The sequence below is a fragment of the Lathamus discolor genome, chromosome 19 (assembly GCF_037157495.1).
Source record: "Lathamus discolor isolate bLatDis1 chromosome 19, bLatDis1.hap1, whole genome shotgun sequence".
NCBI lineage: Eukaryota > Metazoa > Chordata > Aves > Psittaciformes > Psittacidae > Lathamus > Lathamus discolor.
In genome coordinates, this window is record NC_088902.1 from 3,735,060 (window position 1) to 4,002,487 (window position 267,428).

At 48.6% G+C, this 267,428-nt stretch overlaps 6 protein-coding genes and 2 long non-coding RNA genes across 18 annotated transcripts; 4 read left to right on the top strand and 4 right to left on the bottom strand.

The window, feature by feature from the left end:
• Positions 1-378: 378 nt before the first annotated feature.
• SLC16A1 (solute carrier family 16 member 1) lies at positions 379-15,073 on the bottom strand. 2 transcript variants are annotated; one of them, XM_065698088.1, is made up of 5 exons: positions 14,966-15,073; positions 7,113-7,370; positions 3,776-3,919; positions 2,398-3,246; positions 379-1,909 (listed from the first exon to the last, which is right to left on the bottom strand). In XM_065698088.1, exons 2-5 carry the CDS (start codon positions 7,327-7,329, stop codon positions 1,635-1,637), a joined length of 1,485 nt encoding a protein of 494 aa, XP_065554160.1. In that variant the 5' UTR covers positions 7,330-7,370; positions 14,966-15,073; the 3' UTR covers positions 379-1,634. The 2 variants fall into 2 exon arrangements, with proteins under 2 accessions (XP_065554160.1, XP_065554161.1); XM_065698089.1 differs by lacking the exon at positions 14,966-15,073 and adding an exon at positions 8,848-9,229.
• Positions 14,771-23,754, top strand: LOC136023556 (uncharacterized). Of its 2 annotated transcripts, XR_010616638.1 has the most exons (4): positions 14,771-14,823; positions 18,607-18,939; positions 19,025-19,248; positions 23,015-23,754. It is a non-coding gene; the product is annotated as an uncharacterized LOC136023556 (long non-coding RNA). The 2 variants fall into 2 exon arrangements; XR_010616637.1 differs by lacking the exon at positions 23,015-23,754 and having other exon boundaries at positions 19,025-22,014.
• Positions 23,755-35,556: 11,802 nt separating this feature from the next.
• On the top strand, positions 35,557-60,308 carry LRIG2 (leucine rich repeats and immunoglobulin like domains 2). The gene is made up of 18 exons (XM_065698418.1): positions 35,557-35,697; positions 42,057-42,128; positions 42,609-42,683; positions 43,177-43,311; positions 43,836-43,979; positions 44,113-44,256; positions 44,841-44,984; positions 45,234-45,377; positions 48,020-48,100; positions 48,933-49,004; positions 49,144-49,212; positions 50,570-50,733; positions 51,914-52,234; positions 53,122-53,403; positions 54,006-54,455; positions 54,950-55,099; positions 56,273-56,554; positions 57,202-60,308. Exons 3-18 carry the CDS (start codon positions 42,613-42,615, stop codon positions 57,423-57,425), a joined length of 2,877 nt encoding a protein of 958 aa, XP_065554490.1. The 5' UTR covers positions 35,557-35,697; positions 42,057-42,128; positions 42,609-42,612; the 3' UTR covers positions 57,426-60,308.
• A 30,979-nt stretch (positions 60,309-91,287) lies between these two features.
• On the top strand, positions 91,288-166,977 carry MAGI3 (membrane associated guanylate kinase, WW and PDZ domain containing 3). Of its 5 annotated transcripts, none has more exons than XM_065698339.1 (22): positions 91,288-91,650; positions 130,902-131,018; positions 132,850-132,969; positions 134,918-135,127; positions 136,439-136,613; positions 137,475-137,554; positions 139,670-139,727; positions 140,727-140,821; positions 141,972-142,160; positions 144,095-144,703; positions 145,533-145,564; positions 147,219-147,372; positions 147,952-148,043; positions 150,152-150,344; positions 151,354-151,539; positions 154,650-154,835; positions 158,398-158,500; positions 158,607-158,739; positions 159,377-159,520; positions 161,159-161,297; positions 163,013-163,102; positions 163,561-163,649. In XM_065698339.1, exons 1-21 carry the CDS (start codon positions 91,329-91,331, stop codon positions 163,060-163,062), a joined length of 3,387 nt encoding a protein of 1,128 aa, XP_065554411.1. In that variant the 5' UTR covers positions 91,288-91,328; the 3' UTR covers positions 163,063-163,102; positions 163,561-163,649. The 5 variants fall into 5 exon arrangements, with proteins under 5 accessions (XP_065554411.1, XP_065554412.1, XP_065554408.1 ...); XM_065698340.1 differs by having other exon boundaries at positions 158,607-158,733; XM_065698336.1 differs by lacking the exon at positions 163,013-163,102 and having other exon boundaries at positions 163,561-166,977.
• A 2-nt stretch (positions 166,978-166,979) lies between these two features.
• On the bottom strand, positions 166,980-179,488 carry PHTF1 (putative homeodomain transcription factor 1). 2 transcript variants are annotated; one of them, XM_065698341.1, is made up of 18 exons: positions 179,320-179,488; positions 179,199-179,255; positions 179,055-179,124; positions 178,377-178,535; positions 177,983-178,142; positions 176,553-176,678; positions 175,611-175,770; positions 174,394-174,567; positions 174,240-174,317; positions 173,367-173,576; positions 172,889-173,017; positions 171,946-172,218; positions 171,431-171,562; positions 171,163-171,249; positions 170,068-170,223; positions 169,551-169,646; positions 168,425-168,550; positions 166,980-168,026 (listed from the first exon to the last, which is right to left on the bottom strand). In XM_065698341.1, exons 1-18 carry the CDS (start codon positions 179,362-179,364, stop codon positions 168,006-168,008), a joined length of 2,259 nt encoding a protein of 752 aa, XP_065554413.1. In that variant the 5' UTR covers positions 179,365-179,488; the 3' UTR covers positions 166,980-168,005. The 2 variants fall into 2 exon arrangements, with proteins under 2 accessions (XP_065554413.1, XP_065554414.1); XM_065698342.1 differs by lacking the exon at positions 176,553-176,678.
• A 69-nt stretch (positions 179,489-179,557) lies between these two features.
• Positions 179,558-198,913, bottom strand: RSBN1 (round spermatid basic protein 1). The gene is made up of 7 exons (XM_065698343.1): positions 198,456-198,913; positions 194,376-195,046; positions 187,324-187,461; positions 186,738-186,880; positions 185,810-185,977; positions 184,783-184,891; positions 179,558-184,175 (listed from the first exon to the last, which is right to left on the bottom strand). The coding sequence occupies exons 1-7, from the start codon at positions 198,871-198,873 to the stop codon at positions 183,714-183,716; spliced, it is 2,109 nt and encodes a 702-aa protein (XP_065554415.1). The 5' UTR covers positions 198,874-198,913; the 3' UTR covers positions 179,558-183,713.
• Positions 198,914-200,364: 1,451 nt separating this feature from the next.
• PTPN22 (protein tyrosine phosphatase non-receptor type 22) lies at positions 200,365-217,699 on the bottom strand. 4 transcript variants are annotated; one of them, XM_065698352.1, is made up of 22 exons: positions 217,523-217,695; positions 215,135-215,243; positions 214,779-214,855; positions 213,730-213,825; positions 213,228-213,266; positions 212,833-212,904; positions 212,682-212,741; positions 212,137-212,279; positions 211,595-211,661; positions 210,684-210,761; positions 209,741-209,833; positions 208,276-208,352; positions 206,721-207,478; positions 205,626-205,736; positions 205,364-205,494; positions 204,812-204,839; positions 204,339-204,419; positions 203,853-203,956; positions 203,169-203,199; positions 202,416-202,493; positions 201,677-201,741; positions 200,365-201,468 (listed from the first exon to the last, which is right to left on the bottom strand). In XM_065698352.1, exons 1-21 carry the CDS (start codon positions 217,607-217,609, stop codon positions 201,677-201,679), a joined length of 2,385 nt encoding a protein of 794 aa, XP_065554424.1. In that variant the 5' UTR covers positions 217,610-217,695; the 3' UTR covers positions 200,365-201,468. The 4 variants fall into 4 exon arrangements, with proteins under 4 accessions (XP_065554424.1, XP_065554427.1, XP_065554425.1 ...); XM_065698355.1 differs by lacking the exon at positions 200,365-201,468 and having other exon boundaries at positions 201,585-201,741; positions 217,523-217,699; XM_065698353.1 differs by lacking the exon at positions 200,365-201,468 and having other exon boundaries at positions 201,585-201,741; positions 212,833-212,901.
• Positions 217,700-228,208: 10,509 nt separating this feature from the next.
• LOC136023630 (uncharacterized) lies at positions 228,209-231,232 on the top strand. Its single transcript, XR_010616649.1, has 3 exons — positions 228,209-229,416; positions 229,562-230,950; positions 231,096-231,232. It is a non-coding gene; the product is annotated as an uncharacterized LOC136023630 (long non-coding RNA).
• The last annotated feature ends 36,196 nt before the right edge of the window (positions 231,233-267,428 follow it).

A 267,428-nucleotide genomic window follows, 5' to 3' on the forward strand; every position in this document is an offset into this window, starting at 1 on the left:
CACAGCAGTGGATCCTAGGAGCAGGTCCACAGCTGGCAGTGGCACCCAGTTCCAAACAGCACAAACAGCTCCAAACAGCGCAGGGCATGGAGATCATCTTTAGAAAATAACTGAGGATTTACTACTGCCATGTTCCCAGCTAACCCAGTCCAAGCAGCAGGAAGTAATTTTACTGGGGGGTTTCCTCCCCTTCGAAGAGGGGTTGGCATCCTGCACCAGTATGGCAATGCCTGTGTCAGTTCCAGTGGTACCAGGAGGTTGGGTACCAGCAGAGCAGAGACTGGGTCTGAGCACAGCTCCTTTCAATGCCAACCCTAAACACATCTCCTTTTGCACACAGAAGTGTGATCTCAGGAAAGAAGTTTAACACTTGATGAGTAAATTGTAAAAAACAAGTTTATTTGAAAAAACTCAGCCTCTTATATGGTTTCTGATCAACATCTGCTAGACCTTGAGAGCCATTAACCTGCTCCACGTACAATGAGATATCTTCCAACACTAAAAAATAAAAAATAAATACATACAAATTCTTTCCTCCCCACTATGTGTCCTAGATGTGAGTGGTTGGGCATCCACTGCCTTAAGATCTCAGTTGAACAGAAGCAAGTAAAAGAGGTTTCTCTAAAGAGATAAAAGCAAAAGCAGAAGGCCTGTCTCAGGGATGTACCATCTCCACCCGCCTCACCCAGCCCCTCCACTCTGCCCATAATCAGGCACCAGAACACCCATCTGGGTGGGACTGATCACAGGGATGCTGTAGTGGAAACCCACCCCACAGAGGGACAGGACCAAGGCTGGCACCACCATGTTCACATCACCCAGCATCAGGCTGAGAAAAGGCACTGCCAGTGCAGAGCTGGGGGATAGGGGGGACCTCAACCCTCCGCACAGAGGGCTTAGGTGCAGGGTCCAGGTCACAGGGGCTGCCACAGCCCCAGAGTAGGCACAGCTGCCTAACATGAACCGCAATCAGCCTTCTCCAACCCAAATATCCCATGAGAGAACAGCCACAGTAAGAGGGATTTTAAAGAACTACAGTAGCTAATGTGTATTCAGAACATACCTAAAGACCACCTACAGAACCAAGAGGCACCAGGCACGGGGGATCAGACCACCCTGCCCCATGCCCAGTTTCCCCTCCGCAGGACCTGCAGTAAGAAGCGTGTGAAGCAGTATTCATCCGGGGCTGGCCCTGAAGCCCATCGTGCTTCAACAGATCCAGTATCCTGCTTTTTTATGGCTTTTTAACAAAACTCCAAACACACCCACCCCCCCCCACCCCGAACAGAATACAGAGCTAAAGCACGTTTTAGAGTTAAGGCTCCTCCAGATTCAGCTAGATATGAAGACTGTAAGGCACATATTAGTACATTCATGTTACTGTTAAAAAGCCAAACTATAAAAAGCCTCCCCCTACCCCTCCCTGCCCGCCCCCCCCCCCCCAAAAAAAACAAGGATACTGCATAAGTGTAGCCCTGTTGAACACAGATGGAAAGAGAACTCAGAGCCTGGTTAAAAAATGAACACCTGGTTTAAACACTTCTCACAGCTGCCCAGCGCCAGCGGAGCAGTGCCCCAGCCACTGCGCCAGGGCAGCAGCACTTCCCCGACACTCCGGGATTGAGACCTGTCCCTCACATGTGGCTCTCCTCCTCTTTGACACCATCCTCCCCACTCTTCTGAGGCAAGGGAGCCACATCGTTGTTTGCCTCTTTCTGCTTCCCAGCCTCGTCAACATTGGTCTCCTCCTCCTTTCCTTCGTGCTTTGCCTTGCCCGCCTTCTGTTCCTTTGCCACCAGCCGGTAGTTGATGCCCATCCCAATGAAGAGGTAGATCCCAGAGACGATGAGGATGACCCCACAGGCCCAGTATGTGTACTTGTAATCACCATACATGTCGTTGAGCTTCCCTGAGGGACAGAGAGGGGACAGCTTAGTGAGATACCCCTAGAACAGCTCCAGGTTGAGGAGATGCTCCCAAGAACAGCCTAAGCCCATCACCCTCCGCTTCAGAGCTCTATTCATGGTATAGAAGGAACCGTAAAAGTCATCCAGTTCCAACCCCTGCCACAAGCAGGGACCCCTTCCACTGGAGCAGCTTGCTCCAAGCCCCTGTGTCCAACCTGGCCTTGAGCACTGCCAGGGATGGGGCAGCCACAGCTTCTCTGGGCAACCTGAGCCAGCACCTCAGCACCCTCACAGGTAAGGCCCCTGCTCCTCTACCCTGTGCCAGGGGCTCAGCCCCCACTTCCTCAGCTATCCTTCAGATGCTGGGGTGGTCCCAGTGCCAGTGCTCACCCCCCTCTCATCCCTGCCCCAGTACTGAGGGCAGCCCATGGCTTAAGGAGACCCACCACCATGCAGCAAGGCCAGATAGGACAGACACACCACACCCTACCTAGCAGAGGGGGTCCCAGAAGCACAGGGCAGCACTCCACAATGGTCACCAAGCCAACGGCGCTGGAGAACCGCTGCGCTCCCACCAGGTCCATCAGGGTCTCAAACAGGACTGAGCTCAGCCAGCCAAAGGCAAAGCCAAAGAAGCCAGCATAAATACAGAAGCCAGCATAGGTGGTGGACATGGGGGCCAAGAGGTGGCACACCCCATTGTAAATCACAGCGATGGCGAAGAAATACTGGATTCTGGGTCTGACCCACTTGGTGTTTGCCATTAGTCCCATGGAAGGTCTGGCCACCATGTCTACAAAGGCGAGGATGGAGAGCAGGAAGGCTGCAGACTCATTACTGATCTTTTTGCTCTTTGCATAATTGCTGAGGAAGACCAAGGGAGCGAACAGCCCGAAGAACATCACCACATTGCCTGAGAGATAGAGCAGGAAGCCCCTGTGCTTGAACAGGGTCAGGTCCAAGAACTTGTTGATCGTCTGCAAAAGTGAGCTCTTCTGTTCCTTGGTCTTCCCACCGATGAGGTCCGTGCTGGTGTCACCAGCCTTCCCAGCTTCCTGCAGCGCCTCCTTAGTGACCTCTTTCTTCAGCTGGTCTGGCTTGGGGCCGATGGGCCGCATCAGGGATCCAGCAACACAACAGTTCAGCAAGAGACCTCCGAGGACGAGGAAACTGCCACGCCAGCCAAAGATGCCAAAGAAGAGCTGGTTCAAGGGTGCCATGGTGGAGAGGAACACGGGGCTGCCTGCCATCGCCAGCCCATTGGCTAGGGGCCGCTTCTTGTAGAAGTACTTGCCAATCATGGTTAAGGCTGGGTTCAAGTTAAATGCAAGTCCAAGGCCTGAAAGGAGAGGAGAAATGAGGGGCTTGGAGCCTGATCATCCCCACAAGCCAGCAGCATCAGCAGAAAGGAGGGCTGGTGCAAAACAAGCAGAGTTTTGGTTCTGGGGGGTTCCACAGCTCCGTTTTGGCTGTATCAGCATCCCAATTGCATAAGCAGCACTTGCCCCTGCTGCTGAACTGGGGGGAGACACCAGGACAGCAGCAAAGCCACACACTGGAATTGGGAAGCCACAACCACCCTGGCTCATGACAAACATTAAGTGGCATGGCACAACCCTAACCTGGGGCAGTAACAACACATGCTCTCTACTGTCTGTACCAAATACCAGTCCCATGTACAGTCACTAGCAGTCTCCCCAGGTTACGTCAGAGACATCTCTTATTAGAATACATAACAGGAATCAGGATTTATGCCAATTCATCACAGTTATTCCTTAATAAATTATTGGGTTTAAACTGCTCCTCTTGCTGCCTCAGAGGAGAACTTACCTCCACTGCAGCCCTATTAGGGCAGAGCCATCACTTACCTCCTACAACCCCAATGCAGAAGTATAGCTCTTCCACCGTGTTGCAGAAGGAGGCTGCAATCAACCCGGTCCCAGAAAGTAAGCCACCTACGATCACGACGGGCCGACTGCCATACTTGTTCACCAGAATGCTGCTGATGGGACCTGGGGAGTGAAAGAGAGATGCTAAGGGATGAGCTATCTTCGCATGAGACATGCGCACAAGCACACTAGAAGCCTGTGGCAGTAATCTCTGCACAGTGATGTTTCACGCTTCACCCAGTGAGGGAATTGGGGTAAGGGAACAGGAGGTTCAGAGGCAGCTGTTGATAAGAGTGACATTTGGTTAGAGCACAGAAAGCTGAGACTTTTCTGAGCAAGCTGCCATCTGTGAGCTAAACCAGGAGCTGCCTGGGCACCAGCTGCCCTCAGGGACAGGGGTTTGGGATAGGGTAAAGTCACCTGTCCCATGCAGTGCTCTGAGCTGGGGGGCTCTGCTCTGCACATGGCCACTTGCCCACCACAGGCTGGGGCCTCAGCAGAAAAGAAAGCAAACAGCAACTGCCCATCTTCAGAGAGAGGTTTCTGATCAGAACCAAAGCTGTTAGGAAACAGCTTCGATGGGCACAGGCAGAGCTCCCCCAGGGCTCACAGAGGAGTAGCCACCCCAGAGAGTCCCAGGGAGAAGGGGTGCTTCTGTTTTCACTGCTGCCCCTAAGGCAGGGAAACCCAATTGCTCTGCACACCCACCTTTTAAGTGCTTCATTATCAGGAGCTTTAATCCAAAGCAAACAGTGATTAGATACTGCAAAGCTTGCTCTACAGATACTAAAACATATTTAAATAAACTGAATGAACACCCATCGAATATTAACAGACCTAGTTTTGCCATTAACAGATAGCAAGGTTGTCAACATGTTATTCATGGGTCCTCAGATGCTACTTGACCTTTTTGCCCAGTTTAAACAAAGTCTGGAGAAGGTTACAGAAGCCCACGGCCAGCACAGTGCCTACACGCTAGCCAGAGCGGCCTGCGACAGTGACACCGACCTGATGGCACCAGCAGCTGGGAAGGGGCCACAGTCTCATGCGAGGCAACAGCAGCATGCGGGGGCTGCCGCATCACCCCAAGCCTCACAGAGCACTCGGCTCTTTGCAAAATCTGGACCTTGAACTCGGCAAACGTGATCCCCTGAACAGAGTCTAAAGGCAGTGGTGGCCTTTCCTCCTGGAAATCCAGGCCAGAGCAGCAGTTCCAAGGGCAGGGAACAGGAAGTCACTGAGGGTAGCAACGTGTGCTCTGGTGGCAGCAATGTGTGCTCCGGTGGCGATTCCCCCAGAGCCCTCTTTTTTAATTAAAAGAAAAAAATAATTCCCAGCCACATGAAGCATTTTGGAACAAATGTTACAGATCTGCCTTGATTATTCATGCTGTGAATTAAAAAAGCAAAATACAAAAAGCTATTAAATAACACAACAGAGTCCTCCCTAATCCTAACGCGGAGCTGGGAAAAGGGCATTGGAGCCAATCACATCCCCATACCCTGATGGTGACTGTGTGGGGCTGCAGGACATGCTGCTCCACCACCCCCAGCCCTGCCCAGGACAGGAGCTACCCCAGCCCTGCAAGATACCATCAGCTCACAAGGTTTTGCCAGAGCCGTGAGCTACATTTTTTGCCTCCAAGCAAGCACACAGCTCCCACAGGAAGGTGCCCGGGGTGGGGGGATGAGGAGAATGGGATGCACACAGGGACTGCTCCAATGCAATTAAGACGCTGCAAAGGGTCTGGGCTAATGGCTGCAGGAGCTCTGGAATGACTGAGCAGGGGAACAGAATGCTCCCATGCTCCAGGAGCTGGGAGATGCACATGGGTAGGTCTGGGGTACCTTCAGCATCCCTGCCACCAGCTGATGGGCAAGCAAGTTCAAGACAGGCAAGCTTCTGGGATTTAATGACAACATTAAGCATTCAACCCAGGCTGGATGGGGCTTAGAGCAGCCTGGTCTAGTGGAAGGTGTCCCTGCCTGTGGCAAGGGGTTGGAACTGGATGAGCTTTAAGGTCCATCCCAACCAAAATCATTCTGTGATTCTATGGTTTCAATGGGAGCAGGGCAGTGCTAGAATGGAAGAAGAGGGACAAGGGGCTGAAGGAGGGAGCTCTCACCCCATCCGCCAGGCAACTCCAGGCAGTGCCACCCCAGGGTGCCCCAGGGAACCAGCTCTGAGCTATTAGGAGAGGAGGAACGGCCCAGATTGAGTCTCATTAAGGCAGTTACATGGTTTACAAGCTTGTTATAACATCGGAGCAGGGAAATGTGCTGGTCGCTTCACCAGCTGAGCGAAGACAAAGCAGAGCCTGTTCCCCCAGAGGAAAAGCCTCGTGCTTGGCCGGGCGCTGACGTCAGCTACTTTGGATGCACAAATGCAGGGAGGGCACAGGCTGCTTGCCAGGCACGGATGGCAGTGGGACAAGCTCCAATGTGCCTCTGAAGTGGACACAAGTCAGCTCCCATTTCGGATTGCTTTCAGCTGAGCAACCTGGTGCAAAGCTGTGTTTGCTGGTGGGTTCGAGACCAGCGAGGCGAGGGCCAGGAGCGCATCACCCCTTGGGAGCACTCCACCTGCCCCTCACCGGTTAAAAAGACAAGGATAAAGCACAACCCGGGGAATAAAAAGCTCCAAGAAGCAGTTTCTGAAGGATGGGGGAAGGAAGCCGCCTCAGTTTAAGTAGTTGTTTTATTCTGCTCATGTCTCTATTTCCAGTGCACATTGCCACCCTCAAACAGCACAAGCTGCCTATGGCACTGCTGGGAGGCAAGAAAGAGAAGGCAGCACAAGGCTTTAGTGCACTCCAGAGTGCAGCTGAGCCATCAGAGCTGACCAGAAACTGGGAACAGATCCCCAGATACAGCTGTTTGCTGAATTCAAATAAATAAATAGAAAAATCAAGGTCTTATCTAAAAGATACCCTGTGAGCTGGGCTCCTGCACATGGCACAGCAGCTCCCCTGGCCCTTGAGCAGGCGCTGGAAGCAGACAGTGTCTGCAGCACACTGTAATAAGGACAAGGGCAGAATTACACAAGTTGTAATTCCCCGGAAAGATTTTACTTACAGCTTTGCAGAGGACAGATTAACCTGGTTTTTGAATTCTGGGCATTAAATAGAACATTTTGAGCAACCTTCTTAAGACAAACTTGCTAAGAGAAGTTTTGGTGTCACATAAGTAGAGAATTCCAGCTTCTAGCAAAGTTCTGCTGGTGTCACTACAGCAAGGTGCAAATCAGACCCAGCAGAAGAACCACATCCTGTACCACAACACACAAGAACATGTACTCCTGCCTCAAGTCCACTTACCTCCTCCATACATAACGGCCAGCATGATGGAAGAAATCCATGAGACTTTGCTGCTGGACGCATTGAAGATGACCTCAATCTCTTTGAAGAACACAGTGATGGATTTGGGGAAGGCATAAGAAAACCCAATAGAGATGAAGGCTCCGACGACCACAGCCCATCCCCATCCTCCTTCAGGAGGGGTGTATCCCACAGGGCCTCCGGTAGCCGGTGGCATCTTGAACCAAGCTGGCAATGACTCAGTCGGGGTTCAAAGATCTGCAAAGGACAAAGTATTACCTCAGCTGAAAGCAGATGGCTGCATCCCACACCCTGGCATCCAACAGCAAGGCCTGACCCCTGCTCACAAGGTTTGGCACAGCACCAGTGCCCAGGACCACCTCCTGGAGAGTTGATCTGATAGGTGAGCACTGGGGGCTCACCAGCACACCAGACTCATAAGACCAGCCCAACACACATGCTCAGATTGCAGCTGGCCTTTAAGAGCCCTGGCTAGCAGGTATTTATAAGCAACAAATGTAAGACATGATACTCTGTCCTAAGCCAAAAAGGGCACGTCCTTGCCAGCAGCAGCCAGAGCATGGCAGTGAAGCAGGAAGGGCTACCAGCGGCTGGACCTGCAGCGGGTCGAGCAGGGCAACAGCCAGGCTCATCAGGGCTCTGCTGCCCAGAACAGAGCCCTTGCAGCATCTCCAGGAGCGTGATCCCAGCACCACCCTGAACCCTTGCAAAATCTCAGGAAGCCCCAGGCCATCCAGAGCAGGAGCAGCACACACAGGTTATTAACTGCCCAGGGAAATAAATCCACATGCACCACACAGGACACCTCCACTTCTGCAAAAGCACACCCGCTAACACTGAAGGTCATGGGCAGTGGCTAAACTTAGCCTGAGCAGTAATCAGGGAAGGCTCCCATATGCTGCCAGCATTGCCTAGGGAGGGAAAATGGGTCCAACCAGAGCAGCCTCAGCAGAGCCCAGAACCCCTGATCCAGGTACAGCTAAACTCTCCTCCCCTACCAAAAAGCACCCCAGCATCAAAACAATTCACCTCAAAAGCTCAAAACCAGAAGGGATTGGAAAATAAATGGGGAAATGTCTTGCAGGCGTGCTCAAGGGTAGAATCTTCTCAAAGAGGCTGAGCAGGTAGAGGATGATTTGGAGCAGTTCAGAGACCTGCAGGGACAGGGTGCTGCTGCACTCGCTCCCTGTCCTGCAGCTGCTGCATGGCTGGATCGTGGCCTGGAACTGGGGCTGCTCAAAAGAAGTTGGGCTGCTTCAGGCAGCAGAGAGCAGCACAAGCCACCCCAGTGAGGAAACGCAACCAGAGCTGCTGCTCACATGCCTGGTTTACAGCATGCAAAGCACCCTGGCTTCACAGCCAGAAACCCCACTGCCTGCATTAACCACCATCAGCCAAGGGGAGGACATCAGCCCCCTTTGCCAGAGCCCCCCTGAAGCTCTGCAGCTCTCTGCCCAGCTGCCCTGGTTCCCACTTGAAGAAAAAGCCACCTTGGAGCAGGAAAGCTTTCTCCAGAGCTCCCCCAAGTCACACCAGACACAGCAACAACTTCAAAGCAGCGTGTTGGCTCAGGGAGGCACAACCTCCCTATTTATAGCACACATCATTCAGGTTCACAGCGATTACCATCTCGTCAACTACTGCTGCCATGCCAGCATCTACCTGGCACGTCCCCTCATGCCCTCGGTACATCACACAGTACTTGAGCACCCGCCTTGTTCTCACTTGCTCCGTGTCACTTCGGTGCACATCCGCGGCTGGAATCCAGGTATCCCAGGTGAAGCTGGTGGCCCAGAGCCACAGGGAGCCCCGGTTCCTACCTGCCACTGAACACACAGGCAGCAGTTACCTGATACAGCACCGGGTTTCCAGAGCCACCCGACACCCGGACACGCTCAAGCCACACCTCAGACCCACAGTGGGCAAGAGGAAGCAAAGCACACGAGGCTGGTCTCCGTAAGCTGCTAAGACTGGTTTAGCCCGACCCAGACACCGATTTTCCTGCATCCCGGCCAGTGCGACACATGACCATCACCCCAGCAGATCTGACTCCAACAAAGGAATCATTTACAAGACGCTGCCACGGGCACGTCCACGGCTGAACTATGCCCATGAGCCAGAGGAGCAGATTTCCTCTCAGGCTTCCGGGGATCATGGTGATCCGAACCCACACCATCCAGGTCCAGCTGCAGGCAGAGCCCGGAGCCGGCACTTATCTGCAGGCACCAGCATCCAGAGAGAAGAGTGCCAGGCTCCACCAAAGCTCACCAGAAACCTTTGGGCTCTCACTATGGGGAGCTGCCCACTCACCTCCCAGGCTCTTGCTGAAAAGCTGCTGTGAACACCAAGTTCTGCTCAACACCACTTCCCCCATGGGCTGTGCACTGGAGTTTGCGGCCACATCTTGCTTTGAGTAACACTGAGCTTTCAGTGAGCTTTCAAGCACTGAAATCATTAAGAGCTGAAACTATCGGGTGCTGGCAACGAGAACCTACCAGCAAGGAACACAATCTACTCGATAGCAGTAAAACTACTGGCAATAAAACCTCTCCAGATCAAAAGCTGCGGGGTGCCGATGAGGTGTTGGGGATTTTTCCCGTTTGCTCCCAAGTTACACCCCCAGGTTTAATTTGAATTCTTCCGCCATTCCCGAGGAGCTCAACTGCACCAAAACGACTGCGGCTCGGTTCATCTCTTTGTTCTTTCCCTGCATTCCTCCTCCTGCGGGTCCTCAGGTGGCATCTCTCTCCAAAAGACAAGACTCTTCCGTGGGTTAGACATGACCTCTCTTGCATTGCTGAGACACAAGGAAAAAACCATGAACTAAGCAAGGCTTGAGACCGTGAAGCAAGATTCCCAAAGCCTGACGCCAGAGGGTTTACATGAGGAGCTCTGCATGCCACAACATTTTTCCCTGACTCATTGAAAAGCTTTAATAAGAAAGGCCAGTTTTAGAAAGCTCTTCCTTCAACCGCATTAAGGCTTCTTACCGATTTCCTCCTTGCCCTCGCACACGAGTTTCAACCTAGAGAGGGGGGAAAAAAAGACCCAAGAAACGGCAGATGTAACGCAGCCAATTCCACTGGAAAACTTCCCTCCCCTTTACAAAAAGGAAAAAAACCCACCCAGAACAGAGTTATGACATTTACAGGCTCTGTTTTGGAAGACCTGCAACGTGTAAGACGTGTTTGGAAGTCAAATTCACAGCTGCCAGGCAGCCAGCTACAGTTTGCCCTATTAGGAAATAAAAACGATCATATTTGCAGTAATTAAGACTGACGAGACCCAGTAATGACTGCGAGTATCACATCTGCTCCCCGTGAGTGCCCTGACTAATCCACAGGAATGGGGAGCCTACAGCAACCCTCCTCTGCACAGCCCTGGCCAGAGCAGGAACGGAGGCTTTTAGGCAATGAGGACTGTGTCATCTCGAAACAGATCCCGCACAAGATCAAAACCCTTTCCATCTCCTCCTCGCCAGCGCCGCTTCCCTTTTCCAGAGGGGCCTGGAATAGGAAGATTCAGACTTTTAAGTTACAGACGGTGGCAAACGGCTGTGTTTTTAAGAGCCCCAGGCTGGCAGGGCTCCAAAGCAGACAGACAGAGGCTCACATTTATAAAAGCACTGCAAATGCCACCAAATATTTCCCAGGTAACCCCTTTATGCAAGCCTCCTCACAAGGCTCCTTCTCCAGGTCAGAGGGAGAGGGATGTCTGCTGCCCATGGCCAGGCACCACACACCTCAGCCGCCAATAAGCCTCTTTTGGCCGCCATTTGGGCCTCCCTCCTGCCTTAGCCAGCTGGACCAACCTTCAGCCGCTTCATACAAGACACCCAGACCAGGCAGGACAGGCACAAAGACCCCATTCCCCAAGGGGGCTTCCACCTCGAGCCTCTGGCAGAGGGGAGGGATGCTCCTTAGAGCCAGCTCCACCGGCCCTATCCCAAAACATCATCCACATGAGGGCCCGGAACACCGCTACCTCTCCCCACCTCAACTTCCCAAATTTAGGCTCTTCCAGCGCTCAACACTTGGTGGGATATCACAGGGATACGAAAACCCCTTTTTGGGGAGCCAGCGGGCCCTGAGCAGCCCTTCTGGCCCCTGTAACTGAACCGAGCTCTCCTACCCACTGCCGAGGGAATGGAGGTGCTGGCAATCCCGAGCTGTTTACAGCCACCAACGCTTTCCAGCTTCAAATGTGGTCAGAAGGGAGCTGAAATAGAGATTGCGAGGAGCTAACGAGACACCATTTTCACCGATTTTAAGCGGGTTTACAGCATTAAGCGCGGAGCTGTAATTCCAGCGGCACCCACAGCCGGGGTTTAACCTGGCAGCACATGGCCTACGTGACTCCTCTGGGCTCTGCACCAAGACAATGGTCGATTGAGGGCCAGGGTGAGGCGAGGGCAGCGGCGAGGGCAGGCTTTGCTCAAGGCCAGCAGCCCGCAGGGGCGAGCTCAAGGTGTGTGCCAGCAGCAGCCCAGCCTGGCACCCAGCACCCTTCCCAGCCAGGACACCCAGCGCAGCCTCCGACGTGCCCCGGTGAGCTAACCCGGGCACGCAGACAGGCTGACGCCACGGGGCACAGCGGCTGCGCTGGCACAGCACCATCCACAGCACGAGCCCCGGCCTGCAGAGGCACGGAGCAGCCCAAACAGGGCCGGAGGCCGTTCCTGGACACCCAGCATGGGGTCTCTCCAGCACACGGAGCCCCAGCGCGGCAGCCGTGACTCGTGTGCTGCAGAAGGCCACAAGCCGCCTTGTGAAGGAGGGCGTTGAGATGGGTTTGTCAGGAGCTTTGGGGGGAAAACCTTCCCACGCAGAAAGACAGGCAGCTATGCCTGCCTACCAGATACCAGACAAGCTCTCATCCGGGGCTGCCGTGCCCAGCTATTAGCAGCAGGGATGCTCAGCCTGTCTGAGCAAGGACCAAGCATCTAACTGGTTTGCGAAAGTGTGAAGTCAAGCCTAAGCAAGCTATCAACAAGTTCAAAGGCAAAAGCTTGGCTTATTTATTATGCATCATTATATTATTATTGGGCTTTTGCAAGACAGCCCCCCCCCACCCCATCCTGCATCCAGCTCTGGGGCCTCAAACATAAGAGGGACATGGAGCTGTTGGAGCAAGTCCAGAGGAGGCCAGAGATGATCAGAGCAGCTCTGCTCTGGAGACAGCCTTGCTGGCAAGTTTCACAGGCAGGTTTGAACACACTCACCCAAAGGGCACAAGGAACCATCTCTTCGGCTCAGAGGTACCAGGGACGGAGCAAAGGCACTGTTGGCGATACAGCCTCATATGCATGCTCCCATCCTTCAGTGAAGGGTTCCCCACAGCACCAGCTGCTGGACCTCAGTGTCGGGTGAGGACAGAGGCTCCCAGCCCCTGTTCAGGTCTCATTCCCACTCCAAGCACAGGCCATGCTCTGCCAGGGAGCAGAGCTGATCCTCCCAACAGCAGCAGGAACACTCCTGGGACATCCCGTGCCCGCCAGGAAATCCTCAGAATGAGAAAAATGTGGTACCTAATAACATCAGATTCCTCCACCAGACACCAGCCAGCCAGGGCTGCTGGGGGCTGCAGAAGGCTGCAAAACCCCGCAGAGTCACTCAAAACGCATGTGCCACCCTCCTCCCTGAAGACAGGAGCGTGAGCTGCCTTTGCATCCACCCGTCTCCACATTGCTGCTTCCTTAAAGCCCCCAAACCAGGTCTGAGGCATGGGAGCCTCACCCAGGACCCAGCAGCAGGCAGATCCTCACTGTTTCAGGAATTAACCAACAGCCCCACACGAATTTACTTCAGCTACAGCACAAATCCATCGCAGCAGCTTTTAGGGCACATTTAGAAGTGACTCATACAGACATTACTGGTGAGAAGCTCCTAGTTCCACCGAGTTCCTGCTATAGGCTGATTCCACAGAAGGAAATAGGAAAAGCCATAAAAGTGAAACAATGAGATTAGCACTAGGGTGCTTAATGAGATGCAACTCGCCTCCCTTAGCCTACGTGCAGCTTTTCAACTCCTCATAAAGGATACCTAAATTAGTAGCACACAAGTCACCGGGTACTTTCCACTTTGGCTGCCAGGTAAATCAGGCCAATTGTGCGAGATAAGAGCCAACAGCACATGTAGCCATTCGCACCTTTGTCAGGAATCACCTCCCATAAAGGGAGGAGGATGCTTCACACCTTCCCCAAAGGGCCAGGACCAGAACAGGCACCCCTATGACTTTGGGGCAGGGAGGTTTGCCAGGCACTTATCTGCCATTAAGAAATCCATTACCCCAGTGATTAATCCAACACTGAGAAAGCCCCTTCTCACCAAGCAACCCCAGTTGCTTCTCTCCCCAAATGCAGAGCCTCACTCTGCCCCCAGCACACCCCAGTTATGGCGTGCATCGGCCCAGTTCTCAGCCCCGCTCCTTTCCCTCCGGACACAGCCAAAAAACTCTCAAAGAGACACAGGAGAATCAGCCAGCACTAAATTACCTCACTTAGCATCAAAATAGGATGCTTGTGCACCACAAAAAAGCTTACGGCTCACAGAAAAGCACAAAAACAGTGTCTTAGATTCCAGGTTTCTTGTCATGCAACTAAGAAACCCCATCTTTCTTCCTCAGAAGAAACTGAAAGCCTGAGAACACGAGCAACCTTCTCGCAAAGGGGTTACTTTAGGGTTGGTTATTTTGGGGTGGTGCTGGGCAGAAGGGGATCAACAGCTTTTCGGCAACTTGTTGTCAGAGGGGAGGACAGAAACCCCACCTCTCCCACCCACTGCAGGTCCAGGTCCTCCATAGTTTTCCCCCGAGCCCCCTCTTAAGGCTCATCCTCTTTCTCAGGTCAACTTCCAAACTGGCCAGCGCTGCCTGCCCTTTCGGGAGGCATTTGCACACCGGTGGCCCACGGGATCCTGAGGCTACCGAACCCCCGGCGGCGACCACCGGGCTCCACCAAGAGCGGTCCTGGCTGCGACGCGCAGCACCCGCACGGGGAGGGATGCGATGCGGGCGGCCGTAACCTTCGGGAGCGCTGCAACAGGTACCGGCCCCGCTTCCCCGCTGCGACCACCGCGAGGCCTTGTCCCATCTCACCCGGCCTCATCGCGGCCCCCCCCCCCGCCACCACCACCGATCCCTGCGGCCGGTAACGCCGCAGGCAGCACCGCAGCGATTGACCCACCGGGAGACCTGGAGCACCGGCGTGGGGCGCGGGTCGCCCGGGGGGGAAAGGGGAAGCCCCCTGCGGCCTCCCCCACGCGGTTCCGGGGGAACCGGAGCTGCCCTCCCCGGTGCCCCCAGCCTCTTATCGGCTGCCTTTTTGCCCCCCGCACCCACCGCTATCGGGCACCGGGTAGGACACCACGGCGCCGGTCAGGACCGGCCGGAGAGGTGAGGACCCCCCGGGGAGGCAAAGCATCCCCAAGGCCACCCGGGACCCCCGAAGCTACCGGCCGCTCCCGTGACCACTGAGGGAGGTTACCGGGACGAGAGCGCGGGGTCACGGCCGGACAGGCCGGGGGTGTGCGGGCATGTGAGTGGCCCCGCGGGACCCTCACCCATGCGGCCGTGCCGAAGCAGGAACAAAGCACGAGCTCCCCGTACTCACCGGGGGGGGGGGGGGGGGGGGCCGGAAGGCCCGGAACCGCGGCTCCGGTACAGCCCTGACCCACCGAACCCGGCGGCACCGGTAAGTGAGGACCCGAGACCGCCGAGCCCAGCGCTGCGGAGCGCTCGGAGCTCCCGGTGCCCCCGGCACCGTCCCCACGCTGTCGCCATGTCCCGTCCCGCCGCCCGCCACGTGGAGCAGCCGCCGCCGCCGCGAGCCCTACCTGCGCGTGCCGCCGCCGGCCGAGTGCCACCACCCCCGCCCCCCCCCGCCGCTCTTAAGGGGCCGCGCCGCGGAGGGCGGGGAACCGGGAACGGCACCGACCGGCGAGCACCGCCCCCCCCCCCCCCCCCCCCGCCGCGCCACGTGCGCGTCGCCCCGCCAGCCCCTGTGTGTCCGGTCCCCCCCCCCCCCCCCCGGTTCCGTACCCCCCCCCCCCCCCCGCCGCCATCCCCGTCACAAGGACCCCTCCTGCCCCGCACGGCCCCGGGAGCGGAGGCAGGGCCCGGGCGAGCCGTGCGCCCCGGCACGTACCGCCCCGCGGCGGGGAGAGGCGGCGGAGGGCGGCAGCGCAGGCCGGTGCCCGGTGCGCGGGGCCCCAGCGTGGCGGCGGGGAGCGCGGTGTCGGAGAACCGTAGGGGTAACCCGGCTGGAAAAGCCCTTTCGGCTCATCCGGGCCAACCGCTCCCAGCGCTGCCAAGGCCACCCCTAACCCATGGCACTGAGGGTGGGTGAACACCTGCAGGGCCGGTGCCTGCAGCCCTGCCCTGGGCAGCCTGTTCCAATGCTGAGCACCCTCTGGGGCAGGAATTGCTCCTCAGCTCCATCTAAACCTGCCCTGGGGCAGCTTGAGGCCGGTTCCTCTTGTCCCATCCCTTGTTCCTTGGGAGCAGAGTCTGACCCCACCACACTACAACCTCCTGGCAGGTTTGTGGCAGCCTCGCCGAGAGGCCCACACGGATGCGGCCGGGACTCCGCACGGAGCGGCAGCATCTCGGAGACTTCCCTTTGCTGGTGACTCCTCCGGGTGTGCCAGGCGTGGGGAGGAGCGGGCTGTCCCCCTGTGCCCTGCCGAGGCGCCGCGTCCCTGCCGGTGAAGCATCCTCATGAAAGCCACCGGCTGCGGTGCTGTACGTGAGCACCACGGAACCTGTGCGTGTTGCCAGCCTGAGCTGGCAGCCTGGCTTTGCACCGAGGCAGTGACGTGCGCTGCCTGTGGGGGATGTTTCTGGTGTTGCTGTGATTATTTCAGTCGGAGCGAGGCCCGTGCAGCCTCTCCTGCAGTTGCCTCGAGCTGGATGTTGTTGGCATCCCATTCATTCCACTCACCATTCCGTTCTGCAGAAAAAAACGGGCCTGGGCTCGATGTGCTCGGTACCTGGGTGTGTGGGAGAGGCCCTTGCGTCCCAAGTAGATCCTTGTGTCCCCATCCTCACCCTCTAGATGCGCCTGTGGCACCAGTGCCCAGTGTTCTTCATTCCCATGAATGCTGCACAAAAGGGCTGTTACCTGTGAATGTTTTCCTTGAGTTGCCATTTCCCACGTCCTGGTGATGCTAATTGTCTTCTGGGCCATGAGGGCTGGGGCAGCTCTGCTCTGGAGCCAGGCTGAGAGAGCTGGGCTGGGGCAGCCTGGAGAAGAGAAGGCTCCTGAAGGGGAGACCTGAGAGCAGCTCCAGTGCCTAAAGGGGCTGCAGGGAACCTGGAGAGGGGCTTGGGACAAGGGCCTGTAGGGACAGGCCAAGGGGAATGGCTTGAACCTGCCCGAGGGGAGACTGAGCTGAACTCTTAGGCAGAAGCTCTTCCCTGTGAGGGTGCTGAGGCGCTGGCACAGGGTGCCCAGAGAAGCTGTGGCTGCCCCATCCCTGGCAGTGCTCAAGGCCAGGTTGGACACAGGGGCTTGGAGCAAGCTGCTCCAGTGGAAGGGGGCCCTGCCCGTGGCAGGGGTTGGAGCTGGATGAGCTTTGAGGTTCCTTCCAACCCAAACCACGCTGGGATTCATTCTGTGATTCTGCGTTTAAAGTTCTACTTTATTTTAGTGTCAAAAGCAGTGTGGTGCTGTTCAGCTCAGAGCCCCGAGAGGGGAAGAAAGGCAAAAGCAGTCACACTGCACAGATGGAACTGGAGCAGCCACAGAGGAGGCTCAAGCCCTTCCCCTCAAAGGCAAGCACCGCTCCTCACATCGCAGGAGCGTGTTCACGGCTGTGCTCTGTGCATGTCAGGGCACCTTATGGGCCAGGTGCGCCCAAGGAAAGACCAGGGACTACAACAAACTCCTTCACCCACTTCTGAGGCAAGATACCATAAACCAAAGCGAGTGGGTGGGAGGTTTGCTTGATACCTCTGTTTCTGTGCGACTTCACAGGGAGAGGTCTGCGCCCTGTTTTGCTTATACAACAAGATGAATAATTACTTAAAGGGGCCGATTTGGATCGCTGAGATTTCACAGAGTCCCAGGTTGGTTTGGGTTGGAAGGGACCTTAAAGCTCATGCAGTTCCAACCCCTGCCATGGGCAGGGACCCCTTCCACTAGAGCAGCTTGCTCCAAGCCCCATCCAACCAATTTTAGTGTAAAGTTCTTACTTTGACAGCTGCCCTAACCTCTTTGTGGTTAGTATCTTATCATGCAAGTTGATTCCCTCTGCCAAGAAGTTGCATACTTCTGAGGCATCACCATGAAAATGGAGAGAAATAGCCAAGTGCACACAAAAGAATTACACTGATAATAAGAACATGAAGAAAAGCTTTGCTGTTCTTTAACATCCTGTCTTGGATCAAGTGTTCTGCATGGCCCGTGCCAGCTGGAGGTGGGAAGTACGCAGGGTTCTCAGCCAGGGATGCGTGGAAAGAGCAGGCGAGAAGCCGTAGGACTGTGCTGCTGCTCTTTCTCCATCTTGTAGGAAGTGTCAAGGAATCCTTCCTGCTCTGTGCCACTGCATATCTGTCTCCTTTAAAAGACGGATTTAATAGTAATCCCATCAGGAATTTTTTTCTAGTGAGGAAAACAGGATATTGTTTCAGGATATCAGGCAACAAAGCTGTCCTTGAAAAGCAACCTTGAGCAGCCTTGCAGTCCTGCTACTGGCTGCATGTACTGTGGCCACTAAGCAAGTTCAAAGTAGGGTACAGCCAAACCGTTTTTCTTCCAGGGTGCAAGAGAGACCATGGCAGAGCAATTCAAGATCAGGTTTTCTGTGTCCTGTTGTAAACTCTAAGGGCTGTAGTAATCTTAAAATACAATCACTAGCTCTGGTTTCCTTTGGAGTTGATGTCTCTAGCAGGTGTAAAAGTCTAGCTCTCTCATCTGTCATGAATACACATGTCCTGCTTGATAAGAGAGGTAACATGAGTCCAAATCCAGGAATTACTGGGAATCTCTAGGGAAAGTCTGTTCTTTCGAGATATCCTTCCTAGTTTCCTGACTAAGCTTTGGGAAAAGGTTTTCTGACCTTTTGGATTCACATTTCAACTGAGCTTCCAGGCTTTGAGTTTACCCATCACAGCAACCCTGTGACAATGGACAGGGAAGAGAAGGTGTCAGAGCCCGGTCCTTGGGGAACGCACAGGTTCTGCCTCCGTTGCATGACAAAAGACATTGTTCAGGGGTGTGTTGGTGTAACTGCCTCTGTTGATGTTTAGAAAATAATCTGCCTTAGGAAGAATGTGTCTGCTTCTGTTTAAAATGGCCCTTAATGCGCTGTAGCAAACCTTTGCAGTTGTGGTTTGTCTTTACACTCATTTAGGTCAACGCTTATTCTCACCCATTGGGCTCCTTTTGCTGCTCTGTCCCCTGCCTGCCGTCGGGGTCACCCATGCATCCCCTTGGGGATGCAGGACATTCTTCAGCCAGGTTGTGTCTCCACAGAGTGGTCCCAAGTGCCCGGGTCCAGACAGCAGTGACTGCATCAGAGAGACCTGCATCTGCTGGCGTGACGGCAGAAAGAGGAGTCAAGGTGTTTCTTCCACTCACACCCTATAGCTGTTACCCAATGGTAGCAGAGCTAATTCCTTGTCAGAATCGGTTGAAGGGGAACTGTGATGAGACAAATGCAGTCATTTGGAGCATGAGATGATGTGAGCCCAGCAGAAGGAGGATAATCTCCCATCGTCTCTCCCAGGAGTACTGACCAAAGGGTGACTGCCACCTCCATATGAGCCCAAGGACTGCATAGTGGCAGTTAGAAGCACGTGGCAGCAGGTAAGCTGGTCCTGCTGTTGCTGTGTGGGAAGAGGGTAACTGTGTTCTGTGGAGAACTTTTCCTGCTGCATTTGCTTTGATCCAGCTTTTCTGCATCCCGCCTGGGAGATGCACCATGCCACATGCCTGGCTCCAGCCTGGCACGCCTGCTCTCCACTGCCAGGAGAAGAATGATCCCCTTGGCAAGCTTGCTCAGAAATAAGGGATCCTTGACCACATGGAGCCCACGTAGCAAATGTTAAGAGACGTCACATGTAGGCTGCAGTCCTCCCTTGACCCTGGCACTGTGCCTGTTCCTCATCTTCTGGGGTAAGTGCTCTCTGGCTCCTTTCCATGGGCCCCTCGTGCTGCAGTCTACACCAGCGTGTCACCTTTTGCCAAGGAGCTTATCTGGCACAAGAAACACTATCTCTGTTCCTCCTCCCTTGCTGTCCCTGGAGCCAGAGGAAAGCGATGCTATTCCAATGTACTTTCCAATGCTAATTCACTGCTCTGGGAGGACTTGGGAGGGTCTTCACTTGCTCTTCAGGCAGCGCGGGGGCTGCCATCCTTCCCTGCAGATTGCCATTCCATATGTTCCCAGTGCAGTGACTCGTTCCTTCCACGCTTTCCTTCCTCATGTCCCAAGCGCTGGCTGCCTGACAAGCACATCTTGGCAGCTCTGAGTAAGCAGCTCATCCTATAGGGTCTATAGCAGGTGCTGTCAGTGCCTCTGCGCAGGCAGGGGAAGGGGTTCAACCCTCTGCTTGGAGGAGAATCCCACGCTGGGAATTGCACCTCTGCAAGTGAGCGGCCTGGGATGGGGCATCACCACGTGCTGTGGGTGACACAGAGGCCCCATCCTCAGCGTGGATGAATGCCCAACTCCAGCCCAGCCACACCGCTGGCCTGTTCAAGTCCCAAACCAGTCTGACCAGCGGGAGAGCCTGTCCTGCAGCATACACCAGATGGTGGGATCATCTTCCTCAGCAAGTTTCTGGCAGACCTGGGGACCCCTGAGGAAAGAGGCAGGGATACCAGGAGTACTTCTCACTGTGTCCAGCTCTCCCATGGGATCACTGCTGTCCCAGAACATGCTGTTTTAATGACTCTATTCCTGTTCTTGGGGTGGGGAGGAAAAGGTGGGAGCTCTGCATATTATTTTAACCATATCCTGCACCAAATAGCTTCATATGTCAATAACGCTGCCTCACCTGCGTGTAACTCTCCCTCGTATTTCTGCCCAGAGAGCATGTTTCTTCCTTGTTTCATAGCCTGCCTTGTGTGATCCCTGGATGTTGGGAGGCTGGTGGCATTTATGGCCGTGTCTCTTGATCTTCAAGCAGGCTGCAGCATCTCTCCCTCTTCTCTGAAAGAGATCTCTGGATCCATTTCCACTGCTGGTGGGTCTGGTGACTTGGCTGCTCCTGGAAGGATGGCGCCTTCAGTGATCTTGGGGTAGCATCACCATGGGGACAAGCTGGAGCTGCAGGCTGCTCTCCAGCTCTGCTCCTGCTTTGCAGTGTGTGCAGCAGGTGTTTCCTTGGGATGTTGCACAAAACCTGGCTCCTCTTTCTAGTGCTTGAAATCTGCGGTCCTGCACCATCCTGGGCAAGCTTGGGGCACTCTCAGAGGTCTGAAAAGGAAGGGAGAGGACAGCCTGAGAGCCAAGTGGACAGCAGGCAGCCTGCCTTCCTCCAGGCACGGGGCTTGCCCCGCCGGCCCTGCCTCCTCTTGGCCCTGGCTGTGCTGCTCCCACCGCTCCATCGCACAGGGTTGCCCATTAGCCCTGGGGCAGCGATTCCTGCTGCCTCCAGTAACCACCAGCCCTCAGTGCTCCCCGGGTGGGGGATCACTGGGAAGACCCAGGGCACTTGGGGCTTTGGCACATGAATGTGTGGAGACTGGGAGCCGCAGGGCAGGAGCAACAGAATCTGATGCTTTACCAAGCACCGCTTATGGAGGAGGCAAGCACTGGCCAGGGCGAGCGCCACAGACCTGGGTGTGAAACATCATGCTCCCAAACCCCATGGATGGCCTCAGCCACCATCAGGTCACTCCTGGCTGCTAAGTGGGGCTGTGTGCTCCTGCCCCACGCTGTGCTGTCGATGTCTCCCCTGGTACCCTCCTCCCAAGCCACTGAGATGTCAACGGCTGCGTGAGTCCCTGCTGAGCACTGAGCCAAGCGCCTGCCGAGAACAGACAAAACACAGCCCCCAGTATTTGTTCTGAATCCTGCCCAGAGCTGCTTTGGCCTCAGTGAGGCTGGAGGATTATTTTCTTTAAGTATTTTTAAACCTAGAGCCTGGCAAGTACCAGAGGGCTGGGATTTCCTGGCCTAAGCACACAGGTTGTGGACATCCAGGAGCCTGCTTCTGCCACTCCACCTGGGAAGCCATGGCTGCCAGCATTGGGCTGAACCAGGATGATCTTAAGGTCCTTTCCAACCCTAACTATTCTGTGATTCTATGACCAAGCTGGCAGGTGCTTGGGAAGGCGCTTGGAAAGGAGGCAGCCTGCGGAGGGAGCAGTTCATGCTCTCCTGGGGCTCCATGCGTGCAGCACCCCATGGGCTGAGCATTCGTGTCCATCCTCAGAGGAGACACCGAGCCCTGTCCCTCTGCCAAGCCAGCACCAGTGCAGAGCTCCATGCCACAGGCAGCCTGGGCTGCTCCATTTCTAGGTGAGCATCAGGAAGGACGGACAGAAGCTGCAGGGAGGAGGTCAGGGACATGCTCACTGCCTCCTGCATCAGCCCTCGGGTGAGCTGCTGATGGGTCAGACTGGGTATCCAAGCAGGAACACCACTGGAGCCACATCACTGGGCTGTGTGGGGCGAGCACGGGTGAAAGGCAGCGAAAGCAGAGCTCTGCATCTTGTACTGTCCTCATGGCTGGGTTTACCTGCGCTGCTGCCTCCATGTTTCCCTTGCTGGCAGGAGCTGGAAGTAGTTTGCTCCCATTCAGCTCCGGTGAGCACACAACCTGTTGTGTACATGTGTCAATACACATTTGTGCTGCTTGTTCCAAAACCCGACTTGTTCTGGACCCAGAGAGCTGGGGCTGACAATGCCGGGAAAGCCACAGCCCGCTGGCCTCGTCCCACTGTGCTTGTTTGGGGAAAAGATCCCTGGAGAGGAGCTCACAGCCTGTGCCCGGTACAGGGTTACTGCTGACAAGGAGCAGCCCCCAGCTATGGGCAGGGGTGGGGGGGTCCCACAGGCTCTGCTCCCTTCCAGGGCCCAGCTCAGCATCATTCCCAGCCCTGGGGAGGAGGGAGCGGGGAGCAGTGCCCATGGCCAGTGGAGAGGAGAGGGGAGGGGAGGTGGTGGGGCCACAGGCAGTGGTCAGAGCCCATCCCAAAGGCTTGCTTGGAGCCGGCTCCTTCTGAAGTGGGTCAGGTCCCTTCCCTGCACAAACACAGGCCTAAGTCCAGCACCACCAAAGTACACTGAAAGCTGGAGGCACTCCTGGCCCCAGTGCAGGCCTTGGGGACTTTGCCTTGTGCTGCCAGGGAGGCCAGGATTTCGTGTCCTGCCAGCAGCAAGGGTTGGAGTGGGATGGACTCAGGTGGCTTTTCCTTGGGAAGCAGCTGCTGCTTCGTTAGGGACCTGCATCTGCTGCTCCATCACACATCCCACCTCTGCATCACCGGGATGCTCTGCCCACCCTGCAGGTCCTGCTCCTCTGTCTCCTCTTCATTCACAGCCCCTCACAAACCACTCTCAGCTTCGTGCTGCTGCTTGGTGGCTGCACAGACAGTCTAGGAGATAGCACTGTCCTTAGGGGTGAGCAGCAAGGAGTTCGTGTGAGAGAAAACACATTTACGGACCCCAAGTCCTGCCTTCCAAGTCCACATTTCTAGGGATAAGGTTCGGGTCAGTGTCTGTCAAAGCTGGTTCTCACTGGCAAATTCAGTTCTGCTTTCTTAGAATCCCAGGCTGGTTTGGGTTGGAAGGGAACTTAAAGCCTTAAAGCTCATCCAGTTCCAACCCCCTGCCACGGGCAGGGACACTTTCCACTGGAGCAGCTTGCTCCAAGGCCCATCCAACCTGGCCTTGAACACTTCATGTGCTTCTCGTGTTTGCTTTACACAGGCTCCAGTGGCTGAGCTGTACAAGCAGAAGATGCATAACGCAATTTAATGAGTCTTATGTACAAGCCAGAACTGCTTCCTCACCCAGGCAGATGCCCAGTGAGATGTCTTTTGACCTACCTACCCACCACAGAGGCAAAACAGCCCATGGCATGACCACCAGCACGGGCACAGGGTGTGTGCGTGCTCCATCTCCAAAGAGCCTCAGACGAAAATCCTTGCAACAACCCCAGTTACCATCTAAACAAATCCCGGATCTTCCATAAACGGAGAACGGGGTTAAATGTGCCGAATAAGCTGCTCCTTCTGAATTATCATCCCTGCTCTAATAATAGCTGATAAGCCGGTCTTTTGTGGGACAACAAACATTTGTGTTATTCTCCAAGCCCAGCTCCAGGAGAAATAAAGCCAGCCCTTGTTTGGAAGCAGGAGGTCATGCTCCATCTTAGGATAAAGGCGCTCCTACCCTTTCCCTGGTTTCCAGGGTTAAAAGAACAAAATGTATTGGGTGACGAAGAAACTTAGAGAAAATGAGAGCAGGAGCAGCTAAAGACAAGTGGAACACGCTGGCATTAGGCTCCCCTCACATGTGTGTTCAGCAGATAATTTGTTATCATCCCAGTCCAAAGTTAACCTGCTGGAAAGCTGCTGTGGGAGACTTGGCCGCATCTGCAGTGTTTCAGATTGCAGTGTTTCAGCTGCCACAGAAGCTTGTTTTTGATTAAACCCCTTGCTGCCGGGTACAAATACTTCTTTTTCTCTGGGTGGAAGTTCATTGGGGCACAAGCACCAAAGATCATTAATCCCTGCTAAAACACAGACTGTGTACCTAGCGCTGTGGCTTGGCCAGCCGCGGCTCTCATGGGGCTGGGTGACGCGGCTCCGCAGTCTCCACTTCCCCATCCCACGCTGGAGGGAGGAGGAAGAGGATGATGGCGGGTTTCCTCCCGCCCTGTGCCAGCCCTGGGTTTGGGGGATCCAGGCATGGTCCCGGTGGGTTGGGGTCTCGCATCACTGCACTGCTCAGGTGTCCATCTCCCCTCCTGCTGCCCCCCGATCCCCCCGTGCAGCTCCAGGAGCCCCAGCGCAGGGGTGTTCTTCATCATCTCCTTCTTGGCCACAGCAGGAAGCTGTGGTCAAGGCTGCCCCAGCTCATCTGCTATTCTTACACAGCTCGGGGGACGTGAGTGTGTTTTTGCTGTCTTGGAGACTGGATTCGCCTCCGCTATGACTTGGAAAAGCAGATGACGATGTTGCAGGGAGCCAAGGGAGCAGAGGGGGAGGTACGTAGCGTGGGGTCACAGGAGACATTGGTCCGGCCATCAACAGCCACAGACCTCTTCAGGGCCCACACAGCATCCCAGCCACTAGCCCCCTTTGCCTCCACAAGATGCCCTGATTGTGCTCTGCCAGGATACCTGGGGTTCAGCTCTTTACTTTCCCTCCCCAGGTCTGGGCTCTGCTGAATCCATCCCACACAGGAGGAGCCCAGCACCATGGAACACGGTAGGGATCCGGCTCTGGAGCACTGTGTGCGATGCTGCATGTCAGGATGCACAACTGCATCTCCCCTCTGCTCAGGGATGCTATTCCTGGGAACAGACCCCAGCCCTACGCTGCCAGGGCAGGAATGGCAACTCCATCCCATTGCCAAGTTCCCTCACACCCGCAGAAGCTCTGCGCCCTGCCACAAAGCTCTGGCATCACATCCCAGCCTCTTGTGCACCTTGGATAGCCTGAGGTGCCAAATAGCACCAGCCACCCTTGGGTAGCAAATCCTCCTCTGCTGAAGAGTCCCAGACCAAGCTCCAGCAAAGTCCTGGATGATGTCCTGTGCATGTCCTCATGCATCCTCAGCCATGGACACAAGACAAGGGATAATGGGTTAAAACTTAAACAGAGGAAATTCAGGCTGGATCTGAGGAAGAAGTTCCCTGTGAGGGTGCTGAGGCGCTGGCACAGGGTGCCCAGAGAAGCTGTGGCTGCCCCATCCCTGGCAGTGCTCAAGGCCAGGTTGGACACAGGGGCTTGGAGCAAGCTGCTCCAGTGGAAGGGGTCCCTGCCCGTGGCAGGGGTTGGAGCTGGAGGAGCTTTAAGGTCCCTTCCAGGCCAACCCAGTCTGGGATTCTCTGCTGGGGCAGCACATGCACGTGGCTGTGTAATGCCATAACAGGATTACCCTGGGACACGATGGCTGTGAAATAATCCATGGGTATCATTCAGTAAATCCCAGGATCCAATTACCCTTCCACATGACACCCTTCCCGGGCAGGGGGAGGCCGGGGGGCCACAGCCCAGCTCCCTGCCCCCCCAGCAGCCTCCAGCTCAGCCCCTCTGCTCCCTGCCCCTCTCTGCCTCCGTGTCACTTACGATTAGCACAGTTTGTGTTACCCCGCGGGAGCCCCGAGCCTCTGCCAGGCTCTGTTGTGTTTCCTCGCCCGGCTGCGCGCTCCCAGCTCTGTGCTGGCCTCCCTGCCCAGCCAGACCTGGAGCCGGGGAGCTGCTGCTCTGCTCAGGAAGCGAGGCTGGGATGGGATGGGATGGGATGGGATGGGATGGGATGGGATGGGATGGGATGGGATGGGATGGGATGGGATGGGATGGGATGCGATGGGATGCGACGGAGCCAGCCTGGCTGGCCAGGAGGTCCATGGGATGCAGGAGAGGAGGGCCCCGGCACGCATCCTGCCTCCCACAGCAACACAGTTGTTTGCAAACAGTTTTCCAGGGCATTTTCCTTGTTCCAGCAGCTGCTCACGGCAGCCAGCATATCCCTTTCTGTGAGAATAAAGCCTGGGGCATGGGTACACCAGCACTCCAGGCCCTGGCAGCAGTGCCAGGGCATGCAGGACGCCCCGCGGCCGGTTCAGCATGCTCTGCTATGGGCACCGCAGCCGCTGCTGGTGCTGGCAGGGGTTCAGACACCAGCACTGCTGCCAAACCAAGCAGGGACTGTGGCCAGATGCAGATTTCGGCTCCGGGTTTGGAGCCTTTGAATCACTGGCCGGCTGCCAGGCTTGTTATTTGTTAGTCAAAGTATTGTTTTCCCGAGTGAATTTCGAGCTGGAGAGAGGAGCCGGGCAGAGGGAACGTGGTGGGGAGCCCTTGTCATCCCCAGTGCCACGGGAGCAGGGGCGAGGGCAGGATGCTGCAGTGTGCTCCCCCCTGCCCAGCAGACCCCAAGCGTGCAGTGGCTGCGGTGGTACCAGCAGAGCTTCACACCAGGAAGCCTTGAATTCCCCTCAGCTGCAGGGGGAATACAGCCAGAACTCACACACATGGGGCAGAGCCCATGGACCAGCCTTGTCTGGAGCAGGGTCTGCATCCCTGCAGATCCCAAACACTGCATAAGCCTCAGTGAGGAGTCAGAGGCTGGTGACCCCAGGCATGGAGCCCCAGCGTGAGCAGGGGATTCCTGACATCCCTTTGTGTCTGGAAAACCCTGGGGTCTCACCTTAACCAGGCCTTGGTCCTGCCTGGGTCTGCTCAGCTGGATGCTGGAGCCCATAGAGGCACATACTGGCCCTTAGCTCGGACCACACGCTGCCCGCTTGCCCTCCGGCACAGGGAGCTGCTCTGCACCTAGAGCGTTGTGCTGCACCGGTTTGCACTGGCTGAGCCCAGGGGTGCAGGCAGCATTCCTGGAAAGGCACCGGGCTTCCTGCATCCATCCATGCAGCCACCGGGCACCAACAGCAGCCAGTGCGGTGCCTGCGAGCAGCCCCGGCCTCAGCAAGCAGAGTCAATGGGAAACACAACAGAACAGGGGCAATTTGCAGGGGAAGAAATTGCTTTTCCACCTTGGAAACCTGATCCCCAGATCCATTTTGCTCCAGAGAAGGGAAACAAAAGCTTTGGGAGGGAAGGGCCAGGGCAGGAAGCCCTGGGACCAGGGAGGCAAGTGCCAGCAGGAGGGAGCCTGCGGGGCTCTGGCCGGAGCAGGGCACAGGCGACTGGAGCGTGTCCTGTCACCCCCTGCACTTCCCAGCTCCCTGCTGCCTTCCCTGCCATTGTTGGGCAGCCCCAGGGGTGAGGCTGCTCTTCCTCCCCGCCTCCTGCCTGCCCTTCCGCTCCAGAACCTGCCCCACCACCATGCCTGTGTCCAGCATCCCAGGGACATGGGACAGGGCTCCCTCCCCTCCTGCCTGCCCCGACACCAGGGGAACAGCAACCGGATCAGCCCAGGAATGGGTGGCAGTGACCGGCGCTTCCCCAGGAGCCAGCCCAAAGCCAGGAATGGGGCCAGGATCCTGCCCCACACAGCCTGGGCTGCTCACAGCAGCCAGAGGCAAGGGCTCTGGTTATCCTCTGGTGCCCCATTGGCCTCTCTGTTTAGACAGATAAACCTCCATGATCCCATCCTCAGGCAAAGCCATTTCTGTCACATTGCTGCATTCCCGTGACATTAACGTGGTGGAATTCGGAAGGACACCTTTCCACGGAGCTCTCTGTTATTCCTGTGGTTCACCAGACCGCAGCCGTGTCCCTGCACCTCAGGGGGCAAAGGGAGCCCATCTGATGGCTGTGCCTTGCAAGGCTGCAAGGTTCCCTGTGCTGATGGGGTGGGAAAGATGCCGGTACCCCGGCACATGGCGTTTCTCAGCGCAGAGCTGGGCAGCCCCACACACAGCACGGGTGCAGGCAGAGGGGTCCGCGGGAGCTCCAGTGCCATGGGTCCATGTCCCAGACGTGGAAGATGACTGACCTGTTCTCAGTGTTTGTTTTAGGCAGGGCCTTACCGCAAACCAGAGGGCTCATGCTCCAGGGCTTCATTCAGATAAGGGCCTTGGTATGAGAACAAGCTCCCCTGGTGAGGTGCAATTTGGAGAAGTTGAATGGAGGCTCCAAAACTGGTTGAAAAGAAAGAGATTAGGATCGGTATTTGTCCTCTTTTTTTTTTTTTTTTTTGTCCTTTTTCCTTCCTACTGGAGCAAAAATATTCCTGTTTATTGCTATAAACCCTTGGGGGCTCTCTGGTAAATTCCCAGCGGGAATGACTGTCTCAAGAGATCAGAGATTCCCAAGAGCATCCCCTTGCCAAATGTGCAGTTACTGTTAGCTCTAATCAGGCTTCTTCATCTCCCCCTGCGGTGGTATTTGGGAAACCAGCGCAGGTCAAACGCAGGACAGTTCCCTTACTGTTACCAGATACCCAAAATCCCCCTTTAGGCCACACAGCAGCCTGGGCACCTTCCTCACACCTCCTCCTGCAGCGTGGCTCTGGGCTCCTGCATGTCCGGGCCTGTGAAGCACCCTGGCCATTCATCCCCTGCCTGCTCCTGAGCGCGGGGCCGGCTGCGCTGCCCCGGTGCTCACACCCTCCCTGCGGTATATTCTTCCTAAGGAAATAAAGCATCACTGTCCTATTCATTGTGAGAGTTCTGGAGCAGTATTTTTTCCCAGAGTCACCTCCTGGTTCACATATTCGTTTTCCAGGCAGCACACAGCCAGTAGCCTGGCAACACGGTGACCTTGTGCTCCGTGCAGCGCCGAGCGTTTTATCAGCCACACTGGACTCTCTCCGTTGCTCCGTATTGCGGAGCCCCTCATTAGTACAATTAATAAGCGGCTTCTGTCAATTCAATCAAATGCCAAGCTCGACAGCAGGAGAAAGCTTTGGCAGATCAAGTAGGGGAGATTCTGGGTAGCACTGGGAAATGGCAGGAAAGCTTTCTTCTCCCCCAAGGAGCCGAACAAGTACGGAATTGTGGGATTGGGATTCTCTCAGGTCATGTTTATTTATCGCCCGCTCGTTAGTATAATAAATCAGGTCCCCTGTCACTTTGAATGAAGTCATAGGTTGCTGGAAGGAACTTGGCAGAACACCTTGATATTATTAGTGATGGTGTGGACAAAGCCTCATGAAAGGCGATGCCCTGGCCGGGGTGTGCAAGCACCTCACACGCACCCACTCGTCCCTGCACCCCACCAACAGAAGGCCACCACCAGCCTGGGCCAGTGTGGTCATCCCAGGGCAGTGCCCAGGGACCGGGATGGTCTCAGGACACACCAAGCAGCATGTCCCACGTACCTGATAGCCTTGGAAGGGATGCTTCTCCCTGCTCCTGCTCCCTGCTCCAGCAGACGTGCGTGGTGGGACACATCCCAGTCCTGGCCCTTCTCTCTTCCTGCCTGTGCACATTGGCAGGATGTGGCCAGGCCAGTGCTGAGCACGAGGCAGGCAGCACAGGCACCAGTCCTGCACCCACAGACACGTGTATGGGGCGCACGTGATGATGCTTTGCCTTTCACACCTCTTTGCGTCCTGCCAGACTTTGCCCTGGCTCTGACGTTGGTGTGCTCTTTGGATCCATGCAGCAGTGGTGCCCAGCGGTGCTGGTGCTCACACACTGCATGACTGCGGTTCCTGAGTCTGATCCACGCCTGTGTCCTCTGAGCAGGACCTGCCAGCAGCGAGGGACCAAGAGGTGGCTTTGCAGAGCCTTCAGCATCCCAATTCCTCCTGAACTGGGGGAATGGGACTCAGGAGTGTGCCAGAGATGCTGGAGAGGTCACAGTCTCCTTGCCTGGATCCGGTGTTTTTCACAGAATCCCAGCGTGGTTTGGGTTGGAAGGAACCTCAAAGCTCATCCAGCTCCAACCCCTGCCACGGGCAGGGACCCCTTCCACTGGAGCAGCTTGCTCCAAGCCCCTGTGTCCAACCTGGCCTTGAGCACTGCCAGGGATGGGGCAGCCACAGCTTCTCTGGGCACCCTGTGCCAGCGCCTCAGCACCCTCACAGGGAACAGCTTCTGCCTAAGAGCTCATCTCAGTCTCCCCTCGGGCAGGTTCAAGCCATTCCCCTTGGCCTGTCCCTACAGGCCCTTGTCCCAAGCCCCTCTCCAGGTTTCCTGCAGCCCCTTTAGGCACTGGAGCTGCTCTCAGGTCTCCCCTTCAGGAGCCTTCTCTTCTCCAGGCTGCCCCAGCCCAGCTCTCTCAGCCTGGCTCCAGAGCAGAGCTGCTCCAGCCCTCGCAGCATCTCCATGGCCTCCTCTGCCCTCTCTCCAGCAGCTCCACGTCCCTCTTGTGCTGCTGCCCCAGAGCTGGATCAGGGCTGCAGGGGGGGTCTCCGCAGAGCACAGCAGAGGGGCAGGGTCCCCTCCCTGAGCTGCTGCTCACGCTCTGGGGGTGCAGCCCAGGACACAGCTCAAGCGCACGCTGAAGCTGGGTCATGGAGTGCTTCTCAAGCTCAATACTTTCCACACCAGAGAGCAGGTCTGCAGGGTGGCTCCTCTCCTACGGCTGGGTGTAATTCTGGGTGGCGATGAGGAGCGACTGTGGCTGGTCGGTAGCCGTCTGAGTGCCCCAAATAAAGCAGCATCACAGGTGTATGTCCCAAAAACGTTCCTAAAATAAACTTCCCAGGAAACCCTTTGATCTGGTCTGACAATGAAAAATGTAAATCTGAATCAAGTAATTGAAAAAAAAAAAAAATTAATTTCCATTTAGTTTAAATATAGGGAAAGGTTATAAACTAACAGCTCTATTTCATTGTTCCATTTATGCGACGGTGTTTGGTCTCCATGCTGGGATTAAGCTGTTCCTAATTCATTGCTCACAGACCCACTTTAAGGAGACAGATAACTCTCGGTTTCAAGTCTCTGAGCTGGACCTGCACCAGCAGAGAAATGCAGGCTCGTCCGACCGGCATCCTGTGGGCTGCAGCCTTCCCCAGGCCAACCCATCCCCATCCCTGTCCCCATCCCCTGTCCAGCATTCCATCGGTGGCTGGGAAGCGCCTGGGGCTCTGCTCGCACTCATCAGCTCTCTTGACTCCAGCTGACCCATAAATGTTGGAGGAAGCAAACAAACCACCCCGAGGGGAGGGAGAGGAAGGGCTGTAGGTGTTGGCCCCATGTCTGCAGAGCCAAGAGGGGATCCAGATGAAGATGCCATTATGTTGTAGTGATTTCCCAGGGAAAATAGGACTGGAGATCTCCTTGCTGCTCCTGGGAAGCACTTGGTGACTGGGAGGGTGTGGATTCGGGGCAGGGGTGTTCTGGGGTTTTGCCGTTACTTCATGACGATGTGAATGACACCAGGAGCAGACACGATTGCAGACCCACGGCTCTGCAGCTCCTGCTGAACTGTGGCAGCCAGGACGAGGTGCCGGGGCCCGGCTCCAGCAGCACACATCCCATGGGACCGCCAATGGCAGCAGGGCTGGAGCGTGGCTCCAGCTCCTGGCCGAACAACGGGGGTTTCAGAGGATGTGCAGGCACCGCGCTTGGGGAAGCGCATGCACATGAGCACAACCGCGGGCACCACAGCTGTGGGGCTGTGCTCCTGCAGCCACCAAACCCAACCCAACCCAACCCAACCAAACCAAACCAAACCAAACCAAACCCAACGGACCTGGGGCCGGGGAGGAGCCCGTGGCGGTGGGATGTCTCTGTCAGTGCTCCCAGCGAGACCTGTTCTTTGCCACCCTTTGTTCTAAGGGACTTTGCCACCCTTTTGAGGGGCTGTTTGAAGGCAGGGTGGCTGTGGGAAGGTCTGTGCCCAGCTCCTGGCAGGGCTCTATAGCAGATTGCTGCATTCCCATGGTGTTCAGAGGAGGCACAGTGCTGCCAGTCCCCTGGTGCTCACCCCTTCTAACCAAGCTCAGTGCCCTGGCCATGGGGGGCATGGGCACACTCAGCCTGGGAGTGGGCTGGAGGAGAGGGGACATTCCACCAAGTGCCAGCCAGGGCCCCAGCCCCTGGACCAGCCTCAGTCCTTGAGCATCCCAGTGCCATCAAGAGGGAGGGTCTGTGGGTAAGGGAATCTTCCCCACAGTGCCAGGCCTCTCCACGGCTTCCCAGGCATTTGCATCTTGTGCAAAGCCTGGCCTAAATAAACCACCAGCTGAGCATCCCATGGATCCTCAGGTGCTGCTGCTGTCTGTGTGGGGGCCTGGCAGGCTGAGGATGCAGCGCCCTCCCTCTCCTGAGCTGCAGGGGTCCGTGCTGCATCCACCATTCCTGGAAAGCCAGTAAACGCCGCCTCCCTGGTTTTCCCTTTAGCAGCGGGGGGCTTGGCATCTCCCTCAACCCATTTCCTCTCCCAGCTCTTGTTGACACAGCAGCTGCAGGAGAACAATGAGCCAAGGGCAGCAGAGCAACATTGCCCCTTCCTCGGGGCAACAGGGCAGATGGAGAAGGGGCTGGTCAGGGAGCTGGGGGAGAAAGGTTTTGATTGTGAGTTATGGGCCAGGCTGACACCCGCCACCCTCCCCCGGAGTCCCTGCAAGGAGGACGAGATTAAACGGAGCTCATTCAGCCCATACTTGTCAAGGCTCCCTGGGTTTCCAGGCTGTGAGGAGCAGGGCTGCGAGCTCGCTCTTACCTGGAGGGAGAGCTGGCTGGGGAGAGCCGTGTGTGCTCCGGAGGAGCGGCTTCCCGGCCGGGGGTGCAGCAGAGAGAGCCCAGCCGAGGTCAGTCCTGCTCCCACCGAGCCCCCGGTGCCCCCGAGGGTGCGAGGAGGGAGCGGAGCTGCGGGGCTGGGGGTCCAGCACCTCCCAGCGCCCCCATCCCGGAGCAGCCAGGGGCTCGCTCGGCACCCCAGGACCACCCGGGCTCCTCCATCGGGGCTCTTGTGCCATCCAGTGGCGAAGGCCCGGCCCGGCGCAGGCTGAGCCTTCCCCGGGAGCAGCTCAGCGCTGGGGAAGGAGGCAGCCAAGGGCTGGAGCCTGGAGAGCATCACTCCAGAGTGCAGCGGCTGAGGATGCCAAGGGGACGTGCTGGGCCCCTGGAGGCATGCCCAGACCAGGGGTGCGCCTGGCAGGGCTCCGGGGGCTCTGGCAGGTGCTGTGTCAAGAGCCCAGAGCTCCTCGCGGTGCTCCAGAAGGAGGAGAGCAGCCTGAGGGCGCTGAGCAGGGCTGGGCTGCAGCAGAGCCTCCTGCCCCTGCCATGGAGATCCAGGAGTGACCTGTGCTGAGGAGGAGGAAGGCTCCTCATGTCAGGGACAGGAGCCGTGCAACTCCTTCCCTGGGGAGCCCCACGCTCACCCGACTCATCCCAGCCATGGGCAAGACAGGGATCAAGTGCCTCCTTCCATGCTAAGCCACACCAGCGCTGCTGCTTGGGCTGGAAGTACTTCCAGTGGGACCATTCGGCTGGTACCGCCTGTGCCACTTCTCCCTACTCCACAAGGCCTTGTGTCCACTTCAGCACAGTCATGATGCAGGACTGGATACCGGAGGGCGGTTCGGGCAACCCAGGGAACGCAGGAGGTGCACCGTGTACAGCACCAGCTCTGTGTGCCTGTACGGCTCCCAGCGAGCAGGATGGGAGCCTGGGTTTTCGCTTCTAAACGGATGCTGTGGGCTCTGATGCTGGGACTGCCCAGGTCTCAGGAGAGCTGCACTGGCAGAGGGAGTGGCAGGGAGAGCTCGAAGGAATTTGGCTGGGAAGGCAGGGCCCCCAGCAGCTTGCTAAAACACAGCAGGCTCCTTTCTGCTCCTGAGACGTTAGGAGCAGCTTAACAATTAGGACTGGCTTCTATTAATATGTAAATTTCTGCTGCCATGGCAATACTCTTATAAATGCAAATTGCAGTGGGAAGCATTGTTGGAGAGACCTGTGCTGGGCCCTGAGCTTTGTCTGAGCAGATGCTCCTAATTGAGCGCCCCTGGAGCCTGTGGTCCTGGCCTCCAGGACAGCCCTGCCAGAGGCCACACTGACACCGGCAGCAGCTTCACTGCAGGGCCCCTCTCCCTGCTCGGAGTTCAGGCCCGTTTGCACAGATGCTGATGCTGATTCTGACGGTGTCCTCAACTTGAGGAGGGCATGGAGCTGATGGAGAGAGTCCAGAGGAGGCCACGGGGATGACCTGGGGCTGCAGCACCTCCCATACGGAGCCAGGCTGAGGACATTGGGGCTGCTCAGCCTGGAGAAGAGAAGCTGCGTTGAGACCTCAGAGCAGCTTCCAGGGTCTGAAGGGGGCTACAAGGATGCTGGAGAGGGGCTCTTCATCAGGGACTGCAGTGACAGGACAAGGGGTGATGGTTGAAAACTGTAACTGGGGAAGTTCAGGTTAGATAAAAGGAAGAAGCTCTTTACTGTGACGGTGCTGAGGCGCTGGCACAGGGTGCCCAGAGAAGTGGTAACTGCTCCATCCCTGGCAGTGTTGAAGGCCAGGTTGGAGAGAGCCTTGGGCGCAATGGTCCAGTGTGAGATGTCCCTGCCCGTGGCATGAGCTTTCCAACCCTAACCATTCTATGATTCCATGTGCCAGCAGCGACAGGCAGGGCAATCCAGCCTTGCTGCTCCGTGGGAACCTCCTTTCACCTGCCACCGGCATCTGATTCCAGTTTCCGCAGCAGCCGTGCCCTGAGCTGCTCTGGGAAGCAGGGATGCGTGCAGCTCCCTCGGCCGGCAATCACACACCTTCCCCGAGCAGCCAGACTCGCCTGCAGCAGGAGCTGGCTGCTGCCCAGCCTCGCAGCGGGCTGCCCGGGGAGGCTGGGGCTGGCTCAGGACCACAGGCGCTGCAAGCATCTGTGCCGGCTTGCCCTGCTCCCGGGCACCGCTGAGCCCCAGATCCCGCCCCGAGGGAAGGGGGGGATGGATTTTCCTGAGCCTGCTTGGGATGGAGCCTCCGGGCAGGCTGGGCTCGCCAAGGGCTCCCAGCCCTGCGGTGGGAAGCCCTGTGCCCGTGCCTGGCCCACACCGGCCCGGGCGAGGTGCGCAACCGTTGTGCACGCACGGCCCTGCCCGCTCGGGGCCGGGACCACGAGGTGGCAGTGCGGGAGCAGCAGGAAAGGGGCCCGGGCCGAATGGGATCCCAGCAAAGCGCAGAGCCCGAGCGGCCTGCGCTGGAAGGGACCTTCGAAGCTCACCTTAGCCCAAACCCCTGCCGTGAGCAGGGACACCCTCCGCTGGACCAGGCTGTCCAGAACCACCACATCCAGCCCGGCCTGGGATGTCTGCGGGGACGCCGCATCCATCACCCCTCTCGGCATCCCGTGCCCACCCTCCTTGTAAAGGATTTCCTTCTCCCATCTCCCGTCCTCCCGTTTAAACCCACCGCCCCTCGGCCTGTCACCGCGGGCCCCGCTGAGAGCACTCCCCATCTTTCTTACGGCCCCGTTTAACACCTGGCACTGGGCTCGCAGGAGGCGCTCACTGCGCGCAGCCCACAGGAGCCCTCCTCGGCGGCAGCCCCGCTCCAACGCCTGCGGCCCCCGAGGCCGGACCCCGCCGGCCTGAGGCGGGCAGGGGCAGGGGCACGGGCAGGGGCAGGGGCACGAGTACGGGCAGGGGCCCGGGTACGGGTACGGGCAAGGGTACGGGCAGCGGTACCAGCAGGGGCAGGGGTACGGGTACGGGTACGGGTACGGGCAGGGGCACGGCTCCCTCCGGGCCCCGCCCCTCGCCGCCTGCGCGCTGAGGTGGCGCTGCGGGGCGTGGCGGCTGCGCTGGGCCGGGCCGGGCCTGGCCGGGCCGCGCTGGGCCGGGGGATGCGGGGAGCGGGGCCGGGCGTGCGGGCCGCCCGCGGGGCGCTGCCACGGCCGCTGCTGGTGCTGCTCCCGGCGGCGCTGCTGCTGCTGCTGCTGCTGCGGGTGCGGGCGGCCGCCGCCGCCGAGCCGTGCGGAGCGCCCTGCTCCTGCCGCCGCGGCCTGCTGGACTGCAGCCGGCACCGCCTGCCCGGCGGGCCGGGCCCGCGGAGGATCCCGCCGCTGCCCGCCGGCACCACGGGCCTGTGAGTGAGCGCGGCGGGGCCTAGCGGGGGCGTGCGCAGGCCGCGGCCTAACGGGAGGCGGCGGGGGGGGGGGGGTGCTCGGTGTCCGTGCGTTGCGGAGCGCGGCGGGGGGGGGGGACACACACGGGAGAGCCGGGCTCGCAGGGCACTGGCGCTTCCCGGCTGGGACCGGCGCTGGGAGCCGCAGCAGCGGCCGCCCGGAGGAGCGCCCCGTGCTCGGGTCGGCAGCGAGCAGGCTGCGTGCGTGCCCGATCCCGCGGTGTGAGCCGAACGCGGCAGAACGGGACTTAGCGCTGCTTCAGGGCAGGCTCCGGGACACGGCCCCGTAGGGCTGCGCTTGGGAACACTCCTGCCAGACCCCGGCTTCAGCTGTGCTCTGTGGCAGTTCCGCTGCCGCCTTCTGCATCCCTCTGCGCCTTTGCAGCTCAGTGGCCCCCTCCTTTCCCCTCAGGAAAACCACTGTGGGCTCCCCTTGATACCTGCTGCCGTTGTTCTTCCTAAGAAAACCTCAGAGCTGTGCAGGGCTACCGTTAGGCTCTGCTCCCAAGAGTTTAATTAGCCGGTGTGCTCAGCAGTGTGCAGTACGCCTCCATCCTTCCTTGGCCTTTACTGTCATGGTCACCATTGCATTTGTCACCTTTGTCTGCAGCGTGGTTGGGATGGGGAGAAGAAGTCCTGAAGGACAGGGGATGTGTAAGCCTGCTTTTGTGCACAGAGGCCTCTTGGAGTGATCATGTTTCATGGTTGGTAGAAATAATGCTATTCCAGGCCAAGGGAATAAAGTCGGTCTGGAATATTATACAAACTGCCGTGCAGTTAACTCCAGGAATTCCTTTAACAGGACTTGAGAGTCCAATCGGTATTAGAAACATGTCTAAGGAAGCTTGTCACCTCCTTGCCCTTGGGTGCTTCTGTAGTTCTCTTCTTTCCCTGCATGGTAAGCAACTGGAAATGCTTTAAGAGAAAATGTGTGTTTCAGCATAGAAATACGACTGGTCTGTGAGACCTTTCGTGTTTAAGAAGGTACAAGGCTATTTTAACATTAGCACTTGTCAGGGAGGGTGTCAGTGCCTGGAAAAGTGAGTTGGCAGCGCATCAGGAGGCTAATAAGCAAAATGATCTCCCTGCTGTTTGGAGGGCAAGTCTTCAAGTTTCAACAAATACTTGTATCTTTCTCCAAGCTGATAGAGGGTGTGTTTAAACCGACCTGGCACAAAATGCAGTGGGAAGAGGTGGTGCTGGCACTGTTCTACGTTAGGAAATCTGATGTAACCTGCGTAAGTGTATCATAGAATCAGAACCATAGAATGGTTTGCGCTGGAAGGACCTTAAAGCTCCTCCAGCTCCAACCCCTGCCACGGGCAGGGACCCCTTCCACTGGAGCAGCTTGCTCCAAGCCCCTGTGTCCAACCTGGCCTTGAGCACTGCCAGGGATGGGGCAGCCACAGCTTCTCTGGGCACCCTGTGCCAGCGCCTCAGCACCCTCACAGGGAACAGCTTCTGCCTAAAAGCTCATCTCAGTCTCCCCTCTGGCAGGTTAAATCCATTCCCCTTGGCCAATCCCTACAGGCCCTTGTCCAAAGCCCCTCTCTGGAGCTTGACAGTATGTTCTTTTGTGGCTTTCAGGATTTTTGCCATACAAAGCATATGTGGAGTTGACATTGTTTCTTCACTAGGATGCTCTAGCAGTTCTCTGGCTAAAGCAGCTGTAATGCACACAAACTGTTTAAAATTAATCAAAGCTTAATTTTTCTTGCATAAAGAAGTCCATTATGTGCTTTTCCCTCTTAGTTCTGTGATACTGTCTCACCTAACTTTAAGGACTGTTGGGGCTGTTCAGCCTGGAGAAGAGAAGGCTGCATGGATACCTCAGAGCAGCCTTCCAGTACCTGAAGGGGGCCTATAGGGATGCTGGGGAGGGACTCTTCATTAGGGACTGTAGCGATAGGACAAGGGGTAATGCATTCAAACTTAAACAGGGGAAGTTTAGATTGGATCTGAGGAGGAAGTTCTTTACTGTGAGGGTGTTGAAGCACTGGAATGGGTTGCCCAGGGAGGTTGTGAGTGCTCCATCCCTAGCAGTGTTCAAGGCCAGGTTGGACGAAGCCTTGGGTGGGATGGTTTAGTGTGAGGTGTCCCTGCCTATGGCAGGGGGGTTGGAACTGGATGATCTTAAGGTCCTTTCCATCCCTAACTATTCTATGACTAGCAATTATTGATTTTTCTAACTCTTCCAAAGTACTTAAGGTGATGCTTCCAGTGGGGGTGGGAGGGGGGGGGGGGATGTTGGGGTTTTGTTTTCTTTTCTTTTAATGAGGCCAGGAGAGCACCTTTAGAACTTTTCCATGACAAAAGTGTTGAGGCAACTGTAACTTCATTTTTCCTGCTAAATTACATGTTCTGTGGATAACCTGGCAGGTGATGAAAAGGGTAGGGAAGTCAAGGAGCGACTGTTTTTCTGTATGTCTGCATCTTTACATTCTTTAGCAGGAGGAATACAAGCCCTGTTTGTAAAACAGTCATCTGTAGGGAGAAAATGAAGCACAATGCTGGTGGTCGCTGCCTTCCGGTCCTATACTAGTGCCTGAAAGTGTGTTTAGATAAGCTGGTACTGAGGGAGATGATGAATAAAAGCATTTTCAGCTCAAATGGCAACACCTTTACCAGCCCCAGGGCCGTGGGGAGGAGGCAGGTGTGCTCGGCTGGGCTGAATTAACATCATTCTCCAGGACTAAGGATGCAGTAATCAATTTGATGTGTGGGTTCTGTTTTATTTACTTAAGAGATGAATACCACTTCAGTTTGGAATGAATGTTTAGCTGATTTTATATACAATCCCAGATGAATTTCTAATATACAAGTTCTGCATGTTTGCTCTGTATCTTGTATAACGTGGGCCTCACAGTAAAAATTCAAGTGCTTCTCAAGTGACGGATTCTTTGTTTTGGGTTTTTTTCAGAGCAAGGGGATTAGATCTGGTTCTGCATGAGAGCAGAAGGCTTAGCTGTGTGATTGAATGATCTATAAACACAGAAAATCAGTGTATTTCAGTTTGCATTTAGTGATCATTCTGCTTCATAAAGAAAAGCATCAGCAACAGTAACTAGATGAAATAATGTCAGAATGCTTTTAAGTATGAACTATACCAAATTGTTTGAAAGAGGACTTGCCATTAATGATAACTTTGTGGTAATCCAAATCTAAGTAATAATAGAAATATATTTTCCTGGGCTTTCTAAATTAAAATCTTAATTTCTAATGTAGTAGTAAGGCAGTGGGCATCTGGGGCAAGGAGTCAGGGAGTTGGTCTAGGTGATTGTTGTAGTATCATAGAATCCAGCCTGGTTTGGGTTGGAAAGGACCTTAAAGCTCATCCAGCTCCAACCCCTGCCACGGGCAGGGACACCTCCCACTGGAGCAGCTTGCTCCAAGCCCCTGTGTCCAACCTGGCCTTGAGCACTGCCAGGGATGGGGTTCAGCTTCTCTGGGCACCCTGTGCCAGCGCCTCAGCACCCCCATGATAATGTAATTCCAATATAATTCAAGAAATAATTCAGGAGTCATAAACAAGCCAACAAGTACTTAAAAGATCACTCAAGATTGCTGCTACTTCTGCGTTTGGTTAAAAAGCCAAATGTCCACAGTGAGCATAAACTACCCTCTGAAAATACTTTAGCTATGGAGACATGCCTAAAGGAGCTCTGACTTTTCTTAAGGAAGAGGATTCAAACAGAAATGTTTCCTGCACCAGCCTGGCTGTATTTTAGGTACCTTCCAACTGAAATACTCTATGATATTCTTCCTGAAAGCCTTGAAAAATCAAGTTACTGTTTTCTTTGCATGTTAATCTGACTCCCAAGATCTATGTCAGTGCCTGCTAACCATGCCTGACGCACAGGTTGGTCTGGCTCAGCACCCATGGCGTGGTTTTGCTCATCAGTGTAATATCTGGACACCTTGAGGAGTGTGTTGTTATCTTCTGTGCCCATTGTCTCATCCTTCCACCATGGGTTATGCTGAGGTCCTTTGGAAATGGCGTGGTTTAGTACTCGGGGTCTGGTTAAACCCGCTGCTACCAAGATTAGTCTCCTCAGCACTGGCTGGGTGCCTGCATGTTTGAAAGATCCAAGCCAGAGGCTCCCTCTGGATTTTGGGAATCATCTCCTTATGTGCCTGATGGCTCCTTTGGCGTGCCCAGAGCCACAGAGGCGCAGCAGCACTGGGCAGGGGGATCCTTGCAGCCCAGGATGGTGCCTGCAGTGCTGTAGGAGCAGTTCATACTCAGTTGGTTTTGTGTTGCTGTTCATTACTACGCATATGGAAGGATCAGGCCTGATACCCCAGTGTTCAGGGATACACTGAAGGCAGAGCAGTGTTGGCCTCTTCTCCACCTTCTCAATTCTTTTTTAATTATAGAATTGAATAATTGCTTGCAAACCTGTTTGCTGCTGTATCTGTATAATTTACATCTTGATGTAATTAAATGAATACATTAACAGCATGGACTTGCCATGACACCCAGGATTTTAATAATTCATTGCTAAAGCGATATCTTTATCGCTGAGCCTGGTGTTAACAACTCATCTCTCAAGTCCTTGCTCTCTCCCAATAGATTCTGGTCTTACAGAACAAAGGTGCATCCGTAGTGCCAGGGTAAATAAACCCAGGTTCTGCTCAGGTTGTCTTCTGGTTAGCACCAAGTCTTCCCTGTGTGGAGAAGAGTTCTTGTGTCAGCATTAACACCCACCAGTAAGCATCTGTACTGGTACCCAGCGAGGGTTAAAGCTTCCTTCAACAGGGGCACACCAGTACAGTTTATTTTCTTCTTCTAGACAAGGGATTTGGGCATTTTTGTGTCTGCACAGGCTTGACCCTCCGTGTACTTGAAGCCAAGTACAGGCCCAAAGCTATTGCAGGAGTGGGACAAGCACATGGGTGCTGCAGCTGCTCAAACCTGATTGTCAATGGGAACATTTTTAACTGTGACCAATTGCGTTGTAATATTCTTTTTAACTGAAACATGGTAGTTTTGTTCTTAAAGGATGATTTTGTTTCCTGTGTCAGCATAGCTGCAGCCTGCCTGATAGCCTTAAAACTAGCTGTAATAAATAAGTACTGTGTTACTTGAAAGAGAATCATGTGATAGATGAGGGGGAATCAGTGATACAGGACCTTATCAGAGGAACTTATCAGGAGATGAACAGCTTTTGCTGAAAATAGCTTGTTAGAGCTCTGTGCTTGATGTTGGAGTTGGAAATGGGGTAAAAGGCATGATGCCTTGCTGACAGGCAGGCACAGCTAACTGACAGAGGCAGACTTCTTGAGTTAACAGGCAGTGTCCACTTACAAATGCACCCCTCAACAGGTTTCTGACTGTGGCGAGGATCTCAGTCATGTTTCACAAGCTTGGTGGCAGTGCCAGGGGTTCATCTCTGTGTGCACTTGTACTAGAAAGGTGTCAAAAAGCTGATGCAGTCACAGTTCAGATGTGATGTGTCACTGAGAGATAGGGGACACGTGATGTGCCTCTCCTCACTGGTACAACTAGAACCAGGTTGCCATCACAAACCTGGGGTTTTTGGTCATGCTTTGGGTCATGTCACAAAATAGATTGTGCCCAGAGAGTGAGTTAGCTTTCAGAGGTGAATCCATTTCCCCCCACACTGTACCATTTTATGCACTAAGTCCAAGGCAAAAGGACTGCTTTAAAGGAAAGAGAATAGCATGAACATCCAGTTTTGGCATTAAAACCAGATCTGATGACTCTCCTGCCCATTGGAACAATCCAACCCCTGCATTTGTTTCCTATAAGCAAAAGCAACTGGCACTAAAGCATGCTTCTATAAGCTTCCCAGCCTCATGTTTCTCTCCCCTCCAGCTTGTTTGGTAATTGTGTGTATGTTGTTCCTTTAAAACAAGCCTGCCTTGACTAGTCAGTGTCTTTGAAAAGCTGGGCAGGCTGAGAAAATGGGGATCATGCTACAGAAACCAGTTCAATAACAGGCATTTTGTAAGAAATTGTTTCCCTGTCCCTGGAAAGCTTTTCTTTTTTGTGATTAATGTATATAAAGTATTGTCTGTAAAGCTCTGATTTAAAGGAAGAATGCTCTGGTCAGGTATGGGCTTTCTTGCAAGTTCTTTTTAAACACAAAGTTATTTGGTTCAAATAGAGAAACAGAACTGTCTAAACTCCTACTGTGAGTGCCTACTGGGATAAGATAGGAGGAATCTCTCCTTCCTCTGGTGAAGGAGGAGCTGTGTGTATCATAAATATGGTTTAAAACTTAGAAGTTGCATAAAGCGTACGTTTGATGGGTTTTATTCCAGGAGCAGGAATAACTTTTCTTTCTGTTCTCTAGGGATTTAAGTCATAATCATTTGTTGTCATCCAACTGGAGCATTGATTTATCTGTTCATACACTACAAGAAGTGTAAGTTGGTTTTTATGAGGATAAACTCTGAGATAGCCTACCTAATTCTAATTAGCACATTTCATTGCATGTCTTGATATGTGGTCTGACTTGTAGAAATGTTCAGTGCCAGCTAATTAAAAATGGATGCTCTATGTTGGCAGTACATTTTATATATAAAACTGATGCTTTGTGAGCAGAAAACTTCTTTGTAAAAGATTAGAAGACCATTGTTCAGAAAAGAAATGAGACGTGTTTGTTTCCACTGTAGCTAAGTTAAAGAGAAGTAACAGGATCCATGAAAATGGTTTTAAAAGTATGCTTTTCTATTAAATTGTTCAGATTGATATTTAAGCTTTTAGGGAATCCTTTTTGGTCAGCTACTAAGTATTCTTAACAAAATGGTTAAATGCATTCTGTGATACGAACTCCTGCTGGGTACAGAAGGGATTTACTTTGAAGCACCAGTAATAATTTTTCCTCTTTTTTTCTTTGTTAAAGGAAAATGAATTACAACGAGCTGAGTGAAATTCCGTATTTTGGGGAAACAACTTCTAATATAACTCTTCTCTCATTGTAAGTGATTGCTTTTCTGCCTTGCTCTTAACAAATGGGAGAATTGCATTAGAGTTCTGCCATCAAGTTGTATGAAAACACAGCTTCTTTTGTCTTGCAGTACTACTCGTCTAAAGTGCTTTAGGGAATATGTAAGCACTCTTTAAATAAATACAAATCAGTTAGACAATCAAGTCACCCTAAATTACCAATAAAATGCAGTCAACCAAGACAGGCAGCTTTGAGGAGGAGGGATTCAGTCTAGGAATGACAGTTCCCACAAGGAACAGTCCAACTCCAGGCCCCAGAATTTGAATCTATTCATTTGTCAAGGTGGCAAATAGCTCTTGGATTTTCAGTGTCGCTTGAGGAATTGACACTTTGAAGTGTGTGGTACGTGTCCTGTTTAAGTGGCTTTCTAATAACGTTGATACACAAGTCCTAAGCTGTTTCAGCTGTTCAGCTTGAAGGATGAGACGTTCTGATAATCGTATTTGTTACTTGTGTCTTTCAGGGTACACAATACCATTCCAGAAATAAATGCTGAGCAACTCCAAGTTTACCTTTCACTGGAAAATCTAGATCTTAGTTCTAATCTGATCTCAGAAATTAAAGCTTCTTCTTTTCCACGGATGCAACTGAAGTACCTGTAAGTAAGAGTGAGCTGTTATATTTTGGATTCCTGGCTCTACAACAGTAATGTTGAAGACCTCATCTACTTCAGATTGCTGTCTTAAAGCAGTCAACCTTGTATGGTTTTGAACTGGTAGCAGTGCTTAATGGAGCTGCAGATGTGCTTGAAAACACTTTTCATGCCAATCGGTATTGCAGGTTCTCAGATAGTATGGAAAACAGTAACTGATGTTGTCAAAATCAAGGTATTTCAGCCAGCAGGGATATGGAATGGTTTCTGCCCAGTTTGAGTAGATCGCAGTTAACATTGTCTTAACTATGTCTAACCAAAGTATGGGCATGCAGTAAAAATTAGCTCCTGGCACTGCTTCCTTTGGGAAAAATGATTTAGTTTGATATACAGATTGCAGATTTGTGATGTGACTTCATCCTATTAGAACTTGAGTTCTAATAGCAAGTGGTTGCTCTGAAGTGCTTGTGCAGTTGTGTTCATAAAATTCTCTGTGTTCTGAAAGGCCTCTTTCCCTCTTCCTCTCCTAGGAATCTGAGTAACAACAGAATAACTACTCTAGAAGCAGGCTGTCTTGATAACTTATCTAGCTCACTAATGGTGGTAAAGCTGAACAGGAACAGGATTAGTGTGATTCCACCAAAGATCTTCAAACTGCCGCACGTGCAGTTTCTGTAAGTAACAGTTTTGAAAGCTTAAACTACAGTGTTTACAGCTGTGTTGTTCATCTCAGTATGTGTTCTTGACTTTCACAAAGCGGTGCTTATCAAAATATGTCTTAATATTTGAATGTGATCTTTATTAAAGGGAGCTGAAAAGGAACCGGATTAAAATAGTGGAAAGTTTGACATTCCAAGGACTGGAATCGTTAAAATCCTTGAAAATGCAGCGCAATGGGATTAGCAGACTAATGGATGGAGCATTCTTTGGCCTGGGTAATATAGAAGAATTGTGAGTATGCCTAGTCATGGAATTTCTTTTAGGGATTCTAGCTATGGAGGGTTGTGTCCTGTATAGCTTCCATTACATCAAGGTTGTACCAAGATAGTGATGAGTATCCCAGGAACTGAGTTTGAAGATCTGTATTTTCCCATTATTTTGATATCATGTCTGGTTACTTCAAGTTGGAAAGATGCTGGCTCTCTCCCCAGTTCTTCCCACTTGCTGATCAAGAATACTGTGTAGGTTTCTTTTGCACTCCCCATAACATGCATTCTTTGCTGTGTGACTGTTGGACAGAGATAGCACAAGGGTGTGCCATGCAATGTTAGCAGAAGACTTTGCAAACAGAAGTAATCTTTGAGAACAGAGATTACAGTTCTGCTTCTGCCACTGGATCACTGCAGCTGTTGTGGTTACTCAGTTCCTCATACGCTTCAGTTCACTCTTTTGGTTTCAGGTTAATGTAATCATGCATTTCAGGTGGCCTAAGGCTTAATGTTAGTAAATCACTTGCAATCCACAAGGTGAAATTTTGTAAATATATGTTTCATTGATTATCTGTTTGGCAAATGTTTTCCCTTCTAATTCCCTAGAGAACTGGAACATAATAACTTGACAGAAGTAAACAAGGGCTGGCTGTATGGCCTGCGGACATTGCAACAACTCTATGTTAGCCAGAATGCCATTAACAGGATCAGTCCAGATGCATGGGAGTTCTGCCAAAGGCTTTCCGAGCTGTAAGTCCTGGGATGCTTTTCACTGGGGGTTTTGCAATGTTGCAGTAACAGATTGGATGGCATGTATGTAGCAAGAATGAATTATGAAAGAAAGTCCTGGATTTCCCTGTTAGGCCCAGGGTAATGCTCTGTATTTTACTTACATTTGTAAGTGTTCTGTTAGAGAAATTAATCAAACGCTGTAGTTAATCAAGCTCGATAGTGTCTTCATAATTAATCCCCCCTCAACTTGCCTTTAAATGCTTTTAGAGACTTGTCATACAACCAACTAACTCGCCTCAGGGAGTCTGCCTTCATGGGACTTGGTCTATTGGAGAAACTAAACCTGGGTGATAATCGCATCAGTCACATTGCTGATGGTGTCTTTCGAGGTCTGGCGAATCTGCGAACCTTGTAAGTACAGAAAGCTTCTAGGTGAAGTCTCAGTTTAATCAGTGAAGCTTTTGGAAATAAACACAACGAATATCGCCCTGTGCAAGGCTGAGATCAGTGTTTTGGCACTGGTGTGTGCTGGCCTGCAGGTGTGGTGGGGCTGATGATCTTTTTGGTCTGCAAGATAACAGAATTCTGGCCCACCTAAAACAAACCAACCAGTGAATTTTAGTGGTGATAAGAAACAGAGGCTTGATAACCTCGAGTGCCCAGGTGCATGTCATACTGGTTCTGAGAAGGTGTGGATAGTCAGTTTGCATAAATGCCGGTTGTGGAGCAAATGGGCAACCCAGACCTCTCTTTATTCCAGCGGGTTTTGTAAGGGTTGGAACCTCAGAAGCAGTGTGGTGAACCCTTCTGCTTGCAGAAGGTAAGGTTTAGCCCACCCTGCTCGTGTACTGAAGTCATAGGCATAGCATTTAGGAGTGTGGGGTTACCTTTTGCTGGCAGAGGCACAGCTCTGCACTTGCCAGGACCTTTTGTAGCAGCTGCAGCTGTTTTAGTGTTTCTGACAAGAAAAGACTCAATCCTGACTCTTAATAAAAAAAAAAAAGTAGTGTCCCAAGTAGATCTGAGCGGTTGGAATCACCCTAAACAATGATAGCAGAGAAAGGAGTGAAAGTTTATAACCCCTCTGTCAGTTCATTAAATAAATGCTTAAATAAGCAAACTCACCAGAGAGATTTATGTAAGCAGTCAGATTCTGTTAACCTGAATGCAACCTTTTAATGAAATAATTAAAACTAATTTCTTAGATTTAGAGGAGCATGAAAAAGAACAAGAGCAGATTAATTAGTAGGTTTTCCTGGACTCCTCAGGCTCAGCAGCTGAGAGGTTGGCCATTTGCTTCAGGGTTGGAATGTGCAGGAGCAGGGCAGTGGTGATTAACAAGGCTCCAAGCATTCGTGCCCAGCCAGGCATGAGGAGCCAACTCCCCCGCTCACACAATGAGGGACTTTTCTTTTTGGGCTGCTCACTCATTTTGCTAAGTGGTCTGAGTAGTGGAGTGTAAAAGTACTTCAAACAACTGGAGATGCCTTGCTGCTGTCGGATTAGTTCCATTGTTGTTCGTACACTGGTTGCTTCAATGCTACGGCTGATGTAAATATCTCCCTCTGTGATCAGCTCCTGCCTCTTTTCTGCAATGTGGCTTTAATTAGCAAGAATAAACTGTAAAACTGTGTATTAACCACAAGGTAGTACGAGCAAAGGTAGGAGTAAAGGTTTATCTAAAAGTAATGTTGAAGTTTTACATCTTATTGTGGTACTTACTTCATACTGTTGTGAGTGACTTGGCATTGATAGCCCTCCAGCATTCACAATCCAAAATTTTGAAGCAGACCTAGAGAGAAATGTAGAAACAAGTTTCAAATCACAAGAATTAGCAACTTGGTAATAAATTGGGCATATTCTTCATCTTGTCATTCTTATTAGATCGCATCTATGTGAAATACCTGAGAAATTTTCAGAGGAAAATACTTAATGGGAGCAAGTATCAAGGCCGTATTTGTTAAGACCTTTTGATGCATGAATCATTCTGGTTTTTGTCCTAAACATTAAAATGTGTATCTGTTAATTGTGGGAATGACTACTGTGTGGTGTCAAGAGCAGGACTCCCATATTCCAAAGTCAGGAAAATAAGAAAACAGTGTGTTACCACTGACAGTGTCCTGGAGGTTGATCCCAGTCTCTTCCAAGATGCTGTTTTACACAATTTATAGTCCCACCCAAGAGAAAGTAAATACATTTTGTCCACCATTAGCACAAGGAATGAGGTGTTTGCGAGATACACAATTGCCTGTATGTGCAGCTCTCTGTCAGTTGGCTTGTTTGGAACCTTGGTTTGGTATCAGAACAGGAAAACTCTGGCTTTGAGAGAAACTCTTGATTCAGTCCATCCCATTCAGGCTAAAACTGCAACTGAATTTATTTCTTCTTCTCTGTAAAGCATTCAATCCACTCCAAACCATGTTGCTATATTGGTTTTGCTGTTTAGGTCACCCTTCTATGTGAGGGGCCAAAGTGCTGTGCAGAGGTCAGACAGAAACGCCATTAGCTGGTAACAAGATTTGTGAAGACAATATCAACTCCATTTGAAAATCAACTACTTTGTGCCTGGCAGCCTTTACACTGTAACCTGTGTGTAATCTCTTAATATGCTAATGCTGCTATAAGCCTGTTACTCGGGAAGATTAACGCTGCTGGTGTATTAGTAAATTCACTTACATGAACCAACTTGCATCAGGAGCCTCTCCCAGCTTCTGGTAAATAGTCCATCACATGAGCAGTGGTAGTCAGACTGGGTCTTTCCTTGAGCACCACATCAAGAAGTTGTGCTGCAGAATTTGTTTGTGGTTCTGTCTGCGGCACTGATCTTAAGCAGTTCTGTTTTCCCTTGCATCTCTGAAACGAGATATTCATCTCCTGACGAGCTTAGTTTTAGAAAGCTAATCTTTATAAAAGATCTGAGACCTTCCAGGTGACACCGTGCCAGAACACCAGAGCTGGCTTGTACAACAGGAAATTCTTTTCCCTCGCTGGCCACTAGCGGTGGTCATGATGATGTTACAAGGCTTCTTGATGAGAAAGCTTTTCTCCTGCAGGGACTTGCGGAACAATGAGATCTCCTGGGCCATAGAAGATGCAAATGAAGCATTTGTGGGACTCAGCAGGCTGGATAAACTGTATGTATTAAACACCTGGGATGGCAGCACTTCCCAGGCATGCAGAGTAGAGGGAGAGTTTGTATATCAGCGACAAGAGGCAAAAACCTTTTCTAGTTGGCAGCTGTATTCAGTATGTTTCCACTTCTGTGCTCCAACCTCCTGATATAGGCTTGAGTTCCATGCTCAGGAGCATCTGTACCACTGGGTCACCTTGCAGCACCAATCTGAACAAATTAAGCATAAGTACTTGCTTGCATTTCTTTCTGACTAGCCTGGTCCTGCTCTGTGGTGATTGTCGCTTTTTGTGCTGCTGTAGTTTGGGGAAAAGTTACTGCTTATTAAAAAACCCCAAACAAACCAAAACACGGCACAAAGTATTTTTTACCAAATATGAAACACTGTTGAATTAACAGCTTTGCAGTACTTAGACTGTGCATTTTTCATCCAGTGCCGTGAGCTTTGTAGGAAGCTCCATCCTGAAGAGCTACAGGCATTGTTTATAACAAATAGCTTGGTGTGAGGGTGCAGTCTCAGGGACTAATGTGATTGTGACAGATTGGCATTAGGAAGTTATTGCTCCACTCCCGAGTTCTGCTTAGCACTGTTTCATTCTCTTGACTTAAATTATCTTCTGACACATCTCTAACCCAAATCTCTTAAGAATGGAAAAGAAAGCCTGTTCTTGAGAAAACTGGTTGAGTTTTAAGCTCAAAACCTAGTATTTGATCTTTTAGCTCAGCTATAATTAGATAAAACATAGTTAAATATCATAGGGAGCTTTTTTTGGTCTTACTTGTGAACTCATTGACATTCAAACTCATTTCTGGGGCTTGGGGTCTTTGTCTTTCAGAATCTTGCAAGGAAACCAGATTAAGTCAATTACCAAAAAAGCATTCTCTGGTCTTGAAGGACTTGAACATCTGTAAGTACTTTACTTAGTAAAACTTCTAATTATTTGCCAACTTCAGTCTTGTGTTACCTGTCAAATATTCAAGAATCTAACTGAAGGTAGCGTATGAAACCACACTTACCCATTATTGTTCTCTTTGCTTAACTTCTAGAGATTTAAGCAACAATGCAGTAATGTCCATCCAAGAAAATGCATTTGCACAGGCTCACCTGAAAGAGCTGTAAGTTTATAACAATTACTTTACAGATGCTTTACGAGTCCTACCTTGTAGATAAAGCTAAAATCCTTCAGCCATTGTAGGATTGACTGAAGCGTGTCTGCTTTCATCATGAAATATTGCAAGCAATGCTGGTAAATGATAATTTACGACTCAGAGTTGGTAGCGGTATCCTTAGATTTAAGGTTTGATAAAATGTGCACCTCCATCACCTTGATTGCAGCTGGAAAACACTTTTTTCTTGCAGTGCTGAACCATGAAGTTTTTCATATCTCGTGGTTTTGCAGCGCACTCAGCACATGCTAGGATGGAGACGGTGAATAAAGGAAATAAGTCATCGTCTTTCATTTTGGGGAAATTTGGCTTTAAAAGTCACAACTAGACAAGAATTTTTGCTTACTTGGCAGATGCTTAAAGCTGCCAGAGCCTCTTGTGATCTTCACACATTTAAAGTATAATGTGAAGTGACCTTCACACCCAAGACTAATCCTACTGTAACTCAGTCATCTCTATGAGATAAAGTCTCTGAATATGGTGTAATCTGTTTTAGATCTGTTACTCGATTAGTTAATCTTGGCCAGATGGACTTAGTCTGCAAGATCTGCCAGATTGAGGAGACACCTAAAACAGAAGACTTTCATTGCTTTCTCTAATGTGTCTTAAAAGTGAGGAACTGTTGGCGTGCATGGGCAAAGAGCAGGATGGAGTCCTGGCTTGACTGTGTGCCTCTGGTTACTGCTGGGTTCATCTAGTGGCAGATCACTTCTTGTTGAAGTGTTGGACTTTCCCCGGTCAGTCATACTGATGCGTAACATTTAGAAAGCTTTGAAAGCAGGTGATGGGGGAAAAAGTGACCCAGCATTGTTTCCAGCTTAAAGGTTTTCTTTGGAGTAGAGAAAACAATCTGCAGTAGATAACAGTATGAAACAAATCACTTTCATTCTTAAGTATTTATTAGCTGGCATGAAAATGAGTATTGAGGCTTACACTCATTTCAAAATGGCAAGTGTGTTGAGTTTGAGACGCTGCTGCTCTGAAGTGTTATGTTCCTTTTAACTGCTTTTAAGAAGGATGGGGTAATTGCAAAGACAGGCTTAGTTTGTCTTTTGGAAGTTGAAAATCCAAGGTTGTTTTCTTCAGGATGAAAAACAAGCGTAGTGCTGACATAGAGGGAAGGGTTTTCTGGGCTGTTTATAGCATGTATAGCTAACGTTTTGTAGTAAGTACCCACAGGCATAAAAGAATACTATGAATCTTGACATTTCTGAACATATATGCTCTAAGTTGTTTTGCTGCATGAAATCACATGTAGGAAATACATAAACTTTAATCCCACTTTTGTTTTGCCTTGTCTCTGCAGAGTTTTGAACACTAGCAGCTTGCTTTGTGATTGCCAGTTGAAATGGCTGCCACAGTGGCTCACTGACAGCCATTTACAGCAGGCTGTAAATGTTAGCTGTGCTCATCCTGAGTGGTTAGCAGGACAAAGCCTTCTCAGCGTGGACCCTGATGACTTTGTCTGTGGTTTGTATTTTTAATGACTTCTTATATCAAAACATGGTTAACACAAATCTGTGCAGGTACCTATCCAAAATCAGGCTGCGGCATTGCTGGAGGTGTTTGGTCTTGGCCGTGGTGCGCACTTGGGCCTCTGTGCATCACTGGGTCTGCTTTGGAGTTTGGGATATAATTCTATTTCTTTTTGATGTGTTGTGTTTGAGCACTGAAGCTAACCTGAGGGAATTCTGTGAGAGTGTGGTGGTTTTCATGTAGGTTACTGTTAAAAACTGATAATGCTTCCATTCCCCCTGCTTGTGAATGACTTTAGCTTGAGAACAGCTGTTTGATACTTCCGTAGTGGTTCTTGTCCATACCAGCAAGACCAGAGTCATTAATACCCTGGCCCATCTTCTCATGCCCTATAGCTGTGACATTTATCTGGTCTCTGCCACCACAGCTTCAGACAAAAGCCTGTTCATTTTTGTAACTGAGCTGTGGGATGGAACACTGAGAGTCTCTTTGCCCAGAGTCATGTGTGAAGTCTGTGGCAAGTCTGGAAACAGTCTGGTGTTCTTTTCTGGGTGAGCAGTCTGCTGAGTGGAGCTTCTGTGTACACAGTTCTTTTGGTGGCAAAGGCTACAGTAATCATCCTGTAGGTGCAAGCACCCACTTCTCCATTCTGATCCCACCACTGTGGTGCCTTGACACTGGGTGCTGCATGTGCATATGAGAATGGCTTTGCTGCCATAATGGGCATTGAAATAACTCCCATTGAGTGGGATAAGAATGAGCTGCCAGTTTGCTCTGCTTTGTATTTGTAGAACTGAAAGGCTCTTCAAGATATTTAAATTACCTGAGAATAAGTCTCAGTCCTTCATAAAATAGCATGGCTTTTCAGCTGAGCACAGCTTTGGTGTGTGTTCTGAATACAGCAAGCTCCAGACAGTTGTACAAGATGCAGGGTGCTGCTCAAGACCATGCTTCTCTGCTGATTGTTTTCAGCTCTTACTCTGGTAACTACCTGTGGTTCTAATCCTCTCTCACAGCTTGATTTCCAGCTGGAAACAGCTAAGATGTGCACCTCAAGCAGGACATCTGTTTCCAAAGCTTGCTCTATGCTCACATTGTCTTTACAGTGAGTTTTGTTGCAATATTAATTGCAAGTTGACTAGGAAGTAGCTAATCTCAGTGCTTTTATTTCCAGATAACTTCCCTAAGCCGCAGATAAGAGTGCATCCTGAGACCAGAGTTGCTCTGCGAGGCATGAATGTGACTCTGACTTGCACTGCTGTGAGCAGCAGTGATTCACCCATGTCCACAGCTTGGCGTAAAGACAGTGAGGTGCTGTATGATGCAGAGGTGGAGAATTTTGCCAGATACCAGCAGCAGGGTGGTGAGGTGGTCGAATACACCACTGTCCTGCACCTTTTCAATGTGAATTTCACTGATGAAGGGAAGTATCAGTGCATTGTCACCAATCACTTCGGCTCCAATTATTCCAACAAAGCCAAGCTGACTGTCAATGGTAAGCAATAATGGTAACAAAGGAGAAACACTTGAAACCTGAAGCTTTATTTAAATAGCTTCAAGTCTGTTTTTCACTAGAGCTGGCCTAAAATAGGCTTGCAAGACTGTCTCAGTGGTATTTAGATGTGTTAAATATCATTTTATAAAGCAGGAAAGAAGTGATTTTTTTGTGTGGGTGAAGAAACTTGTGTTCACTTTCAAAAGGGGCCGATATATCCCATGCTTTCATTGCAACACACTTAGTTGTTCATCTGGTTAAATGGAGGTGGAAGTCTCTTAACTAAAAGCTCCCTCTGCTGTCTCTTCAGAACTAAGCACCTTTTCCCATGTGTTAAGCTAGGGAGGACTCAAGGAAAATTGAATGGTGGGACCAGAAGCAGACTCTGAAAGATCAATTCTGAAGTCCTTTGTTTGTAGCCATCGTGATTCTTTTTATTTTGGCTTGAGGGAAAGGAAGTAAGACAGCATTCGCATCAGTCAGGAGACCACTAATCCCCACTGTATCTGAGAGCAGAGCTGATTTTGCTCATCCAGAACAGATAATGCAGACTTGGGCTGATGAGATAGAAGTTCACCTTCGCTTTTACAAGGGAAGAAAAAATGTGGCAAAGGGCTTGTGAAGGCTAAACCTTTTCCCTGTCTTTCCCCCATGAGAAATGTCCTTCCGATCATCTTAAATGAGCCATATAGATATTGTATATAAGTTTGAGGAAAGGCTGTTAGAAATCATCATTGGAAATTCCTGCAGTTCTCAGGAGAGTCTGCCCCTCTCAGGGAAAACTAGAGGCTGTTGTAAGTTTGTTTGCAGGTGTTCTCTGTGCTGTGGAGCTTTTGCTGCTTTTTCCCTGGTACTGAAACCACTGAAACTAATCTCCTTTGTTCCAGAGCTACCTTCTTTCCTGAAAACCCCCATGGATCTCACTATCCGCACCGGGGCCATGGCTCGGCTGGAGTGTGCTGCAGAGGGTCACCCTACTCCACAGATCTCCTGGCAGAAAGATGGTGGCACAGACTTCCCTGCTGCAAGAGAGAGGAGGATGCACGTCATGCCCGAGGATGATGTGTTCTTTATTGCAAACGTGAAAATAGAAGACATGGGAATCTATAGCTGTATGGCACAAAACATTGCAGGTGGTTTGTCAGCAAATGCCACGCTGACTGTGTTAGGTAAGTGGTGTACTAATCTGTGCTTGCATGTGGAGCCCTTCTCTGCAGTGGTGTAGAGTCGTGTAGCTGCAAGCTTAAGTCCTAAAGAATGAAGCTGAAACATGAAGAGCAGCCCTAGGCATGGGTTTTGAACAGTGAAGCTTTAGCAGCTAAGCTACAGTGCTGACTGGTGAAGTTAGTATGGTCTTTGCAGAAGAGAGCTGAGGGACATACCACAGTCCAGCAGTGTAGACTGGATAATTTGTGTTGCCTCACAACAAATGCCATTGCAAGTAACATGAACTGTGTAGAGTGATAATGGAAGGACAGTTCCTCTAGAGCGCAGAATTTATGAAGACGCTGACTTTTACCATTATGGTCATACGCAGATTTAGAATTGAGTATGTAAAGCAGACTGTGGCTAACGTGTAATCTGGGGGATGTTTGCTGTACCCCATTGGCTGCAGTGATCCATACGAGAGCTGAACTCATAGGACTTCCTGAATCCTGTCTTTGCCTGCCAAGTTTAGGTTCAGGTTGTAAGATCAGGTTTCTAGATACCATGGAGTACACACTGTGAACTTCCCTTACAATTTATCGCCTTTTTTCCTCCACTATCACAGAAACTCCTTCCTTTGTGAGGCCCTTGGAAGACAGAACTGTAACCCGAGGTGAAACTGCTGTCTTGCAGTGCATAGCTGGTGGCAGCCCTGCCCCGCGCCTCAACTGGACAAAGGACGATGGCCCTTTGACAGTCACAGAAAGGCATTTTTTTGCTGCGGCAAATCAACTCCTTATCATCGTGGATGCTGGCTTAGAGGATGCTGGGAAGTACACATGCATTATGTCCAACACACTGGGCACTGAGCGTGGCCATATTTACCTAAATGTCCTGGCTTCCCCAAACTGTGATTCTTCCCAGAGTGGCATTGTCCATGAGGACGATGGCTGGACAACAGTGGGCATTGTGATTATCGTTGTGGTGTGCTGTGTCGTGGGCACCTCCCTGGTATGGGTTATCGTGATCTACCACATGAGAAGGAAGAGTGAAGATTACAGCATCACTAACACAGGTAAAGTGCAGAAACAGCAGCCTGTTAAAAACAGCCCTGTGTTTAATACAAAACACTTAAGAGGGGTGAAATGTCTGGGATCATTACAGAGGGATAAGATTGAAGGAATTAGGGTTTTCTTCTAAAATCTTCAGGGATTTGCTCAAATTCCTTCATTTTAGAGTTGTTTGGGGGTTTTTTTAGTGTCAAGTGTGAATTTTGTTCCTTATACACTAGACATGCTTCTACATGGAGGGAAAGCAGTAAAGTTTTGGAAATAAATATTTGAATAAACTTAAAATTGTTTTCAGGACCTGGGATAATGTGGTGTAAAGTTTCATTCTGACCCTATTAGTTTTGAAGTAATGATACAGATATTTAACGGAGGCAGAGAAAAGATAACTCCTGAGTTGAACTTCTGGGTGACAGTTTTCTTTACGTGCTTAACAATGTTGGTACTACTTTGAAATCGTCACTTAGCTGTTAATGTCATCAGTGTTAATTCTGCCTTGCAGAGGAGATGAACCTACCGGCAGACATTCCCAGCTATCTGTCTTCCCAAGGAACTCTGTCAGAGCCTCAGGAAGGCTACAGTAACTCAGAGGCAGGAAGCCATCAGCAGCTTATGCCTCCAGCTGGTAGCTACGTGCATAAAGGCACAGATGGTAAGCAGAGCCCTCATATGTATTACTTGTGTTCCAGCAGGATGCCAGTGCACGGTCTTGTCCTCACAGCTGGCTGCAGTATTGCACAACGCTCTGTAGTACTGCATTATTAACATGAAAGGTGACTTTTCCTAAAGGAGAACTCGGGTTCATCTGAAACTTTCCATCCTGAGTTTGAGGCATCTCATTTTCTTCTAGTGTTTGTTAATATTCTGCTATCAAGGCACTTCTGCATTCCACGGGTGCTGTTTAATCTTTGGTCCAGCAACACCTGGGCTCACATCTGCTATGAGTGCCTTTGCACGTAGGTGTCATGACTGCGGTCCTTCAGGTGCCACAGTAATACAGTTCTCTCCATAGATTCTTTGCCTCATGGTTTTTGATCTGTACAGCAAGGAGGGGATGCCATTAGAGAATTCCTAGGTTAAATGTCAGGGTACATTATTATGCTGTTTCTTTCTTTGGGCATCTCAAGAGTCCAGGCAATAGAGGTGGAAATTGTTTGGAAGATGACTTGCTGTACCATTTGTCCTTGGCATAAAATTACTGCCTCTGCCTGACATAGTCTGCATAACTAAAGGGTCTGCAGTTTAGCTGGACGACTTCAGGGTATTTATGTCATTGAGTAAACTGTGATGCTGTTTTCTACCACCCAAATGCTGAGGATCTGTTCAATCTTTATATAGGCCAGCTTTTAAAAGTGATCCTTCAGATCTAGACTCTGCGCTAGAGTCTTATCAGGAAGGAGCTGAGAAGCATCTCATCTCGGTAACCACTTTATCATATGGGCATGCAGGATACCAGCCTGGTACAAGAGCATAAGCTGATGTGGATAGGTATCCTGGTTTGATTCCAGGGCTGTTTCAGCCTGGTGCCCAAGCTGGTTGTACCTGCATTGGGCAGGAGAGCAAACATGAGATTGCTCACACTCATGTCCATGGTTTTCCACTGATCAGCCTCAGAAGGGCAGTGTTACGGAGACTTTGGGTGGTGGGGAACCTAGAGCATTTCTTCTGTGACTTCTTCAGTTAACAGTTGAGCTAAGTACTCTGTTACCACGTTAACTGTATAGAAACCCTTCAGACATGATCACACAAAGACATGAAAAGAGTCTGGGAATCAAGCATCCTTATCCTCTTTGAGAGTATTTTGTTTTCTCATTGTGTTTATCAGGTGGTGCAGCACCACTGGTGATCTGCTCAGACTGTTACGACAACGCAAACATCTACTCCAGGACGCGAGAGTACTGTCCCTATGCCTACATCGCAGAAGAAGACCCCCTGGATCAAACTCTCCCTAACCTCATGGTGCAGATGTCTAAGGAAGCGTATACAGCACGCACCCAGCATGAAACCAGTACTTTGGATAATCTCTTAGCAGACAGAGACATGTCTGTCTTCCTTACCAACCATGACAAAATGAGTGAAAAGAAAATTTCCTCCCAGCAGATCAGTGGTGAGTGTCCTCTTTTTCCTTTTGTTGCTTTGTATTCCCTGATATCTCTAGTCTTCTTTGTGCTACCCTTCCCTATTGACACACAGCTAATTCTTTTAGTGACTGTAGTTTGTGAGTAACTCACGTCTTTAATGTTCTCAGAACTAGCCCTCAGTTGGCATCCGGTACCCAACAGTTGGAGAGGGTGATGTTAAAAAGATGGTATTTCTTAATCTGCAGTTTGTCTCTTAAAGCTTGTGGAATGTGATCTTTTACATGTGCTTCAAGGGCATCTATTAGCCAAGAGCTTCACTAAGAAATTCCAACAGGCCTTCTGTCTGAGCTGGCCTGGTTTTCGGAGATCTCCAAAAGATGCTTTTTTTTTGGTACACTGATTGATGCTGACTTTCTTCCAGGTAGCCTTTTCAAAGTTCACACTGAAACAACACTCTGTGCGCTGTTTCTGCTTACTGTAACAGCTTGCTGAAAAGGGAGAGCATCCAATAAAACACAGACTCATAGAATCACAGAATGGATAGGGTTGGAAAAGAGAAAATAACCTCAGACTGTTACTGGAGCTGCATGACTCTGAGAATCTGTCTTAAAATTTGGCTGTGTTTAGCACGAACTTCTGTTCATCTTCTAATTTCTTAATTTCTCTTCCCCAGAACCCTTCCAGCTTCCTCTCTGGGGAAAAGACATGGCGCTCCCTCACTCCCACTTCCTGCATCAGCAGCCAGGCCGGGAGACCCCACGGCCTCCCCACAGCGAGGGTGCTGCTGCCAGCACCCGGGACCAGGCAGCTCCATCCGGAGCCTGCCCCCGCGGCCGGGACCGGAGCTTTGATTTTAACAGGACACGCAGCATTCATGACTATAGTGAAACCACGTAAGACACTCGAATGGAGTCTTGAAAGCAAATCTGTACCAACTGACGTGTTGTATTTACTACCTCAGGACTAACCCCAAGGCCAAAGATGCTTGTGTACGTGTGTCTGCAGTCACAGGCTGGCTAAAGAGACTTGTCTAGGAGGAGGTGGCACGTGCCCTTTTTCCCTGGATTTCTGTGGATTGGAAAATGGGAATGTGTAACAGAGAACACATGGATGGTCAGCACTATCTACAATAGCGTTAAAACGAGGATTTTCTGATGTTGGAAGCAGCCTTTGTGTTGGTGCATGCTTTGAAAATCCCTCAAGAATGCATAGCTATTTCCCACTGCGTTGTCTGCTTGAAAACAAATGTTGAGGGCCTCCTCATGGAATTCACCAGTGACTGTAAGCATAAAATTCTTGGCCAGCTTTTTGTTCCTTAGGCTGTTAGCAGGCCCCTGTCACCAGTCTGACTTTGAGTCTTGTTTTCTCCTATGAATAATGGACTCTAGTTGTAAATAAGTTTGCATTTATAAATATTTTGTATACACTAAGCATATAAATGCATTGGCTGTAATGTAAATAGATTTTTTTTATCATGCCAAAGTCTGTATCATACAGTTACTCTCGACGGTTGTATATCAAGCCATATGCGGGTTGTTGGTGGGACTGGAAGCTTGTTTCTGAGGGGATAGAGCTGTCTTTGGTTTGGAAAGCAGTGAGTTTACTATAGATACGTGGTGAAACTGTGATATTGATGAATTTCATTGTTCCGTACAGCTCTGCATGCATTGAGCCTGGCTGACCTGACTGCAAGCTGCTCCATCTCATGACATGAGCAGAATTCCAAGTTTGATCCGTTTAAGTGTTGAGAAAGTCCTTAAATCTCTGTATTAAGCACCTGTCTTGTCCAGTAGAGCGAAAAGCCCAACAGGCCCTGCATTAACAAGCAGTGTTCTTCCAGTATTCCTGGCTGTAGTATCCAGCTTCCAAGAAGTTCTTGTCAAAAGCAGACAAAAGGAGCAGTGCACTACGTGTCTCTTCCTGGTTCCCTGGTAAAATGGGAGGTCTGAGTGGTTTGTTTCAGAAGCTTATCTAAGCTTTTATCTAAAACCCAGCCTTTGTATTGTGTATGTTGCAGATGTCTCCATGTCTTTTTCCTAGCTGGCAGTTAAGGGAACTTTTTAAAGGAATGTTGTGATGGAAAGCATCAGATGAATGGGAAAAGCAGTTGCTAAGTACTTAGTGAACAATGCTATGGATTTTCTGTTTCCTCTGCATAAAGACTTCCTGGAAAAAAAATGCCCCTCTATGTAGGAGGTGTTACTCATCAGGGATGGGTTTTCAGCAGGTACCTTGTGCTCAGTGCTAATGCTTCTACATTAGGTCATGTACTCGCTCCTGAAGAGCAAGGAGCTTTCTCCCTGGTCATTGTTGCATTTTTCCAAGCTGTAGGATGGGTACTGAAATGAAAACAGCCATGTGGTGTATTTTATATACTTAGAAGGACAGAAACCCCTCTTCTAACCAGCCCAACAGAGGTATGTAAGGCTTCCCACCAATCCATTCCTCAGTGGAAGGAGCCATAACTGGAGTATCCGATGCGGTCATGCAGAATCACAGCTCAAACTTGTGAGACTGTGAATGATTTAAGTAAATGAGTGAGGAAAAACTGGGAATAATGATTATTTTCCCACAACTGTGGCCATGAGTAAGAGTCAGATCTATACAAATGAGAAAACATTATCAAGGGCTCTTAGCATGCTCTCAAAGCAACCATGGTTGCTTTGATAGCCAGCAGCTTTAGTAGGAAGAGGATCCAATTGTCCTTGATTTCTGGATAAAGAAGAGAGAAACACGGGTGTGTTAAACTCTTTTTGGGCTCTGATACCTGGGATGTTGTAATAACATACATGCCAAAAGAAGAATCTTCAGTTCATTCCTTTCTGGTTTCTGTTTCCTCTGGCTTTTTTCTTTCCAGACAGCATCTGAGACATGGTGCTTATTTCAATCCAAAGCTACCTCTTGCAGGAACCCAGTACTGTCAGTTTAAATCCAGATGAGAAAGGTCATGCCATGAAACTACAGCAGCAGGAAAGCCTCATCCGTTGGGCTGTTCACTGCCTTCTCCAGCTATCATCCCAGGCTGTAGTGGCTAAGTGCTGCCCAGCATGTGCAGAGCCAGGATTCCCACCAGCACCCTCCTGCTGCTCTGTCTCCTGTCACCCTTTGTAAATGGTAAAGTTTGTTACTTTTCCTTTCATTCCCCTCTTCTGTGGAGCTGAAGCTAACACAGATCTGTCACAGTGCAGCTGTTGATGTGGACCTCAGGTGTACGCTGGGCACACCTCCCTGCTGTGATTGAATTCCCTTTGGGTGGGTAAGATGTGCTTGGCCAGGACCAAGGCTTTAAAACTCATGCTGCCTGCACCAGGAGCCGAAGCTGCACTGATTTCTTTGAGGTACTGGCCTATAAAACTTGCTGTTATGTATTAGGACATTTGCATCCTCCCATGAGCAATGATATCTCTTTCAAGTCCATAAGCTGGTTGTAAATAGCTGAAGCTTGTAAGTAGGTGAACACTTTGCTGTGCTTGGCATTGTTGGAGAAACTTCCTGAGCAGACTTGCAGAAGAAATCAGGTCTCTTTTCTGCAGGAGGTACAGACAGGACCTGCACTGTTCCCACTAAACACAACCAGTTTCTTCAATCAAAACCAAAGCACCAGGAGCTAGGGGTTCATGAGAGAGCATGGGCAAAGCTGCCCTTCTGCCCTGTTGCTGTTGCCTAATGTCTATTTATATCTTTTATCCCACATAAGAATGTATATTTTGTATAGCATGTGTAATATACGTTTGTCTATTGTAATATACCTTCAGTCAATAAAAAGCTACGTACATTGAGCATCTGGTGTTAGCTGCAAGTTAAATCGTTCATTTTTGTTCTATGATATTTAATTTTCATAGGGGGATGGAGTATGGTAAAAGTTGTTTTCTGGATGTGTTCCTGGGCAGGTGGCTCCGGGTGCCCCTGTGTGGGCAGAGGGTTGGACAAGGTGACCTCGGAGGTCCCTTCCAGCCTGAAGCCTTCTCTGACTGTGATTCTTCCCTCGGTTTTCCCATAGAAACACCCTGTGCCCTTTCCTGAAGATGCTGTTACTTCTCCCACGGTGCTGCTGCCCCTGGGCCAGGAGACTCCTGATTCTGTGTTCCCATCGCTGTCCTGATGGTCGGATCCTTGGAAGTACCAAGATTTTCTTCCCAGGAACAAGCTATCAGCACAAGTGAGTTGGTGAGAGCGTGTCCCCACGTACCCGCTGCAAGCAGGGAGAGGTTTGTGCCTTCTACCCCACCAGCTCCCAGCCCTCCTGAAACCAGTGTAAGTTTTGTATTCCTTTGAATAATGATTTCTATCCCTGTATCCCTGGGTTCCTGTGCTGGTTCATACTCTGAGATTTTCCCACCTTTGCTCCTCTGCCTGGCGGCCTCTCCTTGGGTCAGTGCTGAGTTCCCTGCAGCAGCGTGTGGTGACTTTGGCAGTGCTGCCCAATTCCATGTGGCCTGTGGCTGCTCCCACACCCTGGAAGTGTGTCATACCCTGAGGACACACACTGGAACAGCCAAAAAGCAAAGCCAGGCAAATTATGGCTGAGAGAGTTGGGGTTATTCAGCCTGGGGAAGAGAAGGCTCCAGGGAGACCTTATTGTGGCCTTTCAGTACTTAAAAGGGCCTATAAGAAAGATGGGGAGAGATGTTTGAGCAGGGCCTGTTGCCATAGGATAAGCAGTGATGGGTTTAAACTTAAAGAGGGAGATTCAGGTTGAATGCGAGGAAGAAATTCTTTGCAATGAGTGTGGGAAAACCCTGGCACAGGTTGCCCAGAGAGGTGATGGATGCTCCATCCCCAGAGACATTCCAGGCCAGGCTGGATGTGGTTCTCGACAACCTGATCTAGTGGAAGGTGTCCCTGCTCATTGCAGGGGGGTTGGACCGGATGAACTTTGAAAGTCCCTTCTAACCCAAACCATTCTATGATTTTAAATGTCATTATGTCTGTTGGCTCCCTTCATAGGAGTTCAAGAGCTCTACATCTATTCTTCAGCTCACATCTCTGATCTGTGCTAATACCTAACCTGGGCTGTACCTGGCTGCCACCTCCAGCCAGCTCCGGAGGCTTCGCTTGGATTTGCAAACTGATTTAGGGCTTCCCAAGGGACCACAGCTGCAGCACCCTCGGTGTCCACAGCGTTCCCCAGCCCTCAGCTTTCTCTGTGTTCTTACATCTTTTCAAGGCACTGCAACTGCAAGGGATGGCCTTGGTGATACCAGCCTGCCCCACAAGCCCTGATTTACCCGGGAGTGTTGTGAAACCCCACCCAGCCTGTGATCACTTCAACAAGATGCTCAGGAAAAACCAGCTATTGCCTGCCCCGGTAAGTTCAGCTCCCTGGTTCCTTACGTACATCTCAACCCTGGCTCGGTGTCAGCGAGCAAGCACCTATTGAAGATAAGATCATGAATAGTTAATGTTCTCAGTTACCCAAGCATATTTAAAAATTAACACAAGCCTGGCACTTGATGAGATTAAAAAAACTGGGTCATCAAAGAGAGGAAAAAGCCAGAAAACAATTGCATCTACCCTGGGGCTTTGCTAATGACTGAGTTTTCATGGAAGATCCTATCCCTTCCTTGCTTTAATCCTTCAGGAGTTTAACATACTGGATACCTCATTAAACCATCTTCCCTCCTGCCCGCCAGCTTCTCCTCTGCTCCTCCTCTCCCTCAGGAGATTGCCTCCTTCACATGAGTCTCCAGGCTCAGCAGTGATGATGGCTTTGGTGACCCAGTGACAACCAGGGGAAGGCGGCAGAGAGCTGGGGCTGGGTCCAGCTCTCCAAGCTGCCACAGCCCTGGTGAGGGGCTCCTGCTGGGAGCAGCCCCCTCTGTCCCTGGGGTCCCTCCAGGCTCCCAGTTGGAAAGGTCACCTCTCCTTGTGGGGTGATGGCTTCACTATCTACCAAATCAAGATGTTTCAGGTCCTTCAGGGGATGTGCTTAACAAGGGAATAAGCAAATAGTGGAGATGGGGAGGGAAGGCAGCCTTTGGGTCTGTGAGAGCTCCAGCTTTGGCGGGGCAGGCCTGTGCCAGGAGCCCACCCCAAGCTCTGGGCTGCTGCTCACTACACATAGGAAGTTGGAAGAGACACAGGATCCTTTTTCAGAATGAATGGAGGCACTTGGAGGCAGACAAGAGGATAGGGAACAAATAAACTCTAAATCCTATTTTTTATAGCTTTTACCCTGAAGTAGCTAACTGGGAAAACCAGCAGCAGGAAGCTGGGTACCTCACCCTGGGAAGCCAGATGTTACAGGAGCGCTGGGTGGCGATGGCACAGACCACACATGGATATCTGCTGGTGTGGGCAGCGTTGAGCACATGGATGCACTGTGATGGCTTGTCTGGATCCCCAGGTGAGCAAATGGTTGTTGGTTCCCATTGTGTGTCTGCCTGTGTGCTGGAGTGGAGGTTCCCAGTGCTTTTAGGAGGGTGGGTGATTGTACGTGGGTACGGATCCTGAGGGAGGAGGAGAGCATCTCCCCAGAGACCCAGCACACTCTGGGCAGAGCCAGGCCCTGGACTCCTTGCTTTACTTGCCTGTATCTGACCCAGCTGCTTCTGGGTCTGCTCATTCTTGCCACATGGAGCCATCCTGACTGGCTCCAGAGAAGCCAGAGAAGGGACAACAGAGAAGGGACAGAACCAGAGAGGGGACAACTGCTTAATCAAGGGACTTCTCTCCCTGTGCCTGGGGGGCAGTCCTGGGCTGGGGTTTCCATTTGCAGGGAAATGGAGCGCTTTAAAGGCTCTTGTTTATCTCATTTTCTCCCAGTGAGATACTATTGATTTGCTCTGTGGAGGGACATAGGCTGATTAAACTGTGAGCGTTTATTGACAGGCCTTGAGGGCCACTGCTGCAGGGTCACTGCTGCTCTGCTTCCACTTCCCTCTGATAATGGCTCATATCAGGGGTTTTATTGCAAGCTGAGGGCTGGCTCCTCCTCCAGAAGGAAGCACATGGAGTGCACCGCAGTGTGTCCACAGCAGAGCAGGGATGGGAGAATCTTCCCACCCCTTTGGGGCTGAGCTGAGTCCTGGAGGGGGATCCTGGTGCTGCATTGAGACAGGTCACAACCAGCATCACTTTTGTGGGCAAGGGGGACCCTGCTCCATGCCCGCCCTGGGGGGGTCCATGTGCAGTGGGGCAGCAGTGGCACCAGGCAGAGCTGGGCTGAGGGAAGGGTTAAAGCTCTCTCTCCAGAGCGCTGATGCAGGGATCAGGGCTCTGGATTCCAACTCATCTCTCTTGGCAAAAGCAGATTTTCTCTACATGAGATCCTCTTGCACATAACTTGTGTGTAACGCAGGGGATAACTGCTCTGCTCATCACTTTGAAGGTTCGATTTCACATTAGGTTTAATGTCTCTTCTGAAGACTTATATATGTAATTCATCCCAGCATTTAGAGAAATCTCCCTCGACCTTGCTCAGATTTACTGTTGATACCCTTTTGCCTGATGCTGGATGTTGCCGGTGCCTCTATCGAGCGGTGGGCTGTGATTTGTGACATGCCAAAGGGGGGTTGCAGGATACAGGAATAAATGTGCCCTACTCGATTAATAGCAAATAGCCTGCTGAGAGCATCCCTGGCAGCGTGCTTGGCTTAGGAAAGGAGTGGCTGAGCAGAGTGAATTGCTGTTCTGCAGAGCAGGATACAAATGCCCAGGAAAGGGCCCACCTTTCGCTGCCCACACTTCCTGAGGCTCATCCCTGCTAGTTAAGCTGTGTGTCACTGCAGGTGACCTGCATGTAACACAGCACCCAATTTGCATTTAAATTAAAAACCATATTTTTGAACTAAAGGCTTCATTAAGCCCTGTTTGTCTTCCTGGGCGTACGCATTAGCAAGCCCTTCACTGATTTTTATTGACTGGCTTTTGGAGCAGCAGCAGCTCCAGGGGTCTGGTAGCCCGGTACAGGCCCTTCCTGCCCTTGCATGCTGCAACACAGCCAGATCCAGAGACGTTTTTGGTGGAGGCGGTGCTGCCCCATGATGTAGGTGAACTGCAGTGGTGTGAGCGGGGATGCACCTGCCCTGGATGCAGCCTGAGGGGAGAGTGGGCTCTGGAAACAGACCACCAGGAATCACTGCTGCATTCTGCTTGGCTCTTGCAGCCATGCTGAGTCAAGGGACCTCAGCACTGCCTGAGACATGTCCCTTCTTCCCGGCAGTGCCATCTCCATGGGGCTGGTGGTCCCTGCTCTCCTGTGGGTGCCCCAGGACTGCTGCACTGTGCCGGAATTCTTGCTCTGACCTCCTGGCACGCAGACCTCCGGTCATGGAGGTGGCCCAGAGCCCAGCTCCTCTTGATACCTTTCATCTCTCTCTTTCAACCATGCCAGATGTCCTCTGGCTCACGTTCACAGAGGTTGATGCAGAAGCATCTGGCCCATCTCCATCTCCCTCTGCAGCCATCAGGGTGACAGGTCCCATCCCTGCAGCAGCTCCTTCATGTATGGTGCAGGCTGATGCACCCCATGACTGATGTGGAGAGTTACTTACCTGCCTCTAGTGCACAGTGGTGCTTCTCCCTCCCCTGGGTTCCTTGGCCATGGAGCCAGTGTGGTGCTGAGCTGGCTGCAGTGACACTGGGGTCTACACCAGGTTGATGCCGTAGCTGATCCTCTTGTTCTCCCTGGCCCATAGCTGAGGTCCTGTGATGGCTGAGTCCCTCCATGGGCAGTGGTACCTGCTGCCCGCTTCAGTCCTGCCCTCCCTTTCAGCTGCCCTTCGCTCCTCTGCCGGGATCTGACAGCTTTGATTTCTCTCTCCTGGTTAGAGAACATGAGGTTTCTGACAGCTGCCTTTGCCATTATTCTTCCTTTAATGCTGTTGTTGTTTTGTGTTACTGTCAAATCGCATCTTATTAAAGTTCTTCCCATCCTGTCAGCAGCAGATGAGGGCTGCGTAAGCTCCTGGCTCTGTCTGGGGAAATTGCCTTTTATTATTGATAAGGCAGCGCTGCCTTTGGAGGATGCGACTCTGCCACGTGCTGGAGCAGGAGAGCAGCACCATCAGCCCTGCCGGTGCTTCTGGGGAGGTCACCCTGCCCCTGGGGAGAAGAGCCAAGGCCGAGGTGGGTGCTGGGGCTGGGATGCTCTTGGTGGATACCACGTAGCTCCCTGCTGCAGCAAAGGGGCTGATCCTGCCTGGAGCATCCCAGCTGTTCCTCCTGCACCTCAGAGGGAAATGGGGCATCCACTTCCCACCTTCCCATCACAGAGCAGTAGCGTGGCATCCACAGGCGTGTATCCACCGTGGCTCAAATAGAACCAAGGCAGAAACTGAGGTCCTGAGAGGACCAGGCACTAGGCAGTGAAAATGTCCTGGCCTGGCTTATTTGGGCTTGGGGCTGCTATGAGCACCAAGGGCGTTGTTCATGTCACTGGCCACGCTCCTGCCCCATGCAGTCCCCTTAGGTCCCAACACAGAGTCTGGGGGAAAGAAATCTGGGTCATGGCAAAACCTCTCTCTGCCCATGAAATATTCATGTGTGTTTAGAGCACGTTCCAGCTCCCGGCTGCAGAGGAGGGGCAGCGGTTCCAGGAGCAGCGTGTGTGTGTGTGCACGTGCTGGGGGTGCAGGTGTGATGGAGGTGACAAGAGCTCATTGGGGATGTTTGGAGCCAGATGCGGATGTCCCTGGCCCATGGCTGTGTTCAGAGGGTCTCGGCCATGGTGAGGTTTGGCCCTGCCCCAAAGGAGCGCTGGTTAATGCTGGTTAACGGCCCAATGGGATAAGTGGTCCTCGGAACGGAGGTGGAAGAGCAGGGTATGGGGTGCTGCTCGGGAAGGGGTGAGGACCCTGGTCCTCTGAGAGCTGATATCCCATTTCCAGGGCAGATCTTGATCTGCTGATGAGCTCCGGTTACTCTTTGCTCTATGAACAGTCGCCCCTTTGCAAAGCAACTGACGCTTCCCATGGCTTGCTAAAAATTCCTTGGCATCATCGTGGATCCTCTGGCTTTGTTCATCTGGAGGGAGCTGTTTCTAACCACAAAGTGCCACACAAAGGACCCGGCACTGCTTGGCCATCACTGGCCTGGCTGGACGGAGGAGCAGGACAGACCCAGCTCCTGGTGTGGGAAGCAGCAGTTTGGCCAACCAGAGGGATCCAGGCAGGGAGTACTGACGGGCTTTGCAGGAAGTGCCTGTGTCTTCCCGTGCATGTTTCATGCCCTTGCTTGTCAGGTAATGAAATGGCCAGTGCTTATCCCTTCCCTCAGCCTCTCTCCAAGGCAGCCACGCAGCGATCTGCAGCCAGTGAGGTGGAGCAGGATGGGCCAACATCCCTTGGGAACATCATCCAAAAAGGCTTTGGTTGTGTGATCCAGGCTCTTTGCATGCACCGAACTCGCTGCAATGCCATTCCCTTGGTGTGGGGCCTCCTCCTGCTTGGTTTGTGTCTTGAAATCCTAAGTCCAGTGTGGGCCGCATCCCAATAGCACTGGGAGCAGAGCTTCGTGAGCTGGGATAGGGCTGAGGCTGCGGGATCAGGGCCCTTTGGTGACAAATTGGGCAGGAATCTGCAGATTCAGCACGAGCCAAGCTGAGCCACGGTGGTGTCGGAAGCCACCAGAGCAAACAGTACTTTTTTGCTGATAAATCTTGTTCCTGAATCAGCTGCATGTCAGCCTGGGAAATAACGCATCCTCTACGTGGCAAGAGCATTCCAACCCCAGCTGGAGCAAACAGCCTGTGCTGCAGGTACAGCAAGTCCTGTGCAGCAGGGAGAGCAAGGGGCAGCGGTAGCTGGAAGCAGATTGCTCCGGGACTGCTGTTCAGGTTGCCTTTTAAAAGCTTTAGTTCCCACAGTGTATTCCATGAGCTTTTCCCAGAAGCATAAATCCAGGAGTAGCTTCAATGGGAATATGAAGATTTGTGTCTATGAACTCAGTGAGCAGCAGGGAAAGCGGAAGGCTCTGGAGGTCTCAGCCCTTGGGTCTCACTTTTCGGGAGCGTTTGCATCCATGTCAGAGCCATCCCGGTGGGTACCTGCCTCCAGACCCCAGCAGACAGCTTCCCAAGCCTCTTGCCATTAAGAGCTGGGTAAAACAGGCTGTAAATTACTATTAAGAGTCCCAGGAGCCATACGGGACTGAGAGGAACAGATGGGGTTGAGGCTGCTCGAGCTCTCACATGCAGGTGGGTTTGCACAGGACAAACCCCTCTGTGACCCCCAGCTTTTTCTGGGGGAAACCCAGTCCTGAATGGGATGTGCCGGGGAGGCCTGTCCTGGATGCAGCCACCAGCCTGGATCTGAAGGGAAGAGCATCACCTTGCCTTGGCTGCTCAGCCTTGGTCTGAAGGGAAGAGCATCACCTCACCTTGGCTGCTCAGCCTTGAAAGTCACATAAGCACTTGCAGAGCGGCTGTCACTGAAGGTGTCCGTGGCACGTCTCTGCCACACGTGTTGGTCACACACAGCCCTGAGGCTGTCCTCTTTGCTTTCTAGCACCCGGCAGATGCTCCAGCTTGCTTTGGGCAGAGCAGACCTCTGCAAGTGAAGGATTTGAAGGCAGAAAGTGGCTTGGACTCAAGCAGCTGCTGTGCTGCCCTGGGGACAGATTCCTTCACAGCTGCAGGAGAGTAAACCTGGAGCAGATCCCTGGTCACCATCACACGTGCTGGGGACCCTTCATGCAGCGGGAGCACCCCATGGGGCAGGTTTGGGGCATGGGCTGAGGGTGGTGGGTTGGTGGCAGGGCTCTGGAGGAGCCCTGTCTTTCCAGGGAGGCTGATAGCAGGGTTTCAGCCCATCCACAGAGCTGCTGCCCAGCTCCGAGCTTGTGCAATGGGGAGTTGGTCGGTGATGCATTACGTGCTGTTAGCAAAAGCAGTTACTGACCAGCAGAGTGCTGTGAGCCGGTATGGAGGAACGTGCAGGATAGATGGGAAAGGATCCGATTCCTGGGATACTGCTAAATGAGTAGGGAATAGGTCAAGGCTAATAAAAATCTGGATGTTTCTAGGAATTAAACCAAATGGGGCAGTCAAGGTGCTTGCGAACTGTTGTTAAAAGGCAGGTTGTTCACTTTGGGGTTGAGATGCTGCAGCTGCACAGCATCCTCCTGACCGCATTATCCGATAGCAGGTGGCCGTAGTCATGATGGCTAAAGGGTGATGGGTTGGGATGGAGATCCCTCCGTGGTGCCCAGGCTCCTGCCCAGCCAGCATGAGGGCTTGTGACCCATTTGGAGATGGGCAAGAGGAGAAGCAGCGCTGAACCTCGAGGTGCCCGTCCAGCCACCACCTCTGCTTTGCTTTAAACTCTTGAAGCTGATTTCCCACAAAGGTAATTTTCTGCTTCTCTGGCTTAACTCTATTCGTCTTTTAGAGAGTAATTAGCATCAATTCAGTGTTCTCTTATGCCCAACTAATTGCACCTTGTTTCAGGAGTGGAGGTTAATGCCTTTCCATTAAGGTTAGCACAGCAATTTATGATCAGGGATGAGGCCAGGCAGAAATGTGTACCAGGACTCCTGCTGCCTGCATGGCTTGAGCCTTGCTGCTTGCAGTGGTGGAAAGATTTCCTGGTTTATGTTTGAGCTGCTCCTGGATGCTCCAGCTGTGTAGCAGTGATCCCACAGTGGTAAGGCTGCATGCATCAGCTTCTGCATCTCGGGCAGCGGCTGGAGGAGTGGGGATCAGGCCCCGCAGCTGCACTGGTGTCTGCGAGTGGCAGCAGGAGAAAGGTGTCAAGGGCACTGCAGCTGCACGTGGTCTCATAGAACCATTGAGTGGTTTGTGTTGGAAGGGACCCTAAAGCTCCTCCAGCTCCAACCCCTGCCACGGGCAGGGACCCCTTCCACTGGAGCAGCTTGCTCCAAGCCCCTGTGTCCAACCTGGCCTTGAGCACTGCCAGGGATGGGGCAGCCACAGCTCCTCTGGGCACCCTGTGCCAGCGCCTCAGCACCCTCACAGGGAACAGCTTCTGCCTAAGAGCTCATCTCAGTCTCCCCTCGGGCAGGTTCAAGCCATTCCCCTTGGCCTGTCCCTACAGGCCCTTGTCCAAAGCCCCTCCCCAGGTTTCCTGCAGCCCCTTTAAGCACTGGGAGTGTTTCAGGGTCAACAGAACCAGCAGCTGTAGCGGGGGTGATAACGGGGCTGTCACCTGCTGCACAAGATGAGGGGCTCAGCCAGGGCCTGCTTTGGTGTCTCTGGAGAAGCAGAACGGGCTGGATGTTGCTGTGGGGTGGTGGGGTCAGCCCCAGGGGGTCCTCCTCTGGGGCAGTCACCGTGCAGTGATGTGTGCTGGTCAGCTCTGGCAGCATTTCCCCAGCATGTGGCTGGTTGTGCTTTACTTTCCCACTGTTTGGCTGGGCAGACTGTACCCAGGCACTCGGCTGTTGCCCCACTGCAGTCTTGTTGTTACTCCCAAAGGATCGATCTCCTTTCCCTGCAATGCAAAGGCATTTTCTGCAGTTCAAGTGCTGACATCGCAGCCCAGCCAAACCCAGCACCAAAGGCTCAGAGGACAGGAACTTCTGGAAGGTTGCCCATCATCAGCAGGGCTTTAGCCTGCAAATGGTGCCTGGCAAATGCCAACCCAACTGTTGTGTCTGGAGGCCTCTTTCAAGGTGCTGCTAATCAGGCATCAGTGACTTTGATAGCGTCAAGACCTAGAAAGTAAATACTTCCACTGTAAATCCTGTCTGCTATAAAGTAGGTTATGTTTTCAAAGCACTTTAGTTCTTAGGAATTTAATATTGCGATGTCAATTGTAAGACAAGGAATGGGACGGGAAGAAGGTTGTTAGTGGAACCTGAGATTAAAGGCAGGATTTGAAAGGCTGTGTTGCGTGTGGGTGGGTGCTTTTGTTCACTGCAGATGTGACTTTGGAGGTGCACAGGCAGCGTTTCTGGTTGAAGCTGGCTCTGCTGCTCCACAAGGTTTGCTGCGCCTGGGCTGTGTCCTGCTGCAGCGTGAACACAAGGTGACTCAGGGAGCTGGGAGAAAGAAGTGAATGTGTTTCCTCATGAAAGCAGCCATGCAGCAAAGCTCTTGCATGAAGCTTGTCCACTGCCATCTCCCAACCAGGACCACTGTGATGACAGGGAGAGGCAAGGAGTTGCCAGCGCCTGCTGACCCTGGGTCTGCAGCAGGTTCCCATGCACAGGAGGTCCGAGTGCTGTCGGGGTGCAGCTCCCTGTGGTCCCACAGCCACATCCCCTGGGTGCTGCGGTTGGTGCTGGGTCGGTGGTGGTTGGAGGGCAGATGGGAGATGTGAGCAGGATGCTTCGGGGGCTGCCAGCTCCCTGCTCCACGTGTGGCACAAGGTCTGAGACACAGCAAGAGGCCCAGATGGCTGCTGGCCCGAAGTCTGGGCACAGCTCTTGGGGCAAAGCGCTTCTATGGGAGGGGACAAGGGCAACAGGAGCAGGCAGAGCCCAAAGCTCCCTTCTGCTGACCCAGCCTGGTGGAAGTCCAGCAGCACCCCACATAAAGCTGGACCCCTGCAGAGACCTGGGGCTTATCTAGTTCACACTAGAGGCAATTCCCACGGATGGCCCTGGTGGAGGAGGTAGCTCTCCCTGCACACCACTGTGCCCAGGAGGTTCATCCATGGAATGCTGTGTCCATGCAATGGAGAAGCTCCAGCCCAGTGCTGAATTCCCTCTAGGAGCAGGTTGCTTTATCTCATCAAGCAGTTTACATTGTAGGTTATTGAAAGCACTTTGCACCCACACAGGGAGAGACCTGGGCTGCTCTCAGGGAAGCCTCTGCCCCCCCCTTCACTGGCCAAGGGATGGAAGTGATCCTGCCCCTCTGCTCTGCTCTCATGAGACCTCACCTGGAGCATTGTGTGCAGTTCTGGACATGGAGCTGTTGGAACAAGTCCAGAGGAGGCCACGAGGATGCTCAGGGGCTGGAGCACCTCCCGTATGAAGACAGGTTGAGAAAGCTGGGGCTGTTCAGCCTGGAGAAAAGAAGCTGCGTGGAGACATCAGAGCAGCTTCCAGTGTCTGAAGGGGGCCTATAGGGATGCTGGGGAGGGACTCTTCATTAGGGACTGTAGTGATAGGACAAGGGAAAATGGTGTGGTGGTCCCAGCCAAAGGTGTGCCAGGAACAGCCTGATCCTGCAGCCCTGTAATCCCACAGTGCCCCTTGGCCCAGCATTGCTGAGCTATGAAGAAAATGTGCTTGATTTAATGACAAGACTTCGATATCTCCGGTCCTGACCTTTCAGTATAAAGCAGCTCCCAGGCAGGTGAGCTGCTCACCTCGGCCTAACGTACACTGATGGAGGATCAGCTTTTCTGTCTTAATTTGCTTATGAACTAGAGAATTAGTGGAAAGGATCTGTTATCCTGCCAATGCACTAATGACTCCTGCAAGAGAAGGGCTCCCCAGGGAAGCAGTGGTATTTGCTAACCTTTCCTTGGCTCACTTTACATAATAGCACATTCCTCCGAATGTCCTCAGCGTGACTGGCTATCCCCTTTCCTCTTCAAGAAGACTGCACGGGAAGCAAAGGTGCTGAATTCCTCATGTCATTCATCTTCCCTCTCCCTTCGGAGGCTATTCTTAGAGATGCTGGCGGTTTAGGAATTCAAAGGGAGGCACTTTTTCTCTTCAAGGTCTTCAAAGATTTCCTGTAGCCATATGTCCAGAGAGGACAAAAAACCAAGCTGAAACCTGCCTGGCAGCCTGCTCTTACACTGCACTGCCTTGCTTCAAAATGCACTGCAAGGCTGTGCGCAGAGACCCTGTTCAGGAGGCATTTCTGCAGGCAAGTGGAACAAAGGAGCACTGCAACGTGCTGAGGACCAGGCAAGGACACTCGCCATCCCAATGAACAAGATGCCAGAGCAGAATGTCACGGATACACAGGAAGTCAGTGCTGGAGTCTCATTAATAAAAACTGATTTCTGGCTTTACTTGTGAAAGGAACATGTAGGTTTCCTGTGATAGTCCAGAAATCCTGGGTTTAGGATAATGAACAATGTTTTGCAAGCTTACAAGATTTCTTAGGTAAAGGTTTAGTCACAGCAAGCATGTCTCGGCCAAGTAAAAGAGTTGTGGCTGCCCCATCCCTGGCAGTGTTCAAGGCCAGGTTGGACACAGGGGCTTGGAGCAAGCTGCTTTAGTGGAAGGTGTCCCTGCCTGTGGCAGTGGGTTGGGACTGGATGAGCTTTAAGGTCTCTTCCAACCCAAACTATTCCATGATTCTGTCAATGTATAGCCAATACCATCCCGGCCCGCAGCACCAGGCCTGCTCCTGCTGCCAGCAGTGCAGCTAAAGAGCTCAATGAAAAGTGCTGGGGAAGCTGTTTCCTAGGATGTGATGTTACAAACTGATGCGTAGGAATCTCTAAGGTTTGTGATACTCATCTTGAGGACAAAACTCAGTGGCTCCCCTGGCTGTGAGTGTTGCTGCATTCGTTGCCACGCAGTGGTGTTTGGAGCTTGGTTTGGGGTTTTCTTTCTGAATAATAGACTTAACCTTTTGCATGTTTGATTTCATGCACTTCTCAAATATCTCACCAGGAAAAATACTGTCCCCATTCAGCTGAGTGTAAATAGATAGTGCTGAGATTTACTGAGTTTTAGATATTAAGCACCTTTGGTAATTCAAGAATAAACCTAAGCTTGGCCAGGACAGCAGGTTACCCAGCAAATGCTGGAAAACATTGGAGTCTTATAATGTGCAGCCATGAGACCAGGAATCCAGTCTGAAATTGTACCATCTCTATTGTTTGGGCACTTCATGTGCCCAGGCTATGCAGGTTACTGCACAGCTGGAGAGCAAAGCCTGTCACGCCTGCCTAAATGTGAGTGTAAATAAAACCTGGTTCTGTTCTATTTTTGGTTTCTGCTTTGCATAATCACAGGTTACGGCAGGGAGAGATGGGGTCTTTGTCCTCTGCTGCTCCTGCAGAGCCTCTGCCCCAGCACCTCCGCAGTTATTCATATGGCTACAGATGAGTGCCAGAGTGAATCCTGCATCCCTGCATGTGTGTGGCTCTCTTGCTGCCCCTGCATAGTTTCCTGTGCAGCATCCATCAGTAGTCTCCCACTCAGTGTGTCTTGGTGCTGCTGAGGATGGTGATGCAGTGAGGAAGGCCTGCAGACATCAGCCCTCAGCTTGGGCTTCTATTGCTGCGGCTTTTTTAGCCACTAATCAGCCAGGTATTATTCTCCAGTGAGTTCAGTCCGCTCTCTAAGAGGGCTCTGTGGCATCCAGCAATAGGACCAAGTGGGTAATTACTTCTTGTGTTCTCAGAGATGAGAAAGAGCCTATGAGAGCATAGAGTCCCACTTAGAAAGGATGAAGCCATCCACAGGCTGAAGTTAAATGAGCGTGAAGAAAGATAAGGAGCTAAAATGAGAATAAAATAAAGGTAGGAGAGGCAGAGCAGACAAGTAATCAACAGAAATTCATTAGTTTGTCAGGCCCAGGTAATGGAGTAGAGTCAGGAGCTCAAAAGGTTGAATGCAATTGCTAGGACTGAACCAGAGCAAATGGAAATTAATTCTCCTTCTCTGCATGTCTTTGCAGAAGAGGGAGCTGGTGCCCATCCACTGAAACAGAGACCTGCTTCAGTCCCCTGCTTGGAAATGGCCCTGCCCAATGTCCTGATGGACTCAACTCCAGAAATGCTCTGCCTCAGCACTGTTGGACTCACTGAAGGAGCAGGCACAGCAGAAGGGACTCTCTCCAAGCTGGTCCACAGCAAACCTTCCTCCAGGGTTGCTGCACTCACATCAGTGCTCCAGCCAGGTAGGACAAAATGATGAGAAATGAATGGGCTCAGTATGCTGCAGCACTGAGCTGGTGATCACCAGGGCTGGCAGGAGCTGGCTCTGCCACAGTCCAAGGGGTTTGCTTGGATGAGCATGGGGCTGGCAGTGGGGCACAGGCAGGCAAGGAGGGACAGCATGGGCTGATACAATATCAATGTACTGTAGTGCCTGTCGGATTGCGCTGGCACGTGCTCTCTTCCTCCAAAGGGACCTGATTGAGCAAATCCAGGGTAGGCCATGGAGCATCTCTGCTCTGGAGCCAGGCTGAGAGAGCTGGGCTGAGTCAACCTGGAGAAGAGAAGGCTCCTGAAGGGGAGACCTGAGAGCGGCTCCAGTGCCTAAACGGGCTGCAGGAAACCTGGAGAGGGGCTTGGGACAAGGGCCTGTAGGGACAGGCCAAGGGGAATGGCTTGAACCTGCCAGAGGGGGAGACTGAGATGAGCTCTTAGGCAGAAGCTGTTCCCTGTGAGGGTGCTGAGGCGCTGGCACAGGGTGCCCAGAGAAGCTGTGGCTGCCCCATCCCTGGCAGTGCTCAAGGCCAGGTTGGACACAGGGGCTTGGAGCAAGCTGCTCCAGTGGAAGGTGTCCCTGCCCGTGGCAGGGGTTGGAGCTGGCTGAGCTTTAGGGTCTCTTCCAACACAAACCAGTTTGGGATTCTGTGATTTTATAAAAGCAGCTGCTCACCACAGCAAAGTCCTGTTTTGTCCCCATGTGGTGGGTGCTGTACTGAGTGTGTCACCATCGCATCCTGCAACAGGCGTGTGTGTACACATTCCTTGGGCAGCCTCCCTGCAAACCCACTGCTCTCCTCGCCTTCAACAGGAACCAAAGCATTAATTACCCTGACAACACAGGAGAAGTGCTGGCAGGTGCAGTGATCACCATTATACGCTGCCGTTTACTTGTGTTTTTATTTCTACAGCTTCTTGCCATTAAACCCCCATAATTAAGATAATTAGAGCAAAGATATTTGCCTTGTAATCAGCATGTATTTCAGTAAGATATTTTAATTTACAGGCGAAAGCTGTTAACTTATTATTTAAATAATGTTACAGTGCACTGGTGGTGCCAGGGAAGCTTTTATAGATCCAACTCATTGAGGGTATTTATGACATTCTTTTATAATCCCTTTCAGTTTGATGAACACACATCAAACCTCTGGGAAATGAGAGTGTGTCTTGAGGAAAGCCAAGACTGAGCTGTGGGGGAGCTTTGCCATGCAGATCAGCCTTTCAGGGGCCACGGACATCATGGAATCACAAACCAGTTTGGGTTGGAAAAGACCTTAAATTTCATCTAGTTCCAACCCCTGCCATGGTAGGGACACCTTCCACTACAGCAGCTTGCTCCAAGCCCTGTCGAACTTGGAAGGCTCTTTGCGAAGGTACTGCTCAGTAAAGGCACCCTGGTGATGCCCTGCAGCATAAGCTTGGGTGGCTTTAGATCTCTCCAAAACTCTAGAAATTTTGGCTCTGGGAATTGATTTCTCACTTAATCATGTCAAAGGCTGTTCAAAATAGCTGCTGTCAGCATCCAAGAGTTAATGTGTGCTGGCACACCAGCAATGGGACGGGCGCTGAGAAGGGGCTGGCTGCCTGTCCTGCCCTCCTCTTCCCCTGAAGGATCTGTAGCACCTCACAGTGTTTCCCCCCCTGCTCTCCAGCTCCAGCTCCCAAGGCCAGCCTGGCAGGGAGCTGCCCTCACCTACCCTCCAGCCTCATGCTTCCAAAGCCGTCCTGCCCGAGCGTGCCTCCATCGCAGGCCATGCAAACAGGCAGCACTGTACAGCAGGCTTTGCTGTGCTCCTCCTATAGACCCAGAAACTGCCTTTTTATCCCCAGCAGTGACTTGAGGAAGGTTTTTTGCAGTGATATTGTCCCTATGAAGGTTGGTCTCACCCCAACAGCAGGTGCCTGGGCAGTGCCTGTGGCCAAGCTCCTGCTGGGGATGGAGAGGGATCGTGTCACCGATGTCCCTGTGCCAGCTGCTGGGTACTGGGTATCCGCCCCTGTTCACCTGACAGTGATATATAACACAATGCATCTACCCTCAAGAGCTCTCTGCAGCTATAGCAGCCCTTCATTTCCTAGGTTTAAAAATAGTTACAGGCATTATAAACAACCTTGCATGGAACATGACTTAAAACTTGTTTTTCATCCTATCTGTGCTCCTCGTGGGAATGAATGCTCCTATCTCCTGTCTGTGCTTGGTTCTGTGCTTGGTTTAGCGCCCTGTTCAGGAGATGAACACAAACAATGTGGCACATCCAGCACCCAGCCTCATGTAAAGAAAATGATCTATTTATTTAATGCTTCTCCAATGCTCTGAGTTCTTCAGGGGCCCCAGGATAAAGCAGCAGCTCAGCAGCCTCCAGAGAATCACTTGGAGCCTCTTACCTACCAGGCAGTCACTTTCAAGAAAAATCTGCATACAGAGGACAGACTTTGGCTCTTTTCTCAAGAGCTCCTTCCAAATCCGAGGTCTGTCTGGCAGCCTCCACGTTAATAAACACTCGCACGTTAACACTTGTGAAGTTTTTATCTCCTGCTAAAAAGGTATGAATTATGCAGCAGGGAAGTACATGAGTTAGAGGTGTACAAAGGGCTCAGCGGCACCGCACCGGCTCGCCCGCAGGTGCACCGTGCCGAGCTGCAATGAACCCTGCAGTGCTCCTGCCTCTGCCAGCCCAGCTCCGGCTGCTGCAAGTTGGAGCACGGGATCCTGCTCCTGTTTGGTGCCTCCTGGTTCCCAGGCGCTGGCCTGTGAAGTCTGTGGGCATGTCTGGCTCTGCTCTGCACTGGGAAGGGCACGCCTGCCCCGCGGCTCCATGCTGGAGCGGAACACAGGTGCTGTCCTTGCTGTGCTGCCCAACCAGAGTTTTCCCTAACCAAAGGTAAATGATGACGTCCAGATTTTGTTGTAATAAAGCATTTTTTGTAATGCTTCAGATGCCTTCGCTTCATTGCCACACATGAAAAGCTCCCCAGTGATGGCTTCAAGCCTGGAAATAGGTTTTGTGTTTGAGGACTTGCCTGTGCGTTCCTGCAGGGGCTCACCCACGTGCTGCAGCGAGCCGCAGCTCTGCCTTCCCAACCCCATTTCTTAAATCAGCTGCTACTTAGGCTTTAAGCAATAAGCTGAATGTTGCAGAGTAAAGGCTTCTTATTTATTGTTTGGCAGACCGTAGGAGTCTGCTAAAAGTCCAGTTGCAAATGAGATGTGGGAAGATCGGGCTCTTTGCAGAAGCCTTCTCCCTGAAAGGATGAGGCAGGAGCAGGGAGAGGACTCCTGCACCCGAAGGCACTGCCCTCAGAGCCTGAGGGACCACAATTAACCAAATTAACTTCAGTAACATACAGGACTCTGCCACATCTCCCAGGTCCTGTTACACCACTCACACCCACGTTACCCTCCTGCTTCATGCACCCAGTAAATCCTGAAAGATTTGCTTTCTTTTCCTTCCTTTTCACATACAGCTCCTAAACAGCCACCTGCCTGGCTACTGCTCTCTAGGGTGTTTTTACCTGTGTAATGTGTATTTTTCAGGGACTGTGAAGGCCTGAGGGTGACCAAGATACTCACACACTGAATTTTCCATCTTGTAATTAGAAGAAATCTTCCCATGAAATAATTGATGAGTGGAAGAGGTGGTGAGGAAACTGCTTCTACAGAACAGCCGCTGCCACTGGCTCCAGGCTCCTGTGAGCTGAAGGAAAGAGTTACAAATAAGCAACGGGCAAGCAGTGTCGCGTAGATTTCTTTTCTTCCTCCACCACTGTGATCTCTGAGCCCTAACAGACAGATCTTTCTAAAGCAGCTATAACTCATAAATATTAATGGTGGTTAATCATGAGGCAGCAGTGGTGCAGAAGCAATAGTACTCAATGTGATTTTGATGTGCTGGGCTCACATCCCTGATGCAGGCAGGACAAGTCTGCTCCTTGTTCTGCATAGGAGACTCTCCTGCTTTACTGCTCCTTGTCCTTCCCATAGCTTACAACCAGGTGTGGGAGTGCTTGGAGTAAGGCCATAATGTGTGGGAGCAAGAGCAAGAGGAAATGTGGGCTGTGCAGGAGGAATGTCCTAGGGACACTGATGGGTCATAGAATCCCGGACTGGTTTGGGTTGGAAGCGACCTTAAAGATCATCCAGTCCCAACCCCCTGCCACAGGCAGGGACACCTTCCACTACAGCAGGTTGCTCCAAGGCCCATCTAACACTGCTGCATTTTCCTATGCAAGCCAATTCTCTGAACCCGATTCAGGGCATCAGGCAGCATTTGATGTGAATCTGCAGTTAATTCCATGTTCTTACTAAAAATAATTGAGTAGCCTAAGTTCTGATCACTGTAATTGCATCCTAATGAATTTATGTGTCAACTTGTTACATGCAACTTTGGTGTGTTCTGTAAATACCAAATTGAGTTCATCGTTCAGCCTCCAGCACCCGAAGCACCCGATGCTCATGATATGAGAAGGATGTGGTGCTGTTACTGGCTGTCCTGCTCCTTGGCAATGCTCCAGCCCCAGGCTGGGCACAGCCACTTCAATGAACAAACCTAGAACAGCCATATATATGTGTCTTAAGTATAAACAGTACAAGGTCTTTGCTCCTGAGCACTGGGATGGCTTAGGCTCCTCACTGTGGACTCATCCTAGTCCCAAGTGCTCATACAAAAGGAGGACTCGGTAACAGACCTTGCCAGGGACAGATCTGGCCTCTGCTGAGCGAACAGCCAGACCTGGGCTCCTGTCCCAGCCCTATGCTGCCCAGCCTCTGCCACCTACCCTGGCTGCTAACAGCTACTGGCTGCTGGTGCCCTACCGACATGTGGAAAGGGTTCCCTGGACAGGCAGAGAACAAGCTACAAACCCAGAAGTTAACCCAGAGAACAGAAATGTGTAATCCTGTTAACTTCAGTGGATGTTACAAACAATGCTGTTCACTAGACAAGACCAGAGCCTGTGTTCCTTGAAGGGAAAAGAAGCTTTGGCAAAAGTTAGTGAAATGATGCTGTGCTCCCATAATGGCTCTTTCCAGAACACTATTTACTGTCACCGTTTTTCATGTTTGCTCCCAAAATACTGACTACAGCTCCCCTACAAAGCTGTGCATGTTAGTTAACCTCATTAAATCCTAAAGGATTAGTCAGCTGTTCCTCAACCACAGAACTGTTAGGAAACATCTAAAGCTCCAAGTTATGTAGCTTGGAAAGTGATTTTCTAATACGGAAACTTCAAAGAGATTTTGAAATCCTGCAGTGTAAGGGAGACAGACTAATGTTAATCCACTGGAGTGCTGCTTAATGGCCTGGTTAATTTTTTCTTGCTAGGTCTATAAGCAGCTGAGCATGAAGGCTGCATTGTGATAAGCTGGGGTTAAGCTTCACCTTTGTTCACTGCATCCCCCTCCTACCACCCTGCTCATCACACACGGATGCGCTCTTCCCCATTGGATGACAGCACGTGCAGGTACCAAAGACTGTGCTGCTGTGCCCTCTCCTCACCCTGTTGCTTGTAGACATGTATAGACACAAACCCACTGGCGGAGGGTCTGCCCCAGGCCCACAGCCCCATCCACAATGGAGATCCTCTGCCTGGCCAGGGCCCATCCCCATCACAGAGGTGCTGGCTCATGGATGGAGCAGGTGCGTGTCCCTTCACTGATGAGGTGTCGTGCCAGTGCCAATGAGTGCCCAAGGACCACTGGGAACTGTGATGGGACAGGCAGTGATGTCCCTGAGAGAGAGAGCACGGAGGGTCCCTGCTCCCTCTCCCTCAATGTGCTGGGGGAACCACCTACACATCCCAAGCCCACCCTGATCCCCTGTGCTGGGGCCACTCCTCCCTCTGCCCATGCACTGTACAGCATCGAGAACCTGGCATCAAACAGGGTTTGTGGGACCATCCTTACTCAAATAAATAATGCTTAGTGACTGTGAAGTAATGGAGGAATTAAACACACTACGTTTTGAGAGCACAAAGTGTCGAAACGCACAGATTAATTAAACTTCACAGCCCCCCTGTGAGATGCAAAGGTAATTGCTCTGTTCACGGTGCACCTGGGAAAAGAGAGGAAGGGACTTGTTGTGGCAGCAGAGGCTCTGCAATGCAACAGCAGAAGCACAAGTGTTACTCCAGCCTCAAGAGGCCCATCTTGCCTCACCTAGGTCTACTGGGGCTGACAGGTCTACTGGAGCTGGGCTGTGTGATCCCATGCTTTGCTGAGCCAGGACTGGGATCCCTGGCTCTGGCCCCATCCTGCTGCTGCAGCCTGCTCTGCCCCTACGGCACTGGCCATGGTCTGCTGGGGCACTCAGATGCAGCACAGTGTATCCTGGGTTCCCGGCTTGTAAGTGTTGAACAGTATCAGTGTAATGGAAGCAGCCAGCAGTGCAGTCAGTGAGCCAGGCTGAATAATGTATTTGCTAGTGTGTTATCAGCTGAGAAACCTGTTAGTAATACAAATACATGAGAAGAAGCAAGAGGACATGAATGTTTAATTGGACGAGGGCATCCTCCAGGATACCCACATCCTTGCTCTTAGGCTGGGCCAGCACGTGTGGAGAGCAGGAGCACTCCGGAGTGTCAGACACACTGATGCATGTGCAGCCCTCCCAGTGTCTCTGAGGCACAGCTCTGCAGCCTTGCAGTGCCTGCAGTGCCTCGACAGTGTGCTCCTTGTCTTCACACCTTTCGTGAGTCCTTGAGCTGCCTCTGCATGTCCTTGCTACATCTTATTTCATTCACCTCAAAATCAAAGGTACCATATGATGCTCTGGAGACCAGAAATAGACCCTAGCAGCTGGACTCGATGTTAAATGTGTTTTCCAACCTAAATGATTCTAAATGATTTTATGATCCGCACAGAGAGTGCCCAAGCCTGCAGGTGCCCTCTACCACCAGGTCTGTCTTTCCTTTCTTACCGAAACTGGCTTTGAGGGCTGACACTGAAAAAGGGAGAACTTTGTACTCTACCACACTGCCCTTCACAGTGAGTTCTTGCTGAGCTGTGTGAGGGCTGGCATCTGTAAAATAGATCCATCAGCAAAGAAAGAAAAGTTCCTGCTTTCTGAGAGGGAAATTAATTTTGACATCTTAATTATAATCAGAGGAAAAGTTGGTGCTGGAATGGTGAGCTTTGAAGATTATTATATTGTCATTATTAATGACTACAAAAGAAACTAGATCTAAATGGTAACGGTAAAGTGTAATGGCATACCTATGTAACTTCTGTCATATCCCATTTACTCTAAAAGAGTCCTTTGCTATGAATTTGATAATAAAATCCAGAAGAACTTATCAAGTCTTGGTCCACAGTGGCATGTATTGCTGTATAAACACTGCTAGGAAAGAAGAATCTAGAAAACAAGTCTCACTCTGTTTAACGCAATAATTTAAAACCTGAATTAAAGGGCAAGTGTAGAGTCTTGCATCTGGGGAAGAACAACCCCATGTACCAGTACAGGTTGGGGGGTGACCTGCTGGAAAGTAGCGAAGGGGAAAGGGACCTGGGGGTCCTGGTGGACAGGAGGATGACCATGAGCCAGCAATGTGCTCTTGCAGCCAAGAAGGCAAATGGCATCTTAGGCTGCATTAGAAAGGGTGTGGTTAGTAGGTCAAGGGAGGTTCTCTTCCCCCTCTACTCAGCCTTGGTGAGGCCGCATCTGGAATATTGCGTCCAGTTCTGGGCCCCTCTGTTCAAGAAGGACAGGGAATTGCTTGAAGGAGTCCAGCGCAGAGCCACAAGGATGATTAAGGGAGTGGAACATCTCCCTTATGAGGAGAGGCTGAGGGAGCTGGGTCTCTTTAGCTTGGAGAAGAGGAGACTGAGGGGTGACCTCATCAATGTCTACAAATATGTAAAGGGTGGGTGTCAGGATGATGGAGCTAGGCTTTTTTCAGTGATATCCAGTGATAGGACAAGGGGCAATGGGTGTAAACTGGAGCATAGGAAGTTCCATGTTAACATCAGGAAGAACTTCTTTACTGTAAGAGTGCCAGAGCACTGGAACAGGTTGCCCAGGGGGGTTGTGGAGTCTCCTACACTGGAGATATTCAAGGCCCGCCTGGACAAGTTCCTGTGTGATGTACTGTAGGTTACCCTGCTCTTGCGGGGGGGTTGGACTAGATGATCTTTTGAGGTCCCTTCCAACCCTTGGGATTCTGTGATTCTGTGATTCTGTGAGTTATGGATGCCATAATGTAGGGATGGTATTTTTGTCTGGCCAATATGACTGGGCATAGGGAGGAAGGGAATAAAAAACCCAACTTAGGGGAAGTGTCTCACCAGTGGTCTTCAGGGAACAGTGGCATTTGTAAATGGCCTCTGATCATGAGACAGCCTCTGAAACGTGCTGAAAACCTTGGGGGAAATGGAGAAACCTGATCCAGGAGCTGAACATGGCACAGTGGGAAGATGACTGTTTCTTAGCCGGTGGATGCTCAGCTGTTGTACCCACAGCAAGATCACCATGGTAGCCATGGAAGATTAGGAGACATTTATGTCTTGAGTGCAGGGAGGTCTGGGGAGCTGCAGCAGCAGTCTCTTACAGCCCCACTTGCAGGCAGCTAGGGATGGGGTGCTCCAGATCCCTGAAAATCCCAAAGGGGAGGGCTTTACTGGTGTAATCCCTGGGGTCCCTGTTTCACCAGCTTATGCTTCTGCCATTTGCTGAGGAGCAGAACAGAGGAGCCAGAAGTCCCCCTACAGCTCTCTGGACCCCAGGTATGTTTTTTGCCAAGCAGCAATAACCTGGATGAACCCTTCCCTTGGGGTGCAGTCTGTTCTGTCAGACAGCATTATTTGTTTTCTTGTACTAAAAGATAAATTAACTTAAGCCCACTGTAAGAAGCTTATTTTAATATGAGCTGTAATTACTGCTGGGGCTGTAAAAAAGCTTTCTTTAAAACTTCTATCAAAGTTATTTGTGTTATTATTGCTTTCTGTGATGTGTCTGGATTTTACAAACAGCAAATAATTCTGCACTTCTCTTGGTTCCTTTGATAACATTTTGTAAGACAGATCTATTGAGACTCTAACTACAGTATTAACATTATAAAAGGAAGAATGGGGATAGTCTTTTCTAGTAAGTCTGATAAAACCCTTCCATGTCATTGCTGCTGCTTAAAAACTAATCATAGGAAGACAAGAGACATATTAATCATATAGCTTTGTACAGAGTAATGTAACCAGATATGAATTATCCTGTTGCTAAGAATAACGAAATCAGCCATCCTTCTTCAGCTGGGCAAGGTTTATTTGCCCAAATAAAACTTTCTCAAATGCTAGTGCAGTTGGAAGAGCTCCTCGAAGTGACAAAGACAGCTATGTCTACAATAGCAGCAAAACAAAGGCTGGTTTTGTTGGACTGGAATGGCACCTCGAACATCAGGGAGCAACCCCACTGCAGCTCGCAGAGGCTGACAATTAGTTCTTCCAAAGGAGGGGAAGGAAATGTGTTTTTCTGGTCCCAACTCTCCACTGCTCCTCCTTCATCCTCTTTTCTAGAGGTAAAGAAAACTAACTGCATGTCGTTGCAGGTCAAGCCCCCTCCCCTCCCTGATGGCTCCTCTTTCAGTGGGATCAGTGTAACTGGAGAGGGCAGGACAGCACCTCACCCTGTATCACTGGTTCAAATCCACCTTTATTGCTGAGATAGACATAGTTTGTCTCTGAAAGACAAGAGCAGACTGCAAATAACTGTAGGACTCTCGGGGAACTGGGGGGCAATGACTTACAGGAGTGGGCATCTGCTCTCCAGAAACTGGATTTTTCTTCTGTGTTCTCCAGAGAAGTTTGACTGTGTATGGACACAGTGCTAATAGAGTGCTCCATGAGCTCAGCCTGCTTCTCCTTGTTTCCCCACAGCTCACACAGCTGATACCTGGTCAGGAAAGAGAAAAGGAGCAGGAATCAGAGAGGAGCTGGGGATGACATTTAACAGGCAAAGACTAGGGTAGACTTTTGGACCGTGTCATCTATCCCAAAACCTTATGAACTGGGCTGTAAAACAAGGCTGCTACAGATATTTCAGATCCCGTTAAAGATGTTAAACCAGTGACAGGGCTGAACCGCTTATAAATGCTAACTCAGCTGCTGGTGAAGTAGGCTGACACTGGGGAGAAAGTTCAAGCAGGGGATTTTAGAGGGTGATAATCAGAAACATATCCAAATGTAGAGAAATAGTTGAATGGATGAACATGGTGAAACATCATCAAACCAATAGTTTCTGCTGTTTCTGATAAACAGTCTAAGGAGTGTACCAGGAGTAGTAGTTCCAAGTGTGGTTGAATTTGATTTGGTTTAGGTAAGCTCTCAAGAGAAATCATTTGCAACAGGTAATGCTGTTTCTCTGAGTGACTATGGATTCACAGACAAAAAGCCCCCCTCCAGCAGACAAACAAACAAGCCTAGCTTGAAAAAGCAAAAAGACAATCCTTTTTCTCAATTCCTAAGCTGTCTGATTCAAGTCAAAAGGTGCTTCCTGAGCTGGCAGTAGCCTAAATAATAACAGAAGTGCTGTAAGGAGTAAAGATTTGCCTCAATAACCCCAGCAAGTAGTAGACTTTAGAGGTGTTCATGTCTGAGGGCACACAGTGCCTGGTCCTTTCACAGTAAGTCTCCAATGTGGAAGAGAGCTGGCCTGTGACACCCACTAACCAGGGTTGCATCCTACTGTCAGCAGGGGCAATTTCCAGTTAATTAATTCAGTAGCAGTGATCCATCCTCTGCACAAGAAGGTGAATAGAGCTTCTACTGCAGCAGAAAAGCATTGTAGCTACTTGTGAAGCGGAACCCAATGCCTCAGCATGGCCAAGTGGAGGAATCTCCCCTCAGTGATGTAGAAGGAAGAGCACCAAAGCACCAAATAATGGGACCAGCAGAAATCAGGCCAGTTCTCCCACTTGTGTCCTTGCTGTCTGAAGACCTCAGCACTCTTTGCCTCCCCGAGCCATGTCAGAGCATCCCAATAGTTTTCTCCATCCTTCATTTTTCTGCAAAGCACTAAGCTCTAGATCTAGACTTAAACGCTCCATTACTATTTTTAGGCTCTAAATCCAACATGTAGACTTCAAACCCATGCTTAGCTGTGATTCAATACGTCTGCATGACTCTCAGTTCACTGTTTGACTGAGCCTTTATCCCCACTTTGCATTCATCGGCATCTGCAATGCTTGATCACATCACATTGCAGACGTTTCGTGTGCATCCCAGAGCGGGCAGCTGGGGGGGGGTATTTGCATAGGCTGCTTCTTTATTCACTTTGACAAGTCCTCTTAGTTCATCTTGTTAACTCTTATACAGAAAACTACAGCAGCAGCTAACCATGCTTGTAGCAGACATATGTGGAGCAGTCTCTGTAGTTGTGGTTTTGTTTTATTCTGGAAGTTTTGACTCTTGAGGGTGCACTGCACAGGAAACAACGAAGTATATGAAAAGTGCTTGAGAGTGTACTACTGTGTGCTCCAGACCTATCTGCTTACAACTGCTGATGGGAATTATTTCCCCTCTTTCAGTGCCTTGGGTTTTTTTGCCAGCTTGAGGATAACTAAACACTGCTGTCATTGTGCAAAGCACAGCAACACAGATTAAGAGCAGACTCATCAGTTGTCCAAGCCTTTAACCTGCTTGCAGATGCTTATATCAAGCAAACAAACCATTTGGTGTAATTTCTTTTCCTTTTCTTTCATGTTCTCCATTGCAGGGATCTGCCTATACACAACCTCCTTCCATGGAGGGTTCTTTCATTTTAAGAGCACTAGTTTAAAGGAACTTGTGGTGGTTCAGATATGAAATATTGTTGAATGTGCAGCTGGGAAGTTGAGGCATACAGAGAATCCAACTTGAATTAATTTACTGTATAGTCTTGGCCAAAACACAGTAAATTCCCAGAGCAACTCTCCAGTTGTTTGGCAATTTCACATGATTATTTATGAGACATTCAACGCCTATTGTATGTACTGATCACTAGTATCTGCATTGCTCAAGGATGGCTGTTTGTGGAAGGAGAGCAGAGAGAGGGGAGCAGGACATAAAACTGCATGAGAGCTGCTCATGCTGGCATTGCCTCTCGTTTGCATGCTGTGGCGATGCGTGTATTAAATACGGGCAGATTTATAGAGTGGCTTTGTAAGGGTGAAGCATTCATTGATAGTGATCTACAGCCTGCTGGGGCATTTTCCGTTCTCAGGTGAGGAGTCCAGACAGACACCAGGGATTAGTCAGCCCAGGTTGACACAAATCTTTATTAAGACTTGGGTTTATTCTCTAAGCTTTTTCGGCGCTTGATGAAATTCCCTGGTAAGACCTGCTTGCATGGCAGCTTCTGCTCCTGTACAAGATAATTTATGATGTGTTTAAAAGTTTGCCTTCAGCTAACTGTATCTTGGGGTCACACAGATTTCACAAAGGCAGTTCTGGATATGTCTGTCCACAGAATAGCAAGTGTCTGGCTTTGAACCACTTTTATCCAACCATGATTTGTTTATGCTTCCTTAGAGGCACATAGCTTACTGAATAATTTGTGTTTGAGATGAGTGCTTCTGTTAGGGAGGAATGCTGTGCCTACTGCTCTGTCCTGGCAACTATTTTTGTTGTCAGTTAATGCAGTGCAGCCAACCATCACTGCTGGTTCTCCCAAAAGCTTTAATAGCATTGTGGTCAGGTAGTGTTGTGAGACTGTCAGACCTCTTGTGTGCCCAGTCACTGGAAGGATTGACAGTAACACACTTCTACACATAAAAATCTCTGCACATAGCTCTGTATTCATGCAATTTGCTTTCACTGCATCCTTGCTGAGGATGGAATTGTTCTTATTTTGTGGGTGTATGTGTTGCCTGTGTATTTTTCCTGTCTGAGTCTCTTCCCTTTGAGCACAGGAGTGACGAACTGCATGTAGCACAGACAGTTGCATTCCAAGTGCTGGGCACTGAGAGAAGGACTTCAGAGAAGTCCAAATATAATGCCACAACTGCCTTTCTGTGCTCTCTGAGAAAGTGTAATTCATGCTGTAATTCAACAGCAGTCTGATAAGTTTTTGCTGTTTTGATTGCCTTTGAACTTTGCAGTGTGATAAACAAACCCTGCTTTCCTGCCTACCAAGAAGCTGCAGTGCCTTGATGCAGTTTATTTCCTTAGTTCTGGTGTGGTGGAGCTCAGTACCCTGGTTTTGTGGCATCTGTATATGTGCTGATGCCAACAGCAGAGTGGGACGGCAGCTGCCATGGCATGATGGGTGATGAACCAGAGATGCAGCACTGATTTCTCTTTGATGGCCCTTTTCAGCTTGCTGATATTTTAAATGCTAGTGCTCAGTAAACACACACCACCTCAGTAGGCTGGGGCTGGTGGTGGTGCAGAGCACGCTTCTTCTGTGCACTGCGAGGCGGTGCAGACACTTCACGTGTTTCTGAGCTGCAATGAGTAATCAGAAGGGAGGAAGGAAAGCAGGATGAACGTACGTGTTGTCATGTGGCATAGATGAGAATTAAAATTGTCTGTTGGTTCCCAAGCAATTTGTTCACGTTCCGAAGTTTGCTTTGAAATACATTCAACAGCACTATTTACTCTCTCAGAATACAGTGAGGCTGAAAGGTAAATGTGCAGCTTGAGAAGAGGTTTATCATTCATACACTGTACAACGGACCTGCGCAACTTACTGGCATTGTGGAGGTGGGGAGCTTCGTAAAATTTACAAAGGATCAGGAAGGGGTTTTTGGCTTTCAAATTTATACTGAAGACAACAGGACTTTCACTGAAGGAACAGCAGCTTCATGACTTGCTTCTGGTGTAAAAATAACAGAATAGGGCTAGTGGAAGGTGTCCTTGCCCACGGGAGGAGATTGGAACTAGATGATCTTTAAGGTCCCTTCCAACCCAAACCAGTCTGTGATTCTATGATTAGTGTTACTAGCTAGCTACCATTATTTGTGTAGCTGTCACCCATGTCAAGTGTGTAAGCACAGCAGGGATCTCACTCCGAGGCTTGAAAATCTCAGCCACTGAAAAGACTGAGTTGCATTTCCATACAATGAGGGCAGACAAGCCTCCTGCTTAGGGAGATAGAATACCTGCTAACCTTGGAGCCAAAAGGACACTCACGTCCTCTTTGAGATGTCCATGCTGTCTACACATGATTGTGTGTATTCTCCGGAACGTCTGGCACAGGCCCCTGTCAGCAGCTCATAAATCTTGGATCATGCCTGGTGTCACAATTCCTGTGTAAAATATTGAAGGTTGGTTTTCAATAATGTGACAGCGTCCCTTTTAATGTCCAGATCACGAACACCGCACAGCTCTCAGCCTTGCTTCCATTCTGCCAGTGTGAAAGAGAATTTGTCTCCAGCAGCTTTTCCCGTGCCTGTTGGCTGACAGCCCAACATACCTCAAATAGCACCGAGCACAATGAGCTCAACCTGTGCTTGTTGCAACTCCATTAATGCCGGAGGCATTACACCTCAGCTGTATTGGGAGCACTCGGTTTGTGTCCCCAGACAAGTTTAAATTACATTGTTTTAGCCCAGCGAGCACAGTTTTGTTATATGATTGGTGTTCTTCTAACTTCTTTGGAAACATTCCTGCTGTTTTGGTGGTAGTTACTGTGTAAGTGGCAGACTAACAGGCCTTAAAGGCAGTGGAATCTGTAAGAACAGCGAAATACCTGGTAGTAGAAGTTACTGGTGTTTGTTATGAGCAGGTTTTAGTGGTTTCTGGACCAGCCAGAAATTAACCACTTGCTGCTGTTTACCACTGCAGAACATTCCGTGTTGAAATGTGATCTTTCTAACCTGCTCTGTTGTGCAAACAGACGTAAACACAGGGACACAATGGCAACAACAATCCATTGTTTCACAGCTCAGCAAACATTCTTTGGACTCTGCAGATACCAGCTCCTTCGCTTCCTCCTATGGAAAGTACGTGAGTTATGCAAAGTCACACCTCTTTATTTGCAAACAACATCCATTCTGTACCTTCTCAGGACTCCGGTTTTGCAGCCCCAGCGCTCAGTGAGGGCCTCAACTTGCATGGCACAGCTGGAGCCTTCAAGATACTCCTGAAACACTGTCCAAAGTAACTTCACAGTGGAAATTCAGCCTCTGAGTTAGAGAAAAACAATTTAAGTGCACTGGGCAGAGAAATCTGTCATCTGAGCTGTAAAGCTTTTGAAGGTTTGGAAGTGTTCAAGGCCAGGGTGGATAAGGCTGGGCGCAAGCTGCTCTAGTGGAAGGTGTCCCTGCCCATGGGAGGGGTTGGAACTGGATGGGCTTTAAGGTCCCTTCCAACCCAAGCCAGTCTGGAATTCTGTGATTAATCTTTAGCTTTTACAGCAGTGACTGACTTGGAGTGAACTTTCCTGTGGTCAGTAATTTTTAGGGTTTCATTTATAGAATTGTAGAACCATAGAATCACAGAATAGTTTGGGTTGGAAAGGACCTCAAGATCATCCAGTTCCAACCCCCCTGCCATGGGCAGGGACACCTCACACTAAACCATCCCACCCAAGGCTCTGTCCAACCTGGCCTTGAACACTGCCAGGGACTGAGCATTCACAACCTCCCTGGGCAGCCCATTCCAGTGCCTCAGCACCCTCACAGTGAAGAACTTCTTGCTTAGATCCAATCTAAACTTCCCCTGTTTAAGTTTGAACCCGTTACCCCTTGTCCTATCGCTACAGTCCCTGATGAAGAGTCCCTCCCGTTTGTTAAACAGCTGTGCAGTGCTCCCAAACGCCATGGTTTTCATAGCACATACCTGGCGTGTAATATCCGTCCCTGGCCTGAGCTAATGGCCACACTGGAATCTTTGATACACAGATACATAAAAAAGCTCACGTGGAGAGCAAATGTGTTGGAGTTGCGTTTTCCAGTCAAAACCAGAGAAGTCTTCACGGGCATATCTAAATTGTAGCCATCGTTTTGACCTCTGCTTTGGCCCAAGGTTTGAACAGCTTTGAACCATCCGGCTCCAATGATGGCAGCCATGTGGACAGCGGCCATTGCGCCTATTGTGCTGTGCAGGCAGTGAATGCCAACACGGGAGGCAGCTGCATGCACACCCCACGGCAGCACTGAGGGGAGGATGGTGAGGAGCACAGGGCTGGTGCGGGGAGCCACGGGCACAGCGGCAGGGGAAGGTGGCCATTCAACCCCACAGTGAAGGGTCTCCAGAGTGCCGCCATGCAGCACGGCTGGAGCTGGGCACTGAGGGGAGATCCTGGCTGAAGGGGGCTCCTGATTGATGAGAGAACCCTGCCTGAGGCGGGCACTGACTGAAGGGAGGTCCTGGCTGAGGGGGGAACTCGGCTGAGGGGGCTCCTTTCTGAGGAGAGACCCTGCCTCAGGCGGGCACTGACCCAGGCAGGTTCCGGGCTGAGCGCGGATCTTGACTGAGCAGAGGTCCTGGCCCAGGCGGGCACTGGCTGAGGAGAGACCTTGCCCGAGGGGGCCGGTGGCTGAGGGGGGAACTCGGCTGAAGGAGCCCGTGGCTGAGGGGGGAACTCGGCTGAAGGAGCCCGTGGCTGAGGGGGGAACTCGGCTGAAGGAGCCCGTGGCTGAGGGGGGAACTCGGCTGAAGGAGCCCGTGGCTGAGGGGGGAACTCGGCTGAAGGAGCCCGTGGCTGAGGGGGGAACTCGGCTGAAGGAGCCCGTGGCTGAGGGGGGAACTCGGCTGAAGGGGCCCGTGCCTGAGGCGGAACCTGGCTGAGGGCACCCGCGGCTGAGGGGGCCGCTCCCCGAGGAGCACCCCCGCCTGAGGCGGGCGCCGCCGAGGGGTCTCCCGCCCGCCCGCTGAGGGGCTGTTCCCGGCCGAGGGCGGCCACACCCACCCCCCGCCGCGCTGACGGAGCAACCCCCGCCCCTTCGTGGGGAGGGGCGTGGCCAGCACCGCCCGACCGGGGCGCGGCGGCGGCGGGGGGGGGGGGGGAGGGGGCGCGTGCGGCGGGGCGGGTCCCCGGGCGGGGCGGGGCGAGCGCGGCGGGGCGGGGCTGGCCCGGGGCGGGGCGGCGGCAGTCGGGCGGCAGGCGCGGCCGGGGCGGGCGGCGGCGGCCCGCGGTGCGGTATGTCCAAGACGCTGCGGAAGAAGCGGCACTGGCTGAGCAAGGTGCAGGAGTGCGTGGTGTCGTGGGGCGGCCCGGCGGGGCCCGACCCCGACCTCCTGCGCGGCGGCGCCGAGCGCGGCGAGTTCGCGTACCTGGCAGGCCGCCTGCTGCCGGGCGGTGAGGGCGCGCCGGGCCCCGCGCTGCTTTCGGGCAAGGCGCCGGCGCCGGGCGACGTGCTCCTGGAGGTGAACGGCACCCCCGTCAGCGGCCTCACGCACCGCGACACGCTGGCCGTCGTCCGGCACTTCAGGGAGCCCGTGCGCCTCAAGACCGTGCGCCCAGGTGAGCCGCCCGCCGCAGGCCTCGCCGCGCCCGCAGGACCCGCGGCCCGCCCCGCCACTGCCCGCGCCGCCGCCGAGCCGCCGTGGATAGGCCCAGCCGCGCCGGCGCCCTGAGGGGCGGCGGGAGGGCCGCGGCGAGCAGCGGGAGCGCCGGCTCGGCGGGGCGCCGCGGGGCGGCTGTCGGGTTGGGAAAGTTTCCTCGGCTCCCGGGAGGGCGCCTCAGCCGAGCGGGGCGACCGGGGAGCGGAGGGGGGGTCCCGCTGCCGCGTCGGGGCTCGACCTGGCTCCGGGCGGCGCTTCTCCCGCCGGCCCGTCGGGGACGGGCAGCGGGTTGGCCTCCGAGGGGCGCCGGCGCGCTCCCGGTGACCGAGCCCGGGGGTTCCGCTGCGCGCCGTTGTCCGGCGGGGAGAGCGCCCGCTCCTCGGGCTCTGCCGCCCGCCTCTGCCCCCCTCCCCGTGCGGGGCTGCCCGGCGGCTCCGGCTCCCGAGCGCTACCCGGGGCGCGGTGCCTCGGGACGGGGGTGACGCCGCGCGGGGCGGGCGGAGGTCGCCGGTTTCAGGGGTGCGCGGTACCGGCTGTCCCGGGTCCGCGGCTGTGCGCGGTGCCTGTGCTCTCTGCTTCCCGGGCCCCGCGGGGTGCAGCGCTCAGGGCTGCGGAGCGGGAGCGCGGCTTGGAGAACGCCATCGCGCTGGCCTCTTGGCTTCTGGTTTGCCAGGGAGAAACCCCGAGAGCAGACGCTGGGTGTTCTTCTTCCATAGATTTGGATTAATTTTGAGTACGCTTTAATTAATTAACACTATCAGATCATTGCGGTAAGATCTTTGTCGACATGCCTGTCAAATGTCAAGTTAATGCTGGATAGTGGTACCGGCAGTCATAGGAGCTAATGATTCACAGTGTAAAGAGCTTCAGATTTACCGCTTCCTTGCTCAGAGGATCCAGGTCTCAGCACGATGTGTTACAGAGAAACTGTCTCTGTTAAACTGCTTCTCTCTGAATCCCAACTGGAATAGGTAGCTCCACCACTGAAGTCTGTAATGCTTCTTATACAGCTTTTTTAACGCCTGTTTTGTACTTCTTTTGTAACTGCTGGGTTGTCATTTGACTTTAGGTAATATATATTTTAAATCAGATTTTCCTTGTTTGACCCCTACTGAAAAGTCATCCTCTATATAGAGCCTGTGCCCTTGGTCCTGATGCATGGTGCTTGTTAGACAAAGTAAAGGCAGAAGGAAAACAAACACACCCCTAAAAGCACCTACAGAAGCCTGGTAGGCTTTGGAAGATGTCTTTAGTTCCAAAATTGGAAATCCCATAGGAATGAAGAAAATAAAAAAGAACAAACAGTTGCAAATTATAAGAGGATTAAAAAAAAAATCCTGAGGAGCAAATCAAGATAGAAAATAATAATAAATCTCTTCTAAAAAGAGAAAGCTTATGGAAGATAAATCTATAGTTAGATAATCAAAGGAATTCCTTCTGTTTACTACAGAGGGTAATAGGGGTATTCCTGTACTGGGACTTTCCATAAGGGAGAGGTGTCTCAAGCTGTCAAGTTAAAACTGGCCAAGAAAGTTTAGATGTAATTGATACAATGAACAGTAGAAATTGGCCAGGGCCAGATGATGTTCATCAGGAGCTCCAGATATGAGCCACCAAAGGCCAGTGGGTTGCTCGTCCCTTAAATCACTGGTGGTGTGGAAGAGGGTAAGAGGTGGAGAAAGTGTCTGGAAGATCAACAGGACTGACTTCCGATTACAGCAAGCTGGCTAAAAATATAGCTTAGAATGAAACTGTTGGGGTTGCTTTTTAGAAGTCTGTAGTTTTTAAAGGTTCACTGGTTGGTTTAATCAAATCTGAGTATTTTGGTGTGGTGGATTTTCAAATAGGCTTTCAACAAGGCAATGCCAGACCCTGAGCAAAGCTCTCGGCGAGTAAGCGTTGTGTGGCAGTGTAGCTGCCAAAAGATAAGAGCAGAATTCCCCTGTGGATTAGTAACTGGTTAAAACACAGGAACAATGTTTTCGACAGAAGGAAGCTACTGCTGGAGTCTTGCAAAGACCTGTGCTGTTTAATGTACTCATCCAGAGCTTGTAAACTGAACAGTAGGTTGAGTTGTAAGAAGAGAACTAGCATTTTTATGGTGACTTTTATATAACTTTTGGAACGAATCAAACTAAAGCTTCAGATCCAGTAATTTTTCCCATACTGGAAAATATTGCCAGCTTATTTACCACATCAGATGAGTTTTGCAGTAATTTTCTGTGTTAGACTTAGTGTCCTTAAATACAGGATTTTAAAGCATACTGTTTCTCTTGGTTGTTTTCTCAGCAAGGTTGCCACAGCAGCGCTCAGTGGCAGTATTCCAGTTAGGATATATGTAATTAGGAAAGTTGTTGACAAGGCATTCTCTGCAAAGACCTGTGACTTTGAATTTGGCTTCCATTCCACCCCTTGTGATCCAGAGCAATCCAGACTTGCTGATCTTTGGAAAGTGGCTGGGAAGATGTGCAGGGTTGTGGTGGTGAAGGGAATGAGGGCTGGGGGGCTGGTGGTCCATGGTGAGCTTGCAGTATGTCTGAGTTCTCAGAGACCTGTCATTGCATTACTGGTTTTCTTAGGATCCTCTGTTTTATACTTCTCTCCAGTCAAAACTGCTCTCTGTCAAATGAAGTGTCATGTTGAAAGGCATTGAGTGTCTGCCAGCACGCCTTCATGTGCCCAATGGCTCTTCAGATTTGAATGCTATTGGGACGCAAGTCTGAGAAGGATCCAACTTCAGGGTTCTTCACTGTGACAGTGCGGAATTTGTCTTGTCACTGAATTTTAGAATTTATATAAGGCACTTATGGTCTGTGCCTGCATTTTAGAAAGGCAGCTTTGGTGTTTGAGAGCTGCCTCTGTCTTCCAGGTGAAGGTGAAAGAGACTTCTTTCTGTGCAGGTGCCCTGATAGCCTTGAACAGCATATCAGGGGACTGGACTGCTTTATTTCGAGTAGGGATCTATTCCTTCATTAAAGGCAGCAACAGCTTTAGTTGACAGCAGTAAAATCTGTCTGTGATACTTCTAGCAATCTCATAGAAAATTTAAAATGGAAATTGCAAGATGCTGTTTAGCCTTGTTTGATAAGACACTTGAAAGATACGAATGTTAATCTGAATGCCATCTGTTAACTGCACATCACAAATGATGGACCATTTTGTTGATGCAGAATTTTGTCCTTCTCTTTCCTTGCTGAGGATGGGGAACAAGACCAGTGTTGCCAGGGCCAAGCTGGATGGGGCTTTGAGCAACTTGCCCTAGTGAAAAGTGTTCCTGCCTGTGGCTGGGGATTGGGACTGGATGAGCTTTAAGGTCCTTTCAACACAAACCAGTCCGGGATTCAGTGTGCCACAGGCTGGAGATGAGTGTCATCGATGCCACAGCCATGCCACAGACAAGGTCTGCCCCAGATGTTTGCAGGTGAGCTGGAAAATCTTCAGTTCCAGTATTGGTAGGGGTTGACATAGCAAAGTCTGCAGAAGGCTGGTCTCAAGCTCTGCCAGTACAACTGGTCTCATACTGGGATCTGAGTTGTCTGAACAAAAGTTAAATATCCCTTCATTCTAGTTGATGTTTGAGATTATAACCTCGCTTCTTGCCTAATTCATCATCATCTTGATTGGATGCGCAAAGCAGCAGTACAGAGAAAGAAGGCTTTTTGAGCAGTGGGGTACTAGTATGTGCACTAATATGGGCTGGCTCATTATAAAGAGCAATTTGTATTATAGCCACACTCAGGAGGTGCTGGTTTGGAGCTAATCACCTGTTTACATGCATCCAAATGATGGCTGCCATGTGGCTTGACGACTTTCCCTGCCCAGTGTTACCAGGGTTAGTGTGTTAGACTTGTAACTAGCTGGCACTGCTGCAGGTTCTTTTATTTCAGTTAAGGAAAGACTAAAGCGTTTTGGTTTAGTTCATCCTCTGAGGGTATCTACTAGTTGCATGTATCATTCAGATTTAGCCAGAAAGATGGTTGTGTGCGCAGGTGAGCCTGCTTGCTAAAATACTCATCAGTGCAACTTTGAATACCTTCTTCATAGCAATATGGTAGCCAAAATACATCAAAACTAGGTTGCAGGCTTAAAGTAAGAAAATTTACTGATCTGCAAGTTCCTCTTGCAGCAGTCGGAGTTGCCAGATACTGCGTAGGAAGGAATGTGTTTTCCTTCCAAACTAAGGAGCTTTGCTGAATACATCTACTTTGTGGCAATTATTATGGTTTCATGGCCACTATAACTAGCATCTGGGAAGTAATGGGCAGAGTCTTGTAGCTCTTCCACTTGAGGAACTCTTCCAGAGCTCATAGTTTTGTCCCTTGGTTGAGAGAATGCATGTTGGCTCCACTGTGTCAAACTGATCTTTAATCAGAAAAATGCAGCAAGGTTTAAAATGATGAAGAGTTCCCTTTAGACTGTTATCTTTCTTTTTCAACAGTCTCAGTGCTTCTGGAACTACTAAACCTCGATGTCCTATGTACTTGTTTTGTAGCTGACTTCCACAGTTGTGGCTGGAGCTCTTCCTCCAAATGGGGCATTTATTCATTATCTCCAGGCTGGATTGCCTCGCTGCAGTCAGATGTCAGTTATGCCTTTGATGTTCTTTTCCCTCCATGGAGGACTTCTCAGCTCATGCTCACACAGCTCGGGGGATCTTTATTTTTTCAGTCTTTCATGCAGTTGGCAATACATAAAGTACTCCCCAGTCCAAAGCTGATGCACCTTGCTGCTTTGTGTGCACTCAACCTTTCGACCTGGGAGCTCGAACTGCTTCTAATCTATTGCTGTGCTTGAAGTACAGTGCAGAGAAAGAGGTGATTGACAGGTGGAGGTAGTTCTGAACTTCTGGGTACCAAATTAATTTTTCCGAGTCAGTATCTTTCATGTAATGCTCTTGGGACTTGCAGGTCCTGAAGCTAGCAAGGCCTTTTCTTACCAAAATGCTCTCCTGATCAAAATCTAGTGCAGACTTACAAGACAACAACTTAACTGCAGGATGCGTTTCCTCATGTGGTGGTAAAATTGTGTGGTGATTGATCCCAAATGCCTCCCTTTACCAATAGGAGTTAATGGCAGTGTTTAGAAGTCATGTGTATGGGGGTCCCTTCTCTGAAGCAGAATGAATGAAAGTGGTGGTGACAAATACAGTGACTCAGATTCAGCGCTCGAGACTTAATACTCCAAGCTGAGTATGTAAGACTCATTTACATTTTCTCTTGTGCTTGAAGTAGGTACAAAACCTCCATGTGGGGGTAAACATTTGCATGTTTGGCAATTAAGGCAGGGAGGAGAGCATGCTGCACTCTGAGGCTGTTCTCACAAACTCGGATGAAATCTAAATGTGCCGTGTTAAAACAGAGCTCTGAGTACACACTTGGATCATTCTGCCTGTCGGTGGAAAGGCATTACCCTAGTTCTGTGTTTCTCTGGAAGCTGGCATTAGGCCAGCTTGGCGATCAGACACACTGATGTGTTACTCTGGTCTGAGAACCTGAGGCAGCCAGCTTGGGTCCCTCGGTCCTTGATGCATGATAGGTGAGGGGCTGCTGGATGCTTGTGTGCAAAACTGCCCTCCCTGCTCTAGAGTGCATTGGGAACAGATCCATTTTTATAGAAGGCAAGGTTGATTTGATTTGCCACACTAAGAAAAGCCCAAAACATACAGGGTTGCTGTAACGAATGTGTAGGGTACCCCAGTTTCATGAAACTGGGCAGAAGACAGATGTGCACTCTTAGGAAACTGAGCAAGAAATGCTTCCTGCTGGAGGCTGTCATTTCTCTAAAGCATCAGCAGTAGCAGTGTGTGTCCTTATAGCAGTTTGAGAGAGCTGCCTTGCACAAAAAGCTATTAGCTTGCATCTCAGATGTGTGAACGCAGAGGACTATCAAGCACTTGCCAAGGGATGGGTGTGAGTATGTGCATGTAATTTATAATCTTGTTTCTCACATCCATCTTTATATAAACATATTATTCTTGGCATAGAACATACTGCCTTTCCCTTTCACATACTCATTGTTTAAATTTTACTGTGATGAGTACTGTGTTAATGATTACACCCTAAATGTGCTTTAATTATTCTGCTCTTTCTTGGCATGCTGGTTTCAAATGGTAACAGGGCCTCGTGGATTTCCTAGTGTGCTGCTTAACACCATGGTTTTATTTTGCACCTCTTTATTTCCTTCAGGAGAGCCCATCCTCCTCCTTGTACCATTCATCGGTGTCTCTCAGGAGAGACTCAGCAGAACAGTGTGGGGTAAAGTCAGCATTTACCTGGAGCTGGTGGCAGAGCAGATGGTGCAGTTGGTGTTCTCCAAACCCACCTCCTGTGTCCTTTGCTTTAGGGGAGTGAGATTTTCACTAGGACTGAAGAATCAAACACTTGTATTCCAGTTATTCCTGGAAGGAAGTTTTCTCATTCAGGTAGACAGTTCGGATTGAAATTCTTGCATCCACGTCTGTTGCTTTCCTATTAAAAGACAAAAGCTTAGGCTTCCATGCCAGCATGGAACTTGTTTAAAATCCTTGAAACTAATTTTGCCATTACTCTTCAATGGCAGGAGGTTTTCTGTTCTATGTGAGCGAGCCAAGAACAAAATAAATACGAGGCTTTATTAGCAGCCATGATTTCAAGAGCAGATTTGGTCTTCATTATTTTTGTCTAAGTATTGCTCTTGCGTTCTTGGCTGGCTTTAAAGAAATGCTGGTTAGATGTAGAAAATGGCTGGGTTTATCACTCAAAAGATACAATTTCCTTATTTATTTTATTATTTTTTTTTAAGAATGTTCATTTTCTTTTTATTAAGCAAAGACATTTCAAACCAAACCCGTCTTTTTAGAAAACCCCTGCAGCGAACAAGCTGTGCTTGTCTAACTTGCTATGCACTGTCCTCCTTTAGCACTGAAATGTCTGCTTTGAGGTATTCTTTAGGTGATCATTCCTAAAAAAAAAAACAAAAAAACAAAAAAAAACCCCAAAACCAAGAATACCAACCAAAAAGTTAAACTATCACAATTATTGTGCATTCAAATTAACAGCTGAAAAACTTGCTCCAGTTCTGATCGTTGCTCTGTTTTCAGGTCTTGGAATTCATTCTTCTGGTTCTTGTTTTTAATTCATGATTCTTCCTTTTAAGAAGTGTCTGGTCACATTCATGGAGTGTAAGTTAAATCACATCTTGTTCCCTGAATGGGAACAACTTCCTTCTTCAAAGCAACAGTATTCCTGAGAGTACTAGATTTGGATTAAGAAAAATACGAGCTCTTTGTATTTGAGTGTAAATGCCTTGTTTAGTTCTGCTGAACAGAAGGTGAATGGAAAATGCAGTAGGAAGATTACAGACTTGTATTGATCTGTTACACAATCATGGAAAACAGAATCTTAACTAATTCATCCTCTCAGTTGCTAATTACTAGTGGAATCTGTGTTAATCTTTTTTGGGCTCTCTGCGGGTCATAGGGGGAACAGGAGCTGCTCCCAGGTGACAGACCAGCAGTTGCTGAATCCGATGGGTGACCTTCCAAGCTAATCAGTTTTAAAAGCAAGAGGGTACCCTTTTGGTGAGAAAGGGAGTATCCTAGGGAAGGTGTGAGTGTGGTATCAGGGAGACTCTAAAGACACTATTGGAGAAAAGGACATTGGTCAATGGGTGCAGCAAGTCAAGCGATGCTGCAGTGTCTCTTACTTTTCCCACACTGGCATTTAAAACCTACGTACAAGCTGTCCCTTAGTGCTGCTGTTTAAGATGCAGAATAGGGGTGGTTGCACGTAGCCACGGTCTACAATTAGTTTAGGTGTAGCTTTCAATATAAAATACAATCATAGCAGTCTTCAAGCTCATGTCACCGTGCTTTATTTTTGTCATATGCAAATCATACAATCACAGCGTGGTTTGGGATGGAAGGGACCTTAAAGCCCATCCAGCTCCAACCCCTGCAGCGACACCTTCCACTGGAGCAGCTTGCTCCAAGTCCCTGTGTCCAACCTGGCCTTGAGCACTGCCAGGGATGGGGCAGCCACAGCTTCTCTGGGCACCCTGTGCCAGCGCCTCAGCACCCTCACAGGGAAGAGCTTGTGCCTAAGAACTCATCTCAGCCTCCCCTCAGGCAGGTTCAAGCCATTCCCCTTGGCCTGTCCTTACAGGCCCTTGTCCCAAGCCCCTCTCCAGGTTTCCTGCAGCCCCTTTAGGCACTGGAGCTGCTCTCAGGTCTCCCCTTCCGGAGCCTTCTCTTCTCCAGGCTGCCCCAGCCCAGCTCTCTCAGCCTAGCTCCACAGAAGAGCTGCTCCAACCCTCGCAGCATCTCCATGTTAAAGTAATGATCTTACATGGAAATGTAATTTCATTGCAAAGCACACTAAGGTTGTTAGACATAACTCTGGGCTTTCTCTGACTGAGCTTTTACAGTGTGTTTTCACAGCTACCTTTAAAAATGCTTCCTTAAAGCTGCTTTTCAATATGGATGTTTCTCAAGCCTGTAATTTTTCCTGAATTGTTGTTTGCTCTCAATTAAATGTTAACTTCTTCAAATTGAAAATCACTAGCGTGATTACTATCCATCCCGTGCCCCTCTTCACTTGCTGAACAGTAGTCTAGTTTGTATAGACTGATGCATTGTATGTTATTTTCCTCAGATACGGTTAAAAAGTCAATTCCTCTAAGCTCTGGATTGCCATATCTCTTCAGTTACCTGTATAAAACCAGTTTGAATTCCAGCTTATCAGATCATAGTGCACTTGAATGCTGATTCTTACCGTGTTCTACTTCAGTGCCATTTCGTTACTGACTTCTGGCAATAAATACAATCAGACTAACAGCTGGTGTCTTATGAATATGGATTGTGGATGTTAGATAAACATCAGAAGTGTTCTGGGTTTTGTGTCTAGAAATGTGTCATCTGTATGTATGATAATGAAGTGTTCTTTCCAAAAGATGGGAAAGGCAATCAACAAGGTTAATGTGGTTGTGTGAATTGTCTGTTACTGAAGTTGTCTTTTCTTTAATCCACTGCATTTGGAAATTGAGACCATGCCTTCTTACAAATCCAGTAGTGTTTTACTACTATATTCTAGTATTGCCCTAGAACTTAACCCAAAATCTTGACTGCAACAATAGCTGCATTGCGCTTGTTGGTTTGGTGAGGCTGGGACCATCCAGGACCATCTTTGGCACTGGGTGTTCAGAACAAGCCGGTAGCATCATCTTGTTGAGCCAACACATGCATGGCAGGTTGGATCCAGTGGCGAACACGGGAAGTGCAAGTCACAAGTTGGTGTTGCCAAATTCTGCATATAATACCAAGGAGTGCTTCGAGGATGACTGCTCACCTTATCTCGGAGACACAGAAGTAGGGGAGATGCAAAGGAGGGGATCACCAGCCTGGAAAAACTCTTGTGCAGCAAGACAGAGAAAGTTGGAATTACAGCACAAAGGGAATGAGTATGAGAAATGAGAATATGCAATAATGGTACAAAAGAGCAGGATTAAGAGTTTGTGGCTCCTTCTCTCACAGCAGAGTATGAGGCTTTAACCCTGATGGCAGGAAATGCATCTGCAGGCACGTGGTGTGCCAGGGCAGTCACTGGAGTCGGGCTGAACAAGGTTCAGTAATTGAACTTTGCCTTTTAACACTTACTACGCTAGTGACTTGTGTGTGCTAATCAATAACTGTGTGGGGAAGGCACAGATGTTCACATTTCCTCTAGTATGATCCCCATATACCATCAAACTTTGCACCATTTGGCAAGCTCTGGCCTGGTGGAGCCTGAAATGTTTGCTTTGCAGGGTGTGTTGGTCATATCTCTGCTGTAGTGTGCTTCCTGGCTGTTCAGGTGTGACATTGGACACATTGAACACATCCTACTGTGCACAGCCACCCCAGTGTGCCTCACACGTGCCAGCATTGAGTGTGGTGTGCCCAGAGCTGCCACCATGATGGAGGATGCCTGCCCAAGGACCACCACAAGAAGAAATAACTGCAGATGTGGGATACACCCTGGCCATGTCCAGGGTTGCTTTATGAAGCTTATTAACAACAGGAAATAAAGAACTGGAGTTTTCATTTTGAAAGAAGGTACTTTTCTTGCAGTTACTGGAGCACCTGGAAGGTGTGAACTGGGGTGATGTTCGCTCCATTCTTGGCTTGTGGCTTCACAACCTTCAGTAGCTGTCTGCAGATCATTACGGGTTTGCATACATACAAACACTTTCAGAAGCTTTCAACTCAAGATGTATCACAGGTTAAACATCGTAGTCATTTAAAAGAGAAAACCAAAGCTCCCTTTCTCACCCACCCCACTGAAAGCCCACAGGCATTTTTAGGCCTGGCCATCAGCCTTTCTACTTCTTTGTAGTGCAAATATGCATAAAGATCTTGCGTCTCTAGAAATAAAAATGAATGCTTGGTATGTTCCAGTGGTGTTTACCTGCTGGTAATCAAGTGTGCTTTGAGGTATGCAGCAGTGGCCAGCTTCTCTAAGCTGTGAAGAACACTAAAGGCCTTTTTGCATTTTCAAAGTACAAGTTGGGAGCTTTGTGCAATCATCTGCCAGAAAGCGCTCTGAAAACCAGCCATCGGTACTGGCTTAGCTTGTAGATCAGGCTTTGAATGTAGAGGATAGAAAGAAATGTGTTTAGTGCTGAGTTTCCAGTGAAATGTCCCTGCTGCCTTTGCCAGAGTTGTTTGGTTTTTGGGTTGGGTTTTTTCTGGGGTTTTGGGGTGGTTTTTTTATTTTTTTTGATAAAACATTTAGGGAGAAACTAATTTCCCTTGGAGCAGGCTTGTTTTGTGGTTATATTCTGATAGCAATTCAGTGTTCCCTATTATGTTCTGGGATTCAAACCATGTCCCTTCTGTTAAGGACTGGATTAACATGCAGGTGAGGACGTAGCATGCGATTCAGGAACCGTTCTGCCAGGACCCATCTGCTTGCTGTTTGCAAGGGATCATCAGCTCCTGCGTGCTCTGTGGGCAGGGTGGGATGTGCTGCTGTGGGGAGGGGAAATGGCTGTGATCAGCCTTGGGCTTTGCCCCTGGAAGCGGCTCATTTCTTCTGGAGTGCTCTCCAGCTGTGGCATCAGACATTCTTGGATCCTCCTTCTCCTGGAGGAGAGGCAGGGATCTCACTGTGCTCATGTGAAATGGCTGTGGGTGCCCAGGGGTCTAAGCTCGGTGCCGAAGTGGAACACCAGCAGGTCTGGAGTGCTGGTTGAGAGCTATCGGAGCAGGATCCCACCATCGAGGTGGGGAGTGCTGCACAGTGATGAATGCGCCAGTTCTGCACTAGGCTAGGAGAAACATGTACGAAAGAAACCTCCTTTCATATTGATGAAAGAACAGATGAGAGAAGTTCCGTCTGAAGAGGCTGCTTCATTACTGTTTAATACAGTAGTGTAGTTTATCAAAGTAAGTTGTTAGTGGAGATAATGTTAGGTCTTCAGTGGCAAGCTGAGACCCACTGCTCTGGGTGTCTGACCAGGGCAGTGCAGCCTCTGGGGACTGATGAAGGAGGTTCCCAGAGGAAAAACTGAAGTGTAGCCTAAGGTATTTGATTGAATAGGCTTTAGAGTATGTGCAAATACGTCTTAACTTGTGAAATCAGGCAGCTGGGTGAATCCAGGTAAGTAAGCCGGTTTTGATTCTTGATATCCTATGAAGAAAAATGTGGTTTGGTGTTGAACATAAAGGAGTCATTCTTGGAAGCCATGGAAAATGAAATTCCTGTGGTGATGAAGACTGGCAGTAAAATTACAAAGAAACCTAAGAAGCAACTGATAACACAGCTTTGTTAAAACCATCACATAAAACAAAAGCACAATGTGAACTTAAAGATACAAAGGTGTAAAGAATCTTTAGAGGACTGGGTGGTTCACTGCCTCATTTATGGAATCATGGAATCCCAGACTGGTTTGGGTTGGGAGGGACCTTAAAGCTCATCCAGTTCCAGCTGCCTGCTGTGGGCAGGGACACCTTCCACTGGACCAGGTTGCTCCAAGTTCCATCCAACCAGGCCTTGAAAACAACATGTTGCATTTCTTCACTAGTGGCTGTAGTTGTAATTGGTCTTTAGGAGGTGGTAATATCCATAATATCCATAATATCCATAGTGCCATAGATGGTAATATCCATACCATGATGATATTACCATAGATGGTAATATCCATAATATCCATAATATCCATAATATCCATAATATCCATAATATCCATAATATCCATAATATCCATAGTGCCTTAGGTGTGCAGTTTGGTTTCTGAGTTTGGTTTCTGAGAAAAGCAGCACGTTGCAATGTCCAGCTTAAAACTGAACCTGGGTAGGGAAAGCACTGTCTTCTATCAAAACAAAAAGCAGGAGGGCCTGTTGTGTCAGTTTTACTTCTCCCTGCAAGACTTTTTGGAAGATCACAGCAAAAAGTGTAACTGAAGGAGAAATGAGGCTGGTTTATTCTGTTTGCACAGCTGGTGTCCTGCTGGCTTTCTCCTCCAGCTGAATACAGAGGTGCATGTGTGTTACTTCTTTTCCAGGCATTATTAAAAACCGAACCAGAAACCCATTGACAAATAATTTGAACTCGTTGTAAGTCAATCTGCTCATTATTTCCCTCCTGAGCTAAGTGACCTGTATGGGAAAAAACAAAGGATGTGGACTTGATGATCTTAAAGGTCTTTTCTAACCCACTTGATTCTAGGATTCTATGACATAGGGGGATTTTTTAAGCATTTTGGCACAAAATGCTCAAATTCACAACAAGAAGAACACCCAAAGCCCGAAGTGCCTCAGCCTTTCCCCCTCTTTAAGATTTCATTGCCGGTGTGCGCACCTTTGTTTTGGTTCTATGCCAAGTTTACTGTGACCTTCTTGCGACAGAAGCGGAGTTTGCTGGTACTGCTCATTAAATGCAAGGGGATTAAGATCCAGTTTATTTCCTGTAAACCCACAGGGCTATCAGGAAATAACTAAGCCCTAAAGTTTTAGGTTTGTAGAAATGATTTCCTCCTAATGCATGTACTTGGAGGCGGGGGGGGGGGATGTCAGAATCCTGTTATGTAAGAGAGGCAGAGCCCTGTATTAATCCCAGGGAATGATGTTTAATGGCTTGTTTCGTCCTTTATTGGTCTACAGAATTCCTCGGAAATCAGCTGACCAAAAGTGCCAGGGAAGTGTTTTTACCTCTGTCGCTGAAATTATTATGGGTCAGTAATTTCACTAATCTTCTTTGCAGTGAGATTAGATTGTGAATGCTTTGGTGCAGGGCAAGCTTGTTTATGCAAACTGCTTAGTCCTGTGAGTGCCATCGAGGGGAAGTACCACGAAGTAATCAAATGCGGTATCCCTGTGCTGAGCCAGGGCTTGAAATATTTATTGCCTTGGCATTGCTTCGGGGTGACAGGGTTTCCTCGGAAGAGAGTGTTTGTAATGTGAACTTCAATGCATTCTGTTCGGTATAGCCAAAGAATGGTCATGACAGAAGCTTGAAGACAAAATTGCTGTGGTTTGATTTCATGGCGAGAGTTGGGCCCTATTGTATTAAACAGTTTTGCATGAATAAGTAAAAACTGTTGCCCATTGTTCTAGACCTCCGACAGCTTCAGATGCCATGCATGCATGTACTTTCTGTTTTAAGTAGTGGCTTAGAGAAGCATTAATATGCCATATTTATGACTAAAATACTCATAAAATGTGTTCACTGATAGACAGGAAATGTTGATGGGTATAGGCAGCTGGTGGTTAAATAAGACAACATATCCGAGGTAACAGCTAACTGCCTTATGCTGTGTCCTCTTAGGACTTTTAAAGACTCATACTTCCATCCTTGACAGACCTGTGTTCTATTATTAAACCCCATCTTGTGGCTTATTTACAGGCCAGCAGGAAAAGAGTTTTATGCAATGCAAGGCCTGAAGTATTCCTCGTGTCATGGAATGATGAACCACAGCAACTTGCCTCTGTGTTGCAGGCTTTCCTGTCTGCCCTACTTACTCAATAGAAAAACCCCCTAATCCTGGAGATTTTATTTCCCTCTCTGTAGGACAGCAGTGAGTAATTACTTTTCTCTTGTGAAGGTAGAGATGCGAAGTTTAATTAATGCCCATTAGGAGATGCTGCTGGTACTTAAACGAATTCATTAGGACAGGGTGCTTAATGTTCACCAAAATAGCAAATAACTGCAGTGGGCTGAATCTTGTTTATGCTGTACTGCGTGTTGTCGGTTTGTTCTGCTCTGTTCTGCAACGTATGTCAGAATATGGGGATCTTGCTTAGCCAGGAGCATCTTTTCTAACCCCAATGTGAAGTGTAGAGAATCAAAATGAGGTTTGGGTTTCAAGTATTAATCTCTCTATCTCCTGCTGCTTTGTCACTGCAGAATTGAGTAACCTGAGGGGAAAAAGGTACATTTTTCTGCTCAGCCAGAATGAAAATCGTAGAATCAGAGACTGGTTTGTTTCAGAAAGGACCTTAAAGCTCATCCTTCCACTGGAGCAGCTTGCTCCAAGCCCCTGTGTCCAACCTGGCCTTGAGCACTGCCAGGGATGGGGCAGCCACAGCTTCTCTGGGCACCCTGTGCCAGCACCTCAGCACCCTCACAGGGAAGAGCTTCTGCCTAAGAGCTCAGCTCAGTCTCCCCTCGGGCAGGTTCAAGCCATTCCCCTTGGCCTGTCCCTACAGGCCCTTGTCCCAAGCCCCTCTCCAGGTTCCCTGCAGCCCCTTCAGGCACTGGAGCTGCTCTCAGGTCTCCCCTTCAGGAGCCTTCTCTTCTCCAGGCTGCCCCAGCCCAGCTCTCTCAGCCTGGCTCCAGAGCAGAGCTGCTCCAGCCCTTGCAGCATCTCCATGGCCTCCTCTGCCCTCTCTCCAGCAGCTCCACGTCCCTCTTGTGCTGCTGCCCCAGAGCTGGATCAGGGCTGCAAGGGGGATCTCCCCAGAGCACAGCAGAGGGGCAGGGTCCCCTCCCTGAGCTGATGCTCACGCTCTGGGGGTGCAGCCCAGCACCTGCGGGCATTCTGGGCTCAAGCACACACTGAAGCCGGGTCATGGAGAGCTTCTGTCACCCAATACCCCCAAGCACTTCTCCTCAGGGCTGCTCTTAATCCAGTCTCTCAAGTGTGAAATGCTTCGCTATCGCTTAGTTTTGCTGGTTGAGTAGCCTTATTAATAGGAATCTTTGGTATTAATCTTTCTAACTTAGTAAATATCTTGCAGAAGGCGGAGAAAACGTTCTACTTGTCACCACTGCTCGTGGTTTGAACCTGGAGTTACAAACATTTATAAATCACAGCTATTAGTATTGTTGAAACAGTGTTCTTAGCACGTTCTTTAAACATCAGCACAGAGGAGTGATTTGCACAGATCTTCATTTAAAGCTGTTTTCCTGTAATTAGCTGTCTGCCATCCCAACTGTCAGTTACTGTTCAGAGAAGCAGCGTTTGTGCTGTTCAAGAAGTTCCTTATCCCCAGTACTGAGAACTGGAACTCTCTGGAGACTGCAGAACCTGTTACCGTGCCGTGATTTGTATGAATTTGATGAACTTGGGCCATGTGACAGTCTGATTTTTAGCACACATTCCATGGCAAGACAGGTGTGGCCGTTGGGAAGCAGGAGGGTATTGGCTTTCCCAGGCCTTTGCAGGGATATGGAATGAACATGGAAACCACCTTCCAGATCATCTACTGTTTGAACTGCGGTGCTGACCATTGCTTGGAAAGGAGTTAACCTGCATCAGGCTGCATCAATTGTGGCCCCAAGGATGGGATTCTTGGGTCTTTGTTGCCCTTTTTATCAGCCTGTATCCGTATGCAAGTGTGTGTCGTATACCCACAGGGAACTTCCGAGGTATCCCGAAACTTACCAACTGTTCTCTGCTTTTTATCCCAGTTAAAAGTCTACTAAAAATAGGATATGCTTCCATTCAGGCATCAAACCCGGATGCATAATGCAAAGTGTCGTGCTGTGGGAATAGTGAAAGGGTTTTTACCTGAGGAAGTTCTTTTTGTGGACTGCTTTTTCTTATACTGAATGAAAGAGAAAAAGGACTTCCATCAGTGTCTGCTTTGTTGAATCATCTTTGGGGGACATAACATTTGTTGGTCTGAAATCCTTATTTATTGCCTCTTGGCAAATACATCCAATATTCTTTATTCTAATTGAACTATGCTCTTAAGAGGTCTGTTGCTCTTGGTGTGTGTGCTTGCAGAGATGCTGGGTATTAAGGAAATGGTGAAGAAAAACAATACCTCTTACATTCCTTGATAGAACTTTCTATCCTACCTAAAGAAATTGAAACTGGGACATTGGAACCGGGCCCTTTCTTCAGGCTTGCAGCGATCTGGAAAGATCATTGGCATTCATTGTTACCTGGCAGTACAAGCTTGAAATGCAAAGTGTAAGGTTTAACAAATACGCAGAGATAAAAACAAAAACCTGCTTTTGAAGTAACAATGTGCATCTGATTCAAATGCAGGAAACTAAAGCAGTGCCTCCAGATAGAGCTGGAGCTCAGCACAACTGCAAACCTCCGCAGAGAAGCGGAGGGTATTCGAGATTTTCTTCTTCAAAATGTATTCCTAGCCTGCATGCTGGGCATCCATTGGTTTTTATAACAACAGATGAGGCAGTTGCCCTTTCCAGTAGTACTCCATGTGGCGCAGGAGCCCCTCGGCCGCACACAGGATGCAGGGTGCTGGGCTTCCTGAGCGCATATCGATGTGCTGCTTATCAGACATACACAGCGTTGGGTTCACCTGATGGCTCTGACAGTGCTTTAGGAAAGCCCCAATAGTCTCTTATTAAGAATAGAAACTAGCAGGTAAAGACAAGCTAATCTCTGTTTCATATTACTTATTCGAGCAGCAAGATACTTGGTTTCTTTGCTTTGCTGTGCCTATACAGCTTCCAATGAGGCCTCAACAGTGACTTTTGGAATTTAAGTGGGTTTGTTTAGTAAGAACTGCTGTGTAGTTGCTACCTGATTCTGACCGGATATGTTGAGTAAAATTAGGAAGGATCTTGCCCACATTCAAGTGGCAGTTTTGTGAGATGATGAATATTGTTAGGATGGGTACTTGCTGTCAAATTTGCTTGATATAATTCTTATGATCGCAGGTGTGGGGTAGTTTTTCATCATCTGGCTGTATGTTTTATTATCTTGGTAAGTTGATATATGCCATATACTTGTATTCAAAGAAAAATAAGTGACCTTTTAAAAGCGTTACCTTCAGGTTTCATGTGTGTGTCCTGCAAGCAAGGAGAAAGGAACCATTCTAATAAAAAGTATCTATTGTGGTTGACAGAAATATCTGCTGTGCTCTGGCGATAGTAAAGCATTTCAAAGAGGTTAGTGCAGAACCTGTATGGTCAGACAAGGATGACAGAAAAGTGAATGATGCAATGAATACAGGAAAAAACCCTACTGTGCTGTCAGCTTGGGTTTTCCTGTTGGGGTGTTCATCCATAGCTGCCTTCTGATTGATTGTGAATTGAGAACAGAAATTAGATTTGGCTTTGCCTTCAAAGCTGTCTCTTTATTTGAAGTGCTCTCTTATGAGAATTCCATTTCTGTGTCAGTCTTGAATTTAGTGAGCTCTTTAAGCAGATCTAAATGAGCTCAGCCTTTGGTGCCAGCTGCATCAAGATGATGACTGGCGAGCTTCCCGAGCTGAATGCACCTCAATCCAAGAGCTGAGCGCTCCGAATGCAGTGAAACTTGTCATTGTAGCTGGAGGACACTTTCTGTGTCATAGCCTCTACAAACATTATTATTTTGCTTACACCACCTACCATGTGCTGAACTTTCAGGGGCAGAAATGAAACAGAAAGCAACTGGTGAAAGTTAATCACTGAATCTAATAGATTATCATCTGCACAGTTGTTGCAAACATCTGCTGGGGAGCAGTTATTTTCTGCCCTGTTCTTTAGACTTGGATTCTTGTTCACTCCTAATATGTCTGTTTTGTGGCCCTTTATTGTACACAAGGGAGAGTAGGTGGCTCGGTGAAGTGATACGTGCGTTTGTATCTGACTGCAGCCATGGCCCATGCAAGCTTTCTAAAATCAGATGGTTTGGGCTTTTACATAGGGTTGTATGTGGCTTTGTTGTATGGGGTTTATGATGGAAAGCATGAGGTGAATATGAAAACAGCAGTCATCTCGCTGTGGAGTTGCTATCCTTGCTTTTCAGCTCTGCTTCAACTACTTCTAGTTTATAGAATGTTTTAAAGTAGTGGAAGAAGTTTGTTCTGAAGCTAAAAGAATTGGAAATGCAGCTATGGTGTTCCCCATGTGGAATAACCTCTCCATAGGTAACATGCTAACAAGTGCCAGCTGGAAGTTCATCTGCTGCAGATCTGATCTGTGTTTTGTGCTCAGAAGTTCACGTAGGTGACAATGAAAGAGCGAGTTTTCTTTAACGTTCAGTAAATTCTAGTAATGAAAACTAGAGTTATCCTTTGAATGAACGGGTTATTTGCCCTTTTGTGCTCTGCCAGTTTCTCAAGCGCGGGTGTGCTAAAAACTGCATTGCAGAAGCACTTCCAAAGACAAGATTTTGTAAAATCTCTTTCTTTGGGAATTTTATGGCTTTCCTGGTTTGCTTGGTTGGTTTTTTGGTTTGTTTTGGTGGTTTTTCGTTGGTTTGGGGGTTGGTGTTTTTTTGGTTTTTGTTTTTAGCTTGGTATTATTTAGCAGATAAAGTGCAGAGGAGAGGCAGCAAATGCATCTTTTCAAAGTAGCTGGGCACTGTGATTCTATTATTCTATGTTCTGGTGGCTGAGGGAACTAAGTGCCTTTGGTCCTAAGACATCTGACTCTGTGGTCACTCATCAGGAGGTGCTTGAGAAGAGGTTGGAAGGCCAGACCTTGCAGAAGGTGTGATTCCAGGAGTGTATAATTCCCCGTATGTGCTTCTCCTAAGCAGCAGCAATCTTTAATAAATGCCTTGCGATGAGGATATTGGAACATCTCTTACCCATTTCATGTCTGCTCTAGGTGGACTTTCCATTCTATAAGACATGAGTTTATTATTACTCTGAAAAGTTCTATTTTAATAACTGCTCTCTTTCCATACACTGGCTGACATCCTCTGTTGAGACTGTTTCCTTATGAGCTATTGATAAGAAGAAGAAATGCTGAGAAGCAGTTGTTGCATGACCAAGTACCCAGCTGTGTACTCCCAGAATGAATCCCATGGCAATTAGTGAACAATTCCTTGGCAGTCAGAGGCAAATGTGAAACAGTAAACGCAGCATGGGGAAATAATAATAATAATTAAAAAAATAGAAGCATTTTCTGAGCTTAAACCATTGGCAGCATCAGGTCCACCATCTGTGTTGCTGAAGAGCTGACAGTGTTGTGGGTAAGTCATACCAAGGTCAGTTGAACTGACTTAAATTCCTTAACCCTTTATTAGCAAAATGTGAACGTTTCTGGTTTCGAAGCATGGGATGCATCGTAATTTAAATGACCATGGATATCCAACTTCAGCTGTCAGTGGAGGAAGATAATCAGTAGTGCTGTGGGGTTTTTACCTGCTATTACATGACTATGTTTAGCCAGCAATAGCATAGCACAGGAAGTGAAAAACAAAAAATACATCAGCCATTTAAAGTTAACCTTTAAAGTTTAATGCTAATTCTGTTACTGGAGTGGAGTTGCCATTGTTGTATCTATGGGTGAGTGCATGCAAAGGAGGAAGATAAAGATCGCTCTGACCTTCTGGCTATATAATTTAGAGCTGTGGCTGCAGTTACAACACTCTGCCCTCTGGAATAATTCTCTTCTGCAGTGCCTCTTGTTTTATTTCCTCATTAGAAAAGTAAATGAGTATGGGCTTGGCGTCACCCTTCCCTTTTCACCCTCTTCAACCCCTGTCTTGCCCCTGCTGTCCAACAGAACAGCATGACTCTGGTTTTCGGACCCATTACTCATCGCAGGTAATAACAGGACAAGGAGTAAATTTGGAGAAAGCGCGTACATTGTGAACAGTGCTGTTTAGCACGTGGTTGTACTGGGATTTATTAGATCAGAGATGTACCGATGAAATACACAATTAACATTTCAGTTCCACAGGTGCCGCTCTGGTGAAATGGCTGGTTTGGCCATGTTCCATGCAGACAAGGGATGGGAAAGCATGCGGACGGATTCTCAGGGTAAATGCTGAACGTTCCCGGCATGGCTTTGGGAACTGGACATGGCTGCAGTGGTGCTCAGAGCCCCATGGGAAGTTCCCTGGGCGCAGATTTACGATGAACCGGACCTGGTGCATAGGGATGTGAGGAATTCCTGGAAGGGAACAGCTGCTGACTAGGTGCTGGTTAGTTGGGTTTGGGTTTGCTCACTGGCTGCTGTTCTTGAGAAAAAGCTTCTTCCATGGTTCTGGCCTTTACATGTGCAAGATGCTGTTAGGACAGTGCAGGAAGACATAAGGAATAAAAACTTTCTGTGTTGTGCAAGATGTTGGAAACACTTGTTTGATAATGTAACAAGGAGTCTAAGGGGTTTAATTCTTTTAATGTTATTTTAATTGGTATTGTCAAGTGCATATAAGCTGCACATGCCATGCAGGTTATGTCAATACAAAGGCTGGACCAAATCATCCTTGAGGTCCCTTCCAACCTGGGATTCTGTAATTCTATGTTACGAATCTGCATAAAGCATAAACCTCTCTACCAAGACGTGTTTTCCATGTTGGGTGTAGCCTTTCCTGCCTCCGAGAGTATTTATTGATTGTCCCAGTGCTGTTGTGTAGTCAGGTCAAGGAGTTACGTGTTCCTTGTGCTGTTTATCTGATTACTGGGCGGCTGGGTTCAGGCTTTAGCCCAGAAATGTGCTTATGCATTTGGAGGCGTTGATGACCATCTATCTTAGCATACTCTGGGATAACAGGGTTTTCCATTCAGCATTAAGACTGAAAGCATTCAGTGGTGCTACTCTGAATGTATTATGTATGTACCACAACATGGCACATTGGCTACGATAAATTATAGTATCCTTAAGGATACTATCAAAATCTGAGCTGCATGTCCTGGTAGGCTCAGTCCTTGTTCCCAGGAGATGCTAAGGCAAAAGACACAGCTGTAGGGGAAGGTGACTGTTCAGGTTTGGAACTCTACGATAGTGTTCAGACCTTGGGCTTTGCTGCTGACATGTTGGAGGTCACCTTGCTCCACATCTACCCTTTAAATGGCAAGCTCTGCTTTATTTCCTTACCTGCCCACTATACTGTGTTTCCTTTTGTGTTTCCTTGGGTGTTGGTGTTGCTCATGTAGCAGCAGCTCGGTGGCTGTGGGGCGGTGTAGCTGGTGGGTAGGAGAAGTCCTTCTACCAGGATGCAGTTTCTCCCCAGTGCCGATGTTGGCCCTTGTGAAGACCCACGTTATGGCATTGACTGGAGCCCTGTGCTCAGGGTTCCTGGTGATGGCAGAGCCTCAGCATGCTCATGACTAACCTATGTGTTTGCCTCTTTTTTCCTTTTCTTTCCCACTTGCTATTAAGCAGAGTACAGTAAATAATTAATTCCCAGTTCAGTAGATGCTCTTTATGGGGAGACAAAGCAAGTGTTGAAATGGGGACTCAAATGTGCACAGTGCAACTGAATCTTTTAATTTTTTGCTACTAGTGTTGCTCAGGAGAAAAAAAATGTCTAACTAGGTTATAATAATGGTACTTTTGGGGATAAATAGGCCAGTTTTGTAGGAATCTAATAGTTGAGGTTTATTCTTTGAATGGAGTTGTCTATTTTTGTCATTTTGTGCGTGCTTAATCTGTAGAATAGGAATTGTTCAACTCTTTGATTTCCCAAATCACTTTTAGTTCACCAGTGTGTTTTTCTGAGTCCTCCAGGGTCCAAACACTTCTATTTATGGGACATTTTAGAGTGGGAACAATAATGAAGCCAATTTTTTCAGTAAATTGGAACTCTTCAATACCTATATCCTCCTGTAAATTTAAAGCTACTGCATTGTTTTGCTTCAGCATAGTGGTTCCTTCTTTATGTTGCAGATTCTCTGCCTGCATGACCATAAAAATAAATTGTGAACGATCAGTTAGGACAGGGGATGTAATTAGTTAAAGCTTAATGAAGCTTGTATTTCAGAGCAGGCTCATCTGCAAAAACACTATGTCGGCTGAATCGCTGCTGCAAATGGGTGGTTTCATAATTGCATTTCAAGTTGGGTTGATAAAACACTTTTATCTTGATGATGCCTCGTTACAGTCTGTCTGCCCTCGGTCACTGAGCATTTGTCGTGCAGACCTGCTCTCAAGGAGTAGCAAGGTTAAGGAGCCTGTCTCTGTGTTGAAACCTCTTTGGATGAGGTGTGTGTGAACCTCTTCATGCTCCTGCTGGCTGTGCTACTCTGTGGAGTGTTTCAAGCACACTGTGGGTTGGCTTCCACGTCAACAGACACAGGCAATGATGAACTGAATGTTTAAAGACTTACTGGATGCTGGTCTGAAGCCAGGCAGGAGCTGGTGGGTCCCAGATGCTGAGGAGCAAGCATGGGCAGGTGGGTGCTCACTGCACTGCTCGCAGCAGTTTGTGACCCTGTGTACCTCTCTGCCTTGGTTCTCCTGGAGTGCAGGTAACAAGGAGCAGATGTCAGCATCAGCTGCCTGAGGGTATTAGAAATTATGCCAAACAGTGGAGGTGAGCGCACGGCTGTGCTGACAGCAGGTTGGACAGGGCTTGGAGCAACCTGGGCTGGGAAAGGTGTGTCTGCCCACAGCAGGGATTTGAACTGGGTGAGCTTTAAGGTCCCTTCCAACCCAAACCAGTCTGGGCTCCTGTGACAGCTCTTCTGAATGAGCTGTAGCTTTCAGTGGTGGTGACTTCAACCATTCCCATGACTCACTTTGGAGCTCATGAGTCCGCACCACTGATGCGATCACACAAAGTTAATTGCTCTGATTCTCTTTGCTGTGGAGCTGGGTTTCTGCAGTGAAGAGTTGTGATGGGATGCAGTAGGACTCCCTGGGTGATTTCAGTTCTTGCTTGCACTTCACTAAAAACCAATCCCAAAGGCTGAGCGGTTCCTGTCTGCTGACATCCAGCGCATGCTTGTTCTCTTCAAAGAAAGCACTATTCCTTATTTAACTGACAATCTTGGGTGCCGTAACTGAAAATAAATCTGAATGAATAGTGATGAAATAATAGGACATGGTGTGTAAGGGAAAAGAGAAATTCCTCACTTTTAATACTATGTGATGATTAACTTAATGCGTAAGAGAATGATCTTTCTTTTTGTGATGACTCCAACAGCAGCATGCTGTTAAGAGTACAAATGAAGCGCAGCTGAGACAAAATCCTGTTTTATGGATTGTCTTCTGAGAGAGAGTATTTTTTGTATTTTCTTTTTATAAAAATGGTGTGACTTTGGGCAAGGGCCTGTAGGGACAGGCCAAGGGGAATGGCTTGAACCTGCCCGAGGGGAGACTGAGCTGAGCTCTTAGGCAGAAGCTCTTCCCTGTGAGGGTGCTGAGGCGCTGGCACAGGGTGCCCAGAGAAGCTGTGGCTGCCCCATCCCTGGCAGTGCTCAAGGCCAGGTTGGACACAGGGGCTTGGAGCAAGCTGCTCCAGTGGAAGGTGTTCCAGTCCCCTGCCACGAGCAGGGACTTGTTAAGATCCCTTCCAACACAAACCAGTCTGATTCTATGAAAACCATCTCTTCAGCTTTGTGAGTGCCAGTAGAAGGTCCGGCATAGCTGGACCCATGCGCTTAGCTTATAGCACAGCAAACTGGGCTCTGAAAACTGGACCCATCCCAAACGTCCCTGCCTCACACTGCCTGCAAATACAACAGTTCTCATAACAGCGTGGTTCATTCACACACACTGGCCTGTGCAGGAGCATCATCGGTGGGCTTTTTGGGCACACAGCTCTGCTGGGTTCAACCCCTACTTAGGACACCTCCAAGCTCTAACCAGGGAAGGAGCCCCTCTTAGCACCGGACACATGGTGAAGGAGCAATTGGAGCAATTCCTGTTCCAAGGAACAGTTGTCATGCAGTTTTTATGAAGGATTTAGAGCTTCTTGAACTGGCTTTTCAAGGAGCTCGGGAAATCCCCACACTCCCAGAGATGGGCTGTGGCATTCCCAATGGATAGCTTGTGCTTTGCTAGAAGAGAGGCAGTTGAGCAGCAAGTTCATGCTGCAGATCACACAACTGTGCCTCACCGCGCTCCCAAGGACTCCCAGAAATCCAAACCACCACCATCGCAGTGCCAGGTCAGCACTCCTCTGATCCCATTCCCAGATGTGCCATGTCACAGAGGTATTGATGAGTGACATCTCAAAACTCAATGAACTAACACACACACACACGCAATCCCCACCCCCATTCTCTCTGAGCAATCGGGACAGTCAGCAAAATCCTAACTCCAGATGTGCACTGGCCATGACTAATCTTAATGCCTGACTCATACAGAGTTCACACGGCGATTCTGCATGGGGACGTGCTTTGTTCAGGCTGCTCCAACAGCCGGGATCAGGGCACGCTGGTGGAACCACGGTGAGAAATGAAGCAGTCCCAGCAGCCAGGGCAGGACAGAGCCTGTAGGAGCGCAGGCCATGCACGGTTCTCACAGATACCCTCTTTGCACAGGTGAGGCTGGAAGGAAACAGGTTTCATAGAATCATGGAATGGTTTGGGTTGAAGGGACCTCAAAGCTCCTCCAGCTCCAACCCCTGCCACGGGCAGGGACCCCTTCCACTGGAGCAGCTTGCTCCAAGCCCCTGTGTCCAACCTGGCCTTGAGCACTGCCAGGGATGGGGCAGCCACAGCTTCTCTGGGCACCCTGTGCCAGCGCCTCAGCACCCTCACAGGGAAGAGCTTCTGCCTAAGAGCTCAGCTCAGTCTCCCCTTGGGCAGGTTCAAGCCATTCCCCTTGGCCTGTCCCTACAGGCCCTTGTCCCAAGCCCCTCTCCAGGTTTCCTGCAGCCCCTTCAGGCACTGGAGCTGCTCTAAGGTCTCCCCTTCAGGAGCCTTCTCTTCTCCAGGCTGCCCCAGCCCAGCTCTCTCAGCCTGGCTCCAGAGCAGAGCTGCTCCAGCCCTCGCAGCAGCTCCATGGCCTCCTCTGGACTCACTCAAGTAGGTCCATGTCCCTCTTGTGCTAAGGGCCCCAGAGCTGGAATTTTGCAAGCAGTTTGCTGTGAATGTTTTCTGTTGTCCCTATTAGTTGATCACCCAAGAGGTTTGTTCTGCTTCTGGAGAGCAGGCACACATACAGCATCTTTGTGAGTAGGGTAATTTTGTCTGGCTCCTACTCTGTCGAACTCCAGACTGAAATAGGTTAGTGGGCCTAGGAATTACACAGAGTGTAATTGCATGTCTTGCATCCTATGGAAAGCAGGCTAAAAATAAATGTGTCTGTGATTTGCATAGGTTCTATTCTAATCAGAACACTGAAATTAAAAGGAAAGAAAAAAAAAGCAAAGGTCTTGGCATGTGAACACATACCCTTATGCTGGGAAAACAGTGCCAAGTCCCAAGCAGATTAAATGGCTTGTGTAACACCAAGCAGCTGCAAGGACATTTTACTTTGGGGATGTGACTGAAACGTGTCATTCTATCGGAGTACACACTGCTTAAGTAACAAGACATGGCATGTTATATGTACGTCAGTGCCTGGAATGTGATGCTGTGTTAGGGCAAACACAGGGATACCCCATTTCTGCCAACTACTGCAGTAGCTTAACCTGCTAAAGTACCCTGTTGTCATGTGGAATCCCTTGTTGGGGTGGAGTATTGAACCAACACTTAGGAAATGTCAGTGAGTTAGAATTTGCACATTAGCAGCAGGGTATCAAAGGGAGGCATTAATATTGAAGAGTTTGGGGACTCTGGTACCATTTTGTTCACTTGTGTATGATAATTGTGCTTTCTAGACCAAATTGGTTTGTTTGCTGTCTTAGTAAATCTTTCTCTCTAGTGTGAATACACTAAACCCTCACATTGTAAATTTAAGGGAATGAATGGAAGATTGTTTATAACTCGGGGAAAAAGAAACCATATTTAGCCTGAGGAAAATTACCTCTGTTATTTGAGTTCCTTATCTTTTGGTTTGGAGTGTTCCACTTCTGCGTCTGCTCAATTAAGAGCAGACTAAATGATTTATGTGTGATAATCTGTGACAGCTACAGCGTACTCTGGTTTCAAGGCTCCCATGTCTTTATTTGACTTTGCAGTACAAGTGATGCAGTGACAGATGCTGCTCATGCCAGACAGCCTCTGTAGTTACAGTGAGTTGCTCGGTGATTAAAACTCAGCAAGGGATTGAGTGCATAATGTGGAAGCCTTAATAAAGTGCTGCTATTAAAACAAGCCTGTATTTTAACTTTTTAACACGTTTGCATATTGCAAATTCTAATTGCTGTTTTGACCCTTTAGATTGGTGTGAAACACTCTTGTTATGTGTTTGAGCCCGTGTGTGTGTCTCCATACAGGCTCTATCACCTGCATGGTGATATTCTGACGACCTCAGTGTGTTTGGATTCATCTGCTGTTGTGATGTCCAAAGCCTGTTGCCTTTCGTGCTTTACATTTCTCTCTTACTTTGAGATGGATGGATCTTGCAAATCTGTGTTTTGTGAGGTGTTTCAAGCTCCCAGGCTGTGCTCAGTGAGCTTTCCAGATATCCCTGTAAATCATAGACTCCCAGCCTGGTTTGTGTTGGAAGGGACCTTGAAGCTCATCCAATTCTTGCTCCAAGCCCCTGTGTCCAACCTGGCCTTGAGCACTGCCAGGGATGGGGCAGCCACAGCTTCTCTGGGCACCCTGTGCCAGCTCCTCAGCACCCTCACAGGGAAGAGCTTCTGCCTCAGAGCTCATCTCAGTCTCTATTCCCTCTTGTCCTGTCCCTACAGGCCCTTGTGTCTCCTGTGTCAGTGTCCTAAACTTGGCAGCGGCAGAGGCTTCCAGGCTGTGGTTTATCTGAACGTATGCAAATACATCTTATTTGAGATGGAAATCGTGTCATTTTAGTGGATGGAATAACAAGGGTTCTGCTACAAAATGAGGAGGACAGGGACAAGCAGAGCAGCATTGAAGAGGAAGAGAAGCTACAGTGGAGTCAGAGGGAAGGATGCCTTTCCCTGCTAACCTGCAGGAAGGACATCTTCATCCAGTATATCACAGCAGTCACTCATCAAAGACTCTTCCCTCAGCCATTGTAATAGTTTCAAAATACAAAATGCTGAGCAGGGTGTATCTCTGCTTTTAGGTACTACCCCACAGTAGTTAAACCCAAATGCTCTGCAGTGGATCTTAGTTGTTTTAGGAAGGTGTAAACTGCTCTGATGAATTAAGCAGGATACATTCTGCCTCCCAGTGAACTGTGGGGAAGGATCTTGAGAGAAGCAGAGAATTAAACCATCGCTTGAAAATACAGCTAATTTTTATAAATCAGCAAATGATTGTTGATCTGTTCAGTGCGTTTTTCACTTCTTCAGAAACCACCAAATCAAAAAGAGGAGAGGAGAGTCTCCATGTATAATCTAAAAGGTCAAACAGTTCTCTTATGGAAAGTTCTTTGGCATTTTTCTTCTCCCAGGTTGAAGGAAATGGGTATGTTTGCATTTTATTTGAAACCCATTCATTATTTTAAACCATTTTGAGTTCAGCTCGCATCTCCTTCAGGGTCTGATCTTCTATCAGAAACAGCTGTACAGTTCTTTGTGCCTTGCTGTTCTCCTGTTTAATAATGGTGCATTAAAATACTTGGTGCTTTCTGAGAAAACCCTGCCCATTGGTAATTCTCCTGACTGTACTCCCATGGGCAATGGGTTTCTTTGTGTGTGCAGTGTACTACTATAATCATATCTGATACTTGTATGCTTGAAGCTGGTATCTGAAAGTTTGAATTTCACTCAAAAGATTTTCATTTTAAAAATCCTTAAGGTTAAAGGCAGAAAATGGATGAGGTGATGTGGGCTTTTTTGCTACCAGTACCTTGCACAAAACCAACTTAAAATGATGTCTGCTGTCACTCCACAGAAAGCATGCACAGGCTGAGAATGTCTCAAGGTGTAATGAAATACAGGGAAGAAAAAGCAGCATTCAGTGAAAAGTAACGAACTGTGTGGTCCACCTGTAATTGCCAGCACTTCTCATCTCTTGGTGTACTCATCATTTTGGGGTTTTTACATGCATGTTTTGTTTCAGAGACAGGAAACTTAAGATGAGCTCTTAGGCAGAAGCTGTTCCCTGTGAGGGTGCTGAGGCGCTGGCACAGGGTGCCCAGAGAAGCTGTGGCTGCCCCGTCCCTGGCAGTGCTCGAGGCCAGGTTGGACACAGGGGCTTGGAGCAAGCTGCTCCAGTGGAAGGGGTCCCTGCCTGTGGCAGGGGGCTGGAACTGGCTGAGCTTTAAGGTCCCTTCCAACCCAAGCCAGTCTGGGATTCTGTGAACCCCAGTACATGTATGTACGTTCGTGAAATGATACCTGCCTCTTCACAAAACTACCAGGCTCTGATTGAGAGCCTCGTAACTGAAATAACTGCTGCAGCATGCTATTTGGTTTTGAGTCCCGTAGAGCCTTTACCTGTTGTCGTCCTACATGCGGGTTAGGCATGCTGCCTGTTAGCCTGCTGTTAATTAACACCTTACTCTGCAGTTCCACAGCAGTGCATGTCTCCAGCCTGCCGTGTGTTTAGCAGCTGGGGGTGCCCCTTCAGAGATGCGGTGATGTCCGAGGAGCCGATCGGAGGGAAGGGGCAGCTGCTCTGCTGGGAATCCTGCTCTTGTGCTTCTTGAGCCTTCGCGGCCCAGGGCTTTGCTCTTGAGCTTTCATGCTGCTGTCCTCACCTTGTGTGTATTCTGGCATGTGAGCTGAATGCTTTTGCTTCTAGGTGGTTTAAAGAGTGTTTGTTGTTGCTTGCGGTTAGATGGGAGCTGCCCTCTGTGGGTGCTCAGGAGTGTTCCCCCACCAGCTACCCGTAGAGGTTTCCTGTTCCGGATCTAGGGAGGTAGAAGAAGCTTCTCTCCTCTCTTTAAAACCTTGATTTCACAGTGCTGGATCCTTATTCTTCAATTCCAAGATTCAGCCAACTATGATGCGTTTATTTGCAAACGAAGGCAATTGTTGGTTGGGTAACAAGTGTTATTTTCATATAGCAACCAAATGGCACTGAAAGACTGTCTAAATGCCATCTGTGTTCTGCCAATGTTTTCTTTCTTCTTCCTTCTGCACTAAACAATAGATTTTTTTACTTTCTCTTTTTTCCCCTGTGGTAGATGAGGAACCCAGCCATGTTTATTCACAATCTAGAGGCTTCTGTTACAGTCGAGTTCCCTGTTTCTACACTGCCAAAAATAAAGACCTGGAGGATTACATACAGGCTCCCACTGCTGATACTTCATCTCTTGTCCTTTTCAGCTCCAAGTGCTTTTCAGAATAAACAATGCATTATTTGCCAATGCCTTTTGTATTTCTTAAAGATTGCTTGGGGATATGCCTTCCAAAGAGTATTTTAGTGATCTTCAGAACTACAAATGCTTTCAGGATGAAGTTCATAAGCAAATGCAAAGTCAGATTATTTTTGCATAGGTTTACCAACAGTCGGCTGGTTTGTTGGTAGGTCATTTCCCACCCCGTAAGATTTCAAGGAAGCAGTACAACACAGTTTGGTGGGACATTCAGGAATTGGGGATTAAGAGACTTTATCTACCTGAATCAGTTACCACCTAGTCTGAGGAGCTGCGCGGGTTATCCTGTAAAGGCTTGTGTTGATCACCCCTTTGATCATTTCTAGTAATGAGCGATCTCCTAAATCTATAGGCTTAAAAAGTCAAAGCTCATAGTTACTGCTGCTGAGTGTATTTTGTATTACTAACACAAATAAGAAGATCCCTAAAGTGAAGTGGGATGTACCTACTGTAATGAGGTTTGGGGCAACCTTGTTTCTTAAATCTGGATAAAGAGTTCTTCATTTATTACAGCAGTACCATAAAACCTCACTTGAAGCACTGTGCACAGTTCTGGTGTCCTTAACATAAAAAGTACATGGAACTGTTGGAACAAGTCCAGAGGAGGCCACGAGGGTGCTCAGGGGCTGGAGCACCTCCCGTATGAAGATAGGCTGAGAAAGTTGGGGCTGTTCAGCCTGGAGAAGAGAAACTGCGTGGGGACCTCATAGCAGCCTTACAGTCTTCATTAGGGACTGTAGTGATAGGACAAGGGGTAACAGGTTCAAACTTAAATAGGGGAAGTTTAGATTGGATCTAAGGAGGAAGTTCTTTACTGTGAGGGTGGTGAGGCACTAGAATGGGTTGCCAGGGAGGTTGTGAATGCTCCATCCCTGGCGGTGTTCAAGGCCAGATTGGACAGAGCCTTGGGTGACCTGGTTTAGTGTGAGTTGTCCCTGCCCATGGCAGGGAAGTTGGAGCTGGATGATCTTAAGGTCCTTTCCAACCCAAACTATTCTGTTCTACAATTCTGTGATCCTAAAACACCCTTCCAGTGTTCTGAATGCAGTGATAAACATTTTATTAATACCGGAAGGCTTCTCTTTACCAGAATTTCTGTAAATCAAAATGTATATTACCAAGAATTGATTGGACAGCATATAACAAAGTACAATTAAAGAAACCTTTCAAAGTAGACCTTTCTAATATTTTTCAGCTTTCAGCTAGTAAATGAGTCTGGTTTGATGGATTATTGTGGCTACGAAGTGCCTTGAGCTTTTTTCTGTACAATAGGCCCTATGTAAATTCTTCTGTGAATTGTTCTGCATCTATCATGTTAATGTAATTAGATGAATCTGACATACTTACCCTTTACTTTTTCTGAATTTGCAGAATATCTTTAATGACAAAGCCACAATTCAGCTGCATGAAAGATCCTTAATTCAATTTTCTTTAAAGAAGATTGACGCTACTAACATTTAGCCACTTAACAACCTTTATTTCACATCATGGGAATTGGCAAAGGCTCTGCACCATGGTTTCTCTTCAGTACAAAGAATCAAGATTTGCTGTTGTCCTTAAAGGTTTAAGGATTAGTTGTGTTACTTGGAGAAATTAATTGCCTTCTGCTGCACAGGCAGGTCCTGCTGCTTGTCAGCGAGGTCTCTTCCAGTCCTGTTTCCTTCATTCAGTGTTTCCCACCCATACCGGTTGGTCTTGTGTTGTACTCTGTGCCTTGGAGTACTTGTAGGGATTTGTAAACCAGTCTTGATTTGTAAAATCAGTCTTGTAAATGTAGCTATTTGCATAGATCTTCATTATTTATTAGATGTCAGTTTCTATTGCACAGGAAAACAGTGGGCAGGACAGCTTGAGAGTGCACAGAGCAGGTCAGATTCACCTGCAAAAACCACCCCAAGTCTGGATCTCTCCTGAATCCATCTCTGTAGGACACTGGCATGCAGGAGGGTAATGATTTCCATATGGCTAGTGGCCCTTTATTGCATCTTTATGTGATACAATTAAAAAGCATGGTAAAATCAAGCAAAGCTGTAGCAATCTAAGCTGTCAGAAGGCTGGGATGTTCTCAGCAGGGCTGTGTACAAAAGTTCATCTCAAAGGAAGAACAGTGTAAAGGTCTCCTCCCAAATTGTTCTTTGCCTGAAAGTTTGGATAATTCCTCAACTACTCTTTTATGTTCCTTTATTATAACATGCTTTCTCCAGATGCTGGAATAACTTCCAGAGCTGTGGAACAAGATTGATTTGGATTTCCCGCACACAGATGCTGTGTGAAGCCATGTCTCTGCCCTTCTCTCCATGTTTTGCTCCACTTGTTGAGCCTCTTGTTCCTCCATGTAATGTTCATCACCTATACCTGGAATGTCGCTGGTGCTCCTACAGTAGAGTCACAGTTGATACTCTGTGCCAGCAGCTCCAGTCCACAGCTTCATGTTTAAGTTGTTGGGGGGATGCTCATGTAGCTTGCAGAGTGCAGTATGGCTTAACAGTAAGTATCTTTGCTCACCCTGTCTTCATACAGATACTCTTTGCAGACATGTAGTAAAGGGGAATTCACCCAGCCCAGCACCTTTAGTGGGATTCTGTTAATAGCTGAAAGTTTTTTTAAGACCTCTTGACAAGGAATTTAAAATCTATTTTCAAAATACTTTCTTTTCCCAGCATCATTCTGTATCAGTGTCTCCTTTGATACCTATCGCTGTTCCCAAATACTCCAGTTTTATCTCTGCTCATCAGCTTCTCATCCTCAGGGCTTTCCTTTCCCTTGCCAAACAACTTTCCCAAGCCATTCCCCAATTCTCCCCCTGCTTATACAGTGTTGGTAATTTCAGAAGAGTTTGGTTCTTGATGTCTGTTGATCTGCTCTCAACCCAAAGCTCTACAAATGATCCTGGGTTGAAGCAGAAGGTGAGAAGTCTGCCACTATGGCCAGAACAGATTACAATATATTTTTGCTCCCTTTTCGTGCCCTTTAATAACCTGAGGGGGTTTTTTTAATCTTATCTTTGTCAAATTCATGATTTGAATTTCACATCTGAAAACAAGCTTCCAATGTATCTGGCTCATCTCCTACGTTTGTTCTAGGAAATCAAGTTTCATTCTCCACCTTGTCTGTTCTTTTCATTGTCAGGGAAAAATCTGTGTCTTGTGACAGATCTCTGTTTTCAGACAGATGTCACTACCTGCCAGTGATAGGGCAAATCAAGATGCCCTTAGAGTATCTGAGCCAGAGACCAGCCTGCTGTGGCCCTTCAGAGTCTCAGCTGAATGAGTCAATGGTTGGCCTTTTTTGGTGTCAGGTCTGGCAATCACAAGTGGTGATTCATTTAGGCTTTGGGAGCAGAGCGGTGTGGACCTACTGCTGCTTGCGTCTCATTAAAAGGCAAACGAAGCTGTACCTGGCACATTCCTGTGATGATTATCTGCTTTTGCACTTTCGAACATTCGTGCAGTGACTTACGTCTGACGCAGTGGGTCAGCACTGGATGACAGTTAGGTGCTGATTGAGCCCTGTGCACCGAACAGGATGATTTTCTTGCTCGTTCTAGCTTTGTCTCTTAGTAATCCTTCACCTGACAGTGAGCTTGATTGCTCCTAGGGAATGAGCAGAAGTTATCTTGAGCTGAGATCAGCCCATAATAGGACCAGGATCTCAGTTCCCAGGTGGGTTGCTGGTACAGATGTGGTTGTCATCTCAACTTCCCTACTGGTATGAATTTTCCCATGGAGCTTCCCTCTGTAACGGGCAGAGGCCAAACCTAGGTTCTTGCATCCATTCCGTGGAAGGCAGACAGGGAGGTGTTGAGCAGGACCATGTCCATGGAGCCCTTGGTGGGCTGTAGCACTGAGGTGTGAGCTGCCAAGCAGCACTCTCTGCCTTGGCTGTTCTCCTTGGCGATTCCAGGGCTACTGGAACCTGTGAAGGAAAATCAGACTCCTGCGCAGTAACATGTCGGTGTTTCTGCCCCATAAGCTGAAGAGACCTGTGCTTGCTGACTGGGGTGGACGTTCTCAAAGTGATGCTGTGTTTGAATTCAAGTAATTTGGACTTTCCATCTGTTTCCTGAACAGGGAATGCAGGTGTGTGTTGGCTGGGTGAGCAGCATCAGTGAGGGCCATGGCACTCCTGGGCCTTCCCATCTTTTCCACCTACTGTGAATAAGGTGATGCTGTTGCATGCTTTTCGAAATGGTCTGTGTTCAGTGAACACGTGCGTTAGGATCTGTAACTTGCATTAAATTATTATATGCAAGTAGTGGATGAGGAATATCACAGAGTTAATGTGCTGCACACTAATTGTAACTTTGGTTTCCTGGTACAGAGTAACTGTTCAGGAGAGCATCTCTTGGAATGGCTTTTGCTTAGTCCCATCAACAATCGCTTCATCTTACTGTATGTATTGACAGGCTAGTTTTAATTAAAACTGTAACTGTTTTCCACTTGATTGACTCTGTAATTCCTATTTTAGTGAGCCAGTTCTAAGCAAGGTCATTTAGCTGGTTTATTAACCCTTAATGTGTGTTTCATGTGGAATTTTCATATTCCAGGTTGCCTGTTGCAACTGCTGCTTGCATTAACACATCACGCAGCTGAGCGTAACCTTGGGCAGCGAGGAATTCTGTTGTGTGTATGATGGTCTGAATTTCCGGTGTGAAGTTCTGGTTACGTTTCTGCCCCGCTTTGCTCCCATTGAGAAAACAAAATCATACGGCATGGAATCGGCCAGGCTGGAAAAGCCCTTTCAGCTCATCCGGTCCAACCGCTCCCAGCGCTGCCAAGGCCACCCCTAACCCATGGCACTGAGGGTGGGTGAACACCTCCAGGGCCGGTGCCTGCAGCCCTGCCCTGGGCAGCCTGTTCCAATGCCTGAGCACCCTCTGGGGCAGGAATTGCTCCTCAGCTCCATCTAAACCTGCCCTGGTGCAGCTTGAGGCCGGTTCCTCTTGTCCCATCCCTGGTTCCTTGGGAGCAGAGACCGATCCCACCTCTCTAAAACCTCCTGTCAGGTAGTTGTAGAGAGCAGCAAGGGCGCACTGAGCCTTCTCAGTGGGCAGTATCTAATCTGCATCGTTCTCGTTCTGTTCCTGCTTCAGAGCCCTTGGGGACAGGGTGCCGGGGTCAGCCGAGGGAGGGCTGAGCGGGGTTTGGGGAGCAGGGAGGGGTGGTAGGAAGGGGCCGTTCATCTCCAAGGCCACCGGCTGATCTACACCGCGGCGGGGGCACGGCCCGGCCCCAGGCCCCGCTCCGCGGCCGCAGGGCTCGCTTTGCCGGCGGCACAACGCGGGGGCCCGGGCCCGCAGCCCGGCGGCGCCGGGAGGTGGCGGCAGACTGCCGCGGGACCGGGCCCTCGCCGCGGGGCCTGTGGGGCCCGGTCCTCCCTGAGCCGGCCGGTCCGAGGCCTCCGCTGCCGGGCCCGGCCTGCTCTGAGCGTCTGGGGGGGGTTTATCCTTGGAGTCACCGGTGGGGCGCACCGGGCTGCAGGCAAGCGATTGAAATTGAGCGCAATTCCAATTTCACATCGGCTCCCTTAAAACGCGTTTTGGTGCTGAAGGCTACAGTGAAAGCATAAGCCCTAGTAATTAATTGTGTAGCTTAATGGGAAAGTAGCATGCTTTTAATAAACTGCTACTTGGAAAGATTGCTTTTATAACTTACAGTGTTTTTTGAGACGTTTGAAAGAAAAATGCCGTCATTCGGCCCTCAGCATTGCAGCTGCCTGTTGCCAGGAGGAGCTGGCATGGAAACCTCAGAGTCTGGCCCTCAGCATCACAGGGCAAGTGATGTGCCCTCTGACAGCGGTCACCTATGGCTGCCTGCATGGAATGCACATCGTAATGAAATGGAGGATTTCTGCGTGGTCTTCAGAGTGATTTGTGGGGATGTTGCATGTATTCCATGTATTAGCAGAGTTAGCCAGGCTGGATGATCATCAAGGTGCTTTATGGCACCTAAAGGGGCTGACAAGAAACCTGGAGAGAGGGGCTTGGGACAAGGGCCTGTAGGGACAGGCCAAGGGGAATGGCTTGAACCTGCCCGAGGGGAGACTGAGCTGAGCTCTTAGGCAGAAGCTCTTCCCTGTGAGGGTGCTGAGGCGCTGGCACAGGGTGCCCAGAGAAGCTGTGGCTGCCCCATCCCTGGCAGTGCTCAAGGCCAGGTTGGACACAGGGGCTTGGAGCAAGCTGCTCCAGTGGAAGGGGTCCCTGCCCGTGGCAGGGGTTGGAGCTGGAGGAGCTTTGAGTTCCCTTCAGCACAAACCAGGCTGGGATTATTTTGCTGTGATTTACGACTGGACAGTGACATAAAATATTCGCAGATTGAATTCTTGGAATCTATTTGCATATTTCAGCTTCGAGCTTCGTTGTTTTACCAGCATTGCTAATCTAGAAATGGACCTTTTTGTGTTGACTTCCAGTAGCACCGTGGCCATACCCATCTGTTTGTGATTGCAACATGTATACATCAGTGTTTCCGTGACAGGCTGCATATAGAAATAGTGTTTTTGTCCTGCTTAGGTGCAGCAGCGAGGGCAGCTTGGCCATTAGAGTTTGTGGTGTAATGAGAGATAAAAGCCGTGACCTCTGGTTTTTGCATTGTCTCTGTCCCTCATGCTTGCCTCCATCCTTCACAGCACTGTTTTGCTGCAGTGCTCCTTAAGCCTTTTTTCTTCTGCAGTGACTTAGTTTTCTTCACCAAACGATGGTCTGCGTATCCTTGGCGAACCAGTTCCTTTGTGCTTAATTTAAGTTAAACTGAAAGCAAAAGGCTTGTGTGTGTTCATCTTGCAGAACCTGAATGGTATAAAGTACATTATTCCTCTTGACTGGTCCCTGTGTTGCGTTTGGCATCCTTCAGAGGCAGCTCAGCTGTACAACAAACACCAACCCCACAGTTATTAGATCATTTTGGAGAGTCTGATACATGAGGGGCTCCTAAAAGCCTGTGCGAAACAATGTAAGGAGCACGTTCAGCGCCTGAAGGGGGGAAGTATCTGGGGTTTGAGTAAAACAAGCTATGGAGGTTGCCTAAAGCATGCTTTATTTTTTGTTTTCTAATGCACACCATTCTCTTTGTGACTGTCATTTTGGTTACGATTTTGTTTGACTTTCTCCTGTTTTCCTCAGGCAATCGTTTCAATCTTCAGTTTAGTCTCAGGCTATAGTCTGATCTTGAAGGTTTTTATGTTAAGGTCAGCCCCTCAATGTCAGCACATCCTTCGTACCAGCTTTGCTTTGACTTATTTAGACTGAGTTGATATTTACTGAAACAGGTTTACGAGCTTCTAAATTTCAAAACATGAAGAGGGGAAGATCAGGGAATAAATAAAACCTCTAGAATTTTACATCCAGCTCAGATTTTCACCTCTTGCCAAGTTTGTCCCACTTGCAACACTCTGAACAGAGGTAACAACCAGCTTCATCTGCCTGAGTGAAATATGCGTATTGATCTGCCTAAGTGAAATATGCGTGTATTGTTGAAGTGCAGTGCTATAGATCTGGCTTTGACAGGGAGATGGATGGACCGTTTTAGGGGTAAAACATTTTTTAATGCTGAGAAACCATCTTGTCTACAAACAATAAAGTGATTTGTAGCAACAAATGGAAAATATTTTTCTTGCTGGGGATTACACCATTTGTTTTCATTTTCCATGACATGTTTTGCTCATTACGCTGCAGGAAGCAAATCCAAAGTTTTATAGAACACAGCTCGTGATGGCAAAATAGGGAATTGAGCTGGGGGGCTCGCTGTCATAACAGCTCAGAGCGTCAGGCCCAGGGGAGCTGCGGAGGTGCTGCCAGATTCCTGCTTGGGAAGGAGTTGGGGGACAGGGAAGCTGCTCACCCCACCCACACTAGTGGGAATTGCTGTATTGCTTGGAAAACTCCTGGAAAGCAGTGAGGATTGTACTGTGGTGGTGTCTCAGTGCTGCGGATTGCTCTTTGTGTTTCTGGATGTGATTCTTAAATGGCAGTGTTCAAAAGGGGTGGGAAATAAGCTTTTGGAGCTCAGGGCTCACATTAGGCACTAGGTGTGCTGCCTGTGTGAGGTGGGCTTATTTCTTTGCTTGGGGCTTAGGGTGGCTTGGTTTGGGGTTTCATAGAATCATAGAATAGTTAGGGTTGGATAGGACCTTAAGATCATCCAGTTCCAACCCCCTGCCATGGGCAGGGACAACTCACACTAAACCATCCCACCCAAGGCTCTGTCCAGCCTGGCCTTGAACACTGCCAGGGATGGAGCACTCACAGCTTCCCTGGGCAACCGATTCCAGTGCCTCACCACCCTTACAGTAAAGAACTTCCTCCTTAGATCCAATCTAAACTTCCCCTGTTTAAGTTTGAACCCGTTACCCCTTGTCCTATCACTGCAGTCCCTAATGAAGAGTCCCTCCCCAGCATCACTATAGCCCCCCCTCAGATACTGGAAGGCTATTTGGTTCATTTACGGACAGTGCAGACCTCTGTGAAGAGAGGGCTGATAGGTAACCTTGGTTTCACTCATAGATACTTTCCAGCATGGCATTGAGAGGGTGCAAATTAAAATACAGTTTGCTGTTAGTGAATGCTGATAGCAGAGGTAGTTTGAGATGGGTATCTGCTCTTGACACGGCAAAAAGGGAAGGGAAAGTATAAACTTGCCAAATGAAAACATGCAGTGAACTTTCCAGCAGTGACACGTGGTGGGGAAAAACTTGTTAGTGGTGGAAGGGGTTTTGGGGGTTCGGTGGTTTTGGTTTGTTGGGTTTTTTCCGGATTTGACATTCCATAGAAGTACAGAAATCTCAGTTTAAGGTGTAGCTGAGCTTTTTATTAACACTGATGTGGGCCTGTGCCCCATTTCATTCTTGGACCTTTTGAGTGGCCTCTTCAGCAGTTGGTCTCAGCAGGCTTCAAAGGCTCCTGTCTGAATCACTGTGGCAGGTTGATGCATTTCATGACCTGTTGCTGATGTGATTTAAAAGGAGCAGCATTTGCTCCAGCTTTTGTTTGCTCTTGTGCTACACCAGCATATGCCTGCTACTGGGCGTCTCCTACATTGGTTTGGAAGACAAAGACTGAGTCTTTTCCCCTAAAGCCCTGAGTGTTCTGCTGTAGTACATAACTTAAATTTATCAAGGTCACTGAGCCCTATTTAATGTGCTTTCTGGGAAGATGACAGGGTACAAAAGATTGGTTTGTACCCTTCTGTCAGAAGGATGAAGCAGTAATACAAGAGCTCAGTTATTTGTGTGCTGAAGGGGCCACGGTTATCTAGTGATATGACAGATTCACTAATGATACCTGACAGAAGTATTGCAAGGGAATAATTGTAAAAAAGCTCTCTTCTATCATGCAGGGGGTTTTAAAAGAAAATATTTTCTTTTTAGAATATCAACAATGCAGGTTCCCATGTGATAAAATACTGAGTTCAAGAGCCCAACCAGTAGCTGTAAATTGAATAGAAAGTATTATCACTATATTTTGAAGCAGTTTCCTGCCTGTAGAGACTTTGAATTTTGGTGATAGATTTTGTGGTTTAATATTTCCTAGAGATTTCCGAACAATTCCAGAACATTGTCAGTGTCTTGCTTGGGAGATACTGAGGACGGATGGCTGTTGCTCAGCTGTGCTTACAGCCCCTGTGCCAATTTATAGCAGCGGAGTCAGGCTTTGGTGGCATAGAATGGCTTTTCTGTTCAGGTCTTTGCATTTAAAACAACCCAACTCTTTCCACTGGTTTCTCTATTTGAAACATTTATAGCAGTGAAATGCTGTTCTTGTGAGATCCTGCTTAATTTTCATGAGTTTTCTTGTTTGTTGTTTCTTAAGGAAAAGTCATCAACAAAGACTTGCGCCACTACTTGAGCCTTCAGTTCCAGAAGGGCTCAATAGACCATAAACTCCAGCAAGTGATCAGAGACAATCTCTACTTGAGAACCATCCCTTGTAAGTATGTAAAGATCAGCCTCATTCGATCTGTTCCTGCTAACTGCCACATCATTTGAGAGCTTTAAATGCTTCTCTCTTAATCTGGTTTAGAGTTTTACCTTGCAGCAGGAACTTCTGTCGATGGCTTTGCTAGAATACTTCCATATTTTTAGTTGCAGTGAAAAGTTACAGCCAGTATGGACTGACAAAACAGCAAAACTTTAGGATTCAAGCTCAGAGTATTTTGGTTCTGTCTGTGTTTTACTCATTGGAAGTTTGTCAGTTGTTGTTAGAATAACCACAGCTACCACGCAAAATAAATCTTCCTTAGCATGCTCAAGTAGGGCAAACACATCCTGATTTTTGTCAATGTATTGTTTTTTGCACAAGACCTTGAGAAGGTCACATGCACTAGGCAAAGTAGTAGTGCAGCTGGAAGGTGAGTTGCAGGAGAGATTATATGCAGAAAGGGTTGCAGTGACAGAAGGCACATGGGAACTGTTGTTCAGTCATCCTGAGAAGACAGTACAAGGCAGTGGTAGCAAGAGGGAGAGTGGCCCAAAAAAGAGGAAGAACAAACAGCACATGGACAAACTTTAGTGTCACAGCCAGAATTAATTAGTGAGAGAATCTGGATGGTCCCGTCTCATCAGTTATGCCAGCCCTTCTGCTCTGAGCATCTGTTAGCGTCTCCCTATCCAACCAACACAGGTGTTAACTTGCCTTTAGCGAGGTGCCTAAAGGTTACTGCTCCTGTGAGTAGACATTTATAGAAAGCACAGTGCAAAGGTATAGGACGCTCTGCCAGCTATCCTGTCTCTCGCCCTTCTGTGTCATTTCAGTCCTTAATTATCTGCAGATCATCCTTTACCTTGTCTCAAAGGTTCACTGATTAAAAAAGCTCATCATCGACTGCCTTTAAGTATTCACTGCACTAGAAACTGAAGTTTGTCAGCTAGCACTTTTGTAACTACAGGAATTCCATTCTTCATTTAGCATTGTTACCATACTAAGTGCACCCAAGAGCTTGTGACTTTCTGTAAAGATAATGATAGTGAAATGCAGTTTATTTAGTAGTGGCTCTTGTTCATGCTGCTGCCTGACAAAATGACATTATAAATGCCTTTAAGACATTATAAATGCCTTTAAAATACTGTTAGGATATAGGCAGTAATGAATCAGTGGAGTCTTTCCCAGGAGAGCTTTAATTAAGCTGTTATAACTATGGGAGGCATGTATTTATAGACATAACACTTTGAGAACTTCTGCATTAACACAGCAATTTACTGATTATGTTGAAAAAGCTTACCTACAGCCAGGGTTTGGACCGTGGCTGAATTGCATTCTGAACTGTAAGGTTAAAAATCAGTTTCTGTGCTCAGATATGGGTTTGGTGGCCCAGAAATCTAGTTACTGAGTTGGTACCGGTGGAAACAGTGGAAGACAAAGCACCTTAACAGCTGTGTTGAAATACCACAGCTGTTAAACTGGTCTCCAGAATCCCAGACTCCAACTGCCTGGCCCAGTCATTGTCAGCTTCCACAGACATTGGTTTTGCTTCACTGAGCGTAAGGAATAATTCTCTCTAATTACCACACCACCCAGCTTTTTTTCCTCCTCCTTCCCCAGTGAAGAGGAGCTGTCATTCCTGCATGATTTACTGGCCTAGTTTTACACATTATTGTTCAGTTGTTCACTAGTGTTCTAACTCTTTATCTTTACTGGAATTGCATCATTATTGTGTAAAGATTCAAACAGATTTTGGTTTTACTGAATTGTACAGCAGGCAATATTTGGTAAACAGGCAGCACGTAAGTATCTTACAAGAGTGTTTTCTCTGTCTTTTCAGGCACTACAAGGGCTCCCAGAGATGGGGAGGTCCCTGGGGTAGACTATAATTTCATTCCTGTTGAGCAGTTTAAAGCACTGGAAGAAAGTGGAGCCTTGCTAGAAAGTGGAACCTATGATGGTATGTTGATGACATTTAGTGGAATGGGAGTAGCAGTACTCGTGTCCAGTGTTTTGGTCTAAGTGTATCTCCTTGTACCTAAGAGGTGCACTTTTCCTGCCCATTGACAGTCATTACACTAGCAGAGTAGGAATATATTAAGCTTCTTTATGGACTACCTGTGAAAAGGAGTAGCAGGCTTGTTTTAAGTCTCTCTAGTAAATCACAGCTTGTCCTTTCAACCTGACTTAATGTCATGGGAATATTTTCCCTATTGTGTTTTTGAGGAAGGACTCAAAAAATGTTTGTCTGTGCTTGGTACAGTTTTGATTTAACAGAGTTGAGTCGATTGTGTTTAAATCTTTGAGAACAGATGCATGTTCTCAGAGGCACACGTCAAAAGGACGGAAGACAAGGGAAATTCTGCTGCAGCAGGAAAGAGAGAAGTGTTCTGCAATGAAAAACTGAACAGCACTAGATCAGAGTGTCCAAATCCGTAGCAAAGTTGGTTTTGTTAAATGTGATGGGGGAAAAACACTGTCATGAAGGTAGCAGAACAGATCGCAAACCTCACTTTTTGTTGCTTTTTGTATCTAAGTTTATAAAACCTGAAATATGATCTGCCTATTTTTTATTTTTCATATACAGAGCTGTACTTGAGCTCAACTAAATAACAGCCAAATAACAGAAATGCTGAGTATGTGCAGCTTTCATTGATACCATAGAGTCGCAGAGAGGTTTGGGTTGGAAGGGACCTTAAAGCTCATCCAGTTCCAGCCCCCTGCCACAGGCAGGGACCCCTTCCACGGGAGCAGCTTGCTCCAAGCCCCTCTGTCCAACCTGGCCCTGAACACTGCCAGGGATGGGGCAGCCACAGCTTCTCTGAGCACCCTGTGCCAGTGCCTCAGCACCCTCACAGGGAAGAGCTTCTGCCTAAGAGCTCATCTCAGTCTCCCCTCGGGCAGGTTCAAGCCATTCCCCTTGGCCTGTCCCTGCAGGCCCTTGTCCAAAGCCCTTCTCCAGGTTTCCTGCAGCCCCTTTAGGCACTGGAGCTGCTCTAAGGTCTCTTCAGAGTCTTCTCTTTGGATTTTTCCCTTAGCTCCCCTTTAAGCTGACTGACACCACTTTGAGCCTCACCCTCCCTGATATTTTCAGAGGGTTTCTTATTTATTTTACTTACATGGTCAAACCCATATCCAGCCACCAAAAGTTACCCCAGCAGGAATTCTGGGAAGCTCTCTTGCTGTGTGCTCAATTCCCTAATAAAAATCATATGAGCAGTCAGGAAAGAGGTCAGTTGCTGAAATTCTTTTCCAAAAAACAGCCGATGATTCCTAGACTTTGTGGTTTAGATTAAAATACTGAAGTAAAAATTTATTTTTCTGAAGCACAAATCACCTTTAGATGAAGATGCATTCCCAGCTTTGTTTAGGAAGTGTATTGTCAGTAGAAAATTGTAGGGCTGTAGTTGTAAAATCAATTATTCATAACTAGTTTTACGTAAGTAGATACTTTATGTTTCTGCAGAAAATCGATCTTTTTGGCTTTACTGTGTTTCTGCATATTACTCTGTTAATCAGTTAATCACTATGCAGAGTAAGAACTATTGATTTTCACTGTTTTGCTTCTCTCAGACTGCTCGTCAAGTCTCTTTAGGGTGCATTAGTGGATTCCAGGCAAAGTCACACATCCATCTTTTTCTTTGACAACATGTGCCAGAATAGCAATTCTGAATTACATCTGTTGTTTTCTAATGTCCGGTAGCATCACTGGCACAAAGACAATGTAGGAATAAATAGGTTTTGATGGTACATTGGGTTTTGATAGTGCTGATGTCTTCTTTAACAAGTTATTGTTCAGGTCTTTCACCAAAACCACATTACATGGGCAATAAAACCTTCACTGCCACTGCCAGTACTTTCAGCCAGTGTCAGTGCTTTAGTGACCTTGATTTCTGTCTTATTGTCAGGTAATTTTTATGGTACTCCAAAGCCTCCAGCAGAGCCCAGCCCCTTTCAGCCTGATCCAGTGGATCAAGTTCTTTTTGACAATGATTTTGATACCGAATCACAGAGGAAAAGAACCACGTCCGTCAGCAAAATGCAGAGAATGGACAGTTCTCTTCCTGAAGAGGAGGAAGAAGAGGAAAAGGAAGCAGTTAATGGCAGCGGAGGGATAGGTTGGTTGACAAGGGGAGAAATTCCCTGAAGTGTTTGTATGACTGGATAAGAAGTATACAGATAACATTCATGCTTGCTTGAAGCCCTTTAGTTTTTGTGAAGTTTGAAGGTGCTTTTCTACTCAGACTGGTGGGTTTACTCGATTTTTGGAATTATCTTTTAAAAAGAAACAGCTGTTCTCCCAGCCAGATGTGCAATTGCATCATAAAATGCACTGCTCAGTAGAGAACATGTAGTGCTGGGTATCAGCCAGTTACATGAGGAGGAAGGAAAAATTTATCTGCTCTTCAAATAACAGAATCCTTTGCAGAGCATAATTCGTACCCTGTAAATGTTACTGTTTAATTTTGAGGAGATTACTGACTTTGTTTTTAGGAGATTTCAGTGAAGCGCTTGGTTTAAGGAGCAATACCAGTTCATATTGTAAAATTGTTAGATTATTTTGGTTAAGGGAACCATCACACAACCTGAAACTGCCCAAAGGAGAGTTTGTGGAGAGGAATAAAGCAGAGCATATTGAGACTGGACCAGCATCCAGTCAGACCTTTCAAAGATGGTCAGGGTTCCTGTTTCTTTTTGCTGTCATGGTTACTCACCTTAAGGGGGAAGAGCTGATGGTGGAGAGAAACCATCACATTGAGTTTGTAGATGATCTCGTGTGGAAGTCTTTAAGACAGACTTATATTGACCAGACCTGACCTAATCTTGCTAGCTTCAGGGCTGGCAACACCACAGCACAGAGTGGTCCAGTGGCCAGGCTGGTGGTTAGGTGAAGGTCATGGACATCATTGTGTAATGGAGGATACTGAGCATAAACTTGGGACTGAAGGGTGGAGGCTTGTGTTTAAAGCTTTCTGCAGGGGTTTTGGGGAGCTTTTTCTTGCTGTGGCTTGTAGGAGGGTGGTGTTTGTTTTATTGGCAGTTTGGATCTTCTCTACATTTCATTCTGGTGCTTGGAGGAATGTTAGTAGTATTTGGGGGGGGTTCTTTGCTGGTGTTACAAACCCTGTTCTCTGTGCAGGAATGGCAGCAAAGTGTAGCCGGCCTGGATTTCTGCCAGTGTTGATTTTTTCAGGGTAGGCTCAGCCACATAATACAAGGTTAATTCTGTTTGGCAAGGGAAGAGCAGAGTTCAGTGTTCTTGTGTCAGCATTTCAAAGTTCACAGCAAAAAAAAAAAAAGTGGAAGAATGCACATCACATACAGGGACGTGTTTGACATCCACTCGTAGCCAGATTAAGAGGGTGGTTCTTTGTGAGAAACAACATAAGCATGTGACAAATAGTAACACTTTCCCTGAACAACTGCAGAAAACAAAGAAAAACATTCAGATTCTCCTGACTGGATGAAACCTGTTCCCAGCTACAACCAGACAAGCAGCTCCATGGACTTCAGAAATTACTTGTCGAGGGATGAAACCCTGGAACCCCTGCCCAAGAACTGGGAGATGGCCTACACTGACACTGGCATGATCTACTTCATTGAGTGAGTAGACCAGCACTACGGAGAGGTTTCTATGCCTTTTGGAGGAGAGAAGTGATGATGGGCTGCAGGGCTGAAGTCTAGGAAGCTGCCTGCTGCTCTTACAACTCTCTGTTTCTGCTCTTACTGCTTCTGTTTCTCTATGAAATTTGCTATATCCCTACTCTTAGGTTCTTTACTGATAGTCATCTCTGTTGCATACTTGGTACGATTCCTATTGTGCAGGAAACCTTTATGGATGCACATGCAAAGTCAGTTTGTCATGAATTTTCTATCTCATAAAATACAAAGCTGGGTCAGTATTTGTAAGTGAGGTGTAGAACATCATATAAACCTTTGCTATGTCGAATTGCTCTGAAATCTGAGAGCTTGTTTATTCTTTCTTTGCTGCTTATGTTCCTTGGGTGGGAATACATGCTTAAAACTACAGCTAGCACAGATTAAAGCCCAGGATAGAAAAGTAGCTCATATATGCACGTGTGAAAGAGCCTCATTTATGAATTCGAAGGCAAAACTGAAGCAGAAACCTTGCTGAGAGTTAAGCATAAGAGGAGGCTAGAACTGTTTTTTCCTTTCAGGTAGAAACAGCTTCTATTCCCACATGAGCTCTTGGGAACAGGGGAGAGTGTTTGTACCTGTAACATTTCACATCTGTCCTGGAGAGTCTCTAGTGTGCTGGTACTTCCAAGCATCATTGTTGCCTTTTCTTTTTAGCCATTTATGACGTGACTGTGACAAAAATACAGGTTGTATTAAAGGCTACAGTTCACCAATGGTAGTAAATATTTAAAAGCTAAAATAAAGCAAAGCTTCTTCAGTCTGAGGGAGTTCTCTTCTTTTAATGGCCCATTTTCTGCTCCACAGTCATAACACCAAGACAACCACTTGGCTTGATCCGCGGCTCTGTAAGAAGGCCAAAGCTCCCGAAGATTGTGAAGATGGAGGTGAGATATTCAGAACTTATTTGTCCCCTGTGACTGATAAAGGTCTGAGTTTATCACAGCTGGATATAGTCCATTACTGCTATGGTAGAAGCTTCTTCCTGCTACATGTGACTCTGGAGCAGGCAGTGTAGTGCTGAGTGTCCCTAGTTTGGTGGCAAGAGAAGTTTATGTAAGACTGAGGAAGTCCATAGTGTATTTTCCCTGGAATAATAGAATCAGACTGAATCATGGGCTTATCTGCATTCCTGAGAAGGTAATGAGATGTTTTATTCCAGTAACTGTCATTACTGAGGAGAAAGCTGCATAAAATAGTGACATCTCAGTGGAAATTGTTGTGCAGATGGAGGAAAAGGTCCATAAGTATTAGAATATAGGAATAATAAAGAAGATACAGCATAATATCTATTGCTAATGATACTTACCGCATGTGACATGATACTCTATTTGAATGCATAAGCAGAGGGAGCAGTCTGACTTCACCTCTTTGCACTGTTGCTTCAGGACTTACAGGTCAGGTTCATGATTGGCCTACAGACAATTCCTGCAACTATGTCCTACATAGTAATGCAATTTAGTCAGCCAGAAAAGAGCACTAAATAGTTCTGTCTTTGGTAAATGCCTGACATGTTACAAAAGCTGAGGCAGACTCAGAATAGCCTGTTGTCTTCCTAAATTGCACAGCCTAACAACCACATATTCATAATGAAGCCAGCTGGAGCAATGGACACATACTGCTGCTTATTAAACATATGTGCAGCTCACCACAGGATAAAAAGAGCACTTTAAACAGAGACATGCAGGATATCCAAATGAACAACATTTAAATGAATAGACCCACTGTGTCTTTTGTCAAACCCTGTGGAGTGATGCTGGTATTAATAATTGGTAACATGCTGTCATATGCTAGGAAAATTCCTGTTACCATCAAACTTAGGGCAGCCTCAAACAAGATTACATAGCAGTTTTATCCTTAAATTGTCTAGCTACCTGACTGTACCCATTATTCTAACATCTAAATTTCCATGGTCAAGATAACTAGTAAAGTAAAGGTAAAATAATTGGACCTCTGTTTTAACTGCTTATCACCTTCAGTCAATAATGATCTGCTGCTGGACATCATCTTACCAGGCTCTGAATTTGCCATAAAAAAGCGCTCTTCACATGTAACTTGCAGTGCCTTTATTAAACAGGTGATTTCTTATTTTAGACCCCTACTTTAGGGATGTCCAAGGCAGCGCAAGCCCAGGTCACTCTCAGGTAGCTTGCTGTGGCTGCACGAGCAGCCAGGCTGCAGCAGCACTGAACTGCATTTTGTCGTTTTGGCAAGCTGGGCAGTCTGTACTGAATTTGATACAGCCAGACCTTAACACGTGGTAGCTGCTTTTAGGGTGTCTTACTAAACTGTAAGCATCAGGATGAAATAGCCTGTAGTGTTGGGGGCTTTCTTCTGAATCATCACCTATAGCTTATAGAGTTCTGACTGACAGTTTCTTGAGTTGACTGAAAACTGAAACAGTGAAATATCCTGATGTTATCGAGAGAAAGAAGAAACATGGTATTGCTTCTGCAGGTGGTTTTAAACTGAAAGTACAAGAGGATGGAGGTACATGGTTTTACAAGCTTGGGATGTGATACAGCAAGGCATTTATAATTCTCTTCTGGGGTGTATTTGGGGGCAGAAGCAATGCGACCATATTCATATTGTGTAGCTTAAAAAGTCAAGAACTATCAAATCACATTCATAATTTATAATTAGATTAATTTCAAATAATGTATTTTTCTTCCCCTTTATAGGTTCTTCCTCTCTAAATAGGTTAGTTTGTATCTTGTCTTTAAGTTTATTATATGTTTAAAGTGGTGTGATTTTGTTGAATACAAGTCTCCTCATCTAGTGGAACAAAGTGAGAGTTATAGGGTTTCAGATTCCCTGGAACAGGCTGATATCCTTTCATCAGAAGGACCAGCCTTACACAAATAAAGGGAAGAAAAAAAGGACCTGTATTTTCCCTGTATTTTTCATGAGTCTGTAATATGTCCTCTCGTTCCTTCATAAGAACTCTGATATTTGCAGATAGTTTTCCATTGTAATGGAGAATTTGGTCTTTCTGATTACAGAGCTTCCTTATGGATGGGAAAAAATAGAAGACCCTCAGTACGGTACATATTATGTTGAGTAAGTGCTAATTATTAATTTAGCATAGTTATAAATTGAAAATAATGAAGCACTTGATATGTAATACATATAGGTTGTAATGCAATAGAAGTATTAAATATATCCAGTGGAAACAGTCCTAGGGGCAGTGAACACGCACTGCACACTTCCAAAGCACTAGGCTGGGGGGATGTCCATGGTATGACCTTATTGACTTACTAGAGTGTATTTCATTTGGGGAGGGAAATCAAGTAGCAGCCAAAGTAATTAATTAGTGGGTATGAGCTGATGTAATTTTTCTGAGCTTTTACAAAACTCAGGGCACTTGATTTAAGAGTGACACCCGGTAACTGTAAAAGAGCAAAAATAACTTCTCTGTCATTGCTGTTTCCAAAGAGGCCAATAAATTACTACTAAACTGCTGCAAGAGCTCTTTGGAATCTCCTTCAGGTCAGAGTAAATGAAATCTCTCTTCAACCATGGAGAAAGAATAAGTGGAGTTGAAAATGTTAGCTTCAGAGAAAAACAAGCTAACAGGTTTTGACTTTGCAAAGCCAACACGGGTATTTAAGTTCTGCTCAAACCCAACTGTTTGGTGGTTGGGGTTTTTTTTCCCACTCTGCTCTACTACTCAAGCATCTAGTAGTAAAAAGGTGATGTCTGAGCTTGTAAATGTTATAGGTGGATGGAAGCAACACATAGGGTCAAGAGAAAAAGCAGGTTTTCTGTTTCTAAGTTATTACAACCTTCTGAATATTTGCAGAGTGGAATGAAGCTATGCTCTACCTAGTGTTTACAGGGAGTAAAATTGTATTGGCTCTCAAAGTAAATCAGGTTGTTGAAAGAACAGTAATGCTTTCAGTGTTGATTATGATATGATTTATTGTTCATTCCTCCAGAGCATTAAGCTGAGATAATAACAAATTGTATCTGTAGATGTATCTTTTGTGGTTGTCTTTTCTCTGAAATCGGCAGAATGCTTTCTGCTGAAATCCTGATCTGCCTTTGGTGTGTTTACAGTCATATTAACCAGAAAACTCAGTTTGAAAACCCAGTATTGGAAGCCAAAAGAAAAAAACAGCTAGGACAGACTGATGTTGGCCCTTCAAAATCAGGTATCAGTGAATATTGTGTTCTTTGTTACCGACATCTTTATCTGCATGTATAAGTAACCAGTTTTAGAATTAATGAAGGCATTAGTCTTGTGTTTTTGCTGTCCATTGTGGTGTTGCCCTCCCAAATCTCTAGGGGTTTTAGAATTACTTTTTAATGTTAAAATGGAACTGAGACCCTAAGACTGCTTTAAAATAATTCTGATTGCTCTGAAACTGGTTGTCATAAGCAGCTTTTGAATATATGGAGAGTGAGAAGAGTGAGCTGGAAGATACAGGTAAAACCTGTCATGGTTTAAACCGATCCACAGAGCTCATCCACTCACCCCCCCCACCCCGACCCTCCCCGCTCCCGGAGGGATGGGAAGGAGAATCAGGAGAATGTAACTCCCACGGGTTGAGATAAGAACAGCCCAGTAACTAAGGTATAACACAAATCACTACTGCTACCACCAATGATAATACTGATAAGAGAAAATAACAAGAGAATACGATACCACCGCCGAACGAGTTCAACCCCCCCGAAGAGAGACTGTGCCCTTCTGGGTAACTCCCAGTTACCTCCCTGGGCATGATGTGCTGTGGTATGGAATACCTCTTTGGCTAGTTTGGGTCAGATGTCCTGTCTCTGCTTTCTCCCGGCCTCCCCTCGTCCCCGGCAGAGCATGAGACTCACAGAGTCCTTGGCCAGAATAAACATTACTTAACAACAATTAAAACCAATCGGTGTTATCAGCTCTCTGCCCAGGCTGGAAGTCAAAACACAGAGCTTGCACCAGTTACTAAGAAGGAACAAAATGGCTCCTGGTAAACCCAGGACAAACCACACCTTGAATATTTATGCTTTTAATATACTTTAGTCTTGGTATTCAAGGGTTAGAGTGTTAAACTGGGAATTAGAGGTGGGAACTTTAGTTCCAGCTCTGTCGTAATCTGTATAGTGGTCTTGAAAAGTCTTCATTCGCCAAGTCGGCTGTGACATAGGTATAATGGTTATCTTGATTGTTTTAATTCCAGAGCAGTGCTGGACAGGTTAACCAGTGTTAACCAAAAGTCATTAACCTTTATGACCCCTGAAAAAACCAACCAAACAATTTCCCAAAACTAACCCTGGATTCTAACCTTCATGTCTCTTTATTCCCTAATTCAAAAGGAGCAGAGAAGTCTGTCTTCACTAGAGATCCATCCCAGCTTACGGGAGCACTGATACGGACATCACTGAAGAAAAGTACAATGGGTTTTGGCTTCACAATCATTGGAGGGGACAGACCTGATGAGTTTCTTCAGGTGAAGAATGTGTTAAAAGATGGACCTGCTGCACAAGATGGGAGAATTGCGCCAGGTCAAGTATTGTTTCTCTAAACTTCCTTTTCTTGTGGTGCTTTTAAAGGAGGAGGCTGCTGAGGCACAGGAGCTGGGTGACTTCATCCACTGACTGAATAGGACCACCTCAGTAAATGGAACAGTTTTCAGATTTGTGAAAGATCCGTGCAGAGCAGAGTGTGAAAAGGAAAAGAAGCCATGGTCTAGATACAAATCTCCTTTGAGAGCGTAGATTTATAGAACCGCAGACTGGTTTGAGTTGGAAGGAATCTTAAGGCTTATCCGGTTCCAGCCCCCTGCCACGGGCAGGGACCCCTTCCACTGGAGCAGCTTGCTCCAAGCCCCTGTGTCCAACCTGGCCTTGAACACTGCCAGGGATGGGGCAGCCACAGCTTCTCTGGTCACCCTGTGCCAGCACCTCAGCACCCTCACAGGGAAGAGCTTCTGCCTAAGAGCTCATCTCAATCTCCCCTCAGGCAGGTTCAAGCCATTCCCCTTGGCCTGTCCCTACAGGCCCTTGTCCCAAGCCCCTCTCCAGGTTTCCTGCAGCCCCTTTAGGCACTGGAGCTGCTCTAAGGTCTCCCCTTCAGGAGCCTTCTCCAGGCTGCCCCAGCCCAGCTCTCTCAGCCTGGCTCCAGAGCAGAGCTGCTCCAGCCCTCGCAGCATCTCCATGGCCTCCTCTGGACTCGCTCCAAAAGCCCCATGTCCTTCTTACATTTGGGGCCCCAGAGCTTCATACACCTCTGAAGATGACAGTTAGTTCTGTTTTAGCCAAGACTTCTGGTTTCATGGTTGTTTACAGAATGTTTTTTGTTCCCTCTATACGTAAAGTAAAAATAGTGTGTTTGAATCCTGGCCTGTGTTTTGCCTTGTCGCTGCCCAAAAACATCACACCAAATATTCAGTCTGCAAAGAAACCTGCAGCAGGAATGAGCAAGAAATGCTGTATGAACTGGGCAAGTGAGGAAACAAGAGGCATGCAATCCATGAAGAATACACACTTTTTGATGGTTACTATATGTTTAGACTAACCTATAAGCTTATTGGAACATACAGTGTATTGGAAAAGGCCGCGTGATTCTTTACATGTCACTTAAACTCTCTTAGTATTCAGATACATAGAGTAAGAAGAGTTCATGCTTTTGATGCTGTAATACTATTTATTTATGAAATGAAAGAATTTCATTGCTATCTGTTGTTTGAACTTGTTTGCATGTGCTTCATTTCCTTCTCTAAAAACTAGGACAATCCCCAGGCATTGTGCTGTGGTACACACACACGTTTGAGTGAAAAGATGTACATCCATCCCTGTTGTGTTCATGTGATAATAGAGTTACTGTTTTACTGATGCCCAGGTGTTTAAGTGATAAGATGATTTGTTTATTGGGAATGTTGTATGGCACATGCAGTTTCTTGATCAGAATGATGCAAAACGATCAAACAGGACTTTGTAATATGAAGGCTACTTCCACTTCATTTTGAAAATACATGCTTAGCCATGTGTGGCAGCAGTGTAAGAATACAGAATGTGTGTGGGCACAATCCTAGCTTCAGTTTAGCTAGTCCTAAAATAAACATAGGACCCTCCTCCGCCAGAAAATCCGATTTATTCTGGGTTGAGTTTAGGATGCTGTACAATACGAATTAAAGTAGAAGACATCTGCTTGCAGGAGTGTGCGTGCACTGCTTCATCTCCTGTGGCTGGACAGTATCATTTTTTAAATCTGCTGCAGATTAAACTTTATATATTTAGCACACTGTGTTCTGAGATGAAATAGAATAAATGCAAAGAGGAAATTCTTTATGCTTTTTCACAACAGATAGCCAAGGGGTAATAGCCCAGCCACCACTCGTTGCTAGTTTTGATTTCCTCCAGTGAGGCATTGGTTCTGAGCCCAGATGTGGATGGTTTCATCTCTGGTTTTGACGCCATTATACTTTCTTTTGTAACAGGTGATGTCATTGTAGACATAAATGGAAGTTGTGTCCTTGGCCATACCCATGCAGATGTTGTCCAGATGTTTCAGCTAGTTCCTGTCAATCAGTATGTGAACATGACTTTGTGTCGTGGTTATCCTCTTCCTGACGACAATGAAGACCCTGTGGTAGATATAGTGACAGCTACACCTATTATCAATGGACCACCTGTGACCAAAGGAGATGTTTCTCTGACCAGCCAAGATCTAATAGCAGGAACAGTTGTGTTGGACCAGAATGGAAAACTGGGCCCTATGTTGGTCAATGGTCGTCTGAATGGCCCTTCCATGGATACAACTGAGCAGAGGATCTCTCTTGCGTCTTCAGGAAGCTCTCAGCCAGAGCTGGTCACCATTCCTCTAATCAAAGGTCCTAAAGGCTTTGGGTTTGCCATTGCAGACAGTCCTACAGGACAGAAGGTGAAGATGATTTTAGACAGCCAATGGTGCCAGGGCCTTCAGAAAGGGGACGTAATCAAGGAGATTTGCCATCAGAATGTACAGAGCTTGACACACCTGCAGGTGGTGGAGGTACTGAAGCAGTTTCCAGTAGGAGCAGAGGTGCCACTGCTTATCTTAAGAGGAGGTACATACGTGTCTTTACAGCTGTCATATGCTTTTTAAAAGTGCCTGTTTAGTGCAATACCTGGGTCATGTCCAGTATCAACTGTTCTCCAAGTGTATTCAATAGCTGTAATAGAGGTGATCACAGGAGACAGGAGGAAGCATCAGCAGTGTGGTGGAGCTGATCACTGGAAATGCCAGAAAATTACTTATTTGTGCTTTCGTATATTTATACCTCAGTCACAAACCAGAATGTGTCTTCTCCACAAAAGCTGACTAGTAGATAGTGTGTGTTTGCCAGGAGGAACTGAATGAATTGTGGCTGCTCAATGTCCATTTAAGCTTTTATTGTAGCCCTGAGAGTATATCACTGCAGTCATAGACTTTACCAGGATCTCCAGGTCTTTTTACTGTATGAACGCTACTATTCCTGAATCTGCTAAGGAAATAGATTTCTTTGGTAGCAAGCGAAATTCCTCCAGACAAATTCACAAAGCCTCCATATCCAATGAAGTGATGTGTGATTTGGTTGACCAGTGTGTAGCAAAAAGAGAAATAGATATTTTTCATTGTTGTACAGCAATTTCTGTACAGCAGATTCCAGTTCTAATTTGAGACTTCTGTGAAGTGGTGTTTTCAGCTGACTGAACATTCAGTTTGCTATTTAGAATCATAGCATCATAGAATGGTTAAGATTGGAAAGGACCTTAAGATCATCTAGTTCCAACCCCCAAAGAAGAGTGAATTAGTTACTATTTTCAACCCAGGAGGAGCTGGTTATATTGCTGTATTGCTGCGTAAACTTTGGTTGATCTAATATAGAAAATGCTTTCTACATTGTTTTTTTTCAGGTCCACCCTCGCCTACTAAAACTGCCAAAGGGGTGAGTCTTAGTGACGTGTTTAAATTGATTGCTGATGGAGAACATTCAGGGGGGGTTGGTTGCAAAACAGACTCATAAGTATGGTCTACTTAACACAAGAGATTCTTTTGAGGGTTTTTGAGTTGTTTAATGGAAATGATGGACGTGTCTCTTACTACTGAAGAATCAAGAATGCAGCAAATAGCTTCTATGATAGAATCATAGAATAGTTAGGGTTGGAAAGGGCCTTAAGATCATCTGGTTGGGGTATCTGTGGTGTATATTAGCTCAGTAAAGAATCCCTGGGCTTAATAAAATGCCCTCTGATTTGATAATGCTGATAGTAATGGATGGTTTTGTCACGAGTGCTTCTTTTATAAGTTGGGCTAGTTGGTGAACAGAGCTGTTTCTTTAAAAACGTTTCTTGTACAGAACAAAGTATTGCATTTTAGGAAAACCCCACTACCAGAATGCAGATGGAGCTGCTTTTTCGTGCTGGTTGAATATTGAAGTCGTATCCCAGCAGTGGGATAAAGTAAGCACACAAGTTTAGTGTGCTTGAAACAGACTGCACTCAAAAATAGCTTCAGTTTCTGTTCCTTGCAAGCATACAGCTGCCTGCATTGAATAAATCAGTGCATAAATCACTGTAGCTTTGAGGATGCAGGTCTGTCAGTGTGTGGCTCCTGTGTCAGTGCGCTCTGTGCAGGCAAGCTAAAAATACCTTGGATTTGGAGACTGGTGTTCTAGCACACGTGCAGTAGCAACTTCCCACAGAGCACTCAATGTTCAGTGGCATTAAGCAGCATGGCAAAATAATTCAGTTAAAAAGGGCAAGTTCTTGTGCTTATAAACCTACAAGAACTGACAAACTGCTAAATGGCTTGTGGGGGAGTTTTCTTCTACTCCTTGTAAAAGGGCATATCTAAGTCTGTTCTGCTTGTGCTTTTGTTTAATGTGCACAGACACATGCAGACTGCCATGTTCCAGTGTTCCTGTTTGGGTTTCAGCCCAGAATAAGTATTTAGATTTACCTTAGTGTATAATTGATAGAAAATTAAGGTGAGAGACTACAAGGATCCCCAATGTCCTTTCTTTGTGAAATGCTAATAGGTGTGTTGCAGCTATGAACTACTCAATTTCTATTTCCTCATGCCGAGGGTGAATGAACCAAGTATGTTCCTCCTGTTCAGCATTATAATGCTGTTGGGGACACCTGCAGCAAACAACCTGATATTGAGCACAGCTCAGGTGCTCTTGTTTGGAGGTAGTTTGGCAGGAGGCAGTGCCCATGGAACAGCTCGTGCCCATGGTGGTGGTTTGTGCTCCTGAGCCCAGCAGGCGCCTGCCAAGAAATCATCTCTTCTCCAAACATGACTGGTCCTGTACGCCTGCTTCACCCTGCCAGTCAGTAACTACCAGGAGCTTTACTCATCTCTGAGCAGCAGTCACTTCAAACACCCTTTCTAAGCCCAGTCCTCAGTAGAAATCTGTGGCCTGATGAGGAAGACCTCAGTAGTCTGGTCAGACACACACATTGGAAGAGCTATGTGGAGTTATAATATTATTCCCTTGTTTTGCTCTGTGTTTCACTTGTGTGTGCTGTTTATTGTCTTTGTGCAGAAGTACACTGTTAGCTTTTGATGTAATACAGATTTGGTGGGTTCTGTTTCAGAAGGACAAGCTGGACAGTTCAGGGAGCTTGGAAGCTGTCAGCGATCCCATCCCACAGCCAATGCCATTTCCACCCACTGCTGTACGACCAGGCTCTCCTAAACTGGACCCTTCAGAAGTCTACCTGAAGTCTAAGACTATATATGAGGACAAACGTGAGTATATCAACTTCAACTTGGAAATGCTCAATTTTAAAGGATTTTTTTCATTGTTATCTGTGTGCTAAAACTGTTGCGACTTTCTTACTGAGTTTGATCATGTCCTGTAAGTAAAACATTTTGATAAGTGCATAATTCATACAGAAAACTCTGAAGCACATTTTTAGAAAAAGATACGATGTGTTTCCACCATATTTACAATAAAACAGTTAATCATAGAAAAGGTCTCCAGGATGATCTAGATCTGAAGTAAACTGAAGCAGACCTGACCATTTCAGAGTTTACAGAAGGTAGCTCGAAGTTGTACTACAGACTGGCTCTTCTCCTGGCTCACTGTCCGAATGCAGCTGTGATTTCTCCTTTGGCATTTTGTGAATCTGTCCTTTCCCTTTTCAGCCTTTTCTTGAAAGTAAATGTTTCCATTTTGAAAAGAGAACATCAGATTTGGCTGTTCAAATTATTTATTGTGATTACTGTGTTCTGTTGATAAGGAGAGTCAGAATGCAGCACCAGAGCATTATCTTTCACTAAGCAAAGATAGCTCCTTACATGTTTTGAAATGGTTCTTTTTCTTAGCTCCAAACACAAGAGATTTGGATGTTTTCCTACGAAAACAAGAGTCAGGCTTTGGTTTCCGGGTGCTTGGAGGGGATGGACCAGATCAGCCTGTGAGTGAAACTGTTTACAGTTGCCTACGTGTTGTCTTACAATATTACTGTTAGAATGACTTCTACTCTGTCTCATCCTCATTTCCCTCTTACTCTAAACAGTTCAGTGATGGCAAAATTGATCAGTTCAGTGACTGCCTTTTAAAGAGCAAGAATAGGTTCAGATTACCTTTCTTTTCCCACCCTTCATGGCTGATTTTAATCCACAAGGCTCCCATGCCCTTTCACTATCTGAGTCTGGTTTTGGCAGCAGTTGTCTCTGTCGGGCTGATAATACTGATGGTGTTTCTGTAGCTGTTGCTGTGTCTCAGGAGCCCTGAAAAGGTCAGTGCTGACACCCAGCCTTTGTCCCTTTCCACCTGATCCCAGCGGTGGTCTTGGCACAAAATGTGCCCTGGAAATGCTTCCTGTGCTGTGCACGTCAGCACATCCCAGGGAGCAGATGAGTGGAAGGAAGCAGCTGTTTACCATGCAAAACTCCATCAGGCCATTCTTTTGAATGCAGCCCAGTGAAACAAGGCAGGAATTGGGGTTGTTTTGCACCCCTTTTCCCCCACCTCTCCTGCCAGGTTTTTAAAAATGCATTTTGTTCTGTCAGCCATTGGGTTTGTGGTGGTTTCATCTCAAGGAAATAAGCACAGCCTTTCCAGTGCACTCTCTCAGGCTTTTATTTGCCTTGTATTTTTCCCTCTCATCTCATAAAATACAAAATGTGGTACTTAGGATTTTCATGAAAGCCTTGAAGCAGAACCTATTAAGGCTGGCTTCCTTCTGCAAATGGATGTGGGCATTGTTTTGCATTGTAACTGGCATCAAAACAGCTCTGATGTTTGCACGGGAGGAAGAATACTAGCTAGAGCCTAGTTTGCTGTAACCAGGTCAGTGTCTAGAGTTCACGTATGTTTTTAAGTTGTCAATGTAGTCGTTTTTCCAGGCCTCAGCCTGCAGAGTTGGGCTTGCATGACTCTCTGCTTGATAGACAACTGCCAAGGAATGGTGGAGTTGGAGGCATACGGGCAAATGCCAGTGCGGAAACCCCTGGGTAGTCTGTTCTTTAGGAGACTTCCCTTTATTTCCAAAAAGACAACAATTTTTTGCTGGGAAGAGGTGCTGAGACTTGTACCATATGTCGGAAGCCATTCCTTTGGCTGTCGAGTTAAGAGGAAAAGCTTTTGGAACAGACACTCACAGATTGTTTTCTGATTACAGTTCAGGAATACGGTTTTTTCCATTCACAGCTCTGACCCAGTACTGGCCTGTTTTATAATTTTTTTTTTCCTAACATGCATTTAAAGAAAAGGAAGAGCAAAACCAAAGAATTTTTCTTCAGTTGCACTTTATAGCATTTGTGGTGTTTTGTTTCCATGACAGCCATAACTGTTGGTAAGTGTAAAGCTAATGTCATGAACGCTGTGTGCAGATGGTCTGCCCACCGTTGTTTAACCTCCAACAAGTACTGGCCATAATTAATCTTAATCTTTCATTTAACCTGAATGTAATTCCAGCATATGAATAGTGCGTGCTCAATTTATCTCTGTTATATTTAGTAGCGCTTTATGAGGTGGGAGTAGACAAAGTTGATAAGGGGAGTGCAGCTGTTTGAATCCCATTATCTAATCACCAAAAGCTGTGTGCTGAAAAAGCTCCAAGCATGGAACTGTCTGAGCTTTTCAGAAATAAATCTGAATTCTTTCAAAAGCTTTTACTTCTTTCCCAATCACTCTGACCTAGTCTTGCTTAAAAAGATACTTGAATAGAGGCTTTCATTTCAATGTCTGGGAAATCATATATATGTAAAAAGTACAGTTCTATGCTTAAGTCAAAAGTTGACCATTATGCTCAAGAGACAATGCTATTTCCAGAATTCATGGAAATAAGGATTAAAAATCCCTCAAAACTCAATGCTTTGAGCCCCCAAATTGTATCCAGAGTCACCTGGTGCAAAGTACAGTCACTGGCTGTGTTTCTGCTACAATTGAACACTTAAAGAATCTTTAAAATTACCTTCCCAAAAGCCCTCATCTGTCAGGATCCACCTGGATTCCATTACATGTTCTGATGAGTTCATGTTTTGCTGCTCAAACCCCCTGACTCTGCTCTGCTGACAGATTTATATTGGAGCCATAATCCCATTGGGAGCAGCAGAGAAAGACGGCAGGCTTCGAGCTGCGGATGAGCTGATGTGCATCGATGGAATCCCTGTGAAAGGGAAGTCACACAAACAAGTTTTGGACTTAATGACCAGTGCTGCACGGAACGGTCAGGTGCTGCTCACAGTCCGGAGGAAGATCTTCTTTGGTGGTATGTGTCTGTCTGTCCAGAGGGGGTACTGCAGGGGACACACATCTGGCTAAAGGAACACTTTTTGTAGTCAAGTCATCTAAAGCTGCTCTGAAACTTGTTGGTTACTGCACTAGAGATGAGCAGCCTGAGATTCAGGAGGGTCAGCTATAATTCTTAGTAAGTGGAAAAAAGCAGAATTCAATAAGCTGATGCTTTGGTGCTTGCTGTAAGTGCATTCGAACCAGAGATGACTCAGGGTAGGATCTTGTGATTCTGCAGTTTTAGATCAGTGTCCAGGTCAGCAGTGCACAGAGGAGCATTGTCTGTGATTCAATGATGCTGATCAAGTGAATAACAGAGCTGGGATGGGCTTCAGGAGAACTGGTAACAGTCCCATGTTCTGATTACCAACCAATACTGGGTTTCCATTGCATTACTCAACCATTCATTCTGAGTATATACAAGTAAAAGGAAAAAGTATGTTGAAGTTCAATTCTCACTGTCTTTCAAGATACCTTCTGGTAGATGAATACTTCAGGACCAAAAGTTTGTACGTTTCCTAAAAGAAGGCCTGACTTCAGTCTTAAGGCTGCCTTTTAAGAACTGTTTCCATTGTTCCAAGTAAACGGTTGCCCCTTGCTTAAGATAGTAATAGTTGTGGTTTGTAGCTGAATCTCTACCGTAGATCTTGTAGCATGCAGAAAAGCCACAGTGGGGTTTTTTTACCATAAAAAGGCATCAGGTCACTCTGACAAAGTCTGTGTACACAGAGCCAGGTCTGTTCACCTGTGTGCAACCAGTGTGCAGCAGGCTTTCCTTGCATAACTGGGCCTTTGAGTGCTTTATCCTGCATCTGATTTCGGTCTGATCCAAATTGCATTGTTCATAAACTCACCCCTTACTTTCCCAGGCAGGCAGTGTTTCCTTACACTGGCAGTGATACTGAGACATACAGTTTTGCTGTAGCTGCTTTGTAAAACAGCAGTATTGTTTTTTCCTTATTTGTTGTTTGCCTGTTACCTGAAAGGGGAAAAGCAAGCAGAGGAGGAGGAGTCGCAGCCTGTCTTCACACAAAACGGCTCTCCCCGGCTGAATCGGGTGGAGTTTGCAAACTTGCAGTCCCCAGAGGTCTACGATGTCCGTCTGCAACGGAAGGAGAATGAAGGATTTGGCTTTGTCATCCTCACCTCAAAGAACAAACCTCCTCCTGGTGGTAAGTGCAGTGTTCTGGTGGTGGTGTCACTGCGTGATGCTTGTACCAAAGCTGCTGCTGGCAGCAGCAGGTAAGATGCGATGCAGCTTCTTTATGGATTTCTCCTTTGATGTGTTGGTGTTAACTACCCAGCACTCTGCAAAGACACAGTCATTTTCCACTCACACTATTTCACAGCCCAAATAGCTGGGGCTTGGTCTGTCTTGCTTCATGTTCATGCTCTTCTTCACCCAACAGTGACATAAGTGGAGGGCAGGGGGAAAGTCTGTCACATGCAAACCAGCCCATACACAGGAATGTGAACTTGCCACAGTCCTCAGGGCAGTCCTCAGCATGTGGTGGTGATGATTCCCACACTGCTTAGGTGTTTTAATGGAAGTATAGTTTCAACCTTGGCTTTATATTGCCTAATTGGGTAGAATTTCTCATTCTGGGAGATCTGAGAAAGTAGACACTGCAGTACTTGGAAGAAAGCAATGAAGTTGTATTGTCAGACAGGTAGGGTGCTTGTCTAGAAAGAAAATCAAAACCAAAAAGGAGCATGCTCTGGTATTACAGTTCTGACATATGGACATGGCTTCAGGCATAGCTGTAAAGATAAACAACAAAATAACCAAGGTTAAAAGCAGAAAGAAAAAGAAATACTTGGAGCAGAAGTGAATGAGAGAAGCTGCTTGAAGGAAGCTGTGGAGACCAACTCAATGACTAGAAAGATCTGTGACCCCCTGCACAGGAGCAGGTCTGCTCAGTGTAATCAAGTACTCCTTGTGCTGATGACTGCTACTTATCTCCAGTGCCAGGGAGAGGCTGTTGAATAATTTTTTGCAGGAGGTGCTGAGTAGGGTCATCTTTCTGAGATTCATTCCTCTTGGCCATCACAAAATAGTTTATAGACTAGTTTGGGTTGGAAGGGACCTTCAAAGGTCATCTAGTCCAAGGCTTGCTTATCTGTGGCAGCCCTCAAAATGCAAGCCAGCTCTGTGTTCAGCCACAAATGAACTCAATTCACTGACATTAAGGTACAGATAACTCCTGAAATCCTTTCTCAGTTCCTTTAGTTCTGTAGTGTAAATCACCCTTCTGAACTCATCTGGTTCCAGACAGACATAATGATGGCTTGACAGCATGTCTCTTACTGAGCCTCAGACACTTCTGTTTTTCCACTTCATTTTACTGCACAATAAAAAACCAGCAGGAGCACAGAATAAATAACACTGTGCTGAATTCATGTGATATATATTTAACGTGTGATGCAGTCTTGGCTCAGTCAGTACCTTTTCAGGAATGTTAAACGAGCCACTCTGGAAGCACTCAGCATGGTGGGCTGGTGAAGCAGCAGTGGTCCAGGCACGGTGTGTCCTCTCTCTGAGGATCTGCTGCAAATCCCTGTTTATTTATTATTAGAACTGAAAGTAGGAGACACCTAAAACCAATTCCAGTGCTGGAAACATAAGCCCTGTGGTCCAGGCTGTTTCTAACACACAGCTGAAAAAAAAAGAGATGCTGGTGCAGCCACAGGCTGTGCTGTGCAGAACTTTCCTGTGGCACAGTTTAATATGGAGCTATTGTGTTCTTCTAAAGCCAGGATTATTTTAAAACAAGTAATCAGCAGTTGAGTCTGCAGCCCTGCAGTGCTTTACTCTTCACAGTTGGCTCTTAGCTTTATATAATAGTTAAAAACCCGGTCTATTAAGGGAAGATTAAATAACATTTAAACTTATGGTAAATGCTAGAAGGCATCAATGTCTGTTCTTTCACAGCAACTTCTGCATGTGCTAGCTCATTAAAACAATCCTTGATGGCTTTTCAGTCTTGGGTGCCTGATGATGATGTGAAAGTGTTTCAGATTTGCTGCCATGGTTTTGAAAAGCCAGCTGATAGTTCTGGCAGGTCATAATGTTCCTCACCTCTCCAATCCTGCAGAGAAAAGCATGTTTGGGAGAGCAGCAGCTACAGAAAATAGGTATCCATCAAACCTGCTTCAGGCTTTGGAGATGCAAACAGGCTTTTACATGAAGTACCAGTAAGGGTATTTGTGACACATGTGGAGGTCAGTCTGGAGAGGTCTTTGGGAATGAGTTACAAAGGAGCAGTGCAGCAGTTCCTGTGCAGAAGAGCCCTGCTGAAGGATTTGGGAAGGACAGAAGCCAATTTTGCTGTGCTTTCAGGCATACAGATGAATGAAAGGCTGCTTTAGACGCATGGGGAAGCACACTGACTGATGTGCTTTGATGTAATGTGAATCTGCTGCTGGGGCCACGTCGGCACCCAGGCAGCTCAACGAGCTGCTCTTTTGCCCCAGGCTTTGGCAGGCTTCTCCCCTCACAAAGGCATCTCGCTGGCTGCCCAGTGCCATCTGCAGCACTGATGTTTGGGTCAGTAAACTGTAAAACAAGATCTTTCCCAGAGCACCAGCACAGCTCGTGGCAGGGAGAGACGGGAGCCATGGCAGGGCTGAGGAAGAACCATGCTAGAGTGGAGCATCCCTCCCTCATTGGTGCCTTTTTAGTTCTGCTCTTCCTGCATCTGTGTTCATCTCTGGGAAGGTACAAGCAGCCTTTTTTCCTTCTAGTTCTCATAAAATTCCCCCTTTTCCCTGTTCTGCCTTTTCTGGCCCCATCACTTTGACCTTTAGAGGAGTCTCTATATGGAGAAGAGTGTCACCATGTAGTAAGGCTGTGCTCAGGGGTTGCTGTTTCCATTCACTCTACTTTCTTCATTATTTGCAGGTTTTTCTTGCACAAACAGTGCCACCTTTTAGAGCAGGGGCAGTCTCTGGGATGACTGTTGCAGTCTAGGTCTTTGTGGTGCTTGTGGTGCTTGTCTGACATAAATCACTGTGAGGGTGGTGAGGCTCTGGCATAGGTTGCCCAGAAGAGCTGTGGCTGCCCCATCCCTGGCAGTGCTCAAGGCCAGGTTGGGCGCAGGGGCTTGGAGCAAGCTGCTCCAGTGGAAGGGGTCCCTGCCTGTGGCAGGGGGCTGGAATGGGATGAGCTTTAAGGTGCCTTCCAATCCAAACCATTCTGTGATTCTGTCATTCACATGATTGAATGAATATTAATAATGAATATCAAATGAATACGTTGCTGTGCCTGTTCTTGATTTCCTAGTGATTCCTCACAAGATTGGGCGAGTTATAGACGGGAGCCCAGCTGACCAGTGTGGGAAGCTGAAAGTGGGAGACCGCATCTCAGCAGTGAACGGTCAATCCATCATCGAACTCTCACATGACAGCATAGTGCAGCTCATCAAGGATGCAGGCAACGTGGTGACTCTGACTGTTGTGGCTGAGGAAGGTAAGGAGGGTGCATGGTCCCAGCATGTTGATGGGTCCTACTACACTGCCAGAGTCTGATGTTTGTAACTTCTGAAGTTAATTTGCTTAAAGTGGAGTATTTTAAGATGCTTGGCAATTAAAGAGAGTGAAGCTCATCCAGTTGCTCTGGAAGAGCTGAAGGCAAGTGGGGCAGAGAGAGGCAGCTGCTAAGGTGGTTATACTGAAAAGTAAGATACAGCTATGAACAGCATGATGCAGAGTAAGAAATTCTCATGACTTTTCATGTGAGAGAGACAGACTGCTGCTCACATAGAAGCATGTCTTAATCAGACCTTGTATTCTGCAACCAAAGAGAAAAAGACCTTTCCTTGGGGGTGCTGCAGCAGACACAGGATGATGCCCAGAGAGAAAATCTTGCCCCCAGGTAGTGCCTGTCTCTTGCTGCTGCCAGGAGCTGTGTTCCAGATGAGGCAGGTGATCCCGGGATGCTCTGGAACATCTGGCCTAGATGCTCAGGTGCTCTAAGGCCACAGGGACACCTGCTTTCAGATCCTCTCCATTTACACACTCTGAGGTTTTCCATCCTGCTATATTAAAATACACAAGTTACCCAATGCTGTATCTCTAGGATACAAAGGAAACATCCAGTAGTCCTGTCTGCCAAAAACACCCTTTGAAAAGTGGTCACAACCCACCATGAAAACCTTGCCTTGGGGTTTTCCTGCAGAGCCTCTGGGCTTGCTAGTGGATTCTTCACATGTAAATGCTTTGTCCATCCAAGCATCAAAATGAGTTTTTGTGACTGCAGAGTCATCACAGAGTCACAGACTGGTTTGGATTTGAAGGGACCTTAAAGTTCATCCAGTTCCAACCCCCTGCCACAGGCAGGGACACCTTCGACTAAAACCAGGTTGCCCCATCCAACCTGGCCTGTATTTTTAATGGAAGTTCCCATGCAACGCTGCATTCAATATGGCATTGTTTCTACACAAACAGTTCACTATAAATATGTAAAATCCAATCATTTGAAGAGGAAAAGCTGTTTTCCAGCCCTGCTTGCCACTGCATTTTTCTGGATCACTGCTTGTGGCTTTAATTAAAATTGCTATCATTATTTTACCAGAAAGTTGGCTTTTTTCACCTTTTAAATAATAAATACCTGAAGCCAGAATGTGAATAAATCAAATAGATGATTCTCTAATTTCACATTCATGGCAAATATTTAACATGCTCTCTCAGCCTGTAATACAGAATTTCAAAGGCTTAATTTTCTGTTTTGTTAATGCTGAAGCAGAGAGACTTCAATAAATTGTTACTTTTCTATTAAGGTTTTCATTCTATCAAATCTGATTCATTCCATTTTGAAGGGACACACTTCAAAGCAGTTGCCCAGGGCCACGTTTATAATGCAACTGAAGTTGTATTGGTTGCATTAGATTAGTTTCTCTGAGGCTCTTAATCAGCTTTGTTTTGAGAACAAGCTTTCTGAAGGTAATATTTTTGTCCCTTATTAATGCATGACCTTACCTGGATGCTGTGTAAGAACTCATCCCACTTCATCAATTACAGATTTGGAGCCAAAAAGTAGAGAGAAAACAAGAACCTGAGGAGAACTAATAGGGGGGAAAAAGCCTCTCAGTAGCAGGTGATAAAACCAGACTGAAGAGACCAGACAGAAAAAACGTGTGGCATAGAGGAGGTGGAGTTGGCGTGTATCAGATGTAAAGACAGTGAAAGAGAGAGAAACAGAACCTGTTCCACCCAAATGGGGATACATCACCACTTGTAAATTCTCCTTGATTTAGCTGGAGAAATCGATTACCTCCCAGCACAACCCTGTATACAGCAGATCCTGTAGAAAGCCAGGATGATGTGAATTAGTCACGAGTCCAGGTGTTTTCCCCCTGGTTTGCAGGGAGAGAGCTGAGCTTCAGAGGTGGTTCACAAGACAACGGTGAATGCTGAGGAAGGTGCAGGAGGCAGCTCCAAAGGAAAAAGTGCCCTTTTGCTGTTTGGCACCACAAAGCATAAACCCTGATGGAGTTTACTGTTCCCCATTATCTTCAGTGCTGTCCTCTGGGATTGGCAACAATACTACCTTGTCCCCCTTCCCTCTACCTCCCAGCTTTCACAGATGCGCGATATTTCCTTTTCATACAAATAAATGAATTGCACTTGATGTGCCAGAAGACATTCTTTAGCATTTTTCACAAAAGCAGGAGCCTGTCAGCTTTTGTCGAGCATTAGCTGGAAACACGAGGGAGCAGGCTGAAGAGAGGACGGGAGGATTTGTACAAACAGATGGCATATTTCTTGCCTGTGCTTCTAAATTAAAACTCTGAGGATAAACCAGGAGTAAAAGTTGACGTTTTGTCTCTAGAGAAAAAACTCCTGAAGGCATATCATCGTAACAGCACCAAGCAGCCTGTGAAGGACCTGGGAGGTCTCACATACCTGAGAAATTCAGTCTAATAATAAGCATTATGTTTTCCTTCCGGTAAGATCATAGAATCAGAGTGGCTTCGGTTGGAAGGGACCTCAAAGCTCATCCAGTTCCAGCCCCTGCCACGGGCAGGGACCCCTTCCACTGGAGCAGCTTGCTCCAAGCCCCTGTGTCCAACCTGGCCCTGAACCCTGCCAGGGATGGGGCAACCACAGCTTCTCTGGGCACCCTGTGCCAGCGCCTCAGCACCCTCACAGGGAACAGCTTCTGCCTAAGAGCTCAGCTCAGTCTCCCCTCGGGCAGGTTCAAGCCATTCCCCTTGGCCTGTCCCTACAGGCCCTTGTCCCAAGCCCCTCTCCAGGTTTCCTGCAGCCCCTTTAGGCACTGGAGCTGCTCTCAGGTCCCCCCTTCAGGAGCCTTCTCTTGTCCAGGCTGCCCCAGCCCAGCTCTCTCAGCCTGGCTCCAGAGCAGAGCTGCTCCAGCCCTCGCAGCATCTCCATGGCCTCCTCTGCCCTCTCTCCAGCAGCTCCACGTCCCTCTTGTGCTGCTCCCCCAGAGCTGGATCAGGGCTGCAGGGGAGAGCTCCCCAGAGCCCAGCAGAGGGGCAGGATCCCCTCCCTGAGCTGCTGCTCCTGCTCTGGGGATGCCCCCAGCACATAGGGGTTTCTGGGCTCAAGTGCACACTGTGGGTCATGGGAGCTTAAAGCTTGAGCACTTTGTGTATTTTACTGGGGTTAGTTTGAGATGGATCTGACTAGCCCTAGTCCCTTCTGTCTGTATTTATGTCTGAATACAACATGGGCTTATTCATTGCCTTTTATCAACCTGCAGATGTTCTAAAACCCTTCTATTCATGTCTGCTTCAGTTAAAATGCTGTTGGTTTTCTGAAGGAAAGCCGCATAGGTAAGAATAGAATGCCCAGGAGTTTATTCCATGGAACCAGTTGGGTTCCTGGCTTATGGCTTTAGACCTCAGAAAATCCTCTTTGCCTTGCAACTACTGGGAGGTGAGCTGAGCCCAAGATGCCAGACAGTAGCAACAGCAGACACAGCCCTGATGGCCACTGTGTTCTGGTGGTGAGTTTGTTGCCTTTATATTTGTGAAGTACTGACTGTTGGTCTTGTTTGAATCTCTTAGAACACCGTGGTCCTCCCTCGGGAACAAACTCCGCCAGGCAGAGTCCAGCTCCACAGCACCGACCACTGGGATCAGCCCAGATCAACGCTTCCAGCACAGACAGGTACAGAGCTTTTGGGGTTGGCAAAAGGAACTGAGAACAGCTGGAAAAGCTTAACCAGAGGGGTTGTTAATGCAAAGGTAACATCCACATCCTTTTCCCTCTGTAGGGGAGCTACGGAAAGTGAAACTGGAAAAGAAGTTTCAAGTAGTTACAGGCTTTCCTGGCCTGAGCATAAGCACTTGACACAGCCTGATGCTGGCGTGGCTTCAGTTGTTGGTAGCCGTCATTCCCAGGTACAGGTAACTCTCCAGAGGGTGCAGATACATGCAAACTATTTGTCCATCAAGATGCTACGGTGGCATTGCCATGGAGTATTCAAATCAGAACAATAAAGCATTCCCCTGTCCGACCTTGGGTGGAGAAGTTGTAAATAAAAATGCAGTGAAGTGTTGCACAGAAAGTTTTTGCTAACACCTTAAATGCTAACACCTTAAAACCTTATTATCTCCTTAGTATAGTTGAGTATGTTTTATAATGCTAAAAGAAGCAGCAAATGCTTGCAATAGGGCCACTACAGACCCTTTGGCAGTTTCTTAAAGAAATTTCATGCATATCTAAAACTTAGACAGAAAAATGTTGTGTATGCTTAGAGTTGGGATGAAACCATTACACCCAGTCATACATGAGTGGTGGTGAATCATAGAATCATAGAATAGTTAGGGTTGGAAAGGACCTCAAGATCATCTAGTTCCAACCCCCCTGCCATGGACAGGGACGCCTCACACTAAAACAGGGACACCTCACACTAAAAGTGAAGTGGGTGTAAACCGTGGATTGCATGTTTCTCAAACTGTGTGAAGCATTTTTCCAGGAAAACAAATGTTTAAATGTGCCTATAGGTCCTCATCTGTTTTTTCTCTCTGACTTCCTGCACAGAATCCTGGCTGTTTCCCAGTGGAGTTGGAAAGGGGCCCTCGAGGGTTTGGATTCAGCCTTCGAGGAGGAAAGGAATACAACATGGGCTTATTCATCCTTCGACTCGCTGAAGATGGGCCAGCTGTCAAGGATGGGAGAGTACACGTGAGTTTGTCTTCTCTCATCAGTTTGTTGATCAAGTCGGCTTTTTGGCACATTGATTTACTCACAGTGGCAAAATTCTTATCTTTGTGCAAGGCATTCACTTTCAGATGTTGTAGTAAAAGCAAAGCATATGGATACAATGCCAAAGAACAATGGTAGGTGACAACCTGTGGCTACTGCCCAGAGCTGAATTTTCAGACTGGAGCATGAAGCTGAATCCAGGTGCCCACAAGATGCTGTTCTACGTGTGGTCCTGGTGCTTTACTGCATGTACAACCACTGGCACAAGGCTCTGCCTCCATTTGTACTGTAGTTCACAGTGCAGGGCTGGCACAGATACGTGCTGGAGCTACTGTGAGGCTTAATTGAATGTGGAATTCTAAGTATTGTTATCTCCTATTGTCCTGTTCTTTACAGTAATTTGCTTCTTCCCCCATGCTTGAGGGACTACATGAGTGTAGCATTCAGCAGTAATACTTTCTCTTGCATTCCTCCTCCAAGTGCTGTTACACTGAGCTTCAGGGCTTTGCTTTCCCAGCAGGAACAACCAAAAGGTTCCCAGCTGACTGCACACCGCTTCATGTAGACAACCTGTGCCAAGGCATCTGCTAGTGGGGACCATGATAGCAAGATATTCCTGAACATTCCAGCATGAAGCCTCCTTCCACCACTTGGCACCTCACTGGCCAGGGGATGTGTGTATGCAGGGATGTGTTCACTGCCCCAACAGGCGGCTGTGTCCCATGGGAGCATGATTCCTATGGAGGAGCAATGCCATAAGCACTGTGCTGTGTGTCCCCAGCAGCTCTAAGCACAGAGGGGATGCACTCACCCAGTGTGAGGTTATTCACACATTTCACATCATTCATATTCTCCCTTCTCAGCAGGAAAATGGTGTCATTTTCTGGCTGTACTTTAAAACTGTGAAGAGGAATTTCTCGCCCAGTTAACGGCAACTGAGCATGACAGGAGGCACGTCGTGTGGAGCGGCGTGTCCTGTCCTATCCGATGAGTAACCAGACTGTGACCTCCTTTGGCAGAGACAGTTTATTTAACAAAGCCCACTCAGTCCCTTTAAACTGCTAATTTTATACACTAGTGACATCCATTGGCCGATCCATGTATTGTAAAATAGATTTCATGACCCTTTGTGTAGAGATGCTGTTCCAACCCCTTCCCAGCAGCCTGCGAAGTTAATGTGAACAGTCGTTACCTGCCCAGTGCCTCTGTAAGTTGCTAACTGATAGAATCGTGGAGTGGTTCTGCCAGAGATGGGGCAGCCACAGCTTCTCTGGGCACCCTGTGCCAGCACCCTCACAGGGAAGAGCTTCCTTCAATGAAAGGAAAATTCAGGCATGTGGCTGTGTTGATCTCATCTTTGTAAATAACTGGAAGATGTGCTTAAGTGACCTGAGATCTGCTGGGCAGAAGACCTGTGTGAAGAGCTCTGAACCACCAGCGTGTCGTGTCACGTCATGTTGATCAGCAGCCATGGAACGGTGTTGCTATTGCTGAGTGGATTTTAGCATGAGGACAAAAATAGAAGCCTCTGCCTCTTTATTTGTTAATTTCTAAATCAAGAATCAGTTTACAGTGTCAGAGACACAAGGATTAACCTGGTTGCTCTTTTCTCCTCAGGTTGGTGACCAAATAGTTGAAATTAATGGAGAACCCACCCAAGGAATCACTCACACACGAGCCATTGAGCTGATTCAGGCTGGAGGGAATAAAGTTTTGCTGCTGCTGAGACCGGGGACTGGCTTGATCCCAGATCACGGTATGTCACCTTGGGGGCTGCTGTGTTTTGAGGGGCCAAGGCCATGGAGGCCAATCTAAGAAGGAGCCATTGGTGCTAGCTCAAGGGAAGCAGTTCTTTTTGACAGCTGTGCAGCTCTTCAGATTCATTTTCAAATATAAGGAATATTTTTGTCAAATTAACACAAGTACCTGGGAATATCACACAGTGTGAAATTACTGCGTATTTGTGACTGAACCAAGTTCTCAGCCCTGTCTAAGCTAATCAAGGTTTCCTATACAAATGTGATAATTAGCACTGATTGACTCTTCAATTAAACTCTGCTATGCTACAGTACTCAGTTCAAAATGCCTCCATTGTTAAGAGTATTACTTCTGTACAGGTTTAGTTCCCTGCTTTTAGCCTTCTAAATTATGGACTGCTTCGTTTCTCAAAGCCAAAGCTTCAGACAGCAGGGATAGAGGCAGCTTTGCTCTCAGAGTGGCTTCTGTTTGTTGAAAACGGTGACTTCTGCAACCACAGCAGGAAAGCACAACTTTGTAGGCAAAGAAAAGGGAAGGGCAGAAAATCAAACGCTCGTAGGAGATCAGTTCAGAGAACAGAACTGAGGGTTTTGAATCTGATTTAGGAAATGCTCCAAAGCTCCAAATCAGAAAGGCTTGTGGCAGTATTACAAAGCAGAGAGTGCTTTCTCTGTCGGTCCACCTTTTAGTCTTTTCACCTTGATGCTGACACCAAGGTTCTGATGATAAACTCAGCATTGCAAGGTCAGTTCTTCTGAAGAGCTTTTCAATAATAGTGCCCGAGTGTGAGTTTATATAAACCACTCGGATTGAAGTACCAAATTGCCGTGTTCAGTCATTTACAGGCTGCAGCTGGCACCTACACAAGGGGTAAAATCTGTTTAGAACTTCCTCCATTTCTTTCCTCCAGAGAGTTGGAAGGTGGCCCCTTAACATCTTATTGTTCCAACCCACGCTGCACAGTCAAGTCAGTGAATTAGCTCATGGCATGGAAGCAGCCCTTCTGTAAACCACGAGGGCTGTTTGGTGCCATCCTGCTCAACTCCTGGCTGGGTTTGTCTCTCACTGAATTACCTTGTCTTAAGGGGGAAAGTGAAATGTAGCCTTCCTTGTGCTCTGATGAGCTTCTGCTGAGGTCCTCTTGAAAAGCAGCATTTACAAGCTAGAAGAGAAAGAGACAACATGTGTAAGCACCTCCAGTGCTCTGCTTACAGCTGTGTAAGCATAGGATAATTTCAGCATTGACAAATGGTGTTTATCCTGCAGCCATGAGGGATGCTCAGTAGTGATCCAGAATCACTCCTGGCCCTCTTGCTCACAGAAATCTCCTGAGTCGGAGATAGAAACACAAAATGATAGAAGAGCTTTCATTCCTTCTTCAGCCTGGAGAAGAGAAGGCTCCAGGGAGACCTTAGGAGCAGCTCCCAGAGCCTAAAGGGGCTACAGGATACCTGGAGAGGGGCTTTGGACAAGGTCAAAGGGAATGGTTTTAACCTCCCAGGGGGGAGATAGAGATGAGTCCATCTGGTCCAGCCCTCTGTCCAAAGTAGGGCCTGAGATGAGGTTAACCAACTTAGATCAGCAGCGATGGAGAAGGGAAGGGTTTTGTTGTCTCCTGTCTCGCTGTTAATCATACATATCTGATTGAAATCTTGCTTGCTGTACTCTGTGATTTTGGTATATAGTTCTGGGCTTTTTCTCTTCCTCCTTCAGGTTTGGCTCCTTCCAGTCTGTGTCCCTACGTGAAACCTGAGCAACATTAAGGGCTTTCAGTGCTTTTCTTGGTTTTTCCTTAAAGACTTGGTAAATCTGCATGTCTTGTGTTTCATCTCTTCCTATTATTAAAATGCAAAGCTATGAATAACCTCAACTTTTCACTGTTTCAGTTTTCCTTTAGCATAACAATTTCAGTTCATTTGGTTTCCTTGCATTAAATAATGTAGGTCAGGGACTTTGCAGTTTTGCTGTGTAGGCTCTAAAGCTGTGCTGATCCAAGACTCTGTCAGTCCTGCAGAGATCACACCAGCATTCTAAGGGTTTCCTTCCAAAATCACATCCTCACGGTTGTTGTAGGTTGTGGAACAGTGTAATAGAGAAAACTGACTAAATAAGACCTTAAGAGTATGCCAGTACGTAGTCCTTTTTAATGGTCGCCTGTAACCTCCTGAAACCTCAGTAGTGTGCACGTTTCTAAAGTACTTAGAATCTTGTACTTTGTTTTTTCCAGTCATTCAATCAAATCTCTCCCTGTTCACTTCCAGGTGATTGGGATAGTTCTAATCCATCTTCATCAAATGTAATATATGAAGAACAGTCACCATTATCTTCATCTTCACATTCTGCTTCCCCATCAGAAGTGTGTTATTTACCAGTACCAGGAGAAGCTTTAACAAGAGTTCAGCTGTCTGAGAAACTGGAACAAGCAAAGAACACTGTGCCTGAAAAGATAAGCACTTTAACTGAAAACCAGTTTGAGAGGAAGCCTCAGTCTTCTCCCCAGAGAACGAAGAACAGATGGGAATGTCCCTCCAGTCCTGGCTTTGAAATCACAAAAGGTACTTTGGAAGTGAAGACGAGAAGAGACAGATCAGCAAGTCCAGAAAAGGTTGGGGCTGCTGAGAGCCACCCTCCGGCAGGATTCCACAGGAAAGGGGATCCTGAAAAATCCTATGGCGATCTCTCCCATAAACCTGAGGGTTCCAGAAAGAGTGAGAGTAAAGCCACAGAAACAGGGAAGAACAGAAAAGAGTATTCCAATGGAAATCCAGGGAGATCTGCCAGTCCCCACAAGCATCTTGGTAAGCAAGGGAGCATAGAAACGCTCAGCAGGTTACAGGAATATCAAGACAGAACAGCTGGTGGTGATAAAACAGCTGCTGAGCAATTGAAAGGTGGAAGTGGTAAAACTGGAGTCACCTGGAAAGACACAAAGCAGAAACCTTGTGGGAAGAGGGAAGGGTGGTCTCCAGAGAGACAGTTTGACAAATACCATCTTCCATTCAGTGACTCTAGGAGAAACACACCTGAGGATGAAAAAGTGAAGAAGTCAAACTCTGGAGAGCCAAGTTCCAGCAGATTCAAGGCTTCCAGCCTTTCCAATATTCCACTGCTTTCCATGGAGAAACACAGAAGGCTGGAAATACAGGAGCCTTTTACACATGGAGAGAGACACATGGAGCTGCCCGATGAAACCAAAGATGATGGAGTTTCCAAGTCTGAGAGTAGTTCTCCAGTCAAGAAAACACCAATCACTCCTGGACCTTGGAGGGTACCGAGCGCCTGTAAAGTCACCCCAGCAGCAACTGTGGCTGAAAAATGGGCCTGACACTTTTCTAGAACCTGTTTTAATCACGTTTCTAATAGCGGTCATTTAAAAGCATCGTTTCTTTGCCCAACATTGTCCTTTTTCTCCCAGAAACTGGTTAGAGGGTGGAAAGTATTTGATTTGTTCTTAAATTATCTCAGCTGCATGAAGGACCTTTTGGATTGCTTAACTGAAACTTCCTAAGCTGCTGTCCCCTTGCCCTTTTGAAGGCGGTGTTCTGCTGCTCATCGTTGCACTGCTACGGCTTTCTCTGATAGTATTGTGAGGTCCTGAACAAATTATTTAATGCCTGTATCGCAGATGTGATCATGACTCACTCCTTGTTCTTGTGCCAAGTTGCCCATTGTATCCAGTCCTTCTAATCCTTCTCCTATGTACTCCAGTCATGGAAAAGGCAAGTGTCTGAAGTGGGTGTTTGCTCCAGAGCATGCTGCATGTTTACACAAGGAAGCACCCATGTTCTTACTGGGTCAGTAAGATGATGGGTGAGTTGGTTCTGTTGATTCCAGGGCAGCAACGAGCCACTGATGCTGTTCAATTAAGAGGTTTTCTTACATTTTTATACCTACCACAAAATCCTGTAAGTAAAAACTAGATTTGACATAATCCCTGGTTTGTAAACTTGCTTGTTATGACCATAGCAAAATGGCTTTGTTTTCTTGGCTCGTCAGGATGCTTAGAACATCTGTGTGCACACAGCTGAAAATCCTGCTTTCTGTTAAGTAACAGCATCCCTTCAGGTTCACTTGTGGTACCCTCAGCGCGCTTCGTCAGCGTGAGCAGTGAGTGTGCATCTTCAGCCTCGCTGTGCTGCTGTGTCCTGAATCCCAGAATTACTTCACGTAATGCCAGTTGGGAATCAGATTTTTTCCCTTCTGTATGAAACCAGGTGACCTTTAGGACAGAACCAGCTTCTCCTGCCTGCGTGGATTGGACATCTCCCATATTTTGCTTTGAACACGTGTTCTAAGAGCACTAAATAGGTGATATATAGGGTACATGAGGCTTAATATCTATTGTTTGGGCTAGAATACCTGTTTTAAAGAGAGAAGTGATGCCACCGGATGCATCAGTCCGACAGCTGGAAGAACAGCAGGCTGCATAAATGGAAGAGGTTTTATTCATCCTGTTAGTGACGATTTCCTGATGGGTTTTTAGGGGCTGTAAAAAGTGGTAAGAGGAGCCCATTGGTGCAGTCTGGAGAAGGAGGTGTCAAAGGCCAAACTTTCTGTACTCACATCAGAATTCAGACTATTAGGACTTGCTGTTTGAATGAGTGAAGATCTCATTTGGGCTTTGAAACATGAAATGTTTCCTAAAGCGTAGCGAAGCACAGGGAATCAGTTCCAAGTGGAATCCTTCAGCAGCACAGATGCTGCTCAAACAAAGACTTTGGAAATGAAGCCGGCTTTAGAGCCGAGCTGAACTGTGCTCTGCTGCTGGACCTCGGGTGATCCATTGAGAGTTGCTGTGTAGCATAATACATACAAATACCCCCCGTTGGGGAGTATGACTGTGAAGATATTTAATACTTTGAAGTAGCCTGTGTAGATATTAACCATGTATTCTTATCCAGAGATTCTGTTCTACGTGGAGTTGTATGCACTTGCCCTGACCACCGAGCACAGTCACACATTCAGACATTGAATACCAAGGTGACTTAACACCACCGAAACCCTCTCCCTGTCATAACCACCTCTTTTTTCTGTTACTGTGACCTGATTTAGTGTCCTCCTTGTGTGTGATTTCTCTTTCCATAGAACTTGTATCCGTTCCGACTGTATCCGATGACTTAGCGACGTGGCCTTGGAATGCTAAGCAATGTATGGATGTACTGGGTGTAAATGTTTATATATTGTACAGCACCTTTATACATACTTCTGAGGTTCTGCCTAGAGAGAGACCTGTAAATCGCTCATTATTTTTTATATAGATATTAAAAAGAAACTCCAGTTCCTGGCCTGTTGGATCTGCACTGTATAAAATAAGAGTCCTGGTTGACTTTCAGTGGTGTGATAACCTTAAACCAGCTGCATCCCTGACCCAGGTCTTACCTACAACCACCGTGCTCTTCCAGCAAACAAATGCAGTTTATTCTTGGAAGTTTCCCTGCCTCCCTGTTCAAATACCAGAGGTATTACAAACCCGATCACGTCGTAGAGAGACGGTTGTTACTGCTGAAATCCTTGTACTGTAGGTTTATTTGTACATTTTGATATATAAAATTGTCATCTCCTTTTACCTCTTAGCAACTTCTCCTTGTACAGAAAATAGCTGTAAGCAACTTGACGTACCACCAGAACTTCTTCTGCCATCTCCCCCCTTCTGTGAAAGAATGAAGCTATGAAAAGTTCCTCCGTTTTTTGCTTGGTTTATTAATAATAAATAGAAGGGATTAGAGCCAGTTAAGGGAAATGTGGCTTTAACAGATGCCTTGAGAACGTTCTGTTTCCCCCCTATGTCCTTCCCAAGCATTAACCTGCTCGTGAGGAGGAAGCCTGTGCCGCATCTCCCCCGCTGAACTGGTCCTCCCTGCAGCTTTCTCCCCTTGCGTGCACCATTGCAGCACAGACCTGCAGCAGCTTCTCCCTCCACCACCAGAACAAGACGTGACAGGGAATGAACACAGCAGAATACACTGATAAAGGCTTTACCCATCGGTTGTGCTGGAGCCTTGTTCTCATGTAACTAAGGTTGGCAAAAAGTGAGCATTGTTCAGTTGCAGAAGACCCAGCATCAGCGAAGGGGCACGAATCTGTTACTGTTCGGTTGTCAGCACAGAAGCAGAATTCATCTTGTGCAGATCACATTCCACTGCCTGCTGCAGAAGTTCAGGAGAGAGGCAGGGCCTCAAGCACACTGAGCTTAGAAGGAAAAGAAATGTTCTTCAGCACAGTCAGGTAAATGCATTGGGGCATAATCAGTCTGAGAGAGCACTGGAGGATGCTCAAACACATGAATCTCAGTGTAGCTCCAGAGCCCTCAAACAGGAGCTCCCCAAGAGGGCTGGCTCTTCACGTCACATGCAGAGGACAAGGCACCTGTGGCCCCATCACTGCCCCTCCAGCCAGAGCTCAGGGCACTCACATTGCTGTTGGTGGCCTCTGCTCCACGCAGGCTGCGCCCAGTTCTGCTCTTTTCAGCGCAGCTCCTCCTGTCTGACCCCATTAACTCTGTTCTGCTGTGTGCATATGCCACAGGGTGCCCCGTTCATTCTGTCTGCTGCAGAACACGAAAGCAGAGGGAGAACCTTTGGTACATACGCTGAGAACCTGTTAAAACCTGCAGCTGGAGAACACCTCTGCGTTTGCCCAGGCTCTTGGCTCTCTTCTCTGGTCGGGCTGCCAGATGGAGACGGCCGAGTGCCGCTGTCCGGTCGGTTCATGGTTTAATTTTCCATAACTGAAAAGAGATCGTGAGCGTGAGTCTGGGTCTGAAAGCTGATGGGGCCTGAGGGGGTTTCAGCTGCAGGTAAGAGTCCGTCTCCTTGCCCAGCCTGTGCTGAATGCTCCAATTTAAGTGTGAGCCCCAGGAGGACTGTGTCTTCATTCCAAAGGGAACGACACAGGAGTCCAATGGCATTAAGTGGGCACCACACCTGAACAGGGCTGAAATTTAACTCGTCGTTCCCCCCCCAAATCTGGCTCAGGGAGCTGGGAGGGGGAGCAGGGGGGTACAAGGTCTGTTCTCTGAACTACTCCATAGCAGGAGCCTAATTCAAACCCTGACCTTCCTGCTGGGGCAGAGGAGTGTGTCTGCGGCACAAGTGACGCATTCGTCTGGGTCAGAGTTATACTTACTCTGATATTGAATCCTAGAAGATCACTTATAACACCTGAGACAGCAGAGAGTATTACAACGCGTGTTATGTTGTAAATTAGCGGGTTCATGGTCAGCCCATAGAGCCTGAATGGGGTATCCAGCTCCTGAAGAGACCAGGGAAAAAAGTCCATTAGTATTTATCCACATCAGAAGCTATTAATCCTCTGACTTTCAGCATAATACGAGCTCCCTGGCAGCCTTGCCAACCATGCACTCCCTCTGTATCCTTTCTTAAATATATGTACAGAAACTGCCCCTCTATTTCAGGCCTCCCAGCTCAAAGGCATTTCCTAACTGCTGAATCTGAGGAGGCTTCTTTGCCACTCTGGTTGTGTCATAGCAGCTTGATCCAAAGGGCTGCAGAATCTGCCTGGGCTAACTTAAGTGACTCGGACTCTGCTCTTTTCCAAATACCTACTCTGCTGCTCTCAACAAGCTTCAATGTTGAAGCTGCTGAAGGAAGATGACTTCAAGCAATAAGGAAAGATGCTGTGTTCATACGAGCCTCTCCTCTCACTGATCTACGATGCAGCAAGCCACTACTAATCAAATGGTTGCAGGACTAATTAACCACAACGGTCCTGTATTGCCTGAACTTCTGTTGCACAAGACGGGTTGAGAGAGCTGGGCTTGAGAAGAGAAGGCTCCTTAAGGGAGACCTGAGAGCAGCTCCAGTGCCTGAAGGGGCTGCAGGGAACCTGGAGAGGGGCTTGGGACAAGGGCCTGTAGGGACAGGCCAAGGGGAATGGCTTGAACCTGCCCGAGGGGAGACTGAGCTGAGCTCTTAGGCAGAAGCTCTTCCCTGTGAGGGTGCTGAGGCGCTGGCACAGGGTGCCCAGAGAAGCTGTGGCTGCCCCATCCCTGGCAGTGCTCAAGGCCAGGTTGGACACAGGGGCTTGGAGCAAGCTGCTCCAGTGGAAGGGGTCCCTGCCCGGGGCAGGGGTTGGAGCTGGAGGAGCTTTAAGGTCCCTTCCAACCCAAACTATTCTAGGATTCTAGGAACTTGCCTTAGCAAGGACAAGAGAAATGGGAAGAGGAAAACCAGGCAGTGTCTTTAGTCTCTGCTTCCGTAAAACCCCGGTTTTGGGGAGAGCAGCAGCTCACCTTCAGTAGCTTTGTGGACAGTTTCAAAACGTTGTTTACCAGAGACAGCTGCTCTTTCTTGTTTGGCTTCTTCTCCATCTTTAGGTATAAGTTTATCTGTGACAGAGACGTTACAGATCAGATGTTAACGCTCCAGCAATAGCCCCCAAGTGATTTCTAATGGTGGGAATTGGAGCTGGTTTTACAGTCTGTTGCCACTGCTGAAGAAGCGATGCATCCACAGACAGGAATTCAGCAGTGATCATATTCTCTTTGTGACTGATACGGCACATGTTAACCCAGAGCCAAAACTCAGCCAGAGGCTTAGCTGTTGGGTCTGTCCAAAGCTTTGCCAGCTCGTTCCTCCCCAGCTGCACAGAGCTTTAGTCCAGCACAGGGGTTAAGTTCTAATTTAACTTAAGTTTAACTTAATTAACTTAAGATTTGATTCCAGGATTCTTTTAAGCTGGTTTGAAATACAATGATTATATCTAAACGCGCCACAAAGCCAAAGGGAAAACCACCTAAATGGAGGTACCTGCTCCGTGAGCAAGATGGAAATGTTGCTGTATTTCTTATTGGTTTCAGAGCCCAAAGATGCCAGGCGCAGTAAAAAGAGCAGAAGTGCTGCCTCCCAGATGAGGAATTCCCAGTTGTAAGCTGCATTCAGAAATGTTTTGTGACCCTTAAGAACCTGCAATGGGAAAAGTAACAAGGAACATGCCTGGCCTGAGGAAAAGCACCAAAGCATTACCTCTGCTCCCCTTCTGAACAGAGATCCGTGCTCTGGAGCTACTGAACCCTTTCCCCTTGGAGTGCAAGTCACCCGTGCAACCAGGTTACAGTAAAAGGTCTTGTTTCCATGGAATTCTGATCTTTGTGCTTAGAACAGGACACTTGGTTCTTTCCTCCCTCTTGCCGGTTAATGGGCAGTAAATGGTCTTTCCCCTGTGTTTGTCCCAAGGGCAAGCCTCAGAGCAGCCCAGCCAGGCTGCACTGATCCTGCCTTCCCCAGGCTGTGCTCACAGGGACTGTCATTACTTCCCCCCAGAAACCTGTGGCTTACAAAAAGCCATCACAGCAGAGGCAGTAGCTCCTGACCACCAACCTCACTGCTACCGCAACTGTGGTGCCATGGTAGCAAGGACTTGCCTGAAGAATCTAATGGGTCTCTTGCCAAAATCAAAGAAACCAAGAAACTGCTTCAGTAATAACCCTGCTTACTCCACCAGGAGGCTTAGTGAAGTGTAAGTGACAGCTATGGACCTGCTTCGCTGGTTAAAGAAGGGGCTGCAGTCAGCCCTCTTCAGTAACAGGCCCTGTGAACACTTGAGATACCGGGGCAGAGTCCTCTCCTTCATGCACAAAAGCCAATGATGTCCTTAATGATTATAAACCCCCAGACTTTCCTCTGCAGACAGAGAATTCATATCTAAACAGAGAGAAATAATACCTAGAGAATTACTGTCTGCTACCAACTAAACAATACCAAACTTTTCAAAACACAACCCGCTGCATTATTCTGCTGACAAACAGCTACAGTTCAAGCACTTTGAAGGTTGGCAAAAGAAAAGCCTCCAGTAATTTGGGGGTTTCCCCCCTACTTCCTTAAAGGAAAAGGTTCAAATCTCACCTGGGCGCAGCATATAAAAGCGATTGAAAGAGCCAGTAAAAAGATGGAGGACACAACAACATCCACGGACCGCTGGGGGCCTCGCCTCTGCCAAAACAAAGACACTGAGTCAGGGCTGAGAGGGATGTGGAGCTGTGAGGTCCAAGCTCACCACTGAGAGCTCTGCGTGTTCAGTGACACAAGCAGTGCTGCCAGGGACAGCAAAGAGCCTGTACTGAGAGCCTCACCTGTGCCCTCTGTGACAACCAAATCCTGGCTCGGAACTCACCTTTAGGTAGGACCGAAGGGATAACCAGATCTTAATGTTTTCTACCTTCTTGAGTCTGAAGTGAGGGATTTCGTATTTCCTGGCTTTCCGAGCAGATGTGATGTGACTAAAAAGCTTGGCAAACAAAAACCTCTGCGAATTCAAACCAAAAACATACACAACATCAATCAGTCTAAACCAAATGAGACTGCTTGGGATCGCTTAGTGGTAACTGGCAGGAAAGGCTGTGGCACCTTGGGAAAGCTTAACAGGGGCCCCTGGGGCCTCTCCAGTCGCTGTGGACTGGGGCTTGGAACAACCCAGTCTAGTGGAAGGTGTCCCTGCCCGTGGCAGGGGCTTGGAGCTGGATTAGCTTTAAGGTCCCTTCTAACCCTAAACCTCATGGACCTGTTACCAGCTTTGACACCACAGCTTGCTGAGACACGCTTGTCTTGCCAGCATCTTCAACAGCAGCATGGTTTTGGTAGAACACCCATGCCAGGGTTCATGAAAGGCAACAGGACGTTTAAACCCACCTGTTTGTATGTTCGCTCAGCAACACACATCATGAAGAAGAACATCCAAGTTAAGCAAAGTCTTTCCAGGAAGTTGATTGCAGACAAAACAATGAGGGGGGTGCTTGCGGGTGCTCCGCAGAAGATGTGCAGAAGCTCCTTTAGAGAAATGGAGCAGATCTGCTCCAGGTTGTCTGTGCGGAAGAGTCTGTAGAGGAATGGTAGGAATGCTAGTCCGATGGTGAGGATGTTTCCCAGCATTTGATAGCCCACTCCTTGCTGGTAAGCATTAACCTGGCAAGCAGGAACAAAACCAGGATGATTTGCATGTGTTTTGCATCAAGGAGAAGGCATGCCGCGGTGGCAGAATCAATTCAATCAAGGATTCGGTTCCCCCTTCTCTTCAAAGGACATAGCCTAAAATAATTCCATCCATTTCATTCCAAAAGCAGCAACAATCAGTCAATAAATCATAAAACCACCACCTTGAGCACAGTGCAGAGACCCAGCCAACAGCAATCAGCACTCATTGAAAAGAAAGGGGAGACTGAGATGAGCTCTTAGGCAGAAGCTCTTCCCTGTGAGGGTGCTGAGGCGCTGGCACAGGGTGCCCAGAGAAGCTGTGGCTGCCCCATCCCTGGCAGTGCTCAAGGCCAGGTTGGACACAGGGGCTTGGAGCAAGCTGCTCCAGGGGAAGGGGTCCCTGCCCGTGGCAGGGGTTGGAACTGGGTGAGCTTTAAGGTCCTTTCAACCCAAACCAGTCTGGGATTTGTTAGTTTTCAACAGGACCTCCTCAGTTTTGGTCTGTGCATATTCTAAGTTAAGAACACGCAGAACTCTATTGGCTATTGAGGAAGGAGCGCTTTTATCCTGCACTTCACATCTGCACATAAAGATTGTCAGGTTTTCTGGTGGTTGTTTTTTAGTGTGAGGGAGAGGTTGCAATGCTCTGAAGCCCTCTTACCCTGCTCATGATAATCCCACTGATCTCCAGCACAGACATGTCCACCTTCTTGCAGTCATTCCCTTCCCAGATGAGTGCACTCACTTTTGCGGATGCTGGACTTGTATTCTGCAGCCAAAACAAATGGTTCTATAAAACAGAAAAGAATGCGAAAGGTGTACCATCATTTCTGTGCCACTGTTACATAATGCTTCTTCCTAGGAAGTGTTTAGATTGGGAGGGGAGATTCCCAGTTTGGGTGAACTACTTCGCTTTAGGTTTAGCAGTAGTCAGGGTAACAGCAGCAGGGAGGAGGGAGTTGATCACTGATGTTACTTAGATCATCACAGACATCCAGGTGATTAACACGGCTGGCAGGGTGGGCTCATCCAGCATTAGGCTGCTCCCATTACACCAGCAGCGCTCAGGGGCATACAGGGGGAAGGGGGGTGTGGAATCTTTCACAGCATTCTCAGCTACTGGGCACAAACCAACAAACCTGCTGGAAAACATCTTCCTTGGCATCCCGCCTGGAATCCCTCACAGTGATCTCCTCGCTGTCGCTGGTGCAGGACGAGCGGCACTCAGGCCCGTGGAGCAGATCATCCCAGAGCATGTCTTCTGTCTCCGAGTCATGGCGAGTACTTTCGGAGTCTCTGCGGATCACACTGCAGCTCCGGGATCCCACATTAATGCAGGACCTCAAATCCTATGGGGAAAAGCAAACTTCACACAGTGCACACCCAATCTGCAGAACCAGCTTCCCAAACCAGCAGCTGGAACTGCCCTAAGTCACACAGGGAGCATTAATTCCCCAACTTGACAAAATCAAAACCGACTCATTCATTTTAATGCAAAAGTTTTCTGACTTTCACATAAGCCATTTTCAGATTTCATCTCTATTTTAGATTTATGGATTTTTAGATTTAGCATTTAATAGCCTATATATTTCTATTTCATCTTCAGGTGGTGGGAGTGGCAGAGGGCAAGATAAAGTAAGGAAGTGAATGAGTATATGTGACAGAACAAATTGATTTTTACTGTTTAAAATCAAGATTTATTACAGTTACAACACAGAGCTGCCTCCCAAACCACAAGAGCAAGGAATTCAAACCAAGCAATTAGAGGCAGCTTGGCCTGAACGGTGCTGCCAAGCGGGACTTTTTGGGTTGTTTGGCTGGTTTTGTTCAACAGAGTATTATACTCCCAATTGTGAACAAAGTTCATGAAGCTGCAAACAAGCAGGGAGGCCACACCTTATATATGAAGATGCTGAAGTGCTGTTGTTTAATACTGGTCTATTCTGATGGGGAGGACAGCCCTGCACTGTCCATGCTCAGTAAACCTCTGACTCTTGTATTTATGGCCATACCTGACTGTATAATGTGGATTCTAGTTCAGATTCCATGACGCTATCAGAGTCTCTGGTATTTTTCAGGGCTTCCTTGACCTGCCAAAACCAAAGGAAAACTTATTATCCACAGCAAAAAACAGTGTGGAAAATGGCATCAATTCAGCGCGGGTACCTGTGAGACAGCCTGGTTCAGAGAAACAAGAGGCCTCTCTTTCTTCTCCTCACAGCTGTTGTCACTGGAAGCCCCTTCCAGGTTCTGGCGTAACAAGATCCGTTGTGCCATTGCTTCAGCCTCCTCCTCACTCGAAAGCTCATCAGAAACTCCGCCTCTGTTGGTGCAGTCATCCTAGAAGTACAGCAGCCAAAACAAGACCAAGGCACTGCTAAAGAACCAGCCTCAACTGCATCACATCAAAGGTTCAAAGCCATTGCTGCTGCCGCACTGCTGCACCCAGTAATCTCTTGTTACCTGCAAAAGCCAGCAGATGATCTCCACAGAAAGAGAATCCAACTCAGCATCACAGGGACATCCCAAATTTTAACTTTTTACCCCTGTCTTGCCACAGAGGTAATGAGGGAATCATGGTGGGGTGGAGCTGGATTTGGGACATGGGTGGGAAGTGCAAAGGGCAGCAGCAGCAGCTCTTGGCAATGCCTTACCAACAAATTTTAGCCCAAGAGAACAGATGCATCTACAAGCTGCTGGCTAGCAGACCGGAACTCATGAGCTGTGTCCCTCCACATCCAGCTCTGCTCCTCTCCAAATGCCTGGAAGGAGTGTGGATGGCACAGCACTGTGGTGCTCTGCAGAGGCTCTAATCTAAGTTTTTCCTGTGGGACTTGATGCCTTACAACTCAAAGGAGCCCCAAAAGTAACTCCAGAAAGCTTTATATTGTAGGGATTCAAAGAGAGGTTACCATGCTTTAACTCTCTTCACGAAGGATATTTCAGTCTTTACTTTCCTGCCTCCCACTGAGAGGTGACTGCAGGGAACCGTTTGCAAGGCAAATTATTTTCCACAAGTGCTTTTGAAAAATGGCTCATTTATTTTTTAATCATTATCTTAAAGAAGATCAGAATCTTCTTTAACGGAACACCTTGTGAGCAGAAGGCTCTGCAACCAAACGAGCACTTTGGCAATACAGGCATTTTCTAGGATACTTGACTATTGTAACAGATTGAACAATGCTGACTGACAGCAAAGTGTCAGCACCACGTCAGCTGCTCAGTCAAGAAGAAGAAGAAAGGGGTTTTAGGTTTCCTATAAGCAAGCAAAGATCAGTAGAAGAAGGCTGTATCAAACCACACAGTTAAATATCAACACGGTTTTGGGCACATACAGAATATACTGAAACCTGTGACTTTGAATGGCTCTTTGCTGCAGGTACCTGTTGGCTCTTTTCCCCATCAGAAAGCTTCTTTTTCTCTTTGAAGTGCAGCAGCCTGTATTCAGATCTGGCAGGTCTGTGTTTAATGCCGTTATTCACACCATTCACACTATTCTCTGTCTCAGTCCCTTTCTCAGCTACCAACTTCACTCTTCTAATCCTAAGAGAGAAAATACAATTAAATGCTTTTATGTCAGAGAGAAAATCTTTGAGGAAAGCACCGTGCTCACTGGCCACCCAGGTACAACATGAAACAATATAGCTGAGGGAATACGTAATTGTCTTCTGTTGACAGGCTCTTTGTGTCCTGATTCTGTTCAAGGGTCTTGTATCTGCTTCACTCTCCCTGGATGCTGCTTTTCTAACTCTAATAGCACCTGAAAACTTCTAAACCCAGAGGGAAATCTTTTCTTATTATTATATAGAAAGAAAGAAAGAAGTGCAATTCAGAAGACAAAAAATCCTTGTCAAAAGAAAGGACCTCTCATCAAGAAACTCACCTGAGAAAACAGTAGAAGACAGTAACATACTATCCCAAACAATCTATCCTCCTGGTCCTTGAGTTACTTTTACAGAAAGGAAGGTGGGGAAGCGGGATGACTATCCAAGCAACTGAAACTAGAAGGCACAATTGCTCCTGGAAATCAGGTGAAACAGTAATCTGAGCACATGCATTCAAACCAGGTCACAGAAATCAGCTCTGTCACTTTCTCTGCTCATCGAACACTCAGTTTGGCTACACTGTGAGATAGGGGCTGATCTCCTAATAAGGACACAATAAAAATTCATGAGGATTCAGCCTCCTACAATACACGCTTCGAGTTCAAAACTAACTGGCAGCCTGTGGGGACAGCAGGGACAGTACACATTCTGTCTTCATTACCCAGATATCAAACTGTTTGCAGTGTCAGACATATAACAAACCCAGTGAAGATCACATACCTCCTTCGGAAAACCATGCTAACTAAACTGTTAAGAATGGACGCAGGCTCTGACTGCTCTTCTTTCCTGGTTTTGTCAGGAGAAGACCAACTGTTCCCATCGACACCCCCAGATTTGCGTAACTTCCTGATTTTTGAGAAAAGGAGAATTAAATTTGCATAGCAAGCTGCTTTGAGGTCATTCTTAAAAGATCTGAATCAGATCTGGACAGCTTTTCAGATGCTATTTTTCTTCAGTCATGCAGACAGAATGCTTGGTTCCAAATTAAGTAAAATGTTATTTGGATTAACTGACGTTATGCACATACTCACAGGACATCAGTGTATCACTAGCAAAAGATGCGACAGACAAAATCTTTGCTGTAGAACTCTAATGGAGGCAAAACTCAATCCACATCCATCATCCTGTGTTCAACTATTTTGTACCAGTGTTTAAATTGAGTCAGACACCTAGCAGTTAAATATCTAGCAGATGGGCTGTAACATCTCCCACATGAGCAAACTGCCAGCAATGAATCCATCACAGCCATCGAAGGAGGTGATCCTGCCCCTCCACTCTGCTCTCATGAGACCTCACTTGGAGTGTTGTGCACAGTTCTGGTGTCCTCAGCATACAAAGGACGTGGAACTGTTGGAACAAGTCCAGAGGAGGCCACGAGGATGCTCAGGGACTGGAGCACCTCCCATATGAAGACAGGCCGAGAAAGTTGGGGCTGTTCAGCCTGGAGAAGAGAAGCTGCGTGGAGACCTCATAGCGGCCTTCCAGTATCTGAAGAGGGCCTATAGGGATGCTGGGGAGGGACTCTTCATTAGGGACTGTAGTGACAGGACAAGGGGTAACGGGTTAAAACTTGAACAGAGGAAGTTTAGATTGGATCTAAGAAAGAAGTTCTTTCCTGCGAGGGTGGTGAGGCACTGGAATGGGTTGCCCAGGGAAGTTGTGAGTGCTCCATCTCTGGCGGTGTTCAAGGCCAGGTTGGACAGAGGCCTGGGTGCCATGGTTTAGTGTGAGGTGTCCCTACCCGTGGCAGGGGGGTTGGAACTGGATGGTCTTCAGGTCCTTTCCAGCCCTAACTATTCTATGATTCTATCTCTATCCTGTTTCTCTGTTCTCAGTCCACATCAGCAATTCCCTGCAGTTCACAGCAAAGCAGGACACCAGATTGGTTTGCCTTTCTGCAGAGAATGCCTTCCCCTAGCCACAAAGAAAAGGCTTTTAAAAGGCTATGTTAGAAAGTTCAACTGAGAACTGAAGAAGACCCGTCACAGCCTGGTAAACCTGCACTATTTGTCTTGGTTATGAGAAGATTATGACCAAGACAGAAAATACACATTAATGGTTAAATGACCCATTTACATAGAAATAGAAGGTATTTACCATTAACTTCTACCCTGAGCAATCCACCATTATGACCCTGTCACCCCACTCACCTCCTCCGCCTGCTGAGCCCGTTGCTTCCTGAAGGTCTATTGATCTGGGTAGACACTATTTGACAGTGAACAGTTCCCATCAGCAACATAAGGCACATTGGTCCCATGACTTCACTTGCGTTCACCACAGGCATCATGAAATACAACACAACTGCTATGACTGAAAGGGAGAAAACGGTATCAAATGCAAAAGAGCATGGCCAGTTCCTCTCTCTGCTTCCTTTAACACAGTTTTGCTGTATGTTATTGGTATTGCTGCAAACACTAGTGCCACACATCCTGACATCTACGTTAAGCAGGTTGCAGATCCTGATGCTTTAGATGACAGGCTACAAACTGATGTCACATTCCTTGCAGAGAAAGGATTGTGGCACAGGCTGCTACCAACCCTTACCTTGCATAACATAGAGCACCAGAAGCCACATAAAAATACGCTGGGAAGTGACCTGTATCCACCACTGGCTGAATAATGGAAAAAATACAACTCGCACGATTCCCTTCCGAGTTAGTGACGTCCAGGGGATTTCAGGCTTGGCTTTAGCAAATGTAGAGCCTTGGGATTAAAGGAAAAACAAGTGAATCACAGGAATTTCTGTACTTACAACTTGCCCAGGGCAGGGGGGTTGGAACTGAATGATCTTAAGGTCCTTTCCAACCCAAACTATTCTATGACTTCTTCTTTGGCCAAGGGCAAACCCTGCAGTTCAGAGAGGGGACAGCAGCCCAGCTTCAGGCACTCGTCCAACCTACACAGCCCCAACACAACAGGGCTAAAAGCAGCCCTGGCTGCTGCCCCTTCCCCTCCCTCCCCCAGTCTGCTCTCACCAACTCCCCCCTGCATCCCTGTGCCTCTGCTTTCCGGCTTCCATTGCTCCTTTTGCACCGGTGCGAGCGAGCACCGGGCACCTTCTCAAGGCTGAGATCTGGGGCTTCGGTGCTGCTGCTGCCAGAAGGCGGATGACTCACGCCCTGGACAAGCAGTTCATGGTTCCAGAGGAGGTGCTGGCTGCCCTGCACCAGGCTGCGATGCGGTAACGGCTGTGGGGGGATGCCGGACACCCGCATCTCTCACCTCTGATTAAATCCACGTCGATCAGATCAGGCTGAATGTGACCCTTTTTCTTAGGCTTGCTTTTTAAGCCCTAAGAAGACGAAAACAAAGGCCTGTTACCGGCTGCGAGGGGAGCCGAACCCGGGCTGGGGGAGCCGCCGTTACCTTCATCTCGGTGTGCTCGATGGACTTCTCCCATATCTGCTGGTCGTAGGCCCCGATCTGGAAGGAGAGGAGGCTGAGGGCACGGCCGGACCCGCGCCCGCTCCCCCCGCTCCGCACTCACCTTCTTCTGGTACCAGGAAATGGCATCCCCGTCGGGAGCGGCCATGGGGGGCCGCGGGCTAAACAGGGCCGGCCGGGCCCTGCCCCGGGCCCGGTCCCGGGGCCAGCCGCAGCCCCTGCCGCTGTTACCCTGGAGACCGCCGCTCGACTGCTTCCGCCTGCCCTCGGCCCGCCCCGCGCAGGCAGCACAAGCAGAGCGCCGAGCCCCGGTCCCGCGGCGAACAGAGGAGACAAGCGGGTAAAGGACAAAATCAGACTTTGTTTATTAAAAAAATACTTTACAGGAAAAAACCTCTATGCATTCCGTTGAACTATTTTACAAAGAAACGGCGGAGCAGGACGACACTCGGGTACGGGCGGCTACTGCCAGAAATGCCCTGCGGTACTCACAGAGAGGCCCGCGGCCGCCGGGCTGTAGGAAAGACCTCTCGGGAGCACTCGCTAACGTCAATAAATACCCTAAGGCCGCACAAAGCAAACAGGCTTCCAGGCAATGGTCCGCGTCCTCTGGAGGCGGAGACCGTCGATAAATTAAAACCACAGAAACGAAACATAAAAATCGTAGCTGCCCATCAAAATCAAATTAAAACCACACAAAAGAAAACAAACAACCAGCAACACAGAAGTCTCTTTACACGTTGTACAAAGAAAGCAAAGGCGTTTGTGTGTTCCTCCGAGCCCCACGGACGCCTCCTCACCCCCGTGCTGTGGCCCATGGGTGCTGTGCTATGGGGGGGTCACACCAGTGGGGTTTGGGGAGCAGAACTAAGCCGTTCCCCTCCTCTTGCACCCCTTGAGCTGGTCCCAAGCTGCCAACGCTTTGCACTCCATGGAAACCACGATTCCAGGGTTTATTACTTGGTTGGTTGAGACCTGACAAGAGGAGGCAGGGCCAGATGAAGGGCTGATGCCCTTGGGAAGCTCCATCAATCTGCCTTGTCCAGGGGAACTAAAGCATAACAGCAGGGAAAGGGAAGAGCACAGCAGAGAGCCCTTTTCTGTATGGCAACATCTACACCTGTGGCAAATGGTGATTGGAAATCCCCTGAGAACACTGCACCGAGTGTCCCACCTCCTGGAAGAGCATGTGTCAAGGATCTGCTCAAACTGACTCGTGGCGTGGCTAAAGGAGAGAGGAAAGGGAAGCTAACAGGTATCTCATCTTTAAACTGCATTTTGTTAGCCCCCTTCTAGCCCTGCTGAGCCACTCACCCTTATCCCAAGGGACGGTGTTCACCAACAGCCCTTTACCTCACAGCCTAAGCCTGAGTTCCCACATCCAAGCCAATGGATCTCTACACAGGGCACTTGGTCACCCAGCAGTTGTCTCCAGCGTAAAGCAGGAGGGTTTCCCACTCCCCAGCCTCACACACACATCCCGGGGCAAAGAGTCGTAACTGGAGAACTGAGGATTTACAGGATCCATGTTCACAAACTGGTCTGCATCTGCCTGGGCAGGACAAAGAACAAGCCATGACATTTGCCAGAGTTTGATTATCTCATTACACAGGCTGTTGTATGACATCTTAGAGAACAGACAGCTTTTTAACACCAGAGAGATCAGAAAGAGTTACCTGGACCTATCCAGAGATTTGTTCTGCTCAGCAAACACTAAGTGGCCTGAACTGATTACTTCATTTCTAAAAAGCTTATGAAAATCAGTATAGCACAGGTCTTGTTCTGGAAAGCATGTGCATCTTTCACAGAGGCATTGTTCTAATTCTGCTCTGTTGCTCTGTGCAGTTGAAGTCACCTTGAAACAACAGCCATCTAGCTGTAGTAACCAGCTTCCCAAGCAACCCCGCTCATACTTTACATCCAGAACTGAGGTGGAGTTTGAAATGTCATCTTGGTTAAAGTGTACCAAAGCTGATAATGTAGTTCAGTAATAGATTCTTATCAAGTTTCCTCCTCTCTTAAACATGCTAGAACAGCATCAGCAACAGTCAAGACATTTGAAGATATATTTCTGTATTTAAATCTGACATTAGATATTAAGTTAGTAAGTAAATGGAACCGAAAGAGAGCACGATGCTATCAGTCATGTCCCTCCATCCAAAGAGGTAAGTCAGAGCAGTTTCTTTTATTTCAGGCTGTAGTCACAGATTTCACTAAGCCTACAGGTTTGAAAGAGACATGAGCCACTCTGGTCTTCTTCCTTCATCCATTGGGAAACATGCTGTAAGAATTTACAGAGAACTTCCACATCAATTCCCTCTCCATCCTGTTTCAACTCTCACTATAAGACAGACAAGTAGGTGTATGGGGGCTCTTAATCTGTTTATTCTTCCTTTAAAGTGATGTTTGCAGACTCGCTGTGGGATCTGCAGATGTGTCGGTTCCTGAGTGGTTGTAATGCAGTGCTGGCTGTCAACAGACAGCCTCCGAGTTGATGCACCTCTACTGACATGACCAAAGAACAGCACATGTGAGAAGTGAAATGGGCACTTGGAAGACTAGCAGACTTCATAAAAAGGAAAGAACACCCTTGGATAATGCGATCTTTGAATGTGGAGGATGAACTGAAACCGCTATTGCCTGTGAGGAATTTTACTTTGCACAACCCTTAAAGCTATGAAATTCCTCTCAACATAAAAAGTGGAAAAAACCCACCAGAGAACAGACGGCTCATTTATGAACCAGTCTGGGTCATCTAGAATTTCTGCTAAGATTAAATTACACCCCTGCATGAATCACATTACTTTTTATCATAAAAGCTCTCCATTCTAACACCTTATTTACACAGATTACTAAACAAGTCACTACCACTTCAATCTGTAAATTAGTTTTAAATTGAAATATTTCCTAGTCCTCATTTTGTACCGAAGACAATACATACATACACATAAGGAGTAATACAGGTTCTAACTAATCACTGCAGTATCTTCTGATTATTTTTCTATCAGTTTAAAATAGTGACCTCTACACTGAGGTGCTAATATGTATATAAAAGCCTACACAAACAATATTGCACAAAGTAAGATTTATAATAGAGTAACATATTTTAGAGACCCTTATAAAGAGAAGAGTAATAATTGATATTAAAAAGATGCATCCAGAACTAACACAGCATCTTTGCTTTTGTCTAGTCTAACATAGTGTTTCAAATCTTTCCTACCCCAGTGAGGATCAGAACAAATAAAGTTATCTGGAGACAGCTTAAGCTGCACCAAAACCCAGCTTGTACTCTAAATGTGGGGAGGGAGAAGGGAGGGAAGAAAGGGACAGGACTTTTCCTTCTGATGACTGGAAAGGGTGGTAGTAAATGGAGTGAGTGAAAGTCAAGTACAGATTACACGGTAACATCCAGAAATATTGAAAGATCAGTTAAAAACCATTGCTAGCTGACACGCTACACATTTAGCATGTGCCACTGATTTTTCCACAGTACCTGGGCACCCAGAAGCTACTCATGGAAAAAGCAGTTCAATGCCACAAGACTTTTTATTGTGAAAGAGTAATACAGAACTTCCTGGCATATGGACAGCTGCACTGTGTAAGTCAGTTACCAACTCAACGCTATTAAGTGCATCAGTACAAGGGAAAGTGTGGTTTCATTGGACACATTACGACCTGACCAAAACAAGCTGCCAAGTTGGTTAGTATTTTAAAGCCTTAAAGTGCTCGAAGATAGCAGTTTCCTCCACAAGACTACCAATAAGTTCTTTAATTTTGACACTAGTATTAATCATGTTCAGGGAAGATGGATTTTGGAAGCAAAACCCTCACACCAAACAACATAAGCAGTGCTATGAGAAGTGTTAGGTCAGTAAGTCATTGCATTTCAACAGGATCAGACACTTGCTTCAGTTAATTTTACTGTAAGAAATAAGAGATCAGTTTCTATAGCTTGTATATATAAACCCAACTTGTATATAAACCAACATGTCAAGAACAGATACCAAAAGTTTCACAAATCATCAAAAGTGCTGTGCTTTTTTTTTTTTTTTTTAACTTTTTCTTTTGTTGTTGGGGTTTTTTTTAAGCAATTAAAATTAAATGGGGAAAATCACTTTGCAAGTCTTCTACAAAAACCTCTCTTTCTGGTGAAGATCAGAGCTAAAGTAAAAGTAGGGAAATAACACTGACCAATGTAGTTTAATCGGTTTATGTTCCTGGAGGAATTTCATTCTGACTTTGAGAGGATATTAAATATCTCTTTACTTAAACAGAAAGAAGTGGTAGACCACTGTTACAGGTTGTACTAAGGGGTTAAAATACAACTTGAATTTTGCATAATCTGTGTAAAAAAGATATGCTTGACATTTTGGAATGTCACCTTTCTTTATAGAATTATAGGCAAGATTTCTCCAATAAAACATAAGCCAGTTATAAAACTATAACTTCACATCAAAATTTTAAAAAGTTGTTAAAAAATGTTTGCTTATATACATATCACACAGCAGAGCCTGCATGATCCTGCGGATTGTGGTGCTGATCAGACTCTATTTTAAAACCTGGAAGGGGCTGGGCCACCTGATCTGGTTGCACAAGTCCTGATATTGAAGAAAGAGAGGAGGAGAGCACCCCTGGTGTAAGCTGCATTTCTATACCTGGTTCTTCAGACTCTGTTTTTACACTCACACATTGGGGTTCACCTTCTGCCTCTGGGTTTCCAGGAACACTACTGTTCAAGCTTGAATTGCTTTCTGCGTTTGGAGAAGTCTCCTCCACAGGGTGATACTGTTTAAGTCTTATGTGCCAGGCTAAGCTGCAGACTGCAGACACCGTTTTGAACTGATGAATGACATTTCTAGGGATGAAGTAGATGTCATTGTCACACAACTGAATTCTAGCATAGCGAATGCCTTCCCGTCTCATTTGGTTTAGTTTGGCTTCATCCACCCATTGAACACACTGAGAGAAGGAAAATAGTAAAGTTAGTGGTATGCTCTGTTTAAACAATTCAGTATCCACCTACTTCCAACACACTTCCTGTCTAAACCAATGTTTAACAGGTAAAACTTCAAACTTGAATGAGAATTGAACTTTTAAAACATAATTTGTCTAATGTGTACATCGTAGGAGACGACAGTGATCAGTTGAGAACATTCTACAGTTACAGCTGAAAATACCAGGTTCAGCATGAGGCCTCCCTGTTTTGGCTGACAGGACTGAGTTTAGCTGCCTTCACATCCTAAACTTTACATCCTAAACCAACATCAGTATATTAGAAAAGGCAGAAACAGGCATACATGGCTTCTTAACTACTAGTTGTTTCTATAGCAGGTATCAGGACTCACAACTTGGTGAAAAGGAAAAGCAGCTGGCCTACATGATCACTGTACATCCCTTCCAACTGAACTATTCTGTTCTGAAACATGAGAAAGGACATCACCCAGGAGAGCTGTGAGTTGAGGGCCACCAAGGATACAACAGTCCTGGCTACACTGTGAACCTGAAAATTATCAGAAGCTACCACCAAAATGCTAAGAATGAGCCATCATTAGGGAAGATTCGATACCTGTGACACCGGAGGTTCATGCAGGTCCAGCTGAAGTCTCTGCACAACATCAGTGAAATCTTCAGCATGAAAACAAACCACATCTTTGGTTATACGAGGCTGGTCGCTCCTAAAGAAAGATGAGAAACCCAGGAATTTTTAAACAACTGGACTTAAGAGAATTTCAACTCTTTCCAGCAGAAAGTCATTGAACCAACGACCTATTACAGTTTTACACTGTACACAAAGTCTCGTCACTTCTCAATACATGTTACTTTGAAACAGAGATGTCGGGGGGTTTTTTTCCTTCATTTTACTTGATACATGCACAACAGAAGTGATGTTTTCATGGACAAATAATACACTAAAACATCTGAGAACCAGGTTGAACCTGCCAGCATCAAAATTTTCTGGTTTGCCTCAATTCTTCCATTAGCCAGAATCATTCTGTATAAAAGGAAAACAAAAAGTACCCAAGTAATTCTGATGCCAAAGCAATGAGGAGCTAGGTGTTATTCAAGAGCTTTGAATAAGAATATAAGAAGTTCAGACACTTTTATCAAAATCTAATGATATTGCTAATGCTGCTATTCAATTTCTACTGGAATTGCTAGGAAAAAAAACATGATGCAAGTCTAGTTTCTGTGCAAGGTGAACAGGAATGTCCTGGGTACACCAAAGAAGAATACACTGTAGCTCTGAAATGAGTTACATTGAGGTCTTCTATTGCTATTAAGGAAGTTAGCATTAATATACCTACTCAGGAAAAGAACAATCGATGGTCCAGAAATGGTGTATTAAGGCTTATTTCATATATCACTAAAATTTTCTGCAAACTGCTGTTACAACCTTTCTACTGTCTCAAGAAGGAAAAAATAACAGGTATATAGCTTGTGAGTTTCAAGCTTTAGACAGCACATCCCTTTCCAAGGTCTAAGCCATTTCATTGATTAGGCTTGTTTTTCAAGGAATTGTCTTTTTTTAAGAGACAAAACCACTTTAGAATCACCTCCTCCTACGAAAACAGTTGCATTTCAGTGGCACTCACCATTCCCCAAACTGTACAGCCTTCAGAACACCAACAGCAGCTGTACTCTGCCAGTCAAACCCTTGGCCCACATGGTCAGCATGAGCTCTTGTTCTGTCTTCAAACAGAACCTCCCGGGGCTCACTGGTCCGAGGTAGGTACTGGAGATTCTTTATTTCATTCATTGACCTACAACATGAGAAAAAGACATACTAAAAATGTTTCGGGCTACTCAAAAATAAGTATTTGTATTAAAATAATCTTAAAAGTCTTGTGTGCTGCAGGCTTCAAAAATCAAAGATCACTTCCCTCCTTCAAGGTGCTCGTTCAACAAAAGACTGGAACAAATACAGCAAAGTACAGTTCAGGTTATGAAATCAAACTTCCAATAGATACTGAAGTTCAGTTATTTGGGAGTATGTCCTAAAATTCTGCTTGAAATTACAATTAAAACATGCTTCCAATTCTTTATCTCCTAAAGTTTGTTCTACAGCACATTCTTTGAGAAAGACACCAAGTACATACGTATCCCACAACATTTTCTGAGGAGCCAGACAGTATTTCAAGTGCTTTAATACTAACATTATACTGCAACATGAGCAGTATAAGGATCTCTACTCTTTTAGAGCATTTCATCTCTCCTCACCACTAAATAAGTTCTTTCCACAGAAGTGAGATGAATAAAAGAAGTTTCCTGAAGGAAAATAAAAAGGGGTTTCATCTTAAGAAAGCACTGATCTAGGATGTAGTGGTGAAATAAAATAACCATCACAAGTAACATGTTTGTCTTATCCACTGAGCCAGTTTGAAACAGAAATGAAACTCAAACCTGTGAATTAACCTTCTGAAGAACTAGCTACACATAAAGCATTTAGGTTTTATTCTCAAATCGAACACAGACATAACTGCAATGTTTTGCCTTTAACATGGAAAGGAAAAAAAACATTACCGGCGCCGTTTGAATGGTGATTTTGGCATATCAGCTGTTGGGATCATCTGCTCCCCTGGTCTCACCCACATTATGGGGCCATCATCACTTTGTGACCTGCACTGAAGTCTGAGACTAGAAAGAGTCCCCCAGGGCAAAGTCATCTAAAAGAAAACAAAAACAAAACAACCCACAAAACACACATAACACAAAACACTGGGTGAGATAGAAAAATTAAATGACGTCTTTGGTAAAACTGGTTCAACTTTGCTGTCAAAAGAATTGCACAGAAACTAAAAATATATTCAAGACATTCCAATATATTCCAAGCTGACTTTATCAGACTTAGTTTTTAGGGAAGCAGATGATTATGCAGTGCCTCTATATGATAAACTATTTAATTTTTTAATTATTCTCAAAACTGTTGCTACCTAATGCAGTATCTTTCATTTGGACACAGGAAAGAACATACCTTAGTAGCCCAAACAATAAGCACATCACTAGAGAAAATACTTTATGGTTTCTAATTACTTTGAAATAGATAAAACTCAGTCACTGCTTAAGAATCCATAGAGTTCTAAACAAGACACCACAAGTTATTGCTTACTCTGAGAAATGGAGATTCTTCTAACATATCCAGGAATTCTGGGAAGTAGTCTCCAACTTCTTCATCCACAGCTCCAACAAGACTGATCTGCCGCATTGGTCCTGCTCGGTAGGTTCCACAGCAGTATGTTCGATTGACCTGAGTGCCCAGAAAGGAAAAGACAATACCAGCACAGCTTTAGCTCTGTTACAAGAGATTAAAATTGATTAATATAATATAGTAGGCCACAGCTCAGATGAATCTTGGGCTCATCTACATCTATTCCATTAGAGATGCTTTTGGGAATAGGCACAGAGCCTGTTTAGAACAGATGCCCATAGGGTATCCCAAGAGAAAGAACTCCTGTCTAAATTACTGACAGGAAATACTTCTAAAGTTTGAATAATAGTGTGTTAGTATTTGACTAATTCAGGAACAATTCAGCCCTTCCAAGCTGACTTCAGAAAACCTCCTACACACAGTTTCATTGTGACTCAGTCTTTCAAGCAAGCTTCAAGTCTCCACTAATTGGTGCAGCTGACTGTTGCTTCGACATTTCAAACTGTGTGCTACTGAAATACGTGCATTCTTCACTTCAGCCACATCCTAGAGGTCTTTCCCCTGTGACTGCAGTGAAAAAACTCTGTGTCCATCAAGCAATGGCTCTAGTGATATTGTTCTAGTGTATACACAAAATTGGTCCAAAAATAGAGGAAATGAGAAGTCTAGGTAGAAATCCAGTGGTCATACACAAGTTGACTACTACCATTTGCAGTATGCCCTGCTGTCACTCCTGTGGCCAGAAACACTGTGACCTCACTCACAGCTTTTTGACATGCTCTGTAGCACAAACTGTCCCACTTTCCCAGGTCACCTGGAAACTTTTCTTGCCCATTTCCTATTCCCAGAAGAGAACCACTGCCACCACTCCAGTGTTCTCTAGTCCCCTCCTGTGGACCGCAGCTATAACACACCATACAGCCAGAGCAGGTTGTGTGCAGATGCAGCAGCTATTCAATCCTAAAAAGATCAGAAATCCTGCTGTAATTAGTCTGGTTTGTACACTCAGTTGTATTTAAGCTCCAACCTTCCATCACTCTTCAACAGCCTCTACATTCATCAAGTGGTTCCAGTGGTAAAAAGCTATGGCACATCTCCATGACTGAAGTGGTGGGGCAGGCACAAAGAACTTCACTGGTAAATTTGCAATTTTATAATCACATTCAGAAGTGTGATACCTTTTGTAACATATATATAGATATATTTAAGAAGCAGCTTAGTTTTAAGGTTTTTAGTTTTAAGTCCTGCAATTTAGCTAACAAACCAGATGCAGTTGAACTATTCCATGAAGCTGTTAAAGGTAAATTAGGAGAGACTAATAAGGCAAGAGTTACAGTTACTGCTGTAGCACTTTCCTCTAGCAGCAACCGTAGACATTTAGCTGCTTAATTACAGGAGTTCAGCTCACTCCTATTTCCAGAGTTCTCCTATCTTTAGCTTTGTATATACGAAATTGGCAGTTCTGCACTGACTGCACACACGTTTTAATTAAAAGCTAAGAAGGAGCCAAAGATGACTTCACATACAGTTTTATTCCTCAGCTGTAAGCCAACTACTGCACTGCATCACCTCTGCCTTCACGTGCTGAAGTTTACATCCCAAGTCACTCTCAGAACTGCATTGGGCAGCTCAAGCACTCTACAAGTCCATCACGACCAGCAGCAGGATGAGCACATACAGACTTTCTGGGTTTGACCATACAGATTTATGAGCCAAGCACTACCTTGAGAGGCTGTTAATTCTTTTGGGCTGTTGCCCTAGGAGAAAGTCTGCAAATCCTATTAGAACACTACTGGTGAAGGGTCATATCTAACATCAGTAGAGTGGAATGATTTTTACTGTGAGAGTGGTGAGGCACTCGCAAAGGATGACCAAAGTGGTAAATGTTCCATTCCTGGCAGTGTTCAAGGCCAGGCTCGATAGGGCCTTGGGCAATGCAGCAGGGGGTTGGAACTGGATGATCTTAAAGTCATTTCCAACCCAAACTATTCTGTGATTCTACCAGCTAGCCAGAATGCAATCCAGAACACTGGAAAACTGCATTTATTTGGAAGTTAATGGAAAACTACAGCAGTAATCTATGCACCCTATGGGAGTACTAAGGCCTGAAAGGCTCTGGTCCTTAAGCCAGTTTAGTTTAACTACCTGGTACTATTAAAGTAAGTGGAGATAGACTACTTCCAGATGAGATTTGTTTCACTGAAGCCACCTGTTGAGAGGCACTAGTATTTCACAAGTGTCTGTCACAAGTTAAATGTATTATAATACCATGCACAAGTTCTCCTTGTAATTTTTTGCACAGGAAATAAAAACTAGAAGCTTTAGCATTATTTTAATGCACTGGAATGCAATATAAAAATAACATTCAAGAGCTGTACAAAGAGACACAAGAAGTACTTTAAGGAAAACCTGGATTTCAGTGTTTTTCTAGTTTCTATTAGAACTTAGACATGTGCACTACACTTGAGAATTAAAACCAGGATATATTTACACTGAAACCACACATCAACTCACAGCAATCCCCAGCAGGCTGCAGTATTCATCTCAAGCACCTCGATCACAGGGAAAGTAGTCTACTAGATTAGATGCTGTAAAAATATTCCTTCACATGTAGTTTCTATCTCATCCTTGACTCCTCCAGCACAGCACAAATGCTAATACCATTTGTTAGGTTAGTGGTCTCAGGAATAAGGAGTATTTCAAGACCTTGTGTGTAATAACAAGCATTTTCATGCCAAGAACATGCATCTACTCATGGGACACTAAACCACCCAGGCATAAAGGAAGAACAAGTAACCTCCTTGTTGCACCTTCTTACAAGGTACTTTGACATGTCATTTGCAAAGTGCTCCAACAGCTATACTCATTTCACAGCCATCTTCATGCACCCCTGTTTTCAGGGAAGACAGATGACTCTATGGGGAACCTGAAGTCATTTTGTTCTATCCACTAGGATGTTTCTTAAAAGTTTCTTTTGGCTTTTTTTTTTCCATTTTTCTTTTTATCATTTGTTTGGTTTGGGGGGGGCTTTTTCTTTTTTTTTTGGGGGGGGGGTGTTTAAGTCCAGCTCCTAAGAACTGGAATGACCCAGCTCCTACAGCTGTCAGAAGTTGGTAACTTATTACCACAACACCTTCATTGCTCTCATCTGTTCACTATGCTGCTTAAAAAACATCAGTGGATCACATGAGTACTAACTGCCACTATCTACAGATCAGATCAATACAGATCTTCCCTGTTGTAAAAGGCCCATCAGGATGGTGAGACCACTCAGGTGTCCTGAGCCCTTTCAAAATGCCAGACAGCTGTCACTACACCCTGTGTGCCCCCCACTCCATACAGGGCCACACTAAAAGTTACAGGCAGATTTTAAATTTGTTCTTCAGTGTTCATGGAGACATTTTATAGCAGCTGAATGATGTACCTATCAGTGTTTCCACACACAAGAGTGAGAACAGAAGCAGACAGCATCAGTGACTCCCATAGAAGTCACAGAGCTGGTATTTGCACATTACTGAGATAATTCAGACCCTGCCTCATGAAGGGGCAAACAAGCAGTACCCTTGTACTGGATTACTTTCCTTACCTCTGTAGGGAAAGAAGACGCACAGAAAAGGCATAAGCTTGAGACAAATGAGGTTAAGTTTCAGAAGTTGCTCTCTAGTTTCAAGAAAAGCATGAATTAGTTGACAGTGACAATATTTTAGTATGTCAAGTTAGTTACAAAACCAACCACGCAAACACTTTGCTAGAAGGAAGAAAGCCAGAACACAAGGCATTTTACTATTTACAACAGAAGGGAAAGAGGACAGTGTGACATGCCATTACAGCAAAGGTTATGTTTGACTAAAACATGTCAAATATTTCATTGGGCAGTATTATGTGGCTTAAGTATAAACTAAGTGAAGTTTGCTGTGCAGAGGCACAATTTCTCCATTTCATAGTTTGATAGCTTCTGCTAAAGAAACTGTCCTTCCAGAATAAGGGATCTTCTTCCAGGAGTAAGAAAAGTTAAGATGGGGCACAAAACCAAACTGTGATATTGTTCATTAACCAAAGCTGCAAGGAATATTGTGAATTTTTCAAACACTGTGATACAACAGTAGGAAAGCTTACTCTATTATCACCCATTACCTCCTTCTCCCACTTCCTTCCCAGAAGGGACAGCTTATGTAAAACCTATTTCCCCCAACTCTTTCCTGGCCTCTTCCCAGAACCCCCCTCCCCTTTGTGACAGTTTAACTGCTCTTTGGACCATACAGAGACCTGATCAAATCCTTTTTGGGGTGGGGGGAATAAAAGGGAAAAGCAGAAGTGGTTTTTCAAGTCTAACTATATTGCTATTCACTGAGTAGACCTAAAAGCAGTTGTTCTTAAAGAGCTGATAAGGAAATAAATATTCATTCCAGTCGCACTGCTAGGAACTTTCAAACTGTAGTATGCTATTGAGTGAGGAAAGCTTACAAGTTACTGTTCAGTGATTTGAGTCTTGAAGGATCCTAGTGCAACTGAATAGCTTCAAACTACATCTCAGCTTTAGCACTGAAGCATTAGAACAAATGAGGCCGAACCAATGCAAGAAAGAAAACCCAGAAAGCACTGAAGCTCAATTATTTTAATATACAGAAACCACAGTTACCCTACAAACATTAGAGTGCTTTTTAATAAACATTCAGTTTATATTGTCCTCACTGTCCAGAGAACAAATGAATTCACCTTGCAAGAGAGTTAATTATCACTATTTTTATTCAATCTTCCAGATTAAAGTCCTTATTTTGAACTGGAGTCACTTCCTACTCCAATTCAGTTTGTCTGAAAAGGTGTACAACCAGCTAAATGTTGTACAAGCCAAAGGCCACATTAACCTTTACTCCATTTGCAGTTTACAGATCCAATTTTAATTTCTTGATACCAAGTCTCCAGGACTAAAGACTACCCAACGCCCAGAATCCCTACAGTATGGCTCAGTATAGCAAACAAGTCCATGCATATAGAAGGCTCAACCCAAAATGGAGGTGACTTAAAAAACAAGTATCTTCAACTAAAAATAGTATCATAACTACAGCGTACAATACTGTAACATGCTTAATCTTCAGAAAAATAACTATACAGTGCTTCTGTATCATACAATTCTCATACAGGAAAGTCCTAAAGTGAAGCTTAGCCAATCTGATGATTCCTCAACAGCACTGCCAAGGAACAGCAACGAACCAGACAGACTTAAGCAAGGTATTTTAGCCTTCCCTATTAAGCTAGCTTCCAAAACTTGAGTTTTGGCAGTATGCAGAAACATGATTGAATCCACTACCAATTTAAATGCATCTTTAAACTAAGATACTTTACTATCATCTACATTGCCTGAAGAGTCCCGCTTCAGCTGTCTTAGGAGTCATAATTCTACTTCTGTTTGCTCAGTGTGTGAACTTCACTAACATACAGAAAGGATTAACAAGGTCACGCTGAAGCTGTCTTCAGAGAGGCATTTTAGACCAAGTGAACCTCATGTCATGACTAATCTTAATCAAGTTTAGACAGTACTTAAAATAGAATTAACTGAAATACCAACACAGACTATAACCCAGTGAAGCCATACACTCATCACATGTATTTATAGTATAAGCTATTCATGCTCACAAGACATTAACCAGAAAAAGTATAATTGTTAAATATCCAGTTGACACCATTTAGCCATTTTAGGGGATCACCACATGTACTCAAATTAGAATGTAATCATGATTCCAAAGAACAGAGAAATCTTTTAATATAGAGGACTCTTAAAACCTAAACTGTAGACAAGTTTCACATCTGCAGAGCACAGGTGGGTACTGCACAGAAGTGCAGCAGCCTGAATGCTCAGACTGGTTTTGGAGTACTAAGCACTCTGATGCAGCTCTGTCAATGCAAAGAATTAGTTAAACCAAGAAACAGAAGCTGGTTTAAAATCAATGCTGCAGCAGCTATTCATTGTCAAATTCATAAGCCAAGTGTCAGAATTACTGATCCAATAGTATCTATGATTCAAAGACTCCCTAAGTGACCACACAGGAACCTTCTGTAAAGCAGTGTTTTTCCAATGCAAACCTTCCTGATAAGCATTTGATAAACTCTGGAAAGATCCACCCGCAAACATTAGGATTTCAAAATCTGTTCCTAAGAAGATCTGTTACAACAGCACTGAAGTGCACTCTGCAACAGAGTTTCAGGTTTTTCCTTCCAACAGGTGAACCAGTAAAGGTAACTAAGGTCTTGAATCAAGACTTTAAAAAGTAATCAGTAGTTTGAATCTGTTCTCAGACTACACTAAGCAGGGAGAAGTTTTATTCCACCTGAAAGTCATTTATCTAATCTGTAACACTGCTGTATGTCCATAGATACTTTAAAGCTTGATCACAGGAGTCAAATGCAACAGATTTTCATATGGGAATCTTGAAATTAACATAGTTATTACTGTTGCATCCATTTAAGCTACATGGAAATACAGTTTGAGAATTTAAGATACCTGAAGTGCAAATCAAGGTAGTATATAAAATGAAAGCCTTTTTTTGAAGGCAGTTAAAAAGATAGTCTAACCAACACTCTGAAGCTGGAAAGTTTAAGAATCCAGCAACAGCTACTGATAGAATTAAGATATTAAAACACCCTTATTTGTTGTGAATGATACACTAAAACCTGAAAAGTAATGTCATTGCAAAAAAACCCACCCAGATTACTGAACATAAAAAGCAATATTAGTATTTGCAATCTATACAACTCTTAATACAGACTTGGCTACTGTTTTGGACCATGTCAGCGTCCTCCCAAGTACAGAAGATCAGCTGAAAGCCTGCAAGAAGATCAGTGCAGATCTCTCACATTTACCAGTGTCTGAAGTGTGATCCGTAGTCTCAACATCATCTTTTTTTCATCTGCTTGGAAGAAGTATTATGCCTCACCTATTTTAGGCCATCCCTGCTGATTACAGAATAATCAGATCTAGGTGTCCTGCAACTTCTATGCTTTTAAATAGTTCTTACCTGAGAGTGAAAATTTGAAATTGTTGTTGTTTCAATGTCCTTCTTGCCCAGAATTTCCATTTTCACTGGAGTGTTAGGAAAGTTAAAAGCAAAGTAATCCAGGAAGTCTGGTAAATAAGCAGCTGCTCCATGTACTATGGCTAAAGCATAGTAAGCTGCATTTTTATCGTTCTCACTGAATGACAATGCAAGAAACTCTTCGGCAAATCTCTCCATCTCCACTGGAGACAAAAATGAGAGTTCATCCATGTAAGCATGAAGGACCAGAGCACCACCATTGGACTGATGTTCTTCATGAATGAAATTACTAAATTTAGTGCCAGTTTTCAAGAAGCTGCTGCGAACAGAATGCTCCTGGTGTGTCACAAATGGTGTTTGTACTCCCTGGGGTATTCGATATTCCTGCATACCCAAATTCAGTCTGCAGAGCTGCTCATCCTTCAGGTACCTGAAGGATTCCTTGTTCATTTCCAAGTTATCACACTGTCCTTGAGAAAGAGTCTCCTTGTCAATGCGAGTGAGTCCAGCACACACTGTTTGCACTTCTTTGTTGTACATCTTCAGGCGTTTCCCCCTCATATCTTCCCGATGTTTCTTTTTCTTTTTTTTCTTTATCTTCTTCATAATAAGACTGTCAGCTCGCTGGGTTTTGCCATTTTCATCTGGAGTTTCTGGCAGCGACAATAAAGGGAAGATTAGAGTTCTGCAGTTGCAGCATGTTCACCCCTAAAGAATTAAACCCTCCCATTTGCTAAAGCTCTCTATTCCCAGGAAGTAATACCTTAACTTACAAGACTTTAATTATACAACAAAAATTGCTATACCTCTGGTTATTATGCAAGGAAGACTTTGAATTATGGAAATCTTCCAAAACTCAAGCTTAATACTTTAGAGATAGTTCATATTTTAATAGAAGTATTAGAATACCTTTAAAAGGAATCCATATTCCCAAGCATCTGTAAGTACATTAATAACTCCTGACATTTAAGGCAGTGCCATGGAGGGGAAGAGGATAAACAAGTTAACAAGCAACATTTAAACATTAATACTTTCATCACAGAACACTTCCCTGATTTTGGATACACACTGTAGAAGCAAAACTGAGTACAAAGGAAGAGGCACAAATATTTAAAGCAGTCAGCTTTCTGGACAAGAAAAAAGCCCAACAATTAAAATAGCCTTACACCGCTGATCTTTTTTATTAAAGGATCCAAATCATTACATCCACATCTTCAGCTATCTTTTACTAGTCTTAACTACTCAGTTAAATCAGAGCTAGAAATTAAGAGGAGGTTGTTTGGTTTAGGTATTTGGTTGGTTGGTTTGGTTTTTTAAGGTTAATCAACCTCTGAAAGGCTAAAGGCTGAGAGATAAAAAGTAAAGTAGTTCTGTTTGGCAAAACATTAACTCCTCATCTTTTAGGAATAAAAACTAATTCAAATAGTATTTAGCAAATGAGAGTGGTAGTTAGAAATCTTGATGGTCCAGCTGTTAAACTCAATTGCCAAGACAAGTCTCTAATGAACAGTCTCTAATCTACCTGAACCAAAGAACTATTTCATACCACAATTCACACAAACCTCTAAGAGCCATGTTACCAGGAGAGCTGTGGGGATCCAAACAACTGCTGAAGGCAACATCAGACTGGAAGATGCAATGGCTAAAGTTTCAGTTTCCTGCAGCACAGGGCTCTGTGCTAACGAAATTTCCTTTCTCTGTCTGCAAAGCTATCAAATTTGTATTTCCTCTTTACTCTCCTGCAGTTCTTCAAGAAAAAAACATGTTACACTGATCTATGAGAAAGGGTGTAAGGACATACACATACAGCTTCAAGTTATTTAGTCTAACCAGTGTTTAACAATATCATTACTAGGCTGGTCTCAGAACTCTTTACTACAGGCCACTGACCTGCATAACAGCCTGGTGTAGTGAACAGAATTACTCATGAAGCAAAGAGAGAGTCGATTGCTTAATACTAACTTCATACGATTGTCTTAGGACCTGAAATACAAGTTCACACACTACTGCTATTAGCCTTTACAAACAGCAAATGCCCTTATTTTTATATTACAGCTAGGGAAACCAGGAAAAGAAAGGTGGTAGCACTTGTTTTGGTAGGTCAACTGAAACAGTTCTTTGAATAAGCTTTTCTGCAAGTCTCAGAAGTTGAGGCTGCATAAGCTTACTCAATCACTAAGCTCTCATGTATAGATACTGCTTTACTAACTGTAACAAACATACTAATTACACAGATCTTTGCTCTGTTGAAGCCAGAGATCCCGAGCTGAAACTAAACAAGAATTTCATGGCACCACTAAGCTGTTGAAAACACTTCTCTGTGGGTATTTCTAAATTAGTTTTTTTGTTGTTATGCGTCTTATTTTGAGTATTTCTAATTCTAGACATAGTTTAGAAAACCTCAGACATGCAGCAGTTTAAGTTCAGAGCACCTGCCTGTTTGAAGATACCCCCTAATAGCAGGCACATAACTAGCACTCTGCAGTTTGGAACTTCCAGTGAAGACTGGTCTCTTTTCAGGATAAAAGATATCCCAACTGTGCTGTATCCACAGAACACAGCAGAGTCCCACTACTGCAGTGAGACCAATCTCTGTATTAAGTGAAGCTAGACACTGACATTATGGCAATGCCTGACAGTCTTGAACTAAAGAGTTTTAATTATTCCTTTAAATAAATGGAATGCCTCCAGCACCTCAAACGTAAAGAAAGCTATAGAAAGGTCACCAAACTATGGGCATTGCAGCAGTGCCAATAACTCCACTAGTCTAAAACATCACATAACTGAACACACCAGTATCGCTATTAAGCGGCAAAACCACTGGAGATGATTGTTGTTGCTCATGGCCGAAGGCAAGTGTAGTACAGTCAAAGAAATAGACAATTAATTGGATTATACTTACAAATAACACCTGATAGCTAGGAAAACAAAGCCAGCCTCATCCCAAAACCCACTGCACACCTGCAGTAGAGGACAAGTAGTGCTGAGTGTCACGACTTCCAGTGCAAAGACACCTTTCCTTTGCTAACCTGGAATTCAGTCAGTAGTTTTAAGTGTTTAAGCGTTTATTAAAAGAAGGCCTCATTTGACTACTTGTTTAGAACTGACATAAAGTGACACTCCCAATCTACAGAGATATAGTACTTCTCTGTTATCAAGCTAAAGTTTGGAGTTACAGTCCAGTAGCTTTTATAGCCACTATTCAAACACAGTTGTGAAGAAGCACTAAACCAAGTGAAAAGTCTCTCCCCATAATAGCTTCGCCCTTTCTTACAACAGCACTATCTAGACTTTACACTACAAACCTAACTTTGTAAGCAGTGTATCTTCAACCCAATACCTTCACATATACTCTTGAAGCGTTATTCACATTAATACCTATTACAGCAACTTTTGCAATGGCTTTTTATTTATGTTGCTCTCCTCAAGCGGTTTTTGCTTTCACAAATAAGCAAGAAGAACAAAAATAATCATTCTATACCGTGAAAAAAAAAGGAAAAAAAAAAAATCCAGGCAAAACTTGGCCTCCATGAAAGCAATCTGAGGATATTTAAGTCAAGAAAAACACCACACAAATCACAGCACCTTCTCAGTTCTGGTGTAAGTTAACGCAGGCACCGCAGGAAGAAAGCTCTACTGTGGAAGTGCTCGCACTGTGAGCCGCGCAGAGGGCAGCCCGGGCCGGCAGCGCTGGAGCCCTGCTCAGCCCCTGCCACACGCTACCGGGCTCCGGGTCCCAACGGGACACAGCGACGCGCCCCGCTGCGACCAGGGACAGCGGCGGGGTCCGAAGCCTCGGTGCGCTCACCCGCCTCTGCCCACCGCCACCTGAACGCGCGCAGGGCGCCCGCCGAGAGCCGTTTTCTCTGCGGCTCCCACCCGGGCCGGTGAGGCCGAGCTGGAGCCGGCCCCACCGAGCCCGGCCGGCGGAGTGCGAGGCCGCCGCTGAGGGCTGCGACAGGCAAGCTCCGCCGGGTAAGATCAGATCCGCACGGGCCGAGCGAGCACCCGCGAGCGCCACCGGTCAGCCCCGAGCCCACAGCCGTTCCTCCGCCCGCTCACCTCGCTTGCTGGGCCGCCCGGCTGCCCCGTCCGCGGGGCTGCCCCGCCTCGCCTTCTGCGGCTGCCCGGCGGCCAAACGGCCGGGCTCGGGGCCGGCGGCAGGGCGATGCCGGTGGTGGTGGTGGTGGCGGCGTTCCTCCAGGGCGGCGGGCGGTGGCAGGCTGAGCGGAGAGAAGGTGAAGAGCCCGGCGGCGGGCAGGCCGGGCAGGGCGGCCGGGGGCAGCGGCTCCGCCGGGCCGGGCCCCGACAGCAGCGCTTGGTTCAGCCGGGCCCGTTTAGCGCCCGCCGCCTCACCAGAAGGACCCCGCCTCCGGCGCCCGCCGCCACGGGGCCGGCCGGGCCGGTCCCCTGAGGGGAGCTGGGGCGGCTCCTCCGCGGCTCGGGACACGGCGCGCACCGCAGCGACCTGCGCAGCCATTTCGCAGCCTCCCTCACACACATTTAAATGGGCCCGAGCCACAGCAGGCGCCTGCGCGCATGCGCCGCCACCGCCCCGCTCTCCTCCCGCCGGGAGCCACGGGAAGTGTAGTGCGCGCGAGGGCGCGTGCGCGGAGGGCGCCCGGTGGGGGGGGTGTGTGTGTGTGTGTGTAGCGCAGGCGCGGTTTGGTGTCATGGCGGCGGCCGCGGCGCCTGAGGTTGCCGGGTACCTCTGGACGGACCCGCCGGTACCGCAACAAATAAACGTTATTTTATGCTCGCATTAGCATAGAATCGCCTGGGCCGGAAAAGCCCTTTCAGCTCCTCCAGTCCAACCCTTACCCCAGCACTGCCAAGGCCACCCCTAGCTCATGGCACTGAGGGGGTGTGAACACCTCCAGGGCCGGTGCCTGCAGCCCTGCCCTGGGCAGCCTGTTCCAATGCTGAGCACCCTCTGGGGCAGGAATTGCTCCTCAGCTCCATCTAAACCTGCCCTGGGGCAGCTTGAGGCCGGTTCCTCTTGTCCCATCCCTTGTTCTTTGAGAGAAGAGACCAACCCCACCTCACTACAACCTCTTGTCAGGTACTTACAGAGAGCAATAAGGTCCTCCCTGAGCCTTCCCCAAACTAAGCACTTCCCATTCCTTCAGCCATTCCTCCTGACACCCAGGAAGGCTGGTAGTGGCTTTGCTGTCCTGTCCATAGCAGTAAACACTGTGCCCGGTGCCACCTCAGCCAGAGCACGGGTGCGACAGAGGGGACGAGCTGGCAAGGGGAGCCAGTGCTGGGAGATCAGTGTCCTGCAGGCATTAAACAGGATTTCTGACACATTATAAAGTGCTTCATCAGTTCATGTGGCCGCTCAGCACTGCCTGCCCGAACTGAAGCTCTGTGGAACGTGGCTGCGGTTGGTGGGGTGGCCCTGGTGGGGTGACATGGTGGGCGGCACAGCGGGACAAGGCACTGAGGTGAGGCCTCTGCCAAATACTCGACACAGGGAGATAAAACCCTGGAAGGTCTTTTTGTTATTTTGTGCTGTTGAAAAAAATGGGTGACTGCAGTGAAAAACAGAATCATAGAATGGTTTGGGTTGGAAAGGACCTTAAGATCATCCAGTTCCAACCCCCCTGCCCTGGGCAGGGACACCTCACACTAAACCATCCCACCCAAGGCTTCATCCAACCTGGCCTTGAACTCTGCCAGGGATGGAGCACTCACAACCTCCCTGGGCAACCTATTCCAGTGCCTCAGCACCCTCGCAGGAAAGAACTTCCTCCTTAGATCTAATCTAAACTTCCCCTGGTTAAGTTTTAACCCGTTACCCCTTGTCCTGTCACTACAGTCCCTGATGAAGAGTCCCTCCCCAGCATCCCTATAGGCCCCCTTCAGGTACTGGAAGGCTGCTCTGAGGTCTTCACGCAGCTTCTCTTCTCCAGGCTGAACAGCCCCAACTTTCTCAGCCTGTCTTGAAGTCATAAATAAGGCAGTTTGGTTTTGGGCTTTATTGGCTATTGCCCAGCAAAAGTAGTTTTAAACCAGCTCGAGGTCTCTGTTCCCATAGTGCTCAGCAAATTGCTCTCAAATAAATTCCCCAAATCCCTCTTCAAATCAGAGAATCCCAGACTGGAAGGAAACTCAAGGCTCATCTGGTCCAACCTTTCCAGGCAAAGCATGACCTAGACTTGATGTCCCAGCACCCTGTCCAGCCAAAGCTTAACACTGTCTGGTGTTGGGGAATCCACCGCTTCCCTGGGGAGATTATTCCAATAGCTGGGTGTTCTCATTGGGGAAAATTTTCCTCTTGAGTCCAGTCTGAATCTCCCCAGGAGTAACTCATGCCCATCACCCCTTGTCTTTTCCATGGGACTCCTTGTCAAAAGGGAGTCTCTGTTGCCTTTGTAGCCACCCTTTAAATACTGGCACATGGTGACAAGGTCTCTCCTGAGCCTGCTCTTCTCCAGGCTGAAAAGATCCAGCTCTCAGCCTTTCCTCCCACAGCTTCCCAGACCTTGGCTCATCTTTGTGGCGCTTCTCTGGACCCTCTCAAACCTGTCCACATCTCTTTTGTATAGCGGGGACCACAGCTGAATGCAGTATTCCAGGTATATTTTTTTTTCCCTTTAATTTAAAAAAAAAGGAAAAAAAGGAAATCCTCTTTTTTCCTCTTTCTACAGAAAAATAATCATACCGAGTCATTTTCCAGACAGCAGGGGCAGTTTGGTCAGGGAATTCTGCAGCCTGGTACACTGGTTTAGTTTCTATATGATCAATTGGCATCTTGGTCTTACTGACCAAATATCTAGATAAATTATCTGATTTGCTCAGATGAAAAAAGAACGAAAAAGTTATTTCTGAAATTGGAGATGCTCGTCCTTGTCACTCCAAGTGATGTAAACATTTAAGGAATTTGACTCCTTAAGTGCCTTTCATTATGGTAAACCTACACACATAAGTGAAGTCAGGCAGATGCTGTGTCTGCACCATCCGGAGTCTCATTCTGCATTGGTCCATGCTGTTGGCCTTCCATATCATTCAGGAGTCTTCACTAGATCCTATCACCAGTTTGCTCTGGTGGTTTAGAAAGCTCAAATCCATCCTTTTGCAGAGAATGCATTCCGAAACACAACAAAAAAATTATCCCTCCTTAGCATAAAATATTCTGGTTTTCATTTCCATCCTGCTATCAATTAACTGAAAGTGCTGTCCTGCTGGTACTTTCATGTTCTTCTTTACTTCAAAACTTTAGTTAATGAATGAGCAAGTAGTGTCTTACAAATCTGCAACACCAGATCTCTTAAGTGTACCTAAATATCCCATGCTGGTGGTGGATTTCTTGGTCCTTTAGGTTTTGAAAATCGATTTGCAAAGCCTAGGAAAAAAAACATTTTTCTTTAATGCAACAAATTCTGTATGGTATAGAAGTTGATTACGTAATTCCTTAATAACACGGTACTTGAAAATACTTGTAATTTCAGTTCTTTCCCAAACTTTAATACATATTTATGAGTGTGTGTATATATATAACACATGGTAGACAAGCAACATCCTGTAGTTGTAAGTCAAATGATGCCAAAAATGTCTATCAGAAAATACCATCATTATAGCATGAATATCAAGGTAACTAGATTTTATGCACAATCTAATAAATATTTGCTCTCTAGTAGATTTTCAAATGGAAAATGGTATTTCTCCTATGCCTTATTACACAAGGCAGCAGCCTAATGGCAATGCTACAGCGTTGTATTTGTCTTCTGCTGTCTCTGTTGCCACATAAAAGCTTTCAGATACAGGGGTGCCAAAAACATGCTTCAGCCTCCTCACACACCAAGAAACATTTGTCAGAGTAGGTTTCAGCGTTTGTGTTTTCCATCCTTATGTGTTCATTAAACAGTTTGCAAATGAAGTTGTAAATTGTACAAAATAACAAGCATTACTTGCAGTGTTCCTCATTTGGTAGCATACTGCCTGGTACCTGCATTTAGGTTTTCATAAAACAGGCACTTCCTACACAAAAAAAAAAAAAAAACAAAGAAAAGAACATACCAAAGTTAAGGAAGGACCTGGAATTGTTTGACGGGGCAGAATCTGATGCTTTTGTCAGTGAAGATGGACTACAGATGCCTAGAAATGAAAAATCAGACTGAAGCAGTTTGTCACTGGAGTAATACCCTGAAGAGCTGGACTCTGACACAGCTGTGGGAAAACACTGCCATCTGCACGATGGCACAAGGCATGGATGATTTTCCAGCATGAGACAAAATCAAGTACTTTCACACTAGCAGAGCCTGAGTACCACACAGTTTTAACAACATATTTGCTTGTATCAAGGAGCAAGTCTACTACTGCAGAGCAATCTTTGAACAATCCTGTTTTCAAGCCAAGCATTATAATTTTAGATCAGAAGGAACCTAATGAGAAACTCGTACAAACAGATTGCGCAGAGTCCAGGATGGGGCTCACATTCCCACAGTACCCCTTGTCCTCCAGTTTTAGAGTATCTGTCCCACAACACTGGCCTGAATGACCTGAGGAATTTGATAATTTAGGTACGCTGGAGCTGTTCCCAAGGTATCCCAAGGGCATTACAAGGGCACCCTTAGGGTGCTCCTAGAGCAGCTATTGCTATACAGATATGATGGTACTCAGCTGGCCAGCTCTGCATCCTACTCCGAAGTAGGCAGACATGCAGTGTTTCACGCTGTACAAATTCAGGTTCCCGGAAGTTCAGTCCCATCTATTTCCTTATTTACTTGCTTAAAGTCATCAGGAAGATGCACATTAGCCTGAAAAACTTACTCTTCCTCATGTTTTTCAGTATTTTCAAGCTCTGTGGAAAAAATAAGAAAAAAGCAAAAGAAGGCTTGATGGAAAAAAATGTAGCAAGCAATAGGTCAGCTACTATAATAAAGAGAATTTACTGATAAATACACACATATCACATCTCATAGAAAGTATTGTGCCTAGCAGCTGAGACTGAAGGGTAGACTTTTGCCATTCACTTTGTCTCTTGCTTTTTTCCAGCCATCCTGAATGTCACCAGTTTGTAGTCTTCTTGCTGTTTCCTCAGCTGCTTTTCTGCCCAACTATAACATCCCCAGGTACAATTGCTCGTGAGGATACTTAACTAGGGCCACAAGAGGAGACTGCTGATGAGCAGACTCATGTAGGACACACTCAGACTCCACTAGAGCAACTTTCTTCCCAGAGGAACTGGTGCTTCAGGTGGACGTAGCACCAAGGAATAACCCTTTGCACGGGCATGGCTGTGTTGCTCTGTTCCTACTGCAGGCAGTGGGTTTGTTTGCAGGTTCTACTGCAGACTGGTGTTAGCAGTCTCGTTTCCTTGCCATAAACAAGGGGGTCTCAAAGCAGGCAATTTTCACAAGGTTAGCAGTGAGAAAGTAGCAATAGCTGTGGCTAGAATGATCTCTTCTTCTCACCCTCTCCATTTGCAATAGCTTTGTCTTGTCTTGTTTTTACCTTGCTTCTCCTGAAGCAGTTAGTAGACTCTTTTGATGATGTTATGGCAGCATTGCTCTCCAAGCCCTCTGGACACATAGAATTTCTTGCAGCAGGCTGCAGACCTGGGTACACACATAAGAACCTTCTCAGTGGTCTTTCATGAATCCTTCTGCCTTTCTTGTTGCTTTTCATTTCCTCTAATGCAGCAGTTATAAACATTTCCAGCAGCTCCCCTAGTTCATTGAATCCCAGAGTGGTTTGGGTTGGAAAGAACCTTAAAGTTCATCCAGTTCCAACCCCCTGCAGGGACACCTTCCACTAAAGCAGCTTGCTCCAGTTGCATTTATTTTCTCTGTATCTGCTGAAATCTCATGCGGTTGAGTCTTGAAGCACTGCTGTTGGTAATGCTCTGAACAAAGGGGCCACGATCTCCTCAGCTATCTACAGGTTTAGGTGTAAGTGTAAGATCATGGTTATGTGCTGAGAAAAGAACTTGTCACTCACTTGCAGCATCAGCAAGAACAAATGAGTTCGGGGTTCTTTCAGGAAGCGGGGGAGGAGAGCTAGAGCAATCCCAGGTTGTCTCTGAGAAAGCAAAGATAAAAGAGCTGGTTGCCTAGCTTTAAATATACACATATCTCAGTTAACTCAGAGGTTCACAGCACTCTACTCAGCATTTCAGTCATCTCAAAGGAAACACAGAACAGGCAGCAAAGGACATGACAACCCTCAGCCTCAGGGTCCATGAGGAACATCACGGTGCACAGGGAGAGGGGAGAGTTGATTAGGAAATAAAAACCTACCAGTTCCTTTGGTTGTAGAACTGGCTAGTTCTGTTTAAAATGATTTAGTTGCAGAACTATTTAGCAACGCAAAATTTCCATTGACTGAGCACAAATCCAAAAGACTAAATATGCTAAAGCAGTACAAAGCAGACCTTACTTCAAAGATAGCTTATCCCAGCATTAAATTTATACCTGTTTGTGGGCTCCGAAGCTTCACACTCTGGAAACAAAAAACAGGCAAAGTATTTATAATTCCCACAACCAAATGTCATTCTCTTGCACGCAGGCAAGCCAGAGAAGACAAGGAAATGATGTTATGAGCAAACACCCTCCCACACACACCTCCATACTCATGTAATGGAAGATAGACTTACGTCTTCTTGTTTCACTTTACAAAGCTATAATTGAAGCTATGATCAAAGATGCCTTAATTTTGTTCAGCTCCTGCCTATTCCCCAGGGCAGTGTAAACCCCAGTGGATCACTAATTTCCTGTCTTCATTATCCTTCTCTAAATGAGTGACAGTATGTATGGTATTTAAGACCCCACAAGATAATGTTTGGAGTAAAGCAGGTGTTGGTAAGGAGAAGCCCGACTGAGACCACCTCTTCTTTTCAGTCCTGAGCCCTGAAATAATTTATGGAAGGTACACAGTGCTAAAAGTAGGGTCTTGCAGAAGGAAACGCAATAAGGAAATCGGCATAGTGATAGTGCTAGAGAAGAAGTAGAAAGCCGCTTTCGTACCTTACATGGTCTCAGTCTCACCGAGTCATCAAACACCTCTGAGTGAGACTCACCGCTCCGCTCCAGAGAGGTTCCGATATGTGTATCTCTGGCTGGAAGCTGAAAATCAGAAGTTGCCAGAGGAAATTGTCCTAGAAGCAATTGAACACAAAAGAGGTCGTTTCCCATCCTGAGCAGCCAGGGCAAAGGCACTGCGGGATGCTACAATACCAAACAAAGAAGGAAAGAGCCTTCCAAACACTGCTTTTGTAAATGCACTTACCAGAGTCACTGGCCACGATAAAGGACTCGGGGGTTCGCTCAGGCAGGGGTGGAGGATCATCATCATCATCATCATCAACATCATCATCATCATCTGGCTCTGGGGGTGTGGCTGATTGGAGGGACAGGGACATGCATGGCACAACACAGCAACAGAACTACAGACCTTTTGGAGACTCGGAGCTGGCTGCCCTTGCCCAACCACACACCAGAGATGGTGGTGAAACACCTCTAAACTGTAGTTAAAGATCCAAGTAGCCCTCAGCACCAATTCACCTGCCACTAGCTACATGACCCTAAGGGCAGACTTCCAGCAGTGTTGCCTGCAGAATTCCCATTGCACAGAGCCCAGAACACAGCCAAGCCCACAGTGGCAGTACCATTGCTGCTTGGCTTGTGCTGCAACTCCCATAACTTCCCTAGTCTCTAGCATCTAGATAAGGAGCACACTGTTGTGACAATGAACGCTAAATGGCCTGAGTAGGACAAAGCTGAGCAAATGCCAAAGCTGTGGAGAGTGGGAAATATCCAACTGGGCCAGGACTGAAAAGACCAAGGAATAATGAATTTTACCTTCTACATAGTGCAGCTAATGGTTTTAAGGCTACAGAACTGGGCAAAAAACTAATGTTAAAGTCCTGGTTCTCTCAGTGTCAGTGGGATGTCAGCATCCCACTGCATGACACTACAGGAAGGAGTGGGTTTTGAGCTGGAAACTAGATCCTCAGGGAAAACCATTTCTGGGAGCTTTCTGAACATTTCTTGGAGCACTATTGTTTTAAGGATTGGTTGGCACCAATCCCTGCCTGCCTTTGAGAGCTGGCCCGAGATTGACACAGGAGTCCAGAGCAGCTGGGTAATGCAAACCCCCAAATCAGGCTGTTCTGAAAATGTTGGTTTGTTTTTACAGGAAAAATTTAAGGCAGGAAGAAACGAGTGCAAGGATGAAACCAGTTGCTCCCTCAGCTCCCATGGGAATGCAGTCCTGAGGAACAGCTACAGCCCTGCCTGGACACCAAAAGCCAACATCCACCACCCCCTCCTGTACACCATCCAGAGGGACCAAACCCAGTTCATCACATGCCACACCACTTACTCAGGGAGGATATCCTCTCGTCCTGCAGCAGGGGAGTGTGGTGGGATGCAGATCTGGATGGTAGGGAGCTGGCCACAGCAGGCTGTGGTGAAGCACTTACAGCACAAGGAAGAAGTGCATCCTGACTCTCTGCAGAGCACTCAGTAAACACTGGGGACATGGGTTCATCTGGGGAGAGTGAAGAGAAGTAGGGGTCTTCTGCTGAGCAGAAGCAAGAGTGAGGACGTTGCCCACGGTCCCTGTGCTTTGGAAAGCCATACGCTTCTTGTCTCAAGTGGTTCAGTTCAACAGGGGAAAATCCATCCTGCTTCTTCATCTGAAAGCTTGAGGAACAGGCATTTAGCAACTGTGAACTCAACCCAGGCTTTGCATCCCCTCTGTCCCGTTCCCAGCCTTCTCCCTGTTGTGCCAGCACAAAAGGGGTCGATGCAGCCCATGTCAGAGGTGCCCTGCCATGAGGTCCTCTCCAGCCTGCTCCCGTTGGCTCCAGGTTCAGAAGCAGCTGCTCAGGAGAGATGTGTTTGAAATCCAAACTGTGGTGTTTCTGAAAAGCATCCCCAGTGCCCCACTTCTCAGCGGTTGCTGCCTTCCTGCAGGTGATGCAGTTCAAAGTGCTGAAGGAGATGGCCTGTCTGATGGGAGGGACTCCACACGCAGAGCTCTTGTGTACTCCTGTGGCAGACAACGATGTCAGGGATGCTTTGTTTTGTATCACTGGAGGAAGACGCTGATGCACATCTTGCTTCTCTTGCTCTGAACTGCAACAAAGCACTGTGATGTGGAATCAAAGCCATCTAGTACTCAGAAACCTCTGTTAGCCGATTAACAAGGCCCCACAACATTGCTCCTAAGATCAGATACATCTCCCGGGAACGTAGAGCCCAGCTCAGCCTCAAGCAAGGAGTGCAAGGAAGGACCCTAGCGCCCCATTTGAACACCATTAAATGGTGAACAGAGAAGGCCCCTTTATGGAGGTAAACTATACCAAAACCCAAAATTATTTATGGAAAGCAGACACTGCAAACCAAACCATGCCTGCAGGAAGATCCTGTCACCCTCTGAAGCTGCCCATGTTGGCAAATTGGACTTCTCAGGCTTCCTATTGCTACAGCAAGAGGCACTGGAGCAGCCTATGCAGATGAAAGATGGGACCAATCTAGGAGCACAGCTCCAGGCAGAGGGCTGAGATGAACCAGCACTGGGGTATCTCCATGTTTGTGAGCCTTTTTATGCTGCTCTGCAAGGTGTTTTCAGTTCATATGTAGGAAAACCATGAAACACACCCAAGAGCAGAAGAGCGAGACACAGGATGGCATGCAGGGAAGAGAGTGAGACTCAGTCTTGGAGACACATCAGTAACAAGAGCAGGAATTACATTAGGAACAAACGTGAGAGTCAAAGTAGGACTCAAGGGAGGCTGCAGATCCTGCTGACAGCTGAAATGCAGCATTCAAAGAGAACTGTGTCACAAAACACACATTAAAAAATGCCCTTCCTGAAATCCTGTGGGTGACTGAAAACACTAACCCAGGGGGTACTTGTGCAATGGCCTTACCAGGTTAATAAACTCAGGGAATAAATATCTTCCACTGGACTCAGAAGTGGCTTGGCTGCAGGATGCTTTGCTTGGACCTAGTGAAAGAGAAGGTTAGAAAACAAGAGTGAGGAGGAAAAAAGCAAAAAACACAAACAGCCTATTTCAGGACCTGGAATTTGGGCCAACTACTTTCAATTATTAATGCAGTTTGGAAATGACAAACACCAACTTGAAAGCACCAAGTTGGAGCTGAAAACTGGGTGCAGGACCTCCTGAACAGCAGTTCCTGTCAGCACCTTTTTGCAGGGAGAGCCCATCAAGCTGTCCAACCATCCAGCTGTTCCAGACACCTGCAAAACAGCCTGCACAGACCACTCTGCCTGCAGGACCCCCCCAGTCTGGCTAGTTGGGCACTGGCTTCATTTGTGACCCTTCACATTGTGCTCATCCCCTCTGCTCTGAAAAGTGCTTTCAGAGGGCCATGAGGTTTAGGCAGGGAAGAGGTTTGGCCAGGAGCTACAAAATCACATCTAGACTTGAACCATTTCCTGCATTTTATGTCAGCCTGGTCTTGCATCTCCTTTGCTTACAGACTGTTCACAACTCATAGAAAGAGGCTCTTCACAGCTCTTTCCTCATGCAGCTCTGGCTGGAACATCCTGCGGATCCTCTGGCAACACTGAGGCGCAAGTCCCACAGCAGGATCCTCTTCCCAATCCTTTAGACAAAAGCCTCTGACAAAACAAGCTAACTGTAATCTTTACCCTTTGCAATGTGTTTTCTTCAGCCAGCTTGCAAACAGCTACCCAGGAAAGGCAAGGTTTGTGCCAGCAGTCACAGGAGAACAACAAAAGCAAAGCAAAGCTTAACCGTGGATGTTTTGGATGTTCCTGTTCATATGCAACTTCATGCCAAGCCCCTGTTGTTTTTCCTTGGAGGTGTATCAGATGTGAAAGGCTTTGACATGGTTTCCACAAGACATTTTAGCCTTCTCTCTATCACAGACAGGCTGCAATGACAATTGCCTCACTCACGTACCCCAGTGCTGCAGGCTAACACTCCTAGCCATACCACCTTGTGCACCCAAGCTTCCCAACCTAGACTGAAAGTCATCCTGTCACTTGCAAGCACTCCATGAAAACAAGTCTCTCACTGGCACATCCGCACGGAAATCAGCTGCTGCTGTAGAAAGCTGGTGCTTTCTCTTCACTCCTTACATTAAACAATCATAAACATCTACAGAAAAAGGGCTTGAGACCAAAGGAAATTTGGCTCTTGCTTGAGGCTAAATCCTGTGATAAGCATTGCACCTTCAGGGAAACAGCTGGATTCTCATGCGTTAACTTGAAAAGAGACTCAGTTTGGGCTTCAAGAATAGCAGAAAACATGGGGATTCATGCCAGCTCTGCAGAGGAGACCACTGCAGAAGGCATCAAGGTTAGAGCTGGTGTGCCCGAGGCGTGTTTATCCTGGGGATTTTTACCTGGGAAGCAGCAGAGTCTTCCTGGGCATCGAGTGCTTCAATCTGCCTTTTGAAGAGCTCAATCACCGCATCATAAACCAGCTCATACTGCTCCTGTGTTCCAGACAAATAAACCACACATGAGAGCCAGCATCTGCAGCACTCCAATGGTCACCTCTTACCCAAATCAAGCAGCAGCCCCTGAGAGAAGCTGCCACTTCCCGGTCCATCAGCAGGGTGAATTCTCAGAAGATGTAGAAGCCACAACTTTCACAGGGTTCATACTGAAGCAGTTGGGGGTTTTTGGGTGCACAAGCAATGCTGGTCTGCATTGAGCTTCCTCTCAGCTTCTCAGCTGAGTTCCCACTCGATTTCCTGGCCAGTCCCTAGTTTCACAGCATTCACATTTGATAAATCAGACTGCGAGCCCTAAGCTCCAGCTGTGAACAGGGAAATGCACAGCTACCAAATTAGTTTCTGCCAAATCAGTCTGCTGTTCAGAAAAAGGACCTCTCAGAACATCTGCCTCTCCGGCCCCAGCAGCACAACTATTCCGTGTTTCACAGAATCACATAGAATCATAGAATAGCTAGGGTTGGAAAGGACCTTAAGATCATCCAGTTCCAACCCCCATGCCATGGGCAGGGACACCTCACACTAAACCATGTCGCTCAAGACTGTGTCCAACCTTGAACCTGACCAATTCTGGACTTGAACCCTGCCACGGATGGAGCATTCACCACTTCTCTGGGCACCCTGGGCCAGCGCCTCAGCACCCTCACAGTAAAGAAGCCCCTCTCCAGCATCCTTGTAGCCCCCTTCAGACACTGGACGCTGCTCTGAGGTCTCTGTGCAGCTTCTCTTCTCCAGGCTGAGCAGTCCTTATTGCAGACCCTCCTGGGGAACAGCTGAGGTCCCAGTATGGACACCTGAGATCCCAGTAGGTGAAGTTTCCCAGGCATACCTTGGTCTGCACTATGGAAGGCCTCTGTGTGCGCATTTCCTGGATCAGACTGAAAACACTGAAGTTCACTGGAACGATCTTGCAAGAAAGAGAAAAGACACAAACGTACAGACAGGTCCAATTGCAAGCAGCTTCCACACCGTGATGCAGTTTAGAGAAGTGTCCAAAATTCAGGGCTGCCATTGCAGAAGGTTTTAACCAAAGACCTGCTTGAAGTGCTGTTTTTTCATTAGGAACCAGCCTTCCTCCTCCCTCCTGCCTTGCACTGCACAGCAAATACACTTTTGATACCAGCATTGGTAACAGCTGTGAATAGCATGAAAGACAAGACACCGATTTCCCAGATCAGTGGGTTCAGGGTTGCCGTAGCACAGAGAGCAGCCTCTCCTCTGCATCCCAGCAGCCTGCAGCATGGACAGGGTTTACTTCACATCCATTTTTACTGAACAGTCAGAGTAAAGCAAGGTTTTAGTTTGGAAATGCTGGATTTCTGATGTTTAAGTGCAGGGAGACAAATGCAGCCAGTATCTTGAAGACTGAAGGCCAGCACAGAGCCACACTCCACGTTCTAAAGGTCCTGCCAAAAGGCACAATGGGAGTGCTGTCCCATCAGTACAAGCATCAGCGACTACTCCCATTGGGATGTGGAAGAGAGTAATGGAAGTGGACTGATGCAGAGCCTAGAGAGAAGCAGCACAAACTGGGAATGGGATATCACTGGTTTGACCACTGCCATTCTCCAGTCAGGATGCAGGGAGTTTGCATTTGTGGCTGTTATCTGAAATACATCTGCATGCAGTCAGAGGGGGTAAAAGGGAGATTGAGGGGAGAGAGGAGGCGAGGAGGAGGCAGAGATGGAGCGCTGCTGCAGGCGGATGCTGTAGGGAGGTACAGACCAGGCTGACACTCACCCTGTCCCTCAGCAGCTTCTGGGTGTAATCGATTGCACAGATGACTCCTGTTCTCCCGCAGCCTGCACTGCAATGACAGTGACGGCAGGGTTGCTGGCAGAGCTCAGAGGGTGGCATGCTGTGTTTGCTGACAAGATCCACAACCTCCTGTGACCCTCCCATCCCACACCGCAGCGGGTGCAGACCTTCACAACAGCCCTGTGCAGCTTCATCCACCCCATGTACGGCTCTGCTGCAGGTGGGAAGCCACATCTCATGCTCCTGCAAACAGGCTTGGTCCTCCTGTGGTAGGGCATGGACATGCCCAGTGTTGATGGTCTCTTAACTACACATGCTATTGCTGGCCTGCTGCTACCCGTCTCCTTTCCTGCCACTCAGCTGTGTTAGCTGTCCTCAGAGGACACCTTTGCCCTAGGACTCCCTACAAGAGGAGCTTGGTGCAGGCTTGCACCCACTTCCACCCTCCCTGTGGCCACTGAAGAAGCAAGAGCATGAAGGACTGAGGTCTTGCAGTGCTTCCCTACCAGTGACCACTCACCCACCTGCAGTGGATGCAGATGGGGACACTGTCACCTGGCTGGTAGCAGCGAATCTCGCCAATGAGCTCCAGGATGGGGTCGATGGATGAGGGAACATTGTGGTCAGGCCAGTTTTTATAGTGGAACTGGTGGATGGTGCGGATTTCCTGCAAGAAAAGAGTAACAAGGGATGGGACAAGAGGAACCGGCCTCAAGCTGCACCAGGGCAGGTTTAGATGGAGCTGAGGAACAAAATCTGCCCCGGAGGGTGCTCGGGCATTGGAACAGGCTGCCCAGGGCAGGGCTGCAGTCACCGTCCCTGCAAGTGTTCACACAGCGTGGAGACGAGGCCTCAGTGCCGTGGGTTAGTGGTGGCCTTGGCACTGCTGGGGAGCTGTTGGATTGGATGACCTGAAAGGGCTTTTCCAGCCTATCCATTCTATGACTCTAGGAGCACTGGTAGGGTCTGGGGCCACCCTGTGCCACCAAGGGGATGCTGCTGTGGATCCGCTGGGCTCAGACCAGGATGTCAGCACAGGCAGGGGAAGCTGGTGTCCTCTCCTCCTTACCTCATTCAGGGTCACCTTTAACCTCCTAATCACATACTCATTTTTCTTCTCTTCAGCTTCCTGCAGAACAAGTTGGAGTCACATTTTCTGCAGATGACACGAGTTTCCAGGACATGTGCTATGACATGGTGCTGGTGGCAGCGGTACTCACACAGGCAATGGAGAAAGGACCGCACTGCAAGGGAGAGCCGTCCACCTCTGCCCAGTACCGCTCACATTTCTTCTGTGGTGAGAAGCGGGATGTATTTGGTTATTCAGCACCACCCACCCACACCATCCCCTGTCACACTTTGCAGGACAAAAGTTGTGCTGGGAGGAGGCCTGGCTCTTGCTGCAGCCTCCCCTTCCCTGGAGCCATCACTGCTGCTTTTTCCCTTCCAAAGAGGCCAGCTGCTCTACTGGGAATGGTTTAAGAATCTGCAGCTGGACACGCAGGAAACATCTTGAATCAAGCAGAAACTTGCTAATAAGGCTTATTACAAATTGCATCTCCCCACCCTGCCCTGGCACTGTCACGGCATAGGCCATCTCTGACATGTTACTCACCTTTCCCATTTCAAACTCCATACAAGCCATGACCACAATCTGCAGAAAGAAGATTCATCAGAAAAGCCTGAACCCAAGTTTCTTATCCAGGCAGCAAAATCCAACTGATCACTTGTGGGTACTTAGCAGCAGTGAGGAAGTTCTGGGGGCTGCCCTTTGCAGAGACCTGGGAAATCAAACTTGGGACATCATCCACAGCCTGGGTGCAAGGACCTTTCCCACTTGGAGCCCAAGTGCAGACAGCCATGAGCAGACTCCTGCCTCAGCATGTGTGAAGGGGACTCACAGGAAGGACACAACATCTGGAGTAAAACCCTGACACTCCCACTGTCTGCTTACTCAAAAAGGTCTTCAGGATGGACAACTTTTCACAAAATATACCAAGAAACATACCAAAAAAACCCCCCAAAAACAAAAACCAAAACCCCCCAAAACCAACAAAAAACCCTCCAAACCAACAAAACCACACACACAAAAAAAGGCATCTAAATCTGCACCTTACCAGGACTTCATACTCCCAAATCATCCTCCAAAAGTCAATGACAGTAGTGGGGAGGGGACCCTGCGTTGCAATGTAAGCTCTTGGCCCATAGACGCCCTAAAACAGCATTAAAATGAGACATGGAGACATCTTTCTACAGTCCAATAGCAGAAATAAAGTCATTCTTCTTTCTGAATCTTACTTCTACTCAAGGAGCCCATTCATCATTTAGAAGGGCTTTTATATTGTTAAATTTTAGGCACCTACATTAAATTAAGCAACCAGAAACCAATGGTGTGCAAACCTCCCAAAGGCAGACCCAAGCCAGGAAACTGGCTTGAGGTGGGATCTGCTCCCAGAGCCACCAGTTCTTGCAGTGCATTTGGGAGCTTGATGGTGATGTTACCACATCTGCTCCAGCTCTGCAGTGTGCAGCTTGGCATACCTGTGGCTCTTGGCCAGAGAAGAAACCATGATCCCCATGTGAAGATCTGTTCTTCTAAAGACAGGTTACACAGAGCCCTTTGTCAGAAGGGTGGAGAATGAAGGAAACCTCCCGTCTATCAGAGAGGGATCATGAGTGCAGGAAGAGTCCCAAAACACATGGAGCTGATGGAGAACCAGCCTGCATTGACCTATGCTGTTGCTTGCTGCTGAAGTGGGTCTCAGCTGTGCTGCAGTGCAAGACTTCCTGCCTGTGCACTGGTTTCAGCCAAGATTACTCTGGCCACAGGCAATTTTGCACCATTGTCACCCACCAAAGGCAGTAACAGCGGCAAGGAAGCCAGGGCTGTGAACCACAAACTGTTCCACCACCTGCCCTGTGGTCCCTTGCCTGCCCTCCCCACGCATCCCTTGCTCTGTAGCCTAGGGCCTATATGCTGCAAGGGGTGTGTTTGAAGGGCTCACTGATTGTCCACATCTTTACATCAGTTATCCCTCAGCACAGCCCAGAAACTGCTGCATGGTCCTTTCCGTCTCCACGCAGGACCTGGCGCAGCTCAGCCAGGCAGCACCAACAGCTGCTATTAACACCTCTGCACAGCAAAGCACCATGAAAGTAGCAATACCTTGATGAAGTTGGCATTGATGTAATGAGAATCTGTATCGGATGTAATCAGCGACAGCTCCACTCTGCTGTGGTCAACTGCAAGGCACAAAAGCAGAAGAAGCAGCAATTACTGTTCATCTCTCATGGTAGCTGAGCTCCTCAGACTGCAGCAAAAGGTGCTTTGGAGGAGCACGTACATCAGAGAGCTCATCCCAGAGCAGCTGATGCCTCCTCCTGTGTGGAATTGCCACTAATTTAAGGCCAACTGACAGAGAGATACATGCTCCAATACGAGCAACTGTGCAGGCAGCTGGAGGATGAGAAGTGTTGAGCTAGGAATAAAAAAAGGCTGAATAAGAACATACTCCAACCTACAGGGTAAGATATCCTTGTATCTGTTCTTCTTGATGTTCTCTGGTTGCTCAGATGCTGCTGTAGGGTAGATTTTATCTGATCTGTACTTTGTTGACTGCCTTTTCAGCTTCTGTGATGAAAGAAGGGAACAAATTACAGCAGATGTGCTTCATACAACACACTACTTGAGCGTACAGGGGTCAGGTTCAGTGACACAAAGCAAGTGTGCACCATTCTTTCCTAAGTGGCTTTTCACAAGGTACTCAAGAGCAAAAATAGAGACAGAAGCCACTGGAGAGTCCCAGCACAGGCTTCTGAGCAATGGAAATTGTGTGCTGAGGCAGTGCCTACACGAGGCTCAGGCACGTAGGCTTCCTAAGTGAAATAATGATGCATTTATCCAGCACATAAAGCATCGCCCTCACAAATAAGTGAGACACGGGGGAATCATTCTCAGTATAAATGGCACCCAGGTAAGAGGAGCAGCAATGTTGAACCACCTTTAACAAATGGTATCAGAAAAGACAGATAAATCAAATGATTTTTCTCGCTTTGGTGAAGATGCTCCCATCTGTAGCTGCAAGCAGCAATGCTCAAGCTACTAAAGAGCACAAGCAGAGCAAAGCAGCTACGGGCACTGATGAAAAAGAAACGAGAAGGAGTCCTAGGATAGACCTTTAGGGGTATGAATCCCTCATCTCTTTCATTTCCAAGATACTGCTGCAGTACTTTTGAGAGTTCAAGCATCTTTTTTCCTGCCAAGGCACAGACTTTTATTTCACTGGCATCAGCTTCTAAATAAGGCACTGTTTGTTAGCAGCAACTTCAAAAGCACCATCCTTGCTGTGTTTTTTCTTTCATAATATTCTGTCTACCTCACCACTTTTCTTGTCACCCAGGGGTGCTTTTGATTTACAACCAAAGGATGTTTCTCTAATTGGTGTCTCTGCAACTATAGGGCAAATCTCCCTTTCCCACCACCCAGCTGGGAAAAGCATGTCATTGCCGCTGTCTGTTAAGGCTTCTGTGCTCTCAAAAGTGGTAGCAGCTCAGGTCACCCTGGAGAGATCTCTTCCCAGTACAAGGGGAAATGCAGCCTTGACTATTTCCACCTTCCTTTTTGGTCAGGAAATTAGCTGTACATATGGCTGCTAGAACTAGCCCATGACTGAGGGCCAGGCAGTCTACACAGCCCAGCCCAGCCCTAAACACAGCAGCAAGAGGGGGAAATTCAGCAGCCTGTGACAGCACTTTGTTCCATGGAACAACAGACTGGCGTTGCAAGCTCAGATGAACCACTTCCCTCCAACCCAGACACCTGGAAACCAAGCACTAAGCTTTTCCCAAGTATTTGAAGTGCCAGCCTTCGCTGCTGTGACAAAGCAGGGCTGGATCTTCTGAGATCTGAGTAATCCCTGCACCTTCCCCACGGACCACTGCCTAATGCAGCCCTTGTCAGGGAGGCAGCTCAGAGCTACTGGTTATTCTGGTGTTTGAGATAGCTCAGATCTTACAAATGGACCAGTTTTACCCTTTCCTAAGTCTGCTAAAGATGGGCAATGCCTTTGCTTGTCAGAGCAGCTCAGCCAGCCTACCAGAACAATATTCCTCCAACAGCCAGCACCAGTCACCAGCTTTAGCTGGGAGACAGTGGTTTGCCACCCAAAGATGTCAGAGAGCTCACAAATCAGCGCACTGAATTGATCTCAGCCAGCTGGACACTGCAGAATGCAGGGGAGGGTGAGAACCATCAGCATTTTGTGCTAGTTTGGCACTGAGGGAACAAGAAATCAGTTTCTGAGAGGGGCACTGGTGGATGTCAAGCACATGCACCCATTGAGGATGCATGCATGAGCCCTGCCACACAGCCAGCGCGGCGCTGGGGAAACAGCCCATCCAGGGGCACAGGCGGCTGCCTACTCACGCCTTAGCCAAGGCACCCAGTACCAGTGAGAGGTGGAACAACCTCAGGTCCACAGGGTGTTCCTCTGGACACCTGCTGCACTCTGCAGGTGGCACAGATGAAAAAGGGAAAAGCTGTGACAAGTGCGAGCTGGAGATCCCTGACAGGAACACGGGTACCACAGATTGCAGTGGGGAGAAGGTGCAGTACCTCCATATTCCTCACTATATCCCCAGTTCCACTACCAGGCAAAGTGAAACTGTCCTGAGAAGCACATTCACAAGGTAGAAAACAGGAAGCACTCAGGTAATCATGTAAAAAGCAAACTATTCAGTTACTCACATGTCTTTACATTCCTTTCACCCCAGTTACCTCCCGTGTCTCTTTGTGCTGTGAAATTCATAGAAATCTTATTGTCACATGCAAATCACATCCCCACTTGAGTAGTGACTGAGCAGTTCCCTTTAAAACCAACTGAAATAAACCTGCGCCTTAGGCGAGCTCACCAAAAACTCCTCGGCAAACTTCTCTCGGTTGAGCTTCTTGCTTTGTGCCCTTTCCAGGTTTTGCAGCAGAATCTCCCTTTGGTCCATGTTGCCGAAGACTGAACACGACCGGGCTGCCCCAGCTGGGAACAGACATGTCAAGAGTGCACGGCAGCGGAAAGCACCAGCCCAGAGAGCCCTGGCGGCAGGCTGTGGTTTACCAACTTCATCACAAGGCTGAAGGGAAATTAGTACGTAACAGATACCGTGGTCAAATAGCAAAGAGCAATACACAACCTGGGGCCCTCCTTTTAAAAGCAGACACGCTTCATGTGAGCATCACAGCAAGGGGAGGCAGCCTGGAGCTGTGCCACCAAGGTGGTCAGATAGTGGAGGCCAGAGCCAAGCATCCCAGTATCCGAGTTCTCTAAGGACCATGTCCAGCCATCACCAGCAGCATCCATGCCCTGGGGTCTGCGCTTCACTGCCAGGCAGCTGGGGAAAAAGGCTTCATACTTAGGATGTGCTGCAGCAAGAAGAGTCCCCAAACCAGCATGCAAAATCCACAGCTCCCCTTCGCACTTATAAATTACCCTGCTTTCCACATTAACTGCAGAGTAGTGGAAGAATACATCAGGGAGATGCTGAGCACCTGAACCTGGCTTGCACATTACTCCCTTGAGCTGCACAACTGCTATACAAAAAAGATGTGGACAGATTCGAGAGGGTCCAGAGAAGGGCCACAAAGATGAGCCAAGGTCTGGGAAGCTGTGGGAGGAAAGGCTGAGAGCTGGATCTTTTCAGCCTGGAGAAGAGCAAGCTCAGGGGAGACCTTGTCACCATGTGCCAGTATTTAAAGGGTGGCTACAAAGGCAACAGAGACTCCCTTTTGACAAGGAGTCCCATGGAAAAGACAAGGGGTGATGGGCACGAGTTACTCCTGGGGAGATTCGGACTGGACTCAAGAGGAAAATTTTCCCCAATGAGAACACCCAGCCATTGGAATAATCTCCCCAGGGAAGCGGTGGATTCCCCAACACCAGACACTGTTAAGCTTTGGCTGGACAGGGTGCTGGGACATCAAGTCTAGGTCATGCTTTGCCTGGAAGGGTTGGACCAGATGAGCCTGAGTTCATCCAGGTCTCTTTCCTCTCACCTCACTGGCTTCATGCTCAAATCTCAGCTCATCTCTGCTCCTGTTTCTCCAAGAGCACCCCTTTTTTTTACCCCTCTGGGTTCCCACAGGTCCTTCCTCCCAGGCTGCTGGAAGCAAGGAAGGAAGGTGAGAGGAGGGGGAAAACACCTCACCTCTTTCCTGACTCAGTGACAGCAGCATCAATCGGATGGCAACATTACACCTGCATTCCCTCAGCTAAACTACTTAAGAAGGGGGGAGCACCTCAATTAGAGCATGTTCCCCTCAGAGCATCCTGAGTTGAAACAAGGGTATCATTTGTGTTTGCTGAATATTACCAAAACCAGGTTGAACCAAAAGGAGCTACCCAACACTGGAAGTTTCATCAAAACCATTTCCACCTTTGACAAATTCATAAGGAACTGAAAGCAGGATCTTTCAACATGAAGTGGTTGTTAACTTGATCTAGAGGCATCACTTCCTGATCCAACCCCCATCCCTCAGCCAGTTCCTCTCCTTCAGGCGCCTGCAGCCCTGGGCTCTGGGGCAGTCACCATGCTCAGGACAGCAGCAGCACAAGCCAGGAATGAGTCACGTTTTTATTAGGACAATGAGAAATTAAATCTAAAGCCTGTTGTTTAACAGTGACAGCAGCATTTCAGTGCAAGGGAATGCAAATTGCAGTTTAAAGGTACAACAGTCACAAAATGGGTTTTGGTTCAAAGGGACCTTAAAGATCATCTTGTTCCACCCTCCCCTGCCATGGGCAGTCCTTAAAAGAAATTAAAAGTGACAAGAAATCATCTTACAGAATAGGGTTAAAAAAGCCACTCCTTACAGAGTACCATAAAGCCCTGTTATAGCAACTGATGTACCTCAGCCTTAAGCCTTCTTCAGGGTTTTGCCACTGTGTCAAAAACGTGGCTGGGACACAGACACTCTTCATGACACTGTGCAAAGTCCAGCTCTCAGCAGAGCAGATGGAGTGATGCTCTTCAAAACAAAGTCAGACTGTGACTTTAAAAACTGACAGAATTCAGTCATGTAGCACTGCAATGTCTCATGTACACCATTGTGGGGACAGGATGACACTACTGGACAGAAGTACACCCAACCAAAATGTAATATTTCATAGTTAATTCTCTAAAGAGCAATTCTTCCATTATTTGTGTCAGTGTGAGGACCAACAGCTCAGTAATGTGGCCAAAGGGATGTAGGCTGCAGCACTCATGCTGTATTAACTCACATGAACACATCATGCAAGACCTGCACGCTTTGTGTTTTCTCAATCACCCTGGCCACAGGGAGCTGAGGGGGGAACTTCAGATAGGGCGATTCATGACTCCAGCAACACATTTCAATGAGAAAATACACTTCTTTCTCTTGAAAAAGAAATAGGTGCATTTCTTGAGGCCAATGTACCATCTCTGACACAGCAGAACAAGAGTCACTGGTAGGGAAGCTACTAGTGAAATCCCATGGAAAGGGAGCCAAGAACTAAATACTTCTTTCTTCACTGCACTGTTCCTCTTAACATGAGATAAGCAGCCACATCCTGGAGTCTCAGAACTCTTTTCTTGAATCATTTAGGATTCTGTCCTGGGTTCAGCAGCAGCAGTCATTTTTCTCCTTCTTAGTAGCTACTGCAGTGCTATGTTTTCATTTTTTGGCCTGGGAAGAGAGCTGATAACGCCGATGTTTTCAGTTGCTGCTCGAATGTTTGGTCTGGCCAAGGACTTTGTGAGCCTCATGCTCTGCCAGGGAGGAGGGGAAGCTGGGAGGAAGCAGAGACAGGACACCTGACCTAAACTAGCCAAAGAGGTATTCCATAGCACAGCACGGCATGCCCAGGATGTAACGGGGAGTTACCCGGAAGGGCTGGGACTGCAGGGTTGGAGGAGGTATTGGTCGGTGCTCTGCTGGGGGGAGTGGGGCGAGTTATCTGTTGGCTGGTGCTGAGGTGTTGTATTCTTTCCTCTTGTTATTTCCTTTAGCACTATTATTATTGGTGGTAGCAGCAGAGATTTGTGTTATACCTTAGTTACTGAACTGTTCTTATCTCAACCCATGGGAGTTGTATTCTTTTCGATTCTCCTTTCCGTCCCTCCAGGAGCAGGGGGAGGGCAAGAAGGGGGGCAGTGAGTGAACAAGCTGTGTGGTTTGGGTTGAAACCACGACAGTTCTTTTTGGCGCCCAACGTGGGGCACGAAGGCTCCAGATAACGACAGAGATGATTGGATTAACAGTCGTCACAATGCTGATTTATTGGCTCTCAAAGTTGTTTCTCTTGATCTCGCAGTTTCAGAGCGCTGTACATTACCTAGAGCCGGTATTTGCTGTGGTAGTGTTTATCAAGTATGGGGCCTGGGCTAAGGTTCTTGTTTCACTGTGCTTTATGGCAAAGACTTGTAATACGGTTGGGCTACCGCAGCAGGGAGAGATGGACGTGGCCGTGGACTTGTTCCTGGCCGCCCCGCTGCTCTTCACCGCCCTGGCCCTTGTCCTCGCCTCCGCCTTCGTGAGGCTGCGGGGAGCCGAGGGGGAGCGGCCCCGGGAGCCGGCGGCGGCCGAAGCGGCCCGGGAGAGCGGCCCCGGGGAGGAGGCGGCGGCGGGAGCGGGGCCCGAGGCCGGGAACGAGGCGGCTGCTGAGCAGCGGGAGGAGGCGGCGAAGGAGCCGAGCCCCGCGGAGGAGCCGAGCCCCGCGGCCGAGCCCAGCCCCGCGGAGGCCGAGAGCGTCCCCCGGCAGCCGCCCGCCGAGCCCCAGGAGGATGCAGGGGCCCAGGCAGCATTTCCCAGCACGGCAGAGGAGGAAGAGCTGCGCCCAGGGAAAGAGAAGCCGGTGGTGGGAGAGCCGGCAAGCACGGCAGCTGCACCAGCCCCAGGGACAAGTACAGCAGCGTCATTGGAGAGTTCTGAAGGGTTTGAATGGCCTTTGGGTACCCTTGGGACCTGCCTGCTGGTTGTGATGGGGGTCAGCATGGTGGCACACACACAGAGGGTGTTCTACCCACGGCCATTTTGTCTGATCTCAGAAGTTAAGCAGAGTCAGGTTTGGGTCTTGTCTGGGGTTAGACCACAATACGGGAGGACCAAGAGATCTTCCCCAAGGCTGGACAGCCATGAGTGACAGGGTGTGTGGGACAGTATGAGCCAGTATCTGGTCCACTGGGCCCCTCCAGTGCTTTGGAAGCATCGGAGATGGAAGGCAGCTGTACGGAGTCCCCAGCAACAAGCTGCAGAAACTGCTGAAGGGGACAGTGAATTATTTCGAGCCTGGTGGGCCCACGGCACTTCAGGCCATCAGGACAGAGATGCAACATAGAGATGGACTCATGATCGAGGGGTGGACTTAGCAAAGGACACTATTGCCCAGGTTATTCACTAGTGTGAACACTGCACACAGCCTCTCCTGCTCTGAGACACTGTTACAAGAGATGGAGCCTGGCATCATGGACCAGGTGGACTCAGCAGCTTTATAGGGACTGGTCCATGCACTAAGAGTGTACTGAGATAAGAGTGATGGTATACTGAAAATGTGGGATCTGAGCATGACGTGAATGGTATGGAATAAGGGGTGGATACTGTCCTGGGTTCAGCAGTAGCAGTCATTTTCCTCCTTAGTAGCTACTGCAGTGCTATGTTTTCATTTTTTGGCCTGGGAAGAGAGCTGATAACGCCGATTGAGCAGTTGCTGCTCAAATGTTTGGTCTGGCCAAGGACTTTGTGAGCCTCATGCTCTGCCAGGGAGGAGGGGAGGCCGGGAGGAAGCAGAGACAGGACACCTGACCCAAACTAGCCAAAGAGGTATTCCATAGCACAGCACGTCATGCCCAGGATGTAACGGGGAGTGACCCGGAAGGGCTGGGAGGACTGCAGGGTTGGACAAGGTATCAGTCAGTGCTCGGCTGGGGGGAGTGGGGCGAGTTATCGGTCGGCTGGTGTTGAGGTGTTGTATTCTTTCCTCTTGTTATTTCTTTTATCATTATTATTTTATCATTATTATTATTTGAAAAATCATGGCAGTCAGGTGAAGTTCCCGATGACTGGAAAAAGGGAAATATAACCCCCATTTTCAAGAAGGGGAAAATGGAAGACCCGGGGAATTACAGACCAGTCAGTCTCACCTCTGTGCCTGGTAAAATCTTGGAGCACATTCTCCTAGACAACATGCTAAGGCACATGAAGAACAACAAGGTGCTTGGTGACAGCCAGCATGGCTTCACTAGGGGGAAATCCTGCCTGACCAATTTGGTGGCCTTCTATGATGGGGCTACAGAATTGATGGATAAGGGTAAAGCAGTTGACGTCATCTACCTGGACTTGTGCAAAGCGTTTGACACTGTTCCACACGACATCCTTCTCTCTAAATTGGAGAGATATCAATTTGATGGATGGACCACTCGGTGGATAAAGAACTGGCTGGACGGCCGCACACAAAGAGTTGTGGTCAATGGCTCGATGTCTGGCTGGAGACCAGTAACGAGTTTTGTCCCTCAGGGATCGGTGTTGGGACCGGTCTTGTTTAACATCTTCGTTGCTGACATGAACAGTGGGATTGAGTGCGCCCTTAGCAAGTTTGCTGATGACACCAAGCTGTGTGGTCCGGTTGATACGCTGGAGGGAAGGGATGCCATCCAGAGGGACCTCGACACGCTTGTGAGGTGGGCTGATGCCAACCTTACGAAGTTCAACCACGACAAGTGCAGGGTCCTACACCTGCGTCGGAGCAATCCCAGGCACGGCTACAGACTGGGCAAAGAAGAGATTCAGAGCGGCCCTGCAGAGAAGGACTTGGGGGTGCTGGTCGATGAGAAAATGAACATGAGCCGGCTGCAGTGTGCGCTCGCAGCCCAGAAACCAACCGTATCCTGGGCTGCATCAAAAGGAGTGAGACCAGCAGGTCGAAAGAGGTGATCCTGCCCCTCTACTCTGCTCTTGTGAGACCTCACCTGGAGTATTGTGTGCAGTTCTGGTGTCCTCAACATAAAGAGAACATGGAACTGCTGGAACAAGTCCAGAGGAGGGCCACGAGGATGATCAGGGGCTGGAGCACCTCCCGTATGAAGACAGGCTGAGCAAGTTGGGGCTGTTCAGCGTGGAGAAGAGAAGGCTGCTTGGGGACCTAATAGCAGCCTTCTAGTACCTGAAGGGGGCCTATAGGGATGCTGGGGAGGGACTCTTCCTCAGGGACTGTAGTGACAGGACAAGGGGTAACGGGTTCAAACTTAAACAGGGGAATTTTAGATTGGGCACTGGAATGGGCTGCCTAGGGAGGTTGTGAATGCTCCATCCCTGGCAGTGTTCAAGGCCAGGCTGGGCGAAGCCTCGGGTGGCATGATTTATTGTGAGGCGTCCCTGCCCATGGCAGGGGTTTGGAACTAGATGATCTTGAGGTCCTTTCCAACCATAACTATTCCCTATTCTATGATTTTATCCAACCCGTTGCTGGTTGGAGAACGTCACTGGGCAGGGTTTCTGGGGTAAAACCCGTCTTCCTCCACCTTAGGAATGTGTTGCCTTTGTTGCCTTCGTATCCTTCTGGAGTTCATGGGCAACAGCGTTTGGACAGGACCCATTGGCTCGATTCTTTTGTTTACTTCACGCAGATCATGAAGGAGGCGAAATCCCTTACCATTCCGCTTGGGTGTAACAAAGACCGGGGTATTCCATGGGCTGGTGGAAGGTTCTATATGGCCTTGTTGTAGTTCGCGGTCAACTAGCTCAAGAAGAGCACCCATTCGAGGCTTAGACAGGGGCCACTGCTCGACCCACACTGGATCGGATAATTTCCAAGACAATTTAATTGGTGGAGGCAGGTGTGTGGCAGTGGCCCTTACTATAAATTTGTCACCTTGGCTTTTAATAGGGCTAAAGCGTCCCTCCCCAACAGGGGTGGGACTCCTGACATAACATAGGGAAAAAGGGTAATTGTTTTCTCCGGTCCTTTTTCAGTATGAAGTGTGATTGCTATCAGCTGGGCACTCTTCTGAGCTCGGGATAATCCCCCCACGCCACCCACCATAGAGGCGTCTTTCAATTTCCAACACGGGGGCCAGTTCTTCTCAGGGATAATGGTAATGTCTGCCCCAGTATCAATCGGGAAAGGGACACTGATGGTGGTACCAGCTAAGACATTATGGAGGGAACAGACCCCCCACACCACTGGCGGGTTATCACAGTTCACGGCCAGGGCCACCCTGGGGTCCCGCTCCCAGGGGTTGGTCCTTGTTGACCCTGGGGTAGGGACAGATCTGGCTGAACCGTCAGTTGGACCATAAAGCTGGTTGCTTCTCGAGGGGTTAATGGGTTCGGGAGTGCCTCACCCCATCTGGGGTTGGCGTAGCTGGGCCGCCTCATGTCCCAAGTGGGAGAGGACTGTGCACGGCCCAAGTGTCCCCTCCCCGCCCTGTTTTCCTGGGTTTTAGATCTACATTCCTTAGCAAAATGCCCTTTCTTTCCGCAGGCCCAGCACGGTCCTCTGGGTTGGTTCCGACGTGGGGGAGGCGCTATTAGTGGCTTTTCCGACTGAGGACAGTTTGGTGCAATGTGGCCCACCCGGCCACACTTAAAACATGCCGTCATATTAGCCATCGTGGTGTGGACAGCAGCCTGGATCGGGGCCAGTTGCTCTTCTTTTGCGACATGCTTAATCATGTCCGCAATGCTTGACCTCGCCGGCAATGATCGTAAAATTTCTTTGGTTGTCGAATTGCATTGCTGGCGTAAGCATTCTGTGACAACTGCGCCTTTCGCTTCCGCAGGCAGGGACGAGGAGTCAACCGCTGCCTGGAGGCGGTCTACAAATTGTGTAAAACTCTCACTTTCATTTTGTTTTATTTTAGACCATGGCGATGGCTTGGCAGTGACTCTAGAAGCTTCACGAATAGCTTCTCTGGCTGCACGGGTAGTTGTCATTACTTCAGAGGGCCGCAGGCCCTGGGCCTGTGCCTGGGGGGTGATCATTGCTGGATCTATACCCGTTAATCGCTGCAGGCTGGAGCCATGTAGTGGATGATCCGCCCCGGTTACTTGAGCTAGTTGTGCTATACAGTTGTATTCCCATTCTTGATTAAAAACAAATCATCCCTGCCCCGTCAAGAATCATTTTACAGGTTTGTTTTGTATCGAACGGGAGCATGTCATCTCCCCCAAAAACACCATCTGCGAGGGTGGAGACCATGGCAGAATTAAGCCCTTTATCTGCGATTGCCTTAACAATCGCTTGTACATCTTTTGGATTCATTGGCGAGTAGACCCTCTGCCCCCATCTGTCACCCGGACCGGGAACGCTGATTTGGGTGATGGGGTCCAGGCGGCGCAAGCAGTCTTTATTTTCCTCCAGCCCGTGAGGGGGAGTCCTCCCCCTTTGTCCATCTCCGTTTCCTCCTCCTCTAGGCTTGAATCGGTTGTGACCCACTCCTCCCGGCCGGTGCCTGATCCACAGTCAGAGCTCGACTGCCTGCTCCCTGCCGGCTCCCTGCGCCTTTCTGGCAGGCTCCGGCCCCGCTCGCTTTCCTTGCGGGCGGCCGCTCCCTCCCTCTCGATTCGCCCCCCTCTCCTCGGCGGGCTGTTTGCCGTACGAGGGTATTTTTCCCGGTGGCCGCTCCGGTCGCTTTCTGCCCCTCGCTGCGCTCTCCTCCCGTTCGCGGGTGCCCCCCCCAGTTCTCTCCTCGCCGTTCCTTCCCTCCTCGCCGTTCCTTCCCTCCTCGCCGTTCCTTCCCTCCTCGCCGTTCCTTCTCTCCTCGCCGTTCCTTCTCTCCTCCCCGTTCCTTCTCTCCTCGCCGTTCCTTCTCTCCTCGCCGTTCCTTCTCTCCTCCCCGTTCCTTCTCTCCTCGCCGTTCCTTCTCTCCTCCCCGTTCCTTCTCTCCTCGCCGTTCCTTCTCTCCTCGCCGTTCCTTCCCTCCTCGCCGTTCCTTCTCTCCTCCCCGTTCCTTCCCTCCTCGCCGTTCCTTCTCTCCTCCCCGTTCCTTCCCTCCTCGCCGTTCCTTCCCTCCTCGCCGTTCCTTCCCTCCTCGCCGTTCCTTCTCTCCTCGCCGTTCCTTCTCTCCTCGCCGTTCCTTCTCTCCTCGCCGTTCCTTCCCTCCTCGCCGTTCCTTCCCTCCTCCCCGTTCCTTCCCTCCTCGCCGTTCCTTCTCTCCTCCCCGTTCCTTCCCTCCTCGCCGTTCCTTCCCTCCTCCCCGTTCCTTCCCTCCTCCCCGTTCCTTCCCTCCTCGCCGTTCCTTCTCTCCTCGCCGTTCCTTCCCTCCTCCCCGTTCCTTCCCTCCTCGCCGTTCCTTCCCTCCTCGCCGTTCCTTCTCTCCTCCCCGTTCCTTCCCTCCTCCCCGTTCCTTCCCTCCTCGCCGTTCCTTCCCTCCTCCCCGTTCCTTCTCTCCTCGCCGTTCCTTCTCTCCTCGCCGTTCCTTCTCTCCTCGCCGTTCCTTCTCTCCTCGCCGTTCCTTCTCTCCTCCCCGTTCCTTCCCTCCTCCCCGTTCCTTCCCTCCTCCCCGTTCCTTCCCTCCTCGCCGTTCCTTCTCTCCTCCCCGTTCCTTCCCTCCTCTCCGTTCCTTCCCTCCTCGCCGTTCCTTCCCTCCTCGCCGTTCCTTCTCTCCTCGCCGTTCCTTCCCTCCTCGCCGTTCCTTCCCTCCTCGCCGTTCCTTCCCTCCTCGCCGTTCCTTCTCTCCTCGCCGTTCCTTCTCTCCTCGCCGTTCCTTCCCTCCTCGCCGTTCCTTCTCTCCTCCCCCTCCTCGCGGCGTGCCCATGATGATACCGGCGCTTTCTCCTTTTTCCCGCCACGGGCGGCTTCGCCCTGCCCTCCGCCTTTGTGCTCGGCGCCATCTTGGGGCGCATATGGCGGCGGTCTAGGCCAGGCTGCCTCAGACTCCACTTTCTCCGGGGCGCCCCTGGCCTCCTCGGCTCGCCTGCCCCAGAAAGATTTATCTCGATTCTGTCCCTCCGTTAACGTGTCGGGGCCCGTGTCGGGACCCGGTCGAGGGTGTTAGCGTAAGAATAAACACATAACCACCGGGATGGTTATATGAGGTGCTTTACTGCAGCGCTGGGAAACCAGGGGCACTCGCCCAAATCTGGCTTCAACCTCGTCACATCGCGTCCGCAATTTATATCCTAAAAGCTTCACACTGAATACATATTCATCATAGGTTACAACATTTAACTAATACGTATGCATTAGGGATTGCCATGTCCATCTATTACGACATCAGCCTCTTCTGCGCTTGCGCGGCCCCCTCTGGTGGTCGTCTGGTGGTCGTTCCGATGAAGTAAGAGTCTTCCTCAGGTGAAGTAAGAAGTCTTCCTCAGGTTGTCCTTTTCACCTTTCCCCCACTTGAGTATATTCCAATCCTTGTGTAAATGTTAGCACCCTCTTATCTTCTTTCTGGTATGCTCTTCCAGCTATCTTATACAGGTTCCACTTGGGTATAGTCTCCAGTACATACTTTTCTAAATCCTTTTATACTCCTTTTACCATATTTGGTTATGTTTTTGTAGCATTGGGTACAAGACAGCTGTGGTATATTGCAACATTAGAACCGCCGTGATACAAAACCACGAAGTCACAGCATTTTCTAATATACAAAACCTCGCGATTGATTTATAAATTTCTCAAACATAATAATTTTTACTATTTCATACAATTGTTTTATCATACAAAATTCTGCTCTTTCCAACAAGGGGACGAGTCGCCCTCTTGGTGATCTTTGGGCTCAATACAATCAGCATCATCTGGGGGGTGCAAAGTCTGCGTGGCCGCCCCGACTCCCAATTTCAGGGTGGCCAACAAACAGTTCTCTGCCGCCTTCCAGGCCTCCTGCTCTTGTACGGCCTTTTTCAAAGCCTGTACGACTTTCCCCCATGACTTAAGAATTTTCCCACAACCCGAAGACATCGTTTCTTCGGCTAACGCTTTAGTACATTTATCCCACACTTCAGCGTGGAGAATATCCACCGGCTGGGCAATAACTCCAGTTTGCAAAACCTCGCAAGTGCGAGAGTAAAATCTTTGGGTTTACAATCAATACCCCACTGACTATGTAACTGCGATACGACCTTCGCAAGGGCTTCCATCCTCCTTGTTGGTCCGGGAGCGTCCCACCCGCCAGGCTGGTCCTGCCGATCCGGCCGCCGTTCACCCGTCCAGGCGATTCCCGAAACCCCATTCCCGGATTTCGGCACCACTTCTTGCCTTCGTTGACTTGACGAGCTATCTCAGGAACGGCACGGCGACCAACCCCAGGCCGCTCGGGCCATCAGCCAGCAGACACCAATGTGGTGAACGGCAAACGGACTTTATTGACGGGTAACACGGTGTTATATACCCTGAGTTTACAACGTCACTTCTGTCTGCTTACGTCACAAAACAAGTGTTACTGGCTCTAGGGAGAGGAGTCTTATCTTCTTTCCGTACAACACGACATCTTCCAACCGCCAAGCCCTAACTACCACAGGAATGGTTGGATAGATGGACGGATGGTGGGTGGCCTGATCCCCTTTGCATCACCAGCCAACTATGTGACGTCATTGCATGTCACAATCACCCCCAGCTATATCTCGTGCAGGCTGTGGCAAAGCCCTGCAGAGTCAAGCACAGCAGCAAGCAGCATGGCCAGGTACCAGCGGAGCGGCAGCCACCGCCGGAGCAACCGCCTCCGATCCAGACGCCGGCAGAGCAGCCGCCAAAGTGGATACCGTTCCAGGCGCCAGAGGAGAAGCCGCTCTAGCCGCCGGAGGCAGCGCGTGTCCAGGCGCCGGCAGAGCCGCTACAGCCAGGGGAAAGGACGCAGAGGTGGGAGTCAGCGCAGGGGTCAGCGTGTGTTGCCAGGCACCACAAGGATGTCCTGGGCACTGCAGCTCTGGGCGATTGAGGGGTGACAAGGAGGAGGGAACGGGGTGCGCAGCTCATGCTCACGGCCAGCTCTGTTTCCCACCAGGTCGCCAGTCTCGATCACAGAGAAGATACTGATCTCTCTGCCAGCGTCCTCCCAAGCAGGGCTGTCCTGGCCATCGGCTGCTGCCTGCCCATGATCTGACAAGTCAGCACAGGTCTACCACCACTGGGCAGGCCACCTGGGAATAAACGGCAGAAACATGGATGCTGTCTTGCCTGGTGTTGCTGGGGCTGTAAAGGACTGAGCCAGAGCTTGGGGCCAGGAGCCTAGGCTGCTCTGTGCTGCAGAGACTCCTCAGCCCCCTAGCCCATATGTTTTGGGAGAAGCGTCCTCAAAGTGCCACCTAGACTGGTGGCAATCCCAAAAGCCCTTCTGTCCCTACAGACACTCTGCACTTGTCGGCCATGGAGAAGTTGTGCTTTTGGCAGCATAAAGCCTGATCTGGACAACGATGTGCCGGTAGCTGGGGTTGGCTGCACAGAAGCTGCCTGTGAAATTATAGTCGTAGAATGAGAGAATGATTTGGGTTGGAGGAGACCTTTAAAGTTCATCCAATAACAACCCTACACTATAGGCAAGGGACACCTTCCACTAGACCAAGTCACTCAAAGCTCTGCCTGTTCCTGAGAACAGGAGCACATGGTGGGGCCAAGTGTGCAGTTCTGTTGTCCTCAACATAAAAAGGACACGGAACTGTTGGAACAAGTCCAGAGGAGGGCCACGAGGATGAATGTTTGTGAATCCTCAAGGATTATTTAGTTTCATAAAGCACTTCAACGCACTTAACATGCTCTTGAAATATTCCTGATGCTGGGAAGACACTGAGCAAGGCAACTCAATTTCATTGTCTTTCCCTAAAAGAATGAAGAAAGAAGCAGCAGCACCCGGCAACGCTGGGAGCCAGCTGTGTTCAGTAGCATGGCTGTGCCTGGGATGCGAGACTGAACAGGGGCCTTTGGGGTGCCAAGCTCCTGCACGAGATCTGGTTTGCGCACATGGGGGAGGAACAGGGAGAGCTTTTTATCCAACCCGTTGCTGGTTGGAGAACGTCACTGGGCAGGGTTTCTGGGGTAAAACCCGTCTTCCTCCACCTTAGGAATGGTTGGATAGATGGACGGATGGTGGGTGGCCTGATCCCCTTTGCATCACCAGCCAACTATGTGACGTCATTGCATGTCACAATCACTCCCAGCTATATCTCGTGCAGGCTGTGGCAAAGCCCTGCAGAGTCAAGCACAGCAGCAAGCAGCATGGCCAGGTACCAGCGGAGCGGCAGCCACCGCCGGAGCAACCGCCTCCGATCCAGACGCCGGCAGAGCAGCCGCCAAAGTGGATACCGTTTCAGGCGCCCGAGAAGCCGCTCTAGCCGCCGGAGGCAGCGCATCTCCAGGCGCCGGCAGGGCCGCTACAGCCAGTCTAAACGACGCAGAGGTGGGAGTCAGCGCAGGGGTCAGCGTGTGTTGCCAGGCACCACAAGGATGTCCTGGGCACTGCAGCTCTGGGCGATTGAGGGGTGACAAGGAGGAGGGAGCGGGGTGCGCAGCTCATGCTCACGGCCAGCTCTGTTTCCCACCAGGTCGCCAGTCTCGATCACGGGGAAGATCCTGATCTCTCTGCCAGCGTCCGCCCAAGCAGGGCTGTCCTGGCCATCGGCTGCTGCCTGCCCATGATCTGACAAGTCAGCACAGGTCTACCACCACTGGGCAGGCCACCTCAGAATAAACGGCAGAAACATGGATGCTGTCTTGCCTGGTGTTCCTGGGGCTGTAAAGGACTGAGCCAGAGCTTGGGGCCAGGAGCCTAGGCCGCTCTGCGCTGCAGAGACTCCTCAGCCCCCTAGCCCATATGTTTTGGGAGAAGCGTCCTCAAAGTGCCACCTAGACTGGTGGCAATCCCAAAAGCCCTTCTGTCCCTACAGACACTCTGCACTTGTCGGCCATGGAGAAGTTGTGCTTTTGGCAGCATAAAGCCTGCCCTGGACAACGATGTGCCGGTAGCTGGGGTTGGCTGCACAGAAGCTGCCTGTGAAATTATAGTCGTAGAATGAGAGAAAGATTTGGGTTGGAGGGGACCTTTAAAGTTCATCCAATAACAACCCTACACTATAGGCAAGGGACACCTTCCACTAGACCAAGTCACTCAAAGCTCTGCCTGTTCCTGTGAACAGAAGCACATGGTGGGGCCAAGTGTGCAGTTCTGTTGTCCTCAACATAAAAAGGACACGGAACTGTTGGAACAAGTCCAGAGGAGGGCCACGAGGATGAATGTTTGTGAATCCTCAAGGATTATTTAGTTTCATAAAGCACTTCAACGCACTTAACATGCTCTTGAAATATTCCTGATGCTGGGAAGACACTGAGCAAGGCAACTCAATTTCATTGTCTTTCCCTAAAAGAATGAAGAAAGAAGCAGCAGCACCCGGCAACGCTGGGAGCCAGCTGTGTTCAGTAGCATGGCTGTGCCTGGGATGCGAGACTGAACAGGGGCCTTTGGGGTGCCAAGCTCCTGCACGAGATCTGGTTTGCGCACATGGGGGAGGAACAGGGAGAGCTTTTTATCCAACCCGTTGCTGGTTGGAGAACGTCACTGGGCAGGGTTTCTGGGGTAAAACCCGTCTTCCTCCACCTTAGGAATGGTTGGATAGATGGACGGATGGTGGGTGGCCTGATCCCCTTTGCATCACCAGCCAACTATGTGACGTCATTGCATGTCACAATCACCCCCAGCTATATCTCGTGCAGGCTGTGGCAAAGCCCTGCAGAGTCAAGCACAGCAGCAAGCAGCATGGCCAGGTACCAGCGGAGCGGCAGCCACCGCCGGAGCAACCGCCTCCGATCCAGACGACGGCAGAGCAGCCGCCAAAGTGGATACCGTTTCAGGCGCCCGAGAAGCCGCTCTAGCCGCCGGAGGCAGCGCATCTCCAGGCGCCGGCAGAGCCGCTACAGCCAGTCTAAACGACGCAGAGGTGGGAGTCAGCGCAGGGGTCAGCGTGTGTTGCCAGGCACCACAAGGATGTCCTGGGCACTGCAGCTCTGGGCGATTGAGGGGTGACAAGGAGGAGGGAACGGGGTGCACAGCTCATGCTCACGGCCAGCTCTGTTTCCCACCAGGTCGCCAGTCTCGATCACGGAGAAGATCCTGATCTCTCTGCCAGCGTCCTCCCAAGCAGGGCTGTCCTGGCCATCGGCTGCTGCCTGCCCATGATCTGACAAGTCAGCACAGGTCTACCACCACTGGGCAGGCCACCTCAGAATAAACGGCAGAAACATGGATGCTGTCTTGCCTGGTGTTGCTGGGTGTTGAAGGGGCTGAGAGCAGTCAGGGGCCTGGTCTGCTCTTAGCCCCAGGGTCTCCTTAGCCCCTCAGTCCATATATTTTGTGGAAATTATCCTCGAAAATTTCACCTGGACTGATGGCTACTCCAAAGGCCCTTCTGTCCTGACAGATACTCCACAGTTAGCAGCCATGGAGAAGTTGTGCTTTTGGCAGCATAAAGCCTGCCCTGGACAGCGACGTGCCGGTGGCTGGGGTTGGCTGCACTGCAGCTGTCTGCAAAATTATTGTCATAGAATCAGAAAATGGTTTGTTTTGGAAGTGACTTTAAAGCTCTTCCAGTAACTATCCTGTGCCACATGCACTAACCAGGTTGTTCCAAGCCTCATGAAACGTGGCTTTGAACACTGCCAGGGATGAGGCAGCCACAGGCTCTCTGGGCAGCCTGTGCCAGAGCCTCACCATCCTTATAGTTGGGCACTCGTATGTGATTATATGGTGTGGTTTTCAAATCAGTGCCTGTCCTATGCATTTTATAGTCTAATATTTCTCATGGGATCAACATATTGAGACATAATTTACTTCAACTTCCCTGTGCTCTATGGTTGAAATACATTTACTGGGCTAAAGTGGGCATTGACATTTTTGGGACCAATGCTTTTAGGGGCCCAGGTCTTACTGCAGATGTATATGTATATAACGTGTTCTACCTCTTTTTCAATTGCTTTTTGAGGAACTAAAATAGAAAAAACATGGAGGTAAATAGGTGTCTTGCAAAGAGAAAATGAAAAAACAGTTCAACAGTTCTACAGAAATATTTCCTAAGCCTCTATCCATGCATACTAACCACGCTTTCAATTTCATTCTTCATGATGACCCGCTGAAAGCATTTGACAATGAAGCTGTTCTTATTTGTATGCTTTTTCAAGTGTTTATGGCGCTTTCATTTGTACTGGACATGACATTTAGCATGTAGCTAAATGTGTAGCACTTTCTCTCCTTACATCTTTGTGATATTATTAGTGACAAGTAAGGTATTCTGTGTGCCTAGTAACAGCTTTTCAAAGGTAAATAACCCAGCTGTTGTGTTTGATTTTCATTTTGTAAAGGGCATCAGCTAATGATTAACTATAAAACAGTTATCTTCAGAAAGAAGATAAGTTTATGCCACACTTCAGATCTGAAACAAAGCAGTATTTCATCATAATGACAGAAATGAAGCAATGCCAGGATGTGTACCTTGGTTAATGAGTATTATCTTCACCAAATGGCTTCAGGTAAATAGTTCAGTACAGGACCAACTTCTTGTATTTGATTTTGTATCTAATTATGTAAACAGCTGGAAATAATCAAGTGCAAAAATTTCTGCAGAATACTCATTCAGTGTTTTACCTATGGGAATTGCAACCGTTTAACATAGTGAAACTGCTTCTTTAATATCACCTAAAACTCATCATTAGTCTGATACGCAGATAGAGGAGATCATCTGCATTCATCTCTTGTTCTGAGTGGCTTCAGGCTCCAACAGGGACAGGAGCTGGCCACCAGCTCTACATGGACACAAGCCCCCAAGGGTACCCAGGGCTTGTGTCCACAGCATGAGTCCATCATCCCCTGGCAGCAGCCTGCTGACGTACTAAGAAGTTTTACTAAGAAGCAAACATTTAACTTTACTTATAAGTGAGGAAATTACTGAAGAGTGCTCTTCATCATCTCCTCCTAGTAAGATTGCTTTCCTGAAGTACTGCCTCAGGAGCACAAAGCCCACGGACAAAACACTAGAAGTACGAAAGAACTGCTGTAAATACAGTGTTCAAATGAATATCCAAACTGCACTTGATAACTCAATTTGAAAGATCACTTATATCCTATAAATATATACGTTTTCAAGTGTAATGGAGATGTCTTTTCAAATAAGGGCTGTGCATATAAAACAATAATTGCAAAGCATAACACTCTAATATCCTATGCCAAGTCAAAGCTAACAAGTTATGAAGAGACTGAAACTTCTTACTCTCCATCCCACAAGCCCACAGGAATAAGATGCATTCAGTTTACTTTGTTAAGAAATGTTATTAGCCTGATCAATCTTACTACTGCCTGTTCTTTCCTTGGCTTTATCCATTTTTGTAAATGAATTATAATCTTCAGAGACAGCATGTTATAAAGGCATGTGAAAGTAGTACTGCTACAATAAATCTCTGAGAGAAATTTTGCTGTGAAAAAGCCCTTAGTAGGACATGAAAGACAGGCAGCTTCTCAGATGCTGCACCAAGCTTGAATTTTTAAACCAGATGAAATAGTCTAAAAAATGAATTAGATGAGAAGTAGCAAGATCAGACATAAACAGATGCAGAAAGGTGGTTATTAAGTCTCCTTTAACAATTTGCAAAGAATAACTTGATTCTGTTATTCTGTTACTGACTTTTGAGGCACTTCACATTCATTAATTTAGCAATCTCGCAACTGTTACTGAAAGCAACAAATATGCCTCTATACATCCTATAGCATCAGCCAGACAATTTGTACTGAAGGTCTCACTAAGCTAGTTTGCCCTCAGGGGAAAGCTGGTTCTCTCCGTAAGGGAACACACTTAGCTGTGTTTTTATGAATATCCTTTTATCATCTCATGGGCTACAATTTAAGACATTAACAAGAAAAAGAAGACCCCTGAGCCAGATCCTGCTGTCTCTTGTGCTGCTGTTTGTCATATTTTGCACTTGGGTAGCTCAACAGCTGCAGCAGCTTTCACATCTCATCCCTTCTCACCACAGAGTAAACAGCTTCAAGTCTCTTGCAAAAATTCTGCATGAAGGAATGAATGAAGCAGCTCCTGCAAAGGCAGTACTTCCCTCTTGAACAGGAAGGCTGAGAGAAACAATCTTCACTAGGTGACATATGATTGGGATATAACACTACTTAGACTCCAGGCACTTTTGTAAGGCGGTGCAATTATATGTTGTCCCAGTCTGTAAGCCTTATGCTACTGCAATAGAGCAGGCTTGAGCCTATTGATTAGATACTTATTTATATTTTAAAAGTACTTTACTATAAAAAGTCATTTTAAAAATAATCCTATTTCTCTGTGGGGGAAAAAATCTATTTAATATATTTTAACTTAAGCGAAACAACGAATTTGAGCAAAATTAAGTAATATGCCTAATAAAATAATAAAATGCAATTTAAATCTACTGTAAGCTGCATAAAATATGGAATAAGAGCTTGTATTTTTTATTGGAGTTCATTAATCTTGTTAATGATGTCTTGAATATCACTACGCATTATTAAAAGTTATCGTAGTGGCTTCATTATTATACGCTTTAGCAACCTCTTTCAACAGCTATGTTCAACTAACAGTATTTCTCCAGTCCATTCTCTGCAACATTGAAGGGAATACTGCAGCAGATGTGATTTGTGGCTGGAAATTATTTAAACGGTTTAACATTGTTCTGAACTCAACATGAATATTTACCTCCCCCCCCATATGGATAAGGGAATATATGAATACTCCCCTTATCCATACAGGGATAGAATAAGTTACCTATGTATATTAGCTGTCAGCTTTGGTTTTTGTATCTTGCTGTCATGAGTTTGGCTGCAATTTCAGTTTAGATGTAAAACATCACAGTGATTCATACATATATAACAAGAGAATTTCTGTCCCAAGTCAAGTTTAAACACACACCATATTTCCCTAAGGGTTTCCAGCAATGCAGAAGGACTCTTCAATTAGCTCCTTTCCAATGAGTTTTGATTTCATGCTCTGCCTTGGCCTGACTGTGGCTTTGTGCCTTCCCTACTGAAACTACCTTACAGCCTTCAAAATGGATCTGCATGTGTACCTTCAACACAAAGCCAAAGGATGCCACCTGGGATAAATTAATACCCTTCTGTGATAAAGCTTTCTGACATTCTAACCCACACCAGCTTACTTCAGTACTTCACCACGGCGCTGAGCTCTCAGCAAACAGATGGCTTGACCTTCCTCCTGTCTCCCTTGTCAGGGCAGGTTGAGCTGCGAGCCCCTGAGTGTGTGTCTGGGAGCGGAGCGCGGTGGCTCTGCCATCTGGCGTGTGTCTCCGGACGTGCTGGATCCTGCTCATTGTCAGCTTTTGGGATGGAGCCGGCGTCAATACAAGCAGGTTCCTGGCAGCACCTGCGTGGTTCAGAGCCCAAGCGATAAAAAGCAGCTTTGGGAAGGAAAATGCTCAGTGTGGTGCTGTTGTGCTGCTCGATGCCATCACCCAGTCCAGAATCAAACTCTGCGGTTTAAAGAGCAGTCCTGCAGTGGCCGTGACAAACGGCTGGGTGAGACCAAATGGAATTTGTTCTCCTTATGTCCATGGCATTGAAAAGCCAGCGGGTCTGTGCCGTGTGTATTTTGTCCTGCGTCACTGTGCCAAAGTGGAGTCATTGATGGGACCCGTGACAATCTGCAGGAGAGCACTAAATGCCCTGGGAAGATGAAGAGGACCCCAGGGAGCCTTTGGCATCTGTCGCTGACCCTTTTGAGAAGGAGGAGGATACCAATTGCTGTGCAGAGCTTGACCTGGGGTGGCTTTTGTAGCCGGGGTGAATCTTCTGGTCTCTAACAAGGGTACTTTTGAGTCACAGCCCTTTTTGTGCCTCAGTTTCTCAGCTGTAAAGGAGGGGCACTGCAGGTGGTAGGCAGATTTATGGAGGGACCCATCTGGCTGGGCTGGGTTGGTTCTGTTTGCTCTGGACAAGAGGAGGACTTGTTGATCAGATGGCAAGCAGCAGGGTTTCGGGTGGAGGGCAATGTGCCCAGCAAGGCAGCACACCTCCCCTTCTGTCCCTTGTCTGTGTCGGGTTCTGGATGAGTCATGTCCCTTCTGTCTCTATGCACAGCCAATGGCAGAGAGACGGGATCGGAGTGGGAATTTGGGCCGTGCTGGTACAGCCCACACTGGCACTAGACATGGGTTAGAGCCAAAAGCTTCTTCTGGACAAATGACTTTATTCTTCAGTAGGCTGGAAAATGCTGAGCCCCAGGCTGCGTCCCTGCCCTTTCCCAGCCACATCACTTGGGATAAACCACAAATCCTGGTATCCTGCAATGCCAAAAGTAATGAAAAGGGGAGGAAGGGATGAGCCCTGCTGCACACTGACCAGTGCACCTGCGGAGCTGTTGGTAGGAAGAGCACAGAGACACACTCAGGCTTTTTATAATCAATAGATTGATCAGCCTTTATTGCCATGGGATACTGGGGAAGCCCTGGGCTGGGCTGGATGGAGAGCTTTGTGTCAGTCAAGGCCAGCAGTGCAAGGGGCAATCTCAAGGCTTTCAAGCGATCAACTATAGGAAAATAGAGAGGTGGGCTCGGTTGTTGGTGATGGTGCTTAGAGCCCTCCATTCACACTCAGAAATCTTTAGTGATGTGAGCTGAGGACAGTCGCTGTCTCTTCATGTCTCTGCCTGGGGAACGGGGGAACGTGGGCTGGCAGAGCCATCGGCCTGCATTTCTGCAGAGCTTCACAAGAGGGCAGAACACTGCTGTGGAAAGCGTGTGGCACTGGGAGCCTGGCGCCGACTTTGTGAGGGAAGATTCTTAGGGATGCTCTGGGCTGCTTGGAGCAGATGCGTGGTGTGGATTCACCAGGAGAACAAAACCAAGAGCAGCATCCCTGCTGTGGACACCCTGCCTGAGCAGTTGTGCACTTCATATGAGGAGAGGCACAACTCTCCGCGTCCCTTTGTCTCCTGGAGAGGGCAAAGGAGATTATTCCAGATAGAGGTGTGGAAAAGTGGGAAGGAGATCAGAGGGTGTTTACTCAGGGTCGGAGAAGAGCTGGTTGTATGGGATTGTGAGACTAGCTGTTCCCTTTTTCAGCCCCTCTTGTACCAGACATGTTGCTTCTCCTGTTCCCAACAGTTTCCAAACAGGAATTGTGGATTACACCGTTACACTGGACTGGAGATTGGTGTGAAGGAGGGAGAATATGTTCAACCTGGAGAAGAGAAGGCTCCTGAAGGGGAGACCTGAGAGCAGCTCCAGTGCCTAAAGGGGCTGCAGGAAACCTGGAGAGGGGCTTGGGACAAGGGCCTGTAGGGACAGGCCAAGGGGAATGGCTTGAACCTGCCCGAGGGGAGACTGAGCTGAGCTCTGAGGCAGAAGCTCTTCCCTGTGAGGGTGCTGAGGCGCTGGCACAGGGTGCCAAGAGAAGCTGTGGCTGCCCCATCCCTGGCAGTGCTCAAGGCCAGGTTGGACACAGGGGCTTGGAGCAAGCTGCTCCAGTGGAAGGGGTCCCTGCCCGTGGCAGGGGTTGGAGCTGGAGGAACTTTAAGGTCCCTTCAATCCACACCAGGCTGGGGTTCTGTGTTTTCCCTGGTGAATGCAAACCAGCAGCCATCACCAGCCGTGCACGGTGGAGTGTCCGGGGAAGATCCATCACCTTGAGCGTGCACAGCAGCTCTCAGCACGGCTGCTCCTTGCTTTGCTTAGGTCTGGCCTAGGGAAAACCTGCTGTGGCACAGCAACCAGCCTCAGCCTGGGGGAACTCCATCTCTACCAGCAGAGAGGAAGCCATAAGGGCAACTGGCATGTGCAAAACTGGTCATCATGCATGTGGATAGGTGCTTAATCCCTGCTTCTCCAGCTCCTGCCAGGGTATCCAGTGTGTGCTGAGCCGTGCTATGTCACTGCAGGGAGAAGCAGGCAGCAGTCCCAGCTTCTCCTTTCCTCTGGGCTTCAGCTGAGCCCCAGGCAGGCAGCCCAGGGTCAGTTGTGCCTCTTTGGATCTTGGCAAGGAGAAGGAAGCTGATGAGGGAGTGCTGATTTTAAACCCCTCTTTTAACAATCTCACTGAACCTTGAGCTTTAACTGCTCAGTCTCAAGCTCCTGCAGGGCTGGGATAGGTGTTGTGTGTTCTCCCTTTTCCCCACCCCAGAAGCAGAGAGCACAGCCTCGGGCTAGGGATGGCTGTGCTCCCCACCATGGATTTGCCTGTAGAAGCAGAGCCCAGGAGCTCTGACTCACACCCTGCTGCCGCCTGTAACCCCCAGACAACACCCACCCGCTGCTGTGGGAGCAGATGGTGAACTGTGGGGAGCAGACGGGTGCCTGATGGGAGCTTATGGTGTAACCCCACAGGGCAGCCCCGGATTCGGAGTGCTCCGGGTCATGAACCAGCACAACAGGGAGCAGAGCAGGGATGGATCCAGCACGTCACAAATCAGCCTTACCCTGCTTAACTGCTGGATGGAGCCCGGGGAAGTGCAGCAGGGCTGTTTGGACATGGGCTTGATCCTGCAAAGTGAAGTCTGAATGATTCCATTAATGACTTCAGGAGGTGGTGGTGAGGTGGGGAGCCAGCTCTGCTCCCAAGGAACAAGGGATGGGACAAGAGGAACCGGCCTCAAGCTGCCCCAGGGCAGGTTTAGATGGAGCTGAGGAACAATTCCTGCCCCAGAGGGTGCTCAGCATTGGAACAGGCTGCCCAGGGCAGGGCTGCAGGCACCAGCCCTGCAGGTGTTCACACCCCCTCAGTGCCATGGGTTAGGGGTGGCCTTGGCAGTGCTGGGAATGGTTGGACTGGATGGGATTAAAGGGCTTTCCAAGCTGGTTGATTCCACGATTCTACGATCTGAGAGGTGGGATTTGCCTGGGATGTCCAGGCTGGCTCCCAGGGAAGCTCAGAGCCAGATCCAGAGCTGATGGCACCTGAACCACCGGTTTTCACTAGTTTTGCCTCTGGCCAGGAGGTGGGACTTGCCCGTGTGGCTCTGCTTTAGCAAATCAGTGCCAACGTGCTCAGAACCATTTACAGGCCGGTTGCACTTCTCAGCTTTTAATTTCTCTAAAGGAACTATAAATAAATCCTTAGTTGTAAAGCAAAACAAAGCCGGTGCCATCCTTCATTGCAGCTATTGCACAGGAGCTGGCATTCTTCAGACAAAGCTTAAAATAACCCTGAACATACCAGTGAAAATAAATGGGTGACTCATGTTTGTTAATGCAGGATTACAAGTATTGCTCCTGGCTCTCCTGCTGAGCACCATCACGTGCTTTCTCAAGCAGATACAAGCTTTTGGCCAGCCCAAGGAAGGAAATTTGGGATCCATCAATTCCAGGTGCTCCCGACCCTCCTGTGTAAGGAGGGTTTAAACCAGGCGCTATTTTTGGCTTCTTTGAATGATCTCTGGCACTGCCTCATGTGAGCTGTCAGTAGGGATTGGATTTATGCCTCATGCTTTGGCAGTGCAAGCCTGGTTTTGGGGGTTAAATGGGGAAACTCACAAATCCTCGTCTCCAAAGCTGGTGTGAGCTGGTCTGGCTCCTGCGCTCCTCTCTGCTCCCCCTTTGCAGCTCTCATATCTGGGGATGGAGTTGAGAGGAGAATGGCATCAGCATGGTGGTTTCAGGGTCCATCATGTGCTCTTTGCCTACCAAGACCCCCCTTTTCCCCTTCGGAAGGGTTGCCAATGCTGCTCTTTGTCTCTCTGCCTTTTCCCTGCAGTTGGATGCAGAGTGGGGCCAGCAAAGTGTCATCAAAAATCACATCTCATCCAGTTTTGGGGCTGCTGGAGAGGGAGGGCAGAGCAGCTGTGGAAGCAGAGAGCAGTGACCCACAGTGATGTGCTGTCGGGCTGCTGGCTTCCTGTCTGACAGAGTCAACTCACTGCGTCCAGAGAACAGGGATTTGTGTCCAGCTGTGGTTTTCCCGGTGACTTTAACTCACGGAGGGTTCAGGGTGGTCTCAGGAGACATCAGTGACTTTGACAGCTCTGCTGAGCCCTGCTGCTGCTCCGAAAGGAGCTGCGCTTCAGCTGCCTGGAGGTGACCGTCCCTGCAGGAGGCACAGCTCAGTCCTCACACGTGTGTGCATCCTGCTGCGGTGGCTGAGGACAGGGACTGAAGGCAGGCGGTGACATCGTGCACTTAGGGAGGGGAGAGGCGGTGCTGTCTGCTGGCTGTGCGGTGTGCTGGGGCAGAGTAAGCAGCAGGGACAGTGGGCTGGCCATTGGTGAAAGGACGGGCCCAGGCAGCCAGGACTAACGCCAAGAGAGACGCATGAGCTAATGTGGAAGATACAGAGCAAGGAGTCAAGCAAGGAACTTGTCAAGGACCTTTCTCAAGGACCTGGAGTGAGACAAAGCAGAGTCTTGGCTGAGTCGTGGAGTCATGCAAAAGACCTTAAAGCTCTTCCAGTTCCAGCCCCTGCCATGGGCAGGGACCCCTTCCACTGGAGCAGCTTGCTCCAAGCCCCTGTGTCCAACCTGGCCTTGAGCACTGCCAGGGATGGGGCAGCCACAGCTTCTCTGGGCACCCTGTGCCAGCGCCTCAGCACCCTCACAGGGAACAGCTTCTGCCTTAGATCCAACCTGAACTTCCCCTGTTTCAGTCTGAACCCATCACCCCTTGTTCACATAACCCATCTGCACACAGGCCCCGCTGTGTCCCCAAATACCCTCTGCAAGGGTCTCAAGTGCTGCAAGGCGAGCTCAGCTCTGCCTTGAGCTGTTTACACTGTGTCTGGGTATCAGCATCCTCTGATCATCCACCCATGGGGAGGCAAAATGGGCAATACAGGCTACGCATTGGCCCTCCCAGTCTTCACCTTCTGTCATAGCAGCCTCCTGGCATGGGGGGATTTCTGTGTCTGCCTCTTTTCCTTTAATATACTAGTCCAAATATAGGCCAGCAAGAGGGATTGCCATGCTTCTAGTTAAGGAAAACCCAATGAGGGACGGGCAGAACTGCGTGGTGCAGTGGGATTGCTCTTCTATTTCTACTGTGATCCTCTTTCTGACATATTGTGGCCCTGTGTCCTTACCTTGTGCTGTTCAGGACAGACACAAGCTGAGAAGTTCCACCTTGGGAGGACAGTCAGGGAAAAAAATGGATTACTGAATTTATGGATTACTGAAAAGTGATCTCAGCGTGGTGCTGCATGCTGCTGACCCGGAGCATCAGCGTTCAGTGCCTGGGACAGAGTGTGGCATCACTGGAGAAGTTGGGAATGATGCATATTAATTGAAGAGGACCACATTTGTAATTAATGAAGGAGAGCAATGCTTTTGAATATGAATATTTAATTTATATGAAATTAGAGCACTCCCCACCCCACTGTTTAACCTTTCCTCCTTGTTTCAGCCAAGTTCAAGTGCATTGCTGGGTGGAAGGAGCCAGACTCACTGCGGTGCCATCTGAAAAGCCAGCACTGGGTTGTCACCTCCCTTGTCTCAGGGGCTGAACACTTCCCTCTGAGGCTCTGTAATTAGAATCATGGGATGAACCAGCTCAGAAAAGCCCTTTAAGCTCATCCAGTCCAACCCTTACCCCAGCACTGCCAAGGCCACCCCTAACCCATGGCACTGAGGCCTCGTCTCCACGCTGTGTGAACACTTGCAGGGCCGGTGCCTGCAGCCCTGCCCTGGGCAGCCTGTTCCAATGCTGAGCACCCTCTGGGGCAGGAATTGTGCCTCAGCTCCATCTAAACCTGCCCTGGGGCAGCTTGGGGCCGGTTCCTCTTGTCCCATCCCTTGTTCCTTGGGAGCAGAGCCCAGCCCCTCCTGGCTCCATCCTCCTGTCAGGCACTTGTAGGGAGTGATCAGGTCCCCCCTGAGCCTTCTCTTCTCCATCTGAACCCCCCAGGTCCCTCAGCCGTTCCCCATCACACTTGTGCTCCAGGACCCTCACCAGCTCCATTCCCTTCTCTGGCCCCACTCCAGCCCCTCAATGTCTCTCTTGCAGTGAGGGGCCCAGAGCTGAACACAGGATTCGAGGTGCAGCCTCACCAGGGGGAAATTCTTTGCCTTCCATTACTGCTGCTGTGCAGAGGGTGGGAGCACCCAGCCTGGCTGGAGCATTTCCTCACCCTGGTCCTGATGTTGCCTGCGAATGATGCTCCAGCCCTGCGAGGCTGCCCCAGATCTCTTCATTCCTGCAGAGGATGAAAATCCCAGTTTGAAATTCCATTCCCAGCCTGGCTTTCTGCCTCAGCTGGAGCAGGATCCTGGCGTTAAAGGCAGCAACAAATTGGGCTGAGATGCCTTCTACAAGGGGAGGTTCAGCTGGAGCTGGGTGTGCCCCAGGGGAACAGGTCCCCTCTCTGCTTCCAATGCCAGAAGCGATGTGAAACCAGAACTCCCCAAGCCATTTTCAGTGGAAATGCCTTGAGAAATTCTTCCTCTCCTCATTCCTCCAGATTCTCTTTGTGTCCCTTTGGAGTCCTGGTGGTGGGTGGAGAAATGTCAGGGCAACCCCCTTTGGCTGGAGGCATTGCTGAACATTCTGGGGTGACAGAGTGGCCTTTTCCGAGGTTCCCTGGCAGAGGAGAGCTCCTCATCTTGCCTCTAGCCCGTGGCTGCCTGGCCACAGCCACCCTTCATCCTCTCCAGCTTGGCATTCAGGGTGCACCAGGCTGCCGTGTGGTGATCAAATCGAGCTGGACCTTCGGCCAACAGGGCAAACAACTCCTTCATCTGTGGTCCTTTGGCTCCAAAGCAAAAGGGAAGAAGCCAGGCGCTGCTCTGCACTTGCAGTAATTGGGGCTGTGCTCCTGCCTCCTTGACAATGTGTTAACTGCTGGCCTGGCCAAGGGGGCTACTTCCTGCAGGACACCAGTGAGGCCGTTTTGTTCTTGCTCTGCTTGGAAAGCAAGGAGCTTTGTGCTTTCCCATCTCTCCTCAGTTCCGTGAGAAATGGGGTGTGTTGGACTTGTGCTCCAGATGTCCTGAGAGCAGAACCACCAAACCGCCTGCACTCCTCATGTGCACAGCTCTGGGGAGCAGAGGAGCCACATTCCCTCTTTGCAGGGACTGAAGGGGATGCTGCTCCCTGCCTGCACTGGGGCAGTTTGGAGCCATGCACAGGATTCCCATTTCCCCCGTGCAGAGTGAACAGGAGCTGGCACCTCACAACGAGCAACATCTTGCAGAGGAGGGATTCAGGCTCTGCCCAGCAGCTCTCTTGCAATAAGCTCTGTGATTGCATCCGCTCTGCTGGTGCAGTGGCCCATGGAGCTGTGTCACCAGCCAGCCCTGCCTGAGCAAGGGCTGCACACTTGCTCCTGCCTTGGGTGACTGTCAGCACATACAGGCAGGGTTATTATGGGTGACAGCCTTGTCACCCCTCTGATAAATCACACACCAGTGCAGTATCAGTCGTGCTTAAATCCACTGAAGACAATAAATGACCCAGCTCTCTATTTAGGGCTTTTCTTTAAATAGAGAGGATGCTTTAGCCATTATAACTGCTGCCTTGGGTCTATAAGAGCAGCTTCTGCTCCCCTTGGCTGGCAGCATCCCCCTCCTGCCCTGGAGCCGTGCTGGGGCTGCTGGGTGGCTGTGTGCAGTGCAGCACAGGGGTGGCAGACCCTGCTTTGCCCGCAGGCAGCTCTGATGAGGTTTGGCAGCCCAGAAGAGCAGCCTCCGACTCCTTGCCAAACATTTTTCCTTCTGCTTCATGTGGTTTGCCTGGATTGGAGCCCCCAGAGGAGGGGGCAGATTTATAGGGACAGTCAGGGCTTCTCCTCACCCTTGTTTCTCCTTTGAGGCTGCCCTAGGGTTTAATTTGGCCCCTGGAGGGCATTTTCTCTCTCCTGTCCCCCTTCCCTAGTGGTGCAGATGCTGCCATTTATTCCTGGTGTGGGTTTTAGGGACAGATTCCCATAAAGCATGGAAGCTCTGGCAATCTAAGGGAAATGGTGAAGCTTGACTGGTCTGAGCTCAGAGCTTCTCCACTCCATCAGCCTCGTTGGGGTTTGCAAGCCAGGGCTCTGTGTGGTTAAGCTTCAGGAGGACCATGAGGTAGAAGGCTGAGATCCCACCTGATCCTACAAAACCCACCAGCATCTCTCCTGCAGACTCTGCAGGGCAGGCAGTGCCCTTTTGTCCTGGTTATAACAGAGTCTAACGGTGAAAGCACAGCACCAGGAAGCAGAACCTGGACCCCAGCCCAGGGGTGTGGAAATTCGTCTCTACCAGGGATGGAGAAAGTTGCTGGAAGAACCTCACTTCACAATTCCCAGTCCCAAGGAGATGATAGGATTTCCTGGGTAGCTCTCTCATGCACAGACCTACTGCCCCTATGGAATTCCATAGGGCACACTTGTCCAGCTGTTACTACAAGGCTGACATTCACAAGTGTATGAAAGAATGGAAGTCACCAGCTCCTAGTCTTGGATGAGTCTGGACGGGGAGTTTGAGGTTGGATTCTAAATACCCTTTGCACCAGGGCTTACAGCAGGGTTTACAGCAGGGCTTACACCTCATGGGTGATGACGGGGGCTGTGCAGACGGTGGCCCTGTTCCATGCCCGACTGGGGTGGCACACAGCTGTGGGTCTTGATGAAGGACCTGGGGGGTTCAGATGGAGAAGAGAAGGCTCAGGGGGGACCTGATGGCTCCCTACAAGTGCCTGACAGGAGGATGGAGCCAGGAGGGGCTGGGCTCTGCTCCCAAGGAACAAGGGATGGGACAAGAGGAACCGGCCTCAAGCTGCCCCAGGGCAGGTTTAGATGGAGCTGAGGAACAATTCCTGCCCCAGAGGGTGCTCAGGCATTGGAACAGGCTGCCCAGGGCAGGGCTGCAGGCACCGGCCCTACAAGCGTTCACACAGCGTGGAGACGAGGCCTCAGTGCCATGGGTTAGGGGTGGCCTTGGCAGTGCTGGGGTAAGGGTTGGACTGGATGGGATTAAAGGGCTTTTCCAAGCTGGTTGATTCCATGATTCTATGAAGTGACAGCAAGGTCCTGAGCAGGAGGAGCCGTGCTATGGTGTCACCACTAAATGCCAACCTGCTCGCTGCTCATTGACTGGTGCTGTCAGCACTTGCTGTGGGACACGGAAAACCCCCTCCTCCCTCCGCGCCCCTGTAAGCGTGCACAGTGACGGGTTTCAGGGAGGAACTAGAGCAGAAGGAATTGAGCAGAGCATGTGTTCTTCTAAAGATAGCAGGCTGGAGCTTGTACTGGGGATCCTGCCACCCTCAGCATCCACAACAGCTCCATTGCCCTCCCTTCAGCACAGGGCTCCCAGTGCGCGGGAAGGATGTCAGACCTGGAGTTCCTGGGACTTCTCTGCCTTGCTGCAGTGGAAAACATGTCCATAGAGCATGGAAACACAGACGTGGTGGTGCTCCGAGGGCTTGCTAGCGCTGCACGTGTGGTTTGGGGGGTCTGCAGCACGATGCTGTAAAGTGAGGTACATGGGGCGATTTCAGCCTTATCCCAGCCAATGTCACCTGCATTGCAGCACTGACACAGTCTCTGCCGGAGGAGAGCAGCAACCCAGCCCTGTTCTATGGCCTTGATGCTGGCTGGTGGCCCCATGTGTCACTTCAATAAGCTCCAAGGAGACCATAGTCCATTCCCCGAGGAGTTCTCATGGAAATAGGCTGTTTTCCCCACCTGAGCCTTGTTTTCTCTCACCACCCTGGATATGGGTGTGATGCTGGGATTCCCCACACACAGGGAACCCCATGGAGCCTTGCTGCAGGCACCACTGGGCTACCAGGGCAGATGCAGGATTCCTACAGTATTGTTCAGCACATTAAACCCAGCCGTGCTTGCTTGCCTGAAGGTCTCCATCTGGCACATGGAGCCTGGGCTTGCCAGGCTGCTGCTGCTGAGAAGGGATGAGGCAAAGGGCATGGGAGCTGGGAGAGGTGTTTGTCGGGGGCTGCTCAGCCTGGAGAAGAGAAGCTGCGTGAAGACCTCAGAGCAGCTTCCAGTGTCTGAAGGGGGCTACAAGGATGCTGGAGAGGGGCTCTTCATCAGCGACTGCAGGGACAGGCCAAGGGGTGATGGGTTCAGACTGAAACAGGGGAAGTTCAGGTTGGATCTAAGGCAGAAGCTGTTCCCTGTGACGGTGCTGAGGTGCTGGCTCAGGGTGCCCAGAGAAGCTGCGGCTGCCCCATCCCTGGCAGTGCTCAAGGCCAGGTTGGACACAGGGGCTTGGAGCAAGCTGCTCCAGTGGAAGGGGTCCCTGCCCGTGGCAGGGGTTGGAGCTGGAGGAGCTTTGAGGTCCCTTCAACCCAAACCAGGCTGGGATCCTGTGATCTCCAAAGTACATCTCAAGCTGCACAGGTCCTGAGCCTTGGGTAAGCCTGTACCTCCACAGCTGCAACAGCAGAGTATCACAGGCTCTCTTCCAGCTATTCAGTCCCGATTTTGCATCAAAATCTGTAGGGACTGGATTTTTTGGGGACCTACCTGTGATTTGTGGTGTGCCTGTGCAAGGTGCTATGGAAATACATATTTCCCATGGAGAGCTGGTTGTATAGGAAAGTTTGGAGCAGGAGCTGATGTTCCCTCTTGCAATTAAAGGGAAGAAACCAGCATCTCGTAGCTCTTCCTGCTATGAAAGCCCTGGTATTGCAGAGCTCTGCCCTCTCCAAACATCCCTGCCACAGAGCAGGATGAGGCTGACAGCTTTGCAGCCATCAAAAAGCAGGAAGAGAGAGGAAAAGACAGACACTGTACCTGGGAAGAAAAATAATCCTGTCAAGTCACATTAAAGCAAGAGAATGAGCTGCTGCAGGCCTGGAAGGAAGGCGCTGTCTGGGGTGAGGCATCGTGGGTTTGAAACGCATCCAGCCATGCCTGCAGGAGGGATTTGCATTCCTCATGTGGCTGTGGATGGCATCCTGCTCTTCGCAGTCTGAGGTGGGGACGGAGCTTCTCTTGCTGTGGGTTTCCTCATGGGGAAGTGCATGGGTTGGGGTACAACAGGGAGCAGGAGGTGTTGGAGCACGTAGGGAGTGACTGGAAGCATCCTTGAGGTGTCTGGTCCAGGTTGTTAAGCTCATCCTCACTGGCAGCATTGCTGGGTTTCCCCATGGAAGCTTGCCATGAAGAGATGGGGAAACATCTTGTTATGTGCTACAGCCCCCTCTGAACGTATTTCTGGTGGGCTTTGGGTCCAATCCAAGCTTGAATGAAGCTCAGACCCATTCCTCATGCTCCGTGAGGGTGTCAGAGCTCAGTGCTAAATGCACAGCCGAGTGTAAAGGCAGCAGCCCCGAAACCTCCCCTCAGCTGCCTCAGGTTCCATTTTTAGGTGATTGCTGGATTTTGCTGTTTCCCCGCCCCTGCCTCCCAGCATCTCCTTTTGGATCCCGTTATCCCAAAAGCGCCTCTGCCTTTTATGCTGTTTTCTGAATGCAACCTCAGTGCAATCAAACCACATTTACCAAGGATTAGCTGAGTAATCCCATAAACGTGGCTTTACTCCATTATCAGAGGCAGGTCAGGGTAGCACTGGGTCTGCCAGAGGGTTCATGGATATCCCCCCCCCCAGATGAAATTGCTGATTGGGAACAGCATCTCCTTGTTGTGAGGGTTATTTTGAGGAGGAGAAGGACAACAGTGGAGGTCCCTGCCTGGGCTTCCAGGTTCAACATCCCCTTCTCTTTACTTTCCCGTCTCTGCAGCCTCCGATCAGGTTTAATAGAAGAATGATTATTGCAAATAAACACAGCCCAGCTTAACAGGGCAGGGTTAGCCACCACTGGGCTGACGTCCCTGTTGACAGGATTTCATGTTTCCTGAAGCAACGTCAGCTGCTGCTCCAGCACTGAGGGTTTCTTGTCTGCTTCTGTATTAAGAACCCTCCCGAATGCCACAAGACAAACAACAACCGGCCAGGAGGGAGCTCAGCACAATGTGTCCTCTCATGGCAGGGCTTGGTGGGCCCATACCTTTCCCCTCCGTGACTCCAGCTGTGCGCCCAGTGTGTGAGTTGGCAGGTAAGGGAGAAGGAGAAATGGAAGCACTGGAGTGGGAATGGGAGTGCTGGGATCTGCTTGTGCTGAACAAGTGGTTTTTGGTGGTGGTGTCCAGGGTGACCAGTGGGAAGTGGCTGAAGATGCACTGGTGACACCAAGGGGTGATGCAGGTGTGCATGTTACTGGGCACTTGATTCTCTCATTCCTGAGAAATCATGGAATCCTGGAACGGTTTGGATTGGAAAGGACCTTAAAGCTCATCCAGCTCCAGTGAACAATGCAGGGACATGAACAAGGGGATTGGCTTGAACCTGCCCGAGGGGAGACTGAGATGAGCTCTTAGGCAGAAGCTCTTCCCTGTGAGGGTGCTGAGGCGCTGGCACAGGGTGCCCAGAGAAGCTGTGGCTGCCCCATCCCTGGCAGTGCTCAAGTCCAGGTTGGACACAGGGGCTTGGAGCAAGCTGCTCCAGTGGAAGGGGTCCCTGCCCGTAGCAGGGCCTGGAGCTGGAGGAGCTTTGAGGTCCCTTCCATCCCAACCCAACCCATTTCATGAGTCCATGATTCTGTGACAGTCATGCTGTATCAGGCAGCTGGGCTGCCCCATCCAGACCCATCGTGCCCTCCCAGGTTAACAAACATGGTGAGGAGCCACCTCTGGCCCTTCCATCAATCCTGCATGCGTGGGACAATCTCTTCTTCTGTGGGCTGATGCTGGTAACCTTCACCTCAGTGACACCAGCGTGCATCCACCTTTACTCACACCCAAGAGCTCTAGCACCCACCGTGGCCTTGCCTGCACACCTACTGAAAGGCTGCTTTTGTTCTAAGAAGCTACAGCTGAAAGTGCTGACCCTGCTTCAGAGACAGGAAACAGAGGCACAGGGTTTCCTCCAGCAGTCTCGTCTCAGGAGCTACAAACAGAGCTCACATCTGACCTCAACGTTCAGGCCACTAAACCACAGGCGTCTCTCAGCTCAGCAAGGCACAGCTTACAGCTGCAGCACCTCATCCCAGTAGCCTTTGCACAGGGAATGCTGGATTCTCCCCATTCCCATCCCTCATGCTACAGCAGGATCTATTCCCAACCCAAGTGTCTGGTCAGCATCGTCTCCCCAGGTGAGGTGTGATGGGGGAGGCGTGATGCACCAACATGCTGCTATTTTGAGGTGCTGCTGTGCTGCAGAGGTGTTTTTGTACCTTCCACATCTTCAGTGGTGTGAACAGAGCATCAGGAGAAGGTGGAGATGCCAGGACACAGTCACGGGTTCAGCTGTGCAGTGGGAACAAGGTTCACAGCTTCAACCTGATCCACCACAGGCAGAGAAAGAAGCTTTCCCTTCCCATCCCATCCCATCCCATCCCATCCTGCTGTGGCTTGGAGGAGAGCTTGGGATGGGAGAGCTGATGAGCTCATTGCAGCCTTACAGTACTTAAGAGGGCTATCAGAATCCTAGAATCCCAGAGTGGTTTGGGTTGGAAGGAACCTCAAAGCTCCTCCAGCTCCAACCCCTGCCAAGGACAGGGACCCCTTCCACTGGAGCAGCTTGCTCCAAGCCCCTGTGTCCAACCTGGCCTTGAGCACTGCCAGGGATGGGGCAGCCACAGCTTCTCTGGGCACCCTGTGCCAGCGCCTCAGCACCCTCACAGGGAACAGCTTCTGCCTAAGAGCTCATCTCAGTCTCCCCTCAGGCAGGTTCAAGCCATTCCCCTTGGCCTGTCCCTACAGGCCCTTGTCCCAAGCCCCTCTCCAGGTTTCCTGCAGCCCCTTCAGGCACTGGAGCTGCTCTCAGGTCTCCCCTTCCGGAGCCTTCTCTTGTCCAGGCTGCCCCAGCCCAGCTCTCTCAGCCTGGCTCCAGAGCAGAGCTGCTCCAGCCCTCGCAGCATCTCCGTGCCCTCCTCTGGCCTTGCTCCAGCAGCTCCATGTCCCTGTTGGGCTGCGACTCTCACTCACATCGTGCATGCAGAGGCCAGACCTGAGCCTTGGCCCTGGCGCTCAGTGCCGAGGCTCTTCAGTGCGCTGCTGAACTTGGCAAAAAGGATTTTTCTCAGCACTGGTGCCTGATCTCTCAGGCCTTTGGGCTGTTGGTTGGAGGTGAGCAGGGCTGTGATCAGTGGTGCCAGCTCCTGCTCATCTCTACTTGCTTAATGGAACTTATAATCAATTTTGTTCCCAGCTTTGGGGCTGAATGGCCTCCCAAGGACTTGAATTGTGGAAGTGCTAATTCTCCCAGCACCCTAGGAAGAACAAAGACTGTCATTCTCCTAGCAGCTTCCTTTGCAAAGCCAAAAACAAACCTCCTTCTCCCAGCTGTGACTATACAATGAACAAAAAACCCAAGGTGCAAAACATTTTGTCCCAAATCTTGTTGTTAATGATGCTGGTAGAAATGACAGACGTTGAATAGAGAGAAACTGGGCTGTTAGGACCTGGGAGGATGCAGCTGGTGCCTTGTACAATGGGAAATGAGGTGGTTAGCAGCAGAGCAGCCGTGGGGTTACTCATGAGAAATGAAAGATGCTATCAGCTTCCTTCAGTGCTTCCCTATCAGCTGCTGCAGACGGACATATGGAGTTTAACCAACTCCAGATAGTGCAGGGGTTAAATAGACATTTCTCTTAGAGGAGAGCAGTTCTCAGATTGCAATTATGCCTGGGAAGGCACAAAGGCTCCTATCACTGTTCCTGCAGTGGAGAGATTTGCATCTGATTTGAATGCATGTGGCTCTGTAAGAGTCTGGTCGGGAGCTGAAGGCGTCTGGGGGAAGACTCAGGGAAATCTGTGAGGTTTCCTGCTCTCTGGAAAACATCCCCACGTTTGTCAGAGAGCCGAGAGGCGCTGGGGCTCTGTGGGCTACCCCAGAGAAGGACATGGGGATCACATGTGGTGTAGGGAGGTGGCTGAATGCACAGGCGAAGGGACCAGCCTGGTGTCCTTGTGTTGCCACAGCCTCCCCAGGGACAGACCGCTGCTAGTGGTGGAGAGCCATGTCCTGTAGCATCCGTGTTTAAGCAGAGCTAATAGCCAAGGGCAGCAGGATTCCTGGATGAGCTTGTTACTCTCGGCTGAGCTCCATCCCTGGACCCACAAGGGCTGGTCTTTAAGCTACAGAACTGAACCTTTCCATCCACCCAAAAATGGTTAAAATTTGTCTGTTTTCCTCTTTATCTTATCAGCAGATATTATATTATATTATATTATATTATATTATATTATATTATATTATATTATATTATATTATATTATATTATATTATATTATATTATATTATATTATATTATATTATATTATATTTATTTTCAGGTCAGTTTGTAATGAGGAGTGTAAATGACACCCAGAGGATTCTCAGCTCTTCCTCCACATCATCACCTGTGGGTGCCCACCTTTGCAGATGGGGGTGGGAGCTGCTGTGAGGGCTTTGTCTTTCAAACCCCACACCTCACACAAGTTTCAGACTCAAACCCAAGGAAAGCCAAAAGGACGGGGTGAGATTGTGAGTCTGAAGCCAGGATTTCAACACATCACCTGGGTATGTGCCTGCATAAAGCACAAGCCTAATCCCTGGCTTTCCTAGACAGGGAGTGCAGGAGAGGCACGAGGTCAGCAGAGCAGTATAAATAGAGCAACGCAGAGATTATTAGGTAAAATGGAGAGAGTGGGGATTAGAGCGAGGACCAGACAGGATTTGGTCACTGCTGAGCTTGCTCTGCTTGGCTAATGCACAGAAGAGCAGTGCAGCATCTTCGTGGGATGTATCAAAAGTAACAGCTTCAGCATCAAACAGAATTGAAGCAGGCAAATAGAAATCGAATCAACACCTTTGGCCAACTGCACTTCTTCTCTCTCTCTGCCACCTGGTCCCATCTAATGTTAAAGTAGGATAAGAAAGCAGCTCCTTGACTTTAGATGGCGGAGCTCGATTGCAGTGTTTGCATTAACTCTTCTTGAGATGCAGAGTTTGAATGATAGTATAATTCTTCTTAGGAAGAAACCTTTATCTCCATGACTCAGCCAAGGGAGATGCTGCACCAGGGTCCTCAGCACCATCCTGGAGCAAAGCCATGGGTCTGTATGTGGTAGGCTCAAGTGCTAAATGACGGGGAGATGCTCCTCCTCCTCTCTCCTTTTAAATGATGGCTTCATTTCCATTACGGTTTTGAGCTGGTGCCCTAGAATTTGCAGTTCAGAGACTCCTGCAGCAGTTGAGGAGCTCTTCATGGGAGTGTCTTTAGGATGTAGCTCAATAAACTCAGCCATGGAATAAAGAGGGAATGGAAAAAGTAGTGGCAATTCTGTCTGAGATGAGGTACAGCGTTAAAGATCTCCCCCAGCTCTGCTGCAAACCAGGCCTGATATGGGAATTACAGGGCAAGAAATAGTTTTATGTCAAACCCAATGGAAAACCTTCCTGCTGGCCTTGCAATCTGGGTTAGTGCTAACATCAAACTAGATGTGAGGAAGCCAGGATTGTTTGCTTAAACTCTTTGTCAAACCAGAAAGGGTTTAGCCTGTGCTGTTGGGACACAGTTTGGGGCCATTCCCCAAGAGGTGGCTGAGCTTGAGCTCTTCCTGTTTCAGCCTTTTACCAGGGGCAGGAGTTTTTAGCAGCATGAAGCTCTTTTTGGGTGCTTTAATAGCTCTGGAAGAGGGATAGCTGGGAATAAGGTCAACTCCTTCCCCATCAAAGAAGAGGACATTGATTTGTGTTGGTAGGGGGTTATGGAAGGGTTGGCTCTCCTTAGAAAAGGGTTTATAATCATTTTCACTTAGAGCTGAACACATGCAGCTGGGACCTGGCTTCTCTCAAGAGCTATGATTTGGGGAGGATTCAGGGTAAATGACAAGCAAGGGTTGAAATCTGCCTTGACCACCCCATCCTTCAGCTTAAACCAACCCCAAACCCACATGCCGGGGAGGTGATGGAACATTCCCACCACCCATTCTTTTCCTTCTGCCTTTCCTAGTGCCTGGGGCTGACACATGCTCCTTGTTGTACCAAGAGGATGTCCCCACTGTGGGTGGCTGTGTCCCCTGCCCTGTCTCACCATCCCTGTGCCGTGCCCTGTGGCTGTGTGCTGGACAGCTTGCTGGGGACACATGGGATACATGGGACACATGGGACAATGGGAAGCTGTTCAGAGGCTGCACACAGATCCCAGGGTCACACTGCCTCTGTGGCTCAGCACGACCAAGAGGCTTAATGAAGCCATCAGGAGATGTGTTGGGTATCCCCGAGTGCAGGATTTGGCCCGGATAATCCATCTGCTGATGAACACATTGCAGCACGGCCCTCAGTAAATGAAGAACAGTGTGTCAGCGGTGGAGCCTCCCTGGAGGCCCCGTGTCCTACATAGCCACAGAATGGCAGGAGGAGGTTACGTGACAACCCATAAACCTGCTCCCGTTCTGCATCACACGGGTGGACACTCTGGAGCCACTGAAGATGCATCGGTCTGACACTGTCTGGGTTTGGTTTTCAGGCAGTGTCAGCATCGTGACCCTGAACCGGGCTGTGTGTGTCCATGGAGCAGCTCCTCAGCTCCTCGGGTCCCCCCTGCGTGCAGCTTGCAAAATATTAATGAAGAACTGCCACTGGAGCACATGAATTTCGAACAAGATGCACGATCCCCACTTCCCTGTGTCCCACTTCTCCTCCATGGCACGCATGTGCGGGCACACACGCTCCCTCGCTGGCTCAGATCACCAAGGGCAGCGTCTTCCATCCGAGCTCTGACCTCGCTTGAGGTGTTCTCAGTCCTCTGTTTACAGTGAAGATGAAAACTCTGTTTGCAAAACATCCCTTAGGCCGGGCTGGAGGGACCCCTTCCACTGGAGCAGCTTGCTCCAAGCCCCTGTGTCCAACCTGGCCTTGAGCACTGCCAGGGATGGGGCAGCCACAGCTTCTCTGGGCACCCTGTGCCAGCGCCTCAGCACCCTCACAGGGAAGAGCTTCTGCCCAAGAGCTCATCTCAGTCTCCCCTCGGGCAGGTTCAAGCCATTCCCCTTGGCCTGTCCCTACATCTCTTGACCAAAGCCCCTCTCCAGCTTGGTTTGCCTGAAGTGCTCCAGCCAATTTGGACTTCCCAACCCTCCCAGCTGTGCCTGTATCCCACAGGGCACCCACTTGGCTCTGGTGTGTATTTGGGACCTCTTCAAAGCAACAGGAGGAAACGGGTGCTCTCAGCCCAGCACACTCCCTATAGACTCCTCTTTTAATCCAGATGTTTGAGCAAAGCCGCGTGTTTGGAGACTTGGAATTAAGAGAGGCTGTGACTTGGAGCAGCAGGATGCCAGAACCCCCTTATGACCCATCCCATGGCTGCAGTGGCTCTATCAGCCAGGGTTTGCAAGAGTCTCTCTGCACTTTCCCACAGGACACCCTCTTAGTCATCCCTAATTACCCAGCTCTAGTTGAGCAAAGCCTTGTCTCTGCCTTGCTTTTTGCTTTGTTAGCCTGAAACCCTGTATTTAAATGTGAAGGGGTGGGAGGCACTGCTAATCCCAGCTGGATAATTCCTAACGTGCACAGAGGCAGCAGACAGCTGCTTGAGAACCTGCTCTTACCTTCCTCTGCTGGTTTGGGTGCATAAAGCCTAAGTGTAGCTTAAGCCAGGCTCTGCCTTGCTCTGTGCTCTTGGACAGCAGCCAGGTCCTTTCTGCTAAGTTGTGTCATCGTGAGCTGGATTCATGGCATGTGTAGAGATTTCTGTGAAGCCTTTTGGGATTTACATGCTTCACTTTCACCCCAGTCCTGCTACGGGTAGCCCATCTCACTAATGTGACTCATCTGATGCCTCTTCCCCCATCTCACTGTTTAAAGCCTGTTAAACTGTGGTATCTGGAGGACAGGGAAGTATCGTGTCTCAGCAGAGAGGGATGACGTTGCTGCACTAGCTCATATGCCATAGTGGCAAAGGGGCTTTCACAGGGGTAAGTTTAGAAGAAACTAGAGCCTTGGGCAGCATGGTCTAGTGTGAGGCATCCTTGCCCATGGCAGGGGGGCTGGAACTGAATGATCTTAAGGTTCTTTCCAGACCAAACCATTCCATGATTCTATGGGTTAAAACTTAAACAGGGGCAGTTTAGATTGGATCTAAGGAGGAAGTTCTTTACTGTGAGGGTGGTGAGGCACTGGAATGGGTTGCCCAGGGAGGTTGTGAGTGCTCCATCCCTGGCAGTGTTCAAGGCCAGGTTGGACGAAGCCTTGGGTGGGATGGTTTAGTGTGAGGTGTCCCTGCCCATGGCAGGGGGGTTGGAACTGGATGATCTTGAGGTCCTTTCCAACCCAAACTATTCTATAATTCTATGTGGGGCTGTTGCTTTAGTAGGAAGAGAGACAAAGACATGATACGGCCAGGGACACCCAACAGCAATCGCAGACCAGACCTTGTCTCCCTCATTTGTGAAATACGAACACCACACATTCCATTTTGATATGAGAGTCCAGAGCCCCAGAGACTCAAATCCCTGATCCAAGGCCACATGGAAGGCAATGGCAGAGGCTTCAAGGCTTCCTCCAGACTATTTATAGAATCCCAGCCTGGTTTGGGTTGGAAGGGACCTTAAAACTCATCCAGCTCCAACCCCTGCCACGGGCAGGGACCCCTTCCACTGGAGCAGCTTGCTCCAAGCCCCTGTGTCCAACCTGGCCTTGAGCACTGCCAGGGATGGGGCAGCCACAGCTTCTCTGGGTAATGCCCACCCTCAGCTCATCTTCATCACAGGCTCCCTCTCCATCCCCTTCATTTGAGGATGAGAGGCTTAGCCTTGCCTTGTAATCCTGATTTGGAGTTTCATTATGAATTACTCGAGTCTCCTGTGCTGTTTTAAATGGATTCGTTATGCCAAGCACTTGCCAAATGCATAATGAGGGGCTAAATCTGGCTGTATGTAACACGGCAGCGACTGAATTATTCCTCACACTCACTCTCTGATAAAAGCCTCAGTTATTGCTGTCACTTGTGTTTTGGGACCTTCCCTCACACACACACGAAACTCATCAGAGGCACTTCATGGTTTCCAACATCCACCCTGTTATTTATTATTATTATTATTATAAAGTTGCTATTTTCAGCTCCTTCACTCACAAGTGTGAGGCTGAGACTTCTCCCCGCAGGGATTTGGATTAATGAGACTTGGAGCAGCTTTCAGGGGGGGAATCACTGCTCCATCTCCTCCAATCCATTCACAAAGTCTGTGTGGCAGCTCTTAAAGACCAGCGGCAGAAATGAAAGTGAATCTCATGAAGGGGCTATAAAGTCACAGCACATTGAAGAGAGCCGGAAAGTCTTCAAGCAACCAGTGAAAAAAGCTTTTAGCTCTTCCTAACGAAGGCTAGAAATCCAGCCATAGTCCCGATGGGCTCTAAAATGCCATTAGGGTGGTGTAAATAACCACATCTTCCCTAGATTGCAGGGTGTTTCATGACAGAAGGTTGATACCTGCAACCCATTGTACAGATGGGGAGACTGAGGCACATTCCCCAGGGGCATTGCAGAGCCTCAGTGACAGGGATGAGGGGATGTGGGATTTAGTTCTCCCCACACCCATTCTGTGTGCCACCTTGGGAAATGGTCCCAGAGTCTTTTATGGACTAATGAAGGATGGGCTAAGCCAGATGTGGGTGCCAGGTCGAGCACAAACTTTGGTGCTCAAAACCCCCTTTTATCTCTTTGTGTTGAAGATTCAGATGAGCAGAGATCGGTCTCAGCTCCAAACCTCAGTCTCTCCCACGTGCTGCAGTGAGCTGGGTGATGCTGGGTGCTGTGAGCTCCCTCATGATGAAATGTCCGTGCAGGGCAGTGCCCTGTCTGCAGAGCCACTGCTGACACTGGGGCTGGGAGCCACTGTGAATCATCCTCATTAAACAGCTTTTCCAATTCTGCTCGGCAGAGATGCCTCTCACAGCCTTTGCTGCTGTAACCGAGCTGTTAAAGCTCCTCCAGCTCCAACCCCTGCCACACGGGCAGGGCCCCCTTCCACTGGAGCAGCTTGCTCCAAGCCCCTGTGTCCAACCTGGCCTTGAGCACTGCCAGGGATGGGGCAGCCACAGCTTCTCTGGGCACCCTGTGCCAGCGCCTCAGCACCCTCACAGGGAAGAGCTTCTGCCTAAGAGCTCATCTCAGTCTCCCCTCGGGCAGGTTCAAGCCATTCCCCTTGGCCTGTCCCTACAGGCCCTTGTCCCAAGCCCCTCTCCAGGTTCCCTGCAGCCCCTTTAGGCACTGGAGCTGCTCTCAGGTCTCCCCTTCAGGAGCCTTCTCTTCTCCAGGCTGCCCCAGCCCAGCTCTCTCAGCCTGGCTCCAGAGCAGAGCTGCTCCAGCCCTCGCAGCATCTCCATGGCCTCCTCTGCCCTCACTCCAAGAGCTCCACGTCCCTCTTGTGCTGCTGCCCCAGAGATGGATCAGGGCTGCAGGGGGGCTCTCCCCAAAGCGCAGCAGAGGGGCAGGATCCCCTCCCTGCTCTGCTGCTCATGCTCTGGGGGTGCAGCCCAGGCAGGTACAGCCCAAAACTGTGTTGTAGAGGGCATGGGGTAAACCGCACATTTTCTCACTCATATCCTATGCTGGGATCAGGAGATGCAGGCTTGGTTTGCCCCGGCATCTCCATGGCATGCTAGAGCTGGAGGGACCTGGGCTTATGGCACAGAGACTCCTAGGGAGGTTTATCTATAGGTGATGGCTATCACCTGAAAGTGGGTGATTTGGGGAGAAAGGTGTGTGTAGGGTACAAGTAGGATCTATATGACCAGCAGAGCCTCTTCACTACCCCACTGTATCCCCAGACCCACTCATCCACATGCTCTGGGCTCTGACATCGTCGGACTCCTGCTGTGCTGAGCATGGTTGTGTGTGTTCCAGAAAGTGGAGGATTTCGCAGGATTTCCCTGTTGGATTCTGGCTTAAGATAAGTGTTGAGCAAGGAGGGATCTCTGGGGCTCATTTTCTCTACCAGGCTCTGCCACCCTCGTGCATTTCCCAGCTGTGACTCACATCTCAGCTCTTCCCCCTCTCTGAAGCCATCAGGCACCTCATGAGGAAGATAATAACAATAATAGTGTCTCGTGCAGGGATTTTGCTGGCTCTGCTCTGCACGAGGGCTGGAAACTCACCCTCTGAGTGAAAGGTGATGCTCTTCCATCACTGGGGGGGGGGGGGGGGGGTGTCAGGAGGAGGGAGAACCCAGCCCGGACTTGACCATATCTAGCAAGACCATTTGGGTATCGGGGGTACCTCAATGCGCTCCTCATGGTGGACCAAAAGCAGGAATAAATCCTGGCAGTTGAAAAGCATCACCAAATTCACTGTTAATACGAGGGTGTAACGTAGCTTTGTCCCCAGCTGCAGAAGTGTGTCCTGGTGGGGACCCCTGTGACATCTCAGCTCCTTTCCTGCTCTTTGCCCCCCGGAATGCTGGAAGGGCCCTTGGGTCCTGCTCCCACCACCACCTCCGTGCTCTGCCTGTGCTGTTCCAATCACTCTCCAGCCAAAACGACCTTACCAGAAGCAAAAGCTGTGAGAAAAAGGCAAAGGCAACTGATTTCCTCTCCAGCTGATCTGGATCTCATTTTGTGCTTCCCCAAGAGAAGAGGGGGAACAAAACAGCAGAGAAAGCACAAGATTTGCATTAAAAAAGAAAGCAAGCAGCAGGCAAAGAACTAAAGCCAAAAGAAAGAAGAAGCTTTGTCATTTTGGACAGAATTCTTCTTTCAAGAGGGTCTTCTCAAGCTTCCTCCCCTTTCTTGCCATCTCTGTTCATAAATCAGTGATTTATATTTGCAGCAAACCCTTCTCAGGAGTCGTTTCTCTTTGTAATGACTTCAGTGAATTCATGTTGGGCTCTGCCTTTGGAACGGGAAGGAATTAAACTTTGCCTTGATATTCACTGAGATTTTCCTTCATGTGTTTGGTTCTAACTGAGGGTTCTTCATGGTTATTTGAAAGGGGAAGGTTAGAGGCAGGGAATAGCAGGACTCCTCCAGCACTGCTCTTTGTGAAGGGTGAGCTGCAAAAGTGAAGCAGGCAGTGAGTCAGCATCATCTCTACCGGTAGCAGAGCTGTTGCTGGGGTTACTGTTACAGGTGACAGAGCACATCAGCCTTCCTGGTGTCCCCACGCTGTGCCAGGACCTGCTTTCCCTGTTATATCAAAGGAAACAATAAAGCCAGGATCTAGGAATTCCCCCCCACCCCGCAAAGACATCACCTCCAAATGGGTTATATTGGTCATTTGGGGCTTGGGGAAACAAAGAGGAACGTGGTGCCTTTTACTTTTGCTTTGCAGGTTGCATAAGACAAGTCATTTGAGAGCACCCTGGGTTAGTTCTTAGCAGATCTCTTTCATTATTACTAGTTCTTGCCAAAAAGGAGGTTGGTCAGCAGAATGAAGCAGGTCCCTGTGGCACCCATGGGTGTTCTCCTGGCAGCACTGCACCACCAGCACCCACCACCACACCCCTGGTCCTGAGGAGAGGGTTTAAGAAGACAGAGAAGTGACTCATCTGCTCCCTCTCACCCTGTTTTTGGTGCATTCCTCCTTCCAAACATCCCATAATATGAGGCAATTTCCGAGCAGGGTTTCTCAGGAACGTGCTGTGCAAGAAGGGGGATCCCAGAGGGGAAGTGCAGCAGCTAAAAAGGAGGAAACCTGCTTAAAACCAGTCACAGGGTTGAGCTGCAGAGCTGGGGGCTCTGAGCTCCCCTGCAGACCCCCCATGGTGCTGCACTCATTCCTTTGCTCCAAATATTTACTGGTTTAGGTTTTCCCAGCTGGAAAGGAAGCCTTTTCCTCACTCTTTACCTGCAGGCTCTGCAGATCCACCACATCCAGATGTTCCAGCTAAAGGCAGATCCACCACATCCAGATGTTCCAGCTAAACCCAAACTCACTGCCTGTGCTTAAAACCTGCAAGCTCTGCACAAATGCATCTCCTCTGTGGAAAATGACCCCCAAAAACAACGTTACAGCAGAGGAGGGGCTGTTTAGAGCAAACCGGTTCACAGCACTGGTGGTCAAGGGTTACACACACTGAGGACACACAGAATTTCCCCTGGATTGCCAGCTAGAAAGTGAATTATGACAATATTAGCACTTAGAATCATAGAATCAGGGAATGGTTTGTGCTGAAGGGACCTTAAAGCTCCTTCAGTTCCAACCCCTGCCACGGGCAGGGACCCCTTCCACTGGAGCAGCTTGCTCCAAGCCCCTGTGTCCAACCTGGCCTTGAGCACTGCCAGGGATGGAGCACTGGGGTTTTTGTTCCAAAGCACTGTATTAACTTAGACCAGGAAGGCAGAGCTGCAGTGATGTGTTTTGCCCGGTGACTTTTGCAAGTTTAATCCTTTACTTAGCCATTCCCTTTGAGACTGAAAGCCTGAGGACCCTGTCCCTGGGGGATCCAACCCACCAGAGCATCCTTGTAACGTGCAGCTAGGCAGGAGTCACCTTGTGTCTTTCCATGATGAGCTACAAAAGGGGGTTCCTGTTCTTTCTCAGCCCTCCCCTGCCCTGTGTGCTCCCCATTTTAACCACCAGCAGTTTCATCCCAGGCAAAACAGGTCGTGTGACTTTGGTGGAACCCAGAGACCTTCCTCAGTTTCTATTTTAGGGTCTATGGGTGCTCAAAGCTGCGTTGGACTTCCCCAATCCTGCTATCCCTTAGGGGACAGGGATGCTCTGGGAGGCAAGTGTGGCTGTCCACGAGCTGGCTTGTCCCCAGGGTGAATGTGTGTTTGCATTAAGCTGCTTTCTTTATGCGAGCTCCTTTTTGACACCAAACTTGCTAAATGTTGGCTCTTCCCAACGATCCCAAAGCCGTGTGCTGATGGAAGTCATGTCCCACTTGAATACATGATGGCAATGCCTCATCCCTTGTTATTTGCTCCCGGGCTTCAACTCCTGCAAGCTTAGATTTCATTTCTGTCCTCTCTAACATGATGTTCACTGAACTAGCACGTGAAAAGTCATGGCAAAATTGGGAGGATTGGGGAAAGGCAGAGAAATGCAAAAGACAAAACAGTTTGAAAGCCCCTGTTAGCTTTCCCAGCAGCACAGCACTGCACAGGGAGCCTGTGCTCGGGTGAGACAGCTCCGTGCCCTCCATAAACCTCCTCCTTGCCCAGCTCCCACTGATCTCATTGCTGGTGCCTGGTGCCAGGGCAGGGGAGGGTTGAAACCGGCTCCATCCCAGCACAGGAACATCATTTCTGGGATGAAGTTTTGGTTTTGGAATAGAAGTGGCTAAAGGTGGAATGCGTGTGCTTTAAAATCAACCTTTGAGCCTGCACAAGGGGTGCTTTGTGGCACAGGGTGACTTAGAGGTTCCCCAGTGTTTCTAAGCTAAGCAAAGCAAAGCAAAGTCAGGGTTGTTTGTGTCGCTGAAGGGAATTTGGAACCAATTCATCCCGGATATCTTGAGCATCCTCTGAAAATTCAGCTGTTGGGAAGACACTGATCATGTATTTTAGGACAAAGTGCTCTCACCGCATTGATTTACACAATGAGAGGTTGCTGGGTTTGGTTGTAGGGGCTGATATCCAGAGTTCTCACTGCCATGGGGTGGCATTGCCACTCACTCATCTCCAGGAGGCTGGGAAGGCTGTGCCCATCCTTCTGGGTGACTGTCACCAACCCCAATGAGAAGTGACATCCATGGAATAAATTATTCGGGGGGGGGGGGGGGGGGGAGCAGTCATCTCTCCCCTGCACAATGCATTTTACTTCTAGAAAGTGGGGGTTTGTGTCCTTATGACTCAGCACCCAGATGCTCCCCTGCTTTCCTCCTCCCCATCACTGAAATGCAGGACATCTTCCACTCCTGTGGACACTTTCACCTTCCTAATGAAAACACAGTAACACTGCCCTGTTGTCTCCCTGGATTTGTGGTTAAATTGCTTTGTCAATGTAACCTTATCACTTAATGACCAACTAATGCTGTGCAACAGGAGCTGCGGAAGGACTCGCTGGGTATCATTTCACTGGCATTGTGAAGCCATTGGAACGTGATCCCTTATTCCATTAACATTGTTTTGGCCACCATAATCCCACCCAGTTAATCACATTTTTAGGATATTAAAATAGGTCCCACTATAGCCTGAGTTGTAACTCTTCCATCCCCAAAGAGTTGCATGGGATTTAGCTCTGTTAAAGCCAGCAGTCACTGGGTGAAATAACAGCAATACACAGTAACTTGGCTGATCCTTTTTAGCCACCAGACCTTGTTCCTTAGTGGTCAAGTAGGAACGTTGCTAAATCCACAGCAAGAAACACGAGAAATAGCTCCTGTTATTTTGGGTGAGCAGTTCAATTCTCACTTCCCCATCTATTAACCACAATGACTGTTCTCGGAAGATGTGCTGCCTTTAGGAACCGGGCTGCCGCAGGCAGAGAGGTTCCCAGGGTGTTTGGGTTCCTGGTGTGCTTGGTGCTGGACACCCTGTTAAAGAGAGGCATCAGTTATCCCTACGGAGCTCTCAGTGATGCTCTGTACCTGTGCTGAGAGCTGAGCAAGCTGCAGTGTTTAGACAGCGTTCAATTTTCCTCCCTCTTCCAAATTTCAGTGTTTTTCTCATTTTCTGCAGCCGTGAGCACAGCACAAGGCTTCTGGTGCAGGATTTAAATAGACTCGAGGTGGGAGGCGAGAAATATTCCCTTAATGTAGAGAGAAACTGAGGCACGGAGAGATTGAAGGATTCACTCCACAACTGAGTTACACACGGAGTCTGACTAACACAGGGACAGGAATGCTGTGAGCTCGAGAGCTGGAGCACTAAATTCATGCTGAGCAATGAAGATGCAGGTCCCATCCCTCCTTCTGCCTCCATGGGTGGCACTGGTGGAGAATTTGTCTTATCCCAGCTGTTATCCCAGAGCTTTCATGGCTTGTAGAGCAGATGGAACACCAGATTTCTGGGAATGGGGTCAGTGACCCCATCCTGGTGTACACTGGGATAACATCAAGGCTCTCCTGGAAGGATGTGAGCCTCAGGGACTGTGGGATGCTCCCATCTCCTGTCTCCATGAAGGAGAAGGTGAGGGTGGCAGGACTGCTCAGGCTGAGCATGAAGTTGTGTTTTTTGACTTATTCCACAGTTGCTAAGCAAATATTCCTAATTAAATCAGGGATCATCTGCTGGGGAAGAACCAGTTGAAAGCTCAGGGAGGGCTGAAGGTGGCTGAAGCAACCAGAACAGAGCAGGGTTAGAGCATCCATCCACGTGTTTTAGCTGTGTAAGTTGTATTGTAGCTGTAGAGGCTCCAAGTTAATCTTGCAAAGCTGGATTGATGCTGAGCTCTCTGACACCAACATTTCTGCCTGCAAAGGCTCTGGGCAGTGATCAGTGACCCGAGTGACAACCTGGAGCCTGCATCTGTAATGTTTGTCTATGTTATGAGCAGCAGAGGTAGAGCTCATGTTTCTCATGCCATGAGAAACCCCGTCAGTGGGTTAATGCTGTGCTGCCTCTCTGGAGCAGTTGGGGCTTTGTGTGTTCCCTGCCATGGGAGGAGAGACACTGCATTTACAGTGCATTAAGGTATTACTGCCACAACTCTGAGCTGAGAGGTTTCTGATCCTCCAAAATGAGGAGGAACAGATTTGTCCCAGATTTCTCAACGGAGGCAGGTTCCCATTCAAGCAAGAGGAGGGAAGAGCAGGGCAGATGTTGCTGCTGCAGCACCAGGTGCTGAACCCCTCTGCTCTGCTGCCTGGTGCTAATGGGGGACAAGGAGATGTTTGATGGGAGATGGACAACCCCAAAAGGCTGCTTGAGAAATGATGGGGTTCAGCAGGAGGGAGGTGAGATGTCAAGGAGGAAGCAGGGTGCTAAAGCAGCCCCGTGCCAGGGAATAGCTGGGGGTTGGGTCAAAGGTCCTGAGCTGTTTGCGCTTTCAAACTTAAACAGGGGACATTTAGGTTGGATCTAAGGCAGAAGCTGTTCCCTGTGAGGGTGCTGAGGCGCTGGCACAGGGTGCCCAGAGAAGCTGTGGCTGCCCCATCCCTGGCAGTGCTCAAGGCCAGGGTGGACACAGGGGCTCGGAGCAAGCTGCTCCAGTGGAAGGGGTCCCTGCCCGTGGCAGGGGTTGGAGCTGGAGGAGCTTTAAGGTCCCTTCAACAGAAATCATTCCATGACTCTATGATTCTATGTTTTGTGCTGCACTGTCCCCCTCGGGAGGGATGCTGGGGGGGATCCCTCATAGTCCAAGTCTGGCTGTAGGAAGAGGGAAGCTGTGTGTCCCTTCTGCTTGGAAATCCACCCTGAGAAGGCCAACAAAAAGGGAAATGAGTGATGTTTGTTCTGCTGCTTTGTAGAAACTGCATCTGATGTTACAGGTCATTGCCTGGAGCATTGCACAAGGGGGTTTCTTAAATGGCTGTTAGGAATGAAATCACATTTGTTGAGACCAGATGCAGCAGGAGACCTGGATGGAAAAGCAGAGGGAACCAGGCATTGGGAGGACTGGGACCTGTTGCATTAGACACAACAATTAGGCTGGTGTTGGCTGATGCCACACAGGAGGTGATGCTGTTGCTGTACCCCTGATACTGAACCAAACCTTGGCTCACGACAGGACCTCATGAGAAGGAAGCAGCTGAGGGGACTTCACCAGGGAGGAGGTGATGCCGCTGGCCTGGAGCAGATTCACTGGCTTTGATGGGATCATGGGAAGCAGAAGAGGAGCAAACAGGGCCAGTGCCTGTGGCCAATGGGCTGTAGCTCCTGGAGAAATCCTTTGGGGCAGTGAGATGCCAAACCAAAGCTGCCCAGAGCTCAATGGTTATTGTGCCGTGCTGCAGCTGATGGGGGCAAGGGCTTAATCCTCCTCCTGGTTTTAAGGGAAGGGCTTCTCCTAACAGCATGGCAGAGGTTTGTGGCTCTCTGCATCTGAAGTTTGCCCCTGACTGAGATCCAAACTGTTGCCGTTATGGAAGTTGCCTCCAGCCTTTTGTTATCACTACATGTTTATGGTTGAAAGCAGCCGTGTTTGTTTGCCTTAGACCAGATGACAGTGATTTATTGGCAGGAAACCTGGCAAAGAGATGAGCCAGACAAGTTTTCAACTGCTACACATGTGGATGTAGTGAGATGATGGCTATTTCATGGTTATGAAACCTGCGGGAAATAGGGCCTCACACTTGGATGTGAACTGTTATTTCCAGGCATTTTTCTCAACCTGCAAGTACCAGGGGCAGCTCAAGGGTTAATCAGCGAATCCCAGGATCCCAGAGTGGTTTGTGTTGGAAGGGACCTCAAAGCTCCTCCAGCTCCAACCCCTGCCACGGGCAGGGACCCCTTCCACTGGAGCAGCTTGCTCCAAGCCCCTGTGTCCAACCTGGCCTTGAGCACTGCCAGTGATGGGGCAGCCACAGCTTCTCTGGGCACCCTGTGCCAGCGCCTCAGCACGCTCACAGGGAAGAGCTTCTGCCTAAGAGCTCAGCTCAGTCTCCCCTTTTATGTCTGAAAACTTAAACAGCCCCCCTGAGCCTTCTCTTCTCCATCTGAACCCCCCAGGTCCCTCAGCCATTCCCATCACACTTGGGCTCCAGGCCCTGCACCAGCTCCATTCCCTTCTCTGGCCCCGCTCCAGCCCCTCAATGTCTCTCTCGCAGTGAGGGGCCCAGAGCTGAGCACAGGATCTGAGGTGCAGCCTCACCAGTGCCCAGTGCAGGGGCACAATCCCTGCCCTGGCCCTGCTGCCGCACTGGTACTGGTACAGGCCAGGATGCTGGGGGCTTCCTGGCTGCCTGGGCACAAGCTGCTCATGTTCAGCTCCATCTCTCAGCACCCCCAGCTCCTTTTCCAGCTGCTCTTCCCGAGCCTGGAGCACTGCAGGGGGTTGTGGCCCACATGCAGGACAGTCCTTTGCCTTGTTGAACCTCATCCCATTGGCCACAGCCCATGGATCCAGCTTGTACAGATTCCTCTGCAGAGCCTTCCTATCAAATAGGAATG

Coding starts and splice junctions, on each gene's coding strand:
- PTPN22 (XM_065698352.1), bottom strand. CDS start 217,609: ATGGACCAAAGGGAGATTCTGCTGCAAAACCTGGAAAGGGCACAAAGC. Junction 205,737..206,720: donor CGAGAGGATATCCTCCCTGA/GTAAGTGGTGTG, acceptor CCCTCCAATCAG/CCACACCCCCAGAGCCAGAT. Junction 202,494..203,168: donor ACTGAAAAACATGAGGAAGA/GTAAGTTTTTCA, acceptor TTTCATTTCTAG/GCATCTGTAGTCCATCTTCA.
- MAGI3 (XM_065698336.1), top strand. CDS start 91,329: ATGTCCAAGACGCTGCGGAAGAAGCGGCACTGGCTGAGCAAGGTGCAG. Junction 151,540..154,649: donor GAACAAACCTCCTCCTGGTG/GTAAGTGCAGTG, acceptor TTGATTTCCTAG/TGATTCCTCACAAGATTGGG. Junction 161,298..163,560: donor TGGCTTGATCCCAGATCACG/GTATGTCACCTT, acceptor GTTCACTTCCAG/GTGATTGGGATAGTTCTAAT.
- PHTF1 (XM_065698341.1), bottom strand. CDS start 179,364: ATGGCCGCTCCCGACGGGGATGCCATTTCCTGGTACCAGAAGAAG. Junction 173,577..174,239: donor AATCCACATTATACAGTCAG/GTATGGCCATAA, acceptor TTTTCCCCATAG/GATTTGAGGTCCTGCATTAA. Junction 173,018..173,366: donor AGGAAGATGTTTTCCAGCAG/GTTTGTTGGTTT, acceptor TCTGTTTTATAG/AACCATTTGTTTTGGCTGCA.
- LRIG2 (XM_065698418.1), top strand. CDS start 42,613: ATGAATTACAACGAGCTGAGTGAAATTCCGTATTTTGGGGAAACAACT. Junction 44,985..45,233: donor TGCCAAAGGCTTTCCGAGCT/GTAAGTCCTGGG, acceptor AAATGCTTTTAG/AGACTTGTCATACAACCAAC. Junction 45,378..48,019: donor CTGGCGAATCTGCGAACCTT/GTAAGTACAGAA, acceptor TTTCTCCTGCAG/GGACTTGCGGAACAATGAGA.
- RSBN1 (XM_065698343.1), bottom strand. CDS start 198,873: ATGGCTGCGCAGGTCGCTGCGGTGCGCGCCGTGTCCCGAGCCGCGGAG. Junction 195,047..198,455: donor CGGGCGGCCCAGCAAGCGAG/GTGAGCGGGCGG, acceptor TGTCGCTGCCAG/AAACTCCAGATGAAAATGGC. Junction 184,892..185,809: donor GCTGTACAGTTTGGGGAATG/GTGAGTGCCACT, acceptor ATCTTTCTTTAG/GAGCGACCAGCCTCGTATAA.
- SLC16A1 (XM_065698088.1), bottom strand. CDS start 7,329: ATGCCACCGGCTACCGGAGGCCCTGTGGGATACACCCCTCCTGAAGGA. Junction 3,247..3,775: donor CTGCATTGGGGTTGTAGGAG/GTAAGTGATGGC, acceptor CTCTCCTTTCAG/GCCTTGGACTTGCATTTAAC. Junction 1,910..2,397: donor TCTGGGACCCCCTCTGCTAG/GTAGGGTGTGGT, acceptor TCTGTCCCTCAG/GGAAGCTCAACGACATGTAT.